Here is a 288,358-nt window from a genome sequence, read left to right on the forward strand (position 1 = left end):
TTGAGTGTTCCCCAAGAATTTATTGTGGTTGGAGGCTTGATGTCCAGGGTGGTACTGTTGGGCTGTTCTGTGGAACCTGTAAGGGGGGCCTCCTGGGAGCTTCTTGGGTCCTTGGGGAAGTGCCTCTGGAAGGTAGTTCTCATGACAGCGTTGTTATGGAAGCCTGAGTCTGGCCCTGCCCAGTCTCCTGGTGAGAGATGGAATCACTTGCTCCTGCCATTATTCTTTCTGCCATGAGGTGGTACAGCCAAGGGGCTCATCGTACAGCCTGCTCTGTGTCACTGGGACTTCGAAAATGGTGAGCTACATAAAACCTTTTCTTCTTCAAAAGTAACTTGTGTCAGGTATTTTGTTATATTGACGTGAAGCTGACCAAAACAGTAGGAAAAGTCAATGATGAAGTTTTGTTTGCTTTTCTTAAGACGATCTTGGTTCGGGAAGCCAGAAGGCAAAACTGGTTGTGCTTTTCATTCCATCTCATGATTTACTGACACCTTATTGAAACTCCATCAGTAATAGAAAGCATTGTTCAAAAGGGCATAATATTAGAAATTAACAGAGAGTAATTTCCCCTTCTGAACTTCTTAGGCCTAATACTCCCAGACAATTTTCAATGATTAAGGTCCCGGGAACACCCCTTCCCCTATACCTTCAGTTGTTAAGGTCCCAGGGGCAAATCCTGTCGCACATGGGGGACTGTGGAGAACTCTATAGTCCCTGAGGTTCCAACTCAAATTAGAGATAATTTCCTCTGATCCACAGGTTTAAATATTGACAATACTTATTACTATTAGGAGCAAGTTCATATGCTTAAATCTTGCCAGGTTCAGCATAAACATTGACAATGATAAGTTGGGCTGATGAAAACCAATCAATACCATTTCCCACACTTCACTCCTGTAATGCTTCACGGAATCACAGGTGATTAACTACAGAGGAATATGTCAGCAGTAAAAATTAGTGTTATCTGTGGCCCATGTTTATTGGTAATTTAATTCTTATAAGTCAAATTATTTTGACTTAATGTGATTCTAAATTATATTAAAACCACGCAAACCAGAACCAAAATATTCATTACAATGTAAGGCTCCAATATTCATGATGAATGAAACTTTGCTTAGATGTATCCTTTATTAGAAGTTAACTGTGATACCTACAGTTATAAGTTTGTATGATTTAAAATAGGGGAAAGAAAATTTGTTCATCTTAGGTGATCAGAGCTTCAGACCAAGGAGATGTTCAGGTTTTAGCATATTGTTTTGGCTGAAAAGTAAGTCTGAAGAAAAATCTTACCACAGCCTGGTTAGAGATCTGTGAAATATTGGGGTCACGCAAGAAACAAAATGCAACCCTCCTCCCTCAGCAACACACACAAAACTGACAACCAAACCCATAAGTAAATTGGGGAGACACATTTCTGTGAGATCCAGGGGCAGTCAGGGCTCCCAGTCTCTGGAGGAGTGATCTATAGCAACATTTCTCGAAGGAGGGTCTGTGGGGTGGGTAAGATCCCGAGGAGCTCTCCAGAAAAAGGGTTCTAGAGACAGATAGATTGAGAAGTACTGCCTGTTCCACTCTTCCCTTGGAGACTCCCTGGGTATGCTGGTCCATTAAAGCCACTGAGAACATCTCCAGTAAAGACAAATGGCCGTCCATGTCTCCAGCCCTGCCCAACTTTGACCATAGACCCCTTCTCCTCTCCCACTACCTTTATTAGTATGTAATGGAAGTTCGGTTTCCACATATTGGGGAATGTGGATCCTTAAGCTATAAATGCTGACAAGCTGAGGCATGGAAGAATCTTCCCAGAGCAATTGAGAAGGGAATGCTAAGAGAGAGCCAGAGATCCCAAACTCCTGGCCAGGTGCTAGGGTCCTCCCCACAGAGTGTGATGTTCATCTAAATCTGTCATTTAAGTCTTCAACTCCCTTGAGGTAGGAAAAGAACTGTCTCAGAATGTAGGAATCATGGACTCCATTTTCCTCTCTGGAACTGAGTGCCTTTGGAAAATTAACTTCTCAATCTGAATCTCATTTTTTCTCCATTGTAAAGGCAGAGAGTTTAAAGAAATGGTCTTGATTGTCCTTCCTAGGCCCAATTAGATGATTCTATCTTGACTATTATACTGGGAGAAAAAGAGAAAATAGGATTTGCTTGACAAGAATTTTCTTTGTTACCAGCTTTTTTTTTGGAATGCAAAATGAATGATATATGAAATAGAAATTCTACTGCAGAACCACAGGTGGATAGGTGGTTCACAATTTTTATTATCCTGGTAATTATGGTTAAAGATTGGGAATCACAGGATGCAACCTAGAATAAACTAAGTTTTGATACTGTATATTTTGCCATTCCACATTTTTGTTTTTTAAATAACAGTCTGGAAACTTCCAGCAGTTAGATTTTTAATTAAAGCCAAAGGGCAAATTTAAAATTAGTTATTTTTAATTAATTATCCCTTGGGTTATACATTCTGTGACTACAGTGTTCTTGGTTATTAAACACAGTTTGCACTGTGAGGGAAAAAAAAAAAGAAAAATCAAGATGTGGTTGAAACAACTGATTAAATGAAACTAATGTAAAAATATGGAGAAATACAATAGGGCAGAGTGTTTTGCAAAAGTCAGTCTTTTCCTTTAATAGAAAATAAATTAAATTAATTGGACAGAGAAAAAACTTATAATTGCCAGAGAAACTAAATCATTGATCAGATGCCATGTATTGCTGACAGTTGTTTTTCCATGATTCCCATTAAATGGGCTCTGTAATTAATTAATAATTTGGAGGTCAATGACTTAAAGTCATTTGTAAGTTGCATCCTGATTATATGACATAAGAAGCTTTGAATGAGTCCCCAAAGTGATACCAAATTATATTAAGATGTATTTACATATTGAATCAATCTATTTTTTAAGTATCTGTTTGCAGTCGTCAATTCCAGATATAAATAGCAGGCATTCGATTAAAAATAGAAATCACGGTCTTGAAAATGAGCTGATAAAATGGACTCTTCCCCATATAGGCCTATGACCTTCCTATGACCGTTTTATCATATCAGATTGAGAATTTTCTACCTTGACTACACATTACAATTGCCAAGTGTGTTACTCAATTTTTTATTCCCATGACCAAAATACTAGACATGAACAACTCAGAGGAGTAAAAATTTATTTTGGTTCGTGGTTTCAGAGGTCCCAGTCCATGGTTGGCTGACTCCATTGCTTTGGGCCTGAGGTGAGACAGAACATCATGGCGGAAGGGTGTGGTAGAGGGATGCTGCTCAACTTGCTCAGTTTATGACAGGAAAGAGAGAGAAAGAGAGAGAGGGAGAGGGAGAGGGAGCCAGAGAGAGAGAGAGAGAGAGACAGGCAGACAAACATACAGGAAGCAACCAGGGACAGATATGATCCTGAAAGCTACAGTGATTTTTCCTCTGGCCACACCCATCTGCCTTTACTTAACACCGAGTAGTCCTTTTGAACTGTTAATCCGTCAAATGGATTAATCTAGTAAGAAGGTTACAACTCCTAGAGCCTCACCTCTGAACCTTGTCACATTGAGAAACATGCTTTCAACATGTGAGCTTATAGGGGACTTTGCAGACCCAAACTACACCACTGTGTCGGTGCTTAAGGCTGCACTCGAGACCAGTGAAATCAGACTCTGTGGATACAGAACCTAGATGTCAGTTCCCAAAAGATTCTAATATGCAGCCAAGCTTGATAACCAGTGAGCAAGTACCACCCAGTCAGTGAATTTTCCTGTCGAGTGACTTGATGTTCTGGCATTTGGGTTGAGTAGCTGAGAAAATTATGGGGAAAGAGCTAGAGAGAGAGAAGAGAGAGCAAGATGATTCAGAGATGAGCAGCAGAAACATTTCTGGATTCTCAGAGTTGATGTCTGTTGCTTTTTTTCTGCCTGGCAGACAGAATCGTTAACAGCACCATCTTCTCCTTCAGGGGCTACCTTGCCCTCATTCCGTGTTGCCTTGGGGATAATGGTCAAGTCAGGTCCACAAGCTTCTTGCTCCTTGATCAGAAACCCAAGGCAGAATATAGGTGGCATGGTCATTTTGGTGACCATTGATTGTCATGGGAAACTTAGTTACAGCTACAGGGATCCCTGGAGGTACCTGATTCCTAGGATTCTGGGGCCTGCTTGTTTAGCCTTCCTGAGTTCTGGAATAGAGCGCACCTGTGGCTCAAGAATTCCAACAGGGTTTTCTACAGTCCTTGTGGTTCCAGTTCAAATCCATTTGGAGGCCTTGTAGCATTCTGTTTGGGGGTTCATGAGTCAGTCCTAGATCCTTGTTATCATAATAGAGCTCATGGTGTTTTCGATGTGACGACAAGTTTGTGTTTGTTGACACAAGCTTTTAACTGACTCTCCTGTTTATGTGGATGGTCCTGAGACTTCCTGAAGCAGGCACAGAGCCTTCCAACCCCTATTCTAGTCTTCAAGGTCATCATCAAGATAACCCCTCCTCTTTTTATCATTCTTTTTGAAGCCTCATTTATTCATTTTCATTTTGTAAGTATGAAGATCTTGGAGAGGAATTCATAACAAAGGTATACTTTCTGAACAACAGGATTAAAAGCTTCTCAAATACAAATATGGTTCTAAATAATGCATGATCCTTTTAAACAGGAGCCCAAGTCTCCTCGTGAAAAATAAAAAAGAAGAGCTCTTATTTCCTCTATCAAGCGACGTTAAATGAAATTATAGTACTACCATTAAATCCAACTGTACACCAATAATTTTTCATTTCCAGTGGTGCTCTTCTTTATTAAAAATCTTTATTAAATAACAAAATATGCCAGCTAATATAATAAGTACTTCCTTGAGCTCAATATTAATGTACTTGGCACACGATTCAAGGCCATCTACCTGAAGGTAGGAAGCGCATGATTTTGTGCTCAGGGATTCAGGGAGCAGAGTTGCACTGATCCTACCTTAAAGACCAAAGACGGTTCTCCAGGCCCGAGTCACGGAAGTGGTAGGTAGTGCTGGGTGTGCAGATGGTGACCTCTTGCTAAATCTGAATCCATGGAGCCAGATTATTAGAAGTCAAAGATAATTGGTAAAAGTTTAAAAAAGAGACACAGCAAAGTACAATGCTCAGCAGCTTAAGTGATTAACGGTGTTGTGATCTTTGGCAAACGCTGGGTAAACTAAAATGAAATGGAACAGCAGGGCAAGAGCCAGCAATGTATGATCCTAACATCTGACCGGTTCATGTTTCCTTTTGCGAGAGTCTTAAGGAAAGACATCTCTCTCCTAGGAATATTCTGGTAAAGACAGGTGAACAAAAAGGATCGATTAACCAGGCATTTTTTTTAAACCATATTTTATATTTTATTTTTAATACAAATATGTCACAAAATAAAAGGTACCCAGGCATCTTTTAACAAATACATTTTCTGTAGTGTATATCAAGCCATCATTTACAGGTGAACACTGCCAAAAATCTGAATGAATAATTCTTAATTTGTGTACATAAAATGATATGAGATAAAATTATAGGGAGGATGAGAATGAACAAATAAGAACCCATTCAAAGTCCTAATATCTTGTCTCTGTATTAATTCCTTCACAGCTGCAAAGTCCCACACATCTACAAAAAGAATGTAGGTTTCCTGAACATTGAACATTATTTACAAAATGGGTTCATCTCTCTCGGTGCCTTTCGATTCTGCAGACCTGCTCGTCCTGTGCTTCTTCACAGACTCCGAGCTGCTGTCCTGCTGCTGGGGTGGCGGTGCTCTGCCCTGGAAGCGGGGGTTAGACCAGCTCATAGTATTTCCCAGTCTGGGGGTCAAAGTAGCAGTTCAGACACGGGTCATACAATAAAGTCAGCACTTCCTCGTCCTCTTCCACACTCGGGTCTTCGTCACCTGCAGGCAAGGGGAACCACAGACATGTTAGCTACCAGACTGACCTGGAATTGCTCAAGGGCGACCCGAGGGAAGGGCAGTCGGCAGGTTCCACTGACTCTCCGGGGGGATTTTCTTCAGGTGGGTGAGTGTTAGGCTGGAAAGGAGGAGACGCGGAAGTGATGGGCAGAAGAGACTTCGGTGACCGGAAGGGCCAGCTTCCCAGGGAAGGATAAGATCAGGGTAAGGACCTGGGGCTGGGGAGAGAAGACAGCGCCAGGGCCAGAGGACTAAGGAGCCAGGCTCCCTAGGATGGGGGGGACTTGGGCAGGATTCAAAACGTACTAATCACAGGGCTAAACGCCTACATGGTTCAGTGCTCTACCAAATGCAGAGCAATGCAAATTTAAATGACAAAATAAGGAATCAATCTTCATTCCTATACTGGAAAAAGGCTACCAAATATGAATTAAAAAAATCAAGGTCATTTACAAATATAAGATATATAAGGCAGAGAATCCATATAGAAGACGTGTCAGGTGATCTGTAGTGTTAGTGGTAGGAAGGTCTAAGTTTGCTGGGGAGATAAATGTGGCTCGGTTTTCCTTGTGACAGTCATTCAAATGACTTGGATGGAAAACTCACTGCCTAAGTCATAACCGTTTTCAATAAATGGCATGATATTTAAAGAAATGTTTAACAAGGATGCTTCCTGATCACCTTTTGTGTGTCCAGTGTCGTGCTAAGTGCTTTGGTATTTGGACGTGAGTCCTTCAGAGAGTCTGTGGAATAGGAGTTCAGAGGCCAGGGTCTGGTTCTCTGAGCCAGAGAGGATCAGGTAAAGGGGGTGGTTAGGACCACATTCTTCTCTTCATTAACACAGGCTGTTAAGGACTAAAGAAAAACAAGCCTTAGGCTGTGAGCTCACCAGGGTCAGCTTAGGAAGGGCTTGGGCAGTGGGCTTGGAACAGGGGTCAGCAAGAAACAGAAGCTCAATAAAAAGACTGTTTCTTGACAGTGTGAATACAAGCTGATGATCTGACATGTCACTGCCCAGAATAAGGAAGGGAAGGTGGTGGTGGTAGGATTCTGTCTCACCCAGCCAAAATCATACCAAGCTGAAGTGTGGCCACCATCAGGATGTTGACAGACTGGAGTGAGGTCCAAGGTGTGGTGCCCAGATGGTGAGGTTTTGAAACCACACCACAGTCATTCCTTTGCCCATCCTTCTTGCAACCATTCCAGAGCATTTAACCTGAGCTTGGTATTGGCGACATAATGAAAATTTTAACAAATAGGAGCTGTTCTCCAGGAACAAGCAAAGAAATGGGTGAAGCTGGGTATGGTGGTGCACACCTGTAATTCCAGCGGCTTGGGAGGCTGAGGCAGGAGGATCACAAGTTTGAGGCCAGCCTCAGCAACTTAATGAGGTCCTAAGCAACTCAGCAAGACCCTGTCTTTAAATAAAATACAAAAAAAGGCTGGGGATATGGGTCAGTGATTGAGTGCTCCTGAGTTCAATCTCTGGAACATTAAAAAAAAAAAAAAAAAGGCAGGTGAAATGTACATTCAGTGTCCCTGTGAGTCGTGAGAAGTGCCAGTAGTCTTTTTAAAGCTGAGGTTAACAGGGGAATGGGGACATCTGCCCTGCTTGCGGTATCTCAATGGTAGGAAGTGAGGGGTGAGGAAGCCTTTCTCTTCTAGTAGCTCATAAGCCTCTCATGACCCAGTGGAATGGGTGGGTCTTAGTGGACCCATTATACAGATGAGAGAGCCAGGGTTTGCCAAATTAAATAGCTCATCTGAGGTTGCCTGGTGAATTAGAGGCAGAGCCGGGGACAGACTCGGTTCCCAGACTCAATTTCAGTGTTCTTTCTAGTGTATCCTGGTTAGAAAACAATTGAGAAGCTGTAAGTCTGAGCTGGTCTAGAGCCTTGGGTTCCTACATAATAAGCCTAATTTGGTATAAACAAAACTTTAGCTAAATCAATCAGAAACTGTCAAACTAAGTGGGGACTTTTGACTTCAACACATCAAAAATATTTCCTTGGTCCCGATTTTGAGAAGACCTTACAAAAGTCTCAGCCTGCCTGCTCCGGCCCTCCTTTCAGCTGAGTCTAATTGCTTGTCGCCAGTGCTGATTCACAAATTGTTGTCAGCTCAAAATAAACGCTTTAAAATCTTCATGTACCTAAGTTTATCTTGTAACACCATGCTTGATGCTTTTGGGAAGGGGGTGGTGTAACACATTTAATTGGGACCTATTACATAAAAGGAATTTCAACATGGGAAAGAGTAAAAAAAATAATTTAAACTGTCCTACATTTGAAATTATCAGATTTGGAAATAAAAGGAATTTGATTTCTCATGTTTCAGAAACTGCCGGTGAACATCAGAGAGTCCAGGTGGGAGGGCAAAGAGCTGGTAAGCACAAAGGAACGGGGCTCATGAACTCCAGAAAGGAGAGGCAGGGACAGTGGCTTTGGGCTTCAAGGACGAGGGTGGCACGTGAGGGATTCTGTGGGATTCCAGGAGGAGGCAAGAGGGCCACAGGGTGGAAGTCAAGGGAAGCCATCGTTTGGCTGAGCAGAAGAAAGAATTTTCTTGCTGACCAGCACATGGAACATGTCCTCTCCGGGGCGGGTGGAGTGGGGACTGGGTAACTACCTGTACAGGGACTTACAGATGAGACCTCATGGGGTCGGGAGCAGATCCAACCCATTCCTCTAGTGCCTCTGATGAGCTTCTGTGAGCCTGGCCTGTGGTGGTTCCTATCCTTCAGCTACGCCAGGCCTTTGCTAACCGCCATGTTGGGTGAGCAGTAGTAGCTGACCTGAGCACCTGGCATGGTTTCTAGTGAAGATCGGGGGACCAGACGGGGAAGGCCGCCTTTCCTTTGTTTTCTTCTGTTCCCACAAGAGTGGTCCTCAAAGCCCAAGTGGGAAAGGCCGAAGACTGTTCTTCAATTGGTCTTTCCCCGTGGAAGATGACTGACCCCCTTTAGGCCACATCGGCAATCAGAGGGGAGCAGCCTGTCCTTTCCTTTCAGGTATCCAACCTGTTGTCTCTGTAACATCTGGGCTACTTCAGAAAACTGAACAAAATCAGTTTATGAGTGAGTCTACTGCAGGACTGAGCTGGGCACAGTCTAGTTGTGGTGTGGCATACGACGGGAGACAAAAGCAACCACTAAAGATCCATGAGGAGCTGAACTAGGAGTGGCTACTGCAGAGGGTTCAGGGCACCATGGGCTCAGGGATCCCACACAGTTGGGTATGAATAGGGGCCCTGCTGTTTACTGCCTGAAGAACCGCAGGTTGGCTGCAGGTTCATTTACCTCACTGGACCTTGGCCTCCTAGTTTATAAGATGATATTAACAATTCCTATTTCATAGGGTTCTGTGGAATACTGTTATGCACAACAGTGCACATAGTAGTTGTTCAATTAATGATAGTTACTATTATTAATTCAAATAATAATAATAATAAAATAAATCATAAACTATAAGCTAGAACTTTTTTAGTAGCTCAAAGTACTGATGCAGCGGAGAGCATGAAGGAAAGGTGTCATAGAGACAGGCAGTATGGCATTTAGATAATGGAGTCAGACAGACTCCATTGGTCTAAATCCTATTGCTACCACAGTGTAGCTGTGGAATATTGAGAAAATTTACCAGTCCAAGCCTTCTTTTCCTGTATGTAATGTGAGGATGATAATAGTATCTGTCATAGTTTCAACAAGGACTAAATAAGTTTCCTTAATAATCCTCAGTACGCACAGTGAATACTCAGTAAAGGTTATAATCATCGTCATGGAAAGCAGTAGGCATGAGAGGATGAGAGGGGTGTTTTCATTTATATCTTATTTCCTACTGAAAATTGAATCTATTTGTTTTTTAACTACCAAAAGAGGGGAAAAATGGATTTGAATAAAATCAAAAGCCCCTAACTATTTTTTTATATAGGACACTATGATGAATTCATCTTTGACTCAAAACAGTTCTTAGACCAAAAACCATGTATGTTTCAAAAAGTTATACATCAGGCATAATGTTAAAAGTCACATATCACCGAGATAAATGATTACGGGTCGCACTTTCTCAGGGACGTGCTGTTTGATTTCTTATCTCCACTCCATCAACACACTGGGGGAGCTGACCTCAGGCACATATGAATTATATACTGTATAATTGTTCAGTGCATTCTGTGTCTGTGCTTTACAAAAAGATAAAATTTTAAATTGGTGCTATTAAATTAGAAAACTCAACACATTTTACAACCAGTCAGGAATCTTTCAGAGTGAAAATAACCATTGTAATGGGCCATGGATCTTTATCACCCAACTGCAAAGGAATCAAGGTGGAGCCAATTCATTAGCAGAGGTTTGTGTACATAATGCATACAAACTGAAGCAATAGCTGCTATAGAAATGCATTTGTTCCGATACACATCACTGTAGAGCTGGAACCTCATGCATTGCCACCGTGGGCACTAAGACAGGTTTTGTGGGTTTTAGTACCAAAGCTCTAAATAGATGAATTTTAAAACCACCAACAATGACATTTGTGCAGAAATTGGGTGAGATTATGGATAATTTCACATTGAAATAAGTGCTTTCAACTTACATAAAAGGTCGTGTTTTCATTGTAACTTCATTTTCAAAGCCTCCAACTTACATCATTTTGCCATTTTAATCCCTACGTAATGAAATTATAATATCATTAAGCAATTACCACTATGATGTCAACCACTGGGAAATGTTTTGAAAGGTAATTATCCTGCATGGGTATGGGGTAATTTTCAATTATATTCTTGGAGAGTGCAGAGTTTGTTTTTCCTCAAAATGCTAAATTGCTCTATTTAAAGACTGGCTACAGAAACTCTAAAAGGACAAATTAACAAATAAAACCCTTTTCTGCTACCAGGCCAAGAGCATCTGGACAGGGGTCCAAATTGCATTTTTATTCTTCACCACATAATAAAGCCATTCCTGGTAAAGCAAAATTACCTTTCAGATAATAATCTATTTACAAACTTTGAGCCTCATCTACTTTGAAATTGCTTAACAGGAGAAAAAAACCAACAAAGTCAGATCAAACGCAGCAATAGGGGCTGTCCTCAGTGAGATCAGCTCGGGTAAATAACCTGCCCCGTTTGCCTTTGAGAGTCAATTAATACAAATGCTTAATTATGTTTATTTGATGCATTTTAACTATAGATAGTAGAAAACCTCTAGGTGCGAGCTAAGTCTTCAAGCCTGAAAATAAACCATGTGGAGCTAGTTTATCAGATTTAAGTTCTCTGAATCAAGACACTCTACTGATTTTCGATTTTCTGATGCTGCCGTCTAAAATTAAAAAAAAAATAGTTAATGCATTTTCTCTCCTATAGATCTCGAGAACTGATGGACGGCGTTTTTATGTGCATACTAACACACTTTTGTTTAAACAGTTCAGCAGTGAGGGATCACATGAGGATGGGTCAGCCCTGAAGATCAATAATGATGACACTTGAGATAAGATTTTGCTGAGTGCTAGACACCTGCAGACGCTTCCACCAACATCGCTCATCGTGGGGCGAAATGAACTCGCACTGAAATCTGGAACGACTATGGTGAGTTCTGATCTGCCGAATTCTGTTCTTCAGCAAACATGTGCCTTCAAGTAGGAGAAAGAAAAATGACCAACAAAGGAATAGAAATGTTGAAGAGATATTTTCTTCTGTTAGAAAGCTATTTGGTTTTTTGGGAACTCAAATAATGTCCTGTGATCACAGTCAGGTGTCATTTGGGAAATAGGTACCTTTTGTAAAAGCTAGTGCCTCTTTCTTATTGAAAGATATCAATTCAGGGCCAGGTTGAATGATTTGGATGATTAATTAGGGGTTATTGTAATTTCAATCTCTCTAGGTATTATGATTTAGCTGTGAGATGTCACCCAAAAATCTCATGTGTGAGACAATGCAAGAAGGTTCAGAGAAGAAATGATTGGGTTATGAGAGCCTTAACCCAATCAGTGCATTAATCCCCTGATGGAATTAAGTGGTGACTGAAGGCAGGTAGGTGTGGCTGGAGGAGGTGGGCATTGGGGGCGTGGCTTTGGGGCGTGGCTTTGGGGTATATATTTGTATCTGGAGAGTGGAGTCTCTCTCTGCTTCCTGATCACCATGTGAGCTGCTTCCCTCCACCACACCCTTCCACCATGATGTTCAGCCTCACTTGGAGCCCCAGGCAATGCAGCGAGTTATCTATGGACTGTGAACTCTGAAGCCTTGAGCCTTCAGATAAACTCTTTCTCCTCTGGTTGGGTCTTCCAGTCACAGTAGTGAAAAATTTGATTAAAACTCTAGGTGGTCTCAACTTTAAAATACACAGGAATTCTAATGTGGGCTTGTAAGTGTGATGCTTACAATTCTGAATGTCTTTTGTTACCTGTGAAGGAAGGTCTCTGGCCAACCTTCCTAAAAGCCTGCTTTGGGGCAAGGTGTTACCATGGTGCTATGAGAAAATGCATCCTGATTTCAGTGAGAGAAGCTGAGCCCAAATCCTGGACCAAGACCCCTCTGGGTTGCATGTTGTGGGGGATATGTAGGTGGGAGAAGTTCTAGAAGAGAGAAGAGAGCATCTTAAGACACCAGCAGTGTGTTTACCTTTCTAGAGGAGCATTCTCCTAGACATCTAGAGGACACTTCTGATGTCCCCGGTGGGTGTTGACTTCCTTTCTGACTTATCATTTCTCTGCAGAGAAGATGGCCCCTGGATCTGATGGCCAGTTAAGAGGCAAACATTTAACCCAGAAAGCTTCAAGAAAATGGAACTTCCTAAATGTGAAAGGTCACGGTGGACTTGCCAGTCATGTGGTTCTTATCCGCTTAGCTGGGAATTCTATGGTAGGACTGAAGAGAGGGGGTTAAGGGTGCAGATCTCTGGTCAGACAGGCTGTGGCAGTGCCCTGCTCCACACAGTGGGTCTGTGACCCAGGCTGGCTCCTTCACCTCACTGTAAACTGGGGACAAGACATCACCCCATGCCTACCAGTACTGGGAGAAGTTCTTGTGGGGTGATGCACAGCAAAGTCCGCTTGGTGCTGGGCACCCAGTGGTGTTTTATTCTTGCTCACTTCTGCTGTCATTTTTATATCACCCATATTGCTCTGACGGGGGAAGGTCTGTTTTGCATCTTCAGTAAATCTTCAAGGTACAAAAAAGATCCAAAGAGTAGCTCAAATCATCCTCAGCTTTCCTGTGGCCGGCAGACTTGCTCATTCATGCCTCAATTCTTTTTTTTTCTTCTTGGTACTGGGCATTGAACCCAGGAGCATTTAACCACTGAGCCACATCTCCAGTCATTTTTAATATTTTATTTAGAGACAGGGTCTAAGTTGCTGAGGCTGGCTTTGAACTCTCGATCCTCCTACCTCAGCCTCCCAAGTTGCTGCGAGCACCACCACACCTGGCTCGCTCATCAGATATTTTCAGAGTGTTTGCTATGTCCTGGACACTACATTAGGTACCGGGGATGCCACTATATGCTCAACGAAGCATAATGTTTAGACTCAGAGTATGAGGTAAATGTCAAGTCATTGCGTGACTGTAAACAGGACGACTGTGGAAGGATTCTTCTGTTAGAGTAGAGCAGGCAGCCAGTCACCCCTCTGTGGTGAGCTGTGAGGAGTCATGAGACTTTTATAATTATTATTATTTTTTTGGCAGTGCCGTGGGATCAAACCTAAGTCCCCATACATGCTAGACAAGTGCTCTACCACTGAGCTACATCCCCAGTCCCAACTTTTGTAATTTTTTTTCTCGTAATTTCGATAGTACATCTAAAAAATAGGCATCTGCTGCCTATTTCCTTCTTGTGGGAGATTCATCAGTGTTCATAAAAGGCTCTCCTCTGTGGCACTGTCGTAAAGAAGTACAAGGATGTTATTTATAGGAGATTCTGGCAACTCCCCAAACCCTTCGGAATGCCTTTCTTAACTGGAAATCCGTGTGAGCCGTGAGTGAGGTCTACAGGCGGGAGAGAGAGGTCATTATTATTCCATTTGGAGCTGGTAGGCATGAATAATTTAAGGGTCATATCTGTAAAGGAACAAATGTCAAAAACAAATTGACAACTATTCTTCGAGCAAAGTGTGGTTCATTTTCAAAAGGTCAGTTTAGTCGTTTCTTGAGGAAGTTCTGAAATCTTAACTTCCTATTTTTATATTTCACATGAGCTCCAGGAAAACACATTTTTAGTGAGTGTCGAGGGCACGGGTGCTCCTGGTAATTGGTATTCAGCAAGTATATCATAGTCCAGGAGGAACTGCGAGGAGCCGCGCTCCTCCCTCCATCGGGTGGCAGGGATCACAGCACCACGCTGTTCCTGCAGGTTGCTTGGCTCACTCGAAGGTGGCGTTTATACACTTGAGACATTCCGGCTGGGCAGAAATTGGCTGTGACACAAACTCTCAGTGAATAAAGTAGGGACGGGAACCTTGGGGTGGAAATGTAACTCATGCACTTCTTTTTGCATGGACTGGGCAAGTTTTCTAGAATTCCAGATTGGCCAGGCCATCTTTCCCTGCTGTTAGAAGGTAGTCACACAAATGCAGGCTGACCTCTCCATCTCTGACGGAGGTACGGTAGTCCAGCATCTCATCTCAGGGCTCCTAGTCCTGGGGAACTATGTGGAAGGTGGAAGATGGGGCAGCAACAGTACTGCACTGCAGAAAGGCTGTTGTGGAATTAGGGTGCCCAGAACATGGGAAGAGGAAATGCACGTTAGCTGTTATTGTTTATCCCCTAAGCCTGAAGATGGGCCACTTCCTTTCCCTGTGAACCAGAACAAATCACACTCACAAGGCAGTGAAATGTTTCAGCAGAAAGACACAGACGCGGAGGAGCCTAGGACCCAGTCCTAGCTGGGACTCTGATGACCTTGGGCAAGTCATTTACCTCTTCAGGCAAATGAGAGGGCCCAACACACCGGGGTATTTAACTGGTTCATCAGAGCTCCAGGGCAGGATTCTGAGACCCCCAACTCTCCCCCTAAAGCCAAAACACTGTGTTCCTGCCTCTTCTGTCTTTTGGGAAACTATATGAGCTCTCATTTGAAATAAGTGTTCACTGCTTAAAAATCAAGTTTAAGAGCCGCTGCCTAAGGCAATCTATAACTTTTTAATTGCTAAAATGTATGGGTTTAAGTTCAACACTTTCATGTTTGAGATTCAGAAATATCCCAATTATACCAAAAAACCAAAATGAGGGAGAAAACTGAAGGTCAGATTTCAATGAATGAATTGCCCTTTTTTTTTTTTTTATGGTTGTTATTAGAAGTGACCAGTGGAAGACCATTTCCTACCCTCCTGCCTTCCCTCTCTCCCTTCTTGTCTTTTCCTAATGAGAATTTACAGAATCTAATATATGCCAGAAATCGCAGAGAAGGAGCAAAATGATAAAATCTCCTCTCTGGAACATTCTGTAGGCTACTTAAGAAGAAAGACAATAAATAAGTCAAAGTTTGCAAATGACAAAAAGGCCCTGAAGGACATGTTAGGAGGGGAAGTGAGAGGCCACAGAAGGTGGCCTGTAAAGAGACAGGTCACATGCAGTGACCCAGGCCAGGCAGTTCCCTGTTGATCCATCTTGTGCTTCACTGAGCTGCCCTCGCCCCTCGTCTGATCAGCTGTGGCTACTGCCACTTCTAACAAGCATGGCGGGTGGGCAGGCAGGTCCAGGGCTGAAACTGTGACCCGAGGGGTCTCTCATTCTCTCTCTCTCTCTTTTGGCTTTAAGACCCTAGCTAGTTTACTCAGCCATAAAGAAGAATGAAATTATGACATTTGCCAGTAAATAGATGGAACTGGAGAATATCATGCTAAGTGAAATAAGCCAAGCTCAAAAACCAAAGGCCAAATGCTTTCTCTGATATGCAGATGCTAACACACAATGGTGGGGGAATGGGAGAATAGAAATTAATTGGATTAGACAAGGGGAATGAAGGGAAGGGAGGGGAATAGGAACAGGAAAGACAGTAGAATGATTAGGACATACTTTCCCATGTTCATATATGAACACACGACCAGTGAAATGCCACATCATGTGCAACCACAAGAATGGGATCCTAATTAGAATAAGATATATACCATGTTTGTATAAATATGTCAAAATACACTCTACTGTCATGTATATCTAAAAAGAATGACTAAAAATATGGAAAAAAAGAACCTAGCTACTAAGCCCTTGAGATATTTTGATTTGATTTTCTTGAAGATCGGAAATGCTCAATAGAAAAATATTTTTTCCATTTCTTAGTTTTATATATTGTTCTTGTGAGCAGGAGACCTCTTTACCCAACTGAGAATCCAGAGTATTAAAAAATAGTGGCTAGGTTTTGGGGGCCAGGTTGTTGGGTTCAAACCCTACCTTCTTAGCAATTGTGTGACCTTGGGCAAGTTGTTGAAGAACTGTGTGTCTCAGTTTCCTCAACTACAACACACACATTTACAGGGTGATGCCCCCTAGTGGTGTTGTGAGGGCTAAAACTAACAACTGAGCACAGCCTCTGGAATTCAGTAAGTGCCAAATGAATGGCACTGTGCAATAGAAACCCAAGAGCATGGCTGTGGACATTCTTCGAGTCCCAGAATGTCCACAGCCATGCCTGCCTTCTTCTTCTGATATGAACTAGGAACTTGAGCCCATTATTTTTCTTTGACAAACACTTCATGGGAACAGAAGGAAGCCCTATCCAGTGTCTTGCTAAGTGCTGACTGTGCTAGGCTGTCTAAAGCCATTCCATCACCCCGTAGAGGTTTCTGATGGTATTAATTAACTACAAACCACTGCAGCACCTGAGGAGAGGGGAAGGGGACAGCTGATAAAAGCCATTGGTGATGGGCAGAAAAGGTGTCAGATCTGGGTCACGTGGGCCAGCACATTTCTATGATCCTCTGAATTTGTTAATTTGCTCTCAGTGGAACTTCTGTTTACCTTCACCATAACCAAGCTCCTGCCGACAGCACCAGGTCTGCAATGGTGACTTTAAGACATCCTTCCAGCCACTTATCACTAATATATATCTTGGGTGCCTTTGCTCAAGGACCATGCTCTCGGTTCCTGTGGCTTATTTAGGACACTTAACATAACATATTATTTGTTCCCTCATAGCAAGGTCTCCTCCTGACAGCCAAGATTCTATTTTTCTGTCATAAGTAATTATAAATGTACACCTCTAAAAAGATTCCCAATTTGAGGGGCATAATCTATTTCAGATAGTAAATCACAGAGACATCTCCATCCCTTGGGCAGCCAAAATGTACAACTCAGATGTATGAGCTTGCTCTCTGAATTCCCCATACCTAAAGAAAAATGGGATGTTCTACTTTCTCCCTGGGGCAAAAAAAAAAAAAAAAAAAAAAAAAATCCAGCACTTTCGTTGGAGCAATTTATATTGGTTTCGCTTCCATTTTTTTTCAACTTCAGATATAGTGCTTCCATCTTCAAAATTCAACCCAGAAAAGTGTCTCCGAGTCCCGCTCTGAGGTTATCTGTCTCTTCAATTATGCACTTGAGATCACCCCTACCTCTCCTATGGCGACCCCTCTGTGTTTTCACCGAAGATCCTTTTATGTTCCTCCTCCACATAGTACTGACGGCCAAGTTCGCTGGTTCTCATCAGAAATGAGAGCTTCCTCTTCGTGCCTCTTGCCAACAAAGGGAATCCCCAGCTTTTATATGGGACTGATGCCTATCGAGGTGATAGTCCTGGCTTTGATAAAAAGACTGGATCTTTGTGTTAATGAAAACATGGACAGCCATGTGTTAGTTGACGATGGAGACCTGTTTTGAGAAACTGCAAGGTTGGGCGGTTTTGTCCTTGTGTGAATGCCATAGCGTGTGCCTCACGCAGACCTAGTAGCTCTGGGTCAGTCACTCCACGTGGCCTCTTGCTGCAATCAAGAGGCACAGTACACAGGGGTGTGTGGTCTGCTGATGGTGTAAGGTGGCATATGCTTTGTAGCAGACTTTTTTTAAGTAGAAAGAGTACATTCTAAAATACCAGTGCAAGTGTAATAGGGTAAATGCATAAACCAATAACAAGGTTGTTCATCATCATCAAGTATCATGTATTATGCGTAATTATGGGTGTTATGCTTTCATATGACTGGCAGCACAGTTGTGTCACCACAGACACATGGGTTATGTGCTGTGTTGTGATGGTGTGGTGGCTGTGCTGCCAAGACACTGGGCACTAGGAATTTCTCAGCTCCATTATGATCATAGGGGACCACCTCGGTACATGTGGTCTGTTGTTGACTGAAACATCATGACAGTCCACGACTGCATCTCAGTGAGGTCAGAGTATGGGGTTGTGCTTTGTAACAGTACCGACAGGAAGGATTTGGCAGGCACCATTTTAAGTGCTGCATGTGTGGTAGCTCTTTGTATCATCAAAAGAGAGCACCAGGTGGTCACCATTATTAGGATTATTACTCAGATGTGGTGACTGACATTCATAAAGGTCACACAGTGAGAATTGGCAGAGTGGGGATTCAGACGGTCAATTTGACACTAAACCATGCTCTTAAGCCCTGGGATTAACCTTTAGAAGGACAAGGACAATTTCTCTCTATATTCTGTTTAGTTGTAAAGAACCTATCACCCCAGTGGGTGTGGTGGGGCATGCCTGTATTCCCAGAGGCTCAGGAGGCTGAGGCAGGAGGATTGCAAGTTTGAGGCCAGTCTCAGCAACTTACTGAGACCCTAAGCAACTCAGCAAGACCCTGTCTGTAAATAAAATATAAAACAGGGCTGGGGATGTGGCTCCATGGTTAAATACCCCTGAGTTCAATCCCTGGTACCAAAAAAAAAAAAAAAAAAAAGAACCTATCATCCTAACAAATGAGGAACAGGTCACTCATTCCGGGTGTAAGCATAATGACCAGCACTTAACAAAAACAGTGACATCTCAAAGTGACAGATTTTCTCTATTCATAATAAGTTATTTTTATTTTTTTATGGATAGTAATCATATTCCCACCTTGAGCGCTTAAACTTCCAGAGGAATCTGGATTCTGCTCAGTCAGCTGTTGACTGGGAAGGACAATCGGCGGGCTCAACATGTTTAACCAGTCCCTAAAAAGAAAAGAAAGATATAACACGTCCAGAATTCCACACACAGATTTTACTTTTCTCCTGGATTTCCAATTCCATGCCACGAAGAAACATTTTTTTTCATCCTTTTTATTTCCAAAAGACAAGATATTCAGTTATTTCTATTTAGCTTTGTATATTGGTTAATATGGAGCCAATCACTTTATTAATCAAGTATTTATTTAATTCAATAAATACTTGAATTAAATGATGACTACTCCTCTCAAAAGTTTATTATTATTGTCATTAAATATAGCACATTTTTTTCTCACCTAAGAAAATTTTTGGTGGCATATGCCTATAATTTCAGCAGCTGGGAGGCTGAGGCAGGAGGATCCAAAAGTTCAAGGCCAGCCTCAGCAACTTAGGGAGGCCCTAAGCAACTCAGTGAGACCCTGTCTCTAAATAAAATACAAAAAAGGACTGGGGACGTGGCTCAGTGGTTAAGTTCCCCCGGGGTTAAATCCACAGTACCAAAAAAAATAATCATTTTAATAACTTAGAGGAACTACATCAGGGTGCCAGGTGCAGTGGCACATGCCTGTAATCTCAGTGGCTCAGGAGGCTGAGGCAGGAGGATCACAAGTTCAGTGCCAGCCTCAATTTAGGCCCTAAGCAACATATTGAGATTCTGTTTCAAAATTAAATAAATAAATAAAAAGGACTGGGGATGTGGCTCAGTGGTTAAGTATCCCTGGGTTCAGTCCCTGGTACCAATAAATGAATAGATAGGTAGATAGATAGATAGATAAATAAAAGAAGAAATGCAGCAGGGACCTGATAAAATCACAAGCCATGCATCATGGGTGACAGCTGTCTCTGTGTCATTCAAATCAGAAGTTTGTCCTGGAGTGGTCGTGGAACCACCAGGACCCAGGGATCAGTATGCATCAACTCGGCTTTAGAGCAGCAGGTGGCAGAGAAGCGGGAGAGGACTGTTGGCCTAGGGACTTGTTAATTCAGGTCTCTCATGATTGGGACAAAGCCACTCCTGAAGGCCCCTCCTGCGTTCCCTGTCCCTTTGCTCAAACTTCCGACTTCATTTCCCAGTCTCCCGCCATTCTTCCTCCTCATCCTTCCCAGTCTCCTGTTCCCTCTAGTAGACGCCTGGGTGGGCACAACTGGAGATGGTGACATCCGGCAGGCACGAGCCACGAGTGCTCCGCTTCATGCCCTTCTCACTTCCCACCTTGCTCACGAGCTCTGCGGGTGGAAGGGGGCAGAGGATGTGAAGGATTTCCAGGGGGAAATTCTAGTTCTGGCCTTGGTACCTGGACTGTCTACGCTTTCCTTCTCAACAGGAGCTTGTCTTCATGACTCAGTGGTTTCTTTCAAAGTGTTTGTGTTTCCTGTGGTCTTGATCTGCAATGGGAGACAGGCCCAACCAGCAGCTGAGAGCACTGGCTCTCAAGGCCAGTTCCAACAAAGGAGAAACTGGGCCAAGTCACTTGCTATTGCTAAGCCTCATCTGTGTAAAGGAGACGATGATAGTGCGCCAGAGTTTGGTTTTTAGGGAAAAAATGGATGAAAAACATTTGCCATAGATTTGGAATTTTAGCTAGGCCACCGCCTCTTTGTTCTCAAAGAAGATCATGGTGTGGCTTTATCTACAATGATAAACCAAGGTGGGAATTTGATTTTGTTGAAATTAAACCAGTAAAGGGTGAGTGGAGTGATCACCAGCTTATACAGTAGAGGTTTCCTGGCAAGCTCCTCTGGTTTGGGTATGAGGTGTCGCTGGAAAGCCCACGTGTGAGACAGCGCAGGGATGTTCAGAGGTGGAATGATTGCGCTATGAGAGTTGTAACCTAACCAGCAGATTAATCCACCGTGGTAGCTGTAGGCAAGTAGGGCCTGGCTGGAGGGGGTGTGCCCTTGGGGATTGTATTATCCCTGCCTTCCGGCACCTAAGCTCTTTCCTGGCTGACAGCTTTCCCCTGCCATGTCCTTCTGCCATGATGCTCTGACTCACCTCAGGCCCAGAGCTCTGAGTCTGCTGACCATGGACCGAACCTCTGAAATTGTGAGCCAAAGTAACCCTTTTCTCCTGTAGGATGTTCTTGTTGGGGGTACATTGGTCACAGGGACACAAAGTTGACTAGTACACAAGCCACTCACTCTTCTAGTATAAAAACTAATATAGAGGGGTTGGGGAGATAGCTCAGCTGATAGAGTGCTTGCCTTGCAAAAGCACAAGGCCCTGAGTTCGATCCCCAGTACCACAAAAAAAATAAATAAGTAAAACTAATATAGAATTCACTCAGTTTCTATTTGTAATATTTTAAGGGAATTCCAGTCATGTTCAGCAGAGTGATCACTAGATTCTGGCTGGTGGAAGGAGTGAGGTGACTGTGCTATGTAACTGAATTTCATAATAACGCATTAAGGACATCACAAAGGATTTGTCACAGGCTTCGAACTAATGGGGCATTTTCTGATAAGTGCCTTTTATTTAGTTCATTTTAATTATAGCAGGCCAAAAAATTCTGTTATAGAAAATTATGAGGTCACATAAATTACCAGCCCAGTGACCTCCTCACTCACTAAGAGTGATGGAGAACAGGGATGAACAGGAGAAAATAATGCTGTCATCTGCGGCAGCCCAGCTACAGACCAGGAGCCCTCCATAACAGCAGAGAGAGCCCCTCCTTGTGGTCCACAGGATGGGGGAAATGTAGGCAGGCTGGGGGGCTCATATTACATAAAGGAAGATGTTGGCTCCTTAGGCCAATGATTTCCTTCTCAGCAGCCACTATGGATGGTATAGGGTTCTTTTTGTGATTTAAAAAAATGTTAGATTTATAGAAAAGTTGCAAGAGGACCATAATGAACTCCTGTATCACCTCTATATCCAGATCCCCAACTTAAACCTTTTATCATACTCCATATCAATCAACAAGTCAGACACTGCAGTCCGTTGGCTAAGACTGATCTGCTGCCTGTTTTTGTATAGTCTGCAAACTAAGAATGGTTTTCCCATTTTTAAATGATTAAAAAAATGAATGCAATGTTTCAGGACATATTATATAAAATTTGATTTTCAGTGTCTACAGATAATGTTTTATTGGAACATCGCCATTATCTTTCGCTTCTGTATTGTCTATGGCTGCTTTTGTGCTACTGTGAGAGGGTTAAGTATTTTTTTACCTGGTCCTCTGCAGAACATGTTCAATGGCCCCAGATCTGTGACCATGTGCTCACCTTGATTGCTCTAGTACTAATCCAACAGCACACATTCATTCTCTCTCTTTTCCCCATACTTTCTATTCACACATTCATTATTATCCTTCTTTTCTCCATATTTGTAACTACTTTCTGACAGTGAGGAGCTTGGTTCCCATTAGCAATACATTTACTTATTTTTAAAAAGTTATTTATATATATATATTTTAGATGTTGATACTCCTTCATTTTATTCATTTATTTATATGTGGTGCTGAGAATCAAACCCAGTACCTCACACATGCTAAGCCAGTGCTCTGTCACTGAGCCACAACCCCACCCAATACATTTATTTATTTTCTGAATTATAAAGCACACCCAAAGTTGTTTCAGAATTGCTAAACAAAACGATATTTTAAAAAGAGCAAACAAACGGAACTCCACTCCAAACCTACCCTTTAGACTTCTCTATTTGTTTACAATTTTTTTCTTTAGTCAAAATACTATTTTCAAACTTTACTCTGGGATACCTTCTTGTTTTCCTTCTCCTCAGTGTGGTTATATTCATTTGAAACATAGTTGTCTGCTTCTATTTGTATTACATTTTAGTCCATTCTTACTGATTTCTATTTTTAAATTGCTATTGAGCACATAAAACGTGAACAATTCAGAAGCCAAAATTACCCTGAAAGGTGGATTCAGATGAGAGTTCCATCCTACTGCCCCTCATGCCGATCCCCACCCCTTATCACTTCTACCCATCCCACCCATCCCTCTGTAGATTTGCACTTCATTGCTTCTGGTATTTATTGCCTTTCTGTGTTTCATTTTGCAATAAAGAAGTAGAAGTGATGTCTATTTTTAAAAGTTCCCATTTTTCTTTTTATAACAGATAGCATACCACAATGACTCTCTTGACTTTCGTTGCTTCAGCTTACAATATATCCTGGAAATAACTTCATACCATTGCACAGAAAGCTTCTTCATTCTTTTTTACAGCTGCCTAATACTCCACCACATGGATATACCATAACATATTTCACTGTCCTATGTTTGGGCATGTTTTCAATTACTGTCATTAATAACGCATGGAATAACCTTGAGCATATCTATGTTTGAATGCTTGGAAGTTTATCTTCAAGGTCAATTCCTGCCGATACCATTTTCCCATCCTGGTGACATTTTTTGATGTTACTTTATACATACTTAGCAATTTCATTTTTTCAAAAGCATCCTTGTTTGTGGTGGATTGTTAACAAGCAGTCAATGCCCTAGCACTTGCATCTTACGCCTTTACTCTTCTACATGTGTTGTTTAATGCTCACTCTCGATCAGCTCTGTTGAACCTCCACTCCTCTCCAGTGAATGGGGAGTTCCGCCTCAGGTTTAATCACCATGTATGTGCCTGTCCTAGTTTAGTTTGGAATCACTTCCTTAGCCTTTGTTCCCCAGCTAACTGTTCCACCCAGAACGTGATTGATCTTTCTCTGTGTTCTGCCATTTCCACAGTTGCCTTGACCTTTGGAGTTGATACTCGGATTTCCTCATCTGTGACTATAATCCTTTAATGCCTTGGACTAACTCCATCCTCTGTCACTAAATGGCCTTAGATCCTTTGGTGGGTAAACATCCTTTTCAGTCAGCCCTGCGCCAGAGCTTCCTCTTCCTCCTAGCTCTGGAGAACCTAGGCAGGCCTGTCTGGAAACTGGAGAAACAGCTTCTAGGCAGCCTGAATATTGTCACCAGAAGAGGGGTGTTATTTGAGAACCAAGTCAATGGATCTGTTTTAAATACCACACACGGAAACACAGTGCAGATAAAGAATTAAAACCATCTTGTGAATTTTCACAACAGCCAGACTGATCTAATATTAATATCATAGTCCAAAATAATACCACATTATTTCCATTCGACCTGCATGCATCAGTGAACATAGCCTGAGTGAGCTGGATGGGATATTTTTAGGAGGGAAGGCAACATCCTCAGCTAAAATAGACTATGGCTGTAGTGCCTTCATTTAAACAACATTTTATTTACAAGACCGTTTTGCATGCATTTCTTTTGTTAATGTGTTCCCTATAAATACACACATAGGCGCAGATACACAACAGTACATGATAGCAGGTAGCCCAACTCTCTTCCTGTAGATATGGGAATCATTTGCTGAACTCCTGTGTGCCAGGCCCTGGGGACTGTGAGATCAGTTATTCTTGGTTCCTGTTTTCAGAGATCCATGGTCTGATGGAGGAAGCACTTGAGCCAACAGGAAATGACCAAGGAACCACAGATTGTGCTTGCTGGCTGCTGAGCTGCCCCACCACACTCTGCCCTTGAGGGACTTCCCTGGTGATGGAGCTATCTACGATCCTGTGTACATGCAAATGTTTATTTGGGAAGCACTTATTTCAGACGTGTAAAACATGACAGTAACTATTATATCGCTCTCATTTACAGTCCTGTGCCACCTGCTCTCATTAAGCTCTAGGTCAGACGAACTGGCCCAGCGACATACTTCTCACAGAGGATGTTTTGTTAGAAATTTAGCAATTTGCAGTAATGTCTATCTGACACTTAATGATACTCATTTCAGCCAGGCGCGGTGGTGCGTGTTTGTAATCCCAGCTATTCTGAAGCCTGAGGCAGAATTGCAAGTTCAAGACCAGTCTTGGGAACTTAGGGAAACTCTATCTCAAAACAAACAGAAAAAAGCAACAACAAAAAACTCTCACTTGTGGGGAAAAGTCACAGAATCTTTTTTTTGTTTTGTTTTGTTTTTGGTACCAGGGATTGAACCCAGGGGCACTTAACCACTGAGCTATATCCCCAGCCCTTTTTTATGTTTTATTTAGAGACAGGGTCTCGCTGAGTTGCTTAGGGCCTTGCTAAGTTGCTGAGGCTGGCTTTGAACTCCTGATCCTCCTGCCTCAGCCTCCCGAGTTGCTGGGATTACAGGTGTTTGCCACTGCACTAGAACAGAATCTTTTTAAACGCTGGTGAAAACTGTTTCCTAAGAAAATGCTCATTTACTTCAATTTCAGGAGTTCATGGAGTCTGAAGCCAATCCATAGACTTCTGAATCCCAAAGAAAGAACTTTTGCACCAGGGAATATCATGGAGATGACATTTCGAGTAGTGTGATCTGTAACTGCAAAGTTTTTCTGTAAAACACCAGATATCTGTAAATGCATTAGGCATCATGAGCATGGAGGCTTGTGTTGCAATTATTCAACTCCGCTGTTGTAGTGAGAAAGTACTCATGAACTAATTTATGAATGGGCGTGGCTGGTTTGCTGAGAAACCTCATTTGCCAAAACAGGCACTGGCTGGGATCTGCCCATGGGCTGGGTTCTATGACCCCTGTCTCTTAGGAAGGAACCGTGAAGTAGGAAATTCTTGAGATTCTTAGGACAATTCCTGCCCATCAGTTCAGTAGTCCAGAGGAGGACACCTGACCTAATCTGGGCCAGTTGCTACACTTCCCTGGACTTTCCGTTGTCTGAAGATCTGAACTAGATATGAAAAGAAGACAGTCCTACAGTGAAGACAAAGGCCAAAAGAAGTAGAACTCAGATGTCACTCCTGAACACACTTCCTGTCACATGAAGGAAGCTGGTTGAAGACAGAATGAGGTACCTTGAAGTCTGGGGTATAAAACCGTATAGATCCCACTGAATGAACTGGGAAACTGGGACAACGTGAATGCTGTAGGGGTTCAGCTTAGCCCAAGGAGCCTGAGGTCTTGGTAGTTCCTCTTTGTGAAGATGTGCTAGAAGCATTTAGGTGTCCACTACTAAGCCTTAGCCTGAGCTCTTGAGTATGCCAACACGTCTCCAAACCTACGGCCACCATCTTAGTCTACTCTTCTAGCTTCTCTTCCTTGGTTTCTTCCCAGTTTGGATTCTCCATAATCCGATCCAGAGTGAGCTTTTCAAAATGCTTAAAATTTTAGGGTAAAATCCTAAATGACTACATTGGCTTAAAGCCTTGCACAGCTTGCTCCTTACTATCTCTGCCCTATGTTTCTGTAACTTTCTGTCACTGTCACACAATAGCACCCTCGAGCTTCAGTGGGAGACACACCCTTTTCCCTTCTCTCACAGTGGCCTAGTTTACTCTGTCCTTCAGTCTTCAGCTTTCTGTTAGATACTACTTCAGAGGAGTCTCGCTTGTGTTCTAAACCTACCCCAAGTTCTCTGTCAGCTGACATCCAGGAAACACCTGGCCTATTCATATTAGGATGATCTGAGGCAGACTGAAGAAAGGACTCGTTACAAACATGAGGGCAGGTATAGGGTAACCCAAAGGAACAGTACATAATCCCACTCCTAAGCCTTATCTTAAGGAATAAGGATGGGACCAAAACCCAGAAAGCAAAAGGCATGGATAGGGGGCTCCCAGAAGGGAGCTGTGGCCTTGGTCCAGCATTTTCAGTGAGCCTGAGTTAGTCCTACAGAGGGGGAGCTGGGGAAGAGTGCGTTTGGACATCTCTGCCCTCTCGTTCCCATTGACTGAGCTCCATCAGAAGCCAAAGGGCAAGGGCGTCGTTGAGGTAGTTCATGTCCATCAGCCTCGCTGGGAGCAAGAGAAGAGGGAGAAGGGGGAGGGTGGATCCAAAGGGGTAGGAGAAGATGTCAGATTCCACAGTGACTTCCAAATGGTCACCTCACTGTGTAATTACCCTCCCAGCTGTGTGACAGTCACGTCTCCCCCATCCTCACCGACTGCAAGCTCCACAGGAAGGCAGTCCTATCTGTCTTCTTCACAAACACTGGATTCTCAATGAATGAGTATCCATAGGAAGGCCGGGGCTAATCAGAGAAAGACATTCAAATGGGAGCGAAAAGACTGGACCCGAGGAGTTCTCGGAGGAAGACCTTGCAGGGAAAAGGTCAGAAGAGAGCGCTGGGAGGGATCCCAGGACTTTGAAAAGGCAGCTAGCTGAGGATGACGTGAGAATTACGCTTGCCAGACATTTCTCCTCCTCCCAAGCTCCTCTAAGTGTTCCCCAGAGGATGATTACGTTATGGCGACATCTGCAGCAAGATCCCATCTCATTCAAAGCATTCCAAGCAAAAGTAAAGCATAAAACAAATTCTGCATTTTCCTCTCACCTCAATCCAGGTTTATTTGGAGACATGTAGCTAGCGCTCATACAAATGGGAAATAATTTTTCTTTCTTCATTTAGCTTCTAAAAAGCACCTCTCCTGCCCATATCTTTTGTCAGGAAATCCATAAAACAGAGAGGATCCATCTCCTGCCAAGTGCTCAGTGCTCCAAGAAATCTCAAAAAGCATTAACTTCTTTATACTCATTTAAATACAGTTTATACATTCTCTGCAGAACTAAATGTCTTTCTGGCTTGGCAGTATTTTCCTCAGGTTAAGAAAATATTAATGATGTAGCACTTTAGGACCATTTTCTAGATGTTGCCCCAGTAGCTATGACAGACGGTTCAATCCTCAAGGTACAAATTGAGGCATCAGAAGTCAAGTTCAAGTGCAACATGCAACCACTAGTAGCCTAACTAGTTGGGACAACACAGAAGTCTGATTACTTCTTTTCTCTACACTGTTATCAGCTTAACTATTTTATAATTCTACACTTAATAGATGTTTATTGAGCTCCTGTATTGTTGCAAATTTTTATACTGCGTGCTGAGGAGCAAGACATGGTCCCAGTTTACTGGGAATGGATAGTTAGGCCAACATTGATAAGAGAGGGAAGCATGTGTTAGAGGTGAGCCCAGGGAAACTTGTACAAAGGGGAGAACTGTTTGGGAAGGCTTTCAACAAGTCATGAAAGGGTTATAACTGAAGGATGAGTATGAGGTAACAAGAGAACAGATGGAAGAATATTCTAGAAAAAATAGCATGCACCATAGTAGAAGTTGTGAGTCAGTTTGGGGGTACTTTGAGCAGCATGAAATGATGGGTGCACATAGGTGTTGAGTGAGGAGACTAGTCAGTTACTGAAGAACGCACGATGCCTGGATGGAAAACTGAGAAGTGCTGAAGGCCCTGGGGATCCACTGGAAGATTTTAAGCTAGAACAATATGGACTTGCATTTTAGAAAGACCACAGTGGCAGGTGGGTGCAGAATGGATTGGTGAGGAATAAAGAGGGGCCCTGAAGATTAGTTAGGAGCTTGTTGCTGTATTACAGGCAAGGAATAATGGTGTTATTTTGGAAATTTAGTACACAGGTGTATGGAAGTACACATGAGAAACACAGAACCTTCCCCTTGACAGTATCTGTTTCTCACTGTGTCAGAGTAAGGTTGTAATTCAAGGGGAACAGAATACGCTACCTCCAAATATATTACTTTAGTATATTGATCACTTTGAGCTGAAGGCAAATGAGATACAACAGATGCAGGAAGTGCTATCTAACCTCCTACTTCCTTCCTAGAAGCAGGGCATATATTTCCCCTGAAGAAGATGCTTTCCTTGTATTGGGAAGAGAACATTCTTATCACCTAAGGTGGGGATTTGATATTGACATTGAGAGGAATCTGTGTAAACGAACCTTATAACATTTTCTAATCACTGTCCCACAATTCACTGCCTCCAACCTAAGCCCCCTATACCTCTGTCTTGTCTTAACTGTTTATCTCTCTTTGTTAAAATGGTATATCAGCTCTGGATCTAGCCCTTCTTTGTACCTTCAGTTCTTTTCAATGAAGGCCTCCATGCACATGTAAAACTTAAAATATTAACATTACATAAAATGTGGATGTTTTTCTCCTGCTAATCTCTTTTTAGTAATTTTGATTCACAGGCCCAAGTCACAGAACCTAAGAGGGTAGAGGAGTCTTTCCTTCCCAACATAACCTACAAAAATCTCCTGAGAAAACATCTCATTTATATCATTGAGAGTGAAACATTCTAGTGATGGCAGTTTGCTTCAAGGATTTTATAATCTAATAAGGAATTTTTAGATTATTTTTGTGTGTCCCATATATTAAGCTAAATTTAAATGGTTACTGAGTGTCTATGTGCCTCACACTGAGTTGATTATACAAGGATCTTGAATAAATATAAGGCATGGTCCCCCAAAAGTAGGCTCAAATATGAATAGGCACTGTCAGAAGAAAAGAAATATAAATTTCTCCAAAAAAAAGCAAGCTTGACCTTGTATATAATTATGGAAATGTAAATTAAAATAATGATATATCACTGATACTTAGCAGCTTAGCAAGAGTTCTAAAGGCTGATAAAACTTGGTAGGAGGAAGATAGGAAGATGGTTCCCTACATACCCTGTGGGCAGAAGTATAAACCAGTAAACAATAATACCTATCAAAATTACCTTGAGAAGTAATTCTGCTAGAAATTTATTGTGAATACTTACTAGCTCAACCATTCACAGGCAAACATGTGAATGAGGATGTTTATTACAACACTATTTACAGTAACTGAAAAACTGGAGACCCCCTCAATGTCCATCACCAGAGAACTGGATAAATCAATCATGGCATGTCTAAACAATGAAATAACTTCCAGCAGCCATTGGAAAATATAGTCAGTTGATATGTATGAACTCAGACAGATATCAAAGATCTATTCAGTAAAAATCTAAAATGAGTTGAAGAACAATATAATCATATCATTTTTATATAGAAAAATATGTATATAAAATATATTTTCTAATACATACATAGCAAGTTTTGATGAGTGTCTAGGAAACTAACCATCAACACATCTGGAGGTAAAAGTGGGGGTTTCAGGGAGAGATCTTAATCTATTTTTTTACCTTCTTTCTTTTTACACTGATTGGACTTGGTTTTGTACTAAATTTTGTTGTTGTTTTTGTTTTGTTTTATTGCTGTCCTGAGGATTAAATTGAGGGCTTTCTCACATGTGCTTGGCAAGCGCTCTACCACTGAGACTGGTACTTCCTTTTTTTTTTTTAAAGGCAGAGTCTTTTTCTTTAGGAGCTTCCAAGTTGATGAGATCTACAAGAAGACTTCTGAGACACATCTTAAAAACATATAAAACAAGTATTTTGAGTGGTAAATGCTTACTGGGCTTAGATACTAGATTGGTTCCTCTAACAGTGAGGAGGAAAGAAGAAAAGGAGTTCTCTTCATGCCAAATTGCTCATCTAAGCTGCTCCGAGCAGTCTCCCCCACTGGAAATATAAACTCCAACAATAACAGCAGAACATTCTGGATCTTTAAGAATTTTGGTAATGTTCCTGGAAATTGTCAAGATTTTATTTACCTAAATGACAACTGCTTTATCTAATGCTATAAATAAAACTGAAAGAATAAATGGTCATTTCTTCTTTTTTTTCTTTTGGTACTGGGGATTGATCTCAGGGGCACTTGACCATTGAGCCACATCTCCAGTCCTATTTTTTATTTTACTTAGAGACAGGATCTCACTGAGTTGCTTAGCGCCTTCCTTTCGCTGAGGTTGGTTTTGAACTTGTGATCCTCCTGCCTCGGCCTCTAGAGCCCCTGGGATTACAGGCGTGTTCCACCGTGCCCAGCTATCCTTCTTTTTAATACATCATTCATGAACCTGGTTCCTGGGCTGCACTCTGCAGTGCCAAGTTTGAAAAATCAATGACATAACTCCAGTTGGATGCCATGGCACATGCCTATCAGGAGGATCCCAAATTCAAGGCCATTCTCTGCAACTTAGCAAGATCTGGTCTCAAAATAAAAACTAAAAAAAGCAAAGGGATGCTGCTCAGTGGTACAGCACCCCTACCTTCAATCCCTAGTCCCCTGGGGGGTGTTGGGGAAAGAAACAACATAACTTGACCAACAATGGTTCCATGGGAAAGTTAAAAGCTGCCTTAAATGGAGTGGAAGCCAGGCTTGCTCAGAGCTCAGAGGGAGCACAGACTCTTTTCATCTCAGAGATGTATTCATGTGAGTATGTGAAAAGAAGCTTAATATTATGTTTTAATTTGCTTTTCAAAGGATCTTTCTTTTTTCCTTATTTTTTTAGTTGCTGGAGGACAAAAGGTCTCAGCCTCCTAGAAAACTAGGCAGTGACTCATCTTTTACCTTTCACTGGAGGAGAATCATTTTGGGGTGAAAATTCTCAAGGAAGTCAGTTTATCTCCTCAAAACAGAAAGGACTAATCAAGCATTGTCTGATTAATTAGCGACACTTGGAAAAAAAAATGCTATCAAGGCCTACAGCTGCAATCAATTTAATCAACATGCAAAGAGCCAATCTATGGTTTTCTTGATTAACAAAGCTGAATGTTAAACAGAGAAGTGTGACATTGTAGTGCCATTAGCTAAAGCTACAAATTGAGAATTTCCCCTAAATATTCAAAGTCAGGTCAGGATAAAGTGAAAGCTTTTTCATACTCAATTTCTTACTATGAACACCATGAGCGTGGCCATTTCAATTTTTCCCCTTGATATTTCCATGTAGGAAAAATAAGTTTCATCTGAAGAGGAGAGATGAACCATGACTTGAGAACACTCCAAGACACCCACAAAAAAATCAACCCTCGCCACACAGTGTCACCCGATAAAATCTACCACACGATAATAGTGCTAGTAGTTATTGTTATTTGAAATTACAGAAAAAAGACTTATTCCCAAGTAGCTTTATGTAACACTTTTTGAAGTTAGAAGATTACTGCGAGTTAAGGACTTTGTAACTTTTAAGTCATTAGCAAATCAAGAGCAGAAAACTTTGCCGCCTTTTCGAACTTTAACTAGAGGATAATTGCCTTAAAATTAGAATACAAAATAAAATCATCTAGACCTTTCTGTGAAATGATGGAACTTAATGTTGCAGAAAGAGTAGGTGGAGTTTAATTTAATGCTTTAATTTAGCTTTCTGGGCTTTTGTAAAGAATAACTACAGGGTATCATTTTCATCATTAAGTGTGTCAGAATAATAAGATACCATATTTATGTACTGATTTCCATTTTCTTTTCAAAGTTTGGTTATACTTTTATGTTCAGTAGTCAAATAAAACAAATGATATGCTAAAAAGAAGGCTCTGTGAGGTGAATGACAATTTAATTTCTCCCCAGTGTTGGCTGACTGCACAAGAAAATAAAGAACTGGAGAAAGTTGACAGGATATTTAGTTGACTAGATTTATTTCCCAGCAGTTGCAGGGTATGTTAATTGTAACTTTTCAGTTAATGAAAAATATTGTGATAGAACAGTGATGTGGGTGATAAACGGACTTTTAAATACAGAGGATGATAAAGTTCTATTTCTAAAACTTGGGGAGGAAATAATCAAAACCCTTTCCTTGGTTGGACCATTCTTTTTTCTGGTACAGGGGATTGAACCCAGGGGCCTTAACTGGTGAGCAACATCCCAGCCCTTTTTAATATTTTATTTAGAGACAGGGTCTTGCTGAGTTGCTTAGGGTCTTGCTAAGTTGCTGAGGCTGGCTTTGAACTTGTGATCCTCCTGCCTCAGCCTCCCGAGCTGCTGGGATTATAGGGGTTGGACCAATCTTGTGAGCACAATTGGGTTTGCCAGGGAGGGCAGTAACTCTTTCTAGTCGCCAAGGTACCATCGTGATTGTTATTACTCATCGAATTACTCCAGCTGCTGTTTCAACTTAAATATGGTACTCATTCTACAGAAAGCTTACAGGATGAATTGTAAAATGATAGAAAGACAAAAAAAAAAAAAACCATTGCAATATCATAAAGAGCAAAGTGTCAGACTAAGAATCTCACTGAGGATTCCCACTAATAAACTCTTTGACTGAAGTATAACAAACACATAGAAAAGTGCACAAATAGTAGCTCAGTGAATGTCCCCAAGGTGAACAGTAACCACCCTCTGGGTCAGAAGATGGACACTTCCCTTCCTCCTAATGGTCACCCTCTCCTCTCCCCAAGGGCAACCCCAGTGGCAAGACTCCAGATCGGTTTGCCTGTGACTGAACTTATCTGAATGGAATCCTACCAGATCCTCAGAGATCCAGCTTCGTGCTGGAATATTACATTTGTGAAATTCATCCATGTGTTTGAGTGAATGTAGTATTCCACTGAGTAAATATAGCACAATTCCCTCATCCCTTCTACTACTGAAAGATAAGGGATCACTTCTAGAGCGGAGCTATCAAGGATGTGTTTATAGAAGGAGGCAAAACGTTCCTCTTCCAACTTGGGTCCAGTAGTTGGGGGGTCTGTGAATCAATCAACAACAGAGTAAGAGGAGAAAAGAAAGTTTATTTGCAATGCACCTGGGAGCTGGTCAGTGATGAGCACCCCATTGAATAGCCAGAGATCAAGGTTTATGTACCAACTTAACGAAATGGGAGGGGGTCTCTTTTAGATATGCCATGGGAAAATTTGATAGGTTTCTCTGGTGATTTGGGTGTTAATGGGAAGAGTTGCCTGTGTCCCTGGTAGCTGATTTTGCAGGAAACTTCCTCACAGGGGGGATTAATGGCAAAGGTATTTTAGGGAGGTTCTGCTTTGACCAGGTAAGGGAAGTCTGGATAAGATTTCTTCCTTTTTGTGTTTCTTGGAGGTCAAATGCTTTCACTTTGAAATATCTTAATATTACTGGGCCTGATGGCACACACCCGTAATCCCAATGACTTGGGAGGCTTAGGCAGGAGGATTGCAAGTTTGAGGCCAGTCTCAGCAATTCAGCTGTCTCAAAATATAAAATTAAAAAGGGCTGGGGATGTGGCTCCGTGGTTAAGTGCCCCTGGGTTCAATCCCTGGTACTAAAACCAAACAACAAAACACCAACTAATCTTAATTCAAATTCCGGGTCTTGGGTGGGTCCTCGTAGTTTTGATATGACTTTGGAAGTCATCTACTGGCTGTACATCTAGGAGGGTCATGGCTGGAGAAAAGGATATGGTCTGTTCAGCTTGTACATCTCCACCTAAACAGTTTTCCAAAGTAGTCACATCAATTTGTACTTCCACTAGCGGTTGTGTTAGTTACTCTATGTCCTCACCAAAATGGGTATTTTGCATCATAGCCATTGTGATGGCATGTGGTGGAATCCCAGTATATTTGTAATTTGCATTTCTCTGACATCTAGTCAGTTTGTGCACATGGTTATCTGTTTACTGGCCATTTGACTATCTTCTTTCATGAAATGACTCTTGAAGTTACCTGGCTGTTTTTTCCTTTGGGGTTCCTTATATATTCTGGATGTGAGTCCTTCTTGTGATGCAAACATTCTGTGGTGTGCCTTTTTACTTCCTAAGTGGTGTCCTTTAATCCCTTTCTGATTTTAATATGTCTAATTTATCCATATTTTCCTTTATGGCAAGTGAAATTCAAGACCTGATTAAGAAATCTTTTCCTACCTCAAGGTCATGAGTCTATTCTTCAATGTTTTATTCCATTGCCCAAAATGACAGTTATGAGCACCGTCAGTCACAAGTAACTTCTGAGCACCTGAATTGGAGTTAGTATGAACTGAGATGGTTTGCAAATTTAAAACATACACTGGACTTAAGGACTTAATATTGAAAAAAAGGCAAAATACCTCATTAGAAATATTTCATCTTAACTATGAAGGGACCAACAAACCACCAGAATGGCATAGAGACTATTTTAAATTGTAAATGTGTGAACAAACAGCAGATACAGAAATCAATCTTATCGCAGTGTCTCTTATCTGACTAAAGCAGAGCCTTCTGAGCTGCTACCTGCCCCCACCTCACATGTCCTGGGAAGTTTCCAGCTAGGGGACAACTGACTATCAGTGTGTGGACTTTCCAAGGAATTATGTAAATGAGCCTTATCAGGACATCCGGTCCTGTCCCACTGACACCCTCTGCCACTTCCCTTACTAAGCTGACATAGCGAGCTTTTCCATGGTTACATGGAGAGCCCTCTTTCCAGAATGCACCTAAATGTAGGTGTCATGAACCACTTTGTTTGGTTTGTCTGTGGCCAATTGATTTGCAGACCTCTAATCTCTAGAATCTAGGTTGGTGGAGGAAAAGTTCTCCTTCCATAATTACCCATTGAAATGATGATAGTTTGGGATATACTGGGTTAAGTGAAATTATGTTTGTAAAATGTATTTTACTGTTTTTTTCATTATTTTTTCAATCAATGTGTTTACTAGAAAATTAAAAATTCCATTAACGACTTCCATTCTGTTTTGATGGACAGTGGCTCTGGATGAGGTTCTCTTTCTCCAGGTGGGATTCCTATGCTTTTAGCAATTATGGGAAGGTCAGTGTACCCTCACTGGTTGTCCATTAGGATGACTCAGAACGTGTCTTCCATTCCCTAGAGAGATGGTTTATTTCTGGTTCACTCTTTTACCTGAGGTGTAGTATTTTGAAACTCACTATGGCACCATCTTCTCATAGACCTTGACCTCCGATTCTGTTCCCCAAACTCATGTGGTGTTGAACCTGCGCTCAGCCATTGAGCCCCTCTGCGGTGGCTTTCTGAAGTGGCATTTTTCTTGAGCAAAGTGGCATGATGTGCATGGCTACCTCCCCTGGCATTCCCTCTCTTGGATCAAAGCCCCATAATTCCTCATTGCCTTGGAAACTCTCCAGTGGCGTCAATCAAAGGCTGTTCATGTTTTGTCTGGCTTTTCTGGATATTCTCAGAGGGAAGTTCATTGTTAAACAACCAAGCCTGCCATTGCTAGAGGCAGAAATCACTGCTATTTAATTAAAAATTCTACCACGGTTGTCATTTGATGTAAGAGTTTCATCACAGCTGAAGTGGGGACGTGAGTCAGGGTTGTGTACAATGAGCAGTCCCAATCTCACTGCAGTCGGAGAATGCTTCACAGAGCAGGGAAGTGGCTTTTAGAGAAGGAGAGGACAGCAAAATGACAACTCCAGGGCTAGGAGTGTCAGGTAGGGCTAGGAATGGATTGTTTGATAACCTTTCTGATTAAATGAATAATGGAAATCTTAAAGAAGACGAATGGGTTATAAATCACATGCTGATTCTGACTGGGAGCACAGCCTGGCGCGCATTATTGAGAAGGATTTTAAGTTTACATCAATACTCAGTGGGCAAGAGGACTGTGGTCTACCAGCCGTGTCTGCCACGGACAAAGGAGATGGTAGTTATCTGCACACGAGTGTGAATCATATCCCAGAAATAGCCTGCTAGCGACTGAAGTTTTGTGCATGAAATACATGCTTATCACTGGACTGGGTGCAAATTAAAATAATTTAGATTTATCAGATCACCTAAAAGTGATGATCTTTAATGGAGGACCAAAGAGCTCCACCTTCAGCTATGCGCTATCTAAGGTTGTAATAAAGAGTCTCTGGGTACAGTGAGTATACTTTTCAAAATTTTGGAAGACATTGGCTGATAGAATAGGTTGGATGACAGAACTGACACAGAATAAACTTGATAGTCAAGAATAATATTTTAGATACCAATATGGATTTCACAAGTATTTTTACCAAGTTCCAGTTTCGGGACAGGTTCTCACAGAAAATGCAATAGTAAGGAAAAAGAGAATCCCTATCCTTTTAATGCTTAGAGTGTGGAGAGGGGGACAAACATCCATCAGTCATCACACAATGATGTACAAATGGTGGGCAGGGGGCAGGGAGAGGCATTCTAGAATGGTGGAATAGTGGGCAAAGGCCCTGAGGCAGGCAGGTTTGAGAAAAGGAAAGGGGGTTAAACATGGCTAACATATCAATCTCCAGACAGAAAGTGGTGCAAGAGAAGGCTGGACCAGGAACATGAGCCAAGCCACTTCAGCCTTGCAGGCCAATGAAAAGTTTTTGGTCTTTCTTTATCCTATAAGTAATGGAAACCCACTGAAGGGATTTTGTTGTGGTTTGAATGTGAGGTGTCCCCCAAAAGATCATGTGTGAAACAATGAGAGAAGGTTCAAGGGAGAAGTAATTGGGTTAGAAGAGTCCTAACCCAATCAGTGAATTAATCACCTGAAAGGATTAACTGAGTGGTAACTGGAGGCAGGTGGGTGTGGCTGGAGGAGGTGGGGCATGGCTTTCAGTGCGCGTCTTTGGGGGCGTGGCTTTGGGGTATATATCTGTATCTGGAGAGTGGAGTCTCTCTCTGCTTCCTGATCACCATGTGAGCTGCTTCCCTCCACCACACTCTTCCACCATGATGTTCAGCCTCACCTCCAGCCCTGAGGAATGGAGCCTGCTGTCTATGGACTGAGACCTCCTAAACAAACTCTTCCTTCTCTACAATTGTGCTGGTCAGATCTTTAAGTCACAGTGGCAAAAAATTTGACTAAAATGGTTTTCCTATGGGGGTGTCAGAGCTAGTTCTGTGCTTAGGAAGACCAGTTTGACTGCTCCTTGGGAAATGTGTAGGGGTTGTGGCAGAAAGCATACATGGATGCACGGAGACTGCTTACAAGACTACTGCAATAGTCTGGAGAAAGATGGTGAGAGTTTTAGGTGGCCTAAGTCAGGGGTAAGCCACCAGTGAGGTATGGGAACTAAAACACGAAGTGATCCAAGTTATACTAATATACAGTATCCCCGTCAACATTCTGACTCGTCCTATTTGAATTGTACCCAGATCATTTAGTTCAGTTTAGCAAAATTCAGTTTGATAAACCCCAAAATGTTCAAAGGAAGGTGATCAGGACTATGCCAGGACCAGGAAGGGCAATGTGGCCTTGAGGCTATAGTGAGAAAGCACAGACTGGAGGAGAGATGGAATGACTCGGAAGTGCTACTAAAAAATTTAGAGGGGATGTGTCTCAGTGGTTAAGCACCTTGAGTTCAATCCCTGGTATCCAAAAAAAAAAAAAAAAAAAAAAAAAGAAAAGAAAAAATTAAAGGAGTATCATGCAACTTACTCTTCTGGAAAGAGAACTAGTATTTGTGCAGAGAAGTTATAGGGAAGTTTATGTCAGCTCAGCATAAGGGAGGCTTTGTGGTTGGACTGTTTGACAATGGAATGCCGGGTGTGCGCTGAGCCTGCTTCCCTGGCCAAAACATGCAGAGTCTGAAGAGATGCTGGCTTAGCTCATCTCCAAACTTCCTCAAACTCTCTCAAGAGGGGTGTGGGGGAAGGAAGGATAATAGAGTGAAAGAGACATTATTACCTCATGTACACGTATGACTCATGACCAATGTGATCCCACAATATGTATAATCAGAAAAAATGAGAGATTACACTCCTTTTATGTTGATCTATCATAATGTATAAATGCATTCTACTGTCATGTACAACTAACTAGAACAAATAAAATTAAAAATGAAAAAAAAAAGATTCTCTGATTCCATCAAAGTGTGATCTTTCCTGGGACACACTTATTTTTAATATTACTTTTGATGTCCCTACTACCACTACCAAATATTTGCACCAAACTCTTTACATGTATTATCTCAGTTAATCCTTATAATAACACCATGAGGTAGGCAGTAAAGTATGAGCTATATTTTAATTTTGTTTTTTGTTTTGCAATACTGGGGATTGAACCCAGCAGTGCTTTATCATTGAGCTACACACCCAGTGTAGCCCTTTTTATTTTTTATTTTGAGAAAGGGTCTTCCTAAGTTTCCTACACTGGTCTCAACCCCTATTTTTGAAAATAAAATTGTGGCTTGGAGAGTTAAAGAAGGATGCAAACCCAGCATTTTGATTCCAGAGTCTGTGCTTTTAACCAGTGTGTTAACCAGCTTCTAATACCAATTATTTTACTATATGCCAATGCATTGAGTCCTGCACTCAACATTTTAACCAATTTCTGGCCTTCAAATATGAAAGTATATGAAACACTAACAAAATATATTAGTAACTGTGTCAGTCAGAACAAGAATAGGTTATGCTTGGTAACAAATGACCCCCCAAACTCAGTGGCTCAAAAACAACAAAGGTTTTTTTCTTGCTCATGTTTAATGTCCATAATAGATAGTGTGTGTGGGGACTTTATTAATGAGCAGGCTGAGAGGACCACCACTAGCTTGGATATTTCTGGGCACAGCATAAGAAGAAGAAATTATCAACTAAATACTTCAGCCAAGTAACAACTTAAGCCACATTGTTTCTAATTGGCTAATTGGCTACTTGACTCCACCCAGAAAAAGGGAACATAGGGTGCAATCTTGGGATCTGGAGAATTGGGAATAGTGTTAATGGCTACTGTAGGCAAGAATGTATGTGAACTCTGCTTCATATGTTTCAGAATTTCTACCAAGAGGGAGGCTGGGGTTGTGGCTCAGTGGTAGAGCACTTGCCTAGCATGTGTGAGGCACTGGGTTCGATTCACAGCACCACATATAAATAAATGAATAAAATAAAGGCCTATCAACATCTAAAAAAATTTTAAAAAGAATGTCTACCAAGAGGAATATTGACCGTCTCTTCACATTAGCTTATTTATCCCAAGTTGAAGTATTAATGTTAGAAGAGAAGAAGTGTACAAAACATGCTGGATTCTCGTAAGTCTTCATCATATTTATAAAATAATTTGAACCGTAATTGTATCGAGCACTCAGGGCCTGTGTGTGATGTATTAGTATGTTTGTAGTTGGGTTAAAGACAAGCATGTAGACAATAAATTTTACTCCCTTACACATTTCATTGTTCCTAGTTACACAAAACCATTATTGACAAACTGAGAGAAGATAAAATGAAACAACCCAAGCCTTACATTAGGTTTTGAATCTTAAGATGTGAGAATAAAAACTATTTAAATGCATCAGAGAAATTTTATTCTGAAAACTCTCAGCAATGCAAGCCCACTCATGTCAAATTAAATAGAAGTGTGCTATTATTATTATTGTTGTTGGTATCGGGGAGAGGTACCAAGGATTGAACCCAGGGGCACTTAACCACTGAGCCACATCCCAGTCTCCTTTTATTTTTTAGAGACTTTCTTACTTAGTTGCTTAGGTCTTGCTAAGTTGCTGAGGCTGGCTTTGAACTTGTGATCCTCCTGCCTCAACCTCCCAAGTCGCTGGGATTACACTCGTGCACCACTGCCCCCAGCTAAAGTGTGCTATTCATATTTTGAATTCATGTCTATAAAAATATAAACCTCTTAAAAAGTTTTGTTTTCTGATAAATATTTGTAATAATACAAAATAAAGCAAGTGATTCATCTTGTATCTTGCTGTGACTCAGAGTATTCACTGCAGACTTGACCTACTTTCATCCACTATCTTTGGGAAAATATAGTAGGTTGATTCATAAATACACCATAATCTCAACTATAAAACCAACAAGTGACAGTAAAAGCAAATGAAGACATATCCCCGGCATCTTTGAAGCATTTCACTGGAAATGGCTGTTGGAAGACAATTTGTTTTTGTGATTGAAATGTCCAAAGTAAAAGTACATGTGGCATCGGTGTGCTTAAAATATAATTAAAATTTGTTTTACAAATGCTATTTTGGAAAAGAGATAATTTTAAAAGCCAGAGATACCTCCTGTAAAGGCACAACTGTGCTCTTTTTGATGGTGCCTTTTTCTAATTCAAAAGCTACATATTTTAATAGAGAATGGCCCCAAATGTTTTTTGAGGTCAAACTAGAAATATGTTGATGATTTAAAAATGCAAGCCAAGTGCTTTATTATATTATACTACCAGAGTGTTATTGTAGTTTAAAAATATCATTAAATCAGCACAAACCCGCACTTATCATTTCCTGCACATTTTTCACACTGAGCTGCCTTCTGACTATGAGTAATCTGCTAATCTGCTCTTTGCCTCACAATCCGTCAAAGTGACAGATTCATTCCTTCCCTAATACATAAGATCTTCATTTACTGTATGCCTTGCTGCTACTTTCTTTTTTGCTAGCTCTGAAATTTAGAAATTCACAGGCAAATTTAGAGAATGTCACATGGGGAGTTGTCCCTGTGTGTTTCCCACTTGCTCCATCATTCCAGCGGGAGGGACCCAAACTTTTCCGGACTACTAATGTAAATGAATAATATTTCCAGAATGAAGGCAATTGTTGAGTTTAGTAAGAGCCTTGTTAAAGAGGTTGGAAGAGTCAAAGCCAGCCTCAGCAACTTAGCGAGGCACTAAGCAACTCAGTGAGACCCTGTCTCTAAATAAAATATAAAATAAGAGCTGGGGATGTGGCTCGGTGGTTCAGCACCCCTGGCCTCGATCCCCAGTACCAAAAAAAAAAAAAAAAAAAAAAAGAAAAAGAAAAGTACATCTTCACCAAGTCAAAGCACTGACCATGATGGAATTTTCTTCAATTCAAATAGCCCACTTAATAGATTCTTACAGTCTGCTCTGAACCCTTACTTACTGTAAGGGAAAAGATCTTTCATTTAGTACTTTAAAGATAAATTGCTCCCACAAAAGACAAAGCTTCATTAGCATAAACACTGCTGCTTAATTGCAGGCAATACTATGACTTTAAGCTGAGATTTCCATTTTATCATGACGCTGAGTGACCTGAGGCCAAGCTGGACTTTGGGTTTCTTGTTCCTGCTATTTTGTCAGTACGATTGTTTCTGCTGCTTAAAAACCATTAATCCCCCAGAAAATACTTGCTTTCCCTTTCTTGCTTTGATTAGTTCTATGAATAAAGTGAATTAAGGAATGAAAAATATAAGTGTGTAAAATTTGAGCTTTCTAACTATTACCTGATAATAATTCAAATGTCGGTATTATTAACCTTAAAAGTCAAAAGCAAAGAAGTTGTTTATGGCAAAATATGAGAAATATTTACCAACCAGTATTTTTCAGAATATATATATGTATGAGTGTGTGTTTGTATTTATATATATATTTTCCCCCACTAATAACCCAACACCCAACAGCATTTTATTGTCCTGAGCATGATATTGCATCTGATTTCTGGTAATGGATGACAAGGATGGTGAAGACTTTTTAAAATCAATGGAGAAGAAAGAGTCAATTGAACAATAGTATTAGTGTTAATTCAGTCCAAGCAGCTAAACATTGTTTGCCTTTTCACCTTTGAATCATGTTAAGCAGGCTGAGCATTTGACTTGCATAGTATATATTATACCAAGTAGGTTTTTATGCAGTAATAAGCAGCATAATTTGAAGCAGTAAATGCTGGTAAACATAATACAGCGCTAAAGTGAAGAATCACGTGTTTTAACTTTAATCAATTACAAAACATAATGTTTTTCATTAATAAGAGAAAGAGAAAGGAGGGCAGAAGGAACTACAGCCTACGTTCCTGGCTTCCAGGCCTGGGCACGGGTCTGGAGGGCTGCGGGTCCCGTGCAAGCCTGGGACCTCCCACCGGCTTCCCTGATGCACACACCACCTGCGTGACACACAGTGTGGACTTGCCCCTGCTGGAAGCCACAGGCTCACCAAGGGCATGTTCAAGTCACACAGTAGGGACTTGAAAAACACTGAGCATTGCCAAAGGTCAGAGCTGCGACTGTGGCCATTTAATGACAATTCTGTCTTCCTGTTTCTTAGGTTCATTCATTGTCACGTTCTCCCGCACCCTCCTCCTGTAGAATGGAGTGATTGTTATTAACTGGAATTAGTTCTTCAACTTTTTTTTTTTGGTACCAGGGATTGAATCCAGGGGTGCTTAACCACTGAGCCACATTCCCAGCCCTTTTTTGTATTTTATTTAGAGACAGGGTCTCACTGAGTTGCTTAGGGCCTCACTAAGTTACTGAGGCTGATTTTGAACTCGAGATCCTCCTGCCTCAGCCTCCTGAGCTGCTGGGATGCAGGTGTGGTGTGTACCACTGCAACCGGCAATAATTCGACTTTAAGGCTATCATTCTTCTAGCAGGGGAAGCTGAATCTTTTAATGAAATCAAGTGTTAGAATGGTAGATATGGCTTTGGACTGTGGTCCAGTGCTCTGAGTGACCCGAGTTCACCATCCGGATGGGTGTAGTGATTGCAGGGCAGGTGAGGTTCAGCAATCTTGGGAGCCCCACACTCTGCTAGTTAAGAATGCCAAGTATTTTCAGGGACTTGTCATTTCAGGCATAGAAGCTTCGGGGATGTGGCGGGGATAAGATGTAACCTGGTGTTTTGAGACTTTCATGGAAATGAGTTTCATGAGTTTACAATTTCGGAAAATAAGACAATAACTAAAATATTGATTGGTATTTCCCAGTCTTAATATGTACAAAGGAAACATTAACAGACTCAGGCTGAAGTGCTAAGCCTAGAGCCCAAGAGGACTATGACAAAGACGGACCTCTCAGCTGAGGGAGATGGGTACTTGGTTAGGCAGATCTAAAAATGGACAGTGGAGGGACCCAGGACAAAGACACCAAGGACAGGTGGGCAGGGGTGGACATCGAGTTCTTTGCTCTGGTGGCTAGTTAGGGCCTGGCACAGGATAACAAGCAATCACACAGTCTGAGCAAACTCATTCACCTACAAGAATCCATCAGAACCAGGACTGAAAGGGGGTTGGACAGATCAACGAATGCCAAGGGCAGAGGGGGAAGAAGGGATGCGGCAGGGGACCCCAGCTGCCCACCTCTCCACCTCTGTCCCTCCCGTGGTGCTGCTGGTGGGTTGCTGGGTCCCATGTGATCCTGTAGGAAGGTTCCCTCTGGAGTTGTGTAAGACTTGGGCCTGGTTAAGAGTGGTCAGGGGTGAAAAGCAGGATGATTCTGGAAGAGTGTGTTTTGCTACTGGGGGGCCTACAACTGGGCTTTCTCGGAGCAGGACTGGAGGGGTTAGAAAAGTCATTCTGAGGGTGGGTTTCTGCTGGGCATCAGGAAGGAAAGCTCAGTGTTTTAAGTCTATTTTGTTAAAAGTAATTGTATCTGGGCTGGGGTTGTGGCTCAGTGGTAGCAAGCTTGCCTAGCATGTGTGAGGTCCTGGGTTTGATCCTCCGCACCACATAAAAATAAAGGTATTAAAAATTTTAAAAAGTCTATTTTAGGGGCATAACAGTGGACTTAGGTCTTCTCTAGGCACAAGAGGGACAGGAAGTCACATGAATTTAGGTGGGCACCAGAACCACAGGGAAAAACAATATATATATTTCTATTTTTCCATTTGCCTATCCAGATAGGTTAGTCTGGTGAGGGCTGAGTACACCTTCCACAGCAGTGGTAGCCCATGCAGGTTTCTAGCAAGGGCACCTGGACTCCATAAAATGGGCACAGATAGGAACAATACAGAAAAGCAATTTCCAATAAGAATACAGGGAGAACACAGTAATTCAATTTTAGAAATCTGTCTCTATATACAGGTTTAAGGTGATACATTCAACAGAGACTTTAGATTTTGAACATTTTCTAAGGGAGCATTTCAAACAAACCCATAAGAAAGATGGGGGAGCTGGGTGCAGTGGCACATGGCTGTAATCCCAGAGGTTTAGGAGGCTGAGGCAGGAGGATCACAAGTTTGAGGCCAGCCTCAGCAATTTAGTGAGACCCTAAGCAATTTAGCGAGTCATTTTCTCAAAATAAAAAATAAAAAGGGCTGGGAATGTGGCTGAGTGGTTGAGCATCCTTCAGTTCAATCCCTAGTGATGCCCCCACCCCCCAATAAAAAGAAAAATTGGGAAATCCATTTTTGTGAGGTGAGTTCCAACAATTTCAACATATATTTATTGAGTGTTTCCTAGGTGCTTGACACTATTTGAGGAGCTAGGGATACAGTAAAAGAGAGGTAAGATCTCGGCTAATGGAGTTCACATTCCAGCATTCTGCACAGGTGTGTGTGTGTACATCTAGAAAATACACAGAATGTCAGTTGGTGAAGATTACTGTGGACAAAAGAAAAAATAATAAAGGTGACTGACAGTGGTTTTAGGGTTGATGTTATATAAAGACCTCTCTGAAGACAGTGTTCATTTGGACGGAGACCAGGTGGCAGGAGGAGGCAGCTATGCAACCATCTAGAACTCCAAGCAGAGCGCCTGGGGCAGGACTAAGCCTAGAGTGCTTGAGGAAAGAGATAAGCATGGTGTTTGGCACAGAGAAAGCACGATGCCCAGTGATACGAAACACCATCCAAGAAGTAGGCTTGGAAAGTAGACTTAAACCCTGTTCAAACAAGGCCTCTCAAGAAACCACAATCTTACCTGGTTGCGAATAAAGTCACGTCATTGTCTCCTTTATATTTTCAGAAAATGAAAGGATAAAGTTCTTGCAAAGACATTTTTACAACATGTAAATGTTTTTACAAAATGTAATATTCATGATGAAGATTTTAGTTTTCCATGGTGTCTGGGTATAGAGAACGCTGCCCTGTCTCCTCCTCCCTCACTCAACTCAGATGCTAGTACAGCTTCTACTCTGGCCAGGTAACAAGATGGGTGGGGGAGAGACCTAGACAGACAGCTTTCTGTCACTGTGACAAATACTTCACATAAACTCCCTAAAAGGCGGAAGGTTTATTTTGGCTTATGGTTTCAGTCCATGGTCACTTGGCCCTGTTCCCTTGGATCTGTAGGGGCACAGTACATCACAGTGGGACTGCGTGGTGGAGGAGGTCTGTCTACTTGGTGGTGGTAGGGAATTAGAGAAAGAGAGAGGAATGGGGTCAGGGTCCCAAAATCCCCTTCAAAGGCTCTCCCCTAAATAACTTTCTCCCACAAGGCTCTGCTCTCTCACAGTTTCTGTTTTAGTCGGGTTTTTCGCTGCTCTGACCGGAACAATTGTAGGGTAGGAAAACTTATTTGAGGGTTCATGGCTTCAGAGGTCTCAGACCACAGACATCAGGTTCCATTCCTCAGGGATCAAGGGGAGGCATAAAGTCATAGTGAAAGAGTGTGGTGGAGGGGAGCAGCTCACATGGTGATCAGGAAGCAGAGACTCCACTCTCCAGATACAAATCTATACCCCAAAGTCACGCCCCCAATACCCACCTCCTCCAGCCACACCCACCTGCCTCCAGTCACCACTCAGTTAATCCCATCAGGGATTCATTCACTGATTGGGTTAAGGCTCTACAACCCAATCATTTCTCCTCCAAACCTTACATTGTGTCATGTATGAGCTTTTGGGAGACACCTAACATCCAAACCATAACAGGTTTAAATACCTCCCTAAAGCACCACAGACTGAGGACTAAGCCTAAAGCAAATAGGACTTTGGGGAACATTCTAGATTGATAGATGATGATAGCAAGTACACTAGAGAGTGAGCCCTGCCCTTAGAGAACTTGACAGCCTGTCAGGTCTTCAGTCAGTGAGCTTTGAACCAGACCTGCAGGCTCTGAATGTGGGATGGGGGCCCTTGAATAATCAGTGTGAATGTGTGGGGATAAGCTGCTGAAACAAGAGACACAGACAATTTTGCTAGTTAAAGGTAACGAGAGAAGTGATAGAAATGAACTCTGATGCCTTTGGTTTTTGTAACAAATCATGAAGATATAATGCAAAAAATCCAAATAACAGAAATCATCAAAACTCTTCTTAGAGGAATGAAATATTTGCTGGTTAATATGGAAATTCTCTGTGTGTCTTCATCTCAAGGAGGAATATTTGTTAAAAACCCAACTTGTTTTTAAAATGATCCAAATGTAATCATTTGGAGAGGAAAATTACATGGAAGGTCCGCATTGAATTTTATTTATTTGTACATCTCTCTTTTGTGTTAGGAAAAAAAAAAAAAAAAAAAAGAAGCTTAAGCAATAGAAAAGAAGCCCATTAGGTTGACTCCTGACAATTGGAGAGAAAAGAAAAATGAAGCCACTGTGATCAGTCCAGAGTGGTGCATGTAGGTTACAATGACAGGCCAGCTTGCCTCCGTCAGGCCAGCTGAGCCAGCAGGAGCTGAGGTCACTGCTTGTTAATCATTTGTCAAAGTCTGCAGCAGGGCTTTATCAGATAATTATAGTTATAAGTATGTTTATATCACACAAACATGTGGCAAAGCTATAAGGGATTCAGGCCCTAACACAATCTGCAATGACATCTTAAAAAACTACAGATAAGCAATAAATCATAAAGCAAGCACTTGAGAAAATCGTGCCATTGCTACTGCTTGGGAATTCTAGAATTATTTTCTTTTTTTCTCATAACCATTTAGAACCTCACAAAGCCTTTGTCTACATTCCCTCCTCTCTCTAATTTTCCAATGGGTTGTAAAATAGCACATAGAATCATCATTTGAAACGAAAGCCTGGTTATCGACTCCGTCCATATGAACAGAAAACCAGAATGTAATCAAAGATTATTTTATAAAATTCATTCCTGAGCAAAAATAATCTTGTGCTGTTCTGAAGAATCTACATAAGCATATAAATAGATGCACCTCAGGGACAGCTGTGAACTGGCAAACCAATAGATGGCATTTTAAAATAAATGACTTGAGGCTGCAAACGGCATCCATTTGCTCTGTTTGGCAGCCTGAAAGTTTACATGCTAGGGAACATTTCTCAACATGAATGAACTGTGAAATTGTTTCCTCCTACCCCACACTCCTCTAAATTATATTGGATTATGTTAGCCATTTCTGCACCTTGTCGTAAAGGCTTTCAGCGCCCCAAGAGGCAGTGCCTGTAGACATTGGAGGTCAGGGCCCCAGCATCTGAGATGCTGCCTATCACTAGGTGTGTTAGGAAGAAATAATGGGAAATACCACCCCTGCCCGACAATGCATGGGAAGTGACTGTGTTGCAAACCTAGAAGTGCCAGGGAACGCGATGAGGTGAACCATATATATTTCAATTCCTAGATCGCAATCTCTCAGGAAAATGATCACCGTTGCATCCCACCTCCATCCAATGTCAAGTACGGCCCTATGAGCATAAGTAAATGATTTTACTGTGAAGAAAACAATCTATGAATATATGCAGCGTTTTAGCTATTTTCAACCTAGAACCGACTCTTCAGATCCTACATTTGCCTCCTCTGTGGGTTGCGTACTATCTTTAATTTTAATCCTGCACACACAAAAGGAAGAAGGCAGTGATGTCACAGAAAGGAAAATCTTTTCCAGAGCACAGCGGAAATGCAAGAGTTTGGGGGGTATTGGCTGTTTTGTCACTAATGAAGCTAATTGAAAGTCGACTTTCATAGGTACATATCTGGGCACGAGTATATGTAATTTAAACATCTTAGGTTCTTAGGTCTTGAGTAGTTGTGGATATTTCACTGAAGGTAATGTGGCCATTTCACTTCCAAGAGGGCCATTGCCACACTGTCCTACTGAACGAGCAGCACACACCTCCCCTCCCTGCTGGGTTGGCGTTCCTCTGATCACAGCCTGTCTGGACACACGCTGTTCTGGTACCGTTCAGAGTCTCCACGTGCAGACTTTCCATCTAGCATTCAGGTTATCCAGGAGGGTGTATTTAGAGACTGACCTTCTTACCTATATCTTTTTCACCTTAATTATCAGTATCCTTTAACTTTAAAGTTTAATTTTAAAGTTCTGTATTTTGAGGCATAAAGCATGGGGTAGTATTTATATATTTATTATTTTATAAGGTGGTATTTATAAGAAATATAATAAATACAAATCTTAAGAAGAATCATTGCTTTCAATTTTAAGTTAAATTACATGTATTATATGATTCAATTTATCCCATTTATAGGATCATATATGCTGATCTCAGAATTTTATCATCTTCTGTATTTATGGCCCAATAATGCCTTCCTGTCGAATTCTCCACGCGTCTGAATTTATGAGCCAAGAGTCAAGCCATGTAATCTGCAGGTCTTCTGAATAGTTATGTACTAATTTTCTAGGAAACTGTGGATAGCCCATTGGCAATGGGGTCGATGGCCGTTTTATTCTTTACTTTAGAATTTGTCCTTTTTATTTCATTATGTAGAAACGTAAATTACTTTTTGCTGAGTGAATGAACAGGTAATTGGTTGCACAAGATATACAGTCTTGCTTTCTTGGTGAATTTTCTTATGTTCTATCATTTTGATATTCTGACTTTGGGAATCAACTGGTAAATGGGACATTTAAAGTCACATACTACTACATCTAAGCATTCATTCATTCATTCACTAACCTATCCAGTATTTATGAAGTATGTTTTCTATAGAGTTCAGTAAGATTAAAAATAAGATGTGTGAAACTTTGATGGTAGGCGTCATTATTCTAAGTCTACAATGTGTCTCATTAAAGTCTCAGAATCATAAAGGTAGAATTGACCTCAGCAGGCATATAATTCAAATTCTTTCTTTTACACACGAGTGTGTTCACATTATTAAATGACATCTGGAGAGACTAGGGGACTTGTCTGAGATCATAGACTAGGTTGGAGGCAGAATTAGGCTGAAAATCAGGGACCTTTCCTCCTTTTATTAAAACAAAGCCTCCACTTTCTAACATATATTATATCACCCTCACTAGTTCACACTGCAAATTCTAAAATTTGTTATAAATTGGATGTCCAGTTTCCTTGAAAGCTTATTTGTATACAGAAATGTTGAAACATATTTTTATACATACTGAAATTCCATTCTCAATTTTAAACTTCTTATGATATCTATTTATAAATAGAGAAAATTACCCTTAGTGTGATTTGATGAAAGAATGATGAGATCAGGTGCACAGATCAGGAACAATCAGAAGACTACTAAAGAACATTTACTCCACCCATATCATAATTCTGAGCCCCAATAGAATGCCTGTAAGCCATGGCTGGTCTCCTGGGAGCCATGTTAGTTTCCAGGGCTTGGTTCTTTGCTGTTTGGACCAGAAGTGGATACTTGGCTCAACCTAGACCAACCACATTCTCTCTCTTGGAACATAGATACTGGGAATCAGACATAGTCTGTCAGCCTCCGCAGGTACTTTGAACTGTAAACTCAAGAGCTGTCAGAAAGCCATATGTGGATGGAGAAGTAGAAAGAGCTTAGAGAGAATGGAGCAGAATACAGGCAGAGGGAGCAGGGATGAGGTGTGGCTGCCTGCTAGCTTTTGGTCCCTACTTTCAGGACCTTCCAGAGGCCTGGTTGACCCTGGGTTCTGTGACATAGCCCTATATTCTTACTTAACGAATCCCTTCTTTTGCCCCTTCCCTTTCCAGCTCTCTCAATACTAGCCAAGTCTTTTTTTTTTTTTTTAATATATAACAAAAGAGTCTTAATTCAGACATTATGTAACAGCAACCACGTCCTATAGCTAGCGCCACAATGTTATCATGGATTTCTGTCTATTCCACAGGACAACCCACAGTACAGGTTAAATAACTTGATAATGAATGCATTTGGATAATGAGATGCATCCCAGTAACTCAGACTCTGTGTCTGGAGCTCAGAGAGACTTTCTCTTCAATGAATTCCTAGTGTATAACTAATAGTGATAAAGTGATATTGACTTATATGGATAAGCTACCTTATCTAAATCAGAAAGTCATGTAATACTATATATATTTTAAAGCTCAGATTCAGGTTTGCTTGTTTCTAATCAGCCTAAAATTGTGAGTTTTTTTTTTTTTTCTGGTCTTGACAAATGATTCAGGTATCAATTAATTTTTGATGTTGTTTTTCGGTAGTGGGGATTAATCCAGGGTCTCAACCAATGATATTTTTGAAATAATGAAATAATTTTGAGATTACCAACTTTGGAATTGAGAAAAAAGAATGATCACTTGAAGTTATATATATATATATATATATATATATATATATATATATATATATAAGCTATTTTGATAAATTTAAAAGGCATATATATAGTTATATAATATATATTGCTTAAAATGTATCAAACATCAACTATCCATTAAAATGGAATATTTATGTAAATAAAATAATAATGAATAAACAATAGAGCTCACTCTGCTTAGAACTGTGCTAAGAATTTTTCACATATTAGTCCATCTGAACTTTCTCAAAATATGATGAGGCAATTATTATGTCTGAACTACTTTGAGTTAAAAGACTTGCTCAAAGCCCCACAGTGAGGTGTTTAAACTCACTAAAGCACAGTTTGAATAAGAAAAGTGGATGAACTAAGACTTTGAAGGAAAAGAATTTTGGATGCTCTTTGGAAATTTTGGAGAACAATTTCAGGAAACCAAGAAAAATGCACAATCTTCTCAATAATCTGTTTTTAAAAAGACCACTGGGATTGTTAATGATTCTTACCGAGGGTTGGAAGGAGAAGGTGGATACATTTCTTTCTGGTAGTGACGACCCTGGTTGACAGGCTAGAAAAGATAAAACATTGGTGAGGCAGGTATTAATCAGGACAAGACTCTTTATATATACTTTCACACACATTTCCAGTGCCGTAATTTTTTTTTTTTTCTTTTCTGAGACACAATCTACAAGAAGGGGCTGATTTTATATTCCAGTATAGGCAAAGGATCTCTGGAAGACCCAACAAATAGAAGAAGAGTGATATAAATGAGAAAACATGGATTCCTTTAATGATCAGTGACTGGACTAAATAGCATGTGGCGTCATCCAAGTTCATGAGTCAGAATCTTTGTCCTGGTGGAATTTTTATGCTGCCGACATTTGTGGACATCTTCCAATAGAAACAAGATATCTTGTGGAAGTAACGCTGCATTGCGAGCATTAGCATGAGCAATAACCCAGAGGCCAGAGGAACAGGAAGTCTACTGAGGTCTTAATGTTAGTATGTTGCAAGGCCATGTTGCCATCAATAAGCACTGCATGTGTAAATCTTAGGGCACAATGGTCATTTCCCCCGTGTATAATATAACCGTAAGCATGGGTCAGGGAGCGGAGAAAAGTAATCACAGCATCTACAAAAATGTGAAATCTCATCTTTTCCTTCCACGAGACAACTTTGAATGTCAATTTCATGACATAGCTACAACCTTGGTCCTTCAAGTCTCTCCTTTCACAGAACTTCGTCTCTCCCCATTGCTCTAGGATGGGAGAAGATTCCATTATATGGAATACAAATTCTCTTTTGAGCATGTCTCTCAGCATTTCCCTTGTATGGTTAACAGCAATTGAATCCTAATATGGAAATTACTGCTCATAGTCTCATTTCACTACCAGTGCTATACACATTTGAATTCCATTCCAAATGTGACTTCCTTAGCCAAAGGGGGCCAGCATGGACACTCTCACGTGTAGCTCTGGGCCTGGGAGCTGGCCGAGGAAAGCAGTGTGGCAGTGGTACCAGTTCATAAAGAACCCATCTTCCTTACTTTCCGTATTGCTTATTTGAATGGATTCTAAAATATTAATGGTGGGGGTGATGGGAATTCTTCAGAGTAAACTGTCTTCCTTTATAAATAATCTCTTGGAAGTGTTCCTTTAATTTAAATCAAACACCCGTCTGATCACCACAGTCACTTAGCCTGCCTACCTGTGACGTGCCATGAATTTCAATGGACTCAGATACTTTGGTAATTGAACCAATATCAACGCATCAACATTGCAGTAATAAGAAACAACAGCTGGGAGAACAGTGGAAGGAAAACCATGTCATAAGACATATTTGATCTCGCTAGAGAAATAAGACTTTCAGCAATTTGCAAGTGAAATTTAGTTCTGTGATTTAGGCTTTATTATTTCCCAGCAAAAAAAGAAATTACCAAGCAAAGGGGGCCAAACAGGTTCTCTGGACCAATGTGCGCTGGTGTAGTGATACTCCTGACAATAAATTCATTGGTATTCGTTTGGTATTTCAGCTGCACTCAGGTCTCCAGTGAATGGACTTCTGCCTATTTATTTTCAGAGGTGTCTCCATAACTCTCCAGGCATCATCGTCCTGATATTCCATCAAATGCCCACTTCTTAATTTTATGCTATTAATTCTGTTTATACTCATCCCAAGTCTTTATTCCAAATGGCTTACTCCGTCCCTGGGAGCCCCTGTCTGGTTTGTGGCTTTGGTGCTCACAGGCTGCCCATTCCCATATTTGCTCACATTTATATAAAACAGATTCAGTGATACCAGGAGTGAAAAAATTCACACGCATAGTGATTTTTAAGTGTTAGAAAATAAGTAAAGAAAAACAACCTGTGGAAGCTTCTCAAAGCAGCAAGAACTGCTGACACAAATAGATAGAAAGGTGGAGTGACGGTCTAGCTGAAGCAAGATGTCCCCACCCACAAATGGCTCAGGACATGCTACCCCAAATATGGCACCTTGGCATTTGGGAAAATGGCAGAAGCAGGAAGGTCACTCTCACCTTCCCTTGCTCTTCTCCCCTAGGGACCTAGGGAGGATTTTCCATCCTGCCTCTGAAGCAAGTCACAAGACCCTCATGCACCCTTCTACCCAGGAGAAAGAGCCTCCTTATCTCTGGAGACAAAGCCTCACTGAGAAGAAACGGAACAAAAGGTCTTAAGTTTCTTTCAGTTCATTTCCGTTAGCTCATCTCCCCTTTGTCCAACCATCTTTCTCCTTGACTTTCCATTCTTTGTCAAGCCCAGCATAAAAACAAGCAGATTAACCATTTCTCTGGGTCTTCAATTCTTTTTTTTTTTTTTTTTTTTTTTTTTGCGGTACTGGGGATTGAACTCAGGGCCTTGTGCTTGTGAGGCAAGCACTCTACCAGCTGAGCTATCTCCCCAGCCCTTCAATTCTTTACAAAGTCTCCTGTGTCACGCAACACTTAAATAAGTTTGCCTCCGTTTATCTTTTGTTATAGGGGCCTCAGTCATGAACCTAGGATGGGGGAGGAAAAATATCTTTTCTGTCCATATGCAGCAGCCTATCAATTTTTAGGTAGGTAATATCCCGTAAAAGTATCCATAAGAGAAAATAAAATTTGTTGTTTTTTGATTTTGGGATGCAGTCACATTTAGAGGATACCATAAGTAGATACAGAGAGAAAGAAACCAATATCTACGACAACCATAATAGTAGTAACTGGTATTTCTTAAGCATTTACTCCATGCAAATTCTTGATAGATATTCTCTCATTGGATCCTCAGAGCAATTTTATGAAGTCAACAGAACTAACAACTCTGTACAATAGAAGAAGACATTCACACACTGGTTACTAGCCCAAAGTCATGCCAGCCAGGAAACAGCGTGCCAGAATTTGAACCCAGTCTGTTGATTCCACAACTCATCCTTTGAAACACTACACTATAGGGTTTAACCCATATTGGGAATTGACACAGAGTTGAATACAAAATTTTTGAATAACAAATGTAGCAAAATCCATTCAGTGTATGACAGAAAAAAAAAAAGAAATGATCATGAAATACATTTATTTGACATATACATGACTACTTCCTTATTATAAATTAAATTTATCTGATTTAATTCTTACGACGTCACTATATATTTAAAAGAAAAAAAAAAGTTTTGCTGCACTGCTAAATTTGGGACAAACATAAGATATAATACACAGTACTCTGAGAATAAGGCAAGTTTGTTTCCTGGGATGAGGTGACTTTCATAGTCACTAAACAGAACAATTTGTACATTGCAGTATTTTTTCCTGACAGCATAGATATTATACTGGCTCTAATATCAACTTTCATATATCATTTCTATAGTCGTATCAGTACATCTGCTCACCTAATTTATCTATAGCTTAGCACAATCAACTACTTACCTTTTAGATTTAGGAAGATTAAAAGAAAACTCATTATACCCAAAGAGAGCTGAGAAGTTAATGAATCTGTAGTTCAGAAGAAATTAAGACCTATTAACTATAAAGTGCCTGAAATGCCAGTGTATTGTGTTTTAGACACACAGCAGCCAGGAATCGTGTAAAACAGACACGCTCTTGTGGAAGGAAATGGAACAGATTCGAGGAAAGCCGGACCTCGTCCTTTTGGTGGCGCTGTTGCTATGCACTAGTGCCAGGAAACCAGCACTCATAAAATTAACTACCACGGAGCAGGAGAGACTTTGCTTTTGCTATGATCAAGCTGCTAGAAATTTGGGGGTGAGGGAGAGAAGTGAAGGCTAAACAAAAGAACAAGAGAGAAGATAATCCTTCTATGTTAAAAGGTAAAACAATATTTTTATGTTCTTATGTAAAACCCATGAAAATGGCAATAATGTGAGGTTAATCAAGACCATAAATAACTTGTCTGAGAACCTCACCATATGCTTGTAATTTTATTAAGTGTATTTTGCTTCATTTTTTCTCCAAATATTATGCTCTGCAACATGCCATGCTGATGAATGCATGAGATTTTTCCTTCCTTCCTTCCTTCCTTCCTTCCTTCCTTCCTTCCTTCCTTCCTCCCTCCCTCCCTCCCTCCCTCCCTCCTTCCAAGCTGAGAAGACTTCTGTGACTGGGGCATCTGCTCACAGGGTGGCACACATTAGGCATGCTTTTCTTGAATCTAGGTTCATGGAAGGACAGAAAAATAAAGAAACACTGAACTAATGTAAGCTCATCTTTAAAGCTCTGTGGGGGTCCGTCTGGATGTCTGTGTTTAAGTTCACATTAAAACAAACTGGGGAGAATCTCTGCCCACCCTTACAGCCCTTAGGAGCCATAAAAAGCAAAAATGTCCTGGAAATCTCTTGCAATCACTCAAGTGGGCTTTTGAGGAGAACAACCTCAGGAGAGTGGCAGTTTACAGTCAGCGTGAGCTTATTCTCTGAAGCCCTGGGCGCGCACGTCCTGTGACTCATTCAATTCACACAGTGGCAATATGAGGGGGCTCTTTTATGATGCCCATTTTACAGGTGATGCCAGTAAATGACAGAGCAGGGATTTGGGCCCAGGTAGAGTTTATGTCCTTTTGGTAGTTACGTAAACTGTGTACATTAATGACTATTCCTTTTCCTTAAAATGAACACACACACACACACACACACACACACACACACACACCACATGCATGGCATGGTTTATGTTATTGTCAATCAAAATCTCTCACCAAGATAAAATTCATTTAAAAATTCATTATAGGTAATTCCTTACTCTCTTCCTAAGGCTTCCTAGAACCCAGGGTTTGAATACATCTCATGAGATCTACTTCTAACACAAACCCTCCAAAATTGATTACTTGCAGCCTGGTTTCCACAGAAGTTGTAAAGTATTGTTTTAATTGAATTTTTAAAGTTAGAAACTTTGAAAAACTTGTCTGTCAAAGGCCAGTGGATTTCTCAGGAGACTTGATTTATTTAGCAAGAGATGCCCACAAAAGCCAATTTGCTAGAAGAAATATGGTTACATTTAATTACACTTTTAAATGACTAATTTATTACATCTAAACACCTTTTAGACAGCATATGTTGCTCTGAACGGTGTGAAGGCTGAGGAAGCCTGAGGGTCAGAATTTGGTCAGTGTGGAGGCTGGGTGAGGACCCTCCCTCCTGACAGGACTCTGGCTCTATCTCTGCTCCTCGCCACTGCCTAGGAGGCCTGGCTCAGAGAGGTTTCCCTTTGGTTGTGTATTTAATATCCACTTATCAGATCTTGAATATAAACTATTACCTGAGTCACTCAGGTAAATTTGTTTTGTCACTCAGGTTTTTGTTTTGTTGAAGCAAAACAAAGCAGATGTTTGATTTCGAAGTTTTGATGAAAACTACCTCAGAGTAAAAGAAGAAATAAATTTTTGCATTATCGATTCATTCATTCAACCAGTAACTGGTGACCAGCAGTGAGATCCCAGCCAGGCCAGTCCTCTGCACTAAAGGTAGGAGAGGATGAGGGTGTTCTGCCCTCAGGAACTCACGCCCCAGCCCGGGATATCACTGACGTTGACATTCCATGTTGTAATGCTACAACTGAGCCCGTTCATGGTCGGGGAGGCTGTGCACCAGCCAGGTGGGGGGTATGTGGGAATCTCTGTGCTTTTCTCTTAGTTTTGTGGTGATCCCAAAACTGTTCTGAAAAATAAGTTCTTGAATTTAAAAAGTAGCCATCAAACAAGCCAACAGACAGGAAAAAACACCAAGTAACTGTTTTCTAGGTAGAAAAGAAGGATGAGCAATGGCATGATTGAGTAAAGAATGTGACTCCCCTAGTGACAGGGAAGATGGCTCTCGTAATGAAGGGTAAAAAGACTCCTCCAGTGATGAGGCAAAATGGCTGCCTTAGTTTCAGACAAGATGTCTCCCCAAGATGGCTCCCTTAGTGAGGGGAGAGATGGCTCCTTTAGTGACTAGCAAGAGGTGCAGTGTAGCTAGAAGAGAAAGTAGTTCTCCTTTGTGTTGGATGCAGGGTGGGTAGTCATTGGCAGACAAATAAAACCCATTCTCAGTCCTGTGCAAGGTCATGAAATAAAGGTACTAAGAGGAAGTTAATCCTGCTGAAGGAGAGAGAGTGTGCTCATCTCTACAGACTTAATTCTGCTTCTTTTCAGAACCTGAACTTCCTCCCTCTTGTCTACATGGTGAATTTGTATTCATTCTTGAACTTCAGTATAACTGTGGCCTTGTCTATGAAAACGTCCCTCAAACTCACAGGCAGAATTAACTGCTCCCTCTCATGTGTTCCCATAACTTCATTCTGTTATCTCTCACCACCCTGCATTACAGTGTGCTTTACCTTTCTGCTTCACTCCACAACAGTGAACATCTCAAGATGGGTAAACCCCTATTTGGATCCTTAGCTTTCAACCTAGTCCATAGCATGTTGTACTACTCCAATGATAGTAACAACAGCAACAATAATAATAATAGAACAAGTAAGCTTATAGTAATAATAAACAAACAAATAAGCTTGTAGTGATAATAAACAAATAAGCTTGTAGTGAGAGTTACCATGCAGATATGCTTGGATCTAAGGGCAAAGGAGAAACTGTCTCTCTTATGGTGGGAAGGGCTGCAGAAGGCTTTTGAGTTGTCCTGAGGGATAATCAGGCGCAAGATCCAGGGATATGCATAGAGTGGATTTAGGAAATTGTAACCGGCACTAACTCATGGATGGAAAGGTGGGGTGTAGTAAGAGATGAGGCCGAGATGGGAGCAGGTCTCAGGTCATGGGTTCCTCCTATGCCAAATTAAAGAGTCAATGGGGAGTCACCGAGGGGCTTCATGTAAGGAAGAGATTGGATCAGGCCTAGGCTTTAGAAAGAGGGCTACTGTGAATAACAATGGTAATAACAGCAACTCAGCTCTGATTATTAAATGCTTATTACATTTCAGATACAGTGCCGAGGGCTTTATAAGGTATCTGAACTGTGACACTTTGACTTCAGAGCAAGTGCTCCTAACCACCAGGCTATGGGGCTTGGACTGAAGGCACAGAGATGCTGAGGGATTGTTGAAGGAATTCAGGTGAAAAATAACTTGCCAAGGTATCAGGTAGCAAGTGTTAAGAGTAAAAAGAAGTGGGGTGGTCCCAGGATTTGGAGATCAGTGGGTATGTGGGATGGAAAAGTGGGAGAAGTGGAAATGCCTTCTAAATTCCTGGCTCAGGTGCCACTCACTGAGGTGGAAGAGGAGGAGGATATCATTGTGATAAATAAAGTCCTGAGTTCCTTTTTTCTGTTTCATTGTTCCTGTACAGTTTCTAAAGAGAAAGCCACAAGCTCTCAGAAAGACCAGAACGATGCTTGTAAATTGCTCTATTTAAACTCTATACGAGCAGCAGGATGCAGAGTTCATTAAGGAATGCAATTTCCCATTCGTTGATAGTTCCAACTTTGGAATAGACTGAATTCGATGCAATAATAAACATATCTTATGAATACAAGAGGTAGGATTTTCAATATTTTCTCTGTCTAAAAAATGAACTGTTTTCAATTTCTCATTTGGTCCAATAGAGGGTTATTAAGTTCATTACCAGGAGTGTCATTTTGACTGTATCCTTTTAGAGTGGCGTAGTTGTCATGCAGGAGACTTCAGCCCTTGCCAGAACAGGGCAGTGATGGGAACATGGTATCCAGGGCAACCAAGAGTTCAGACTTCTCAGTCCATAAATAATCATTCCTCAGCTTGCCCTTTGTAATGTTGGTCTCCGAGCGGCTTCGTGACAGAACGAGCTCCGCTAGGAGGCCACCGTTCTCTTTCTCACTTGGGGTTTAAATGGCTGCGAGGACTATTTTATAAGGAAGGCAATGTTTCAATTCCATCACAAATTCCACCAGCCGAAGTCTGCAGCTGACTCTTACGATCTTAGCTCTGGCTACGAGGATAGTCAGTAACCACAGTAACCAGGACAGGGATGTTTTTCTGGGTGGGGATACTCTTTGGCATCAAGGTTGCTTGAGGCATTAGATGAGCTTGATATCTGTGTCTAATGAAACCACAATTGAGGCAATCTGGAGGGCAGGAGAGGTGGAGATGAAAACTACCAATTAAAAAGTGGTATCACTTTTCTTTCCCTTGACATCTCCTTGGAGCCGATTTGAATTCCTCCATCATAAAGACTTGCAAGTTCTCTCAGCAGCACAGAAGTCTCACCTTCCGATAGATATCCACAGTGCTCATTTGACAATTAACTCATGCATTAAGGAGTCACTGTATATAGTGGTTAGGAGCTCAGACTCAGGAGTCAGTAGGTTGGAATCGTCTTGCCAGAGTCTCAGTGTTAGCTGGGCACAGCTGTGCACACCCGTGATCCCAGCTTATTGGCAGTCTCAGGCAGGAGAATTGCAAGTTTGAGTCAGTCTCAGTAATTTAGTGAGACCTCTCTCTCTCTCTCTTTTCCTCCTGGCATACACACACAAAGGCTGGGTCTGTAGCTCAGTGGTAGAGCATTTGGCATGCAATGCACTTGGGCCTTAGGTTCAGTCGTCAGCACAACATACAAAAAGTTTCAATGTTCTCATGAGCTTTAGGTGTCAGGGTCCCTGAAGTTCTGCAAATCTACAAAGATGCTAGAGATACAGAAAAAACTGGCTTTCATATACAAAAAGTATTTGCAAAACTAACAAATATTTGGCAAATACTTAAAACATAACTTCTACTGTCAACTGTACTTTAATCTTTAAATATATATGCAAGACTCAAAGTTATATGATTTTATGTTTCCTTTCAAAGAAATATAGTAAAAAAAAGGTTATATTTATAGGCAAAAGCATATTTTAATATGTTAGGATGTTGAAAGTGACTTTTTTTATTTTTTATTTTTGGTACTGTGATTGAACTCAGGAATGCTTTACCACTAACCTATACCCCAAGTCTTTAAAACTATTTTTTTTTTATTGTAAACAAATGGGATACATGTTGTTCTATTTTTTTTTTTTTTTATTTTGAGACAGGTTCTCAGTAAGTTGCTGAGGCCAGCCTTGAACTTGTGGCAGTCTGCCTCAGCCTCCCTGGTTGCTAGGATTACAGGCGTGCACCACCACTCCTACTAGGCTGGATGTGGCTTTATGTGCAAATGTTCCCTGGATTTATGGAGAGCTTAAAATAGCTTTAGACGCTTACAAGAATGGTGGATTTAATTACTATTAATATAGCCATGATTTTATTCTGCCTTATGACATCTCCTGTGCCATACTGGACTGTTCTATTGATGTTTATACTTTGTTTTTCCAACTAAGCCATAAGATCTGAGGACAATATTGTAGATAATGGACAGATCTGTGGCTCTGTTCTGGGATTCACCACTGGCCAGGTATAGAAATTTGGGCCCAGGGTTCAGTTTGTTTAATTGGAAAATGGGAAGACTAAGACCTGCCTCGACTCCTCTGCTGGGCCATTGCAAGGTGATACCCATACTTAAAGTGACATATGGGGAGAGAAGCCTTTGAGGTACTCACGGTGCTACCATGGCCGTCAGACACAGGCAGGAGTCAGTCAATATCTACGACTAACACAGAAGGTTCTTTTCTGTCCTCAGATCTGAGCAATACTTAGTGTTTCTACAGTCTTTTCCCTTTTGTTCATTCATTTAAAAATATTTAACAAACATTGAACCTTTTTCATGTGGTATAGGACTTGTGCTAGGAGCAAGAATACCATGAAATATCCAGTCTACAGCAAAATTATTATTATTTTCTCTCAGTGTGTGGTTTTACCTATTGTTGCTAGAATTTGAATGCATCCCCCAAAGTCCACGTGTTAGAAACTAAATTGCCAGTGCAATAGTGTTGAGAGGTGAGAGCCTTAAGAAATGATTAGGCAGAGTCCTCCTGAATGGATTCATCCCATTAACTGCGAGGGGTCGGTTACCAGGGGAGTGGGGACCTAATCAAAGGATTAATTCTGTCTCTTTCCTCTTTCACCTGTCTCTTGCCCTTCTGCCTTCCATCACAGAAAGAAGCAGAAAGAAGACACTGGCAGATGAAGTTCCTAGACCATGGACAGACTTTAGAATTGTAAGAAAGAGATCTTTGTTGTTAATAAATTGCCTGGTCTCATGTATTCTGTTATAGTAGCACAAAACGGACTAAGACACGTATATGTTTTCTGAGGGTAAATGAGACAATTTGAGAAAAGATGTTGGCATCTGCTACTTTCTGCCCCCAGTCCTCAAACACTGTTCCAGAATGGGAGCTGCATATTTCTTGTGGGGAGTGTTCTCATTTTGGCTCTAGTTTTCCCTGACGAGGTTGGGTTTCATTAGAAAGAAGCTTGCCCCCCTCCCCCCTTAAGGCAGGGATAAGAACGTGAAGCACAGGACTCACAGGGGGCAGGCAGGAGTTCCAGGTGGTGGTGTCATCGCTGCTGGTACTTATGCTGACATTACAGTTGTCAACCTGGGAAGCGCTCAGGCCGTGGGGAGCCCCTGCGTCCTCCAGGTCTTCGTTCTGTTGCCGCCGTAAGCTTGCCAGCATCTGCAACTCAGATTCACTCATCTGGCTGGGCTGGTAGTTTCTCCAGTTGTATTCCTGACCAAGAAAGAGGAAAATGATGGCACAAAGGGTCACCAACAAGTGCTATTCCACAGACCTCACCCCTATGGCAGCTCCCCTGACAGGGGCCCAGATTTTTACCTCTTTTTTAAAGAGGTACCTTTGCTACCTGCAGCCTCCTGTCCTTTTGCTCCTGGGGTGCCTGTGACACTGTCCTTCACTGAGTCCTCAGAAGCATCAGAACTGTGCCTGCCTTAGTTCCTGTGTGTGTGCTGCCCCTGTGCCCCGCAACTGATAACCGCTAGGTGTCCTTCAGGTCCCAGACCTGGTGTCTCTTCCTCAGGGAAACCCTTTTGGACAATGACAGATGGGGTCGGCTCCACTGTTGTGTGTTCTCATGGAGTCTAAACATTTCCACTCCTAGCACTTGCTGCGATTGCAGTTGCGTGATCGTTTCTAGGGTTCACAGGAGGACTGTGAGCTCAGCAGGAGAAAGCACCAAGACTGTGTGTATGACTCCCTCTGTATTTGGCAGGTCTGGTGCCTAAGAGGTGTTCCACCAGTATTTGTGGATTCACTGAATAAATACTATTTTGAAGCTGTTTTATTTTTTTCAAGAAAAAAAAATCATTTTCCATAAGAAAGCCCAGTTCAGAAGGGAATTGATGAATTTTGGCATTTTTGACCATTAAGACCAAATATATTCAAATTGCAGTGAAATTGTTAAAAGTCATCAGATAAAACCTGAGTGCAAGAAGGGAATGTGTATGGTCTGGAAGATGGAAAGGCCTTACAGCGACAAGAAACACCAATGCTGATGCAGTCTGTGCTATCCGTGTAAAGAACCCCACTGCAAATCTTTAGAGGCCAGTACAAATATTATTTCAATGTACAGAACAGAAATTGGTATGTGAAAACTTCAAACCTTGTTATTTCCTTTCTCTGGTTCAGACCAGATTTGAAAGCAAACGTTAATTTTAACATTGATGAAACATCAGCATCATAGACGATCAGTGTGCTTTATACCCAGGACTGGTAAACAACTTAAAAGCAATTTTGAGCTGGGCATGGTCGCGCATGCCTATAAGCCCAGCAGCGTGGGAGGCTGAGGCAGGAGGATTGCAAGTTCAAAGCCAGCCTCAGCAACTTAGGGAGATCTTGTACTAAAATTAAAAAAATAAAAATAAAAAATAAAAAAGGGCTGGGGATGGAGCTCAGTGGTTAAGAGCCTCTGGGTACAATCCTGGTACAAAACAAACAAACAAAGAGCAATTTTGAAATTTTCTTGTACATCTAGAAATACTGGTTGTTCTCACACAGATCTTTTCCCAAGACATACTAGAAGTTTTAGACAGTCCAATCTCTACACTTACTTTCTCAGAGGACCCTTTTGAGATAGCTCCTGTCTTCTCCTGCTTCTTTTTTGTTTCATAGGGATGTTAAAAAGTTAAAAAACTATTTCGAAAATAATTTTTGGAGTTCCTATGGTATAAATGCTTTTAAATAAAGCATTATCATCATCATAATTTGAGGTTTTTAAAAGCTTATTATCTAATAATGTGGAGTTTTTTTCTGGAAAATTGCCAATGGAAACCCAGTTGGATCCTTATGTTTACGGCTCCAGCAGTGTGATACCATGAGAGTTCAGGCAATCTTTAGGAGGATTCATGAGTATTTAATATGCTTTGAGAGGGTTCTTGGGGAGAAAAGCAAATATCACAAATTTTATTTCAATGAAATAATGCTAAAAAAAGGAAATATTTTAAATTCAAAAGAAGTAGTTGAAGGGACAAAAACACACATAAAAAGATGTTGGACATCATTGTCATTAGAGAAATACAACTCAAAACCACAACGAGGTCCCCTTCACATCCAATGAGATTGTTATAATAAAAAGATAGGTATGCCTGTAATCCCAGTAGCTCAGGAGGCTGAGACAGGAGTATTGCAAGTTTAAGGCCAACCTCAGCAACTTGAAAAGGTCCTAAGCAACTTAGTAAGACCCTGTCTCAAAATAAAAAGTAAAAAAAGGGTTGGGGATGTGGCTCAGTGGTTGAATATCTTTGAGTTCAATCCTTGGTATTCCCCCCACCCCCCCAAAAAATAAAAAATTAAAAAAATGATAGTAACAAGTGTGGACAAGCATGCGGAGAAACTGGAACCCTCATACATTGCTGGGTGGGCACTGGAGGGGTGTAGCCGCTTGGGAAAAAAAGTTTCTCAAAATGCTAAATATTGAGTCACCATGAGACCCTACATCCCACTCTGAGGAACATAGTGAAAGAACTGAAGATATGTGTTCACACAGAAACTTGCATATGAATGTTCATAGCAGCATTATTCCCAAAAGAAACTGAAAACAACCAAGTGTCCATCAACTGACGAGTGGGGTTTTGTTTATTTATATGATAGAATCCAGCAGTGAAGACTAGTAAAAGATGGATAACAGCCCACAACCCAGAAAAACCTCGAAAATACTATGCTAAGTGAAAGAAGCCTAATACAAAAGACCGCATATTCTGGGATTGTATTTATATGGAAAGCCCAGAATGGGCAAATACATAGAGACAAGAAGTGAACAAATGAAGGCCAGGGAACAGGGCAGTGGGAAGTACTGCTGATGGGCACATGGCCTCCTTTAGGGGAGATGAAAATGTTCTGAAAACATGTCAAGATGGTGGGTAGAGAATGTACTAGAAATTCCTTGTTATGGGCCAGGCTATACTGGCAATGACCAAACAGACTCCATTTTACCCTGAGACTCCACATCATGTAGGAAATGCTTCTCCCGTGGGAACACCCCACTCTGTACCCATCAACAATTGCTTAGCATCACATGTTTGGCAACAAAAAAAGGTAGTTCTTATATAACACAAAATTGTTCTCTTTTTTGGTCCCTATTTTTCTTGGACAGTGTACCCTGTCGGATAATGATTGTTTAGATGTTCTCACCCACTCTTTAACTTGGACCTGACTAAGGTCATTTTGACCCACTTCCCCTTCTACTTAGGATTTTAGATCTCATGATGTTATTAACTTTGTAGTTTTGAATCATCGCTACAGCCACTTATGATCAATGTACCAACATGCTTTACTTATGGTATAACACCTCCTGCAACCCTACGCTTGGGGCTGTTCTCCCAACAGCCATTTTGCGTGTCGGGTGAGACAGTCAGTTGGCCGGCTAATAAAGACACTCAAATTTGGACTTCTCAGTAGTGATCGGTCTGTCCTGTCCTTAAGTTGTGCCCCACAACATCCTGAACTGCCTACTTTAAAATGGTGAATTCTGTGGTACATGAATTTATCTCAATTTAAAAAGTAGTTTGGTAAGCAGACATGATATCAGAATCCCACCTGCTTGACTGAACTAGGGACCTCTCATCCTTCACCTCAGTTTTTTGGTCAAGAAATGGAACTGAGCGTTCGAATGTGTCCCAGAAGTGTGCTAATTGACTTGTCATTGCCAATACGGGCTTTCACAATGGAAAATGGCATTTTATTTTAATTCTGACAATTTTTTTGTAAGAAGAAATCTTTCATGTGTACTTAGTTCCACTGATTCATTCATTTAATTTGCTTATTTAATTGACAAAACCGGTACTGTGTCTGAAGAACAACTCCATGTGGCTGGGACACACAAAGAGGATGTGGCAGTGGTTGGGTCAGACAGATGTAAATCTGGGCCCTAGTGTTACCATTTCCCAGCTGTATGTGATCAGGACATGACTTAACCTCTCTGTGCCTCGTTTCTTCATCTGTAAAATGAAGACCATAGTATCCTTCATGGATTTTTGGTGGACTAAATCAAATAATGCATATCAGATGCTTAGCACAGTGCCTGGCAAAGAGCTATATATACTAGAGGCATGCAAATTAGTGATATGAAACTTTATCAGAAAATGCTAGAGTTTGAATCTTAAATGCTTCCCAAAGGCCTGTTTGTGAAAGGTCTGGTCCCCAGCCCATGGCATTATTGGGAGGTGATGGGATCCTTAAAATGTAGGCCCAGTGTGAGGGCCTATGTCACTGGGGAGTGTCCTTGAAGGTGGTGATGGGACACCCTGTCTCTTTCTTTTCTTCTCTCTTTCACTTCCCAGTCATGAGATGAAAGGTGTCACCACATGCTGTCACCATGTACTGCCTCACCATGGGCCCAAAAGAAATAGGGTCAACCCCTGATGGGCTGAAACCTCACAAAACTGTGGGCTGAAACAAACCTTTTTTCTTTATAAGCTGATTATCTCAGGTATTTGCTATAGTAATGGAAAACTGACTAACACACATACCTTCTAACTATATGTCTACTTATAAATTAAACTCATATACAACTACACTAAATATTATGTATAACATAAAACATACACAAAATGAATGAAAATTAAAATGGTTGAGATTCAAAAAAAATGGATAGTTTTACAATTTCTTCCTGAATCTGGTTATCTTGTCTTTGCTATACAAATTCTGGGGTGAAAACATCCCTCTTCAGAGACCATTGAGTAGGCAATCAATACAAGTCCTCTGTTATTCTTATTCTGTCCTCTCATTTCCTCTGTCTCCCTTCTTCCAGTCTTTTGTCCATTCTGCACCATACTGGGAGCTGGGAGCACAAAAAGACAAGACACACCCCTGTCCTCATGAAGCTCAAGGGCTAGAAAGGGAGATGTAATATATTATACAACAGGACTTCTAGAACTCTCTAATCAACACCACAACCGAAATATGGCTAGTAGAATGAGAACAGAAGTGACTAACTGTTCGGCAGAATTATAGAAAGCCTCGCAGATGTCCAAGGTGGTGCTTGGTAGTAATTAAGTCTGTTGACAGTGGAGTAAGTGGCCTTCAGAAGGACGTGCTCCACCTCTGGTGGTACTGAGGCAGGGGCTGGTGGAACAGCTGGCCGGGTGGCTGCAGTAGGCTGCGGTGGTGGAAATGCAATCAAGTTGGTAACTTAGTCTTCAAATACTGCAACCCCATTCCCTTGCCAGACACTGTTCATGCTGAGTATGCTTGGAGCTCTAGTTCCATGATTTCATGCCCCACAACAGTAAAATGTATTCAGACAACACTGTGGAAGGGGCAGCGAAAATCGAGCAGAGAGAAGAAAGCAACTTCCTCCAGGGTCACAAACAGTCACTGGTGACAGAGATGGGTAATTAACTTAATTCTCCAAGACAGGTTTTTTTTTTTTTTTTTTTTTTTTTTGGTACTAGGGTTGGAACTCAAGGGCACTTGATCACTGAGCCACATCCCCAGCCCTATTTTGCATTTTAATTAGAGACAGGATTTCACTGAGTTCCTTATGGCCTCGCTGTTGCTCACACTGGCTTTGGACACGAGATCCTCCTGCCTCAGCTTCCCGAGCCTCTGGGATGATAGGCGGGTACCACTGTGACTGACTCTCCAAGACATTTTTGATTTGCAATCTCTTAAGCTGTTTCAAAATCACCAGAAAGGCCAAATCATTTATTATTATTATTATTATTTTTAAAGGAGGTTTGCCATAAAAGTCTTTGCATTAAAGTGGACTCCAGAACAAGATGTCATCCAACTAAATCCTGAGAGGCAGAGTACCTTGTGGAATTCCAACTCTGAAAGACTCAGCACGTTATGCGTGACTCAATTTTGTCTCCAAATATCCTTGTAGGAAAGAAGGAGACATTATCCATCAGACTTGGGGAATGAGGCAGCAGGCTGAAGGCCATACAGTGCAGCCATGTTCTGACTGCAAGCCCTTTGCTAAGTGTCAAGTTGTTCGCTTTCATTGACCTTCAGCCAATTTTAGGAGCCTATGCTAGTGAAGTTTCAGACACAATTAAGATACAGCCCTTGCTTTCATGGGCCTCCCAACTAGTAGGGCAAATGGGAGCAACGAAGAAATGACCAGCAAATGTTGAAGAGCAGCATTAATAGTCACAGAATCTTGGTCATGTTCAAAAGGAAAACTTGTAACTCCAGCAAAAAAAATAAAACACAACAAACGAAAACAAGTGTTCAACTTGATACAATCTGTGTTCTCGATTTTAAGAAGGAGAGCTGAATTAATTAAATATCTGCCTTGGGAATTTTGTGAGCCTCGGGCAAGACCCAGTTCTGCTGACCTATGGGTGACAGACACAAGACTAACTTGTGAAGAAAGGCAAGACATGGTCACAAGATCAGGTGGAATCAAACACCTCTTCCTGTTGTTTACAGATGGGAAGGGGATAGAATTGGGAGAAAATTGTGATGTTTAGCTCCATTTTGGAGCTTATAAAATCTCGGAGACTCTCAGAATCAGGTTTGCAGTGCTTGACTCCCATCCCACAGAGGGTATCGTGTTGCAAAAACTCTTCGTAAGGGGTCCACCGACAATCCCTGTCTCTATTATTTTAAGTAATGCTAACTGACTTTTAAAAAGTATTACTGCGAAGGAGGTGGCGACTGTGAAGATATAATACACACGATGACAAGAGAGAAGGGAGATGTGCAAACTGGCCTGGCATTGCAGAAAAGAGTGAGGTCTGCGCAGGACCAGTTAAGGATTTGTGAGGGAGAAGGCCTCTAAGCTGGGCCTTGAAAAGTCAGAAGGGTGAGTTGGTAGCATATTTCAACAAATAGAAGGGAAAATGTGGGGAAGCCAGAAGTATGGAGCTTACGTCCTTCAAAAAATCATACATACACTAGAAAGTAATACCCTTTTATAGTTTGAATGTGAGGTGTCCCCAAAATCTCACGTGTGAGACAATGCAAGAAGGTGCAGAGGAGAAATGATTAGGTTATAGCATTAAACTAATCATTGAATTAATCCCAGATGAGATTAACTGAGTGGTAAGTGAAGGCAGGTGGGTGTGGCTGGAGGAGGCGGGCATTGGGGGTGTGGCTTGGGGGCGTGGCTTTGGGGTATATATTTGTCTCTGGAGAGTGGAGTCTCTCTCTCTCTGCTTCCTGATCACCATGTGAGCTGCTTCCCTCCACCACACTCTTACCCTGTGATGTTCAGCCTCACCTCGAGCCCTGAGGAATGGAGCCTGCTGTCTATGGACTGAGACCTCTGAAACCGTGAGCTCCCAAATAACATTTTCTTCTCCTACAATTGTTCTGGTTGGTCTTTTAGTCACAGCAAGGAAAAAAGCTGACTAAAATATACCCATACTCCTTTAGAAATGAAATAAAATCTAAAGCAAAAAGAATGAAACTATCTATAATTTAATCTAAATCTTATAATACCAAATGGCTTCCTCTTTTCTGTCCAAGTCTTATTAAAAATTTAATATTTCTATGGAAGCTAGAGCAAAATAAAGAAGGTGGTGGGGGTGGGATATCATAAATATACATGAAGAACAGTGGAACAGAAGCAGATCGAGAGGGAGAAAGGACAGGAAAGGGGGGGAAACGTGGAACGTAACCAAGTCATGTTACATGCATAGATAAGTGAATCACGGGGAATTCCACTTTATGTAGAAAGCACCAATAAAAATAAATAAATGAGTGAAAGGAAATCAACAGAGAGGATGGGGAAAGGGAGGGAGGGAGGAGGGGAGGAAAGATGTTGGGGGAAATAGTGATTGAAATCAAATCCTATGAATGTATGATTTTGTCAAAATGAGTGCACCTACTATGTGTAACCATAATGTTCTAATAAAGACGTTTAATGTTCTACCAAAAGACATACTCTTAATGACTCCTAAATGAAAACTACCCAAATGCCCACTAAGATGGATAGATGATGTTATATTCACACAGTGGCCTAATTTGCAGCAATGAAAGGAACAATTTATCGAGTCTCACTCACAAAATGCCAAGTGAGAGATGCTGGACACAAAAGAGTACATTGTAGAAAAGCTAATTTTAGGGATAGTTAGTTGTGAAGGGAGAGTGACAGGAAGGGAGAATGACAGTGGGTTCTTTTTTTCATTTGTTCATTTTAGTTATACAGGACAGTAGAGTAGATTTTGACATATCCTACATACATGGAGTATGACTTCTCATTCTTGTGGTTGGACACGGTGTGGAGTTTCACTGGTCACGTGTTCATATATGAACATGGGAAAGTGACGTCCCATTCATTCCACTGTCTTTCCTATTCTAATTCCCCTCCTTTCCCTTCATTCCCTTTTGTCTAATCCAAAGAACTTCTATTCTTCCCTTCCTCCCCTTATTGTGTGATAGCATCTGCATATCAGAGAGAACATTCAGTCTTTGGTTTTTTGGGATTGGTGTGGGAACCAGTTCCATCCATTTACCAGCAAATGCCATAATTTCATTCTTCTTTATGGCTGAGTAATATTCCATTGTGTATATAGACCACATTTTCTTTCAAATATGAAATCATATTTGAAATATGATTTCAAATCCATATTTATTATTAAAAGTTTTAGAGTGGTATTAGAGAGCATTTTGTTAAGTGAGTCAGACTCAGAAAGACAGGTGTCCTGTGATTTTTCTCACATGAGGGAGCTAGAGACAAAAAAAGAAAAAAAGGGATGCTATTGAAATAAAGGGAGGCGGGGTGTGGTGGTGCACGCCTGTCATCCCAGTGGCTCAGGAGGCTGAGGCAGGAGGATCGAGTGTTTGAGGCCAGCCTCAGCAACTTAGAGAGGCCCTCACCCTCACTCAGTGAGACCCCATTTCTAAATAAAATATAAAAAGGACTGGGGATATGGCTCAGTGGTTAAGTGCCCCTAGGTTCAATTCCCAGTACCAAAAAAAAGAAAAAGAGAGAAAGAAAAAAAGAAAAAGAAACACAGAAAAGAAAAAAAAGGGACACCAGTAGTAGAGGAAGGGGTTGGGGGATGGGGAGAGGAATAAGGGGAGGCACTGTGAAATGAAATTGAGGAAATTATGTCAGGTGTATGTATGAATAGGCCACCATGAAACCCATTCTCTGTATAATTAATATGCACCAATTTTAAAAAGAGTCTCGTGGTTGTATTTAGAAAGTTCTTAAAGTTTTTTTAACCCCATGATAGCAAGAAAAGTATGAAAGTTCATTTTTCAAAGCTAACTTTAATCTTTAATTAGCATTTTAATTTAAGGATTAATCTCCTTCCTATTGCTATTTGCAAACCATGTTGAATCTCTACATTGACATTTTAAATAATTGCTGATGGTAAATTAGTGTTCCAGGGCATCTCTTCACCAACCAGCACTCCTGAAGACTTATTTCTGAGCTCTGTATTCCCCACAGGAGATTGTCCCGATTCATCAGGGACCAGGCCCACTAACAACTGAATAAGGAGAGATAGCAACTACCAACCAATGAGAGCCCTAAGTGACACACACTTGTGTGCACAGCTCATTCCCCATCTCTGGTAACTTTCAGTATGTGTATTTACCTTGCAAAAACTACAACTTAAATACCTAGTTACCATGCAACTTGAAAACCTTTGCCAAATTTAAGGGCGGCTGTGTCAGGTTACATAGCACCCATCAGGAGTGAGGCCATTTGGAAGAACCAAGTGAGGAGAATCTAGATGGCGCCTGAAGTCAATGGCGGTCATTTAGACCTGAGCATACCAGACTCAGTCTCTCCAAATGTCAGTTACAAGCCTTTCAGCACATGACCTGGAGACCCCGGACAACCTTTGACTCAATCCATACTTATCTATATACAACCAATCCCTTAGGAATGTCTCAGGTAGACAATTCTAGGGTAATTAAACTCAATAGTGGCAAAGTTCTGGTGAAGACACTAATAACTTTCAATCTCATGAATGTGCCTCTTTTTGGGTGGGTAGGTGTTATGGTTTGGATGTGAGGTGTCCCCCAAAAGCTCACTTGTGAGATGATGCAGGAAGGTTCAGAGGAGAAATGACTGGGTTGTGAGAGCCTTAACCCAGTCAGTGAATGAATCCCTGATGGGATTAACTGAGTGGTGACTGGAGGCAGGTGGGTGTGGCTGGAGGAGGCGGGCATTGGGGGCGTGGCTTGGGGTATATAGTTGTATCTGGGGGGTGGAGTCTCTCTCTGCTTTCTGATCACCATGTGAGCTGCTTCCCTCCACCACACTCTTCCGCCATGATGTTCTGCCTCACTTGAGTCCCCCAAAATGGAGCCAGCTGTCCATGAACTGAGACCTCTGAAACTGTGAGCCTTCTAATAAAATTTTCCTCCCCTAAAATTGTTCTGATCAGATCTTTTAGTTGCAGTAGTGAAAAAGCTGATTAAAATAGTGGGCATGAAGGGAGTTTTTAAAACATCATTATATTGATGTGCTACATTTATATAGAATACCCTTCTCATCCATGACCTAAATAGAAATAAGCTTCTATACATTTTGCCTTGAGAGCTCTCTAATTTTCAGAAAGAATTCTCTGGCAAATAGAGCCACACTCTTCTTATTAATGTAAAGTGAGCTGAAAAACAAGTTTTAATTTTCTGGCATTTGTCTTCTGAGTTCAAGGTAATTCCTGAGTTTATAAATTATACATTAGAAGGAAGCTAGTAGGAGCAAGTTGAACAGGTCTCCAATTGTGTTCAAGGATAAGCCGTTTTCAAGGCACAGTAAGCTTGGACACAGGACAGTATAGTGTCCATTCAGTAAGTGGTGGTTTAAAGTATTATTGAAAGAACTAGGAGGAATTCCAGCGGCTCCCTAGGCCGAGGCAGAAGAATTTCAAGTTCAAAGCCAGCCTCAGCAACTTAGCGAGGCCCTGAGCATCTTAGCAAGACCCTGTCTCAAAATAAAAAAAAAAAAAGACTAGGGATGTGGCTCAGTGGTTAAGTGCCTCTGGTTTCAATCCTGGTGCAAAAACAAAACAAAACAAAGCAAAACAAAGCAAAAGAAAACCCAATCACTGAGACTGTTTACAGAAATGAAAATAGCAGAGGTAAGCAAACTGGAGTTTCTAGAGGGGGGATGATAACTTCAGTAAGTTTTAGAATGGAGAACAGTTTGATTGTAATACAATAAGGACAGATGTACCAAAATTTCTTGTGGGCTTCTGCACATGGAAATGCTTTAAAAGCTTAAAGCGGCAATATAAGTTAAGTGGTCACATGATCATGGAATTTTTTTGATGGCCTCTAATGGGAGGGAGCAATTCATTGTGTTGAAGAAGTACTGGCTTTCGTGTCCCCAACTCCTGAATTTGATATTGCTTTGTCACTTAGATATGAGCAAGGTAAAGCCTGTTTCCTTGTCCATCAAAAAGAGATAATAAAGCCTATGTTGAGGGGGTGGACACGGAGACTGGAGGCAGAGAACAGAGCACCCTACAGAAGGCCAGGCACATGGGAGGAACCCCAAATCATTGACGTCACATGGAGGGCTCTTAGTCACAGACTTCAGATCTCAGAGTGCTTAGGAAATACTGCCAGCCTAGCAATTCTAGATCATCACCCAAATTTTGTGCTTGAATTATTTTAACGTATCTTCTATTTTAGGCCATTTTGCTTTTGCCCACAATTAAATTAAACACTGAATGCAAAGAAAGTAAAAAACAAACCACTCTGTAGCAACAGCATGAATTTTGACTGAAAACTACTAAAAAAAGAAAGTAGAGAGGAGCAAATTTCTACCAGGGAAATTCACATGCTATTTCATCACCAAATTTTGTAGTTTCAGCAATAATCATCTACAGTACATTGACAGACACAACAACTGTCAATGACCTTGTTCTTTTTGGGGATAAGGAAAGAGTGTGGTTTTAACCAAACATCAAATATCAGACTGTTTTCCAAAAGCTATTAATTGGTAGAAGTGTCCAATTAAATAATGAAACATTCTTGCCCTGATTAGCCCTAAGGGTTATGAATGCTACTAGTTCTGCCCCAGTTCAATTCAATCTGTCAACCAAGAAGTTATTCATCTACAATTTGGCTCTGTGGACAAGACAGGAACACAAAGTGTGTTCTCTGGTGAGTGACTGGAGATATCACTCCTGTTTCTAAATATTTTTCTGTCTTTGGGGTATCCCTGAGAAAACACCAGAACCCGGAAGCTGGGACACATTTATTTACTCTTTGTTAGCACTTCATTCAACTACAGAGAGCAGGAAGCAGATAAACATGTAGCTACCATTGATTGAATAGTACTTATAATTAATTTCTGGAATTTTATGAAATTACAGAACCTGAGAAGGTTTCATTTGCTTTTAGAATGCCAGGGATGCTGGTTTACATTTTAATCAGCAGGAATGTAGAAGGAAATATCTTGTCTGATTATGGGCTAGGAGTTCTACATGCACTATCTCATTTAGTAGTCAAAACAACCGTGCAGAATAAGTACTATTTCTTCCAAGTGTGTAGATGAGGTAACGGAGGCAAAAGAGGTTAATAACATGTCCAAGGTCATATAAGTAAGAAGAACAAATCCAGGACTGAAATCCAGGACTGTCTGACTCCAGTTGTGCACTGAGCCATGGTGCGCACTGCTCTTGACGTCTCAGTCTGGAAGGATGAGGATGTAGATAGCCTAGACAGAGGACCCTGTTTGAGGCTTATCAGATGGCCCAGGGCAGCAGGAGGCCAGTGGGCACCTGTGTTGGGAAGTGCCAAAGGAGGAGAGTCACTCCTAAGTGAATCCCTAAAGTCCTTCCAGGAGAGGAACATATGTCAGATAATCAGGGTAACTTGACTTTGAAACAGGAGTTTTGAATCAATGCAATATTGTAACCGAAGCAAGTGAGGGGTAACAAAGATGTTTATGAATTCTTTAAATAATGGGGCATTGTTGGAAAAATAGTTGCAAATGGCATACGTCTTGAGTGACATTCAAAGTGAGACCGTTGGCTTCCCTTTGAATAAAGAGTATTGTATACCCTAGAAAATGAAGAACTTTACATGGTGGCCCAGTGCTTTTAAATGCTAAAATAATTTACAAATTCGTTTTTCTTTAAGTTTGTACAGTATAAATTACATAGATTTTTATTACTTTTTAAAAAAACATGATGGTATACATTCCCTACTCTGATCTTGGGCTCAAATATATCAGGAAGACAGTGAAACTTAACCTTCTGCATTATCCAAAATGGCTTGACAATTAAATAAAAAATTTGCTCAGATTGTATCATGGCCTAAACTACCTTTTAACTATCCTCCTATAATTCCGTTTTGATACTCAAAATGTAATATGTGAAGATTAAAGTCAAAAGTTATACAAAGCTGGGTGCAGTGATGCAGGCCTGTAATTTCAGTGACTTCAGAGGCTGAGGCAGGAGGATCACAATTCAAGGCCAGCCTCAGCAACTTTGTGAGGTCCTAAGCAACTTAGTGAAAACTTCTCAAAGTACAAAATAAAAATGGCTGGGGATGTAGTTCAGTGGTAAGTGCCCCTGGGTTTAATCCCTAGTACAAAAAAACAAAACAAAACAAAAAACCAAAAACAACAACAACAACAAAAAACCCAAAAACCTCCACAAAATACTATACAATTCATTTTGCATTTTGCAATTCTTCTATAAAAAGTCATGTCCCCTCCACCCCAAAGATAATACCTGAATTTGTAATTGGTAGCATATTTTGTCTTTCTTGTGAAAATAACCATTCTTCAATAAGTTCCAACATATTCTAGAGTTACAAAACCTGTTATATAAGACTTTGTTTTTTTAAAGATGCACATAATGCAATTTGCAGCTTTAAAATTGTTCATTCATAATTGTTTAAATGCAGTTATATGTATGAAAGTGTTTAATTACCAGCTATCTACCTGGTTGCAACATTACCCAGAGGGCTATACTTCTTTCTTAATTAAAAATTATTTGAACTTAATAATAGGGAAATCTATTAAAATATGAATAAGATGTGTCAAGAAAGAACTTAACTAAACAGTTAGCAAATCAATTTCAGTGAGCATCCCTTAAGAATTACTAGTAGTCTTCCATATCAGGATATTAGAGCCAGTTCTCTTGTACTTCCTTTGTAAGAACCTTTAATTCTCCTTTGCCACAAAGTTCCTTCGTACTGGCACTTTGTAATAGTACATATCTTCCATGAGATGTCACTTACAAATTCCTAAATGCAAATCACAGCAGATTCCTACCAAGATCCCAGCTGCCTTTTCTGTAGAAATTGACCCAATGTAGCAAAACACAATGAGGAAAAAAGGCCGAGTGAAGTTGAACTCACACTTCCAGATATCAAACCCTCCTGCAGAGTTACAGCAATCAAGACAGTGTGGTCCAAGCAGCAGGGACAGATATTTAGATCAAGGGAACATAATTAGGAGGACAGAAAACAAAACAAAAGAAAAAAGTCCACAAGACGCTTACATGAACGACCGATTCGAGGGGGAAAGAATAGTTTTATCGAAAAATTGAGTTGGGGAGTTGGGATAACTGTATATTCATGCAAAAAAAAAAAAAAAAAGTAGGTCAACTCCTACCTCACATTGTACACAGAAAGTTAACTCAATATGGATCGTAAAGGCAAATTTAAGAGTTAGAACTTGCAAATTCTTAGAAAACTTCGAGGAGTAAATCTTTGTGACCTTGGATCAGGTAGTGACTTTGCTGACACACCAAAACGCAGTGTGAGAAATATAAAGTCTGGTGGTGCATTTTCAGAATATTCAGCCCTAATTGGATCCAATCGTAGCCTTTCCCTTTTGCCCACCCTAATTCTAAAGTCCGCCAATCGCATAGATTGTAACCTCGAGCTCCACCAATCAGAGTGAAGGGCAATGCTGCATTAGGTTAGAGATATAGCAGGTGGACAGCTGCCCAGGCGGGCTTGCTAGCCAGGTTCAGGTGGCGCTTGCTTCTGCCAGAAGTAAAGGTTTGCTTTGCCCACCCACTTTCCAGCACGTGTTTGATTTCTTGTCGCACCTCTTTATTTCTAACAACAGCCATAGAGGAAAAAAACAGACTTGACTTCATCAAAATTAAACAGTTCTGTGCTTTAAAAGACACCATAAAGAAAGGAAAGGACAACCACAGAATGGGAGGAAATATTTGCAAATCATATATGTTAAGGAATTTTTATCCCAACTAAATTAAGAACTCTCACAACTGAACAATAAAAAGACAATCCAATTAAAAAATAGGCAAACAGTTTGAACAGGCATTTCTCCAAAAGAGATAAACAAATGACTAATAAGTACATGAAATGATACTCGACATCATTAGTCATTAGAGAAATGCAAACCAAAATCGCAGGAGAGACCACTTCTTACCCACTGGGATGGCTTAAATGCAAAAGATAGATAAGAAGATGTGTAGACTAGGGTGTTGAGAAATTGGAACCCTTCTACATTGCTGGCAGGAACGTGAAATGGTGCAGCCACTTTGGAAAACGTTTGGCAGTTCCTCAAAAATTAAACGTAGCGTTCCATATGACTTGGCAATTCCACTCAGAGGTGTATATCCAAGAGTACTGAAAACATATGTCCACGTGAAAGCTTGCCCATGAATGTTCATGGCAGCATCATTTATAACAGCTAAAAAGTAGAAGCAATCCAGATACCCATCAACTGATAAATGAACCCCAAAAATATGGCATATCCATCCATACAGTGGATTCCGGCACAGAAAAGGATGGAGTGCTACAACATGCAAGGATCTTGCAGAAACATTGTGAACAAAGCCAGACAATAAAGTCACGTGTTGTACGATTGTTTATGTGGAATGTCCAGAATAGGCAGATCCATAGGACAAAGAGATTAGTGGTTGCTGGGAGTCTGGGGTCGGGGGAGTAATGGAAGTGACTGCTACTGGGTACTGCGTTTCTTTTGGGGTGATGAAATGATCTGAATTAGACAGTGGTAGTGGTTGCAGGATTCTGTCAATAAACTAAAAACCACTGAATTGCAAACTTTAAAAAGATGAATTCTGTCCTGTGTGAAAACAATCTCATAAATAGTTAAAAAAGTCATCCCTATGGGTCTGTGGGATCTGGGTAACACTGCCTCTGTGGAGTTAGCAAGCACACAGCGTTCTTTGACGAAATGCATTTCCACAGATTCTTAGTTGCTAATCCCAAGTGAAGAGGACGCTGATGATCAGAACTCTTTTCCCTATTGAGCATAAACTTTTAAAAGGCATCTCTGGAAGAACATTCCATTCTGTTGCAATTTCACTTTGAAATGAGGCAAGTCTGCCATATGCCTTTGATAATTTTATAACCTATTAAACTAAAATGGTCACATCTGCAAATGTGGGCAATAGATTGAAGTGATCATGTGAAGTGTTAGATAAAATTCTCTGAGTTGGAGTTTTGGCACTGAGACCACACTTCTAAGTGACTGGGAAGCAGCCCTTTGTGTCTTTATCCTCCTGCCCAAGATGAAGCTCCTTGCCCTGTTCATTCCTGTGAAGCTCTCACTGAGTCAGTCTCCTCATCTGTAAAATGGAACAGTAAGTAGTTTCTTACAGAGGTGCTGTGAGGCACAAAAGACATGTTGGGCTTGTGCTTTGTCATCTGCCCTGAGCAATTAAAAAAATGTCTCCTGAAATAATCCAAATGGTTTCTGGAAACTGCAGAAGCCCAAAGGCTCCTTAAATGCAGGGAATGGGTGAGAGTAAGGCCCTTGTTCTCCCTCCAAACTTTGGTCTCCTCATTTTCTTATTCCTGGTATTATACAGAGTGCTATATTTTAGGCAGTGCACTTTGCTGAGTGGCCGGGGACTTCATGTGGGTTTATGCTCCAAGTTTCCAAGCTTATTTTTGTGCTCTGGTTTAATTGCTCCAGAAAAATTAGAAGATTGAAAATAAACAACTTTTTGGATGTCCAGGATGACAGGCTGTACCTAGGAGAAAGGTGGCAAAGAAACTGGGGAGAACACGCATTGGCATTGGGATGCTTCCTAATGACTTATTTTGGCTCTGCTTTTGGCAGCCCACGTTGGCTGTAGTCAAGTGAGGCAGCACTGTAGAAGAATCTATAAGTCTGGTTTATTACCTACATTCCAATTTGTTAACACAATCGAAGGAATGAAATTATATTTGGGTAGGACAAGAATGTCTTTTTCTGTTCAGAAGTATTTTCTAAAATGAAAAACATGCAAAAAACAATTGACAACTTTCTTCTTAACTAACCACAAAACAAATCCATTTCTGCTAGGTTGAGTGATTCACTATTTTCATGAGAACATACACAAGAAACGATGTAAGTTTTGTCTTTGGATGCTTCCTGAGGAGAGGCCATCACTGTTATAAGATCTAACCCATGTTTACACAGCATAGCATGTTACCGACAAGAAGTGGTTCTTTGTACTGTCAATCTGGGTTCAAGTTCTGCCTCTTTAATCAAGCAACTGTTGTCCTTGGACAAGTCACATAACCCATTAAAACCTTGGTATCCTCATCTGGAAACAACCTCTCAGGGTCCTTATGAGGAGTAAATGAAATACTTCATGGAAAAGGGCTTGGCACAGTAAATGTTCAGGAAATATTAGCTATTTCTATTTTGTTGATGCTAATGATATCTATGTCTAATACCGGTGCTGGGCGGCAATTAATCTACTCTATAAATTGCAGAGGACATAATGGAAGCAAAGCTTTACGTTGTAACACATATAGAATACTTTGGACAGGACACATACAGAAAATCTTTAATGTTTTAAAAAAATAGAATGTAAGTGTCTTGGTTCTGCATAACCTCATTTGTCCTATAGTTTCTAAGTGCAGCTTATGGGGAACTGAAGGAAGAAAAGTAGTAAAGTAGAAAGGAAAAAAAATCAATCTGATGGACATGAATATAGCCACCAAACTAGCCTAGGGATTTATTCGATGACACTGCTTTACTGTTAACCTTCACTCACATCATTTATTATTTGGGGGAACTGCTGCAGAGAGACCAGAAAGTGAATAGAATAATGATGTTTTTATGGCTCCTAATGTAGATTGTTATTGAAAATCTGTCAATTTTACTGGCAAGCTTTTGGCTCAAAAATAAGATCTTCATTTATAATTTGCAGGCAGTGATAACGAAAATTGTGGGAAGTAACTGGGAAATAAAAAATAACTATTATGATGAAAATTACATAATTATCTTTCTCATTAAAAACATGAGGCATTCCATTATCCTTGGGATGTGCAATATACTCTTTAACAGCTGCTGTTACTGAACTAAAACGTATCTGAACAGTGAAGAAAATACATTACTGATCACCCAAATGATGAAAAATAGATATTGCTGAAAATGTGTGCAAAGTGGAACAGATTAGAACATAGCCACAAGGGCAGCCCACACGTGTAAACCACAGTGAAGCCACGCAGAGAAACTTCAGGTCTCAAACACCCCTACCCCTGAAATTTCTTTCATGGAGGTTTTGTGTATTAAAGTTGGCACTAGGTGGACCGGTGGATCCTTTGCTTTGATAAGGGGATCTGGAATTTCCTGAGAAAATCTTCACCTTCCAGGCAGAGGGAGACATGGTGTAGACAACAAACTTGTTTGTGATGGCCAGTCTTTATTTTTTGGTGCTGGGGATTGAACCCAGGGGTACTCAACCACTGAGTCACATCCCCAGCCCTTTTTTTTACATTTTATTTAGAGACAGGGTCTCACTGAGTTGCTTAGGGCCTCCCTAAGGTGCTGAGGCTGGCTCTGAATTGGCGATCCTCCTGCCTCAGCCTCCTGAGCTGCTGGGATTATAGGTGTGCACCACCGTGCGTGGCAGTGATGGCTCATTTCGGTTGTGCTAAACCAAAATTGAGAGATGCCTGAAAAATTGGTAAGGCACACTTCTGGGTCTGTGTGAGGTAGGTCCGGAAACAATTGGCCTGCTGGTAAGGAAATGGAAAGGGAGAAAGACCCGCCCTAAGTGTGGCTGGCTCGCCCAATAGGCTGAGGGCTCAGAGAGAACAAGCCGCGCACCGGAGCTGCTCAGACGCATGCGCAGTCTTGACTTTTTCTTGGTGGTGTGATTTTTGCTGCGTGGGTCCTTTTTGACCTCAAAGTCCACATTCTTAAGACTTTGAAGGTGAACTCACACCAGCAACTTTCCAGGGTGCCTCCAGGTCATCGGCCCCAACCTGGGGCTGCATCATTGGTCCCTCTAGTTTTATGGCTTTCATCTTCTTGGACTGAGCAGCTACTGGCTTCTCTGGCTCACCAGCAGGCAGGTGGTCTTTGTGGGACTGTCCAGCCTCCGATGGTGTAAGCCAGCCTGGTAAAATTCCTTAAAATTATCATTATGTGCACATTTTGTTGGTTAGAATAATTATATACACATTGTATTGGTTCTGTTCCTTTAGAGAACCCTTACTAATTTGTCATTTGGAAATATTTCTATTTGCTTCACTAAGAAATTCTGGCTTTCTGGTGCTCCTTCTGTGGAGGCACTCCTCCGCCCCCTAAAATAAAGTACTTTCTTATTGTTTTTCTTTTTTAGTTTTCACACATGAGAGTGAACACGTGATACTTGTCTTTCTGGTGTCTGGCATAGTTCACTTAATGTGATGTGTCCCCTGCCCCTACAACTTTCTTTCTTTTCTTTTTCTTTTTGTACCAGGGATTGAATTGAACCCAGAGGCACTTAACCACTGAGCCACATCCCCAGCTCTTTTTGTATTTTATTTAGAGACAGGGTCTCCCTGAGTTGCTTAGAGTCTCATAAGTTACTTAGGCTGGCCTTGAACTTGAGATCCTCCTGCCTCAGCCTCCTGAGCTGCAGTTATTACAGGCTTGTGGCCACTGTGCCTGGCTCTTTATTCATTTCTATGTAAGGGAAATGAATAAACCTAGGCTGTTTCTACCTTAGCTGTTGTGAATAGCACTGCAGTAAACATGGATATGCAGATATTTCTTTTGTATGCTGACTTCATACAAATATATAACCAGGAATGGAATACCTGGATCATATATGGTAGTTCTAGTTTTAGTTTTTTGAGGAATCTCTGTAATGTTTTTCATAGTGGCTGAACTAATTTATGTTCTCACCAAGAAGTGAATAAGGGTTCCTTTTTCTCTACATCCTCACTAGCAGTTGGGGTGTGTGTATGTATTATACCCATTCTAGCTGGGGTGAAATATCTCATTGTAGTTTTGATTTGTATTTTCCTAATGGCTAGTGTTATTGAGCATTTTTCATATATTTATTAGTCATTTGTGCTTCTTTAGAGAAGTGTCTATTCAAATCCTTTGTCCATTTTTACTTGAATTGTCTTCAAGTTTTTTTTTTTTTTTTTTTTAGTTCTTTACATCTGTATATTAACTCTTAAACAAATACCTGATGAATATTTTCTCCCATTCTGTGGATTGTCTTTTCACTCTGTTGATTGTTTGCTTTGTTGTGCTTTTTAGTCTGATGTAATCTCATTTGGCGTTTTTTTTCTTTTTTTAAGATTTATTGGTTCTTTTTAGTTATACATGACAGCAGAATCCATTTTGATATAATTATACAAGCATGGAATATATCTTACTCTAGTTAGAGTCCCATTCTTCTGGATGTACATGATGGTGGAATTCACTGCTGTTTTCATACATATACATGGGAAGATTATGTCAGATTCATTCCACTGTCTTTCCTTTTCCTTTCTCCCTGCATTCCCCATTTTCTAATCTACTGTACTTCTATTCTTCTCTTCACTGCTGTCCCCCCACTTATTGTGGGTTAGCTTCCACACATAGGAGAGAACATTTGACCTTTGGTGTTTTGGGACTGCCCTATTTTACTTAGCATGACAGTTTCTAGATCCATTCATTTGTTGCAAATATCATAAAAGCATTCTTCTTTCTGGCTGAGTAATACTCCATTGTGTATATGTACCACATTTTTTTTTTATCCATTCATCTGTTGAAGAGCACCTAGGTTGGGTTCCATATCTTAGCTATTGTGAATTGGGCTGCTATAAACATTGACATGACTGCGTCACTGTAGTATGCTGATTTTACATCCTTTGGATATATACTCAGGAGTGGGATGCCTGGGTCAAATGGTGGTTCCACTTTTTGTTTTCTTATTTCCTTATTTGCTTTTGAAGTATGGTCCTATTTTGTGCATTGGGAGTTTTATCCAAAAAATTATTGGAAGTTTTTCCCTTGTATGCTCCTCTAGTAGTTTCCAAGTGTCAGGTGTTACATTAAGATCTTTGATTCATTTTGAGTTGATTTTTGGACAGGGTGAGAGAGAGGGGTCAAATTTCAATCTGCACATGGATATCCAGTTTTCCCAGCGCCATTTGTTGAAGAGGCTGTCCTTTCTCCACTGTATATTTTTGGCACCTGTTTTAGTCAACCTTTTTGTTGTGACCAAAAAGACCCAACAAAAACAATTTAGAGGAGGAAAAGTTTATCTGGGTCTCATGGTTTCAGAGTTCTCATAGATGGCTGACTCCATTCTTCAGGGCCCAAGGTAAGGAAGGGCATCAAGACAGAAGAGTGTGGTGGAGGAAAGTGGCTCAGAACATGACCACCAGGAAGGAGGGGGGAGGGAGGGAGGGAGGGAGGGAGAGAGAGAGAGAGAGAGAGAGAGAGAGAGAGAGAGAGAGAGAGAGAGATCTCTTTTTCTCAGTGAGGAGAAAAGATATACTCCAAAGGCACAGCCCAGTGACCCATCTCCTCCAGCCACACCCTACCTGCCTGCAGTTACCATCCAGTTAGTCCCATCAGCGGGTTAATTCCCTGATTGGGCTAAGGTTCTCATAACCCAGTCATTTCACCTCTGAATTCTTGCATTGTCTCACACATGAGCTTTGGGGGACACCTTATGTCTAAACCATAACAGCCCCTTTGTCAAAAATGAGCTGGCTGTAGACGTGTGGGTTTATTTCTGGTTTCTCTCTTCTTGGCTGTTGCTCTTTGCATCTGTTTTTATGCTAATATCATGCATGTTTGGTTAGTATGGTTCTGCAGTGTTTTAAAATCAGTTATTGTGAGGACTTCAGCTTTGCTCTTTTTGCTTGAGATGGCTTTGGCTATGCAGGGTCTTTGATGTGCCACCTGAATTTTAGGATTGTTTTTTCTAGTTGTGTTTAGAATACCATTGGTATTTTGATGGGGATTGTACTGAATCTGTGGATCCCTTTGGGAAGTATGGCTACTTCAACAATATTAATTCTTCCACTCTGTGAACCTGGGAGTTCTTCTGCGGAGTCGCTTTTAAAATATCCTTTACTTGTCCACCTTGCGGCCTTCTCCAGCATGCTCTCTAAGGTCAACTGAATTCAGCCCTCAAGGACTAGCTGTTGACCTTGGAGAGTGCTGTGTATTGTAGTTACCCTCTACTGGGGCACAAAGTAAAAATCAATTTGACCAGAAACTTGTGGTGAATAAAATATTGAATACAAGTTCATAATAATTTCATGTATTCTTTTACTTTTTTTTTTTTTTTTTCTCCCTGACTGTGCTACATCCCCAGTCCTTTCTTAGTTTTTATTTTGAGACAGGGTCTTACTAAGTTGCTGAGGCTGGCCTTGAACTTGTGATCCTCTTGTCTTAAACTTGCAAGGAACTGGGATCTTAGGTGTGTACCACCAGGCCTGGCGTAAGTTCCTATATTCTATGGATAGGCACTAACTTCAGTCTGCGAAGAAAACTCTGAGCAACTAAAGGTAATGATGTAAATGCATATAAATCATTTTACAAAATGCTCTGCTATATGGTATCTGATCTGAGTGAGAACACTTAAGAAATACTCATATTTACTCCAGAGAATTTTTAAAAGAAGAGGGTCCAGAGAAAGTTACCTAAAATAAGTCAAGAATTATATACTTTTTCTTCCTGATAAGCTAACTCCCCAGGAAGAGAAAGAACTACACATTATGATATTTAGCTTATTTAAGTCAGGAAATAGGACCGTAAATACAAGTGGTCTATCAAAGCACTTTTGCTTTACTTGTCAGGCAGTTTTACTGTTTAAGAGCAATAGATGATAAAAGATGTTTTAGAAAGTATTTTTCTCGCATGGAAATTTCTATTACAGAAAGTATATTTTTCTACAAAATATGAACCACCTCTTAAATATAATTGCTTGGAAAGCTGAAAGTGAAAGCTAGAAGAATTTTACAAGTGTGTAGTTCTGTGATTCTCCATAGGAAAGCAAAGTTTGAATTTTTAAGATCTGAGAAGGCATACATAAAATCAATAGCCATGAAAGTAAATAATGGAAAAGTGAAATATGGTACTATTTTTATGTTACAAAATAATACATTTTATGCTATAAAATATTTTTTGCTTGCAATAGTGTATTTAAAGGAATAACTGTTTGATTCTTGCATGTACTTCGGGTAGATTTTTCCAATTTGACCCATTTAAGAAGACATATAATAATTAAATTAGTGTTAAATGATAAACAGAACAGAGGAAAAATAAAAGCATGATTTGGTGTCTGACAATGTGTATCTTTTTAAAAGAGAGCTTTAATTGTAGTCGGACAAAATACCTTTATTTACTTTTATGTGGTGCTGAGGATGGAACCTAGTGCCTCACACATGCTAGGCAAGCGCTCTGCCACTGAGCCACAACCCCAGCCCTGACAATGTGCATCTTAACACTCAATTTCAGTCAGCTATTCCTCTACCCTTCCATTTATAACCACACGTGAAAAACTATTCAGTTATTACCAAAGTTTGGCATTAAAAAAAGTATCTGGGTGAGGGATTGGACTGTTTCTTCCTGAATGTTTGGCACCATAAGTACTCAACATAAATATCATGTTCTAGTGATGTTTCCCCTTCAGAAGTGAAGCATTTGCAAAGGACAGTGAGCGTAGGACCAGGGAGAGATTTATCAGAGGTTTTAATAGAAGGGATATGTCATTATTCTTCCTCTCTTCCCTTCCTTCTCCTCCGGTGCCAGCTTTGCTCTGGGCACTGCAGATGCTGGGAATATCCTGGTAGACTAACACGTGATCCCTGCCATCGGGGCTTTATCTTGAGGGCAACAAGCAGTTGTCACGTGATGCAGGAGAATGCCACAATGACACAGAATTGAAGGTGTGGATATGAGTTGGTGGATATGGGTTGTGCAGTGCTGGGATGGTTTGTGGAGACAGGAGGAAAGGAGGCCAATCAGGAGACGACTACACTGTTAGTAGAGACACTGAGGTGCCCGTGTTAAGAAAATGATGACAAAAAAGCCAGACTGATTTGAGCATTCAAACCAGTATGTTGGGGGCAGAGAAGGTCATACTTAATCACTCCAGAAATCTCTTAAATGAAATCCGAGGTTCCCTAACCCCATTGTGTTCTCATTTTTCTCCCTTCCCGTGGGAAGGGGCTGGGATTGGCAGACAATTGTGCTCTTCAACTTGGGTCTTCGAACTTCTGCTCAGAACCAGTTTGTCTGTCTGTAGTGAAGAATGAGAACTACGGACTGGACTGTGGATCTTTTATGAACATTTCTTCTTAGCACTCACCTGGGCCTAAATTTTGTCCATGCAATATACATTGGAGAAATTTATCTTTCAGAGTCTCAGGTAGGATAAAGAAAAGGTGGTGAGTGGGTGAGACTATTTCTGTCCCTGAACAGTACTTGATGGTCTCAGTTGCTGGCAGTCCTTTCTGCGGTAAGCTACTGACTGAGCCAGCTCATTCTCCACCATGCTGAGCCCCTGAGCATGTTCATAAGGGTGAATGGTTGAAGAACCCTGCCTTCAGGCAGGAAACAGGACAGAGTACCAGGGACACCTGAAACACACCTTGTGGAGTGGTGGCTCTTACGTATTTTTTTCACAGATGTACAAAAAGAAGCAAAGTTTAATCTTGTCTAGAGAAGAAAGTAAACAGAACATGTAGCAAACATGCCCTAAGCTTTAGTCCTAAGCCCTGTACATTGGTGGAACTAGAGTATAGGTTTTTAAATTTGGTGTGGCGGCTCAACAGTGCTCTCTCTTCTTCAGTTCAAAAAGTAGTGTTTGATTTTCTATAACTGTCATATACAGCTGGCAGTAGGATTTCTGTGATCATATGTGTATTTTGTATATGACATAGGCAGAACCTAGTAGGAACTTCTGCAATGAACATTAATTCAATAAATATTTATTAGGCTCCTGCTGTGTGTAGGTACTACAGAAGACACGCAGGGGAGAAGGATGTGCCCGGTACAAGAGTACTAAGGTATAGTTAGGAGCAAGAAGTGCCAGTGTGCTATTGCACCATAGGGTGACTCCAGATGACAGTAATAATGCTGTACTTCTCAAAAAGCTAGAAGAAAGGTTTTCACCGTAAAGAAACCATAACAGTTTGAGGAGATACATTTAACCTGATTTTAACATTGAACTACGCATATATGTATCAGAATATCACAAGGTACCTGATTTATATGTACCATTTCTGTATTTTCAAGATCAGTTAAAATTTTTAAGTTAAAAGTCTAATGGAAAGCCGGGTGCTGTGGCGCACACCTGTAATCCTAGAGGCTCAGGAGGCTGAGGCAGGAGGATTGAGAGTTCAAAGCCAGCTGCAGCAAAAGTGAGGCCCTAAGCAACTCAGTGAGACCCTGTCTCCAAATAAAATACAAATAGGGCTGGGGATGTGGCTCAGTGGTCGAGTGCCCCTGGTTTCAATCCCTAGTACCCACCCCCCCAAAAAAAAGTCTAATGGCAGAGAGGACACTAATGTAAGTGATATTATCATAAGGCAGAAGGTAGTAAAGGTCATTTAAAAAGTTCCATTTATACTTTTACGGAAATTTAGAGGACTTCGTGAGAAGCCAGATGTTTGGTGCATCATTTAGAAAACCCCATAAAAATCAGTTGATTTGGCAAGAAGCCTTTTTTCCTACTGTGGTGCATCAGAGTACACAGTCCTTTCTTCCTTCAGTAGCATACTTGGTGTAAGACATTTCTCTTTGCTTGGCTTGAGCAGTGCAATGCATGGAAATACTCATGAGATGGAGGTGGCCGTTCGTCTCACTTTGTTCTTAAGTTATGTCCTGGTTTCGAGATCCACTGAGAAAGAGTGGACTTAGCTGTTCACCCTGGTGAGCTGAGTTCCATGGAAATGTTTCCAGGCTATTTTAAATATATGGAAAGGATGAATAACTGGGGAATCTGGACAGGTACAAAGACTTGGTTTCCTTGACTGATCTGGGACCACTAATTCTCGTTTATCCCAGATTTGAACAGGGGAATTGGGATGATTGAGCAAGGCAAGATGATATATGCAACTAGATTTAATTAATATTTTGATTTGAGTTGGATCAGGTTTTTCATTTAGAGAGGAAATAAATGGAAAATAAAATATTCTATTTGCTAGAAATGGGGCTTTGGCAAAACTCTATTCTTCTCTTTAGCAATGATTTCTGTCTTTTTCATAAGATATAGATGTTGTTCATTGATTTCACATATGTAATCCATTTGGGCTCGACATGTTTTGGATCAATGTCTTTCCGTATAACTGATATGCACTTGTTACATGCATGAAAAGTTAGCTTACTATGATCTGATTGAAAAACAACCGTTTCTTTCCCTTTGGTTCATCATTTAGCTACTGAAAACCTGCACAGCCATTGAATAGGATTTGTCAGCGTAGCATGGAAGTTGTCTTGCCATTTTCACATTCCAATCATCTGCTCATCTGCTTCTCAGAAGAACAAATACCAAATGCTTTTGAGTTAGGTTAATATATATATTTAAAAGTCCCAAATCTCTTGAACCGATCATATTCTGGGTGCAGAAACGTTTGTTTGTTAAATATTCAATCACGCCCTGTGCCAGGAACATCAATAGAGTTTGCCTGATTAACTGTAGCAGAGCATATGTACACTGGAGAGGAGAATGATTTCCCCAAGGAGCCTGCGCTTCCTCTGTTGAACTAGGTTTCTTAAAAGGACATGCAGATGGGCATTTGGACAATAATTTCTGGATGCACAAAATGGATTGCTCTTGCTGCGTTGTAATTTTGAAAAGATAATTTTAATGACTCTGGAGGGCCACCTACTTGGAGCAGATGGGACCGAAGCTCTTTGTAGCACAACTTTAATGTTGAATGAGTCAGGATAGAGCTCTATTTTAGCCTTTGTAAAAGTGGATGATCATATTTATTTATATTTCAATTGAGTTTCAAATTCAGTCTGCCAGGAAGAAGTCTTCTGTAACATTCTTATAAGTTCTGTAACAAAACACATCTGCAAGATTCCAAGCACGCTTTTGAATTTGTAATTGAGATTGAGTTAGCAAAAGTTTTTACTTTTCCAGTGTTTGAAATGTGTGAGCTGATAGCTTCTACTGGTTGGATGATAGCACTATTGAACAGACATAGTGTGGACATACTTATGATTTGTTGACAAGTCATATTTTTCAATAAGCTAGATTTTAAGCTCTTTTAACTCAGAACACTTTAAAAGATTTCTTGCAAAAATCTCTACCCACAACCAAATATTTACCTGCAAGATGTTGGTCTTTTAGCAAATATGGTAGAATGTTAGGTTCTAAGCAAGTGTTTTGTGACCTTTGTCACCTGCCTATGACAGGGCACAGCCAAGTCATGGGGCCAAGAGGCTGCTGACCTTTGCAGAGAAGCACTTCAATAGGCAAAAATAAAGACATGTTGACGTGAACCCCTAAAAGGACTGCTCACACAGAATAAATATTAAATTTATTCAGTAGGTCTAGAGAGCATGTTATGTTGTAATTCATAAATACAGGATTAAAATCAAAGGGCAACATGATAAAAAGGAAGAGCCCTTCCATTTTTATCCAATATATAAATTGGCACTTAAAGTTTTTAAGAGCTGAGTGTGGTGGTGGCACATGCCCGTAATCCCAGTGGCTGGGGAGGCTGAGGCAGGAGGATCACAAGTTCAAAGCCAGCCTCAGCAACTTAACAAGGCTCTAAGCAATGTAGTGAAATCCTGTCTCTAAATAAAATTAAAGAAAGGGCTGGGGATGTGGCTCAGTGGTTAAGTGCCCCTGGGTTCAATCCTTGGTACCTCTCCCACTAAAAAAAAATTTTTTTTAAAGATACACAGAAATATAAACAGCCACATGTGGACTACATATTCTTTTCCATTGCACATGTATAGGTCAGGGTAAGAGAGTGACTCAAAATCATTAGTAATGTCTACAGAGGTGAGTGGCTTATAGTATAATCTAGAAATATATTCTATTATGAAAAATTATAAAACAAAATAAGTACACTATTTTACAACAAAAATATCTTGAAAGCAACGAGCACTACCAGGAAAGTCAGAAGAAAGGGCTGTACCCCAGCATCTTAATCTCTTGTTTGTACATTTGTCTTCCGTAGGCTTCCCTGCAGCTGGACCCAAAGAAGATGCGGAATCTTCCTAGCTAATCTGAACATGATGGTAGTCAGGTCACATAATTCATGTCCAAATATGGGTAATTTAGAGGGCCCCAAATGTTCCCATCTGGGCAGTTATCACAAGACCAACTGCATGGCCTTACAGCTATCTCCTTCAAATTGTGACACACAGCCAGAGCACTGGGGGAAGAGTGACAGTACCATATTTCTAAAGAAAAATTAGGGGAATAATGAAATATTAAAGTAAAGCTAATTATTTGAAGTCGCAAACCAGGTGTATATATGAGAAGCTATGCTGGGAATAATGACATAAAATACAGAAAGAATAATGGTAACATGCTTCTGTTTCACCAGGTTCTGCCATAGTGTGACAGGTACTCTGTTTTAATGACTTTTCTAAGATAACTCAGTTTACATATTAGTTTTTGATTATATAGCTCACCATGAAATGTATTTCAATGAGGTGCTTTTCAAGTAAGTGCAACTTCAAAATTAACTGACTACCTGGCATATTATATAGTAAAGAAAATAGGGAATAAAATATACACTAAGCAGAGTCAGACAAGAGCATATGCAAAAAATTTATACTTACGAGACTCTCACACGAAGATCTCAGATGTGAATTATTAGCAACTTAAATTATAAATCACTAAATTGCAATCACTGAAAGTTTATTGTAATTAGCCTTTACTATTGAATGTGTACTTTTCTTCTATCATAATAATGATTTGATTATGCCTACTTTATATGCTACTGAATTTATCTAACTTCCCTTTAAAAATACTCATTTAATATCAAATAAAGTTTTTTAATTATAAGTTGTATGCTTCAAGCACAGTAAGTAATGTAATTATTACTTGTCTGCCCACTGTTATTTGTAATATAACATATTTTCCTTAAGTATAATTATGTTACTCTAAGGAAAAAGGATATAACATTCTAAAGTACTACAACTAATGGTAAGGATTCTTTAATGAACTAAATTGATTTTTTCTCCTTCAAAAATTGTATGTAAATAAACATTCCAAATAGATAATCCAATTTTCCTTGATTTACATAATTAATAAATGGACAAAGCTATCCTACAGGAAAAACAATGGTTAAAAACAGAAAAAAGAAGAAAACCCATTTGGTGAACAAAGGACCATTACAAATTCTAGAACTTGTTCAAATATAACTTTTTGTTTATTTGTTGTATTTCTGTATCTTATTTTTTTAAACTGAGGTTTTATTCTTTATTTTATTTATTTATTTATGTATTTATTTATTTATTTATTTTGGTGCCAGGGATTGAACCCAGGGCTGCTTAACCACTGAGCCACACCTCCAGCCCTTTTTGGTATTTTATTTAGAGACAGGGTCTCGCTGAGTTGCTTAGGGCCTTGCTAAGTTGCTGAGGCTGGCTTTGAACTCGTCATCCTCCTGCCTCAGCCTCCTGAGCTGCTGGGATCACAGGTGTGCGCCACCATACCTGGGCTATTTCTGTATCTTGGTTTGCATCTTGTTAGTCTCTTTTAACAGCAAACCCCAAAGCTTGATAACATGGCAAAGCTTTTGCCCTTTCTGCCTGCCACTCTCAGTAGGCTCCAGGTGAAGGTGGGCAAGGCAGATACTAGCACTGAGAGGGGCCTCCAGCCATTCTCTACTGTCACACCAGGGAGCCCAGCACTGGGTGAGCAGACCGCTATGCCAGCAAGAGCTTGGGTAGTACACCATAAATTTGTTTTCATTTTTATGTAGTTGGTAATAAATACATAATAAACATTCAGGACAGTACGGAAAATAATACTAAATTAAAATGTTCGTTTTCTCATGAAGGCCTGTTGCTTCTTAAGGCTTACACTTCACATAGATGGAAGAGGTGAGTTCCTCGTGTGGTATTATTTAAAGGGAAGTTCCCCCTCGTGCTTCCCTCATAGTCACCCAAGGAACCCCCTTTCCCACCTGCTGTGGATTTCCACCATCAGAGTAAGTCTTTTGTGTCAGGTAAGAAAGATGGCAGCTATGTGTCCATGGAAAGGGGATGAGCTGGTTCCATTAGTAAAATGAGATGAACCAAGTGATCAGATTCTGTAGAAGAATCAGTGGCTGGGGTGGGGACACTACTAGATGCTGAAGACAAATGTCCATTTCACGGTTTTCACAGGTTAATATTTTTAAGGATGAAAAGGAAAAAATATGTTCAACAGAAACATTTAAAATGCCAGCATCAAATGCAGAATTCATGTATAAAGGGGTTTGCAGTAGATTTATGTTTGGCACGATTAATTGTTTCATTACCATCAGAAACAAGGGTAGTGTGAACAAAATATCCTCCATGTATTTTGCTGAAGGAAATCATTAAAAGTTACAAAACCCCATAATTATTGCCTAAACAATTCCACCATATTCTCAACTGGCTCTGAGGCTAGGAACTGTGGACTTTATCTACATCCCACTGACATACAGGTTTCTTAATCAGTTACTAAAAAAGAGTTTTGTAAGCATACATAAAATTTTTCTAATTTTATCTACAATTTCTATATTAAATGATGTGTATATTTTTACTAAACCTTAACTTGACTGTTTTCTGCCTTTAAAATAATTTTTTTTTCAGCAAATATGAATGGCTGTTGTTGGGAAGAAGGCTAAAAAAAACCTCACATATAAATTCATTTCATATGGGGGAAAAGTTATCACATTGCATTAAGTTTTAAACAGATGTTTCCAAACAATATTCAGTTTGATTTTCAACAAGTTTTAAAAAACTTTTTTTTTTTTATGAATTTACTAACTTATATTTATAGTCTACATAATTCCAAACAGAAAACCTCCTGTAAGGCAAGTCCCAGCACTAATTCATGATTCATTGTCTAAACTTTAATTGGCACAATTTTTGAAATTCTGGGACCATATGGAAAATAATGAGTCCTAATGGGTCTAAGGTGAAAAAATGGCAGGGGAGTAAGAAAGCCAGAAAACCGTGTGTTCAGAATGCCTAGCGACCACAACACAACTTCCCCAGAGATCTATAAGGATGTGTTCTCACTGGTTTCTCCATCATATAACTAAATTATCTATTATTTCTCATTCTGTGAGACAAAGATTAAAATGAAAAAAAAAAAGCCTAACCAATAACTATTTTCTATAATCACAGATGATATTGGCCGTCAATAATAAAAAAGGCAGAATTTAGAGTTACCATAACAACATAATGCCACTGTTGATTGACATGGCAATCTGCTGCAAATTTATAAATAGCAGTTGCTTTCCCCCATTTCATTTCAGCTAGCGTGAGTGCTTATTGGAGCTAATGGAAATACTGTGTTTTAAGGCTACTTTACTCATCAAGCAGTGTACCTCTTGGCTGCTGTCACCACCATAGAAGTCATCCTCCAGTTGGGCGTCTCCTCTTGTCATACTGTTATCTTCTTTTAGATCCCAAATAAACGGGCATTCCTCTGGGGACAGATTCTGTGTCTTCCCATGAGGTGCTGATCGTGGTCTAGATGAAAAAGTGAAAATGTTCTTTGGAAAGCTCTGGGTCTCCTCTGCTTGTTGGTCACGTTCACTGTCCTTGCTGGCTTCGAGGCACAGGTGTGAAGTGATAGAGTCATCCAGAAGGAGAGACTGTCTGCCAGATTCCAAATGGGGAATGTGATCATCATTTTCAGGAAATATCCATTCATCTGACATTTGGGAAAGATGACAAAAAATTAGAGTAGTGTTCCATAATAGTGATATTTTAGGTAGGTAGTTGGGTTAAGATTTCTTGTTGTTGAAACAAGTGATTTATCATATAAGGCAGAAGCCAAGGAAGGCAATTTATCCACCATCTTGTAACTTGCTAAACATTTAATCCATAGATCAGTGTCTATAGCTACAGGCAACTCATTTGCACTTCCTCTGCATCCGAGTTGAAACACTGGCCAGGAAATTTGTAAGTCTGAAATAATTATCACCTGTCTGGCAGCAAGTTCTTTATAGCACAACCTCATTAATTTGACATTCCAAGGGGGGAAAGTCTTCCAACTTTAAAAGGGTTTGAGTTACTAATATCTCCTTTTAACTATAGGAAGACAGTGTACCGCCCTTAACAAGCTTCTTTAAACAAAATATCTGGTCCTGTTTTGGATTACACATCATGGAAGAGAGAAAATTATGCAGAGGTTGACAGTCTGTCTCCATTCTATGGACTGAAAAACAGGGCCATTTGCAGATTCAGCTGAGTAGACTTTTCAAGTAAGAGTAAACCCAAAGAAACATTGGTAATCTGAGTGGTAGATTCTGCTCGATGAAATATTCCTCTATGTTTAGTTTTAGGTCATGAAAATCTTTTTTCACATTATTTGTTTTCTTTCAAAATACCGTATTCTACCACTGAGACATATTTTTATCAAACCCTTTAGGAACTATCTCTTAACCTAAGGCTACCTTTATATAATATGATTTGCCTATAAAAAGGGTGAGAAATACACAAAATCTTAGAGACTGTCTGTTGAGGACAAGGCTTTCATGGTTTCAGGGACAGAATCTAGACATATGGCCAGTGGCAGGCTAAATGTACACCTGGTCACCTTCCCAGAGGTATAGGTCAGTGTAGCTGTGGACAGTTGTCATGAACAAGTACACTGGACACTCCATTTTGGACAGCAAACCCTTTTGTGTGGTGCTAGGCACATAGTAGGTACATAGCAAAAACAGTAGGGGCTCTAGAAATGCTGGAAAAGGTTATGAAGACTAATGTGTTGTGTTATATAATGGATGTGTCAAGGAAATTGGAGGAAAAGATACTGGTGGGAATCTTCATTGTGTAATTTAATAATTTCTATGAACTGTTGCCAAACATATTTTTAACTGTCAAAAAGTCAAAGTAGAAGGAGTGTTTTATACCACACCAACTCTAATTATCTCACTACCACATGCTTTTTTGGAATTTGTACTTTTACCTCAAGTATATTTCCATATCAATTGTAATGAATAATTTGGTGTGTTTTCTTAGGAAAATATGTAAATTACTGTGTAATCACAATATTGCAGCAAACAAGATAAATGCAAGAATGATCACCTAAACATCTAATTAGTTTTTCTACACAGTCAGATTTATGCTAGAGACACTAATTGCGCCTAACATTTTAATGAAGGTTTCCACATCGCATAAATAAGACTGACAAACTACAAACAATTTTCATTTATTTTCCGTTTTCCCTTGCTCAAAAACAATTTGCTTTTTTAAAAGTGGCACACACCTGCTAGGCAAGATAGGTGGATGGCTTGGTGCTCTCTGCTACAGCCATCTCTGTTTATAAAGAAGGTGGCAAAATGCAGCAGAGGGGACAGTAGCAGTGTCTTGGGAATACTTCATAGTTTTAAAATTTCATTATGAATGGGACAACCCATTCACAAATAAAAGATGCTCATCCATTAAAATTTGACATAAAATAGAGGTTACAAAAGGAGATATACAAAAAATTACAAATTTTTAGCAAATGGCCACCTCATAGCTTTTCAAAAATGACTGATTTCTAAACGTTTGGCATAATTATAATTTTAATAGTAAAGATGCACCTGCTTGTTCAGGAGGCGGGGGTCCTGGGCTGCTGGGGTTCAACACCTCTGCTTTTTGCTGGGTCCCAATGGTATGGACGGTTGTTCTTTCCTCTTCATTCCTGTTATTTCCTGAACTGCCTTTATTGGAAAAAATAGTTTTCATTCTGTTACTGCTTTTGATATTTATAGAGAGCAATTTTTGAGGAATGATGTCATTTTCCATTAGATTATTTTAAAGAGAATGAGAGGTCACAATATAGATAATATGCATTTTTTTTTTTAGCAGAATGTTTTAAGATGAACTCGGCTGCATTTTTGGAACTGTTCACCTTAAAATTCTTTGATATTTGCACAGGGACATTTTAGATTTAAGTTTTATGATATGCAATAAAAAGAATTCCAAAACCCATAGAATTTTTAAAGGGTCTTATAATTTTTTCTTGGGTTCCACATAAGATGGAGTGCTTTTCAAAAATTGTAATTCCTACTAAATGTGACTCTTTTAAACCTTGGTCTTTTCTTCAGTTCTTTAAGAAGACAGATGCAGGCATTATTTTAGAATTAGTTTTTCTGTTTACTCTTTTATAAAAATAACATGAAACCTGGCAGGCTGAATTTCAACCAACCCAGCAACCTCACATTTTTGATAAGTTTGCTAACATAGCATACATTATAGCCTTTGGGCTGGATCAGGATCGACTAATATATGTGTATACAGATCTACACATACACGCCTCAAATCCAGCATTTAAAGGAATAACTGTAAAGCCGTCCAATGCTTAACTGATTGCAAAGAGTTTAAATTTTAACCTACATTATATCATATGGCAAAGAATCCAGAGGGAGAGACAAGCAAGCATAACAAGTAATCTGAAAAGAGCCCAATTTAGAAAGAAAAGACACAAATGAAATATGAAGAATTATAATAAAGTTCAATTTTAGTCAAGTCTGCAGGCAGGAACTTCAACTATCACATTTAGGCCATTTTTAAAAAACAATAATTTAAGCTTATTCAGCCTTTGAGAGCAAACGCAGGCAGTCCTTTATTTCGGGGGTTGTCTATTTAATCCAGCAAATCTCTGCTAGGGCTCTAGAGCAATTCTTTTGCAGAAAATTTGATTTCCATAATCCCTGTAGAACAGACATTTATATTTTAAATGAATTGGTTCATAATCCTTTGAAATTTACAACCTGTGGAGAGATTCCATTGCCCTGAATAATATACAGATCTAAGATAGTATTGAATGAGTGCCATACCGCTGGGCGTCTCTGTCCTGTCTCTGCTGGTGCTTTTTAACCGAAATCTTCTTCTGTTATTATTCTTATCTGCTGATGGTTCTTGAGGGGGATGTGGATGCATAATAGGTAGGTTGGCTGGTACATTTTCATATCAAAGAACAAAAGCCAGGACATAAAGTGCTATATCGCTTGAAATAATTCAGTAAATATAATTATCACTATAATGAGAATATTCATGTATCATTTTGACATAATGTGAAGCTGTATCAAAAACACAACTATTCCTGCAATAGAAAATAGGTGTTTAGTTCCATTCCAATATTAGGATTGTTTCAGACTTTCAAAAATGACTGATAAATTTTATTCATGAAATACAACATTTATAGAAGACCTACAAGTAATTTGATTGATGTTAATCGTGCAACATGCTATATTAGAAATATGAAAAAATGAAATTGACAGCCAGTACAGAAAAAATAATTCCTCCTTTAAAAGAGGGAATGTAGCTGAGTGTACACTTCAATGAAAGCTTAGTAGTTTCCCAAAGAACCCTGGAGAACTGAGGTCAAACCTGGAGAAGGCTTCTTAAGTATAATTTAATTCTTTAATAATTATATTCATAGCAGCATTTACTAAACGTTTCCTTTCTTCATGCACTATGATACACTTAACTGGGCTTTCTTATTGAACCCTCAAAGTATTCCTTTCAGGCTGCTGTTATTTATTATTACTAGTGCAAAGAGTAATGGTGTCCCCATTTTAGAGACAAGAAAACTGAGGCTCAGCAGGTACAAGAAACTTGATCAAAGGCTCAGGTAGTGGTAGAGCTAGGACTTGGTATCTATGTCATTCATTTCATTATGTCAGTTTTAAATTCCATGAGGAATACTGTCTGTAATAGTGATCATTCGTTTCTAAATACGGTGAAATAATTTCTAATGCCCTCTTTTCAACTCTCTCTAAAGGGCGACAGGGAGTCGTAAGTCTTAGACTCTGGTCTCAGTGTTTTCTGATTACAAACTGCAAACCACTTTACCCAGCTGTTAGACTTAAACTCTGTCTGCAAAATGGGACAAAGCCCTTTCTTTACTCACAGGTTGGTATCAGTGAGAGAAAATCAAGAACCCTTGACAAGTGGAAGAGATTCATTAAATGATGAAATTAAGCTAAGAAAACTTGAACTATACATGGAGTTTCCAAACTGTAGGAATAATGGGATGCTGTTTTATTTCTGTAATCATTACCATAAAGCAAAAACATAGGATACTTTAGTAATTTGAAATAATGGAGTCTATAGAATAATAAACTCTCAAGGATAATATGTACATAAGAATTCTAAATATATATCAGTATCCACCACCTTTTTTTATTACTAAATGGTAATTCTCTAGTCATGATCCAGTCATGAATATCACTTCTGATTTATCTTAACATTTCCCAGTATTTTCACCAGCTATCAATCTTTCTTACCATGAATAGGTACAGTCTGCTTTATTTGGTGAATATTTTCTTTATCTCCTTGCTCCTCAGACTCAGATATCAGCAAGGTTGACATTTCTGCACTCTTAACACACTTCTCTGTGGTGGGCTGCTGGCAGGATCGGCTATTTTTGGACCCAACAGATCTTACTGACTGCAAGGAAAAAGAATTGATTTGCACATTTAAAAATACAGGAATTACACGGTTTCCTATAGAATCTACAAAGGAAAAAAACTGGGATCAATAATGAGGGAAAACTAGAGGAGATGAGGTTCAAAAGTGATGGAAAAGGAAGTTATTATAGAGAATTAGAAATGGAAGGAGAAAAATAACCTGAGATAAAATAGAAGACCCGCAGGTCTCTTGGATACGTGAACTGAAGTGTGCTTATTTGCTATACTGTATCTTCAGCAGGTAGGAGTTGAATTAGGGAGTCACTGAGCATGTCAGAATTTCAGAGGAAACTAAAAATAAAAGAGATTTGAGAATCTATTCACTGTATAGTGTCTGGTCAAGATTCAGCTCCTTTTTTGAAAAAATGTGCTCCTGTGTATTTGTCTATAAGCCTTTCCCCCCTTTCTCCTTATCCCTTACCATACCACTTATGCTGGGAAAGGCTCTTTAAAGTGTGCTCCTACCTCTGTGGAGAGCCTCATGTTATTCCTTCTGCCAGAGAGTGGAGGTGGTCCAAGAACTCTGGATCCAAAGGCGATGTGACAAACATCTTGACTCTTACTGCTCCGCACACTGCCTGTCCCTCTGTTGATGAACTGATCTGTTTGTGAAAGTAAGTTAGTAATGGTCCATTAATGGGAGTAATGACAAACACCACCTTACGATACTTTGATAAGCACAGTACAGGTGCTCTATGATCCAAGTCACCTTTTCCCTCTGCAGCGCTTATATTTCCTTCTTTCCTTCCCTTGTGGTCTGGGATTGAGCTGGTCGCTCTGCTCTTTTGAGCTTTTATTTTGAGTTGGGGTCTTGCTATGTTGCCCAGGCTGGCCTCAAATTTGCAATCCTCTGGCCTCAGCCTCCCTAGTCGCTTGGATTACAGGTACGTGCTACTGCACACGATTCCCTTCAGCACTTACTAAAAATGCAGCTACTGCATCAATACTTTTAACAAAGTCCCTTCAATAATTTTTATACTCACCATCAACAGAGAACCACTGCTTCAAGTATTTTCTTCAGAAAAGTAAAGGTACTAAGCAAAGAAAAGGTGCTAAACATACACCTTATTTTCTCCTTAAGGAAATAGTTTAAGTAAAATTATTCAGTTCAGCTAAATAGAGAGTTATTTGGGTACTCTCTTAGGCATTTCCCAGAGGTTGTCGGTGACACAAAATGGAGAAGACATCACTTGCCCTCCGGAAGTCTGGAGGGATGTGATGACACAAGTCAACTGTTCACAGCAGTGGGGATGAAGGGGTCCCCTCTTCAGTGAACCTTGAGTAACTGAATTGGTTTCAAAGATAAGACATGTAGCAGGCTCTAAGCAGAAGAAAGCACCTGAGTAAAGAATGGGGGAGGGGAAGGGCAGGTGGCTTGGGGAGTTGAGTGATCAGCTGAGCTGGAAGGACAGGCTAGAGTCATACTGAAAAAAAACCTTGAAATGCCAAGAGCCCACTTTAGATATGGTAGACAATGGGATCCTCGGAACTTTTAGGAACACAGCAAACTGGGGTCACTTCCAGGATAGGGTAAGTGTGTTCACCAAATCCTGCTGCCTTTCCTTCTGGGCACACAGCAAGTTGACATCTCTGAGCCCTCTCTGCCATCAGGTGAGCTGTGTGGCTGCAGTTGGCTAATGGAACGTGATAAGTGTAAGTCTCCTTAAGCCTCTTGCATGATCTCTGCGTGCTCTCGTCCTTCATGTTTTGATAGAATGCAGAAGATACTGTGAAGGATTTTAAGGCCCCCAGGGGAGCCAGTAGGTGAAAGGAGCCCAGGTCTCTGAATGATCATGTGCAAGGCCACCCAAGGAACATGGGATTGGACTAGACTGACAGGTTCTTTGTGACTGCAGTTATATTCCTCTAACATCAGGCGAGGGTGATGGCCCTTAACTCAAAACCCTGAAAACTTTGCTGGGTCCCACCTGCAAGACAGGACCAGCTAGAATATTACAATGGTGGCCCTGAGGAAGTCCGCCTTGGCCTGTGATCTGGACAGTTGAGCTCCTGTCCAAGTGTACAATGCCGAGTGTCCATGATACTGCCTGGTTAATGTGTGCTTCCTGTCTGAACTATGCCCCCAGAGCTTGCTAGATGGTCTCAGTGGCCCACTGTAGAGCTGTCATTTTTATATGGGGTAGAATTAAAATCTACTCCTATGCAATAGCCCAAGAAAAGGCTCACAGATTTGTGAACCATATGGTACTTAGGAAGCTCCAAAATTTTGGTCTGTATGGAAGTTATATGTGTGGATGTAAAGGTCTTTTCTTGGGTCTGTTTCTGTGCTTGTAATGAAGCTGAAGATAAGGGCAGGGGCTAGATCACCAAGTTGAACCGAAAGAGTTTTTGCTGGCCAGAAGGTCTGCGACGGATATTCAAGTGGTGCCGGTTTTCTTCAAGTTCCTGATGCCCTATTGGGTAGAAGAGAGATTTTTCTTGTCTATAGGATGGGATCAAGACTAATGTGTAGAATTTACTTCAGGAAGATTTTAGCCCACCATAAGGAATATCTTTCTCTCATTAAAGCACATCTGGTTGTTGATGTGATAGATTTTTTTTTTTTTTTTTTTTTTTGTCATTTTGAAGGTGTCCAAGCAGAAGTCTGAATAGCTCTTTGGATACTGTGAGGCAGATTCAGATGTCAAATGACTCGTTGATTTGTATCTCCAGCCTGGTTCTCTCTTGTACTCCACTGCTTATATTGGGTAGTCTTCTTGGTCAGCTCTTTTCTGATGTCTTAGAGACATTTCACACAGGAAACCTGGCCTAATGAATCTATCATCCATCCATCCATCCATCCATCCATCCATATTGATTGGCAGAACCTAGGTGTCATGCTTGACACCTTACTCTACCCTCTCCATATCCAGTCATGTCCATGTTTCCTTGTCTCCACCAGCACTGTCATTCAGGTGTCACCTTCCTCTCCTGGATGGCCACACAACCTAGCAAGTGACTTGCTATGTCTGCTTTGCTGTCCTGTTCTCCTGTTCCATCCTTTCTTCAAAATGCAGCTAGAGAGTTTTTTTTTGTTTTGTTTTGTTTTGTTTTTGGTACTGGGTATTGAATTCAGGGGTATTGAACCACTGAGCCACATCCCCAGCCCTTTTTGGTATTCTATTTAGAGACAGGGTCTCACTGAGTTGCGGAGGCTGGCTTTGAACTCTCAATCCTCCTGCCTCAGCCTCCTGAGACACTGGGATTAGAGGCCTGCACCACAACTGTCTTATGCAAACATGTCTGACTGAGTCATTTCCCTTCCTTCACTGAGATTTTCAGTGACTGCCCCGCTGCTCTTAGGATTAAGAGGAAAGCCCTTCATATCACCTGTAGACACCTGTTCTGACACATCTTCCTATCTTACACCCTCATTTTCTGCTCTCTCAACAGACTGACCCTCTTTGTTCTTTGTGCCTGCCAGAGCATCTGTACATGCTGATCCCGATGGCTAGAGGGCTCTTCTTCTCTTTGATCTTCCTGGACGTCATTCATGTAAGTTCCCCCAATAGAGGCACTTCCATAAGCTTGTCCTCATACAACTTGTGGGGACTGCACTTCACATGTCTGTGGCATCCCCTAGTTAATGTGTGCTCCGGTAGACATGAACTTGGCAGTTCATGTCACCCTGAACTTCCAATACCTAGCCCAGTATTGACAAGGAGTGGACACCTATAGTCATAGGTCCTTGCTGTGCAAAATGAATCATTAAATAAATCAGAAGGGAAGTTGGGTTAAATGACTCAAATGTTTCTAACTAAAATTAGAATTTTATTTTAGGAAAATTCACCTAGGGGTTTTAAGTGTTTATCAAGGAGGAGTACTGGACAGGACTGGGCAACTCTAGGATGTGAGGTTGATAGAGAAGGGTCCCAATTTATCTGAATGGCAAGGTCTCAGCAGCGTGCTATGGCACCATGATGAGATGGCCATTCATGTCACGTCTGGAAGGTCTCAATGCTGCCAAACACTCCTGGATATGTGTGCATCTGTATTTTTTCCTGGTCATTTATAAATATCCACTTGAATCAATAGAACATTTTTAGTTTCTGAGTATTGATAATAGAGAGAAATGGTATTTAAATTCCAGACCATTTGGCAACATCTATTATAGACATCATTTGTATTTTTTTATGCTCAAGTACAAGTTCTAGACTAGTATTATGTCCTCTAATGTAGATTTTCCCAGAAAGAAATGGCCACAGAAAGGCTATATGGGATGTGGTGTGGACCTACCAGGGAACCCCACACCTTCCACAGCTCCCAGTCCTGGGAGCTACTCAGCTTTGGGTCTTTCTGCTCAAATGTTTTACAAAGAAAGTTCCCTTGAGTTTTTTTCATATTTGTCTAAATGCAGGTTCCTCCCAGTTTAAGTTCTTTGACTATTATTTTGTACTACACGTACCCCCTGTGTGCTGAGCCCAGCTTAGCACATGGTAGGTGATGACCAAACCTTCCCAGCATCATGAATACTATGCAAGATTAAAAAGAGATTGTGGGGAGGGAGATTTTTTTTTTAGCATACATACTGTCATAGTTCTAGCTATAATTTCAACAAAATGAACATATTAACTGGTTATAATTATTAATAAAATAACTCCCAAATATCTTGAATTTCATAGAGAAAACTTTTGCATTAGCAGTAGACACCCAGTGACTTTTAAAGAAACTGAACTTGATATGCTATGAACCCCTAAATCACAGAAAATTATTTATCTTATTTTATTATATATTATTTTGGAATGTATTAATTTTTATTATTGTACAAGAGGATCTATTCTAGGATTGCTTTAAAGAGTACTCTACCACAGTTTACTTAAATTTAAACCTATTAAAAATTTTACATAATTTTGTATACATATATATATATATATACATACACACATGTATACATATATAGATGTGTAGCTATATATGAAAATAAATGTATTTATTTATCTTACATTTTTGTATGTTCTCCCCCCGCAGAAAACAAGGTATATCAAAATTCCACTAGTTAGGATCACTTTAATTAACAGAGCTCTTTACATTTGTTATTACAATTAATCCATCAATTCTTAAAGTCTGTTTCATATTAATCATATGGTTATAAATATCTGTATAAACATGCATTATGCTATGTATTTATTATAATGGGGACTTAATTAAAAGCTACAAGGAAACATAATTTAGATCTTTGGCTTCTCAAGTAAAAAGTAGAAGGGACAACGTTCCCATAATGAGAAAAATCTTAATAAAGGATAACAACAAGGAGAAATGCATGCCTTTTGAATTCTAAAAGGAGCTCTTTTAAGAGCTGATATCAATATGCATAAAATAAGGTTAAAAATCAAGATTAGATTAAAGTCATGCTGTAGGCATTTCATTTTCTTGAGTTTGTGGGAAATGAAGTTGGTGTAGGTCAGAGATGTTACTATTAATTATTTTGCTCTTTTACTGAGGGGTACGTGCCTTTGAGTTAGATTGTAAAACCTGAGGGTCTAGTCTCTAATTGTCTTTTAAAAAAATAAACATTCATTTTTGTCTCAAGATACAATGTTCTAATTATTATAGTCATTTAAGTTTGCAGGGTTTTCAGAGAGCTTAACCAGAAAAACCTGAGGAATTTTCCACTCTAATCACTGAGGGGTCATGCTTAACACTTCCATCTATTATCTAACGAGCAAATCAGAATTAAAGCTGGCCCCGAAGTTGAGAATTTGAATTGGATTAATTTTTATGTTAGTGTATATGCACTGTTATAAAGAATGTATTAAAAAAAAAAAAACGAAAAAGCCTGCATTAGTATGGCAGTATTATTTTAGATGAGGTACTTAACCTAAGCCATACTTTCTTCATCCATAAGATTCAGATAATAATGCTGCTTAAACAATGATTGTTTTGGTTAGATTATGTGACAAAACAGATGTAATGTGCAAAATTATGTATCTAGTAGGAGGCAAATGCTTAGTAAATATGTTATCACTGCCACCCATCTCGAATAGTGTTTACCAGCTTACAAAGCTCACTCACTGCCATTTGTTCCTTCATTCACCCATTCTTTCAGTAGTGACTGGGCACTTAGTCTGGGAAGTCACTTCCATAAAAGATAGACAGCGAGGTTGCTGGCTACCTCCTCCAAGACGCTCAGTCTCATGGAGGAGATAGATGTTTGTTATGGTTTGGATGTGAGGTGTCCCCCAAAAGCTCACATGTGAGACAATGCAGGAAGGTTTGGAGGAGAAAAGGTTTATTTGAGGGCTTATGGTTTCAGACGTCTTAGTCCATAGAAGGCCTGGCTCCATTCCTTGGGGCTCAACGTGAGGCAGAACATCATGGCGGAAGAGTATGGCAGAGGCAAGCAGCTCGCATCATCAGGAAGCAGAGAGACTCCACTCTGCAAATACAAAATATATAGCCCAAAGCCACACCTCAATTCTAATCTCTAGTCACACCCTACCACTTCAGTAACCACTCAGTTAATCCCTATCAGGCGATTAAATCACTGATTGGGTTGAGAGTGTTACAACCCAATCATTTCTCCTCTGAACCTTCTTGCATTGTCTCACATGTGAGCCTTTGGGGGACACCTCACATCCAAACCATAATAGTGTTAAAGCAAGTAATTGATAGATAACCATGTGATTATGACTGGGATAGGAGCTAAGCAGGAAAAGTCCACAGGGTTTAAGTGTTTTTAACAGTGGCTTAGCGTGTCTGGTCTTTGGGGTCAGGGAAATAACATTCAGCTTGAGACCTAAAGGATGAGGCTATCATGGTGTGCACTAGATCTCTGTGCTATTTTCAGTCTCCCCGGGTTAGATATCATTACTCCATCTCAGCAGAAGAAGAAACTGAGGCTCACCCCATCTGTCCACTCTCAGAGCAGGGGCTCAGAATCCAAGTGCCAGAATACCTCTTTGTGCCTTCTTTTTATTACGTGATGCTGCCTTTACCGTGCCATGAGAACCTCGTGGGAGATTCTTCACTTATCCAATATTAATTTTCTGTGCAATTTTATAAAGCCATCTAACTAAAAACTTTCACTTTGCTATCTGAGTAACTGGGATTACAGGCGTGAGCTACCAAGCCTGGTTTGTTTTGCTATCTGAAAAATGGATCTGCTAAAGATGATACAGATAAATACCAGAACTTGAGGGATATGAAAATGCAGCGCATGGGATGAGGACTAGTGGGGTTTATGAGGAACCAGCACAGAACAACATCCATAATAGCCATAATATCCTTTTTTGGAGGGAAGAAAGTCAGGCGTAGTGAAAGCAGGGTAAATGGAAGAGGCTTCACTGCCAAGCAGGTACCACATCCATAAGAAAGAGGCACTGGAGGTGCTGGGGATATAGCTCAGTTGGTAGGGTGCTTGCCTTGCAAGCACAAGGCCCTGGGTTTAATCCCTAGCACCACAAAAAAGAGGCACCTGTGGGAGTGGGGACATGTGGATAAACTGAATGCCATGCCCAGTGCAAAATATTTTAAAAACTTCTGTAGACCTGCTGGAGGACTATCAGTTTGTAAACCCTGAAAGTACAATGAAACGAAAAGCAGACAGGTAAATGCTGAAGCAGGAAAGGCCTGGGCGATTACCATCAGCCTTCAAGTTTTGCAAATAATTAAAATCAGTGTTCAGCCTTATCTAATAAAGTTTAAGACATTTTTAAAAGGCAAAGAAATAATATTAAAAACTAAAATTAGAATTTTTTTTTCCCACTGAACTGGAGTAGGACCTTAGTGTGGAAACATATTTGTGTGTAAAGTTAGGATATGTTGACAAGATAAAAAAGTAATAATTCACAGGATATTACTTTTCTTCACCAACTCTTACTGTATTAAAAAGTCAGAATTAGTCTAGAGTTGTTCTTTATTCTTAATGAGCACAGAAGTCTTATTTTTTAAGGGAAATGATTTTATTATCTCAAGGAAGCTTTCCATTTTGAATAACAAGCGCAGATATTTATAGGCCTGGGTAGGTAATTTCCACCATTTGGACTTGGAAATAGGGCTGTTTCCTGTACAACGAGCAGCCTTCCCAGGAAGCTGCTGCTTGAAACTACCAGTGAGAAATTGCTTAAGGGGACTCAGCTGTTAAAATGCATCTCTGAAACCAGGCTGCCTGGTCACTCCCAGCTCTAGTGCTCATTAAGTTTTCATCTTTGAGAGCCTCACTTTCCTCATCTACACAACGGTGCTTCGTTGGGATAGCTAAGTACGGGGTTTAGTGCCTGCAACACAGTAAAAACTGTTAGCTCTGATGATGACCACGATGATTTTTTGCTAAATATCCTCACCTGTTCAAGTCATTATAGATCTTCTATGCAATTTTTATTTATTTATTTTTTAAAATTTATTTTTATTGTAAACAAATGGGATACATGTTGTTTCTGTTTGTACATGGAGTAACAGCATACCATTTTTGTAATCATACATTTACACAGGGTAATAGTGTTTGATTCATTCTGTTATTTTTTCCTCCCCCCACCCCTCTTTTCCCTCTATACAATCCCTCCTTCCTCCATTCTTGCCCCCTCCCACCCCCCATTATGTGTCATCATCCGCTTATCAGCGAGATCATTCGTCCTTTGGTTTTTTTGAGATTGGCTTATCTCACTTAGCAGGATATTCTCCAATTTCATCCATTTGCCTGCAAATGCCATAATTTTATTATTCTTTATAGCTGAGTAATATTCCATTGTATATATATACCACAGTTTCTTTATCCATTCATCAATTGAAGGACATCTAGGTTAGTTCCACAATCTAGCTATTGTGAATTAAACAGCTATGAACATTGATGTGGCTGCATCTCTGTAGTATGCTGATTTTAAGTCCTTTGGGTATAGGCTGAGGAGTGGGGTAGCTGGTCAAATGGTGGTTCCATTCCAGGCTTTCTGAGGAATCTCCACACTGCTTTCCAGAGTGGATGCACTAATTTGCAACCTCACCAGCAAGGTATGAGTGTACCTTTTTCCCCACATCCTCACCAACACCTATTGCTGCTTGTATTCTTGATGATCACCATTCTAATTGGGGTGAGATGGAATCTCAGGGTAGTTTTGATTTGCATTTCTCTTTATTACTAGAGATGTTGAACATTTTTTCATATATCTGTTGATTGCTTGTAGATCATCTTCTATGAAGTGTCTGTTTGTTCATTTCCTTAGCCCATTTGTTGATTGGATTATTTGTATTCTTGGTGTAGTTTTTTGAGTTCTTTATATATTCTGGAAATTAGTGCTTTATCTGAAGTATGAGTGGCAAAGATTTTCTCCCACTCTGTAGGCTCTCTCTTCACATTCCTGATAGTTGCCTTTGCTGAGAGAAAGCTTTTTAATTGGAATCTATCCCAGTTATTAATTCTTGCTTTTATTTCTTGTGCCATGGGAGTCCTGTTAAGGAAGTCTGATCCTAAGCCGACATGTTGAAGATTTGGACCTACTTTTTCTTCTATGAGATGCAGGGTCTCTGGTCTGATTCTGAGGTCCTTGATCCATTTTGAGTTGAGTTGTGCAGGGTGAGAGACAGGGATTTATTTTCATTCTGCTGCATATGGATTTCCAGTTTTCCCAGCACCATTTGTTGAAGAGGCTATCTTTTCTCCATTGCATATTTTTGGCACCTTTGTCTAGTATGAGAAAATTATATTTATTTGGGTTTGTGTCCGTGTCCTCTATTCTGTACCATTGATCTACCTATTTTGGTACCAATACCATGCCGTTTTTGTTACTATTGCTTTGTAGTATAGTTGAAGGTCTGGTATTACGATACCCCCGGTTTCACTCTTCCTGCTAAGGATTGCTTTAGCTCTTCTGGGTTTCTTATTCTTCCAGATGAATTTCATGATTGCTTGCTCTATTTCTGTAAGGTACGTCATTGGGATTTTAATTGGAATTGCATTGAATCTGTATAGCACTTTTGGTAGTATGGCCATTTTGACAATATTAATTCTGCCTATCCAAGAACATGGGAGATCTTTCCATCTTCTAAGGTCTTCCTCAATTTCTTTCTTCAATGTTTTGTAGTTTTCATTGTAGAGATCTTTTACCTCTTTGGTTAGATTGATTTCCAAGTATATTATTTTTTTTGAGGCTATTGCAAACAGAGTTGTTTTCCTCATTTCCCTTTCAGATGTTTCATCGCTTGTGTATAAAAATGCTTTAGATTTATGCCTGTTGATTTTATAGCCTGCTATTTTGCTGAATTCATCGATGAGGTCTAGAAGTTTCCTGAAGGAGTTTTTTGGATCCTCTAAATGTAGAATCATGTCATCAGCAAATAGAGACAGCTTAAGTTCCTCTTTTCCTATTTGTATCCCTTTAATTTCTTTAGTCTGTCTAATTGCTCTGGCTAGAGTTTTAAGGACAATGTTGAATAGAAGTGGTGAAAGAGGACATCCCTGTCTTGTTCCCATTTTTAAAGGGAATGGTTTCAGTTTTTCTCCATTAAGAATGATGTTGGCCATGGGCTTAGCATAAATGTCCTTTACAATGTTCAGGTATGTTCCTACTATCCCTATTTTTTCTAGTGTTTGAGCATGAAGGGGTGTTGTATTTTGTTGAACACTTTTTCTGCGTCAATTGAAATAACCATATGATTCTTATCCTTAAGTCTATTGACATGATGGATTACGTTTATTGATTTCCAGATGTTGAACCAATCTGGCATTCCTGGGATGAACCCCACTTGATCGTGGTGCACTATCTTCTTAATATGATTTTGTATGCAATTAACCAGGATTTTGTTAAGGATTTTTGCATATATATTCATCAGAGATATTGGTCTAAAAATCTCTTTCCTTGATGTGTCTTTGCCTGGTTTGGGTATGAAGGTGATATTAGCTTCATAGAATGAGTTTGGAAGGGTTCCCTGCTTTTCTATTTCCTGGAATACTTTGAGAAGTATTGGAATGAGTTCTTCTTTAAAGGTCTTGTAGAACTCAGCTGAGAATCCGTCTGGTCCTGGGCTTTTCTTGGATGGTAGGTTTTTAATGGCTTCTTCTATTTCATTGCTTGATATTGATCTGTTTAAATTGTGTATGTCCTCCTGGTTCAGCTTGGGAGGAGTGTATGTCTCTAGAAATGTGTCAATGTCTTCGGTAGATTCTATTTTGTTGGAATACAGATTTTCAAAGTAGCTTCTCATTTTGTTCTGTATCTCAGTGGTGTCTGTTGTGATCTTTCCTTTTTCATCATGAATTTTAGTAATTTGAGTTTTCTTTCTCCTTCTCTTTGTTAGTGTGGCTAAGGGTCTATTTTGTTTACTTTTTCAAAGAACCAACTTTTTGTTTTGTCAATTTTTTGAATTGTTTCTTTTGTTTCAATTTCATCGATTTCAGCTCTGATTTTAATTATTTCCTGTCTTCTACTACTTTTGCTGTTATTCTGTTCTTCTTTTTCTAGGGCTTTGAGCTGTAATGTTAGGTCATTTAGTTGTTGACTTTTCATTCTTTTCTTGAATGTGCTCCATGCAATGAATTTTCCTCTTAGTACCGCTTTCATAGTGTCCCAGAGATTTTGATATGTTGTATCATCGTTCTCATTGACCTCTAAGAAATTTTTTTAAATCTCCTCCCTGATGTTTTGTGTTATCCATGTTTCATTCAATAGCATATTATTTAGTCTCCAGGTGTTGGAGTAATTTCTGTTATTTATTTTGTCATTGATTTCTACTCTCAGTTCATTATGATCTGATAGAACACAAGGCAATATCTCTATTTTTTTGCATTTCCTAAGGACTCTTCTGTGCAATTTAAAAAAAAAATTTATTTACTTTTTTTCAGATGTTGACAGGCCTTTATTTTATTCATTTATGTATATGTGGTGCTGAGAATTGAACCCAGTGCCTCACACATGCTAGGCAAGTGCTCCACTACTGCACCACAATCCCAACCCATTCTGTGCAATTTTATAAAGTCATCTAACTAAAAACTATGAATAGGACTCCTGCAGTTTGAGGATCACATTTCAGTGGGAGAGACAGCAATATGCAGATGATTAAGCCAACAAGAAAATAAAGGGGGCTGGGGAGATAGCTCAGTTGGTAGAGCGCTTGTCTCGCAAGCACAAGTCCCTGAGTTCAATCCTCAGCACCGCAAAAAAAAAAAAAAAAAAAAAAGAAAATAAAGGTAGTGATAAATGCTGCATTGAAAGTAAAGGCAGAGCGATGTAACAGACTGTTTTGGGGGTTACTAAAGTCATGTGTGATTACAGCCACAAGTTTGCCACTGGTGGAAATGTGTTTGAAATTCACAGTTCAATGAAAATATTTTAAAATTCATACTGATATGGTACAGATAACTTTGGATATATTTTCTTATATGAAAAATAAAAAGTTATTTAATACTTAACTCTACATTTGTAGATTTTATTTTAACAATGATTTGGGGTTTCCTTCAAATTATATACTTTCAACAGAACTATTGATATTAGATAGAGAACTACTTTAATTTTATAGCAGTTTTTAAAAATACAGGAAGTATAAAAAAAGTCATCAGAAATGTCCCATAAGCACTCTAAGATATCATTGACATCAATCATGAATATAGTTAGAAAACTAAAATTTTCTGCTAGATAACAGAGAAAGATAAAACATGAGAAGTAAAAGTCTTAGCTCTCTGCCTCTGCCTCCACTAGTTCCTATTTCCAAAGGTAATTAAGTTTCCTTAAAAATCATGCATATGCCATACCTGGGTGACTATCTCTGTCATTTACACCAGAGGGATCATACTGAAGCATCTTTCTATGTTTCCACGTTTCACTGACTGAGATGGTTCCGAGACCTTTTCAGACCAACGCAGGTAAAGCAGGTCATTCTTTGTACAGCTGTGTCATGTACTTGTGTGGTTATTGAATCAGTTCCCTACTGTGCACAAGTAATTTGTCTCCCAGTTTTGTTACTATAAGCAATGTTGTCATAAACTAAAGGAGCAGTGTAAAGGTTGGTACAAGTCAATCCTGTGAGAGTAATGCAGCTATCAAACTAATTAAATGCATTTTTCATATTTAATACTGTTTTATATTATTAAAGCTTTTCAATATTTGGCAGATCTTTTTACAAAAAAATTAAGATTTACTCTATTTGTGATATCTTTGCTTTAACAGATTTCATAGATATTTACTAATATCCATTCTAAATTCTTTTACACTAAAAAAAATTAAAAATAATTTTTTAGTTCAGTATAGTTATATATAATACGAAGGAATGGGACCAGTTATATTTCATTTTTATTGAAGGTGGGGAAAAAGAACATGTAATTCATATATATAAGTCATATACATATGTAATATATAATGTAAGAAGACTTGAATATATAATTCATATATATAATATATAATTACATATAATATATAATGTAAGGGAAGATTTGATTTTATTTTGAGTTTTTATCATATTTTAGAATTAAAAATTGTAGGATCTCTTTAACAACAATCAGTCTTAAGACAAGGTTAACCAGAAGTTGAAGTTTAGAAATTAAAGAGTGTCTTGGTTTTTCTGAAGTCAGAATACTTTTCCTTTTAGGTTCCTCTGCTTTGCAGATTTTTTTTTTTTTTACTTGATTCATATCTTGCTTTTATAACATGGAACCCAAAGGAGAATTCTAGTATGGATTTCACCAATGCCAAAGATGGCTGATTATTTTGTTTCTTTGCTAGATGCTGCATTAATTTACCCTTTGCAACTGTGCTAGGAACTAGGGATGTCAGTCTCTTCTTACTTAAAAAAAGGATTACGAATACAATAAGATTGCTGCCAGGGAAAGGGAAGCACTTGGGAAAACTGCCTTATAATTTTAAGTAAATTACTAGTTTTGATTTGTGCTTAGTGGACCACTGCATCCTGTCATTAGTGGCAGAATACCCAACTTCAATAACCAGATCTGATCCTCTGGTTCAATTAAACTGGGGTCTCATTAATGAAAATAGGCTCATCAGATTCCACAGCTCTCTGCAGAGTAACAGTCATTAGTTAATGTGCATTGGGAATTCACAAAGCGAACAGTGGGAATGTGTAGCTTTTTGGAAACGCTAGCTTTTTGGAAACAGTTATTTTATTAATTTCACTCAGTGCTCTTGATCAAACTATATGACATTCAACAAAATATACTCCAAAAGAGTTACAAGTTTCAAGGTTTCCTTTTTGGCTTGTGTGAAAATGCTAGAAAACATCCATAGGAAACAGCTACCTCTTTCTCCAGAGGCCTCCCTGGGATCTCTCAATAGGTGCATTTATAATAAAATATCACAATTTACATGAGTAAATTATAAGAGCACACAATCATTTTCTCATGCAATTCAAATTTCATCAGGGGGAGTCCACTTTTTAGAAAGACACAAAATAAATAGTTCAAATAAAGAAACACCTCCTGGCTTTTCCTGGATTAAAAAGTCTGTCCTTGGGCATATTCATTAACTACACCTTTCAAATGAAATATTTTACACAGAGAACAATAATTATTACATTCACTTATAGTAATCTTCAAAGTCCACAAATATCAACATCAGCAACTGAGAAGTATTTGTAGAAAGAGAATCACAAAATGTAATGCATGCTCATGTAATCTTAGCTGTAATGAGACTGACTTAACAGGAGCAATCATAAACCTTATGGTTAAATATGAATATAAGTGTAATTGAGAGTTACAGGGTAGAAGAAACATGCTATTAGATGGTAATTATTAATTTTCTGTATATATGACTGAAATTGACTATTATTATGCATTGAGAGCCCATTTATGGAATTTGTAAAATACATACTAATATCCTCCTCAGTAAATTGGGTTCAAATATGGTCTATGGAAAAGTTTCTGTTTAACTATGATATTGAATTAATGATGAAATTAGTGTTTATTCAAATTCCCCTTTAATCTCATACATTTTAAGTATTCTTGAATTTCAAATAAAAAACACACTTAAAATATTTGTATATAGCCTTGCATTTTCATTTCAAGATATAATTAGTTCTTAAGTCATTAAACTAGAGGGATACCAGGAAAAAAGAGCATTTATAATCGCAAAGCTATCCAATAGTCTTTATAGCTCAGTCATTTCTGTTACTGAAAGTTATCAGAGTATATTGGAAATAGAGACAGCAATTATTATCAAAGATTCTCTTACTTATTGAATTCTGGGGAAAATCTTTCTTAACCCATTAATTGGACGGAATTGAGTCCTGAAGTGCCTACAAGGGCTGTCTGGGTAGTAAGACCATTTTTGTCCTTTTGAGTATTTTCTAAAGACTCTTTAATGAACATGGGTTATAGAGAACCTTTCTTTTTCTCTAAATGTCATGTATATAATAAATACACAAATTCTTACCATTTGCCTTCTGTGCGATCAAAAAGTCCTCCCTAAAGCTGGTAGTTTTGAAGCAGGTGATGGGCACATGGGGACTGTTCATTGATACATTCTCTCTACATTTCTCTAAGTTTGTAAATGCCATAAGTATTACAAGTGTACTGCATATTTATACCAAGTCTTCTTTCAGGATTTATAGTGAAAAAGTTATAAAATATATCCGATTCTCTAGGAGCATACAATTTAAGACATGTAACGCTGATGATGACTGACATACAGAAAATACCCCAAAGATAAATGATGTGGATGAATATAAAGTAAACGAGTTCCCTCTTGCAGCTCTCACACGGTGATCTCCTTTTCCTGTCTCTGTGTTGGATTCCCTCAAGCTCTGACCATTCTCTCATCCCCTGCTATCTGAGAATCCACAGGTCTTCCCCCTGCCAGTTTCTCTCAGGGCCACTACTCTCCACCTTCACAGCTCCCAGCAGTCAGAGTCCTTGCCATTTGATGCTTGGATTGCTGCAAAGATATCTCTGGTCTCATGTGATTTCAAAGTTCACTTTGAATCCTGCTGTCAAACTCAACTTCCTAGAAACGCAGTTAGCATCCCTCTACTTTGGGATCAGGAGGCACACTCCAGGTGTATTCTAACACAGCTTTTCTGCTCACCCACACCATTCCTGGATAAATGAAAATTTATCCATGCATTTCACTGTTCCCTCGTCTTTGCTCCGTCTTCTGCCATGTTTTACCTGCCCATAAACCTCTCTCTCTCTTTTTTAGTACTAGGAATTGAATCCAGGGGCACTTCATCACTGAACCATTTCCAGCCCTTTTATACACTTTATTTAGAGACAGGAACTTGCTGAGTTGCTTAGGGCCTAAGTTGCTGAGGCTGGCTTTGAACTTGCAATCCTCCTGCCTCAGCCTCCTGGATCACTGGGATTACAGGTGTGTGCCACTGTGCCTGGCTCTGCCCATAAATCTCTTATTTATTTATGATAAATACTTATTCACATCAGCTGGTATTGAATTCTTTCAGGATCTAATTCTTCCTCCATGAATGCCCTATTTACTAAATCATTATTTTCCTTTCCTCTGAATTACTTCAGTATGTGTGTCACCTGTAGCAATGACCTCTGTGGAGTCGAGCTACACAGTGGCCACCCTGGCTGTATGTAAGGATCACTAGGGGAGTTAAACAAAGAAACGAACAAACAAACTCATCTCAGGTCAAATTCAACCTGAATCTCTGGGGTAGGGTTCAGACATCAGGAAAAAAATGGTTTTTGATAGTCGTCTTAAAATGGTCCAGGGATTCTAACATGCAGAGAGTTTAACTATTATGAGATTTCTTGATTTCTAAGTATTGTTCATTCCCTTGGTCAAGAGTTATGCTGTCTATTACAGAGGCAGGACACTGGTAGTCCTGATATTTTGTTTGGTTCACAGAAAATTTTCAAACAATTTTAGTATTTTAAAATTGGGGGACTTATCATAAACATTCAGATGCCAGCTCTTTGAGGGAAAAAGAAAAGATCTAGTGAGACAAGGCCTGCTTCTTGCAACACTTGCTAGAACTGAGAATGAGCTTTAGGAGGCTGCAGTCGCCACCACTCCCTACAACTCCCTCACAGGAGAGAGTGCTATTCACCATTTATTGTATCATTTGCAGAGTTTAAAGATGCTATTTCAGTAGTAGAAGAACCATTTCTCTGAAGCACTGTCTCATCTCTCTCCTTAACTTGTGTGCACTTTCCCCTGTAAAGCTCAATGCTGAAGTAGAAAATATTTCCACAAGTCCACTATCCGGGCACCCAGCCCAATTCTTCATTCGTTATTTTCTTGACCTCAGTAGTGATCTGAGTTTGCAGCATCTAGAATACAGCAAGTTCTAAGGTTGAGATCCACCATGTGCATGTATAAATATACCACAGTGAATTCCACCCTTATGTACATCTATAAAGCACCGATTAAAAATAAACGAGGGAAAGGAAGACCAGCAGAGTGGAGGAAGGGGAACAGAGAAAGGAGGAGGGGAGAGGAAGAGGGGGGGCACCTGGGACTGAAATGAAGTAAATGAAACTTCATGCATTTATGATTGTGTCAGAATGAACCCAGCTTTTATGCAAAACCATAATGCATTAATAAAAACAAACGAACAAAAAGAATGGGGTACAGAACCCTCTTTGGAGGTAGTCACATTTTGGGGGGGGAATGTAGACTAGGGGCTTCAAGTGCTTACCTGATTCTGCTGATCTTAGAGGATGCCCTCCAAATTTGATTTCAGTCTGGCGGAGTTTAGTCATGTTCAGCAGCTGTGTGATGTGCGGAACGTCTGTTGTTAGTTGGCAGCTTCGTGGAATGATGTCTGTGGGTTCATCTGTTTGAAAGGGAACGCCATACATAGCTGGAAAGAAAGACAGACACTCAATCCCAAACTGTCAGCCATCTCTGCCAAGGGGGCACACCCTTTAAACCACACCCACTGAAGTGAAGCATTTTAGAGTGTGACTTTGGATGCGTTACTAAACCTTCAGCCTTGATGTTCACACCTGAAAAAGGAGCATGATAATTTCACTGCTTCCTTATCAGAGTCGTAGAAAGGATTACATGAGATAAAGCCATAAAACATATGGAGAAATTCAGAAAACTGCTGGGGAGATAGCTCAGTCGGTAGAGTGCTTGCCTTGTAAGCAAAAGGCCCTGGGTTCAATCCCCAGCACCCCCCCCCCAAAAAAAAGAAAGAAATTCAGAGAACTGTGCCTTAAATAAGGAAATTCACTGGAAATATTCACATTCACTTTTCAATAGCAGAGATGTGACTTGAGAGAACGTTACATATGCTCCAGTTAAGACATCTGGGAATACAGCAGATCAATAAGCAAAATGATATTATTGAAGAACTTAAGCACCCAGAGCCATTATATGAATGTTTCTAATTTTTTTTTTATTTTGAAATAACTTTAAAGTTATGGAAAATTTTTGAAAAAAGTACAGAAAGTATCCTATATACTTTAGACCCAGCTTCCCCAATGTTAACATTTTACCTTTGAATACTTTCATGAAAAGTCTATTAAAATAGTTAAAATAGCATTTTATTTTAATTTCATATACATATGGATATTTTGATTTTAGTAAATTTCCTGTTCACGTTTTTCACTCTTTTTTCTGTAGTGCATTTTATCCTATTTATTTGTATGACTTTTTTTAATACCAGGGATTGAAACTGGGGTGCTTTACCACACCCACAGCGCCCACCTTTTTTTTTTTTTTTTTGAGACGGGGGCTAAGTTGCTGAGGCTGGCATTGAACTTGCAATCCTCCTGCCTCAGCCTCCCAAGCCTCTGGGATTATTGTATGACTTGTTTTATGGTAAATACATTAAGCCTTGCCATTTGCAGCAAGTAGAAAAAGAAATTGATATTAATATCCTAGAAAGCAATTTTACTATATGTATGTATCCAAAGCCTTAAAATGTTCTTTCCATTTTACGCAGTAATTTCACTTTATAAACCTAAAGTAAAATAAAATATTAGAAATTCAAAGATCTAAGCAAACAGGTATTTATAAGTTCTGAAAATAAGCAACTTAAATTTCCAGTACCTGAGAAATATTAGGCACATTATAGTATTTTAGGGGCAGTAAAGAACCAGAAGAAAATGTATTTATGAAGATATCAATGCTATGGGAAAGGCTCAAAATTGAAATGAAATGAAAATAATAGATACAAAACTCTCAACTGTAGGTAATAAATATATGAAATGTAGACAATGATAAAAAGGTAAGAAGGGAATGTACTAAATTGGAAAATAACTTTCAGGTGGTTAGCTTAAGCACAGTTTTTATTTTATTTTTCATGATAATTTCTACGTATGTTTGTTTTTTTATTAAAGTTTCTATTTTAAGAATGTAGTGGAAAAAATCTGCTTGAGTACATGTGAATGTTAGCAAGACAAATTCAGCCAATCATCCCTCACAAAACACCCTTATGTATAAACTCTCACCACATTTATAGAGGCAAATGGTGTTTGAAGAGATTTCTGTGCATCTGAGCCACGGCATGCTCCTAATTGAATCCTAATGTCTTAATCTTGAAGAGGAAAATGAATCATTTAACTAAAATGTTAAATACTCATCAGCAGCGTAATAGCTTCTAAGTGTCCAGTGCACCAATGATTTAAAATCCACTAAATTTACAAATTCTAGTTTTCAGGTGTTCTTTGTCTAGTCATTCTTTATTTGTCATTGACATTTAGAAAATCGATATGAAGTAATAGAATAAATGAACTACAGAATAGAAAGCATTTGGAAAAAATAATTAAATGAACGCACACAAGTATATTTGACATATCATTCCAAACTCCTTTGAGGTTAAAAAAGTAATTTTCACATCAACACCAATACCTATAAATTAAGATATGATCTTAAAAGAAGAGAATTCTGGAGGCCATTAAGAACCTAAAATAAAATACTGTATTCTTGTAAAGAGAAATCATGGAGACCTTAGGTTAGAGGTTTGTGTAAACAGTATAGGAACACAGTGCCTTACAAAGCTGGAAATGAATCCAGCACAAAGCCTGACTTTGTAACTAACAAGGGACTGATAGCAAATACCTGATGACCTTAAATCCATAAACTTTTATGGAAGATAGAGAGAGGTAGAGACAATTTCAAAACTCCAATCCAGATCCTACAGGAAAAAGGAGAAAGAAAAAGAGATTGGGATCCCACAATCCTCTCTGGGACATGCTCCCACTGACCTGCAAATCACATTTCACATTAAGAGGCTTAGATCTCCTCTGCCATTTTTCCTTTTCATGTGTGTGTACTGTCCCTTCACACTCAGAACTGTCTCCATATTGGATTATTGAGAGAAATGGTAGGTAGTATGAAACATGCAATAAAGGAATAAATAAAAACCCTTATCATTTTATTATTTAAAAATGAAGGCTAATAATAGTGTGTTTTGGATGTCGAATGTTCCCCAAAGGTTCATGTGTTAAAGGCTTGGTACTGCTGGGAGATGGTAAAACCTTTAAGAAAGAGGTGGGCCCAGTCAGAGGTCCAGGTCAGTAGGAGCATGTCCCAGAGAGGATTGTGGGATCCCAGTCTCTTCTTTTTCCTCTTTTTTGCTTCCTGGCAACAAGGAGAGCAATTTTGTTCCACCAAATGCTTCTACCATGATTTGTTGCCTTACCATAAGCCCAAAGCAACAGGGTCAATAGTTCATGGAGTAAAACCTCTAAAAATGTGAACCAAAAGAAATCTCTTCTCTTTATAAGTTGATTATCTTAGGTATTTTGTTATAGTAATGGAAAACTGACTCACAAATCATTAAGTAACTATTGGCTCTCGAATTTTCTCTGAAACTTCATGAATTATCGTGGAGAGAGGCATTAGCCTCATTTTTGTGAAACCAAACTATGAAGGAGCTTTGTGACCATCTATTAGCTGGCAGCTGGGTGTTCTGTAGACCTAAGTGCAAGTAAACTCCTATCTCCAGCACCTGCCTCCCACTAACATCCCCTCTTCTTTGTGGCCAATTACTAAGTCATTTTTTATTTTATTTTTTAATTTGTTTATGCAGATTGCATTTTTATTCATTATACACAAATGGGGTACAACTTTTCATTTCTATGATAAGTCATTTTATCTTTAGCATGTCATAACGTAATTTAAAAATACAGACTAATTCTGAAAAATAGCATGGATCCTACATAAAAATTAAATAGTGCTGAGTTTGAGTCCACAGATAGCATGGGCTGTCTTCATTCATGCATTTACTCATTTTGTAGATCAGCTTCTACTCTGGGCTGATTTATGGGGTCTTTATGATGTCCTAGCACTTGCCTAGTGGCAGCAATCAGGTGGTGAGCCAGATGGACCCTGGCCTTGCCTTCTTGCATAGGATATGAAGCAAATCAAATCATAAATAATTGTTTAATTATAATTTAAGTACTCAGAAGGAAAAGTTGAAGGTGATGAAAGATCAAAAGAGGGGAATCTAATAGCACAGGTGTCATGACAAAGAGACTTTTAAACAGAGTCAAAAACGATAAGCAGGAAGTATCTTTGGGGTGGTGATCATGCAGGTCGAGGGAACATTTGAAGGCTGTAAAGGCAGAAGGAGTCTGGTGTACTCTGAAAGCCGAGAGATGTTCCGCCGCAGGGTTGCAAGAGCAGGAGAGAACGGTGGGAGAATCCCCGCGACATCTTTGGTACAGCAGCTGTTTGGAAGGGGATGCTCAGTAGATGTGCTTGGGCAAAAGCTCCTTGACAGCCGGAATGAGATTAAGCAGCTGCCAAGCCTGCCATTTTTCTACTTTGGTTAGATAGTTAAAATGCTCCCTGTATGTTTACTTTGGATAGCACAACTTCCTCCCCAGAGGTAAATAACAAAGCAAGCTGGCAATCAGTTCTTGCCTGCGTGCCTTGTTCTTTCGGCTGAGTTCTCCCTTCTGGGAGGGCCTAGCCGTGGAGACACTCGGGCTGCCTGATGAACGTCGCACAGAGGAAAGAGGAATCTAAACTGCATTTGCTAATGGAGCTGAAAGCGCAGAATGTTGGCAGCAGTGGTCAGTTCAGGATGGCAGAGTGGCACGTGGAGGGGAGGCTAAGAGAAAGCTGACAGATTTGTTCATGTCGCATCCAATCACAACCAGATGGTGGGTTTTCTGGCGTCTTCGCTCCTGGTGTGAGTTAGTGTATTATTAGAACATTTGAGTGACTTTGTAACCATGTTCACCTTTCTTTGGCCATAAAGTCATCATAAAATGAACCATTCTGTAGGTGTTTAATATCTTTGATGAGGATCCTAACTAGCTTTAAAAATTAAGTCATCAATTTTAATACATATATAAAACACTTTATGCATTAAAAATCACCATTCCCATTTTACTGGGGGGAAATGCCTCATAAAGTAGTGAGATTTATAATCTGCTTCAGTTTATCGCTCCTCCTAGCTCACGTACTTTAAATAAGGACTGATTTTGTAATTCTTCACTGGTCACTGGTCTCAGACTCATCTATATTCATCTTATGCCTGCAGTGCCTAGCACAGTGCCTTATGAATATAAAATTTCATCTCTTTAAAACACCAATAAGTCCATAATATTTTATGTAACTACCCAGGCACAATACAGTAGATGAAATGCTGGATAAAGAATTCTGAAAATTGTTGGCTAAAATGATCAATGAACTACAGAAAGATCTAAGAAACAAACTAAGAGAGAAAACATAGAAAATGAGAAATACTTGAATAAAGAGACAGATTAGACAAAGGGGAATAAAAGAAGGGAAGGGGATAGGAATAGGAAGAATAGAATAAATCTAACTTAATTTTCCTATGTACACATATGAAAATACCAAAGTGAACCCCACCATTGTGGACCACAAGAATGAGGTCCTAATTAGAATAAGATACATCCTATGCTTGCATAATTTTATCAGAATTGAATTCCACTGTCATGTATAACTATAAAGAACCAATAAAATAAAATTTAACCCCCCCAAAAAAAAACCACCAATAAGAGAGAGACAAAGGTCTCTGCCAAAATAAATTATTATTATTATTTTTTAACTAGACGTTGAACCAGGGGTGCTTTACCACTGAGCTTCATCCCCACCCCTTTTTGTATTTTAGTTTGAGACAGGGTTTTGCTAAGTTGCTGAGGGTCTTATTAAACTGCTGAGGCTGGCCTTGAACTTGCAATTCTCCTGCCTCAGCCTCTAGAGTCACTGGGCTTATATGCACCACTGTGCCTGGCAGATCTGTTCATTCATTCATTCATTCATTCATTCCTTGGCCATATAACTGTCAGATGTTCTCTGGATGTGGCATGGGGTGGGTATACTAGCCTGGGATATCCCTAAAGCTTGCTGATCTTGAATGGTCTGAGAGCTTTTAAAAAATTTACTGAGGAGAAATTCACATTAATATGAAGATAAGCATTTAAAAGCAAAATATTCAGTTGCATTTAGTGCATTCATAATGTTGTGCAACTCCCACCTTTATGTCTTGTTCCCAAACATTTCCATAACACCAAAATAAAACCCCATATTCATTAAGTCATTTCTCCCCATCCCCTCAGGTCCCTAGCCACCTGGCAACCACAAATCTATGTTCTGTGTCTATAGATTTTCCTATTCTAGGTATTTCTTATAAGTGAAATCAGACAATGTGTGACCTTTATGTGTGACTTGTTTCATTTAGCATGTTTTGGAGGTTCATCTGTACTACAGCGTCAATCTGTACTTTTTATGGCTGAATACTATTCCACTGTAGCACATGTGACACTTTTGTTTATCCATTCCTCTCTTAGTGAACATTTGGGCTGTTTCCATATTGGCTACAGAGAATAGTGCTTCCATAAATGTGTGTGTCCGTGTACTTGTTCGAATACCTGATTTCCATTCTTTTGGGTGTATATCTAGGAATGGGAACTTCAGAGTCATATGCTCCTCTATGTTTAACTTTTTGAGAAATGACTACATTGCTTTCATAATAGATAAACCATTTTGTGTTTCTATTGGTAATGTATAAGGGTTCTAATTTCTCCACATCCTTGCCAACCCTTATTTCCCATAAGAAAAATTATAGCCATCATTATGGGTATGAAGGTAAGGTTTTAATTTGCATTTCTCTAATGATTAATTTTGTTGAGCATCTTTTCATGTGTTTGTTACCTGTATATCTTCTTTGGAGAAATGTCTATCAAGTCGTTTGATCATTTTTAATTAAGTGGTTGTCTCTCCATTGTTGAACTGTGAGAGTTCTTTATGTGTGCTGGGTACTAGACTATATTAGGTTGTACTATACATGTATACATGTATATTATCAGATAATACACATCTGATGGTACATGCATTCTAGCTCATATATATACCTATGTATATATGCTGCAAACATTTTGTCCCATTCTATAGATTGTCACTTTCTTGATAGTGTTCTGTGATGAAAAAAGTTTTTATTTTGATGAAGTCTAATTTATTTTTAAAAAAATTTTGTTGTAGTGATTTTAGTGTCACATTTAAGAATATAGCCAAATTCAAAGTCTTGAAGACCTTCCCTTTTTCCCTCTAAGAGTTTTATGATTTGAGTTCTTATATTTAGGTTACTGATACATTCTGAGTCCATTTTGCATATGGTATCAGGTAGGGGTCCAACCTCACTCTTTTGCATGTGGATAGTGTTGTTCCAGAATCATTTGTTGAAATGACTATCTTCTCTCCTTTAAGTTTGACAGCCTTGTTGAAATCAAATAATTTGGTTTGTTTTCTGGACTCCATTTTATTTTATTCACTTGGTATTTCAATACAAAACTATTTTGAATGCTGTAGTTTTTCAGTAAGCTTTGAAATTGAGAAGTGTGATCCTATAGCTTTGATCTTCATTTTTAAGACTGTTTTGGCTTTTTGGAGTTCCTTGCAATTCCACATGAATATGAGGATCAGTTTTTCATTTCTGCAAAGAAAGCCACTGGGATCTGGAGAGAGATTACATAGCTGAATAATATTGTCATCTTTACAAAATTGAGTCTTCCAATCCATGGGCATGGGATTTCTTTCCACTTATTTAGGTCTGCTTTGATTTCTTTCAGGAATATTTTGTAGTTTTCAGCATGTAAGTTTTTCACTTCTTTGATTAAATTTATTCCTAGGTATTTGACTGTTCTGGATGCTACTGTAAATGGAATTGTCCTTAAGAGTTTTTTGAGAGATGAGATTCCATCAAAAACTTAGTTTGATCATAAACTAGATATTGTCATCAGAATAGTTATGAACCTCAATATATAGATATTGTTGACCTACTTCTATGGGATCCCCTATTGACTGCTGGGCAGTTCTGCTATGCTGACCTTACCCCTTCTCTTGCCCTGGACTTGTTTGCTAGCCAAGGGCATTTTGAGTTCAAAATTACTTTGGGAAGGAGTGGAAACACAACATGAAACTGGTAAGATTTGGGTACTGTATGCACTTACTTGACCTGGAGATGAAGAAAGAGATGGGGAAACTCTCAACATAATAATATTAAATATTAATACTGCTAATAGCAATTATTAGAAACACTGAACCAGTCTGTCTATTGAGGAAGGTAAACTTGTATATTGCTGAGGAAAAAGCAGGTAAAGACTTGGTCTCGATGTTCCACTGAGTGTGACCCAAGCGCAAGACGCCCTCATTCCATGGGTCTTATTTTCCTGATCTGTATAAATCTCTGGATTAGAAAACCCCTAAGGCCCCTGTTCAATGAGTCTCTTTAGGAAGGATATTGATATTTCCAGATTCTTCCATAGCCATTGAAGGAATACTTTCTTCAAATTTCTTGACACTCAATAAAGGTTTATTGAAGAGACAATGAATGAATGAATGAATGAACAAATAAATAGCCAATCCTTAGCTCATTAATTCATCAAACATTTATAATAAATTACTAGTACCAAGTCATGTGCTAGAGATAAAAATGTAGAGAACTGGTCTATTGCCTTCAAGGGGCTCTCAGTCTGAAATTATAACTTTAATTATTCTCTTGCATTTCTGAATATAGTACATAAACCCCCCACTACTGATATTTCAGAAAGAACTCTGAACTGCAGGCTCAGGGGAATTGTAAATCATCATTGGCATACATATGTTTGATAGATCATGGCTTGTTCTTTCTTCTTGCCTTTTCTCTCTCCTTTTTCTCTTTCTTTTCTAAATATCTACACATACATGCTGTTTTTTTATTTCAAATGTAGAATGAATGATATGTTAACCAATAATTCAGTCATGTACTTCCCTAAAAATGCCATTCCACATCCCCTCGGGAGCCAGAAAAGTAATAAACTAAATCAGATCTGCACTTCACCACTTGTCTAGCTTGTCATTCCTCTGGGCAAGTAAAAACTAGTTAATTGCTTATTGCAAGGTTCTAATAATTCACTTTCTATTATATCCCACTGTGTAAATGGAGAACTGCAAAGAATTAGGAACAATCTCCTAACTTGGGTGAGCTTAAGAAGTTCTAGAGGGAAATGGTAACAGTTTAATTAAGCCAAGGACAATAAAGAACTGAAATAAAGTAAGCTTTTAACACGTTATTTTTCAATTAAATCCTATGGAATTGAAAAACAAATGGTAAAAAGTTTCCTCTACTAAAGATCTCAAAATTTGACCACTGTCTTTACAGAGGAAACCAACCCCTCCTTCAATAAGAAGGACAGAAGGACCTCCACTGCTGGTTGTAACACAGGTACCCAAACACAGCCAGTCACCAAATCTTGGCATTCTTAGTTCAGGACATCTCTTGTTTCTTTCCCTTTTAAAATCTCCCTTCTCTTCTACCACTCCATGAGAGGTAGTACACTGAAGCTGTTAGGAGTATAAACTCTGCAGCCCTGCAGGCAGGTTCAAGTCCTTTGTACTTGGGTGCATAACTGTTTTATGACATTGGGCACTTGACTTCTTTATATTTCAGTTTCCCTACCTATAAATTAGGATAATAGTAATATCCATCTCAGAAGGCCATTATAAGGATTAAATACATTCATATCTGTAAAGTTCTTAGAGCAGTGCTGAGATCTTATCAAGAGTTAAGGCACTATAATCACCACCATCACCACCACCACCATCGCTACCACCATCATCACCATCACCATCACTACTATCATCACCACCACCACCATCACAACCACCATCATCACCATCACCATCACTACTATCATCACCATCACCATCACTACCATCATCACCACCATCACAACCACCATTATTACCATCACCATCACCACCACCACCATCACAACCACCATCATCACCATCACCACCACCATCACTACCATCATCACCACCATCACCATCACAACTACCATTATCACCATCACCATCACCACCTCCACCACCACCACCACCACCACCACCACCATAATCCCCATCATCTTTTCAATTTCACTGCCAACCTCCTTCACCAGAGATAGGGACACTCAGTTCACCCTATGCTATGATGTCCTTTGTTTTCTTTTGTGTAACTGTCTTCTTTATGAACTCTCATATTGTTAATTTTTCTAGTGCCTATAATTACACATAGAACTGTGAGGAAAGGGTGCTACATTTTTATGTCATCTCAACCTTGCAGCTTAGTGTACACTAACACATTATATCTCCCATCCTGCCATGCACCATGTTCCTTGAACATGTCAGATCCCTTCACAGTGCCATGCACGTGTATCTCTCTCTCTCTCTCTCTCTCTCTCTCTCTCTCTCTCTATCTCTCTCTCTTTCCTCTGCCTGAAATGATTTTTCTTTTCATTGCCCCACTTATTATTGGGAAATAATTATTTTTCCTTCAAGACAAAATTTGGAAAGTCAATGTTGGTCAGTACATCCCAAAGAGTGGTCTATGGACAGGTACTGATCCAAAGTCATTTTCACTGGTCTGTGGTAAAAATGTCACCCTATATTCTGAAGTTAAGATCCTCCTAGACTGTGTGGGCGACTGTGTGCATGTTTAATTTGTCTTTCATTTAATGAAACAGTCAGAATAATTGTAGTTTCTCTCGTTTGCCTGTTTTAATATTCTGATTTGGCAGATCCAAATGTGGGCAACCTTACAGTAGGTCTTAGGTTTTTCTTAACTTGATAGACTATAAAATCAAAGTGCCTCAATAAATGGATCTTCTAAGTAAGGGGCTCCAGACTCTCTTCCCACTACTTATTAAAGCCCATAGGGAAATTACCATTGAACATTAAATTTATATTAACATATAAATTTCCCTGTGAGACCCTGAGTTCCTTGAAATCGGCTGTGTCATCCCACTGCCTAAGGTGTAGAAGACAGATAAGTGTTTAGAATCTGCACAGTGGATTACGGTTTATCTTTTCACATATGTTTTTGTACATGACTGGATAGTCACAGTGACCTTACAGTGACCTTATATCAGTTATTGAGGAAACAGTCCTCAGAGATGTTGAAGGCTCATACAAAACCACAAAGTTGGCATGTGATCACAGCAGTGGACTCTGGGAACATTCACCCGTGTCTTCGGGATCTACAATATCTATCAATTTTACTTTTCCAGGATGTACTTGGTTTACACATGCTTTTCTTTCACTGCAAATATAATAACAGTATTTTACCTAACCAAGGAACAATTATTCTTATGTTAATGATAAGGGAACCAAAACAGAGATATTTATACAAGGTTAAGGTTAAATGCTAAGAGGAATATGAGGCTATTCTCCACACCACCCTGGACCACTCTGGTATGGATGCTCACAGTGTGGGAGGCTGTGTATGTGTGGGCACAGGGGCCATATAGAAACTCTCCATACCCCCTATCTAATTTTGCTGTGAACCTAAAATTGCCAAAAGTAAAGTATTTTTTTTTAAAGTTGTGCACATCTGAATCACATGACATACTATGATTGCATTTCTTTTCTTGTACAACATTTTGTTTTCCTTGGAGTTGATCATTGGTTTGTTTGGTCATGGGTTTTCCATATCCAACATGTCATTTCTTCCTAAACTTCCCATTAATCTTGTGAAATCATCATTGATTTTATTTTCTACATTCAAATATATCAGACTCTGTCAGATACATTTTTTTCCTGGAGACTTTCTTCCCGAAAGCCTCCATTTTCTTGCTCAACTCTGGATGTGATGCTCAGTTTCATCCTTCAAACTCCTTTGAACATAAAAAATTTGGAAATTGCCTTTGGTTTTGTTTTTTTTTTTTAAACCTACTTTTTTAGTGTAGATTTTCCCTTTGCTTTTTCCCCTGAATGGAACTCTTTGTTTCTGCCTTGGATTATTAATTTCCTCCTTTTTCTTGATCTGCTCTCATTTTTGTGAAGAGTATCTTCCAAATCTTTTTTGAGAAATGATGTAAGTAAATAATTTTTTAAGACCTTGTATCTTCATTCTTTATTCACTTGATTGATAGTTGTGTGAGTGTAGAGTTCTAGGTTGAAAATAACTTTTCCTTAGATTTTCAAAGGTAGACCCTCAAGGTCTTCTGTCACTGAACATTGCTGTTACAAAGTTGGACATCATTCTTATTCTCTTACTCCTAATCCTTTGTATGTAAATTGTATTTCTAAAAATTCTGCAAACTTAAAGTATCTTATGGTATTTTAGCCTTGAGCACATTAAATCTTTATTGTAACCCCAAAGTGCAGGTGTACCATTTCTTTTTTTTTTGCGGTGCTGGGGATTGAACTCAGGGCCTTTAGTGCTTGCGAGGCGAGCACTCTACCAACTGAGCTATCTCCCCAGCCCCTCTTATGGTATTTTATATTGGTGAGTCCTTTTCATTTATTATTCTGGGTTGTGATGGGCTGTGTCAATTTGAAAATATCTGGGCTTCAATTTTGGAAGATTCTATTATTTCACTGTTTACTACAGCCTCTCGTCTTGGAATCCTGTTACTCGGATGGTGGACTCCTTGGGCTAATTTCTATTATTGTTAATATTTCCATATATTTTCAGTCTTTTGAGCTTCTTTGTTTTATTTTTGGTTGTGTGTCTCTTAATGTGGGAAAATACCATCCAGATCTTCAAAATATTTGCAGAGTTTTTGATAAGCATTCACCCAAAACAGGCATAGCAAGAGAAAAATAATTAGACAATAGAAACAGATACTCAGGGGATTCAGATACCGGAGTTATGAGCCAGCAGCTTTAAAATACCTTTGATTAAGATAGTTGAGAAATTTGATAAGAGCATGGAGAATTTCATATGAGGAATGGGAGCTATAAAAAGAAATCAAATGAAATCCTAGAGTCAAAAAATATAATAATTGAAATTAAGAATGCTGAAGCATGCAATCATTCAGCTCCTAAATACAGGAAAAAAATTTCTACACATATGGTCCAAGAGAAACACAGAAGAATGTTCTGGCAGCATTATTCAAAACAGCCTAAAAGAAGAAATAAAATGAGGTTTATTCACATAGTGACACAGTATACTTACTAAAAATCAGCAAATTACTGCTAAGTGCAATAACTTGGATGACTGGCATAATGTTTTAAGAAATAATGCATATAAGAGAGAATATGTACTAGGTTATTCTATTTCTATAAAGGTCAAAAACAGATTAAGTTAATCTGGTAGAAGCAAAGACAGAGGTAGTCACTCAGGAGTGGGAGAGGGTCAGGATTGGGAGGGGACCTAAGCAAGGCTTATAGGATGTTGATAATGTTCTATTTCTTGATCTGGGTGGTGATTTCAGAAGTGCATTCACTCTGTGGAAATTCCACTATTTGTGCATATTTCTATATGTATAGAAGAATTCTAGCACATAATGTACATCAATAAAATATTTATGGAAGTAAGGCAAGAACAAATTATTCTTATGTGTGTAGTATCTTTTATTAGCTCTGAGAAAAAAATATTTCCTACCGTATCTAATTCCTTCTTCCTGTTAGTTTTGGCATCTATCATGCACTAATGTATCTGAGCTCAGAAGCTCTCTGGTTAGGTTTCTACAGAGAATAAACCTCTTGCTGCCTGGTTGTATGGAGTTAGAGAGGGGTCTGGGCTCCTACGGCAACCTAAGCAGAATTTAACCAGACTATTTTTTAAAATTTTTGATTAATTTTTAAAATTTGTTCTAATTAGTTGTACATGACAGTAGACTGCATTTATACATTTTGATAGATCATACATAAATGGAGTGTAATCTCTCATTTTTCTGATTATACACATTGCAGGATCACATTGGTCATGCAAGCATACATGTACATGAGGTAATAATGTCTGTTTCACTCTATTATCATTCCATACTGAGTACCCCACTGGGTCTGCCAGCTCATGAACACTCTGAAACCCATCAAAGACCTCAAGACCTGTAAGCCTCAAGATTTCAGTCATCTTTGGTCTTCTCTAAGTCACTCCTTGTGCTTATAAAACTTGGTAACATCATTTGTCTGTTTTTGTCTCTTCTCCCACATTCTTTATCTTAGTGTGTTCATACCTCTTTTTACTCCTATATTATAATTTTAGTGGGGCTTGAGGAAGGATCAGAGATGAAAACATGCATTTAATTTGTATGTCTGATCTGCTTTTTTCTTTCCATTTTTATCAGACAGGTTATGAACCACCTCCCTTCATCTGCTGTAGAGTATACATATATTTCTGTACATTTTGAGGCTTCTTATTAGCTGGGCTCCATTTTTAAAAGTAATATCTTTCACTTTCCCATATAGCCTTTAAGTGGCATATAAGACAAGCAGCTTCACTTGATGGCTCCTGATCTCTTTGGGGAGCTGTTAATACACTGCTGTGTTTTATTATCAAAAGAATTTATAGGCACAGTGTTCTGGTCCACAGAGTGAGCCACCTAAGGATTTCTTGTAGTGTACATCTACACTCATGTAGATAGAGCATAAGTCTAAAGTCTAGAGACAAATGTCTAAAAAAATCTCCTTTGACATCTTATGGCAGCTGTGCTTCCTAGGCTTCTAGAAATTTGATATTAAAAAATAAATTCCAGATGAAAATCAAAAGGAAGTTATCAGTTTTCTTTCAATACTTTGGTTGTTTAAAACCATTTTAGCAGGATGATATGTCATCTTATGAATTCTAGGTGGCTGAGTTACTTGTAGAATATATTTATTAATCAGTGATGGATATTATATATATATGTGTATATATATGTATGTATATATATATATATATATATATCTAGTCTCTCTAGGACTAATTTAAGGAAGAACTCAACTGTCCATTTTAACATGATCACTAGAAATTAATACAGTGGCTGCCAAATGACTTCATGAAATGTACACAGAATAAAAAGAATGGACAACTGCAGAACTTTTTGGAGGCCTGCTGTCTTTTGTATATCCCTCCTAATTTGGTGACTTTCCCACACAATGAATTCTGTCTCCCAAGTCAGGAATCAGATGAGATTTACTGGGCTCCTTGACTGCTTGGAACTTAGGCTCCATAAATCAGACACAGCCATGTCAGTCTTGGTTCAACAGAGAGAAATACTGAGAAGAAATCAGTTTCTGGTGAGGGTAGTAGAGAAGTAGGCACTTGCTTTCAGGAGCTGCTGTAATAGAAATTCTGGAACCTAGAGCCCAGTGTTACAGTGGGTCTCATAGAGTCTGCATCGTTGCAGTAGCTATGGGGGAGGGGCGTGAGAGGGGTTGAATTTGTTCTTGGCTCTGGATACTAAGCCTGACTCTAGATATCCTTGAGATTCTATAAATTAGCTATTTACTTAAATAAATCCCTTTTCTGTTTCAATCACCTTAAAAGAATTCTGTCATTTGCAACCAAGAATCCTAACTAGATGGCAAGTGTCAACACAAACAAAGAAGAAAAGAGCTGCAAAAATAAAATAGCAATTTTTTTTTTTTTTGTGATATTCAGCTTTAGTAACATTTTGGTCCAGAATAAAGAAATCAACATGATTGTGAGCAAATTCACTTCAGCAGACATAAAATCAAACAGCAACTATGCATCCATACTATTCCAAAGGCATGGGTAATTTAAAAAATACATCAGAGGATTTTAAAGTCTTGATAGCAAAACATACCATCTTTATCAGCAGTGTCTTGAGGCTTTGATTTTAAGGTGAAGATTTTCCGTAGCTTACAGTTAGCTGAGACAATAATTCCATCCAATGACTGGAAAACTGCTCCCTTGAATATTTCACTGGTGAATGCTACCAAGTCAATGCACAGATTGCACCACTAAGATGGAGAGAAGCAAAGGAGAGTTAAGTTCCTTCAAAATCACATAAATGAATGAGTCACTGGGTGCAGAAAGACCGGAGAGTTGAGGTAGTTATGTGGATCATCCAGCCCCAAACCAATTTCACCCTATCTGTCTTGGCTTAAAATTTTTCTTAAAAATTGCTTTGATTCTTCCCAAGAAACCCCCATAATCTAAACTATACATTGGCCACGTGACTACAGAGTTCCCATCATGAGACAAGGCCATGACGGCTTTGAGAAATAACTCTATCTGCAGGTACTGTGCTGGTGGGAAGTTAATTGTAGGTGTGTTGAATCGCTTAAATCTTGAAAATCAGGCATAAGTAGCCAATTGTTCCTTCAAGGGGCCTAATTTGATCACAATTAGCCACTTATATTTGAGGGAAAAGAAGGCATGAATGAAATTAGAAGCTGGGTTTAAGCAGTAGCCAGTGCTGTCTACTTATAACCAATTAACCTATTGTACAGAAATAGATTCTTCTAAAGAATTTGTAATTATGCCTGGTATTTGCCAGTTTTAAAGTACTCTTGCAGGCACTAATTTCTGCCCATTAAACAATTAGATTCCTCAATACTTCATCAAATGAATCCTCTAAATGGTCTGACTGAGTTAAAGAAAGTGGGAAAAACAACTTAGTGAGTAAGACATATTTAAGACTATAGGACAAAGGTAGGAAAAATTATTTTTGAAGTTAAAATCATACATACTTCTCATCTTCTATATATTAGACCCTTTTGTTTTTTGTTTAGGAGATTTTTTAAGAGGCAAAGCTTTTTTATCAAGGAATGTTGACTTTAAATATGGAGGTGAGCCTAAGATTGTCTCCATAGGAGAAAAGGAAGAGAATGCAGTAAGATATTGAGAAAATGTAAGGAGATTTTTTCTTTTGGTACATGTCTCAACAGTAAGTTTATATTACAGGTCATGAGGATGCTCTGGTCTCTTGGGTGTCCACGAGCCTGACAAAAGCAAAGGTAGGAAGTTGGACTGAGTTGTCATAATCAGCAGGATGACAAGCGCGGTGGGTATTGGGAAGTGTTGTGGTGGGATGGGCCAGGGGCCAGGTTCTGGAGCAACTGGAAGATCAGGAAAAGGACCTGGGAATCTAAAGAGCAAGTGCATATGAATAAGACAATGCTTACCATTACAGAGGATGCAGAATGGGCAGGTGGGGAGGTTTAGAAAAGCCTACTTCAATTTTTTTAAAAAAATGTATCACGGTTTTATATGTAAATACAAGCCAAACAGTATCAAAACTTTTGTACAAAATACATTACATTCCCTTGTCATGCTTCCTCTCGTCTAATCACACTGTCATCTCAGATATCTGTTTTTTGCTCTCTGTATTTAAAAATAATAGCTCTTCATTCAGTAATTTCAGACACCAGTTACTGACTTCCTGTATGGTAGATAAGACTTTGAGCTCATTTGCACACACCCCGCTTCCCCCACTTTATTCTCCCTGGATAATCATCTCTCATTTGCTCTTTTTCCTTAAAATCCATGTTCTGTGTTTTCCTTGTTGTGAATGTCAGTGTCCTATTCAACTGAGGCAAGTGCAGCTTCATGAATACTTTCCCTTTTATCGTAGAAGTAAAACAAAATGTAGAGTTAATAATGGCCATTGTTATGATCAGCTTTATTTTTTTTGACTCTAGGTCTCCTCACATCCTAGAAAGGCATGAAGGTGAGCCTTAAGTTTGGAATTGAGCATTGAGTAAGGTTTCTAGGCCTGGGAGGCATGCAGAGGCTGGCAGTTTCTTCTCAGGGTCCTGCCCCTTCGTTCCCTGCTTATCTGATCCCTCCAGCTGGCTGCACCATCAGCTCTGCTAGGGAATCGGGGTCCACCTCCTGTACCAACGGAGTCCCAGGAAACCAGGCCCTTACCAGTGACACACTTTCTTATCCATCACAGTCATGCTGCTTTTATTCTCTCTGCAGGACTCAGAACTCAAAGCATAACTGTGTGTGTGTGTTTGTGTGTGTGTGTGTGTGTGTGTGTGTGTGTGTATGACTATATGAAGGCATGCAAATCCATTCATGCCTACACTCCAATATTTAATTTTCATTCTTTATAATCACTCCACAAATGAAAGTCTGGGAACTGATATCTTTACTTAATGAATCCATTTCCTGGGTGTACAGATAGGTGGTTCCTGAAAAAGATGGGGAAAACTTTTGCAAATCCCTCTTGACTAGAGAAAATGGAAATTATTTTTTTGGTTGAGTTGATATTTATAAAGGTTCCAATTTTCATAAGCTTCAAGAAATACCTCTTTACTCATAAATGCTGTGATATATTTTCTGAAGTTTTGGAAAGGAGTATAAACTCTCTACTACCAACATGTGGATTATCTGAATTATAGTTGATCTTTATGAAATATTATTTTCATTATTCTTGGTGATATCGTCCACCCACTCTTGTAATCCACCCCCCCCCCCTTTTTTTTAACTTTGTCCTTGATCTGTAATCACTTTATACCTATGTGAGACTCTAGTCCACCAGGGAAGAACTCTTAATCTACAGCGTTCATAATTATGGGTTCTGAGGAAGTATATGCCAGAGAAACAGGAATCTGATAAAGAAAAGATAGTTCTGTTTAGCTTATTGATGATTAATAAGTGAGTTTATGCTATTTATTTCCAGCAAGAAATTTTGCATGAAGGAGTTGATTGGCAAAGGGTAACAGAATGATTCAAAGTGTGAATTTCTAGTTTTTATTGATTAATGTCTTGGCAATGTGGATTTATTACCATGTTGAAAGGACTGCAGAGTCTATGAAATCACACACACACACACAAACACACACAAATTCAAATGCACACAAGTATAAGTTAATGGTTTCCTACCTTTTTTTTTTTTTTTTTTTTTTTTTTGGTACCAGAGATTGAACCCAGGGGCACTTAACCACTGAGCCACATCCCCAGCCCTTTTTCTATTTTATTTTGAGACAGGGTCTTAATGAGTTGCTTAGAGCCTCGCTAAGTTGCTGAGGCTGGCTTTGAACTTGTGATCCTCCTGCCTCAGCCTTCTGAGCTGCTGGGATTACAGGCGTGCACCACCTTGGCCCGCTGTCCCAGTCCTTTTTGATTCCTCATATTTTTTGATATTTGATTAGATTCCTCCTATTTTTTTTTTTTTGCTGTTATTATAGAAAAGATCTCAAGATAATTGGATTCATTTTGCCAGAGTATAAAGCTACCTGAATTACTATCCCTAGCCAGCACTGTCTTTAAAAAGGAAACAACAAAAAAGAAATCACAGTTTTACAACCTGGCAACCCTAAAGTACGTCTCGTTCTCAGAATTTTAGAACTTAATTCTGTGGTTGTGCTCCTACAATGGCGTACGAAGAATATGGTTTTAAGGAGCTTATTCATATGTCTTTAATTTTTCATGATAGACTTAATTTTTCAATAGAAAATCAGCTTATAAGAAGTATGTTGCTTTATTTCCAAGTAGTTAGGAATTTTCCAATTGTTTTTTTGCTATTTTTGGTAGTTCTTTTGTGGTTACTGAACACTTTGTATGTTTTCAGTCTTCAAAAATTTGTTGAGATTGATATAGCTTCACATATTGTAAAGCTTGGTGAACGTGCACTTGAAAATAATGCAGATTCTGCAGTTGTTAGATGAAATGTTCAACAAATGTCAAATAGGTCAAGCTGACTGATAGGGTTTTTCAAGTCTATATTCTTAGTTATTATCTGTCAGTTTCTGAGGGGGGAGTCTTAAAAATTTCCAGCTCCACTGTGTATTTACTTTTCTCCCATTAATTCTTTTAGTTTTTGCTTCACACATTTTAAAACTCTGTTGTTAGGAATGTACACATTTAAGGTTGTCAGATATTTTTGATTTAGTGCTTATCATTTTGAAATATACCTCTTTACATAATATCCCTTTGCCTTACAGTCTTTTTTTGTCTGCTATGACTATAAGCACCCTAGTTTTTTATGATTTAATATTTGCATGGCATATCTTTTCCCATTTTAAATTTATGACCTATTTGCTTTCTGATTTAATGTGCATTCTTATAAACAGCATGCTATTGTATCTTGTACCCAATCTAACAATCTCTGCTTTTTAATTGGAGGATTTAGTCCATTTGCACTTAATGTAATTATTTTGACATATTTAAGGTTGACATCTTGTTCTTTGTTTTCAATTTGTCCCATCTCTTCTTTGTTCAGTTTTGCTCTCCTCCAATATTTTTCGATCAAAAGTATTTTCAGTGTTCCATTAATCTTCATTGGCCTGTTAGTTATACTTCTCTCATTTTTTCAATAGTGGTAGTAGTTTGCAATATTCATCTTTGTAAACAAACTTTGTATAATATTAAACTATCTCGTCAATTTTTTGTATTATATATTGACACATTTCATTTTTACATTTACAACTTTACAATTCAAACTTATTTTTGCTTTACATAATACTTTTTAAAAATCTTGATATGAATAAAGAGTTTTAGATTTACCTACATATTTATCTTTACTAGCACTCTTTATTCTCTAATTTAGATCCAAATTTCCATCAGGCATATATTTTTCTAGTCTTAAGAACTTCCTTTAATATTTTTGTAGTGTCAATTTTCTAAAAATGAATTCTTTCATCTTTTTAGTCCAAAACTTACTTTATTTTGCCATGGTTTCTGAGGAATATTTTTCAATAGATTAAAAATTCTAAGATGACAAGCCCCCCCCCCCCCACCGCCACCTTGCACCGTTCCACTCTCTTCTTGCATCCTTTCTAATGGGAAGCTGTGGTATTCTTATCACTGTTCTTTGACATAATATGAACTTTTTTCCTCTGGTTGCTTTTAACATTTTCTCTTTATCACTGATTTTCAGGAATTTGGTTATCACATACCACGTTGTTGTTGTTTTTTTTTTTATGTGCCTGTTCCTCATTTTACAGTTTGCTGAACTCATTCAATTTCTAAATTTTTCAAATTTCAAAAATGTTCAAGAATTAATTCTATGAATTTTCTTCTCCCAGTATTTTTCTGCTTGCTTTCTGGTACTACACTTGCAAATGTATTAGACCGCCTGATATTGCTTCACATTTCACTTAGATGTTGCTCATTTCTTTTGAGCTCCCCCTTTTGCTCTGTGTTTAATATAGGTAGTTTCTATGTTCCTGACTTCAATTTTATTGATATTCTCCACTGTTTTAACTGTTTAAAAACATATAGCCAATCTTTCATTTCAGATATTCTATGTGTTTTTCAGTTCAAGAATGCTGGTTTCTTCTCATAGTTCCATTCTTTTTTTTAAAAACTTTTAAAAACTTTGTCTTAATGGTTTACTTTTTTATGTGGTGTTGCAGATTGAACCCAGTGCCTCACATGGGCTAGGCAAGTGCTCTACCACTGAGCTACGACCCCAGCTTTCATAGTTTCCATTTCTCTATTGAAAGTTTCCATTTGTTCTTTCATTATGTTAATATTTTCCTTTAAATCCTTGAAGATGTTTGTAATAATTGTTTTAAAGCCTTTGCTTCTACAGCTGTCATCTCTGTCATGCCTAAATCTGTTTCTATTCATTGATTTTCTTTCCTGCTTAGAGGGTCACATTTTCCACTTTGCATACTAGTAACTTTTTTCATTGTATGCTGGACATTGTGATTACTATGTTGCTAAGCTTCTTGATTTTATTCTTTCTTAGAAGTTTTAAATGTTGGTCCAAGAGGCAATTAATTTATTTGCAACCATCTCTAACTTGGCTACACAAGTCTGATATTTTCCTTCAGTAGCTCTGGTATTGTTTATACATTTGCTTTTTCTGTAGTATTGTAATCTTCTTGAGGAAAAAGGCCACTTTTGGATTCATGTCATCTGACATATAAGTCCATAGTAAGGACTTAATAAATACTTAAAGTAAACTCTAAGTTCAGAGGCTTATTATGGGACACCAAATTCACAAGTTAATAAACATGGGTTCATACTGAGAAACAATAGTCAAATAGTAACATTATTGCCTAATATCAATTGAGCACTTACTGCAAGCTTCATATTATTCTAAGTTATAGCTTATTTAATCCAAACAACTGCTTTGTTAAAGCAAGTTCTACCATTGTCAGTGTTTGATGAGGAAATTGGAGCACAGAGTGTGATGGGCTGACAGATCTGACTCCATGAGAATGTTACAGGCCAGACTCTAAGGGAAATGATGAAACAGACTCCATTTTGCTCTGAGACTCCATGTTAGGTAGGAAATAAGCTTCTCCCATGGGAACACCCTGCCTCTGCTCATCATCAGTTACATAGTGTGACATGTTTAACAATACAGAACGATAATTCCTATGTAAAGAAAAATTGCTCTCTTTTGATTCCTATTGCTCCTAAACAATGTACCATGTGAACAGTGATTGTGTGGATGTTAGTAACCATTCTTTAGTTTGTACCTAGGTAAGGGTCATTTTGACCCACTTCCCCCTCTGTCAATGATCTCATGATGTTAATGTGTAATTTCAAATCATAGCAACAGACACTTATGATTAATGTGATTTTTGGTATAAGAACCCCTACAACCCTGAGGTCGGGCTGTTCTCCCAATAGCCAATTTTGGGGCATTGTGTGAGACAGTTAGTCGGCTGGCTTAATAAAGACTCTCAAATTTGGACTTCTCAGTGGTGATCGGTCTGTTCTTAAATTGTGCCCCATAACAAGAGAAATGAACTGACTTGCCCAAGGGCCTGCAGCCAGGAAACTTCAGAACTAGATTTGGAATGTCTGCCACCTAGCTCCAATGGCCACACTTCAAAATCCTAATAGTATGTTCCCTATTCATTTGATTTGAAAATGGGGTGACCCCTAAACTGGGTAATCATCTGTTTTCCAAACAAACTTTCTTTGAATTAGTTGTATCTCCTTAAACATTAAGACCAGCAGAGGAAGGCATGGGACAGCAATTCCTTCCCTAAATATCTTCAACACGTGCATTAGACTGACAAATAGGGAGAGAAAAACAGATACTTGTTAATACGGATGAGATTAAATATTTACAAACCCTTAAATAAGTACCATAAACATTATAGTGGATTCTAGGTTAGAAAGAGTTTACTGAGACATTGTCTAAATATATCTTTTATGTATCTCTAAGTGACCTTGTGCTTGAATAAATATGCCGCCTCCATTCCTTTACCATGATACTCAAGAAATTAAATATTATTGAAAGCCCATTATTTCCAAATCACTGGCTTTATGGGAAACATTCTTTGAGGAAAGTGGGAATTTTTGAATAGAAGTTTTAAAAATGTAATACCAGACCTCCAGTTTGGACAAAATCTATAAAATATACCATCAGGGTTATGGTTCAACAAGGTACAACTCTTCAGGAGTTGTACCCATGTAAATGACAAACACTGGGTATTTGAGTGGTAAAGATGTTGGCATTATTTGTCATATCATTTTGTTAAGTCTCCAATGAGTGATTTATTCTGAATGACATCTCATTATCAAACTTACTATTCAAATGGAATTGAATTTATTATACGTTTATACATACTTCGGTAGCAAGACATTGATGTTCATCTGACACCATCGCCAACTAACTGAATTTATATTAAAGAAGTAAAATTGATTCCAGTGAGTTCTAAGTGGGTACTTCCATTGTTTAATCTGATGGTTATTAATTTTTAAAATTGTTATTGCCATTGAAAACTCAAGTTAAAAGTATTGTTATAACTTAAATATTAAAATGACTCCTTATAATTAAGAATAACAGGACAAATAAATTGGAAAGGTTAACATTTAGAGGTAATTCAACAGAAAGCAGCCTATATATAAATATTCATGTTAGTTTGACTGTAAGAATATTGTTTATTTTTTGCCTCTGGCTACCTAAAGGCTTTAGCCTAAAGAACCAAGGAAGAGTGGACTACTTGGCTGTAGTTTTTTATTTTTTATTTTTTTAATTTTTTAAATTAATTTTTATCTTTTTATTATTAACAGACTGCATTTTGATTCATTGTACACAAATGGGGTACATCATTTTGTTTCTATGGTTGTGCATGATGTAGATTCATACCATTCGTGTATCTTCTAAATCAGGAATGGCAAGCTGAACTTCTAGAAGGCCCAGGCAGATGACTTAAATGAGTGAAGCAGTAAGGGTCTGCACGCACCTGCGCACTTTAAGAGTAGAGAGGCCTGAAGTTCATGGGGCAGCGTCCAGCTCTCTGGAGAGGGTGCCGTTGCCACTTGGCTCAAGCCAACTGTCTGTTTTGCAAGAAGGCAGGCTCAGTGGGGACAGATGTATTTTTTCAAAAGAAGTCAGAAATAAGCAACTTACTCTGACACATACAGCTGAAGTGCTTTTAGAATGCTGTTTTGAGGTTTGCCACCAAAAATACCCACTAGCTGCCAAAGGGCAGAAAGAAGTGAGGAGTGCCAAGGCAGAAAGCAGAAGAGGGCAATGCCACACCAACACCAGGGAGGCTGCTGAGATGGCATCTGGGATAGGTGGGGTGCTCTTGGCTGCTTTGTGACTCTATAGAAACTGCCCCAAAACATGATTCGACTTTAAATCTAGAGGGGCTCACAGGAACAGAGTGTATTAATAGTAGAAAGGAAAGACCCTCTGCTGCCTTGCACCTGTCCGATTAGGAGGAAACAGAGAAATGAGAGCAAGTTTTTCTTAATATTTGAACACTCCTGAACATTTGTGGAGTCATATTTGAGGAGCATATTTAGAACTTTGGCCATGAAAAACTCATTACTTTTATCTTCTGTAAAGCACATCAAGACTTGCTAGTTTGTTCAACAAACATTTACTGGAAAGTTTCTATGTGCCATGAACTGACAGGGACTAGGGATAAAATCCCTGTGAGACATGTATGTTGTGTGCTGGGGGAGATAGGAAAACAGGCAATTAAAGTGCAGGGTGGAGAAGTATTTAGAGGGTTATGAAATTGTGAATGGCAATGACAAGCTGTTCCCTAAATATCTGATGCACGGAGGGGAAGATCACAGAGGGCTTCCTGGAAGAAGTAGCATTTAAAGAGTAAATAGGAGCTATAACCCTTGCCAAGGGCTTACTATACCAGCACTATTCTAAAAGCCTTAGATTTATTAACTCATGTAAATCCCCACAACAGCCTTAATGGTGTATAAACCTCATATTATCTGCATCCTATGGATGAGGAATATGAACATAGAAATTTGTACAGGAGTCAGAACTCAGATTCTAAGTTCTTAAACTTTATATATTATTTACATTAAATATTTAATAAAAATGTAGAAGAATTGTCAGAGCCCTGATTCTGTGCTCTAGTAAGTGCAGAACCCAGATTCTCTGTTCTTGCTCTCACAGCACACACCACATGCTGACATGGGTCGTGGCTCATTCAGCTACACACATTTCTGATGCTGGGTCACACCCATTCCTTACTGTGACCACCCAGTCCTCACACTTAACCCCAATCTGGTATGTAGCAAACTGTCTCCTCACCTTTGCTTCCTAAATCATGGCAAATATTAATCTTCCCAAAGCCAGAACTGACTGGGTGTTCCTTTCCTACTCCAAAAGCTTTAATGGGCTTCTTTTCTCTACCATAGTGTTCTCAAGGAGTAGAACATATACCATTTGTGAGATGATTTTAGATGGTGTATGGGAGTGGCATTAAATGAGTCTGAATCACAGAATAAAAATTTCCCACTTATTAGAGTCCTTTCAGTCCCTAATTATGCCAGAAATAAATATTTTATATGTCTATAATCTTTGATAAACTTTTCTTTTACAAAGCATAGTTCTCAGGATAGGGCCTTTAATAAGAAACCCTACCTAGCTAGATATTGAAATACTGTTTTGGTTTTTGTGTATTTTAGATTTTATTTTTTTAAACTATACTGATTTCCATTCATAAGAGTGATACAAAGTTTTCTCTTAAAATAAATTTAAACCAAGGAAAAATGAGTCAACTTAAAAGAAAGTGTCAGGCATATCTTCAGACAATACAGAGTAGTATTGAAATGACTTAAGTTTGAGAAATATTGGCCAGTCAGATCAGAACCTTTAGAAGTTACACAACAGGCCTGCAATCTCCCCAAACCTATTAGGCTGTTGCAAGACTGGTATTTCTTAGGTTGTTTTTGAGTCTGGTAACAGTTACTAGTTCTGTGTTCTCCAAAAGTGGACAACTGTCCCATAAAGATGGACCACTGCCCTCCACAGATGGACCAGTGTCCAGTGATGGACCACTGTCTCCCAAGGATGGATTACTGTCCCCCAAGGATGGACCACTGTCCCCCAGGGATGGACCACTATCCTCCAAATGGACCATTGTCTCCCAAGGATGGGTCAGTGTACTCCAAGAATGGACTGCTGTTCTCCAAAATGAAACTTTGTCCCCCAAGGATGGAACACTGTCTTCCAAAGATGGACCACTGTCCCCCAAAGACAGACCATAGTCCCCTAAATATGGACTACTATCTAGCCTCCAAGTTTTTGCCCAGGCTATTCCTTCTGCTTAGAATGCCTGGATGGCATCTCTCCCTGTTGCGGTCTTCTCGCCCTTCCAAGGGCATGCTGAGTGCTCTCTCCCTCATAAAGCCTTTTCTCTTCTGGCAGTCAGACAGATTTCTTTCCCTTTCACAATTCTTTCCACAGTTCCAACAGCACCTTTTCTCTCCCCTGTGCTTTCTATCACAGTTTTGGTGACATAGTGTTTAAACAATATTCTTTCACCTACTAGATTTCAAGGGAGAGGAAGGAAGGACATGAATTTTCTTCATTGTTTTATACACCACGGTACTTAACAAATTTCCTCATATACAGAGCAGGCCCATGATTAATATTCACTGTGTGGATTTAATATTTTAGGCAACATTTGTGTGATACTTACAATTTTGCGCTTGATCATGAAGAGTGGGATTTTTGCATGAAGGGGGGTTGAGGATAGTTCCTTATGGACCGTTGATAAATACAATCTTCTTTTGATGTTCCCTAAATCAGTAATTCTAAAAGAAGAGACAGAACAGAAGAGAGAAATACTCCCATCAATTTAATAACCACTTCTTTGGATAATCATTAAAACGATATAATTTATCAGATAGACCCTTTCCAACAGGGAGTTCGATCACAGGATTTAAGAATTGCAGTTTTCTTTCAAGAAGTAATAAAATTTCTTCCTTAGATTCAAAGTGCTCAGAAGGCTGAATATATAAATTCACTTAATATGCTAATTTATTTCAGCACTCTGCACTAGATTTCCACTGTCCTCCAGCCTATGAAAAAATTCAATTTGTATGAACTGAGAAACTGCTAGCCTTTAATAACCATGCTTGTTCCAGCCCCTTAAGCTTGTGTTATCTTGGGACATACTGTCACCTACTAAATAGGAAAACATTATGGGTTTCTTTCCCTAAAAATGCACCTGTCATTTTATATAGGCTCTTAGTCTGCTTAGAGACAGACACAAAACACTGACTGTCGGTTTCACTTCCTAAGCACATATCTTCCAACTAGAATTATAATACACAAGTTTATTGCTCGCTCTTCAGGTCAACCTGCAGTGATACCAAGGACACTGAATTTGAACATCTTTAATAGATTTAGACCACAGCCATGATCACAAAGATTAGGTTTGCTTCAAATTGATAGAGGCTCATTTTTATGTTCTGCTTCCTTTAGGTCTCAGAGGTAACACAGCAGGCTGAAAATCTCCAGACCTGTCTCAGGCTGCTATATTGTAGAATTGATGCTTTCTTTAAAACTGTTCTTTCATCTGAGAATAAATGATTTTTCCCTATTTTTGGCCATTTGGTCTAGATGTATTTCACTGCTAATTTTCTATAATTAGCAATCCTCCAAAGAGACATTTCATGGAAATACACTGTTGTCAATATTTATAGTATAATTAACTATTTTTTTTAAAAAAAATCAACATAGCCTTTTCTATAGCTCTTCCAAGTCTCTTCCTTCCACTTTTCGGATTTCATTTTTTGATACCCTTGTTGTGGGGAAAATGTCATTAAACAATGTTGGGGATAAATGCAGCAAAAATTAGGTGAGATGATTCCAGGGAATACTCCAGACCTAAAAATTCTATTCATCCTATACCAAGTGACACCATCAATTTAGTTAAAAAGTAGTAAAGCTTTTCAATCCATAGTCAGAGTATTTTAATCAGCCTTTTCACCACTGTGTTCAAAAGACCTGACATGAATAATTTTAGAAGAGGAAAGGTTTATTTGGTACTCATGATTTCAGGAGTCTCAGTCCATGTTTGACTGCTTCCATTGCTCTGGACCGAAGGTGAGGGTTGAACATCATGGTGGGAGTGTGTGGAGGAGGAAAGCAGCTCAGGACATGGCAACAGGAAGCAGAGAAAGCTCTGCTTATCAGGGAAAAAACATAAACCCCCAAGTCATGCCCCCAGTGATCTACCTCCTCCAGCCACACCCTACCTGCCTACATTACTGCTTAGTTAATCAATATCAGTGGATTAACCACTGCTTAGGTTAAGGCTCTCCTAACCCATTTTACCTCTGAAAATTCTTGCACTGTCTCACACATGAGCTTTTTGGGGACACCTCATATCTAAACCATAACACAGAGCTAAGGTTTGAAATGCAGATAAGACTATTGCAGTATTAAATTCAAGATCTCATTCATCCTAAGGCAGCATCTTCAAGGTGGCACCACAGCATGGGGAGGGAGGGGGGAGTACACCACCAACCACTGAAGTGCAGGAACAAAACAGTAGAACTTTCATCCCATCCTTTAAAAATGTCATTTTTATGCACATTTCATTACATAGTAGTTCAGCAACATATATTTGTATTTTCAAGATAAATAAATGTTCCATGTGTAGGTTTGTGTGAATATTTACTGGTGGGGTAGAGGATTGAATGTTTGGAAAGCACTATAATCAGGATGTTACTAGGTCTCTCCTGTAAGAAGTTCTGATTAGGGGAGAGAGGGAAAGGCTACTGAGATTCTGGAAAGGCAAAGGAAGTAAAAAGAGGGGCTGCATAAACCAAAAACTCATCTGTGAAATGATTTTATTAAAGGTTTCCTTTGCTTGCAGGGATAAGAGTGTATGATTTTTATCAAAATTGCTAAGGATCAAACTCCAAACAGAAGAATGTTTGAATATACTGTCACTTCACTGGCACAGGGAACTTTAGGAACATTCATTCATTCATTCATTCATTCATTTACACATTCAATAAATACTGAGCCAGGGAGTATGCTAGAGATCATCAACAGCACACTGGTGAAAAAGACAAGGTTCCCACCTTCCTGGAATTTGATTCTAATGGAAAAGTCAGGTGATAAAAGTATAAAGAGACAAAACAGTTAAAAGTGATCCTAAATTTAATGAAGGAATAAATAAGGAACTAACCTAGAGGATAGTAAGAAGTGACTTACTTTAAGTAGCACCAGCAGGGCCTGAATCTGGTAGGTAAGGAAGGAAGGGACATGATATAGGGGGTAGGAAAATGCCAGATCACGCAGGGCCCTTATGCCAAGGAAAGGAGTGTGTAAGTTTATGGCTCACAACAGGAAGCTATCAGAGGGCCACATTCTATGCTACACGATTAACGGACATTATAAACATAACCATGGTCTCTTGTGTTGCCACTGGGTGACAGTCATGTAACTGAAATGCATAGTGTATGATCTCATGGATTTGCATGATTGTATATGTTCATGTAATTGCCACTCCAGTAAATATATAGCACATGCCCATTACTCTAGAAAGTTCCCTCCTGGTCCCCTCTAGTTGATCCTAACCCCATGGGCAACTACTCTGCAGATTTCTATTATCATAGATAAGTATTATCTGATTTTTAATTTCTTACAAATGGAATGTATAGAATATACTCTTTTTTGTCCAATTCTTTCATTTAGCAGGACATTTAAAAAATTCATGCATATTGTAGTGTTAGGAGAAATCCTAGTTCTTGGTTGGCAGCAGTAAATGTCTCAAGTGTGTAAACTTGCAGGGAAGAGCATTCTGCTTCTCCTACCTAGGAAAGTAAACAACTGCCCCAAGTTGACTCTGTTACCTAGGGAACTTGTATAGAAACCTGGTGGTCTGATCCCCGTGACACATTGTGATTGGGCAAGAAGCCTATAAATCGTATGGCTATTCCCGCCACAAGCCTGCTTCCACCCAACTCCCGGAGTTGGGTCTTGACTCTGCATCCATACTCTGAGTCTGAGCTAGCCTGGCACCACTACATTGTAGCAATATCAATAGCGATATTTTTGAAAATTGCTGTCTTGTATGGAGATCCAGGAACTTATCCACTTTCCTATTGATGGACGTTTGAGATGATTTCAGTTTTGTTTTTTAATGAATAAAACCTGTATGAACATGCTTGCAGTATCTTCTCATGGACATGTATTCTTTTGATAACTAGGAATGGAAATGTAGAATGATTGAGGAAGACATTTGTATAATTTTATAGAAACAGCTTTCCAGGGTGGTTACAATGGTTCCACACCCTTTTATCTTTTTGATGCTATCAGAATTTTAAATTTCAGCCAGTTAGTTGGTAAGAAATTATATAATTGTGGTTTTATTTGCATTTTCTGGGGGGTGGTACTGGAGATTGAACTCAGGGGCACTCCACCACTGAGCCTCATCCCCAGCCCTATTTGTATTTTATTTAGAGACGGGGTCTCACTGAGTTGCTTAGTACCTTGCTTTTTCTGAGGCTGGCTTTGAACTTGTGATCCTCCTGCCTCAGCCTCCTGAGCTGCTGGGATTACAGGTATGTGCCACTGTGCCCAGATGCATTTCCTCTTCTGACTAATGATGTTAAGCATTATTATGTTTATTGATATATCTCCTTTTGTGAAATATCTGTTAAATCTTTTGCTCAACTTTTTTTTTTTTTGGTGCTGGGGATCGAACCCAGGGCCTTGTGCTTGCAAGGCAAGCACTCTACCAACTGAGCTATATCCCCAGCCCCTTGTTCAACTTTTATTGGGTTGTTTTCTCATAACTGTTAAGCATTATTACAAGTGTTTATTGATGTATCTCCTTTTGTGAAATATCTGTTAAATCTTTTGTTCAACTTTTATTGGGTTGTTTTCTCATAACTGTTAAAGTTCTTAATATATTTTGGAGATAAGTTCTTTGTCAGATATATGTATAATGAATATTTTCTTGATTTATACACACATGTACATATGTATGTGTACCTATGTACATGTGTATATATACATATGTGTGTATACATGTGTGTGTATACACGCACAAAACATATGTATATATTTGAAAAATTTTTTTTGGTGCTGGAAATCCAGCCCAGGGTGTTGTGCATGCTAAGCAGGCTCTCTACCATTAAGCAACACCCCTAGATTTTATTTCCTATTTTCTTTTCTTTTTTTTTTTTTTTGCTGTGCTGGGGATCGAACCCAGGGCCTTGTGCTGTGCTTGCAAGGCAAGCACTCTACCGACTGAGCTATCTCCCCAGTCCTATTTCCTATTTTCTTAATGACATTTTAAAAACTTTTTATTTGAAAATAATTTCCACCTTAGTAAAAAAGTATCAAGCATAGTACAAAGACTCGTATAGACTCACTGATGTGGGTGCTTTTTGATTAGCTGAAGTTTAATGCGATTATTTAGATTAGTGCTCTCTGTATCTTAAACCTTGCCCAACCCAAAGTTGCAAAAATACTTTCCTGTTTCCTTCTACATCTTTATTGTCTTAGGTTTTTATATTTAGCTTTGATCCACCCAAATTAGTTTCTGTGTGTTGTATGAGTTAGGGGGTAGAGTTATTTTCTTTCTGTATGTGTATCCAGATGTCCTAGAATCATTTATTAAAGATTCTCTTTTCCTCAGTGAAATGCCTTGAAAATCAGTTGATCATATTGCATTGGTCCATTTTCTATTACTATACTGAAACACCTGAGACTAGGTGTTATTTTTTAGGTATTAGGTGTCCCCCAAAAGCTCATGTGTGAGATAGTGCATGGAAGTTTAGAGGTGAAATGATTAGTTTATGGGAGTCTTAACCTAATCATTGCATTAACCCACTGATATGAATTAACTGGGAGGTAACTGAAGGTAGGTGGAGTGTGGCTGGAGGAGCTGGGTCATTAGGCGTGCCTTTGGGGTTTATATTTTGTCCTTAGTGACAGAAGCTCTCTGTCTCCGCTTCCTCATGCCATGACCCCATACTTTCTCCTCTGCCACACCCTTCCACCAGGACACCAGGAAGCCAAAGGATAACTGAAGGGTTGGGCTCAATCTTATAACAACTCACTCTTTTTAAAAAATAACTGTTTTATTTGTTATTACCTTAATTAGTCCAGTGATAGTGGCATTCAAAGTTTATTTTATTTGCTTCTCTGTGGCATAGACTTTTTGTCCTTTACACATTTCCTGCACAAAGGCCAGTTTTGTTTTTTGTGATGCCAAGGATTGAACCCAGGGCCTGGTGCATACTACGCAGCACCCTACCTAACAGCTCACACTTGCAAGAACTAACTCAAGTTTCCCAGAGAGCTACCTTAATCTCTTCTGAGGGAAACACCCCTACTAACCTAAGGACCTCCCACTAGGCCCCATTACTTAAAAGGTCCACACTGTCTCCCATCATGGCTACCAATGCATGAACCCTTGGCAGACAAGCTACAGTCAGATGGTATATGTGTGTGTATGATTGTGTGTGTGTGTCCTTGTTTCCTGTATCCTTGTTTAATCTAGTCATGCATTCTAGTAACTGTTTCATATATTTCTGAGGATTTTCTACATTAGTAATCATATCCTCAAAGAAAACAGACTGTCATCTTCTTTTTCAATCTTTATGTTGTTTATTTTTCTTGCACTACTGCCCTCATATTTTAGGACCTTGAACATATACTGTTAACAGTGAGGAGAGTTGACAGCCCTTGCCTGATCATAGGGGGAAGGTGTTCATTGTCCCTATCAAATGTTAGAGATGGGTTTCCTTTATCAAATTGAGGATGCTTTTCTATTCCTACTTTTTGATAATTTTTTTTCCAATCATGAACAGGTATGGAATTTCGTTAAATGCTTTTTTGCATTGATTGAAGTGATCTTATTATTTTTTTTCATTTATTTTGTCTAATTGTTGAATGGTTTGGTTGATTTTCAAATGTGGTAAGTCAGGTTTTGATAACAAGGCTAAATTAACCTCTTAAAAGGATTAGGGAAGTGTTTCCTTCTCCTGTGTGTTTGGAAAGCATTTGTTTAGAAAGATGCTAGTTCTATCTGAGGTATGGTTGGCAAAGATATTCTCCCACTCTGTAGGCTCTCTCTTCACATTTCTGATAGTTTCCTTTGCTGAGAGAAAGCTTTTCAGTTTGAATCTATCCCAGTTGTTTATTCTTGCTTTTATTTCTTGTGCTATGGGAGTCCTGTTAAGGAAATCTGATCCTGAGCCAACAAGTTGAAGATTTGGACCTACTTTTTCTTCTATAAGATGCAGGGTCTCTGGTCTGATTCCGAGGTCCTTGATCCATTTTGAGTTGAGTTTTGTGTAGGGTGAGAGATAGGGGTTTAGTTTCATTCTATTGCATATAGTTTTCCAGTTTTCCCAGCACCATTTGTTGAAGAGGCTATCTTTTCTCCATTGCATATTGTTGGAACCTTTGTCTAGTATGAGAAAATTGTATTTATTTGGGTTTGTGTCCATGTCCTCTATTCTGTACCATTGATCTACCTGTCTATTTTGGTACCAATACCATGCCGTTTTTGTTACTATTGCTTTGTAGTAGAGTTGAAGATCTGGTATTGCAATACCCCCTGCTTCGCTCTTGCTACTGAGGATTGCTTTAGCTATTCTAGGTTTTTTATTCTTCCATATGAATTTCATAATTGCTTGCTCTATTTCTGCGAGGTACATCATTGGGATTTTAATTGGAATTGCATTGAATCTGTATAGAACTTTAGGTAGTATAGCCATTTTGACGATGTACAAGTAATCACCAGATATATGAAAAAATGTTCAACATCCCTAGTAATAAGGGAAATGCAAATCAAAACCACCCTAAGATTTCATCTCACCCCAATTAGAATGGCGATTATCAAGAATACAAGCAACAATAGGTGTTGGCGAGGATGTGGTGAAAAAGGAACACTCATACATTGCTGGTGGGGTTGCAAATTAGTGCAACCACTCTGGAAAGCAGTGTGGAGATTCCTCAGAAAGCTTGGAATGGAAACACCATTTGACCCAGCTATCCCACTCCTTGGCCTATACCCAAAGGACTTAAAATCAGCATACTACAGAGATACAGCCACATCAATGTTCATTGCTGCTCAATTCACCATAGCCAGATTGTGGAACCAACCTAGATGCCCTTCAGTTGATGAATGGATAAAGAAACTGTGGCATATTTATACAATGGAATATTACTCCGCAATGAAGAATGATAAAATTATGGCATTTGTAGGCAAATGGTCGAAATTGGAGAATATCATGCTAAGTGAGATAAGCCAATCTCAAAAAACTAAAGGACAAATGATCTCGCTGATAAGCGGATGAGGACATATAATGGGGGGTGGGAGGGGCTAGCATTAGGTTTAGGGTTAGGTTTAGAGTTAGGCTAAGGAGAGCAGTAAGAATGAAGGAAAGAAGGACTGTGTAGAGGGAAAAGAGGGGTGGGAGGGGTGGGAGGGGTGGGAGGGGTGGGGTGGAGGGGAAAAATATAATAAACATCATTACCCTATGTAAACGTAAAAAAAATAAATAAAAAAAAAAAAAGATGCTAGTTCTTTAAATTTTAATAGAATTTGCGATGTCTGAAGTTCCTTTCATAGGATGATTTTGCTTACACAATGTCTTCAGTAGGCCACGGCAGAATTCAGATCTGTTTTTTCTTGTTTCAGTTGTGTTCTTCACATAGAATTGTTGAGTTTTTTGCCATAAGGTTGCTTATCTTATCCTAGTTATTATCTTCTTAACATCTGTTGGATCTGTAGTGGTATCCCTCTCTCACCTCCCACATTGAGAATGTATGATCTCTCTCGCTTTTACGGATCAGTCCTGCTGTGGTTTATGAAGTTTATCTTTTTAAAAACAACGTTTGGCCATATCAAATTTCTCTTTTATGTTTTCCGTTTTATTGATTCTGGATTTATTATTTCCTTCCTTCTACTAACTATGGGTTAAATTTGCTTTTTGTTCCCCATTAGCTTCTTAGGATGAAAAATTATATTGTTAATTTTATATCTTTCTTCTTTTCTCATATAAACATTTAAAACTATATATTAAGGTATAAGTATTATGTTAGGTGCATCCCTCAAAGTCTATGCTAAATTTTAATTTTCATTCAATTTGAAATATTTCCTAGTATCTCTTAGGATTTCTTCTTTGAATCCTGAGTTACTTAAAAGTATTTTATTTAAATTCAAAATATTAATATCTTTTCTATAAAATATACAGTTATCATATTTTTTTCTTCCTTTTTGGTGGTGCTGGGAATTGAACCCAGGGCCTTGTACATGTTAGGCAAGTGCTCTACCACTGAATTACAACCCTAGCCTTTAATTTTTCATTTAATTCCATCACAGTCAAAGAACATATTTTGTAAAGTTCCTTTTCTAAAATTTATTAAGACATAACGTATGACTCGTTTAGAACTTCTTCCTGCTCCATTCTGGATCCAGTCTTCCAATAGGTCTTAAATTTGTGACTTCTAACCATGATCCCATGTAAAGCCTCCTGAAAGGACTATCTCCAAGCTAGTAAGACTGAGTATAGTCTGGTAGAATGTGGTAATTTACCTAAAGGAAAAAAAGAATCTATCAAGTATCAAAAGTTTATTTGCTCAGCATAGAGCAAGAACAAGACTTAGACTTCAGTACCTGAAATATATTTCCACCAAAGGAAAGATATTGTTATCAATTAAATATTAATTATTGAACATTTTATATATGCCAACACTGCATTGAGCACTTTATGTGCATGAATCCTCCCATAAACCTTTCAAGATATGCACTATTATTATCATGTCTATTTTACAGATGAGGAAACTAAAGCTTGCTTAGTAATGGTAAGCAACTTTCTCAAATTTACACACCCAGCAGAGTCCAGATTTAAACTCAGATTTAATTAATTCTAGTGACCATTTTCTGAATCTCATGCTTTCTTTTGGTGGTGGGTAATGCATATAAACACATCCATAGTAGGATGACTTTTGTTCCTGGGAACATGTTTCATATCTGATGGCTAAGACTCCTGCCCTACTGTGTGGACATAGCCCTCGATTGCAGTTTGTGTGTGAATTGATTATCTTCTTTCCACTGACAAAGTCTTCCTTTAAGTATGTCAAAAAACTCTGATGGAAAAATCAGATACCAAGGAGACCTACGTAGGGGAGATAGCAAGGCTATAATTATATAGTTAGGAATGGGAGTATGAAAGATGGTGGAATGAGACAGACATCATTACCCTATGTACATGTATGATTACATGAATGGTATGAATCTACATCATGCACAACCAAAGAAATGAAAAGTTGTACTCCATTTGTGTACAGTGAATCAAAATGCAGTCTGTAAAAATTTTAAAAATATTTAAAAAATCAAGGGCTAGGGATATAGCTCAGTTGGTAGAGTGCTTGCCTTGCATGCACAAGGCCCTGGGTTCAATCCCCAGCACCAAAAAAAAAAAAAAGAAAAGAAAAAAAGAAAATTAGTAACTATTTACAACATGCTTACATTTGCAAGAACCAAATACTGTGATTATTTTCATAGAAAAAGATATATGATCCTGTGTTATTAAGCTCTTCAGTTAAATAGCAATGTTTTGAATTTCAAAGTCAAAAGAAAAAAAAAAGAAAGGGATGGGAAATGGAAGAACAACATCGAAACCCCCACCATTTGCCAGAGCCTGCATAAAATTATCTCATTCATTCTTCCCAACAGCTCTTTGAAGTAGGACTCAATCTTCACCAATGATCAGTGTAGTGTAAGGTTCAGAGACATTAAGAAACTTGGTCATGTTCTCATAGCTAGGAAGTAACAAGGTCAGGAAGTCTACTGAAGCCTGTAAAGATAAGGCTAGGGGGTAATGGTAAGTTATTTACAAGTCTATCTGACAATTCCAGAAGATGGTAGTTGCCCAACTTAGTGTTTTTAAAAGGCTGCATGCTTACAAGGAAGGAAAGGATGAGTGATGGGCCTATGATCATTTATTTACTTTACTAAAGGGCATTCCAGAAAGAAAAGTGACCAGCCAAAATTCTGTGCAAACACGACTGGCCTCCTGACAAATATGCTAATGGTATTTAATGGTATTTAAAAGGTCTTAATGGAATGCATTTTGCACAGTGTGCTCTGATCTGTTTAGGATTGCTTATGGTTAACAAACTGGAATCCATGGGCTTATAGGGGCATGGATCCTGGGAAAATACAACTTACGCTAAAAAGGTATAAAATGGCCAGATGGCTCTCTTTAGGTAAGTGGTACTTCCCCTCAGGTGCTGCTTGGAGAACTTATGAGTTAAATCTGAGCTAAAGTGCATTCAGAAAGGACTGGAGAGTTTCAGTGGGAGTCCTGGATCTCTCTCTGCCTCAAGACTTGAATCTCTGAAATTATTAATAAGACTCAACACTGGCTAATACCTCCAATTTCTGAGTCTTTTGAGCCATCTCACACACATGGTTGTTTGGTAGCCTCTGTAGGAAGCACATTCCCCAAAGTAGGTCTGGGATAAGGAAGTAGCTGCAAGTAATTTGACAGATGATCCAGTGAATCAGGAAGAAGGAAACAGGGAGAGGAAGAAGGGAATAGGGAGATGAAGAAGGGATTGGGGACAGTAAGAAAATGAAGGAGGGACAGCTAACACTAGGATGCACTATCAAGACACCACTGTGAATGACAGAGTTCCATTCCATCAGGACTCTACAGACAGGTACAGAACACCCCAAAGAACTGACCACTTGAAGAATGGGAGGGGGAGCACACAGACACTGACTCCCAGGCTTTAAAGGTTAAGGGCTGCCTCTGGGGGCCTTCACTCCCATTATGTCCAGGCTGTACCTGTCCCTTGGAGAGAGTTCCCACTGCACTAAAAAGGGGGCCCTGGGATGCACCTAAGCACGTTTGCACCAAACTGTCCACCACTACTTCAGCTGATAACAGGGGTAGTCTGGGGGACATGGACACGGTACACTGACAATGCCCATATGCTTGCTGCTACTTAAACATACGCCCTTCTTTACTGTTTTCCTACCTTTGTGTATGCATTTTCCTGAGAAAGTGCCTTCTCTATGATGCCAACTGAAATTATTATCATTCATCACAGTTCGATTGTGATGAATGATTGAAAACATCCTAGATCTCCACATGAAAACCAATCATATCTTCCTTTGACTTATTACAATATGTTTTGCAACCACTGCTACTGAAATTTTTCGTTTTCCCATTTGTGTAGGTCAGTGCCTACAGTCCATTTTATGGGCCATAAGTTGATACAGATCTTTTCCTTTGTTTTCATGGATGAATAATATGTAGTCCCATATATTTCAGTTTTACCACTTGGTAGTAACATTTTACTTGTGTTTAAAAGAGTTATTAGCATTTGGGATTCCAAAGCTCATTCTAGATTTTAAAGAAGTCTCTCATTTTAAGTTCTACAAAGAAGTCTGCTGCCCTAAAAGGCTTGGGATTTTGCACAGTTCCTAATGTGCACACATAGAAGTGTAAGGCAGGTGGGCCTTCTCTAATTTGGAGGAAGGACAAGTTATTACAAATTCATCATCAATATTATTTTGATTTGGTTGTAGTTTTCAAGTTATGCTATTCAAAGTTTTCAGTGATAAATTGTTATTATTTGGGACTAACCGTGATCAACTAAAGCAGACATCTATCATCATGGCTCAGGGTAATACTTCTGAAGCCAGGTTTTCTGGGTTGGAATCCTAGCTGCATCACACATTAGCAGTATATTAGGCAAATTACTTGCCCTCCTGTGTCTGTTTCTTCATCTGTTAAATGTGGAAAATGACAGTACCCACATGACTATTGTGAGGACTGCATTAGTGAATGTATGAAAGATGCTCAGAGTAGCACCTGGCACACAGGAAGTGCTCCTTAACATCTAACCACCATCCACTGGGGTGGCTGAGGATTGTTTGGTGAATTCGGTGGATTTGGGGTCTTTACTTTTCTACTAACTAAAATCAGAGTGTCTCCTACATGCTTACATAATCCTCTTATTGAACACATGCTCCATCCTGGAAAGTCAGAATGCTGCAGTGTCTTGGTTAAAACAACAACAACAACAACAAAAACCAGTGTCATCGTGGGCTGCCATCCACACTGCTTCTTCTGCTAGCCTGTAAACTCCCTGAGGCCGAGACCTGGTTGTCACAGCACTTTCCTAGAGCTTGGTTCAGAGGTTTGGAGTCGATTAGCAAATGCTTGCTGGATTGCCTTTTTTGAAGCCCTACCAAATATTTGCTCCTTCATTTATTGAGCATCTACTCAGTGCCAAGCATGAAAACAGATACTGGGGATATCACGGTGAATAAAGAAGTCCCCAGGCTTTTGAAGCATGTGTTCTACTGAGTAAGATAGTAATAAATTAGAAGAATGCATATTGTATGTCAGCTCCCAGTGAGTGTTATGAAGAAAATAAAGCATAATGAGGTGATAGAGAATAATGGGGTGGAAAGTATTATTTTAGAAAAGGTAGTTAGGGATGGCCTCTCACAGAAGGAAAGAATTGAATAAAGTAAAGGTAGGAACTATGCACATACCTGGGGGAAAGAGCATTCCAGAAAGCACTCTGCAAAATTGTGTGAGAACTCAAAAGAAAGATCCATTCTTTTGCTATAGTGTACATTTCAATATAATCCAATACATTTTCAGGTGGGTCCCTTGGGCTATTAAGGCTTAAGAGGAATCACACAGGTGCACAGCAGGGGTTTTACCCTTAGAGGTTGGGGTTTCATTTGCACGAAGTAGTTTTCGATGAATCTAACCATTAAGCTTCTGGTGTCAGGTGGAATTTCTACAGGATCATGTCCCCAGCTTAGGACAGAAGTATTAGGACTATGCCAACCATATGGTGCTAGGGGCTTATTCTATGTCTTTGCAAAAGGAAATGTGCTAACCCCCCGCCCCCACGTCATAATCAAGAATAGTTGGTTTTGGAGGAAAACAAAATCATATGCTGAGATTAAATGGTTCTGAAAGCAAGCTGAGTTGCTACTTAAAAAAAATTAAAATTAGTCATTCATGAGAGAAAGAATATAAATGCATATGTGTGACTACTTAAAAGCTTCATTACACTTATGTGCTTTTTTGGGGACAATTTAGTTGCTGTAAGGAAGGCTGATTGTAAAACAGCTCTTTACTTGTAATACAGCCTTGATTTTTCACCATCTTAAAATCTCCTGTGACCTAGCAAAAAAGAAAAAGACAAGTAATATTGGCATTACTCCTCTTGTACTTAAAGATGCATTTAAAAAAAAACCCATATGTAAGTTAATACATTGTTATATCTATAAGTGAGCATTCACAGCTAAGGGTCAGCAATGTGATAGAAAAAGTAATGAGACCATGGTGAGAAAAAATGGGGTAGTCAACAGGAAAATCAACCTCATTTATAATAATATTCTAGTGATCAGCAGGTGTAGAACTCCCAGTTCTGGTCATTAACAACATTCATTTCAAACTTAACATCTACATTTGCAAACCACTTGAAAGTAAAATTACTTTTCAATTCAATTTTCAATTCGCTTTTATATTTTCATCTTTGATTGGCAGTTATTTTTTTCCACCATGGCAACCTCAGTGAGAATTTGAGTAAATGGTAGCAACCATCTAAGAGGGTAGATAAACTCATTTATTTAGATTATCTATTCACTTTTCTTCTGTTGTACCATCATTTACAACCATTTGTGAATGTTCACTTCAGGTTAGAATGAACTTGCAAAATTGATGTCAGACTTCTGATGATTGGATTCATTTATTAGAATCATTTGTTCTTAAAGTCAAAATGGTTTTCATTTTTCTTTAGCATATCCTAAAACTTACCAAATTTGAATGCACACTTTCAGTGATGCTACTGAATAACTCCAGGTATAATTACAGGAAATAGCAAAACTGCAAAATTGTATCTTTAGTATACACAACGAGGTAGGTATATAGTTAATATGGCTATGGACTGAAATTCAAAGGCCAATAGAAGGCAGTTCCATGGATTCCCCAACACATTCCATTGCTTTATAATTATCATAAGGAATTTTATTCCATTAGTTTTTTTTTTTTTTTTTTTTTTTGTGGATCCCTTCTTCTGAAGTTTAAATTTGTGAGGTTTTCTTTTCTCTTTTAATAGAAAAGAGCAGCAATTCCGTTTTCATATTCTAATTAAAATGCAATATAGCCCCTTTTTTCTTTTTAAACAATAGTTAACATATTATAGTATAATCCATGTTTTACATATATGATTTTTAAATAAATAGCCTGTGTACTTGGAAAATTTCTCTGAATATCATTTGATCCACTTTAAAAAAACAACTTTGTTGAATTATCATTTACAGTTCATGGAATTCACCATTTTAAGTATACAATTCAGTTTTTTAATATATTTAAGGAGTTATATAGCATTGCCAGGATCCAGTTGTAGAACATTTTTGTCCTCTCAAAAAGATCTCTCATCAATGAAACCATTATTCTGTATAAATAAAATGCACTCAAACAAACAATAACAAACATATCATCACCAAACCAAAAATGATCCCCTATGCCTCTTTACAGACAATACTGTAAACTGCCTTTTTTGAAGCCCTACCAAATATTTGCTCCTCTATTTTTTGAGCATCTACTCCGTGCCAAACATGAAAACAGATACTGGGGATATCACAGTGAATAATTTGTGGAGTGTCTTTATCATTAATAGATGCTGGATTTGGCCATATGTTTTATGTGTCCCTACTAAGGTGACCATGGTTTTTGTTTCTCATTTTACTAACAGGACATAATAAATTATAATCATGTCATGAAGAAAAATGAACACAGCCTTAGAAACCATGGGATACTGAAATAATACAAAGTATTTACCTGACCATAATCAGATGAAGTTAGAAGTCAATAAAGGCGGAATATTAGAACATCCACTCCTGAGTGAAAAAATGGGTTAAAGAGGAAATCACAAGGAAACTTCGAAAATATTTTGAGACGGATAAATACAAAAACATGACATACCAAAACTTTTGGGATGCAGTGAATTAGAGGGAAATTCATGGATGTCTATGCCTACATGAAAAATGAAGAAAGATCTAAAACCAGTAGGATAATCTTCTACTTTAAGCTAGTAGGTGAAAAAAGCAAACAACACGCAAAGCAATTTAGAAACTCAATAGACCCAAACACTGGTTCTTTGAAAAGATCAACAAATTGAACAAACTGTAGCTTGTTGGGAGGTGGGGAGAGAAGAGAGCACTCTCTCAAATTGCTCAAAATTTGAAGTAAAGGATGCATGTAGTACTACAGATCTTATAGACGCAAACACACACTTCCCATAATAAGATCCTAGGATGAGGTAGTTTCATCAGTGAATTTTACCATGCACTTAAAGAGAAATTAAGACCAATTTTCCTCCGGTTGTTCCAAAAATGAAAACAAAGGTATATATCTCAACTTATCCTATAAGGTCAGTCAGTATTACCCTAATATCCAAACTAGACAAAAATATCAAAGGAAAATCATATAGATCAATATCTCTTACGAATATAAACACACGAAATCCTAAAAGTACTAATAAACCAATGCTAGAAACATTTAACATAATTATATACTATGACCAAAGAGAACTATCCCAGGAGTGCAAGGTTGGTTCAAAATACAAGTCTATCAATGAATTCCTAATCATTATAACATGAACAAAATAAAGAATAAATAGATGCAAAAAAGCACTTAAAAAAATTCAATGTGTTGTCACTCAACAAATCAGGAATCAAAGGGACCTTCCTCAGTCTAAAAAAGGGCACTTACAAAAAGCCCATAGTTAACATCATACTTAATGGTGAAATACTGAAAGCTTTCCTCGAAGATCAGGAATATGAAAAGAATGCTATTCTTGCCACACATTTAATATTTTACTGGAGGTGCTAACCAGGGCAATTGGACAAGGAGATGAAGTCAAAGATACCCATAGTGGAAAGATAGGAGTCAAACTATCTTAGTTCACAGGTAGCATGACCTTGTTTATAAATAATATGGAAGAATTTACAGAAAAAAATATTACAACTAATAAAGTCTGTCACTGCTACAGGATACAAGATTAACATACATAAATCAATTATTTTTTGATATATATGCTAGCAATTGGCAATCTAGAAGATGAAATTAAGAAAGTAAATCCATTCAGAATAGCATCAAAAAATGAAATACTAAGGAATGAATTTAAGAACACAAATGCAAAATGTGTACACTGAAAACTATAAAACATCAGTGAAAGAAATTTTAAAAGGGAGACAATATTGTTAAGATGGCAGTACTCCCATAAATAATCTATAGTTCAACACATCCCATCAGTATCTTTTCTGATGTCTTGGCAGGAACTGATAAGCTGATCCTAAATTTCATATGGAAATACAAGTGACCCAGCATAGCCAAAACAATGTGGAAAAAGAAGGGCAAAAATGGAGGACTCATACTTCCTATATCAAAAACTACATAAATCATGACAGTGGCATAAACATAGGCATATAGGTCAACTGGATAGAAGCAAGAATCCAGAAATATATGTGACCAATTGAGTTCTAATAGGGATGCCAAGGCATTTTTATGAGGGAAAGACAACTGAATGAAAAAAAAAAAGCTGTATTTCTACCCCACACCATACACAAAAATGAACTCAGTGTGATCAAACACTTAAATGTAAGAGCTACCTCTTACATAAAGACATAGGTGAAAATTCTCATGCCCTTGGATTAAGTATTGGCTTCTTAGATATGACTGCTAAAGCACAAGAAACAAAGGGTAAAAGTAGATAAACTAGACTTCGTAAACATGAGAAACTTGTCTTTCAAAGGTGATTATCAACAAAGTGAGACAACGCACAAAATGGGAAAAAAAATTATAGATTATATATCTAGTAAAGATACAATGTCCAGAATATATAAAGAGCTCATACAACTCAACAATAAAAAGATAAAGACAAATAATTCAATTAAAAATGGGCAAAGAATCTTAATAGACATTTCTCCATGAAGATATATAAATATCCAATATGCAAATAGGGAGATTTTCAACATTAACTAGCCAAAAGGTAAATGCAAATCAGTACTATAACACTTATGCTCACTAGGATGGGAATAATAAAAGTGATTAATAACAATAACAAGTGTTGGTGAGAATGTAAAGGAATTAGGGCCCTAATACATTGCTGGTGGGAATATAAAATGATACAGATGCTTTGAAAATAGTTTTTAAATATGTAGAGAATTCTGTATGCTCCAGCACTCTCACTCTCACTTATATATCTAAGATAATTGAAAACACATAGCCACATGAAAACTTGTACATGGATGTTCATGGCAGGAATAACTGCCCAAATGGCAACAATCCAGATGTTCATCAGCTGATAAATTAATAACACATGGCCTAGTTATTCATACAATGGATTATAATTCAGGTCTAAAAATGAATGAATCACTGCTACAAGCTACAACATTGAGAAACTCTGAAAGCATTATCCTGTAGAGTTCCATTAACATGAAATGTTCAAAACAGGAAAATCCACAGATACGTGGAGAGAAAGGAATGGCGGTATTACAGGATGGGAGTAACTGTTCACATGTACAGGTGCATTCTGGGGTGATAAGGCATGCTAAAATTACATACTGGGTGATAGCTGTGTAACTGTGAATTTAACTAAAACCCACTGAATCATAAACTTTAAAGGGTGGATTTATTTTTTTATAGTATGTGAATTTTATTTGAATGAAAAAGGGAGGTATTATTAAGAAGTTCAATCACTTATTTGTGATGGCAAATGGTATTTCAGGAGAAAGGTATAGATGAAAATAAGAGCTAATATTTCTATGCTCTTGCTCCTGGAATGTTAGTCATTGTTGTGGGTTGAATTGTATCCCCAAAATAATATGCTTAAGTCCTAACCCCTGGTATCTGTGAATGTGACTTTATTTGGAAATAGAGCCTTTGCAAATATAATCAAATTAAGAGGAAGTCATACTGATTGGAGTAGGCTGTAAACCAATGACTGGTACCTTCATAAGCAGAGGGAAATCTGGGCAGAGACACACAGAGAGAACACCATGTGAAAACAGATGCAAGCCAAGCAATGCCAAAGACTGTTGTCAAGTGTCGGAAGCTAGGAGCAGGGGCATGGTACAGACTCTCTGCCCATGCTTCCAGAGGAAGCCAAGCCTCCTGGCACCTTGACTTTGGACTTCTGGTTTCCAGAAACAATAAGCTTCTGTTTTAAGCCATCTAGTTTGTGGTGATTTGTTAGGAAGAAACTAATAACAGTGATTTTTACATCATTATGTGTTAAAGCAAAAGGTTTCAGGAACTAGAGACAATCTCTTGAAGTCTCAATTTCCTTACTTTTAAATTGGAGATACAACATCTGTCCATTCATTGTGCTGAAAAAATAATGAAAATACTTTAGAAAATGTGCTCTATAGATGTATGTTTCTTATTGTTTTGTCAGCTCTACTTTATTGGGTTTTCTTTTTCCCTTTCTACAAAATTGTGTTTTCAAACAACGTTCACCTTCCTCAAAGAAGTTACAGTTGGGGTGTAGTTTGCCGACAAATAGTAAATAACCATCTCAAGTTGGAAAGAAAATAACCATCTCTAGCATAAATGTGAGAATTCAAATTATGGAACTTTTATGCCACCTACTCTCTTAACCCTCCAAATATATACTTTGCCATGAACGGTCAAAGAACTCACCCTTCACTTTAGGAAATATATCATGCCTTATAATCTTTTATTTATACATAGAATTAGGATACTGCTTGTTCCAGTTAATTGACTATTTTGTTGATCTGAATAGTACTATCTTAAATGATCACTTTTCAAAATTCACAATGAAAATATTTGGTACTAGAAGTACATTTTTTCACAAATCACATATCAGTTAAAGGATTCTCAGTTATCAGTATAAAATACTACACAAACCATGATTGTTGGCTATTTCCTGATTATTTAGTCTTGAAAATTTGCTACAAATTGCCCATCAGTGAAAATCTGACAGCACCCAACAAGGGAAGGTTCATCAAATGTCTTCCAAATCTCCAGCATTTATTCTATCACTCTTTATCTCTGCTCTCCTGAATGTATCACTATAACTGTGGAAGATTTTATCTCCTTAGGAAATATAAACATTCTCTATTCAATTTTTATATGATAATCTCACACATCTTTAAATGAATGCTATTTAACAAGTATACAAAGATATACACCTATGGATATTTATTCATAATAACAAAGCAGGTTCATCATAAGGGTCTAGGTAAATGGATTATGTCATACCCATGCAATATATGGCAGCTATTCAAAAGGGAGAGATGGATTAATATGTGGTAATATGGAAAGATTCCAAAGATAGGTAAAGTGAAAGCCCTACTTTCACTACCAAACCAACCTCCAGAGTATGGACAGTATGATCATAATCACAATGTTTTTGGTGGTCCTGGGGGATTGAGTCCAGAGGTGCTCTACCATTGAGCTACATCCTCACCCCTTTTTATTTTATTTTGAGACAGAGTCTTGCTTAAGTTGTCCAATGTGGCCTTGAACTCCCGATCCTCCCACCTCAGCTTCATGTGTAGCTGGGACTATAAGATCGTGCCACCATGTCCTCCTAATGTTATGATTCTATTTGTGGAAAAAAGGATAATCTCTCTCTCTCTTTCTCTCTCTCTCTCTCTCTTTCTCTCTTTCTCTCTGTCTCTCTCACACACACACCCCCCATACACACACACGACATGCATACACCATCTCTGAAGTACACACAAAAATACCTGTTAAGGTAATTCCTTTGGAAAATGGTTCCAAATTTTCTTCTTATAGGCATGGGTTATTTTTATTACAAAATATCATTTGAAAGTGGAAGATTTTAAGCCCATAAAAACAAAGCAATGATTAGTAGCTAACTTTATTTGAAATAAAATACTCTATACAAGAAACACTACAGGGTTTTTACAAAGCATGTTAAAGAAAAAAAAAGATTCTTTGCTGTCTGGGACTTCAAAAAAGACATTATGCAACATTTTACTGGCACAACAGGGAATTGCAGATAGGGTCGTTCTGCTAGGCCCATAGTCATGCGGGGAATCAATAGACTATCCTTTGAGGTAAGAGCACAACAATTTACTTATAGTGGTTTATCGAGTACTTTGTTCAATATGAGTGGACATTTTGTCAATAACAGTCTAATGGATGCTAGAGATGACAGTTCAATGCCATAATATACAAACTGGAAGGCCATATGATAAAATCTATATGTCCCTGGAGTCAGAGGATGATCATTTGTAGAGGACCTAAAGAAAAACCTCAAGAAATGTCTTATTGCAGGGCCAAATGATTGTTTGGTTATTATGGATTGCATTAATGGAAACACATGGGTACCATTTTTATACATTCTTTTATCTTATAATATTCTAGTAAATGAAAGGTGAAATTAGAAAGCTTTCCTTCTAATTTGAATTAGGTTAGAAGCTTATCAATGTAAACACATTTCCCAATTAAGTTAGACAATATACAGAACTCAACACCTGAGCAAAATCCTCTTGGTTTGAAATAAGCTCAAGATGGGGGGAGGTAAATTAACTCTTTCAATTCTACAGTCAGTTTCTAAGATTCCAGTACAAGGCTGAAGTGTTTACATGACCTACCTGTGTATCCACATTTAAGGCATAAGTAAGGCGGTCTTCCTAGAATGCATAAGACTCTTTTAAAAGACATGTTTAATTAGATATCAAGCTTATCTCTTTTAAAACAGTCTTTTCCTTGGCAACCATGTCTAGTCTCACCCTATTTTAATGTTTCATATATCTGTTGATGATTCATTCTAGAAATCTAGTCCTGACTCAGTCCTTGAACTCCAAAATGCTTACTTGAATCTTCTCCTGGATATTTCACAGGCATTTCAAATGAAACTCAGATGAAAAGATTCTTAATTTCCCACCCTCACTGATTCCCAGTGACTCAGATGAGAAACCCAAGTCATCTTTGGTTCGTATTGCTTCTGAAAGTCTTGTCGGTTTCATGTTGAACCCATTGATTTGTTGATCTGTGCTATCACCTGGGCCCAGCTTTCCATTCTTTTCCATCCCCCAATCAGTAGCTTCAAGAGCAGCCAAAGTGACCAACTTGAATAGGCATCAGATTAGCCTCTCATATTTCAGTGGCTTCATATTGCCCTGAGAATAGAATCTAAATTCCTAGCTGACTAGGTCTATAAATTGCCCTGCCTCACTCAGTAGGCCTAATTCTCTATATTCATGAACCTGAAAGGAAACAATTCACCCTGCATGGTTCAAATAAAGAGATTATTGTGAAACAATTTGTTGCAGAGGTATAGATAGGGTTGAGGAAATAGAAAAGGGTTAGTTAGGCACCAAAAAAATAACCACAGAGGGCAGCCATTACCATTCCCAAGTTTCTAGGGGTAAGAGGAACAACTGGAACCAGACCAAATGGATCCTCACAGGAGGGATCATCAGTGGGAAGTCTAAAGCAGAGAAAAAGAGGAAAGACTATCTGACGCCTTTTCTCCCTGTCTTCTGACCTCTTGCTGGTAGTTCTCATTGGCTGGGAATTGAGAAGCCTGAGGTCAAAGGAGTCTGGTTGACTAACACAGCATGATGTAGAAGGACAGGAGGGGACTACCTGCAAGACATGGAGCAAGCTGGAGAACAGCAGTGAGTAGATCTGAGGTATGCTAATCTCATTCATGCCTCTGTCTCGCTTCCTTACTGCTCTCCAGCTTCACACTGGGTGTGTTCTTATAATAAGAACAAGCTCTTAATTTCTGTGAGTACCTCCTTCCTTCTAGTCACATGTCTATATCTTTGTTAGGGTTTGGATCTAGAAATATCCCCTGAAAAGCTCATGTTTTGAAAGTATGATCCTCAATGCAGCAAAGTTAAGAGGTGGGGTTTTTTAGGCAGTGATCGGGGCTCTGACCATTAGTGGATTAATCCATTTGCTGGATTAAAGATTTGAATGGACTACTCTGGTAACTATAGGTAGGAGGTGTGACTGGAGAAAGTAGGTCACTGGGTGCATGACTTTGGAGACCATACTTGACCTTGGCTCCTCTCTCTTTCCTCTCTTTCTCTCCCTGCTTCCCGACTGCCACGGGCTTTCCTCCACCATGTCCTTCTGCCATCCTGTCCTCCCTCACCTCAGGTACAGAGTAATGGAGTCAACCAACTATAAACTGAGTGAGACCTCTGAAACCGTGAGCTGAAATAAACTTTTCCTTCTCTAAGCTGTTCTTGTCAATGTTTTGGTTACAACAATGAAAAGCTAATACATTCTTCATGTTCCTTCAAGTTTAACTATTTTTATAATTAAGAATTATCTGAGTAGTACCTCCTTGGTTAGTCCTCTGCTTAGTTCCTTCACAGTACCTACCACAATTTGTAATTACTTTATTTACTTGTGTCTCTCTCTCTTCTCCTCCAGAATATGAAGGCAGTGACAATCTGTCTAGCAGATGCCTGCCACCTACTACTAGGTACTGAGTAAACATTAACTGAATGAATATGAAACAAATTATATAGCAAACTCATAAGATTGTGTCAAAGACCATGCACTTACAGAAACATCTGCGTGAATGCTAAACTAAGGCAACATTTAAAGAATCTCATTTAATCTTTATTTTTTCTATATAGCATACAGCATGACTTTAAGAAAAACGAAGTGTCTTCATGTAAAGGAAAAAATCTGCATTGATAAATGTGCCATTCTTTGTTTATTTAAGAAGAAAATGTCTATTATAGCACCAGTGGTCTGAAGGAGAATAATTGAATCATTTAAAAGCAAGGTTTACACTCATTTCTTTTACTGCTGTTTCTATAGCAATAGTATAAAATCACCTGTTTTGGTCTGTGATGCTCTTGGTACTAGAATATTAGTCATTTTGACATCTCTTGCTTTCTTCTTTTAATTGAAGAAAGGGAACAAAGGAACGAGGAGTAGCTTTGAACATAGGAACGTGGCTGCGACAGCATTGTTCGGATGTGAGGAGATGGCAGTTGCAAAGCACAGGCTTCAGTGGTGACAGCGCTTCCGCTGATTGTATATTTAAACACCCAAGTACTTCTCTTACCTCCTCTGAAAGAGGAGCATCAGGCGAGCCTCAGTCTCAGAGCATTTTAACTTCATTAGGAATGACAAGGGCTGATATGCTTTTGTAAAAGCAATGTGTAAAAAGCAACCTTTGCCTTCACGTGTAGAGCACCTTATTTAGGACACATAATCCATTAAAGATTCATTCATTCCACAAAATGCACCTCAACATCTAAGCATTAGGGGGGATTAAAATCAATTCTGTGTTGGCAAGAGAGGGACTGCAGAAAATACCCTCATTCTAGAAGGGAGCAAAAGTGAGGGTAACAGCAGATGAGGAAATAGCAGAGGAGAATCGAGGGAAAACAGAGGGCTGGAAAGTGGGTGAGAAAGAAAGTTCTGGTGGCAAGCTCTTTCTGGGGAGGGACAGGTTTTATCAAGACCACCACTGTTGTCCCATGGTAACAGGGAAGAATAACCAGAGTGAGCACAGGGCCCAAAGGCAGTCTGACTTGGCTTTAAATCTTGGCTGTGCCCTGACTATCTGTGAACTTGAGCTCAAAATTAATCACTGGAACATCAGTTTATTCATCTGTAAAATGGGGCTGATATATAACTTCTCAAGTTATTGTGCAAACAAGAGGCTGGATTCTTTAACATATGTTCCTGTGCTCAACTAAAACTCTTAACTGCTGCTCTAACTTTGATACATTCAGGGATCAAAGTTCCTGAATGATTAGTCCTCCTCTGTTGGGACTCATATGTGGATATGTGAAGTCTTAAAATCAGATTCCAGGAGGTAAACAGTAAAGGCAAATGTTTTCCAGGAGCCACTTGATCATAAAATACAAAATAACTTTTGAAGGAGGATTCCAGACATCATAGCAAACACAAGGGAAGCCCTGATGACTTACTGAGGCTTGCCACTGGAAAGATGTTGGGGATATAAATATTCTGGATGGAGTCTTTCCCTGGTTAATGTTTTATAGCTTCTTGTCAGATATTTGGGGTGGTAAAGACAAAACAGTGCAGAAGGGATGGCTGACTGGAAAACTGGAGGAGACAGTTACAAAATCAGTACCCCTAGGCAAGAGGGAGCTGCTTCTCGACTCCCCTCTTTGTCCCTTACCACTTTGGTACCAAGGCCAGGCTGTGCTTAAGGACCTGACAGGGCTGGGAATGTAGCTCATTGGCAGAACTTGCCCATCATGTGTGAGGCCCTGGGTTCTGTCCCTAGTGCTGCAAATAAAACAACAACTCCAAAAAAAAAAAAAAAAAAACAAAACCTGACAGAAGTGTGGGGAGAGGGACCTGGTGCAGTTCTGCCTGGGGAAAAGCCCAGCCCACTCATCTCGAGAACTGAGTGGGGAAAGCTGAATGATGCTTCCTAGAGTTCAGGTCACCCAAGAGGAAAGGGTTTGGGGGAAGCTAGAGGGCCAAGGTCTGCTCTGTTCTTTTCCAGAAAGGAACCCTGGCCTCCCAAAGAAAGGAGCACAAGGCAGCTTCATTAGGACCCTAACAGTCTCCCTCCTTCATTTGGGTTCTCAATGTTCTTGGGTGCCTTCTGGCATCCCCATTCCCCTGCGTACTAACAGCATCTCATCTTTCTCCCTACTTCTCCTATTTTCTCACGATTGTAAATTTCAACCAAAAACAACCTAATCGCTTCATCGTTGTTAGCTCCCCCAATGTAGGAGTGCTAATTCAGAAAAGTCTTCTTGCCAGGCATGGTGGTGCACGCCTGTAATCCCAGTGACTCTGGAGGCTGAGACAGGAGGATCTCAAGTTCAAAGCCAGCCTCAGCAATTTAGTGAGGCTCTAAGCAACTCAATGAGACCCTGTCTCTAAATAATAAATAAAAATGACTGGCATGTACTTAAGTGATAACGCAACCCTGGGTTAAATCCCTAGAACCAAAAAGAAAAAAAGAAAAGTCTTCCTTTGTTAATTAAAACAAAACAATATGGGAACTAATAAAAGATAATAAGAAGCATGTTCTAAAATTTAAAAAATATGGGGAAGATATTCTGGACTTGAGACTTGGCACTTCTAATGCAGATGGTTCAGGAGCACGGTTTGAGAAACATAGCTTATGTTACTGAAAAATCACTCCTGACTTTTATTTCTTATCAACTTCTGCTCCTTCTTGGCTAAATTCAGAAATATCCACTCTAATCCCAGGTCCTGAAACAGTCTTCCTACCTTCTTAACCTTAACCTGGGTTCATTATCCCAGAAGTGGATGTGAAGCTATGATTTGCCAAATGCTTTCATCCTAGGGCAAAAGCTAAGTTACAACCAAGCAGGTGCCAGGACCCACATGTTCAAAAGCTTATTCTTCAGAGCCAGGGTCAGGACTAGATGACATGTTCTGTCAACTGAGGAGAGTAGCAAAACCTGTCCCCCAAATGAAGGAGAAAGGATAGTGTAGAAGTTAAGTACAGGTTTTGCTGCCAGACTGGGTACAAATCATGACTCTCCTATTTATTATTCATTGTACTTTGGGCAAGTTCAGACTTCTTTTCAATGTCCTTACTTTTAATCTAGGAATAAAAGTAGGCTCTTCCTTACAGAGATGCTATGAGAAGCAAATGCAATAATTCTTATTAGCACAGTCTACATAATTACGTGTTAACTGTTATTAATGTATTATAATAATGTGCTAACTGTTATTATTTTGATGTCCATTGTCCCCTAAAAGCCCATGCAATAAAGGCTTATTTGTAGGGTGGCACTAGGATGTGGTGGGATCTTTGAAAGGTAGGTCCTCGTGGACAATTCTTAGGTCATTTGGCACATGCCCTCAGATGGGACAGTGAAACCTGTCTTTCCCTCTGGCTCTGCTTCCTGGCTCATGATGTGAGTAGTTTGCTCCTGCACATGTTCTGTGCATATATATGCCTTCTTGCCAGAGGCCCCAAACCATGGGGATGCCTAATCTTGAACTTGATCCTCTAAAACTGTTAGCTAAATCAACCTTTTCTCTTAAAAATTTAATTGCCTGAGGTATTTTAGCATAGGAATGTGAAGCTGACTAGTACATTTCCTAAGTTTTGTTCATATTCCAGAACTTTGAGAATGAAATATCCAAATTCTTGAGCATATTCAAAGCTTCTAAGAAAGAAACCACTTTGCTAACCCACAGTTTCACAAAAAGAGGATGATTCTGAACCTGACAAGAGTGAACTTGAGGTTCGGAATTTCTATAAGAGTGTTAATTCGGCTTCCAGTCTGATATATTGATCCCACCTCAAGCAATAGCACCAAGTTTCAGCACTTCACTCACTTGTCAAAAAAATTCAACTGTGAACTGACTGAATCTAGCACTTGCCAAAGGCTTGCTTGAGATGTCTGATATTCTGCACTATTATATTTGCTCACTAAAGAAATGCCTTCACCAAGTTGAGATTTAATGTTTTGTCCCCAGGTTTTTTTCCCCTTTTTTTTTTTTTTTTTTTTTTTTTTATGGAGAATCAATATAAGAAAAATCCATTTGAAGAAAACTTTATGTCTTTTGTAAAAATCATATCCTGAACAGCAAATGGGTTTCATCTTAAGTTCCAGCGTCAGATGATTGGTAGTGATTGTCTGGAGTGCTCTGTTAAGAGGGACTGCAAGGTTGCCATGATCGATTAGCAGTGTCTGCCAGGGACATCAGTGTGGCGTCTCCCGGATGCCGTCACCCTCTGTACCATTGCTATAGTTGAAAGGATGATACATTGTACAATGTACTGTACCTTATATAAGGACCTGCTATATGTGTTTCCTTTCTTAAATTCAATGTCATGGGCCTCTCATCACTGAGACTGGTACTTGTTAATACCTTGGAGTTACCTCCTCCCATCATCAAGTAACCCTCAGAACTTAAGTTAGTAAAATCAACTCACAAAGGGTGAGATTAAAAGACAGGGTGTTTCTCAAAGCAAAAAGAGAAAGGCAAGGAGACCTAGTGTAGACTAGATAATATGAATGAAACTTAAGCTTGATTAGTGGTATTAACCAGATGCAAATGAGAGTAGAGAACGTGAACAAGAAAAGAACTAATGTGGAGAAAAAAAAAATTGAGGAAAAATGTTCCCACCATGGGCCATTAGGATAATCATGGCACTTTAGACAGCTCAAAATGATAAATCATCATAGTGGATTTTAAAGAACTCTTTGCCAGAACCATCTTAGTGGTGTTCAATTGTTTAAGTGGCCATCTGTGGAGCCATGCAGCAACTGGGTGGGTTTTATGGACCAGTCTGGTACAGCCATTAAAATAGCTACACCTGTTACATGGAAGCTATTTGCAACGCTTCTTTGCCAATCATAAATCTTGCTAATCCCATCTTTTTGTCATTTTAATTCTATAGATTACTTAAGCCAGAAGGAATGTGGGTATACTGAATCGTTTCCAGTTGAACAAAGAAAATATTTTAAGCACAAAAACAATACTCGATTTAGATAGAAATTTTCAAACTTATGGTTCAGTTTTAAATGTTTTCTATTTGAAAGATTTACAAAGAAAAATCAAAGTAAAACACCATAATGGGTAAGCATAAAAGAAATGACTGTCTATTCTTATTCTACTCAAATATTTGCTTCTTGGAAATAAGATATCAAATATTTTATCACTCAAGTTTAAAAACAATCTCCATGCCCCATTGAAATACAAGTGATTACTTATAAATATCAGAAATAATAACAACAACAAACATTTACATAAGAGCTTACTTTGCCAGACACCATTCTAAGTACTTTATTGATATCTTTTAAAATCTTTAAAAAACTCCATGAGATGTGTTTTATTATTATTTCCATTTTATGGATGAGGAAATTAAGGCACCAGGATAATGAGTAACTTGCATTGGATCATGTAGTTAGAACCAGAATTCAAACTCAGGCAGTCTGGCTTTAGCATTTGTCTCCAAACTACCGTGATATACTTTCTTGTCCCTTGACTGGAAATCCTAATTTAACATATGTGTGAGGCATGATTTCAGGGGTCCACTTGAGCCATTTCTGAGCATTGCAAATTGCACCTCAGTGTTCCTTTGGCTCATCACTAGTGTTTAAGGGTAAAGGGAAAGAATGTGAGTTTGGCTGGGTTGAGAAAAGGAAGAATTCAATTGTCAGACCAAGTTGGTGATAGTAATCCATCTTCCCCATTATAATCAGATCTTCTCTGGTTACATAAACCCTTCTTTTGAAAAGTTCAAAAGAACACTGGCAACAAACCATCAATAATCGTTACTGGCTTTGTTTTTCTTTAATTCATAGTGACATGATATTTGTCAGAACATCCCTGAGTGGTCACTATGATTTGAACTGTGAACTAGGTTAGTGATGAGGGTACAGCTTCTGAACTAGGAGAGATTCAGAATAATATTATCCTTTTCCCATGGCCCCACCCAACTTGCAGACGCTGACAATGCAGGGAGCAGAACTGTCACGCTGTAAAGATGTATGTCCCCTAATGACATGGAAAGAGTTGCCAAATCGTTTTAAACTTCAGAGGGGCTGGCCTTACAAAATTTAATTAGCTTACAGTTGAGAAGTAGTTTGAAGCTTCAAATTATAGTTATTTAGAGACTCTTGAATTATTCCTCCTTTCACTTTATGAAACTACAATAAGGCAGTGTCCCATGGAAAGAAATGATTACATTTTTCAAAAATATACCCTGTTGAGAGGGAAACAACAACAATCCCAAACCAAAAAATTCAACCCAACCCAACCCCCAGAAACAAACCAAACCAAAACAAAGCAAGCAAAAACAAAGCCAATAAAACAAAAAAACAAAAAGCAAACACAGGGACTAAGGGGCCATTTAGGTGTGATGCTGGCTGCTCTGGAACTTCTTTGAGTCTGTTTTCCCATCTGATAGACAATCACATTGTGATTGGCACTTGGCAAGGTGCCTGGCACGGTGCCCGGCATAGTGTCCTTGCTCAGTAAATTTTGGCTCCTTTAGCACTTTCCCTCCACTCTGTTTATACAAACTCTGAAAAATGTGTCTGGGAGTCTCCCTCCTCTGTGCCTCTCTTCTTGCTGTTCAAAATTCATCATCCTGGCCTGACTGCTTATATAACCCTCTTGCTATCATTTCTATTTTTTTATCTCTTAGCAACTTAACACATTTTTAGAAAAATAACCACCAATGCTTGATATGATCCAGCAATATTTATAATCAAAAATGAGAGATTATATTCTATGTATGATCTATCAAAATGTATAAATGCATTCTATTGTCATGTACAACTAATTAGAAAAAATAATATAAAAATTTTTTAAATGATGAATTCCTTGCTTATAGAATCAACCAAAAATCTGTGACTATTTCTCCAGATTCATCTACCACCATTTCTCCACACATTCCTTATTCTACAACAAAATCAGTATCCATGGTGTTACACACTATTTTTTCCATCTTATAATGCCTTCCTTACCTTGTGTGAGCTTTTACTTATTGCATAAGACCCTTTAGAAGCATCACCTACTCTATCCATACATCTCTAACTAAAAGGCAAGAATAAGAACTGCGTTTGCTCCCTACCAATTACAGTATTTCTCTCTTTGCTATCTCCTGTTCTATATCCTTCTTTGTGACTATGAAGTCCTTGAACTTCTTGAACAATCTCTAGCATCTTACATAGTATATTTTGAGCAGGTATTGAATGAGAGAATTGAATATTTAGTTTTCTTTTATAACTCTTGACCCTTATTCAGTCCATCAGCTATAATCCATTATTACACTTTTATATTTTGGTTAAGCATTAGTTTTCCTTTATTAGACACTAATGAATTGGACATAACTTTCCTATATTCATATAGAATACATAACCAGTGAAACTCCACATCATGTACTACCACAAAAATGGGAATTTATACTCCATGTATGCTTAATATGTCAAAATATACTCTACTGTCATGTATAAAAAGAACAAGTAAAAAAAAAAAAGAAACTAATGGAGTATACAAAGATGGACTGAACTAATGTATACTCTATGCCTTCTACAAATGCATAGTTTGGAGAAAACAAGAGAAATGAAGTTTAACTATATAAATCAGTTTGAAAGATAAAAGACATTGATTAGTAATCAGAATGAAGAGGAAAGAAAAACCAGTACTGATCAGCTAACAACTGATGCTAAGTAGGGGTTGTGTGTTGGGAAAGAGTAACATCTGGTCCAAATACATACAGAAATAAAATCTGTGTGTGTGTGTAAAATTATAGATAGGGGCCTCGGGATTATAATATATGATTTTGGGTTGATGGGGAGCTGGAACTAAGCCTTCTGTACAATATCAGACCTTGGAATGAATGCCCCCTCCCAACCCCATGAAGGGGTTCTAGAAAATTCTGCATACTGGGTCTCTGTCCAGGCTTTTGGTTGAGTGAAATGTCTACTATATAGACAACCTACATATGTGAACTGAATATAACTTTAAGCTATCCTCAAGGTGAGGGAAATTCCAAACTGAGAAATACATTTACCTGTTCTGTATCAATAAAAACATCCAACACCCATGGCAGCAACCCATGCTAGCTGCTACCAAAGAAAAAAACAACCCCCAATGAAGATGAACTTATATTCCAAAGTTGCTAACTAAATAAGGAAATGCTACACCATGCGGGAGAGTCAGCAGATATAATAGCTTCTTCAAAACGTGAGGTAATAAAGCAATCTGAAAGTCATCATAAAATAAATATGTTTAAAACCATAATAAATGAATAGGATGCTATTAACAATAGATTTAAGAAAGAACCAAATAGGATTCCAGAGATATTTTTTTTCATAAAAAATAAACAGGCAAAAACAGCATGTTGGATTCAGCTAAGGAACTCGTGATCTGAGAAAATTACCCAGAATGGAACACAGAAAGATAAAGGAAGAACAAACAATAGGATGGGTGGAGAACAGCTGGAGTTAAAGCTTTCAAATGTAGTTGTTTTGGAAGGGAATGACTATTAATTTTTAAGGGCGTTAAGTCAAATATTAATGTTAAAAATTTAAGAGTAAACAATAAAGGAACATAAATGAAGCATATAAATTCCAAACTAGCCAAGGTTAAAAACAAAGGAATCAAATACTAATATTTGAGATGTCTCTAACTGTTGCCCTAAGTTGCTGTTTAAAAAGTACGATTGCTGAGTTAAGCATTCAACCCCCAAATTTGGAAAAACAGTATGTTCACAAAAGCGAAAAGATAAAAACTCAGAGAATGTCTGAAATAGAAACTTCAAAGAGTATCACTTACAGTGAAATTCTGATTTTTTTGAACAAACTAATGAAAGAGGAAACTTCTGGAAAGATTACTTAAGAAAAATATACAAAATTAGCAATCAGAGTACATATTACATTGTTTATGTACAGAAAGGAACAAAAACTATCTCTATACATACTTCTATATATATAATATCTATCCGTAAAACTCACATAACTTCTCTGTGCTATTAAATTTGAAACAAATATTTTCTAGAATAATATTATTAAAATTGATCCAAGAAATAGAAAACCTTAAAACACTATGATGATTAAAGAAATGGGGTATAAATGGTTACAATTTATCCACTAAAAAGCACTAGGTGCAGCTGTTTTACAGACAAGTTCTATAAAACTTTTAAGTAACTCAGTACAGATTATTTGAGGTAAGAAAAAGAACCAAGAGGAATGCATTAGGACGAATGCAAATTGAAGTCATCCTAACTTAGCAAAGTCCTAAGCAATGTGGTGAAACCCTCTCTTAAAATAAAAAATAAAAAGGACTGGGGATGTGACTCAGTGGTAAAGTGCACCCCAGGTTCAGTTTCTGGGACCCCCCCCCAAAAAAAAAACAACAACAAAGAACTTCTCATCTTAATTCTTTGAATTGTCACTACACCATATGAGAATGGAAAGAAAAATGATAAATTCATCCAATTAATGAGCATATGCATCTAAAATTCCTAATCAAAGGATAGAAAAGGGAATCTAGCAACACATAAAATGTCATATCTCTAAAATGGAATGATGTGTAAGTATGAAAATTTCTGTAATGTAATCCATGGCATTAACAGATTAAAATGAAAAAAAAATATGATCAATTCAACAAATGCAGGAGAAAAGCATTCAATAAAACTCAACACCCATGAATAATAACAAGCCTTATCAAACTAGAAAAATAAGCACTTTAATCTGTGATTTGAATTACATTTTTAAACCCTGTATCAGTCAAGATGGGTTAGACTACGGTAATAAATAACCCCCAAATCTCAGAAGCTTAACATAGCATCAGAAGGTTATTTCTTGCTCACACTACATGGGGGCACCTGGAGGTTCTGCTATTCTAGTAACTCAGGGCCCCAGGCTGGTACACTTTTCCATAATCAGCACAGCACTGGGAACCTGGTGATTGGTACATTGATTTTTAAAGCTTCCCTTTGAAGTGACATATGTCATTTATGCTCATCTTCACTGGCTAAAGCAACTCCTGTTCTGTCATGTTCCCATCTCAACTGTGAGAAATAAATTTCTTTTGTTTATAAACTAGTCAGTGTAAGGTACTTCATTATAGCAGTCCAAATGGACTAAGGCGTTATTTCTGTATCTTCATTTGCACCTAAAAGAGAAATATAAATGCAAAACATCCAGCCATCATTCTAAGTTTTCTTCAATCTTTATTTTATTTTATTTCTAAATCATTATTTTAAAAATACTTCTCATTTTAGTAAGATTTTTTAATTACTCTTTTACAATCGGAAGCCTGAAGGAAAAACAGTAATCTGCCAAGAGAACATCAATACCATAGTCCCAAATGTTATTATGGTGTATTCTGCCAGGAATTGCAAACTTTTCAGACAGTAATCCTTCCTAAAATATTTATATTCTATTTTTAAAAACAATTTTTTTCCAATTTAGATAACAAAAGCTGAAAATAGTATATTACATTTTAATAAGACTGAATGTAAAATTAATGATATTCTACATAAATGAAGGAAAATATGGATAAATGATCAGTGAACATTTTAGAGCCCTTCATGGATCAAATCAATCAAAAGGTGAAATTTATATTGTGGATTTATTTTTCTTTTATAGATCTACTCATACTGTTACTAAAATCAGAACTAGCTGGAAAATCTAGACCGAATCTAGGTCATTCCATCATAATTGGCTCAAGCTCAGCAATACGAAGAGTACACCTTTTATGTAAAGAAAGCAAATATACAGCATTAAGATAGCAATGAAGCCAATGTACTAAGTGAGAACATGCTGTTTTTAGAATTTTTGCTAATGATGATTACATTTGAAATTCTTCCTGGAGTTTCACTAGATACAGCATTACTCATTTCCTGTCTTTAAGACATATTCAGAACCACTGAAGTATGGAAAGAGGCCACTCTAAGTAGTTCATGACCAAAGTTTTCAAGATTCATTAATAAACTTTCCTAGATACTTCTACTCTACTCAAGAGATAAAAATTGTATAATATAAACCTCTGTTCCATAACAGATGTATGACAAATGAACTTGCAAGTAAAAAAAGTTTCACTTGCATACAACTTTCAAGAAAATAAACCAAGACATGGGTTATAATTCACAAGATGATTATTTTGCAATATTGGAAGCAAATTAGTTTCCATAGTTTATATGAATATAAATGGAAGCAGGATTCTCTACCCAAGAAGAGATTTTTTAAAGATTAATACTTAACCATCTATATCATCATTTGGATATAAGTAAGATGTGAGCCATTTCTTTATTTATTATTAGCAAAGCACAGACAAAGCAAGAGATATAGCTGAAATGGAAAGAATTATGACCTCTGAGAAAGGTGGTAGTCAAGGGTTTCCAAACGAGTTAATCCCATGGATAAAGTATAAAAATTACAGTTAATGAAAGCAATTTGTATTAAAGAAAAACTGCCAGTGGACTTCAATGCCGGAGAGGTGCCTGCGGTGTCCTGATGAATGGCATGTAATAAAGACAGGAGCTCAAGAATGCGTTCTGTGCTCTGACAGTGCCCTGGAAACTCGGAACTGCAGCCCCTCAGAGAGGGCCTGGGCCGATGAGGTAGCTGATGAGGAAGTTAACAACTCCAGAGACACAAGTGCCTACTGGCAAAGAAAATTAAAGCAGAAATGCCTGCAAACTGTCTCGCTGTTGCCAGAAAGGAGACCAGCCTCTGCTATGAGGATGTGAACGACAGTGAGGACTCGTGGGCCATTTCCTCCTTCCCAAGAGTAATTAATGGGATGGAGTTGGTTTTGTATGTGTGTGTAAAAAAATGCTGTGTTTGCCTGTCTGCTAGTGGTTATAAACAGCTGGAGAAAAGACACTGTGTCTGCCATTACTGATGAGCTCTTTGAAACGCCTGGTATGAGGCGCTGCGCACAGCAAATGACAGCTTTCCCACCTGCTGGAAGGCTCTTTTCAGCTCTTCCGTGGCTTGCTCTTTCATGTCCTTAGGGTCATGGTTCACATGGTATGTCCTTAGATGTTCTCATCTTCACCTTTCTAAAGTGAATCTTTCCATGAACTTCCTTATTACTCTGTGCATTTACTTATAAACCTATCGCTTTTGTTTTGTAATTTTTAACCTGCTTTTCTTTCCTGCCTCTCTGCTAGAACATAAATGTAGGATTTTATTTGTCTTGTCACTGAAAATATTCTCAGCAACTGAGCTTGGCACATAATGGGCACCAAACAATATATAAATATATATATTTTGTGGTGCTGGGGATTGAACCAAGGGCCTTATGCATGTGAGGCAAGCACTCTATCAACTGAGCTATATCCCCAGCCCCCCAATACAATATTTATTGAATGAATTTATGAAATATAAAGAACATTAAAAATGTTTTCTAAGTACACGATCACAAAGCAATAAATACATAAAGGAATAAGTCTCTTTTCGAAGGAAGGCATTTATAATACTTTCTTTACCTTGGGATCTCCCTGTATGAAGTCTAATTGTGGCCCGCCCTCCAATCCTCAATAGTCTGTAGTCACTTTCCTGAGAACCAAGTATCTATCAGTACATCCAGAAGAAGTATGAATGAATAGCTACCTACTCAAGAAGAGAACTTGCCATCAGTAGCAGGCTATCACAAATGCAGAACTATTCATAATATTTCACTAAGTGTAACTCAGAGGACCACTGCTTGCTATAGTCTGTGCAGCACCAAGCATGTCAACTTGAATGTTTTAGTGCTGGAGTATAACAGTTCAAGCTAAGAAACTGACAATAGCATCTTTTCAACTAAGAAAAACGATATATTCATCTCCAGCCAAGTTTCTTTAGCTGTGACCTCAAAGAGACACTCAGCAATAAGCTGCTCACCTCCTCTAAGCTACTGAAAGGCTGCATGTGTAAAGGCTGAATGTGAAAAGGTGTGTTCAATAAATATTCATTGAATATTAAATATTCTTGGATGTTCAAACCTTTCATTCATATTCAATGAATGAATCACACTCCCCCCAAGTAATATTCTTACCTTAGATGACTTTCATGGTCTCTGTTTGCTGAAAATATATGCCTTAAAAGTAAGTTAGGTTTCAAAACAATTATTCTAGACAAGCTGGCAAATATGGAAATTTTAAATAAGTTCAAAATATTACTAATTTTGTAGTATTACTACTGCTGCTAAACACGTAGTAGGGACTGGATGTGTAGCTCAGAAGTAGAGTCCTTGCTTATAATGCTCGATGCCCTGGGTTTGATTCCCAGTACTGCAACAAAATAAATAAACAAAACCATGTAGTAATATTAAGTTATTAAGTTATCAAGTTCTAACGTACTTTTTATATAATGCTGTGCCAAGTATTAGATAGGCCAGCATTGTTACTCTCATTTTACCAATGAGGGACCTGGAACAAAGAGAATAAATGATGATATGCCTAGGATTTCATAGCCAACAAACTGAGATTCAAACCCTGGCAGTCTGGTTTCAGGGTATGTGCATTAATCACAGATTTATCCAGTGCTACTCCAAGATGTCTGCCTGCAAGTGTATCATCATCAGTACATGATCAGTTAAGCACCAAAACTGAAAGTAAGTGTTCAGAAACTTACATACCAATTGGGCATTGCAACAACATCCAACTAGGTGATAAACGGACTCCTTGTTGGGCAGAGTATAGGGACTTAGGGGTTGCCACAGGCATGTGGCCCTCACTATGGAATGGGTCTATGTTGAATGATAAACTGGCCTAAGAAAAACAAGAAGTGAAAGGAAAAAAGAAAAAAACCTACTTGGTTCTTCTAATAGTTTGATAAATTTTGATCTATGCCAATTTTATTTGAATTCTCAAAAGATTTTTCCCATCTCAGGTGGGAAAGAACCCTAGGAGAGTCAATTATTGCCTGAACTCATCAGACAAAAAATACAAAAATATTTATAAATTTACATTTATAAATGTAGTGCATATTTAATGAAGATATGTAAAAGCATTTCAATCTGAAATGCAAATTTGCCTTTACTGCATGAAGCTATCATGTTTAGTCATCTTTAAGCTATATAAAAAAATTCCTCCAGAAATATCCATTCAGAACTTGAAGTTTTCAGTTCTGTCCAAAAAGAGAGAGCCTTTTTGCAAACGACTGAATACAATGAAAAATACTTAACTTACATTTTGAATTTGTAAGATACGTTCCACCACTGCCACTCAAAATCAATTTCCTAATTGATTCTAACTCCTTGTTTTGGCTTTCTAATGATTTAGAAATGGATTTAAATCAGATAAGAAACTATAAAGGAAGGAAACTTGAGGGGAGTAAAATATATCTGAAAAAGAGTATAATCATAATGAATGTCTCTACTATCAAAAAGAAAAAAATGAGATATATATATTGATTTTCTACATAAATGATGTATATCCTTTAAAGAGGTTTTTTTTTTTTTTTTTTTTTTTTTTTTTTTTTTTTTTTTAATGGAATGAATTTTGAAATGCAGAGCATACTTCTTGGTAAATGCAATACAAACTTCTTTGTAAAAGAAGCATTCTGGCCACCATTCAGAATTCTTTTGCAAAAGCCTGTAAACGCTGAAGCAGGGACCTAGTACTGTGTGATTGACTGAAATATTAGATAACTATTTACCCCCAACCCTGGACTCAGAATGCTGCAGAACTTCTGGGGTCTCCTGTTGGTGAATTTCTAAGGAGAGATGTCCAACCGTCTCCTTCATCCCTTCCCTTTTCTACCTTTCCATTTTTAAAATCTGCCTTCCTAGGTAATTCCAGGGACAGAACTGCAAAGAAAAGAAACATGCACACATGCGCACACGCAGGCGCGCACGCAGCCACGCAGGTGCGCCCTGGGCGAGGCACTGAGCTACATTTACACACGACTCCAAATCAATGGACCCGACCTTTCCTAGGTTGGCAGTGCTCACAGGCCCCTTTCTGCTGGCTGCTGAGAGTCATTACAGATGGCTGAGGCTGGAAGTACGATGGCTGGATAAGTGGGGCATTACTTGATCTTCTATCATTCTGATAAGAATTCTATGAGGCAGAGAAAATGCATATGCCATTATCCTCTTTTTTTTTTTTTTTTTTTTTTTTTTTAATAGAGAAACTGCAGCACACAAAGAAAGTTAAGTAACTTGCCCAAGGCACCAAGCAAATTAGTATCAGAGAATTCAGGTCTTTAAAACCTGAGCCCTTCCATTCCGATATAATAGTGCATTCCTCCTTCAGTCTTCCCTATACATATTTTTATCCAAGTACAATATGTGTCTAAATTGTACTTTATGTGTATGCAGTTCTAGATACCTCAACCAAATCATCAAATTATAATTTCCTATTATGTTTTCTTTCAAATGTCAGCTTTTAAAATGATACCATAAATCTTTCAAACATGAAATTAGCAGGAAGAGGAGAGGAAGGATGATTGGAAACAAAATATAGGAACAGTTTTAATGACTTTGTTTGGATAAAGAACCAAGAGATTAAAAAAAAAAAAATGAAACATAACAAAACCCACACAATCCCACCCTGGGGTTGGGGGAAAAAAGTTCGTTGTGATGGAGTTTTGCCTCTTTGCCTCTTTATGCAGTAGGTGGAGCTATGGTACTATTTGTTAGAGCTACAGGAAGGCTGGAAGGCTGAAGAAAACAATCCAATTCGCTCTTAGGATATCCATTTTCTTTTGCATTTTCAAATGTTCCTTTTCTGTTTTTGAAACGTTTTTCCTCCATGCCCCGAGCACCTTCAGGCTGCTCTACCTGCATCCCTTTTTCTCTGGAATGACAGAGGGTTATCACCCTCACTGAACAGCTTATGATGCATTTTGAGAAGGATATCAGGAGATGGGGTGCACAAAGCAGCCTGCCTTCCTCTGTGCCATCACTCCAGAGAGGTTCCCCATAATCTCTCAGATATATTTTTTAGCTCTGAAATAGGACGCTGGTGCAACTGAAAAATTTCCAGAACAACCATTAGCACACGTCTTCATGTTTTTAATCATAATGCAGCAGGAATGATTTGTCAGTTTTCTCTCATAAAAATATACTATTTGTAGAAATTTAAAATGAACAAAATTTTATTAAAAAAAGGAATTAAGATATTTCTAAAAGTAGGCTAAGTACTGTTGAATAGGAAAAATATTCATTTTTAGGAGTACGTAGGAATCAAGGAAGTTCACCTTTAAATTGCAGGACACAGTGTCTACTATTACTATGATGGTTAACTTTTTGTGTCAACTTGACTGGGCGATGGGGCACCCAGAGATTTGGTGAAACATGATTCTAGGTGTGTCAGTGAAGGTGTTTTTGGATGAGATTGGCATTTAAATGAGCAGACTGAGGAGACTGCCTCCCAAACTTGGGTGAAACTTAACCAATTCACTGGACACCTGAATAGAAGAAAAAGGTGGAGTAAGGGAGAATCTGCTCTCTCTGCCTGTCTTCAAGCTGGGTTGTCAGTCTACTGCCTTGGAACTTGGACTTGGACTCAGACTGGAACTAACACTGGTTCTTTTGCTTCTTTAGATTCAGACTACAACTATACCATCAGCTCTCCAGTTGGTTGAGCATAGACTGTGGGAATTCTCAGCCTCCAACACTGCATAAGTTCATGAACTAACTCCCTATAGTAAATACACAACACACCACACACACACACATGGTTCTGTTTCTCTGGATAACACAGACTATTATGATCCCTTATATGTTTAATTGCTTGACATAAATGAAGCGAAAAAAATGTGTTCGCTTAATAATATTAATTTCTTTCTTGGTAACACCAAACTTGGGTTTTCTGGCAAACAAAAACAGTTTTCTGTAAAAAAAACTGTGCTTATAGATTTTTTTAATATTTTATGCTGTTAAAAACAAACAAACAAAAAAGCTTACATGGTGACTGACAAAAGGAAACAAAGCTCTCATCTCTCTGTCTTTCTGCTATTTGGAAAAGTCCATTTTAGATTTCACATGGCTGCCTTCATTTACTCTTCCTACCAGGAAAATATTCAGAGCTTTTACCCAAAAATGGCTGTGGTTTACCCTACTTTGTACTTTTAAGATACAGAAAGATTATAAATAAGCATAATACAGATTTATAATGTGTGACATACATAGAACTCCAAACCACAAAATTTGTTAAATAAGAAATGTATTTATTTACCCTAATAAGATAGCTTAAATAGAGAGGCCTTTTCTTTTCTTTTAATTTTTTTTCCTTTAATACTGGAGATTGAATCCAGGGGCACTATAACACTGTGCTGAACTATCTTATTATTTTTTATTTAGAGACAGGGTCTTGCTAAGGTGCCCAGGCTGGCCTCACATTTGTGATCCTCCTGCCTCAGCCTCCTGAGTAGCTAGGATTACAGGTATACACCACCACACTTGACTAAATAAAGAGATTATTCAGACTAGAGTCATAAACACATTTACTGACTTCCTACCATGTCCTAGGCCAGGGAAACAAAAAGTATAGTCTGTTACCTGTTTGTTACTGATCTACAAAGACAGCAGCTAGAGTCAGAATATAAATCAGCTTTATTGCCAAGCATGCATTTCTGTCTAGCAAGAGCTTTTCAAAGAAGGAGAGCGCTGTATGACATTGTGGCCCAAGTTCTTTACCTCACTGGGATAGCCACTTTGAGTGTGTCGTTCTAGGCGCTTCTAGGTGTTCTCATATGTTATTTTGTTATTTATAATAGCATTTATTGAATTCTTACTGTGAGCCCAATGCTGATACCAAATCATTTAATCCTCACAAAAGCCTTGTGAATTAAGTACTATTATTATCTTCACTCGACAGATGAGAATCATTGAAGAACAAAGTTCATACAGTAAGTGATGAGCTGGGATATCAACTAGGGGGTCTGGCTCTAGAGCGGTGCTGACCACTTGACTATACTGCCCCTCTTGAAATTTGAATCCACGACAATTCAGTGAGGGGGACATTGTTGTTTTCATTTCAGAGCTAAGAGAGAATGCTACAAGTCTGTGAACTTCCCCCAAACAGAGGTTCTGTTTCATCTCTTCCCTTTCTCTCTTGCATCCTCTAAAGATGTCCCCTTGATCACAGGCATTGTCGAGAAGTGCAGCCGTATCATCAAGCACAGCCTCTATCCTCACGAAACTCACATACTCATGGAAGAAACATTATCGACAGAAGGGTTACCCTGCCCCAGGCTTGGAAGAGTGCAAGTGGGGTATCAATGAGTTGTTTTAAAGACAGATTCCAAGCCTTAAACTTTGAAAATAGACAGGTCGAGTCACAGAAGATTGTAAAACTTATATACATTATTCTATCATTTACTCAGTAATGAAATGCAGGAAGAGGGACAAATAGGTCCTTCTCTCAGTAGTAATGTCAGGACAGCCTCCCTGTGGAGTCTAGCTTCTGCCTTGGGGAGAAGGAATGCAAAGAGTTATATAAGCAAGATTCTACAGAAGCAAGATCAGGGCAGTATACACATTTTGTTCTCCAATATGGAATTGAGAGTTCCAGAGTCCAGGTACAACCCACTCAACTGGTCTTCCATAGAATTGGCATCTGTACTATTTGAATAAAATGACCTGAAGTACTAACCCAAATTTGAAAGTTATTGTAACCAAAGTCTTGAGACTTTGGCATCTGTGTTTCTTTGGGTGTGTGGCTGCCTAAAGCAAGCTGTTCATGGTCATGGCAGAATCTGCAGGGTTGGTAGAGACTGCAGTGGCAGAGTGAAAATAGGCTTATAAAGTTTCTAGCTGAGAATAAAAGGTTCTGGAATAAAAGGTTAGGAGCAAAGACTCTGAAGTCTTACCAGCCTGGTTTAAATACCCATTCTGTCTCTTTTACACTGTATGACTATGAAGAACTTAGTTATCTTTTTAAAAAAAATTTTTTAGTTGTAAATGGACACAATAACTTTATTCTATTTATTTATTTTTATGTGGTGCTGAGGATTGAACCCAGTGCCTCACATGTGCTAGACGAGCGCTTTACCGCTGAGCCACAACCCCAGCCCAAGAATTTAGCTATCTTATATAAGCCTTAGTTCATTTATCTGTAAAATGGGGCTACTAATATCAACCTCACAGGGGACTCCTGAGGATTAAACTATATGCCACATGTATAGTGTCTGGTATGAGACTTAAAACAATAAAAATAATCAACACAGATTCCTGTGTGCCAAACTTTTTAAAAAAATTCTGTGCCTGTTAACCCATTTATACTTCACAATATCACTGTCAGGTGGCACGGTGGACTATTTCATTACTGTTGTTATTCACAAATAGCCTATTCCTATTGTGTGGGGGGAGAAACTATCCCCACCCAATGGAGTTGGCAATGTGACAGACTTAGGTCAAAGAAACTGGTCAGACATGACCCAGAAGATGCTCTAAAAAGATCCCATCACAATACTGACCCTGACGGCAGCTCTTCCAAATTAGGAGCTGCTCCTTTAGCCTGCAACCCAGAATGAAAAGGATAGGTAGGGCAGAGTCACATGCACCATGAGCCAGAAATAAATGCTTGTCATCATAAGCCATGAAGACTTGAGGCTTATTTTGGTATTATTATTGATCTCATTTCTAGCTGAGAAAATTAAGTCATAAAGTAGCTAAGTCTTTTGTCCAAGTGACAAAGTTGATGGGCATCTCCTCTTTAGTGCCTCTTAGCATCACCATGGAGGATGAGGACTCAGATACCTAAGAAGGTTTATGAGCAGCCAGCCCTGACAGGGAATCTCAGGGATGCAAGAGAAGAAAGCAGGACAAGGGTCCAGGGATGGAGTATGGTTGGAGATTCTGCAGATCTCAGTGCAGTAGGAGTGGATGTTAGTGTGAACATGGACTAAGGAAGATTTGAACAAGATCAGTGGAACTTATGCTTTATGTGGTGGAAAATTAGAAGCCACTGGAGTTTGGGAAGCTAGGGAAGAGAACATAAGACTAATAGGCAGCCCAATGGCCTTGAAAATCACAGACCAGAGGTAGTGAGGAGGCTGCTCCAGGCTTGAGACAGGGATCTAGAATAGGGTGAGAATAGGAGCAGTGTCAACAGAGGTGACAAGACAGATGTTTAGTGACTATCTGAGTGTGCAAGAGTCACCTATGCCACACGTGTTTAAGTGGAAGGAGGGAGGGATGGACAAAGGTATTCGGAAGTATCAAGTCTGAGGGAACTGCCATACTGATGGTACCCAGGTCTGGGAGATATAGATCTCGCACATTTAAACGGACCCTTGGCCCTCTCTTGGACCTCTTGTAGTTAATTGTTAGAGCTAATTTGGATCCCTGATCTGATCTGATCTGATCTGTTTCTTAACAGGGCTCCAGGGTTTGTCTTTAAAACACAAGAAAAATCCAATTTCTGCTTGATCAGTTAGCATAGAAATGCCAACTCTGAATTTCCTGTTTTTGCCCCTTTGTGCCATCAGCTACCTATTGCTGCAGTTCTCTCAGTCTGTGAGTTCCCTGAGGTGGCTGGGAAGGAGATATGGATCAAACATGTACAGAGGTGTGGGGTGAAGGGGAGATGTTTCAGTTTCAAAAAACCAGTGGAAGTGTTTAGCAGTCTACCATGGCCTGCATCAGAGGAACCGAGCTGTGATCATGGGAAGGACACACGCTTGTGTTCGTTTTTCAACAGAGGAAAAAACCTGATGATAAGATCTGGAAATAAAATCCTTATCAGGGTGGACAGGGAGCTGTGACGCCTGATAAGAAGGAGGTTTGGGGACACTGATGAAGGTCCTCCAACTCAGAGTTAGGGAAAACTGGAAGCGTTTCTGGGCCTGTCAATGCATGAGACAGCAGGGACTCCGGGAGGATCAGAGGACGATGTGACGGTTGGAGGATGTAGACAGACAGACAGACATGGAGGCAGAGGACTGGGTCAAACTGGAGGCCATAAGGATATGAAGAATAACACTAGAGGTTTTGTTCTGGGGAGCATAATGGTGTGTGTCCCTCTCCAAAATGGAAGACCCATTTGGAGAGTTTCTGAACCAGGGTTGAAGAGGAACTAACTTAGGGCTTAGAGCAATGATATATGGAAGATACTCCATCTCTGAACTAAAGTTGAGGGCACTGGCTAGAGACGGACTCAACTATAAAAAGACATCACCCAGTGAAAAGTGGGGCGAAGAATACTAAGGGGAGAAAACAAAGAAAATTGGATTTAAGATAAAGTATGAATTCCAAGAGGTTTAAAAACCATTTGTAGGCTACTAAAACTAAGATGCAATTGGAATTAAAGAAATATAAGAGTTAGAAAAAAGAGTAAATTCAAAGAGCTAAAACTGGCAAGATGGGAAGAGAAAAAAATGAAAGAGCCTCAGGAGATTTAAGTCAACATTAAAATAATGAACACACATCATAAATCATACTATACATGTTTAATTTCTAGACTTTATCCTAGAGATTTTTATTTATTTTTATTTTTTGAGGTACTGGGGATTGAACCTAGGGCCTCACGCATGCGAAGGAGGTGCTTCACCACTAAGCTACAGTATCAGTCTGATCCTTAGAGATTCCCTGATATACTGGAGAAACACAGGACCCAATGCACTGGCCTCTGAAGGACAGTATGGATCCCAAGAAGGCACACACCTGAAAGAGGGTGTAACACTGATGCTTAGGGTTTTAGCTTTAGGAGAAGACCTTTTCTGAACTCTCTAGAGCAGAGAATTAGCCAGCAATAGTTCTGACTAGGGTGGCCTCAGGACAGAAAAGAATGTGATTATAGGAATCATTGGCTTCCCAAGTGCTCTGCCAATTAGTGTGACTTGAGGAAAGGACAGAAAGGTGACATGTGATAAAGAGGGGATTCCCAAACTGAGAATATTCTAAATTGAAAAGGTGAACTATACTGTAACATTTGGCTTTTTTTTTTTTTTTTTTTTGATACCAGGAATTGAACTCAGGGGCACTTGACCCCTGAGCCACAATTAGAGACAGGGTCTCACTGCATTGCTTAGGGCCTTGCTAAGTTGCTGAGGCTGGCCTTGAACTTGTGATCCTCCTGCCTCAGCCTTCCCAGCCACTGAGGTTATAGGTGTGGGACACTGCACCTTGGCACTATTAGCATTTTTAAATAGCCAGTGTGTACTAAAATGCCATGTGATTGGCCACCTCTTAATCATTTACTGAGAAGGCAGGAAATGAAGTTAGGAGCACATGGACTCAGAGGGCCAGATGGAACTGAGTTGTGCCCCAGTTCTGTCAACCTGCTTACAAGCCTTGGGAAAGATACTTTCCAGAACCTCAATTTCCTCATCTTCAAAAAGGAACTAACGCATACCTCTTACTCCTGAATGGTAGAGAATATGCTAACATGAACGTCTGGCACATACACATACTGAATAAATATTAAGCTTCTATCCTAAGGGATAAGTGATCCCAGACTAAGAGTCACATCTCTGATTTCTAAACAGAAAAATTAGTACTTCTAAATGGCATAACCAAAAATGGCTTTAAAGCAAGAAAAGCTAGTAGAAATATTTTGAAATATGAAATTATTCACTCACTTATTCAGGAAATTTTATTGAGCAACTATCATGTTCTAGACTCCTGTTTATTATTAATTAAAAATTTGATTCAGAATTCAAAAATCCAAAAACATCTTTTTAGCAACATATATTAAGAACCATCATTGATGATACTATACTTTTGATTTTGCATCCTGATCACCATAACAACAACAAAAATGTAAGTTATAAATAAATACTACAGAGAATATTGAATTTTATGTTCTATTATTCCTAATCTCAAATCTGTTATGCTTGGTATAAAGTTCAAGTGGAGTGAGGGATGCCAAATCGATGATTATGGACTTATTAATTGGGATTGGTACTATTTTTCCTCATTTTTCTTCCTCACCCCAGGTGCTGTTACTTAAAGTTTATATGAAAAGGAGACCATTCATGACCTTCTTTGAGGAAGAACTAGCATTTGTCCAGCTTATAAAGCACTTTGTTTTTATCATCAATCTTAATCCTTGCATTATGCAGACATTTTCTCCTTCACATATTTAGAAATGGAGGTCCCGAAAATTAAGTCACTTGCCCAAGGTCTTCGTTAATGACAGAGGTATAACCTTATCCAATTTCTGACTGAAAATCCTATGTTCTTTCCTATAGTTATATGACAGCAAAATCAAAAGACTTACTTTTTAAGCATTTCAAGAGTTACCAGAGGGAGAGAAATGCTTAATCACACTAAAAATGCCACATGGAAGGGAGAAAAAAATTGCAAAGCTTTAAAAATGATGAAACTCTTACAGATATGATTCTCAGTCATCTGAAGGTAGATATTCATGTATGCATTATAACAACCTAGTTCTCTCTCTCTCCTCTCTCTTAGACAACAGCTATGAAGGGTGGATGCATGGCAAACAGTTATCACAATTCTATAGAAGCTCAATGAACTTTTTCTATGCAGGCCTATTAGCCAGAAGCAACTTTTATTGATGTTTTCAGGTGTTATGCCACCAATCTATTTAAGGGATTCAGACGCTGAGTTAATATTGGGCGATTTAGATGAGTTTCAGAATAGCAAGTCATAGGCTGCTTTTACAGTTGGATGATATTTACAGAACTATTCCTTACCTTTCTAAACCAACAGTCAGACATATACATGCCAAAGTGACTCTAAGGTATTCCCATCAAAGATCCAAGTTAAGAATATCAGAGCTACAGTGTGAATGGTGTTTGTAAGTCGAGACACATAACAGATGAAATCTCAATTTACTGGGCAAAAGTCTGAAGACATTTGTTATCTATTTTCCAGACGTGATATGAAGATGGAACAACTGGTCTATCTGACTAAATGATAAACTATGTCTGATGATGGTAAAAAAAAGTTGAGTCAATCTTGATTTCCCCACTGCACGGCATTCCAGGAAGGTGGGAAACTAACCTGCAGGAAGAAGGCAGAGGAGGCCATAATGAAATAGAACACACTACCTACAACAGGAGTAAGGTTTTCTAATTTCCCCCAATTACTAAGGGATCTGTTGTGAATTTCTTTGTCTAAACTAAACACTTAACAGACACACCGGATTAACTGGCACACTCTGTTTGTTAACTATACCTACTTTGCTGCTCCTGGCTGTTCCTACCAAGTAAAGGTCCAGAGCTTGTTGGCAGAGCTTGCCAACACTTTCAAGTTGAGCCAATCTGAGAATGAAATAGTGACCCGATTTCAGGACAAGGGACTCAAGCTACAAAGAGACAGAGCATGAACTCTGTGTCTGTGAAAGCAAGGACCTTTGTTTACTGATGTATCTTAATGATGGGTTAGTTTCTGATAGTAGGTGCTCAATAAAAATGTGATAGGAAAGAAAAGCCTGTTTGTAGCACCCACAAGCATCTGAGGAACAGGAAGAAAGCTTTTCCTTCTTCAACCTCAGATGCTTTCTGGAGGCTTCAAAAGATATATTTGAGACACAATTAAATGAGAGAACAAAAGTGTTTTATAAATTATAAAATGTCATACTAATTGAAGAAGTTATTATTACTAGTGATTATTGTGATAAGGTTTGTAAAGCCCCTCTAGCCTCTGGCGACCTGGCTGCTTTAATGACAAAAGTTTCAGAAGTCTCCAAGCGATCCCCGGTTTTGTTCAGAGTGCAAACTAGAGCTCCACCCACATTCCAGATTTGCCTCTTGGTTTTGCCCAACAATTCCTTTTCATTTAAAAATTTTACTTAACAACCTTTTAAAATTGAGAGATGCCATTAAAAAAAATCTGAATTTCCCAATTCCCTTGAAACATTGGAAGATTTGGCAAATACTGAGCCTGCTTTCCTACTTGGTTCCAGTCAACAGATGGGAGCCTGCCATGTCTTTTACCAGGTCACCAGCTCTCCAGCCTGCCTAATCCTGGCGGCCCCCGTGTGCCGATTTTCACTACCCACCCATGATCTGGCCAGCCCAGCACTACCAAACACCAACACATTACTCCTTAATAGAATCTTGTCTCCAGTTTGTGGTTCTAGGCTTTCTTAGACAAACTGCCTTATAATGAATTTTTTTAAAAAATTGTTTTAGTTGTAGATAGAAACGAAACCTTTATTTTATTTATCTTTTTATGTGGTGCTGAGGACCAAACCCAGTGCCTCATACATGCTAGGCAAGCACTTTAACGTTGAGCCACAACCCCAGCCCTATAATGGAGTTCTTAAGTCCCTGTGTAACCTGTGTCCTTTGACTAGGATAATACATTGGCCCTGATTCTTCATTCTGTACTCTTTATATACCATTCATCATTTAAATTTTTTTCTGATTAAAAAAAATATTTGTTCTCTTTAGATATACATGACAGTAGAGTATATTTTGACATATGCTACACACGTGGAATATAACTTATTCTAATTAGGATCCCATTCTTGTGGTCGTACATGATGTGGAGTTTCACTGGTGGTGTATTCACATATGAACGTAGGGAAGTGATGTCTGATTACTGGTTGGGTAGTCTGTATTCTCCTGTTCTTAACTTTAGTTGTGGATTTGACCATGAACTTGCTTTGACCAACAGAATGAGGCAGAAGGGCTAGTATGTGAGTTCCAAGCCTAGACCTCCACTTGGCCTGTATGTTTCTGCTCATTCCGTTCGTTCTCTGTCCTTGCCATGAGACTTTGGTAGCTTCTGGTTTCCTCAATGCGGACCCTAGAATGGACCCAGTGAGGAACCAAGTCCAGACACATCCATGTTTCATGTATAGTGACTCAATCAAGATTAGTCACTTCAACCTGCTCTACAGATGCATGAGAAATAAGACACAATACTTTGAAACCACTGAATCTCAGAGTAGTTTGCTATGCACAAAAAACTAACCAATATAGACAAGTTTCAAACAAAGTTACCTTATACGGTATTGTGTTCTCTGATGGATACCACTCTGTTGAAATTTTGAATATAACATACTTAAAAGTATACTGTTTATGAATTTTGCTTTGGTATTTTTTTTTTTTTTTGGCAGTGCTGGAAATCAAACTCAAGGCCTGAAGCATGCTAGGCAAGTGCTCTACCACTGAACCACATCCCAGCCCTTATTTTATATGAATTAGATTTCCTATTTATATTCAGTCATTTTATATCTCTTTAGATAAACTAAGCTGATGTGAAATAACACTGATAACATCTTGCTTAATCTCCCCCACTATAATTCTAGATAGACAATAACTGTTATAGAATTATCATTAGCTCTTATCATCATAAAAGTTTCAATACATTAATGTAATTAAATGTTTTCATCGGCTGATTCTTAATCTTCTTTGGTGGTCAATAGAGACTACATTATTTGTAAACTAATCAAATTTAGGTATTGATTACTTTTGTTTCTAGATTTGATGAGGCCTGAAAGACAATATGAAGAAGTAAATCCTCATTTGCAGAATATCCTAGCTACAAAGAATTAGAAGAAAACAAATGTAGTTCTCAAAGACAAGAATCTCTTGTTTCTTTAGGAAAACTGAGACTGTGTCCTTCTACAGACAAAATAATAAATATTTTTTAGTAATTGGGGCAATAGAACAAGGGAAACAATTTATAAGACAGTTATTCATCAATGAAAATATATTTTAAATTCTTACATTTCTATATGTATTGATATATGTGTATGTGATATATTGATATATATGGATGGAAGGAAGGATACACGAATAGATGGATGGATGGAGAAAGAGACTAGAAGGTACACATTACAAAAGACTGCAGCTCTCATCCCAGATCCAAAACAAGTCTAATAAGCTATAAAATTCCCAATTTTAAAAATGCTTCAGGGCAAAAAATACAAATATACCTACATAACTAAATTCTGGAAATGAATGAACTCATCATAAAAAAGGACAGAGCTATAGCTGTTCTTATTGCTAGGAGGGCAGAAGAAAGATAAGAAATCAGCCATGGATGTAGGAAGAGAAGAAACAAGCCTAACTTCTTTCTTTTTATCTTGCAGTACTGGAGATGGAACCCAGGGCCTCAGGCATGCCTGGCAAGCACTCTACCACTGAGCCACACCCCCAGCTCTTCAGCCTGACTTTTGACAGCTACGTGTATGCTGGAGCGATGAATCAGAATTCTGAGAAGCTCCACTACTAGGCAAGCCAGCACCTGCCTGTCAACTTGTTCCCATGGGTCTTCAGGTGCTAGGGATAGTACACTGATAACAGGAAAGTGAAGAGAGATTCACCAATGACACTGGAATTTTAACTGTCTGAGGCTGGGGGCAGTCAAAGAGCAGAAAAAGACCTTTCCAAAAATTTTCAGGCCTTCTCTGAGTATTAGGGCAGCTTTCCTCAGCCTTAGGTCAAGAGCAGGGGAAGGAAAGATCTCTTAAGGCACAGAACTCCAGGAGAAGGACTGAAAGCAGATAGACTTCTCTAGTGGCCCTAGGATCCAGCATCCAGGCTATAAAGCAGAGAAAGATCCCCACAGTTTGAACAGCTGGCCTTGCATCTGCAAATCTGCTAAATCTCACTTACAGAGTTCAAGTCCTGCTAAAAAGAACAATCTGACCTTGCCCTTGAAAGATGTGAAGGCAGCAATGAAGTGAACCAAACTAAAGTTGCAACAATGCCCAGAGCCAGCCTGACCGTGGTCTGACTACCTTTCCACCTCAGCTGGACTAACAGGATGGCCTGCTCTTTTTTGGAGGTAAGTGTGTTTTACTTCAGGCTTTTGCTTTCCTGTGTACAGTTGATTCTCTGAATTCAAGGATCCATATCTGAGGATTCAACCAACTGTAGATTGAAAATATTTTGGGGGGAAAACTGTTTCCATATTGAATACAAACAGACCTTTATCCATGTTATTAATTCCCTAAATAATACATTATTACAACTATTTACATAGTCTTTATATTATAGTAGGTATTATAAATAACCTAGAGATGATTTAAATTATTTGGGAGAGTTATATGCAAATACTGTATCATTTTATGTAAGAGACTTGCATATCCACAGATTTGGGTATCTTTAGGGAATCCTGGAATCAATCCCTTGAAGATATTGAGGAGTAGCTGTAACAGTGTATGCTATGTAGTCCAAAAATAAGGAAAACAAACAAACAAAAGCACTAACAGAGGTTAACAATAGCAGATGCAGAGATAACCCAATGGATAATTATTTATTAGGTAACTGGTGAATATTATTTTAATCTCCAGCAGCGTTTTCTTCACAGGGGTACATTTAACAAACAGATAAATAAAGTACTCAATGAGAGGTGCAGAGGGTTTAAATTTGTATAATTTTGGCATAAACACACCAAAAAATTTGAGCATTTACTCCTTTCCAAAACCGATTCAGAGACTCTAGCTGCAAAATAAAGCATAGCTCAACTCTTTGTGGAACTCACAGTCCACTGGGGAAGACAGACCTGAAAATAATTATACATCAACTGAATAAATGTTGTCACAGGAGCATAAAAAGAATGTTCTGGAAAGCACAGAAGATGCAGCAGTATGACTTCCACTTGGAAGAGTCAGCTTCAGAGAGAAAGATACTTGAACTCAGCTTTGAAGAATGAGTGGGAGTTCACAGATGGAGATGAGGGAATGGGCACAGAACTGCAAGGGGTAACGAGCACATGGAAGAATGAGAGCATGTGACAGCTTCAGGACCCTGCTCAGGGTCCAGGGTCACGGATGGCGCAGGACTGATGGGCTATGTTGACAGAAGAAAAAGGAGGGGGCAGAAGGTGCAACTGGACAAGACAACTGCAGCCAGGGTGAAAGGGCCATCACCACCACATCGAAGGTCATGGACAGTTTTAAAGCAGGGAAATAATAAAATCAGGTTTACATTTTTCACAGATATTTCTAGAACTTACAACACTGCACAATACTTGCTTATCACTGGGCCTCTTCCATCAGACTGTGAGCACTGAGGGTAAAAAAGGAGGAACTGATCAAGAAAAAAGAACAGAAATTTAAAAACAGAAAAAAGATTCAGTAAATTAATTAAGATTAATTAAGAAAATAAGATTAATGAAGAAAATCCCCGGTCTTTGCCATGCAGTTGTGATTTTCATCACTAAAATTATTCATTAATACTATTCTTAGCTTTGTAAAGAATGGAGTTTATTAAAAAAGCAGTGCTGGTTCAATTTACTTCCACATAAGAACATATATAAGTTTATTTTTATAATTCCAAAATAGACCATGTTTTAAAAATACAATGAATTGCTGGGTGTGGTGGTACATACCTATAATCCCAGTGGCTCAGGAGGCTGAGGCAGGAGGATCTCAAGTTCAAAGCCAACCTCAGCAACAGCGGCAATAAGCAACTCAGTGAGACCCTGTCTCTAAATAAAATACAAAATAGGGCTGGGGATGTGGCTTAGTGGCCGAGTGCCTCTGAGTTCAATCTCTGGTATCCACCCCCCAAAAAAATACAATGAATAATTTCATATAGACTTAAGACATTCAGAAAGAGAAATATACCAGTTAAGGAGGGTGTTAGCTTATAGGTACCGCTGATGAACAATAACTTAAACAAGATTCAGATTTACTTCCTTATTCAAGTCTAGGAGTAGACAGTTCTGGCAGGTTAGTGGCTCAATATGCCTTTGAGGGCCCAGGCGTTTTCTCCATTTTTCCAATGCATCATTCTTGGATATCTGCATCATTTATGAGGTACTGCAATGCCTTGTAGTCACATTTAAGGGAGTCGGGGAAACAAAGGGCAAAAAACATCAATCTAAAGGAGCAGGACAGCTATATCTGTCCCTTTTGAGAAGCTTATAGAAGAGTCCTAACTCAGAGAATTCCACTTGCATTTTATTGGCTAGATCTAGGTTACATCCATCTCTAGCTACGAGGGAATCTGGACAGTGAGTCTATTTAGCTGGGCTCCTTGCTATCCTGATCAAATTTTTCTTCCAAGGAAGATAAGGAAAATGGTATCAGCAAGCAATGAACAGTGTATCCCACAGAAAGTAACATGCAGTCTTGCCCAACGTTCCTGTGAGGTTGTGGTCCAACTCCACATTGCTGAAAACCCTGCATCCTACACAAAGGGAGACAAATAATTTTCTCTTTGGTCAGCAGTTCATTGATGCTATTAATGTAGCCTTACATACACATCTTTACTTGAAAGGATGTTCCCAGCATAAAATAATTTGAGGACTAAATCTAAAACAAATAGCAATTTTGAAAATTTATCTAAATTCATTACATACAAAAAGGCTTTTAGGAGTAACTACAAATGGCTGGCATTTTATCTACTACATAACAATACCAGTGAAAGTGTACACACTTTGTTACAACTCCAAGAAGTACTAACACCTGCATGTATTCAATATTCTAGATGCTTACCAAGAATGGTAGGATAAGCCAGCTGCTGTTTTCCTTCCTGCCCAAATATTTTCCAAGTATTAAGCTATTTTCATTACTGCAAAGAGGTAACAAAATTCACAGAAGTAAGCATTTAACAATTGGCCACTATATTTATGACAGATGGCTACATTTACTACCACAAACAGTCTTCCTACTGTTCAACTACAAAAACCAAAAAACTACATAAATTACATGCTTAGTTGCCTTACTTCTAATTGGACTTAAGGTAACAAGAATTAATTTGATCTAACTATTTTAAATATTTGCTAACAGATGAATTCAATAATGGAAAGAAGGATAATACTGAAGTCACTGTTTTCTACTTCTTGCCACTAAACAATATATCAGCTTGCTTTTCTACTGAAATTGCATAAAACAGATAGGACAGCTAATTTAAACAGTTGTTTGCACATTCAATATTTATAACCCGAATCTTGCATGACTGACTGGAAGCAGTGAGTTAGAAGGTTTAGCTCAGCTGCTGCCTGGAGTGATGGATGGCCTCGAAGAATTTCTTGTTCACTGACCAGATCAATCACATAACAGAATGAAAGAAAAAAATATCAGCCTTAAACTGGATTCCCAACATTTCCATCTGTATGCAAAACTGTTGCAGGAAGAAATGTATCATAAAACATAATGTGGAGCTACTTAAAAATAATAAAAATCCACCAAGATGATGTAGAATGCAAATAAAAAAAAGATAAGGTGACTGGATGGTATTCTACTTTTTAACTGAATATTAACTGAAACTTTATGGTATCTATAATCCAAGAAGTGATGTCAATTCGAGTGATATTTCGATTGAGCTCAGACTCACAAGAGGGAGTAACAGTTTACAAATCATTGAAAGGCTTGCTTCTTTTTTTTCTTTTTGGCAGTACTTGCAGCTGAATTTTATTTAATCAAACTAAAAGGTAGTGTTGTAGCAAATATTATAGAGGGCTGTTGTTAATTATCTGAATTGCTGTGCTAAAAAAATAAGGACTCTGTAAGGAGTGAACAGACGTCTGATGTTTCATATTACAGTAATTCATTTATTAATGACTGACCCAAACATCTGCCCTAATGGTGGAAGGCAGTAGTTCTACATAAAGGGCCCGTACTTCGTGGTGTGCTAGGACAAGGTTGACAGATGTGGGAGACTCTGCTGTGAGCAAAATCATCCAGCTTCTCATTGAGTGATGTCAGCTTGATGATGTCACAAAGTGAGCTGTGTTTGGTGTCTTTTGCATCTAGGGCTCTTCAGCATCCCCGGCACAGACACTCATTAAACATTTACCAGCATGCAACGGGCATGGTGGCAAATGCCTGTAATCTCAGTCCTAGGGAGGCTGAGGCAGGAGGATCGTGAGTTCAAAGCTAGCCTCAGCAACTTAGCGCAGCCCTAAGCAACTCAGCCAGACTCTGTCTCTAAATAAAGAATACTAGAAGGACTGGGGATGTAGGTCAGTGGTTAAGCACCCCTGAGTTCAATCCCTGGTACCAAAAAAAATAAAAATAAGCACAAAAACATGTGCTTATTTCTAGGGTGGGGCGATAGTGGGCCAGTGAGGGACGGGACTGAGAGTTTAAGAGCAAAGATTGCAGTCTTGTTGAACAGGTGCAGAAGAGGGTAGGTTCCACCCCAGATAGACCCAAGGGCACTCAGGTATCTAAGGATGTCTGTAGTTAGCCACCAGGGTGACAGAAAGGGCATTCATTTACCACTTCCTTTGGCCTTCAAGCATTCAGATTTTCTTCTTAAGTTTGCCCCTACTAGAAACAGAAATGAGAGAAGGAAGGGTTACAGGTGGATAATTCAAGAAATGAGAAGGAAAAAGAAAAAGGAGAAGGAATAAGAATAAGAAGGCTGGGCGCAGTGGCACAAACCTGTTATCCCAGCGACTTGGGAGGCTGAGGCAGGAGGATCGAGAGTTCAAAGCCAGCCTCAGCAACTTAGCAAGATCATGTCTCAAAATAAAATACAAAAAAGGCTCAGGATGTGGCTCAGTGGCTAAACTCCTCTGGGTTCAAGAAGGCTGGTTATGACATCCCTAGGTGTTCTTCTAGCAGCTAACTTTAGAGTCTCCTCCTGACTCACTCGCTAAAATCCTCTCCTACTTGCAGGGCTAGGACTTCTGAAACCATATTTATACTAATGAGCACAGCTGAACTGAACAAGGGTAAATGCCAGATCCAAACTAACACAAGCATATTCTCTGGCTAGAGAATTTTGAAATTGCCTGGTGGGACTGAAAATGAAGCAGAAACAGAAAAAGCTAAGATGAAAGAGAAAGAGCACTCAAGGTTTGCTAGTGCTGGCTTCCACTTCCAGCCACATTACTGTCCTTGAAATGTCCCCAACATACCTGCACTGACTCTTGGCATCATGTTTCCATTCACTCAGGTTGACTTAGTTAACTGAAATGAGTCCAAATGAACCTAGCCCCACTCTATGACCTTAGCAACTCTACTACTAAAAATGAACCCTGTGTCCCTTGGCACATGGGATATACATCACTGATTTTTATATTTTAACCTCCTTAGTAGTCTACGCCGTGATTCTCTTACCAAGCTGGTGAGGAAACAAAGGCAAAAAATCTATACCCATTTCTTTTGTTGGATGTTGAAAAACTTTTTATACATTCTTCTTTTTAAATTCCAGGTAAAAACAGCTATTATTACTTATTTGTTACTAGGAATAATAGTTAGGACTTCATGTCAAAAGTTAACAGAAAACCAAACTCAAGCCAGCTCACTTAATGGAATATATTGACTCATATAACTGAAAACCACACAGAGCTTTAAGACTGATGGATTTAGGGGCTCAAAACAGTCATCAATGACCCAATTTCAATTTCTCCCTTTCTGACATCTGCTATTGGCTTTATCCTCATGGTCACATGATGAGTGACAGCTACAAACAGGGTGCTTCTAGTCCAGCATCCCGAATAAGAATCCTGAATTTCACTCATATTGGCCCAGCGCAGATCAGATGCCTACCCCTAAAAGAATATGTGACTAACCAAATAAAATGCACTAATTGACCCATCCATCAAAGCCCACTCCATGGCTACATTGTGATCAGTTTTACTAGACACACACAGGCTTACTGTCAGCGGGTAGAGACCCAAAGAAAATTCAAATAATTTCAGGAAGAGAAAAGTGTGGCAAAGTATGCTAGGCAGACAGCCAACAAATATATACCATATTTGGTTCTTATAATGTGTCACGAGAAAATAACCACCCAAAATTCACTTTATTTTGAAGTCATTACACCAATTAGTTCAAGCAAAAATCATTACGTTAAACTATTAAATGAAAACTTAATGAAGAACCAGATATTTACATAGTCTCAAACTATAACCCCACGAATGACTTGTTAATGTAAATAGTAATTTTGCTATGAGAAAACATGGTAGATATCACATCAACTAAGTGAGTAAAGTTAACATCACTTATAAACATTATCTGTTTCCTGATAACCTGTACTGAGGATATACTACTTGCATAGTATTTTCTGCTCAAAATGCATAACATGAATCTAATCATAAGAAAGCATTAAACTCAACTAGAGGACATTATACAAAATAACTGACCTGCACTTTTTAAAGATGTCATTGGTATAAAAGACAAAGAAAGGCTGATAAACTAGTCCAAATTAATGGAGATTAAAGTCACAGAAACTAAATGTATTATATGATCCTGAATCAAAAACATAATTGCTATGAAAGATAATAATGCATCAACATTAAGCAGTTTTGAAAATTTGGCCATTGTATATAAGTGAATGTTGTGGTCCTTATATAACATATACCATAGTATGCACATAAACACACACATGCAGAGCAAAATCAAATGTGGTGAAATGTTAATAATAGGTGAATATAGATGAAAGGTATATGGAAGTTCTCCATACTAAGTTTGCAACTTTAAAATTATTTCCAAATTTTAAAAATTAAATTTATTTTAGAGTTTTATAACTTGTATCAAAGCACTATTTTGCACTGTATACATCACTTGGGTTTCAAGTCAAAGTTGTTATTTTTTAATTTGTTTAGGTTAAAAACTTAGTTTACTATTCTGATGGCAGCTGGTATGTTTTGGCCAAACCCTACTGTTTCATTTTCTCCTGGGCACACAAGCAGACTACATTTCCTAGCCTGCAGTATTGCAGTAGGTGGTTTGAGAATTCAAGTCAAGGGAATTCAGCCCCAAACACCCTGTTGTGTGATCTCCAAATTTCTCTTCCCATCTGCTGACTGAATAAGAAGGATCCAGTAGAGAACTATGAGGTCATATATGAAAGCATCCTAGTCCCTAAATGACTGTGGGGAACAGCCTCTACCGTTGACTTGCAGTGGATTGTGATATGAACAAGAAATGATACTTTACAGTAGTAGGCCACTGGGATTGGGGGATTACCTGTCATAGAAGTTAGCCTTCCTCACTAATAAGGCTTCCTAATTTATAAAGTATACGAACAGAAAGTGACACTTCAGGAAAAATGTGCAAAGTTAAAGATATCATGTACTGGCTTTTGGATAAGGGATTCACAGTTCTCAAAGGACAGTCTGGGAACCCCTGGGATCTCCAAGACCCTTTCAAGGACTCAGTGAGGTCAAAACTATTTTAATAATCCTAAGATGTTTAGTGTCCTTTGCATTCTAACCTTCACAGGATCTAGTGGAGTTTTTCAGAAGCCATGTGATGTACAAGACTGAACGCAGAAGCAGATAAGAGAATCTACCTGTCTTTTGTTTAGCCACACATCAAAAAGACTTGAAAAAATGTAAAACAATGAGACTCTTCACTAATTGCTTTTCAATTTTTTTGCTCTGGAAAGTGTAGGTATTTTATGCTACAGCTGTTTGAGGGTATTTATGCTAACATGCAATAGATTTATTATTATTTCTAAGTAACAAAAATCTTTTGAATTACTCTGCTAATTTCTAATATGATAAACATTGAACAATACAATATTTAAATAAAATATTAATAAACAAATAATATTCATATTTTGTTTACATAATAATAAAATAAATACAATATTTAAGCAAAAGCACTTTGGGATTCTCAGTAGTTTTTAAGAATGTAGAAGTATACTCATACCAGAGTTTGAGAACAGTTGCTTTACAATAAATTTTATCTGAATCACAACATTTTAGACAAAATAAACTTACATTATCAATATATAAGAGAAAGAGATACTGAGGGTGTTTATTTGGCCCTTAATAACTAAAGAGCACAGCATCTAGGACATTGTTGGTGCTCAATATATTTTTCTTAATAAATTGTGCAATGCTGATAATGGCCACATTTAAGAGGGTTGTGATAGTTGAATAAAATAATGTAGTGCATTTATGGTAGATTACCATTGTTCACAATCACTTTCACATAGGAAATTTTATATGCCTGGCCTCACTGACTGTAGACCTGGCAGTGTTAATTGAGGTGGTCAATGGATGTGAGTAGAAGTGAGGGGCATTACACGTATCTGAGGAAAAACTTCACACTTAATCATGTAGTTCTGCTCAGACTTTGTTGTTCTGCTCTTGCCTCAAGAACAGCACGTCCCCAGACAGGAGCTGTTCATTCAATCTGGGTCCTGGAATGATAAGACTCAAAATAGACACATGGTCGACCTACAGCTAAAAGCAGAGCTGCGTATTACCCACCTGTAGTTCTTAGGTAGGATGACAAATGTACATATACACATATGAATGATAAATATGTGAATGGTATATATATATATGTGTGTGTGTGTGTGTGTGTGTGTGTGTGTGTGTATGTATATATGAATGATATATATAGGAACGATACACATGAATGAAATTGTTGTGAGCCACCTTAGCAAATCTGGTAAATGCAAAAATACAGTATGAAACAAGCCTCACATACTGTAGATATTCAATAAACCTAGCATTCTAATCAGTGTTATTATTTAGCTAGAGAATCACTAAAGAACTGTAGCTTACTCCTTCAGTGATCGCACAGAACGTACCCTACCCTAATGAACTAAAGATAGTTCACTTTATATAATACCATTGAAATAACCTTAGGATTCCAGGTAAAATGCATGACCTAGGATAAGACAGGTGTCAAAGTAGATTTGACTGTAATGAAAAATCGTGGCCACCATTTACCTGTGAATGCCACTAGATGGGTCAGAAATGTCTAGAAATCACTGGCAGGTGACTGTCAGGTGTCTACAGTCAAGGAGGGCCTTGACTGCCCACACCTCTTTCCCAGTGATCTGTTTCAGTTAACCACCTCTAAAGCCAGAACCAAAGATGAAGCAGAGTGCAGCTTATAGCCAGTGACTGGTCAATAACCAATCCTGATTATTTTTTCAGATCTTCAAACTAGGAGATATAGACTGAACCTGATCAGATAGTGATGGGATCTGGAGTTACAGGGGAATAGAAGGAGGTACTGGCAGCCATTACTGTCCACATATACGATGACAAGCAATTAGAGACAGTCAGTCTGCAGGATGAAAAGGAAGAACTGAGCAGACTTATCAACAGAAGGAGAGGTGACAGAGTAGCTGCCAAAGACAGAAGCTGCTGACAACTGTCACTTCCCATGAGTCTGTACCAAATTTTACAACTGGGTTACTTAAGATTTCTCCGTGTTCTTCTGATATATATATATATTTACTTGAGACTATTTATTTTTAACTTTAATTTTACATCTCTTTTAATAAATATTAATTGTGCATGTCAGTGGAATTCACTGTGATATTGCCATATATGTGTGAGGCGTGTATTGATCATATCACCTCTCTTCCACCTTTATCTTCCCCCCAACCGACCCCCTTCCCAGATCCCAGTAATAAGTATTCTATTTTTTTAGTTGACTTTTTAAAAAAAAATTTTTTAAGGTTTTCTACATGTGACAGATCATGCAATTCTTGTCTTTATGTATCTGGCTTTTTCAGTTTAACATGATGTCCTTCAGTTCCATCCATTTTGCTGCACATGATGATTCCACTTTTCTTTGTGGATGTTTATGAAAGGTCTCCCTATATCTTAGTTTAGTTCACTTTACTTTTCTAAATTATTTTTTACAGTACTCTGGATAATTGTGATACATTTGCATTTCCCTAATGACCAATGATTTTGAGCATTTTTCATACATTTATTGGCCATGTGTACATTTTTCTTTGAGAAGTATCTATTCAGATTCTTTGCCAATTTTTTAATTGAATTAATTTTTGTTAAGTTTTTTGAGTTCTTTATATATTCTGAATATTAACTCTCTTAGATTTTCTTCCATTCTGTAGGTTGTCTCTTCACTCTGTTGACTGCTTCCTTTGCTGTGCAAAAGCTTTAGTTTGATGTAATCTCATTTGTCAATTTTTGCTTTCATTTCTCTTGTGCTTCTGAAGTCCATCCAGAAAATCACATCCTTATCTTCAAGTGTTTCCTCTGTGTCTCCCTATAGATGTTTTAGAGTTTCAGGTCTTACATTAAGAGCTTTGATCCATTTTGAGTTAATTTTTGTACAGGATCAAGTTTCTATCTACTGCATGTGGATATTCAGTTCTCCCAGCACTATTTATTGAGAAGGTTTTTCTTTCTTCAATGTGATTTTGGACATTTTTCAAGAACAGGTCTTAGATTCATGCATTTACTTCAAGATGCTCTATTTTGTTCCATTGGCCTATGTGTCATTTTTTTTTTTTTTTTTTATTTATTTTTTTTACGTTTACATAGGGTAATGATGTTTATTATATTTTCCCCTCCCCCCCACCCCTCCCACCCCTCCCACCCCTCCCACCCCTCTTTTCCCTCTACACAGTCCTTCTTTCCTTCATTCTTACTGCTCTCCTTAGCCTAACTCTAAACCTAACCCTAAACCTAATGCTAGCCCCTCCCACCCCCCATTATATGTCCTCATCCGCTTATCAGCGAGATCATTTGTCCTTTAGTTTTTTGAGATTGGCTTATCTCACTTAGCATGATATTCTCCAATTTTGACCATTTGCCTACAAATGCCATAATTTTATCATTCTTCATTGCGGAGTAATATTCCATTGTATAAATATGCCACAGCTTCTTTATCCATTCATCAACTGAAGGGCATCTAGGTTGGTTCCACAATCTGGCTATGGTGAATTGAGCAGCAATGAACATTGATGTGGCTGTATCTCTGTAGTATGCTGATTTTAAGTCCTTTGGGTATAGGCCAAGGAGTGGGATAGCTGGGTCAAATGGTGTTTCCATTCCAAGCTTTCTGAGGAATCTCCACACTGCTTTCCAGAGTGGTTGCACTAATTTGCAACCCCACCAGCAATGTATGAGTGTTCCTTTTTCACCACATCCTCGCCAACACCTATTGTTGCTTGTATTCTTGATAATCGCCATTCTAATTGGGGTGAGATGAAATCTTAGGGTGGTTTTGATTTGCATTTCCCTTATTACTAGGGATGTTGAACATTTTTTCATATATCTGGTGATTACTTGTACATCTTCTTCTGTGAAGTGTCTGTTCATTTCCTTAGCCCATTTGTTGATTGGATTATTTGTATTCTTCGTGTAGAGTTTTTTGAGTTCTTTATAGATTCTGGAAATTAGCGCTCTATCTGAGGTATGGTTGGCAAAGATATTCTCCCACTCTGTAGGCTCTCTCTTCACATTTCTGATAGTTTCCTTTGCTGAGAGAAAGCTTTTTAGTTTGAATCTATCCCAGTTGTTGATTCTTGCTTTTATTTCTTGTGCTATGGGAGTCCTGTTAAGGAAATCTGATCCTGAGCCAACAAGTTGAAGATTTGGACCTACTTTTTCTTCTATAAGATGCAGGGTCTCTGGTCTGATTCCGAGGTCCTTGATCCATTTTGAGTTGAGTTTTGTGTAGGGTGAGAGATAGGGGTTTAGTTTCATTCTATTGCATATAGTTTTCCAGTTTTCCCAGCACCATTTGTTGAAGAGGCTATCTTTTCTCCATTGCATATTGTTGGAACCTTTGTCTAGTATGAGAAAATTGTATTTATTTGGGTTTGTGTCCATGTCCTCTATTCTGTACCATTGATCTACCTGTCTATTTTGGTACCAATACCATGCCGTTTTTGTTACTATTGCTTTGTAGTAGAGTTGAAGATCTGGTATTGCAATACCCCCTGCTTCGCTCTTGCTACTGAGGATTGCTTTAGCTATTCTAGGTTTTTTATTCTTCCAGATGAATTTCATAATTGCTTGCTCTATTTCTGCGAGGTACATCATTGGGATTTTAATTGGAATTGCATTGAATCTGTATAGCACTTTAGGTAGTATAGCCATTTTGACGATATTAATTCTGCCTATCCAGGAACATGGGAGATCTTTCCATCTTCTAAGGTTTTCTTGAATTTCTTTCTTTAGTGTTCTGTAGTTCTCATTGTAGAGGTCTTTCACCTCTTTTGTGAGATTGATTCCCAAGTATTTTATTTTTTTCGATGCTATTGTGAATGGAGTAGTTTTCCTAATTTCTCTTTCTGAAGATTCATCACTTATGTATAAAAATGCATTGGATTTATGAGCATTGATCTTGTAACCTGCTACTTTACTGAATTCACTTATGAGTTCTAAAAGTTTTCTGGTGGAATTTCCTGGTTCCTCTAAATATATAATCATGTCATCAGCGAACAGGGATAGTTTGAGTTCTTCTTTTCCTATTCGTATCCCTTTAATTTCTTTGGTTTGTCTGATTGCTCTGGCTAGAGTCTCAAGGACGATGTTGAATAGAAGCGGTGAAAGAGGGCATCCCTGCCTTGTTCCAGTTTTTAGGGGGAACGCTTTCAGTTTTTCACCATTTAGAATGATATTAGCCATGGGCTTAGCGTAGATGGCCTTTATAATGTTTAGGAATGTTCCCATTACCCCAATTTTTTCTAGTGTTTTGAGCATGAAGGGATGCTGTATTTTATCAAATGCTTTTTCTGCATCTATTGAAATAATCATGTGATTCTTAACTTTAAGTCTGTTGATATGGTGAATGACATTTATTGATTTCCGAATGTTGAACCAACCTTGCATCCCTGGGATAAAACCCACTTGATCGTGGTGCACTATCTTTTTAATATATATTTGTATGCGATTTGCTAAAATTTTGTTGAGAATTTTTGCATCGATGTTCATTAAGGATATTGGTCTGAAATTTTCTTTCCTTGATGTGTCTCTGTCTGGTTTAGGTATCAGGGTGATATTGGCTTCATAGAACGAGTTTGGTAGGGTTCCCTCCTCTTCTATTTCATGGAATAGTTTGAGGAGTATTGGAATGAGCTCTTCTTTAAAGGTTTTATAGAACTCGGCTGAGAACCCATCTGGTCCTGGACTTTTCTTTGTTGGTAGGCTTTTGATGACCTCTTCTATTTCATTGCTTGAAATTGGTTTATTTAAGTTGTGTATGTCCTCCTCGTTCAGTTTAGGTAGTTCATATGTCTCTAGAAATTTGTTGATGTCTTCAAGGTTTTCTGTTTTGTTGGAGTATAGATTTTCGAAATAGCTTCTAATTATGTTTTGTATTTCACTCGTGTCTGTTGTGATGTTTCCTTGTTCATTCCGAATTTTAGTAATTTGAGTTTTCTCCCTCTTTCTCTTTGTTAGTGTGGCTAAGGGTTTATCAATTTTATTTATTTTTTCAAAGAACCAACTATTTATTTTATTAATTTTTCCGATTGTTTCTTTTGTTTCGATTTCGTTGATTTCGGCTCTGATTTTAACTATTTCCTGTCTTCTACTACTTTTGGTATTGGTCTGCTCTTCTTTTTCTAGTGCTTTGAGCTGTAGTGTTAACTCGTTTATTTGTTGATTTCTACTTCTTTTTTTGAATGCACCCCATGAAATAAATCTTCCTCTAAGTACTGCTTTCATAGTGTCCCAGAGATTTTGATATGATGTGTCTTTGTTCTCGTTTACTTCTAAGAATTTTTTAATTTCCCTCCTGATGTCTTCTGTTATCCATTCATCATATAATAGTGTATTATTTAGTCTCCAGGTATTGGAGAAGTTTCTGTTTTTTATTCTGTCATTTATTTCTAATTTCAATCCATTATGATCTGATAGAGTACAAGGTAGTATCTCTATCTTCTTGTATTTACTAACAGTAGCTTTGTGGCATAAAATATGGTCTATTTTAGAGAAGGATCCATGTGCTGCTGAGAAGAAAGTGTATTCATTCTTTGTTGGATGGTATATTCTATATATGTCCGTTAAGTCTAAATTGCTGATTGTGTTGTTGAGATCTATAGTTTCTTTATTCAATTTTTGTTTGGACGATCTATCCAGTGGTGAGAGAGGTGTGTTAAAATCGCCTAGTATTATTGTGTTGTGGTCTATTTGATTTCTGGAATTGAGAAGGATTTGTTTGACGTACGTGGATGAGCCAATGTTCGGGGCATAGATATTTATGATTGTTATGTCTTGCTGATTTATGCTTCCCTTAAGCAGCATGTAATGTCCTTCTTTATCCCTTCTGACTAGTTTTGGTTTGAAGTCCACATTATCTGAGATGAGGATGGATACTCCAGCTTTTTTGCTGTGTCCGTGTGCATGGTATGTTTTTCCCCATCCTTTCACCTTTAGTCTATGGGTGTCTCTTTCTATGAGATGTGTCTCTTGCAGGCAGCATATTGTTGGATTTTTCTTTTTAATCCAATCTGCCAGTCTGTGTCTTTTGATTGATGAATTCAGGCCATTAACATTCAGGGTTATTATTGTGATATGATTTGTATTCCCAGTCAATTGACTCATATTTGTTTTTGACATGATTTGGTTTCTCCTTTATTTGGCTATTCCTTTAGGCTAGCGCCTCCTGTTGCTGATTTGCATCGTTGTTTTTCATCTCTTCCTCATGGAATATTTTGCTGAGAATGTTCTGTAATGCTGGCTTTCTTTTTGTAAATTCCTTTAGCTTTTGTTTATCATGGAAGGATCTTATTTCATCGTCAAATTTGAAGGTAAGTTTTGCTGGGTATAAGATTCTTGGTTGGCATCCATTTTCTTTCAGGGCTTGGTATATGTTGTTCCAGGCCCTTCTAGCTTTTAGGGTCTGGATTGAAAAATCTGCTGATATTCTTATTGGTTTCCCTCTGAATGTAATTTGATTCTTTTCTCTCGCGGCCTTTAAAATTCTGTCTTTATTTTGTATGTTAGGTATTTTCATAATAATGTGCCTTGGTGTGGGTCTGTTGTAATTTTGTATGTTTGGAGTTCTATAAGCCTCTTGTACTTGGTTTTCCATTTCGTTCTTCAGATTTGGGAAATTTTGTTATTATTTCATTGAATAGATTGTTCATTCCTTTGGTTTGTTTCTCTAAGCCTTCCTCAATCCCAATAATTCTCAAATTTGGCCTTTTCATGATATCCCATAGTTCTTGGAGATTCTGTTCATGATTTCTTACCATCTTCTCTGTTTGTTCCACTTTGTTTTCAAGGTTAAATATTTTGTCTTCAATGTCTGAGGTTCTGTCTTCCAGGTGTTCTATCCTATTGGTTATGCTTTCTATGGAGTTTTTAACTTGGTTTATTGTTTCCTTCATTTCAAGGATTTCAGTTTGGTTTTTTTTCAGTATCTCTAACTCTTTATTGAAATGATCTCTTGCTTCCCGTATTTGGTCTTTTAACTGTTGATTGGTGCGATCATTTAATGCCTGCATTTGCTCTTTCATCTCCTCCTTCAATGCCTGCATTTGCTCTTTCATCTCCTCATTAGCTTCCCTGATCGTTTTAATTACGTACATTCTGAACTCCCTTTCTGACATTTCTTCTGCTCTGCTGTCATTGGGTTTTATTGATGTAGTATCTAGGTTTGTTTGGGACATTTTCTTCCCTTGTTTTCTCATAATGGTCAGTTGTCAGTGGGACCCTGAGATATTGCAGTTTTCCACTATTGGCTTATAGTGTCCCAGTAGATTTCCAGTGTATCACCTCCCAGCCTTCAGTAGCCTGATGTCTTGGAGGAATCTGATAAAGCAGCTCATTCGAAGAATACTGCCCCTAGCCCCCTACTGGTTCCACGTTTTGGAACTGGCTCTGTGCGGAAATGCTCTCACTGTGGGCCTGCACCGTGCAGCTGGCCGTGTGGGAAGAGCCCACTGCCGGAGTGTGGAAGACTACCTTGGGAAGACTCAAGCTGCCCTGCCCGGCTCTGCTAAGCCACCTCTATCTGGGCCTGCCACCCGGGCTGAGCTTTACCCAGTGGGCAGACTCACCCGTGGCTCCACTTCAGTCCGAGTCTCTCAATGCCTCCCCTTCTTAACTCCTGGGTTCTGGAGCGACCGGGGGTGCAGTCTCCCTCTAGGCCGCCATCTTGGATCGCCCCGTGAAGAGAGCCCGCAGCCGGAGTGGGCAGAGCCGCCTGAAGAGGTCTCCGGCTGCCCTGTCCTTATCCCTGAGGCTGATTGCAGATCGAGGCTCTCCGCTGGTTCTTTGCAGGAGTACACTGCACTGCAGCAGCTCCGGGACTCGGAGCGTGCTCTGTTCAGACAGGCTCTCACTAGCGGGCCAGTTCCGTTCCGAGAACCTGGAGAAGCTGGCTGTGTGGGCGGGGCCCACCGCCGGAGTGCGCAGGACTGCCTGTGGATGACTCTAGCTGCCCTGCCCGGCTCCGATAAGCCACCTCTATCTGGGCCTGCCACCCGGGCTGAGCTTTACCCAGTGGGCAGACTCACCCGTGGCTCCACTTCAGTCCGAGTCTCTCAATGCCTCCCCTTCTTAACTCCTGGGTTCTGGAGCGACCGGGGGTGCAGTCTCCCTCTAGGCCGCCATCTTGGATCGCCCCCCTATGTGTCATTTTTAATGCCAAACCAGGCTGGGTTTTTTTGTTGTTTTTTTTGTTTTGTTTTTTGTTTTTTGTTTTTAACTATAGCTCTACAGTGTATCCTGGAATCAGGTATGATGATGCCTCCAGCTTTGCTATTTTTGCTCAAGATTTTGCTTTAGCTATTTGGGGTCTTTTGTGCTTCCATATGAATTTTAGGACTGTTTTTTTTTTCCAGTTCTGTGGAAGAGGACTTCATCAGTATTTTGAAGGGGTTTTCATTTACTGTAGATCACATTTGGAAGTATGGCCATTTTTAACAATATGGGTTCTTATCCATGAACATGGGAGATTTTTTCCACTTTTTAGTGTCTTCTTCAACTACTTTCTTCATTTTTCTGTAATTTTCATAGAGGTTTTTTACTTCCTTAGACAAGCTTATTCCAAGTTTTGTTTCGTTTTGTGTTTATTTGCTCTCGTAAATGGAGTTGCTTCATAATTTATCAGCAAATTCATTAATGGTGTATAGAAAAACCTATTGATTTTTATCTGTTGATTTTATATGCTGCTTCCTTCCTGAGTTGGTTTATCAGTTCATCTCTTCTAACAGTGTTTCAATGGAGTCTTTAGGTTTTTCTATGTATGGAATCATATCATCTGCAAACAAATAATTTGATCTACTCCCTTTCTATTTTGTGACTTTTATGTTTTATCTTGCCTAACTGCTTTAAAACATATAGCATTATCCATTCATCAGTTGAAAGGCATCTAGGTTGGTTCCACAATCTAGCTGTTGTGAATTGAGCTGCTATAAACATTGATATGGCTTCATTACTATAGTATGCTAATTTTAAGTCCTTTGGCTATAAACCAAGGAGTGGGATAACTGGGTCAAAAGGTGGGTTCATAAGACAGACATCATTACCCTGTGTACACATGTGATTACACGAATGGTATGAATCTACATCGTGCATAACCATAGAAACAAAAAGTTGTACCCCATTTGTGTACAGTGACTCAAAATGCAGTCTGTAAAAATAAAAATAAAAAGTAAATAAAATACAGCATTATATTGAATAAGAGTGGTGAGGGTGTGGACACCTATGTATTGTTCTTGATCTTAGAGGAAATGCTTTGTTTTGACCCATTCAGTATAATGTCAGCTACTAGTTTTTTATTTTGGGGAATGATCATTGAATACCTAATGTGTATTTTATCATAAAAGAATTCTGAATTTATCAGATGTTCTTTCTCAATCTATTGAGATGATCATATAATTTTCATCCTTTTTTCTAGTTATGTGATATATTCTGTTTATTGATTTACATATGTTAAACCATTCTTACAAGCCCAAATGAAATCAGCTTGATTATGGTTTATGATCTTTTTGATGTGCTGATGAATTCAGTTTTTTATATTCATCAGGATATTGACCTATAGATTCTGTTGCTGTTATGTCCTTGTCAGGTCTTGGTAACAGGGTAATGGTGGCTTCATAGAATAATTTTGGAAGGAGTCCCTCTTTTCTAGTCCTACAGAACAGTTTAAAAACATTGATGCCAGATCTTCCTTTAAAATTTGGTAATATTCATCACTGAAACCATCTTGTTCTGGGCTGTTCTATGTCAGGAGATTTTTATTACTGATTCAATCTCATTACTTTTTATTGGTCTATTTAGATTTTTGTATCCTCTTGGTTCAAATTTGGTAAGTCATGTGTGTCCAGAAATTTGCCTATTTCTTTTAGATTCTCTAATCTGATAAGAAATAGTTTTTCAAAAATAATTCCCCTATGATACTTTGTATCTCTGTGGTATCAGATATAATGACTCCTTTTTCACCTCTAATTTTATTTGTTTGGGTCTTCTCCCTGTAGGTTTGTCAGTTTTATCTTTTTGAAGAACCACTTTTTTTTTTTGTTTCATTAATCCTTTGCAATCTTTTTAAAAACTTCTAATTTATCTTTATTATTTAATTCCTCTTACTAATTTGGGGTTTGTTTTTCTCTTGTTTTCTAAGCCTTTGAGCTGCATGTAAGGTTGTTTATTTGAAAACTTCTACTTTTTTTCATATCAGTGCTTATTTCCTATAAACTTCCTCTTAGTACTGCTTTTGCCACCCCCACAGGTTTTGGTATTTTATGTTTCCATTTTCATTTTTTTCAGAGAATTTTTAAATTTCCCTTCTGACTTCCTCAGTGCCCTGTCATTCATTCAAATCTTATGTACTTGTACATTTTCAGGCTTCATGTATATTTTCTAAATTTTCTCTTCTTATTGACTTCTATTTTCATTCCACTGCAATTGGAAAAGATACAGGATATGATTTCAAGTTTTTTCAATTTGTAGACATATTTTGTGTCCTAACATATAAAGTCTAGAGAAAGTTACAGGCACTGTGTAGCCATTGGATGGAAGGTTCTATAAATGTCTGTTAATTTTATCTGTAGTACATTTCAGTTCTGTTATTTCTTTGTTGATTTTTGTTTGGATAATCTAGTCACTGATAGAAGTGAGATACTGAAATTCCCCATTATTACTGTATGGGAGCCTATCTTTCCCTTTAGGTTTAATAATGTTTGTCTTAGAAGACTGAGTGCTCTGATGTTACAATAATTATATCTTGACGAATTGATCCCTTGAGTATTATATGTTGAGATCTCCTTTTGTCTCTTCAGATTCTGTCTGAAGTCTATTTTGTCAGATGTAAGCATCACCAATCCTACTTGCTTTAGGATTCCATTTGCTTGGAATGTCACTGTCTGTCCTTTCACTTTCAATCTGTTTGTGTCTTTGAAGGTCAGGTGAGTTTTTGTAGGAAGTATATTGTTATTTTTAAATTCATTCAGCCAGTCTGTATCTTTTAATAGAGTTTAAGTTCATTTACATTCAGTTATTATTGAAAGGTATGGACTTATGTTGTTATTCTTCTCATTCTTAACATTGTTTTGGCCTCTCTTATTTATGTTTTACTGTGTTTGATGAAGTATTGTATTGATAATATCTGATTCTTTTATGTTTCCTTTTGTGTATCTGCTCTTTTGAGGGTTTTTATACTTTCATATGCTTCCATAATGGCAGTTATCTTCCACTTCTGGAAGTAGGACTTCCTTAAGCATCTTTGGTAAGGTTCAGAAATCGGCTGTTAGTCTAATGGGGTTGCCCATAAATGTGATTTAGTGCTTATAGATTTTTAATTCATTCTTTGTCCTGTCTTTTTGACAATTTGACTTTAATATGTCATGGTCAGGATCTTTTCTGGTCTTGTCTCTTTGGGGTTCTGTAAGTGTCCTGTACTTAGATGTTCATGCCTTTTCCTAGATTAGGCTTTTTTTTTTTTTTTTTTTTTTTTGCTATTTTTCTTTGAATAGTTTTTTTATGTTCTAAGGTTTATTTCCTCCCACTTGGATTTGCCAATGATAGGGGGATGTTTCATGTTTGATCTTTTAATGGTGTGCCAAAGCTCTTGAGTGATCTCTTCTTTTCTTTCCTTCCCTTCCTCCCTCTTTTTCTTTCTTTTTTCCTTTCTTTTCTTTTCTTTCTTTTCCTCCCTCCCTCCCTTTACTTCTTTCTTTCTTTCTGAGCTATTTTGCAAGATGTATCTTTAAGTTCCAGTGTTCCTTTCCTCTGCTTGATCTGGTCTGTTGTTGAGGCTTTCAACTCAATATTTTTTAATTTGGCCATTGAGTCCTTATTTCCAAGGTTTCTACTTAATTTTTTTTCCTGAAATCTCTGTGTCTGTGATGAATTTCTCATTCACATTCTGCATTGTCATCCCAATTTCATTGAAGTGTTCATCAGTATTCTCTCGGATTTCCTTGAGTTTTTTAAAAACCACTCTTTTGAATCCTTTATCAGGTATTTCATCCATTTCCATGTCTTTGGAAACTGTTGCTAGAGTGATGATCTTTAGGATCTGTCATGTTACCTTATTTTATCCTATTTCTTGTGTTTCATTATTGAGATTTGTACATCTGGTGGAATGGATATCTCTACCACTTTAATGGGATGGCCTTCATAGTGGCTTTGTTTTGAAGATGTTTCATGGGGTATCAATCTGTTATGCAATAGTTAGTTTATTTTCAGCTGGGCACCCTAGTATAATCTCCCTGTAGCATCTTTGGCTGTGATTAGTGAGTTTGGGCACAGTATGTGCCAAATCGGAGTCTGAGAGACACCCTATCCCTGCAGGTCACACTAGAGTGTGGTCTCTCTAACAGTTTAGGCAGGTATAGCATAGATAGTGTGTGGGATGCACCCTGTGTGGCTACTCCTATAATGGAGATGTTGGTCCTTAGAGATTGATGGGGGTTTCCTCAGGCACTGTCAATATCCGCTCTGTTACTTATAACAGTCTCTGTCACTAGCTGCACCAGTGATGGCAAGGGCCTGATGTGCTTGTCCTGATTAGACAGTGGTGTAGGCTCAGGTGTTTCATTAGGAGAGTCAGAAGCAGAATTCACAGCATTCTCTCTGTGGTTCTCACACTGTGTCTTGTTGGCAGAGTGTGATCAGATAAGATCCAGGGACACTGGATGGTGGGGACCCACCATAGGCACTGTGGTAGCCAGAGTTGTGGTGTTTTTTGCTGATACCACAACAAACTGAAAATGACTTGAAGGAATATAACAATGCAATTATTGAGTGGCTGAGAGGAACTAGTATTTAATGATGTACTATGTGCTGGGTACTGCTAGTTCTCTGTAAATAATCTAAAGTCCAATTAACTCTGCTGCCTTCTATTATAACATCTGGGCAATGTCATATACAAATGGGGCTTGGAAATTCCAAGTTCAATGATAGCCTCATTCGGATCAAAATGGCTAGGCCCCTGAAGATCTCTCTTGGTGGAGATGGCAGTTGGTTGCAGAGATACACAAATAATTAGACCATTATGCAATAAATGCCATGACAGATACATATAAATACTTTTGTATGATGTATATATGATACATAATTTTATACTATCAATTTCTATGAATGCAAATAAAGATTCTAAAATAATTTCATATCTAAAATTTAAAACTCCATGACTTATGGGGAAAAAATCACAAAAACCCTAGAGATACCAACCCTGCCTAAGAGGTGAGAATTCTTATATTTATTACTGGTCAACTGATCAAAGCCTCATGAGTCCCATGATATACTTTATGCTAACAAAGAATACCCCCCTTAATCAAAATGTCCAAATTACTACACAATTTATAGGTGGAAGTATATGAATCCTATAACATACAGATTATATTCTATTTTGTAGATATTTCAAATTATTCTTATTTTGAATAATTAAAATAATTAGCTATCAGAAAACAAAATATAGTGAGAAGGACAGGGAATCAAAAGAGACATTTCTCCTGACAAAAAAATTGTGAGCTCTGAATGATGCATCAAACCAATGTGCTCCTGTCTTTGCCTTATGAAAGGAGAGGGCATTTGGAAGATCTGTGATTTGCTAAGTCATCTCAAATCATCCCTTAACGTTAGAGCAAATGAAAGGGACAGTAGAAAATAGCAAATGTCTATTTACTATGCCTTAAGAAGTTGGATGTCCACCTGCTTTCTATTCTTCCCCAGGTACCCGTTTCTTCACAGATGAACAATCCTTTCTATCTGTGGTTCTACACTTGGTCTGGTTACCTGGTCACTCCTTTTAAACCAAGTGTGTTAGTCAGCTTTACATTGCTGAGACCAACGTATCTGACAAGAATAACTTAAAGGAATAACTTAAAGGAGATTAAGTTTATTTTGGCTCATGGCTTCAGAGGTTCAATCCATGGTGGACCAACTCTACTGCTCTGGCCCCAAGGTGAGGCAGAACATCATGGTGGAAAGGCATGGTGGAGGAGTGCTGCTCCACTCATGGTAGCCAGGAAGCAGAGAGAGAGAGAAGGGAAGGTGCCATAAAGAAGGTGCACCCTTCTAGGGCATGCCCCAGTGCCACGTCTCCAGCAGCCACTCCCCACCTGCTTACAGGAACCACCCAGTCAGTTCATTCAAACTAGGATGGACTGATTAGGTTACAGATCTCACAATGCAATCATCTTACCTCTAAATATTCCTGAATTAACACAGGAACTTCTGGGGACACCATATCCATAACATCATAGTCCCTGATGCCAGGAGTTCCTATAGTTGTGGTTTAAAAAGATCACTAGCATCCACATCCAAGCCATAAGAGTCACCTCTTCTTTCTTGTTTATGCTGTTTCTTTCCTGATAGAAACCTGCATAAGTCAATAGTTAAGCAGGCTCCCAAAGAAAAGCTGCTTTTCCATCTCTCTTCAGAGACAAGTACCATAAACATTTCACAAGGAAAATAGATATGCCCTAACTGGTCTTAAAATGCTTCAGATGAGCAATTTAAAAATCAAATATCACAGTACTCTTACCTATAGAGATATAAAAATTATAAATTAATAATACTGTGTACTTAACTAACCAGTAAATAGATATTAAAATCATCCTCATTGTGAAGATGAGGCTGTATCACACAGAGGGCTCAGTAAACTGCCCAGAGTCACTTTACTAATAATTAGAAGAACCAGTTGCTCCCAAGCCTATAACATGGCCCATCACAGGATCCTGATTCTGCCTGACAACTGATTTTGCTCTCATTAAGCACAGTGCTTAAGCAAAGGTATGGCCTTTTATTATGATTTTACAGCATAAGAACATTTTCAAATATTTGTATAATTTTTCTTTTGCTGGTATTTTATTTGACCTTTGAGCATGCATGGAGATTATCTAGAGTACTGCAAAAATAATTTAGAAGAGTAAAGTGAACTAAACTAAGATAGAGACTTTTCACAAACATGTGCTCAACAGATAAAATATATGGCATCTAATTTATATACCTGCCACATATGTTATCCAAAACTTCTACATAAAACCTATTTTAAGGCATGCAAATTTAATATATTAAGAAAGTCAGCATGCAAAGCATCTTAAAGTGCTCTCTTTACTAATGCATGTAACAAAATATACTGATTATGCAAGTACATTTAATTGGATATAATTAAAATAATGAGATTTAAACACTGATGATTTTAAAAAGAAAAAATAGAAGGTGGAATTAGCCATGAGATGCATTTAAAATGTTAATGAAACTTGCAATGGCATTTCTACCTTAGTATCCAATACTTCTGGCTTAAAAAGATCTACCAATGTCCATTTTTTGCCCAGTTTTAAACACATAGTTGAGAGATATATTCCCTTGGCAACGTAAAAGATTTCACTGGAGAAAAAAGATTTTATTGAATAATATAATACCACTTTGCGTTTGGATAACATCTCTTTCACAAATAACGTAAGAGTTAGATAGCAATCATTTTCTTCAAAGGAAGGAATCAAAATGACCAAAGAAATAGGAAAGCAAAATTTTCTCAGAAAGAACCGTGCTTGGTTAAATGGACACAATCTCAAAAGCCCTAACCAATGTCACTGTGACCTAAAGATATCAAATTTAGTTATGCTTTCAACTCTGGCGGCTTTAAAGAGGCTGAAGAAGACAGATGGTATATGAAAAGAACAGGTTTGCCCGGTGAGGCCACATTCACTTCACTTGGTTTAAAGTTTCAAGGAGCCTGCTGTCTCTGACACACTGAAGAAGAAACGGTAGGAGCAAATTCAACAGAGTAGAAGACCTCGAAACTGCTATTCAATTTTTTTTTCCCTGACTTCTCTGTCCAGCTCACTAGTAACACAGAAAAGGTAATGTAAGAGTAGCTTTCATTAAATTAGCTCAAGGCTATAATTTTGGTAGAGTGTTCTGATTTTCTCTAATATAGAGATGGAAAAGGAAGTTTTGAGATCTCCATGTCTTAGAAAACCACCACTGTCTTTGGTTAATTCTAACAAATAATAAAAGAGTTCACATTACCATTAATTGAGTAGGAACTAAGATAGTGTCCAATCCAAAGCCACATAACCAGTATGGGTAGAACAAAGGAGAAAGAAAAATTCTAGAATGAGCATCATAAATTCTGGTCTGAAATCCAGTGGATATTAAATTCTACTAAAATTTCAAATTCAGACTATTGTAATGCAGAGATCACAAAGGATTCTGTTAAAATTTTTAGGGACTAGTTATCCTTTTAGGGATCTCTTTTTAAAAGAATTTAATATTTGATTCCTTCCTTTATCCCAAATACTAGCAGTGCTCCGAACAGCTAAGAGCTCAGCACATGAAGCGTCTAGCAGTAATATTCTCCAGACCCACGGGCTAAGCATCCTAAACTCCAAGCAGCACATCCCGTCGGCCACATGGGCTTTGCTTTCATAGTGTTTTCAAGCCATATATTGAAAAAGCACTGGCTGAACTGAGTGAAAATGGGAAATATAATGTCAATTCACTAGAGGCATAACAGTACAAAATGCCTCTCAGAATTCATTGAGATAATGACAAAATCAGGAGAGAGAAAGGAACTAATGCAGCTCAGCAGTCTTCAGTAAAAATGCATGCAATTCCTGTCAAAGAATGTAATATTCCAAAATCACTTAGTGTGATTGGCAGCATCAAATATAGCAAAATGGATTTCTATTTCAAGATGCAGTTGGTTCTTTTCCAAGAGCCCAGGTTCAGGGTGTTCCTCCTGTGCACCGGATGTCTGAGCCCAGGCTCTGCAACACCTTGCAAGCCCATCCAGGAACCCACTGGACGCCCACTGCCTTCATGATGCAATTTGGAAGACACCACAGAAATGAAAGAATTTTTTAAAATGTGTTTTACATTCAATCATTTGCCTACAAGTCACAGTTACACTTAAACATTCTGGAAAACTGCAACTAATACTACAAAATAAGTAATTTAAAATGACTTCTGTAAAAAGCAGGGAAGTCTTCAGGTTTGACACCTAAGTATTAAAGGACTGGCTGCTTCGTTGCTGACTATATATGTGTGGGTAAACACTCCTGGGTCCACATGCAAAATGTCATGTGTTTGGGTAACTGCTGGTCAGGAATTTCTAAAGCCATTTTAGTCACAGGTACAAGATTTTGAATAATATCATTTTTAGATGTTAGAAGAAAGATTTAATAAAGAATGTGAAACTATTACTTTGTTTTGATTAAGAAAGTCTAATGTGAAAATTATCACATTTAAGAATCAAAGTACTAAAGCAAAACAAAAAAACAATTTGGTAAATTCTTCATTTAATGCTCAGGCATTTCTCTCTAAAGGGCAAATGCAGAAACATCTTAGCATGAAAAACCTTTCCCTCCTGGAATTCTAAGGATACAAATATACTATGAAGCCCCTGAAGAAGATGTAAAAGGCTTAACATTTTCATCTTGTACCAATATTGAAATGAAATATTTACTGTATATCAACTACCCATGTATGTGTGTACAGTTAGATAGAAAAGTAACAATATTGGCCAGGCACAGTGGCGAATGCCTGTGATCTCAATGGCTCAGGACACTGAGGTAGGAGGACTAAAAATTCAAAGCAACTTAGTGAGGCCCTAAGCAACACAATGAGACCCTGTCTCTAAATAAAATATTAAAAAAGGGCTGGGGATGTGGCCTCATGGTTTAGCACTCCTGGATTCAATCCCTAGTATCAAAAAAAAAGAAAGAAAGAAAGAAAGAAAAGGTAACAGTATAAGTAAGAGAGTATGGTATGTGGCGTAGGTTTAGACTACATATTTGAACCCTATCTCTAAGAGTTAGTAGGTCTATAGTAGCTCTGGCCGATTTCTTAACCTTTCTGGACTCTCGCTTCCTTGATGATAAAATAGAGGTAATAGTTATGACCACCATACAGGCTTATTCTTCATATTAATTAAGCTAAAACAAAGTACTCAGAATGATAATCATTTAATTATTAGACACACTGTAAGTATGGAATGCATTAGTCATTACTTCATGTTAATTTTTCATTTAATGCATATGGCACACCTATAAGGTATTATTATTACTCTCTTCCCACTGGTGAGGCAAGTTAAGTCCTCTGCTCACAGGTCCACAGAGGTAGAGCAGAATTTGACTACAGGTCTGGCCACACTCTTTCTTCTACCTGATACTTTGCATATTCTCCACAGAGCTTGCTCTTATGTCATCATAACATTTATCAAAATGTAAAATGATCTTTCATCCTTAGAGTAGACTATATTAGAACAGAAATTAGGGCCTGCCATTAACCAGTCCATCCATTTTCCTCTTGCCCGTTCATCCATATTTCAGAGACAGTTAACTGCTAGGCATGTGTTAACTGCTAGAATATCACACTGAGGGGGAAAACAGGGTCCCTGTCCTCAGGGAACTCCAAGTTTACCCTAAAATTTAGACACATCATCAAATAAATAAATAATTATAAACTTTTAGAGTTTAATGAAGGAAAGGAGCAGGGAGCTAGGAAAGGGCATAAGAGATGACCCTCACTTAGTTGGTGGAGGAAGTCACCAAAGGTCTTTTGGAAGAATGGACACTTCAAAGTAGAAGTTAGTTAGGCTAAGAGATGGGGACAGAAACTTGTAGACAGAACTCAAAGAAGAGACCTCACTTGGCATGTGAATACAGGAAAAAGCTCTGTGGCTAGGAAGACCCAGTGTTGGTGACAAGTTGAACTCAGAGCTGAGCAGTGAGGTGAGGAGGAGAGGGGAGAGAACACAGCATATAGGACTATTAAGGATTTGGGAGTTTATTCACAGCGGGAATTCCAGTGGCTTTCTAGAAAGATCACCCTAGCTTCAGTGTGGACACTGAACTTCAAGAAGACAGGAGAGGAAGCTGGAAATCCAGTGGAAAGAAATCTCCAACAGTCCATCAGGGGAACTGTGATGGTAGTTTAGGATTATAAGGGTCACAGTGCGGGTGGGGAGATATGTACGGATTCCATGTATACCAAATCCCCGTGCCCACCACAGTCCTGACCAGAATAGGAATTAAATAATTTGTTCACTGAATGAACAATTCCTAAGCAGAGCTGTTGCTGGTTCTAAGGCAACCACTACCAATCCACATGCATAACCTCCTCCTGAGCAGTATAACCATTCCATGGGGATGGGAGATGCAGGAAGATGCAGAGGAAATGATTACTAAATTCATAAACCAGCTGGTGAAATGCCACTTATGAAAACCTCTTGATGTATAAAAGGTACCTTTGTAAAACAAAATGCCTCTCCCATTCTGACAATGGAAAATTTTAGAAGCCAGTTATCTTTCTGCTATGTGACTTTCCAAGCTTGTTAGAAAAATGTATTATTTAAACTAGCCTAGAGCTATGCTGCTAGAAATACAGTAAAACACTAAGGGTGCTGAAAGAAAGCCCTTTCATTTAAGGGGGAAGAAAAGATGCGGTTAGAAAGAGAATCTCTATATGTCATTCATTGTACTTTCCTTCTGGTGAAAACATGACTTCTGTCATTACTTCCTCAAACAGCAGAATATTTTAATTATCTATTAGCAACAAATTAATATAGAGTTAATATATTTTCTTATCATCTGATAAATTCATGAGTTCTGGACAATATCCTCTCCATGTTATTTGATCATTTCAGCTTTCTGTCCACATGACATTGATTTTGCTAGAACTATAAAACTAAGACCATTTGGGAAATCCAATGGCTTGTCCATGTGGATATGAGAACTTGGGTGAGAATCAGTGGTTACAGTGAATTGAATTAAAAAATCTAATCATGGGCTGGGGAGATAGCTCAGTCAGTAGAGTGCTTGCCTTGTAAGCACAAGGCCCTGGGTTCGATCCCCAGCACCGCAAAAGCAAACAAACAAACAAACAAACAAACAAATCTAATCACTAACCCCATCACCTCTGAAAATGTTTTCCCATCCTTCAACAGAGCAAGAGTACTAGACAGGGTAGTAGAGAGGCAGTCAGGCTCACTTAGATATCAGTTACTTTCTTGCCAGCACTGTTAAACTAATATACTTGTTGACTTCTCAATAATTAAAGCTTTCATTATTATTAAAGTAGTTACAACAGTATGTTGCTTCAGTTAAGGCGATAAGCTTATGTTTGGGGTGGTACAACTTTGGCTTAATTTTATGTAAAAAAACAGGTCTCACTGTCAAAACATTCTGTTCCAGGGTTTAGCTGAGTAACTTCTGCAGCTTTGATCAAAGTGCCCACCATCAGCACCACCACCATGGCTTCTAAAGAAGCTCAAAGTGCAGGTGGGAGAGAGATCAGGAGAATAAAGAGAGCTAAACTGGATTTCTATGTAAGGCACTTTAAAAGCTTAAAATATAATTTGCCTTCTTCCATTTCAGAAACCACTTTCCCCTGCACTAAAAATAAAGCTTTATGTGGTACTCTCTGTACCTTTAGAATGTCTTTGGAGTCTCAAAAGTGCGTTTTCTGCAGAATCAGAAAGTGGTACATAAGAGCATCAAATAATGCTTTGGTCTTCTCAGTGTAAGAACTGTTTTAAAGAACCTTGGTGATCATGGCAGATGATAAAAGAAGATCTTAGAAATTTAAAGAGGTTCAAGGTTGAATAAAACAAAGGTATAAATTGTTCCATCTTTTATCATCCAAGAAAACAAAATTGCATCTTATTATCTAAAATTCCTACTTTAAAAACATACCAATAATTCATTCATATCCTAAGTTTATATCATAACAGAGAAACGAATAACCTCAAATTTATGATATTCTCATTAAGATAGCTCTTTCTCCCTTTTAGTCTGCACCAATAAAACTAACAAGAAAAGTTATTTATTCTAGTAGAGGAAATAAAAGTCTAAGCTTAAACCTTGAATAACTATTAATTACAAGGGAAAATTAGAAATTAGCATACTTTAAATGCAACCGTTTATTTAAAGTATACAAATTTAGTAATTAAATTTTAGATAATACTCAGTTCGATTCTATGTGCATATACATATCAAACGTTATTTTCAAAGGGTCATCTCATATAACTGATACTTCAACCAATAAAAGTTGCATATTTGCATTTTTACTAATCTGGCAAAGACATTTAAAACAAATTCCAAACTGTCTATACATACACCAGAATAACCAATATATCGAGCTATAGTAAATACCATTAAAATGAGCTATTTCATTCAATTTTAAACCAACCATAATTTTGAACAGCCAACAGTACAAAAATGTAATATCACCCTTCATTTGAACCCATATCTTCAATTTCTGGATATATTTTTCTAGGTTATAGGTCATTTATTGTCCAAATCATAATCCTCTGATAACCTCTTAAACAAGTGAAATCGACTTTCCCTAGAAGTGCCAGAGTATAGTGGTATCTAAGAAATACGATTAAATTAATTTAATTACTTCATGTCGACTTGATAAGTCACAGCTATTTCATGCAAAAACTGCCACTTGCAATCAATGACTATTGGTACCACTTCAATTGATCAAATGTCTAATACACATAAAACATTCAAAGAAGTTCTGTATATCTTACAGCAATTCAGTGGAGAAGTCTTGTCCCAGGGGTATGTAAATCTGAAGTACAAGAAACCTCTGGATCAGTCCAACTAGAACAAGAGGGAGAAAATATACATTCAAATGTTCCAACCACTTATATGCACATAAACAAATACAATCACACGCCATCAACAAGTTGAAGCTTTAGCATTTCAAGAATATACAGACCTGCAATAGCACTATAAATGAATTACAGCCCCATTAGGAAGTGGAAAAGTTGATGAAAATCAAATCAAATTCCAACAACAAATGTTGCCTTTTAAAAGTTCCATCTGCGGCCTTGGTGAAATTTTTATGAAAATTTAAAAAGTAATTTTTTATTTAGTGTTTTTATTAGGCTGCAAGAGAATACATATAGAACTGTGCTCACTAGGCACACATAAAATCGAACTGTAGATTCCCATCAAGGTGGTCATAAAAGCATGTGGCAATCATTTTTATTCACTGACAGTTTTAACAGTACTAAACAACTCAATAAAAAACAATAGATCAAGAAAAGCAATTCTAATTTTGACAACTACAATTGAAAGCTTGATGAGCCATATCTAGTTCATATGGTTTTAAATGTGTCCATACTCAGATGGATGGAGGAACATATTTTCACTTATAATACCTTTTAATTTAATACACTTTTAATTAATGGTCACAAAGTAAGAACTGTTAACTTTTATTCCCTATCAGTAGTTTCATCTGGATTAAAAATATTTGGAGAAAAACCAATCCCTATGGTATTTTTGACAGCTGAAGTCTGCAAGTGCTTAAAAAAGATCAATTGGTTTTCTATTATCTTTTCAGATCTATTCATTTAATGCCTTTTTCTCTTAGGTTTTGAACTTTTGCTTGATCTTTCAATTAGGATGCTCTTAACAGATATTTTAGTATCATACCTCCTAAAACATGCAATGTAGGATCTTTCCCCCCCTGGGATGTATAGGAAATAGAGACGTTTTGATTCTGTCTGTGAACCTTTCCTATAAAGTCCTGCCAACAGGTGGAGAAAAGATTTCCAGAATGGCAACTGGTCTAAAACAATGCTATTTTCTACTTACACAGGACTATTAGATATGGAAAATGAAAAAAAAAAAAAAAAAAAAAAACAAACAGTAAGGCCTGAGAAATGGGAGTGAAAAAGAAAGCCATATATTGATGGCTTTCCCAGTGCATTCTTTCCCAATGACAGGACAGTCCCTAGGAAGGAAGCCAAAGCATTGATTCTAAACCAAATAAATCCTTCCCCAGTGACCATACAATTCCCATTGGGACCCTGAAAGGAAAGAGATGAACACTAAATGCTGATCCAAGACCCTCCATTCTTCTCCAAGTAAAAATATTGCCCAGTAAAAACAATTTTTTAAATTCTCACAAACCTATTTCCTGAGGTTCCCAAACTGATATGCTCACTAGACTACCCCTCAAAAATAACCTATATAAACCCAGTCCCTTTCTTTGTTCAGTGGCTCATTTTCCACCAGGAAATTGGGTTCACTGGCACCATTTCATCCCTGCACCCCTTATTCCTGAATAAATAGCAGAGATGACTTGTGAGGTTTGCATCCTGTCCAATCTTTTTGTGCTAACCCAGACTCAGTAGGCTTAACAGAATGAAGTATTTTAAAATAACAGTACATTTTTGGTAGTCTATATGAGACTTCCTGGTTTTTAATCCCTATGGTAAACTGTTGTCACATTTCTGAACAACTTAATCACTTCCTATATTTCATCCTAGACCTGGTTGCTAAATAATAAACACATTCAATCAAATAGTTTTAATAATATTTTCATCAAACAGACAGGGGTAACTTTTATTTAAAAGTACTAAGTTTCTAGTTAGTCCAGAGAGCCAAGAGTAAAGTAAGCAATGTAATAGAGATAGGAGATAATGAGGTCTTAACCTAGAAAATTCTCTAGGAATCTGACTCTACCATATTGATGGTAGTGAACCGGTGAGGCAACGAGTTCTGAACTACAAAAGCAAAGTGAGATATCAACTGAGGCCAACTTAAATAAGCCACTGTCAATGTCTCTTGCATCCAGCACTGATTGGCCCTATGCAGGAGAAATCAGTCTTTTTAAAATGTTCGTAATTTATCCCACAAATCTCACTGAATCAGTACTTCAAACACAAAAACTTGTACATATAGGGCATGTTATATGAGCATTTTTAGAAAAGAAAGTTCCAAACCCTCAAAAAAAGACAGCTTTGTAATTCAACTTTCTTACACATAGAAGCCCTAGTTCCAAAAGGTTTAACTTCTAAGATTAAAAGAAGTGTGATGATACCATATAGTGTGATCTGACAAAAAAAAAACTTTAATAACATTTGGCAGACAGATCCTGTGTGTCAGTAATGCTAAATCAACTCCATAGTAATATTTTTTCTAGGGGCCTACCAAATTTAAATTGACTCTTCATGTCTACATTGTGTTTAGAATAATTCTAATACTGAATGTGGAACTACTGTTAATGAAAAAATGTCTGTCAAGTACATAAAATACATAAAAATTTAGTTTTTCCTAAAATATGCAGGTTTCTGTAGTTTTACAATCTTTTATTTGCATGAGACAAATTGCCTGTTTTTTTTTTTTTTTTTTTTTTTGGTAACAGGGATTGAACTCAGGGGTGCTTAACCACTGAGCCACATCCCCAGCCCTTTTTGGGTATTCTTTTTTTCTTTTTTTTCCAGGGCTGGCAATTGAACCCAGGGCCTTGTGCTTGCAAGGCAAGCACTCTACCAACTGAGCTATATCCCCAGCCCTCCCAGCCCCTTTTATTTTTTATTTTGAGACAGGGTCTCACTGAGTTGCTTAGGGCCTCCCTAAATTGCTGAGGCTGGTTTTGAACTTGGAATCCTCCTGCCTCAGCCTCCCAAATTGCTGGGATTACAGGATGCGCTACCAAGCCCGGCCTGCCTATTTTTTAGGAGATTAGATCCTTTCATCATTTGAATATTTAAAACCCAATTAGTAAAACACCATTAGAGTTTTAAACAGTAGTTTCTATAGTCATTTCAATAAAGTAAATGACACACTATACACCTCACATACATTTTACAAGAGTTACATGATATCCAAAGAGTTGGGATGAGACCATAGTACATTCTTTACAAGTGCCTTGAAAACACAGGACTGAAGTAATTCCATGGTTCCTCACACAAAGAACACATGAGGTATACCTATCCCATCTCAGTAAATAAAACAAGCATCAATTACACCATCATTAGGACTACTCCATATCCTTTGGGCAAATTGGTAAACATGTCTGGGCCCTCTTATTTTTCATCCATAATATTGGGCTACTAATTTAGATTCACACCTCACAGGATAATTTGGATGAATTCAATTAGCCCTATCATTCAACAAGATTTGTGGCATACCTACTATGTATAGCACTCATTGTTGAAGTTTCTGCTGCAAATCAGAGACATAGCTTCTGCCCTCTTGAAACTAATATTCTGATCCCATGAAATAGAAAGTCAAGGTTCTACAACAGCATATAAACCTGGGTCCTTGCAGGGGAAAAGGATGATGAGCGACTGTTTTCTTAAAGAAATAACACTGGAGTGTAGCTGGGAGGAATAATCAGGAATTGAATGGGCAAGGGGTGTGGGAGTAGGAGAGAGGAACAAGCAGCAGGCAGAGGGAATACTACATCCTGTGGGGAAAAGAACAGTAGGTTTAATGGGCTGGCAGGAGACACAAAGGAGGAAAAGTAGCAGAAGTTACGTCAGAACCTAATCACGTGGGACCTTGAAGGCCACGTGAAAGATTTGGGTCATCCTAAAATCAAAGGGAAGCTGCTCATTCATTCATTCATTCATTCATTTAGTCAATAGAGGTGTACTTGAGTGTCTGCTATATTGCAGGCACTGTTCTTAGTGAACAAAATAAACAAAATCATCTCTGCCAGTGCATTACTTTCTAGTGATGTTGAGAAAAACAACAAATCAACATAACAGTCGTACAGCATGTTAAATGGTGATTTAAGTGTGGTGGGGCGGGTAAAGCTGGGTAAAAAGGATAAAGAGTGGAGAAGGGATAGAAGTACAGGTTGCAACTTAAGTACAGGTCAGGTGGGCCACATGGAGAAGATTACTTTTGCTTAAAGAAGGGGAGAGAAAGCTCTAGGTCAAGAGTCTAGCCTGTACACAAGTGCTAAGGCACCAGGCTGTTTCGAAACAGCAATGAGTTCTCTGCAGTTGGATTAGGGTAAATAAGGGAAGGAGTAAGATCAGAGGGTTAAGGAGGTACCAAGATATATACAAATGAATATTATTCAGCCTTAAAGAAGAATGAAATTATGGTATTTGCAGTAAATGGATGGAGCTGGAGAATATCATGCTAAGTGAAAGAAGCCAATCCCAAAGAACCAAAGGTCGAATGTTTTCTCTGATATGCGAATGCTAATTCCCAATGGGGTGCGGGGAGGGGAGAGGCAGAGAATAGCATTACTTTGAATTAGACAGAGGAAAGTGAAGAGAGGGGAGGGGGAACAGAGGTAGGAAGGATATAGAATGAATCAGACATTATTACCCTATGTGCATATAATGATTACATGAACTCTACACCATGTACAACCAGAAGAATGAGAAGTTATACTCCATTTATGTATGATGTGTCAAAATGTATTCTACTGTCATGTCAAACTAGAAAAAAATTTTTAAAAAGGGTACCAGATACCTCAGATTCCTATAGATACATGGTTTTTACTCTCAAAGAGATAGGGCATTTCAGCAGGGGAGTAACATGTTTTATATGCTACTTCCAATTTAAAAATATCACTCTGGCTACTGATAATCTAAGCATAAGGCTGTGGTGTCTTGAATCATGGGAATAGCATTGGAGGGGGCAAAAAGTGGAGCCAGTGTCAACAAGATCTTCCTGATGGGCTGAATGAAAATAAAGAAAAATAGAAGCTTATTTAATTAAGTTTTTTTTTTTTTCTCCTTTTGGTCTTTGCAATTGAAAAGTCAAGTTGCTAACAACCAAAACGGAACAGCCTGTAGCAGGAGGAAGACCATCTGGGAGAAAAGAATTAGGGCTTTGGACATAACTTCATTTAAGCTGTCCAGGTAAAAATATCAAGTCAGCAATTGATGTGCAAGTCTGGAGTTTAGAAGTCTGAGCTGGAAATGTAAGCTAGAATAAGATAGAGATGGTATTTAAATCTGTGAGTCCAAAGCCCATAAGTAAACAGCAAACACAGGGCCAAAGACTGAGTCCAGAGGCACCTGGACATTAAGTTGGGTTGGGGAGAACAGTCAGAACCACAAAAGGAGACTAAGAAAGACCAGTGAAGTAGGAAGCCAACTAGGAGGAGGGCATCCTAGAAGCTCAGTGAAGAAAGTGTACCCAGGAGCTATCAACGTTCTCAAATGATAGGTGACAGAAGATGAGAGCTGACAACTGGTCATTGGGAATACAGGTCACTTCAACAAGAACACCATATGTAGAAGGGTGAGATCAGAACCATTTAAAGGTTTTTAAGCAGAGGAAGTTTACCAAATACCAAAGCGGGGGTATGGAGAGGCCTGAGAGAAGAACCTGGTAAAGGAGACCGCATCATCCAGAGCAGCTAAACCTGAGAACAACACAAGGCTTCAGGGATGCTGATCCCTAGAGACCCCATCATTTGATTCAGATGCCAGAGGCAGAGAAAACACTAGCTCAAAACACGAGCCTTCGAAGGCAGTCCTGAAGCCCTTCCAAATGAGGGATGTTCACATGTGACAGAGATGCTCTCACATGGACAACTCTGTGTAACGTGTTCCAGGCTGAAAAGCAGCAGAGATTTATTTAACTAGTGAATGAGTCACGAGTCCCTTTATCAAGGCAGGATTGGCTACAGTGAGAAATTATAACCCAAATAATCATAGTTTCTTAGCGTGGCAAACTTAACTAACTTATTGAACATCAACTGTGTGACAGACACTAAGTTAGGGGTACAAAGATGATGATTCGAGGTCCTTGTCCTGGAGAAGTATACAATCTGATAATGGGCATCACATGTTCCTTTATTTGGTAGGTGCCAAGTGAAAACACTTTGGTGTATTTAGAAATCATCAAATATAAATTAATTCAGAAATTGTTATTTATGAATTTAAACATACATAATTTCATTATTAAACTTTCTTCCTCAGTACCTAATATAATCAGAAACACACACGAAGGACCTAATGTCAAGTTTGCATAAATAAAGTGTGTGTTTACTCTTAAAATAGTAATACATAATGGTAATTGAACTTAATTTAGAAATGTTAATTGAAAGCCATTTCTCTACTCCAGACATGCCATTTAATTGAAAGTTAACCATACCAACCCTACACAGAAGGTCATATCATGCAAGTGAAAATAACTATAAATTTCTGTTATGAATAATTCCCAGTAACTAATCTTAGCAGCATGAGTGCAGGACACTATAAACTGTTTCATCTGTTACAGTGCTGCATGTGATCCAGAAAAAAGATTAATTTTTAATTACAGGCATTATACAAGAAATGCACTAAAAGATCTTTCCTGTTTCTTCCAATTAAAAGTCATCATCTTTCCATTTAAAAAGGTAATTATAACACATTAAATTTGGTTTCTGACAAAAAAAAAAAATCCCTTAGATAAGAGTAAGAAAGAGGAGCTTATATTTCAACACTTAGCTTTGGATAGAGGAGGGATTTTTCTCAGGGACAAATGAGAAGGTTATCAGAAGCGACTGATTTTATCAATAACATGACCATGTGTGTAGATGCTAAGGCCATTAAATGGAAGTCCAGGTGGGCTTTATAACTCCAACAACAAGAAAAAAACAAAAGAACTCATACTGACTTAGAATAAAATCATGTTCCTGAAAATCAAATGTAATCTGTCTCACAAAGTCAATATCCTGGAACAGATGGACTGTGTCTCTAGTAAGAATAAAATACAGTTTTAGATGTTTCCCTGGCTCATCTAAGTTCACCTCGTTTATGTGGAAATAAAAAAAATCTGCCACTAAACTCTCTCTTTCTCTCGCTCTCTCGCACGCACACACACACACACGCACACACACACACACACACAGGCACTATGGAAGATCCCATGGTTTATAGCTGTTGGTAAATTAATAAATCTTTTAAAACAATGATTAACTCTTCTCTTTAAGTTCTATTTCTTACGTTAGTTAAAACATTGGCAAACTACTTTAAAATATATCATCTTCTAATATTATCTTCTGTCTATGACTGCATATGGCTTCGTTTCTGTCTGAGAAATCTAAAACATGCATGTAGTAGCTAGAAATGGTATATAAAGCATAGAGTTCATGTAAGTTCAGAAAGTTAAATTAAAATTCGGAAACCAGAAAAAAAAAAAATAAACGGGTCTTTTCATTGTCCCTAATGCATAGTAGGTATTCAATAAAGGTTCTTAAGGAAGGACTAAGTAAATGATGAATGAAAAAAACAGAACTGTCTGCTTATATTTGCTAAATACCTAAACATAGAATAGAGCTGATGGAAGATCCGATTAATCATCTTGAAAAATTATTTTTCTTAAATCTCATCAGTTTTCTCAATAGCTGGTGGCAGAGGCTTGAATTTTAAGCTTATCTCTGCTGATAACTGGGTTTATGTGATCTCTCGGGGTTCCTTCTGCTTTAAAATTCATATTCTAATTTCCAAAGAAAATAAGAATTGAAATCAATGCTTTAGGTTTTTTGTTAAATTACAAATTCACAGTTATACTTATTAGATATTAATATTCCTAAAGGCATATTAATTATGATGTTACTAACTAATGTCCTATCAAGTATTTTTGATAGATTTTTCCCTCAAATTAATTTCCTCTATATGTTAGGAACTCCTGAGTTTATTTCAAAACTTAGCCTTAACTACCCAAGTTATTGATGGGAACCAACCTCAGGTTGTTCATCTGTAAAAGAACTATTATGAGGATTAAAAGTTAATAAATATAAAATTCTCAGTTCCTGATGCAGAGTTAGTGTTCAATTAATGCAATCATTATTAAAATTAATGGCTACTAAATCATCTTCTAAGTCTTACTTGTAGATTTCCAGTAGTTAATAAGGCATAATACATTTTTTTAAAAAGCTTAATACAGATCCTGGTGTAGATACTTTCTACATTAAAAAAAAAATCACATCACTTCACATCAACAGCCAGTAGAAGTCATACTAATATGCCTGTTATGAGATATAAAAGCATAACCTTATCAAATGTGAAGTCTCGATATTAAAAAATCGTACTTACGGATTTGCTTATTCTCCTTTGGTAACTGAATTTTATTTGTTTGGCTGCTGCCTTCCAGGACAAACACAAAACTTTTAACTTCTTTATCAAACTCCTATAGAACAAAATGAAAACAGTGGTAACTGGAGAATATTTTTTTTTTTTTTTTTTGCTTCTTCTATAAAATGGAAACTGAAAATTCACTGGGGGAAAAATCCTATACTCAAATGACTTGAAAGTAGGCTCAGGCCTTGATGATACTCTCATCTCAGACTTACTGGGAACTGGAATGTAAAAGCCACACTAAGCCACTTGGCAAATCCCCTATTATATCAAGACATCTTTCCTCCAAATGATAAGAAGTTCTCCAATTTCCAGGAATCCCAGGTCACTGATTTTAGAGTTTCCAGAATTTAATTGTCCTTCTTCCCCTTCAATCTATGTATTTCTGTCTAATTGCATAGGGCTGAATATCATTTTGTAGCATGGTACAAGAAACCATCTAACTTATGTTATATACAGCCTAGAAGGTCTTTGGTTTCAGGCCATGACTCAAATAGAATTAATCACTGCATTATTTTACTCCTGTGTAGTGATGAAATTCTGTATATCTTTTAATTAAAATCAATATGAATTAAAATTTAGGTTAACTAAAAAGCTAAGGTAGGAGAATCAGGGGGAAAAAAAACACCTGGAAATGAAAAACCTGTAATATGTAAGAGTCCAATTTCTATCGGTCACAGTGTTCATGGGAATAGTTATTATCTTGGAGAAAATTCTCAATCTTTAAGTATAAACACTTCCCTGAGTGCAGTGGCACATGCCTATAATCTCAGTTACTCGGGAGGCTGAGGCAGGAAGAATGTAAGTTGAAGGCCAGTCTGGGCAATTTAGCAAGATCTTGTCTCAAAATAAAAATAAAAAAGGCTGGGAATGTAGCTCAGTGATAGAGTATCCCTGGGTTCAATTCCCAGTACTTCCACGCTCCCAAATATAAACACTTCCTTTTCACATGAGAATATTTAACAGATTCTCTCTCTTTGGCATTATGTTGGACTTTTTGTATATGTTAACAAATGCATTGTAACTAATGAGTGAGAATTAAGTAACAAGTCTGTATTACATCCATCCCAACTAAAATTCCTTGTATATGAAATGAACATACATGTTATTTATTCCATCTATGTTCAAGTTAGGCATGTACTTAAAATCTCTCAATAGCTTACTAAAATCTTCACTGTGGTCACAAACCATGCATACTCTGGTCCTGGTCTGGCTTTTCAAACCTCATCTCCTACCTTTCCCACTCCCACTTTTTCTCCATCTTAGCCTCAACAACCTTCTTTCAGTTTCTTGAAAATTCTAAGCTTTCTCCTGCTATAAGGACTTTGTACATATTTCTCTGTGCCTGAAATGCTCTTCTAGCCTCTGGCCCCATTCTGTGCCCAGTTGAGTCTTAGGACTCAAATATCCTTTCCTCTGGGAAGCCCTTCTTCATCTTCCCACTACAGACTCTCAAGGACCATTTATCTCTCGTTCATAGTAACAGCTGTGTAATTTTGAGCTTCTCTCCATGCCGTAGTGTTCCCACCTATTAGGTGGGTATATAGCTACCTACTTCACAAGGTTATTGCTTAGATTACACAACATTACAAATGTGAAGTGTTTAGTGCTATGCTTGACAAACAGCAAGTAGTCAATCAATAGTAGTTTTAAAAATTATTCATAGACCTTAAGGTCCCTAGAATGGCATTTTTGTTTTGGTTATACAGGATTGGAGTGAAAGAGAAAAAGAAAGGGATGGATACAGATTTCTATGACAACTTCTATCTGATGGCTCCTGTTTTCCCTGTGAAGCAAGGCAAGAGGTCTTCTGGTGAGTGAGCAGGGCTTCTCCTAGGTGTGGCCAGGGGGAATGAGTGTAGGGAATCTGGAAACCAGCAGATTGCAGATAAATAATCATTTTAGAGACTAAGAAAATAATAGGATGACTTTCTGGGCTGTTCAGGTTGGATTTACACTGTTATCAATCTGAAAGGCTATAGATATTTTCTTCAACAGTACTGAGGAGACCAAATGCAAGGAAACAAAAAAAAACTGGTGATTCAGAAAGGGTTGGCCAAGTAGGCACGATGAAAGGTCAGGGTCCTGACCAGAAAGTGATTGAACTACAGACTTTGGTTGCTGGTTGAAGAGAAAAAGAAGTGAAGACAGAAAATAAGTATATAAAACTAAACACAAGGGCAAAGTAGGGGGGTCAATGGCCTAAAGGTCCCAATTAGACTAAAGAACATCGTGGAGAGTAAATGAACAAGCAACCTTAAGAATCAGGATTGGGCCACTTGAATGCTGAGGCAGGAGGATGGTAAGTTCAAGGCCAGTCTGGGTGACTTAGTGAGACCTTGTCTCAAATTAAAACAGAACAAAGGCATGGGGATATAGCTAAGTGGGAAAGCTCTGTCTAGCATGTGCGAGGTCCTGGATTCAAAGAAAAAGAAAAAACAAAAACAAAAACAAAAAAACAAAGATTGGGGTCTCAGTAATTTCAGGGATCCTGCGGTTTGTAGAGTTAAGTTCTGGTATGACAGTGGGCATGAATTCTGCAGCCAGGTGGAAGAGGTCATAACAAGTGAAAAAAATGAAGAAACTAAGGGTCCCAGGGCTTAAAGAGATTTTCCCCACTGAGTGTGAAGTCACCTAAAATGATATAGCAGGAACTGTCATACAGAGAAGCAGTATGAATCATGTGCTGAAATCTTAACACAGCTCAGGCGTGTTGTCTAGGAGGACCTCGGCCATGATATCATGAAAGGGTTTGGAGTCAAAGAACAAGAACAGGGGAAACCATTCTGAAACTTTGATCACATCCCTTCTTCTATAACATTCATAACATTCTATAACATTCACATTTCTTCCCACGATTCCTTGTGGCTGTAATTTCTCACACTTACTTTCCAAATCACAGATGGACTACCAAGGATCTTCCATTTTGCACCAGGATTTTTTCCCTGAGCACTAAAGATTTCCACAAATGCACCTCCCTAGAAAATAAAAACAAGACATTTAAATTAAAGTGAAACATAATGCTAAGGAGGAAATAGGATCCACCACCTAGTCTAAAACCAGTATGCAAAGCATCTGTTGGTTAAGTAGGTCTGGGAGGAAACATTATCCCTGTTATTACTCCTACTTTATGTCTTGCTTGTATTGAAACCATAGCCATTGGGACTTAGATCACCTTGGATTAGTGGTTTACAAACTTATTTTTAAAGCATGATAAATTATGCCACACAAATGTTACATGTTGGGCTCATTTAATTGACATATATAGATCATGCTTGCAAAATATTCTATGCTACCCAGACTAAAGGGTTTAAACTCAATTCTCAAACATTAAGTCATTAAATTCTGATAATTATCTGTGAATACAAGCTTTCTAGTTACACAGGCCAGGGCTCCAAAACTGGCTTCTAAACTATCTGACCTTGTAGTTACTTAATTTCTTCTGTAAAATGGGTTGTTGGATTACAAAGGAGAGTAAATATAAATCACCAAGCACAAAATTTGGCATAGAGTGAGGGCACACTCAATAGTGCCATCAAAGATTATTCAAAAGAGGGGAAAATTAAATAGATTAGTACTAATTAAAAAAAAAAAAAGGCCTGGGAAGAATTCCAGGGAAAATTCTTATTTTGAACATTCCTAGATCTTTTTATTTAACACCAATCCATTTAGAAATGTCTAAGAAAAGCAGAAGAATATATAAGAAAAAAGCAGAGAATTATTTCTATAGACAGTCAATTTGCTCCCAATTGTAAACCTGAGAACATAGAGACACGCTTATTAAAAAATGCTGAAGATATTACTAAATGTTCACAAAATTTAATTGTAAGAGGGGAATTATATAAGATTACTTCCTCTGAGGAAGAATTTATTACAAAAATTGAAAATCTAAAATGAGAGTAAATATGGTTTGAAATTAAGCAACACAGGAGAAAATGTCCAATTTTTGTAAAGAATTTCCAACTTTTAATTTTTTTCTCAATAAGATATTTTTGCTTCTGGCTTTTACTGTATAATCACTTAAAATAAGGACATTTAATTTCATTTCCTCAGGAGGCGTTATGTGAAAACTGTATATGGGATAGAATTACTATAGCTTCTGAGGTTGGGTCATATTTCACTAAGAATTTTAAATTTGAGACAGCTGAGTTTTTTAAAGAGAAAACCCCTTGCACTTGGTGAGAGACCAAACTTACTTCCTCCTTGCTTCTTTTTGCTCTCCCATGTTTTCCAAGTTTCCCATAGTAGGCATATGCTTCTTTGGGGTTGAGGGGTTACCAGGGGTTGAACTCAGGGGTGCTTAACCACTGAGCCACATCCCCAGCTCTTTTTAAAATTTTATTTAGAGACAGAATCTTGCTGAGTTGCTTAGGGCCTTGCTAAGTTGCTGAGGCTGGCTTTGAATTTGTGATCCTCCTGTCTCAGCCTTCCCAGTCACCGGGATTACAGGCTGGGGCCACTGTGCCTGGGGCGTATGCTTCTTTATACTAATACACTTACATGAAGTGAGACAAACTCTAAGTTTGTTCTAAACCTTTTAATGAAAGAGAACTGCAGCATACTCTGTGATAGGTGGTATTTGGTGAAAAGATAAAATTAACAAAGCCCTGGAGACTAGGGAGTACTGTTCAGACACAGTGAAAAAGTTCTTAGCACCTGGACCAGGATGGTAAACAGAAGACCTAGTGTAACCTCAAACAGAAGTGAAGAGGACACAGCAAGGGGACCAGCAAACATAGAGATGCCCAGTGAAGTGAGGAAAGCAGGCCATGCATGGAGATACCCTAAGATAGTCAAGGTGACTGAGAAATACCCAGAAACAAGGTTCCTCCAAGAGTGTGGTCCTTGTTCCACCTGCATCCCAATCACTTGGAAGGAAGTTAAGATAAATTAACTCATCCCATCTATAAAGATTCCAGTCACTAGCTCTGGGTAGAGGATCAGGAAATCTGAATTTTTTACAAGTACCCCAAGTGATCCTGATGTACGCCAAATACTTGATGTTCACTAACCCCAGTTTTGGAAAAAGAAAACAGCACTTAGCCAAAGTGTTTTCATTCTGGGTTCACCCATTCATGCATTCACTCATAATTAGCTTCTGAGATAGCATGGTGCATCAATAGCGAGTACCCCAAGCCCTTGTTAAGACAAAATTTCTGGGCCCTGTCTTCAAGATTGTGTGATTCAGGAGGGCTTTGTGGGCTGTAAGATCTGCATTTTAATCAGAATCACAATTTATACACTTTGAGAAGCACTGAACTGGAGAGTGAACAAAACCCAAACCGTTTGCGTGTGGACCTTGGTTGATTTCCTTTTATCTTATTGGGGTAAATTCCATTCATCCGTAAATCCTTTTTTTACCTCGGGAAAAAAAAAAAAAAAAATCCCCTGTGACTGGGTTGGCGGGGGTGGGGTGGGATGGGGTGTCTTTGTCTTTTCCCCGGATCACAAGCCACCTCACCCAAGAGGAGAAAGCTAGAGACAGTTTGGAGAGCCATGTCGGGTTACCTGGTACTCATTTTTGAACATTCCCGCAGGGGGACCGGGGCTTGGGGGGCAGAGTTCAGGGCTTCCAGCGAGTGGCGTGACCCTGAAGGCTGGAAGTCCGCGGGCGGGAAGCCGGAGACCGACGCGCGGGGCAGCGCTTGGTGCCTGGCTGGGAGCAGGTCAGGCTCTTCTCAGCCCCTTGGGCCCCGGGTCAGCTGCACCTCCAGCCGCCGACCCGCACCATCGCGGCGCCGGCTTCCTCCCGGGTGCCCCGATCTAGTGAGGGCGCAGCCGCTTGGGCGGGCTCCGGGTTGTCCCTAGGGAGTGATTGTGTGCGTAACCTACGAGACGGCCGCCGCCGAACCGCCGAGCCTCCGAGCCTCCGCCACCTACAACCGCCCGCCGGCCTCGGCGAAGCGGCGCGCTGCCTCCCCGCCCCCGAGTCCCTTCGGGAAGGGGAGGGGCCGGCGGTACCGCGTCTCGGCGGCGCCCATTGGCTCTCGCGCTGCGCCTGCGCACTGCGTTGTCTAGGCTGCTCTCCGACCCCGCGGCGAGCTGCTGTCACGTTGCCCAGGCAACCGAGGGACTGGAAGAACTGGTGGACTGCGCAGCTGGTGACCCGCGCTCCCCTTAGATAGTGACTTGTGTCAACTGAGAAGCCGCAACTGGTGTTAAGAGCTACCCCAGCAACGGGGCTGCTCCAGAGTGTCAGTCATGTCGGCTGATCTCCCGGGTTGTAAACACTGATACCTGGTAGATTGCTGAAGGATGATACAGTCATGGAATCTTGAAACCCTCAAGTGACCTTGGTTCGCATGTTCCCAAGCTTGAGTTCGTTGAGACACTAATATGATCTGCTGGACCCTTTCATTGAGAAGGCTCTGCGAAGTGGGAATATTTACTCAAGCCCAGGTTTTTTGCTCAGAATGGTAATTTTCACTGAGAGAAGCTCTTTCTTAAGCTAACTATTGGATTACTGCACTCATTCTCTAGATCAAAACCACTCTTAAGTGGAAGATATTATTGCCAGTTGTAGGCTCAGCCATATGCCCGAGGTGATGTGGCCATTAAGTGGTGGCACTGGTTGAGAGCTCTCTGATGCTGCACTCTGATGCTGAGTTAGTGCCCTAGCGGTAACCAAGTAGGACAAGCTCATGAACTCCCTGTTCAAAGCCAGTTGGTTCAGAAGTACGGATTACTTCCTTGCATTTGGGAATATTGAGATTCAGAGTTAATTAGGATTTTACCCAAGGATAAATTCCCAAGGATACCCAGTGTTGAATTTCAGTTGTGGCTAAAGTCAGATATCATTCTACTTTACCTGCAAGCTTCAAATATTTATTGGCTCCACCGTATGCCACGCACCGTGGATCATGTGTGGGCTACAAACTTGATTGAAATCTGGGCTTGTTCCTTCTCAAGGTTAAGAGCAGATAAGAAACAAGCCCACGACAAGCTGACATGAAACTCACATTTGCCCTATGTTATTCTCTGTATGCCCCTGGTGATTATCTGAACTAATTAATGAATTAATACATATGTCATCTGTCTTCAACTATTAAAAGACAAATGTCATGAGGGCAAAGACTTTACAGGGGTCATTACTATATTCCATCCCTAGAGTACTGCCTGGTATATAGTAGGTGTTCTATAAGTACATATTTGTTGATTTAATGAAAGGCATCATGTATTTTTATGCTCATCATGTCCAAAATAAAACTTGTCTCCAAATCTGGTCCTTTTCCATCCTTCCCAATGCCTCCCGCTCTCTGGTTCCCCATGGTAGGTAGTCTCCAAGATGGTCTTCAGTGGCCCCATTTTCTGGTGTAAGTGACTCTCTTCTAATGAATACAAGATGACAAAAATTCTGAGATTTCCTTTCTAAGTTACAAAAAGACTGACTTCTTGTTTGACTTCCTTAACTTCATTGTTCTGGTTTGTTTGTGTTCTCTCATTCATATCTCTCTCTCTCTCTCTCTCTCTCTCTCCTCTCTCCTCTCTCCTCTCTCCTCTCTCCTCTCTCCTCTCTCCTCTCTCCTCTCTCCCTCTCCTCTCTCCTCTCTCCTCTCTCCTCTCCTCTCTCCTCTCCCTCTCTCCTCTCTCCTCTCTCCTCTCTCCTCTCTCCTCTCTCCTCTCTCCTCTCTCCTCTCTCCTCTCTCCTCTCTCCTCTCTCCTCTCTCCTCTCTCCTCTCTCCTCTCTCCTCTCTCCTCTCCTCCTCTCTCCTCTCTCCTCTCTCCCTGCCTCCACTCTGAGGGAAACAAGCTGCTATGTTACAACTGGCTCCTTGGAGAGCCCACATGGCAAAGAACTGATGCCGACAGCCAATAGTCAATAAAGATACAAGGCCTCCAACAACTGTAGACCTGATCAACACTTTGATTGCAGTCCTGTAATGAACCCTGAGTGAGAGGCACACATCTAAGTTGTGCCTTGATTCCTGACCCACAGGTAAAATTAGATAAATATTTATTGTAAACTGCAAAGATTGGGGGGTAATTTAAGCATAGTATTAAGTAACTAATATAACCCTATGTCCAACCCATCACCCGGACTTATTAATTTTATTTAAATTCTTCTAAAATCTATTCATCTTCCCTCTACTGTGTTCTGCCCTCTGATTTAACTACGATCTTCTCTTCCCCAAACTATAAGGGCCTCCTAAGTCACACTATGCTGGTCCCCTTTCAAATCATTCTCTACATTGCAAAGTTATCTTTATAAAATGCAAATCCAGTCACTTCAGTCCCCTGTTTCTAACCCTTTTGTGACTGCAGAACCTTTTGAGCTCTCTAAGATCTAGCCCTTCCCTTCTGTTCCAATTTTGTTCTACATTTTGAAGTCTCCCACACCTGCATTTCAGGCACATTGAGGGAATTTTGGTTTCCTTTTAGTTCTTCATGGTCAACATGCTCCCTTCTACCACAAAGAGCTTTGTTCTCTTCCATTGATTCCTTAGGCCTGCTTCTTTCCTTGTTTGATGGCAACTTATTCAATAGAGGTTAGAGCAAGAGGTCTTCCTTCTCTACTATCCCTGATTTGATGAGATCCCCCATACAGGTTTTCAAAACATCTTAGCAAAAAGCATTATTGAAATATTAAATGTTATATGTGTGTTTAATGTTAGTCACCTCTCTTTGACTATAGATTTCAAACTTTAATGTCTATTATGATCACTATTGATTCCCTAGCGCCCAGCATACTAGTTCAAACTTGCACCTGATATAACAAATAGTAATTGAATGAAGGAGAAAGGAAAAAAGGAGGTGAAGGATGAATGGATTCTTAAAAGACAGCCATAGGCTCTAGGTGTAAAAAAAAAAAATTAAAAGAAAGCAATTAGAAACACATTAAGATAAAAGGGTAAATTTACAACCTCAATTTGTTCATGGAAAAATTTGTTACCTAGTTGAAAATGACTTATCACAATGTATCAGTAATTACTTAGATGTTTTTGTTTTGCATCACTTGTTTATTCAATTTAAGGCTGGAAAGGAATAGGATTATTTGCTTCACTGTCCTTACTTCCAAGGCCAAACAACATCTCTTAACCCTCCTATCTCCTAACAAGTTCAGGACACAGAACTGTATTTTCATTAGCAAGTGTCAAGTTAATGGTCACATCTGAAAGTTTTCCAACTCAGATCAACATTATTCTGCCTATGATGAGAGCTATCCTTGACACTAACAGTGCTATAAAGCAATATAAGAATAAATAACAATATGAACTCCAGGTCAGAGATAGAGATTCAATTTTATAATAGTGAATGCTCCTGTTTAATTTGACTGAATGCTAGCTATGAATGAAAACTTGGATTTGACTGTAACTTCAAGAATGTCTACCAGAATTCTGGAAAAAAAAAAAAAAAAACAGCCTGCCCAAACAACTTGGCTTAAACCAAGTTATTTATGTACATTATCAAAGACAGTGAAACCGTTTAATTGCTACAATATTTAAGAAGTCAGTCATTTCATAATTGCATTAAATTGCTTAACTTAATTTGACAACATTAAGAATTTGTCACTGTACAGGCTTTAAAGTGCTTGTCTTTGTTCTACAAAGAAAGTCATTTGGTGGTATATTAATATTATTAAAGTATATTGTATGGTATTTACAAAGGAAAAGATTACAAACAGTTTTCAAAGGTGGCAGAGTCTGTAATCCAGTTCTATAGTTAGATGAGTATGATTGTCAATTTGACAAGAAATACTATTTTTTGAGCAAAGAATAAAAGAATATACAGTATTTACCACAGTATAGTTGTCGTTTATGTTTTGGTTTCAGTTCCTAATTGAATTACTTGTCATCAGAAGAATTTTTTAAAAAAACCTTGGTTTGATTATAATAATTTGTTCTGCTGAAAATGTTGATACATGAAGGGTTATTTTACTTTTTTCACATATGGAATAACTTCATGAATTATATTAATGCTGAGTTTTTGGATAATCTTGAAACTGAATCTATTTTTCAGTTTTAAGTCATTATTGAAAAAAATTAGTGATACCCTGGTCATTCATTTACCTTTGATTTCAGAGTAGGACTGGCTTCTTTTTTCAAGAAGGTGTGATATGGGGGAGTTTTTGAGGCTTTCCTTTTTTAGATTTTCTCCTCAACTTGCTTTTTCTCCTCCTTGGACTAGGAGATTATATGGTGACTATTTTCTACCTGTACCTTTAGATGACCATGTACTTAAAAATTCATGAATAAACTTAAAATTTCCCCAATTTAGCTACTTTCTGAAGGGTTTCTGAGAAGAAAAAAATGTTCCAGAAGTTGGATATTTAGATATACTTTCTTAAATAAAGTAGTTTTGCATAGCAAACATTTAGGTTCATAAAAATGAACATATTTTTCTTTATCACATATAACCAGAATGAGAAATTATACTCCATTATATGATGAAGGTGCATTCTACTGTCATGTATAACTAATTAAAAGAAATTTTTAAAATATTAAAAAAATACAAAATGAACATATTTGCAAAAAGATTACAATGATTAGATATTAATACTATTTGCTTTTAAATGACATAAATGTTTCAATTTTGTCGGAAAAGTTAATGTAGATAGCTAAGTAACATGTTATATAACTATCCCTAACCTAAAGCCAGTTAGTGTTGACTGTAGAAAACTGGATATCCACATGTAAAAGAATGATGTTGAACCCTTATTTTACTTTTTAAATTTATATGCATGAGTTAATTAAAAAGGGACTTAAAGACTTTAAGACTAGAAAAAGGTTTATAAGTTTTATAAACCTATAAAGCTCTTAGAAGACAACATAGGAGAGAAATTTTCTAATGTTGGAGTCAGCAATAATTTCTTAATATCAGAGGCAAGATCCAGTTGTAATCAGAGGAGAAAACACTGTCAGATTTTTTTTCTCCATACAGCTTCCCATACATTGGCTCAGACCTTAGGTTGGATCCTTAAGTTCATAAGTGGCTAAGGCATTTTGAATCTCATATCTTTATATCACCAAATAGACCATTTTAAGCCAAAGTCCTGAAGTTCACCTGCATTTGAATCAATTTAACTCATATGCCCACCTCCAAATGAATCTCTATGGTCAGATAAATATGCATCCTTGTTGGCTTAAGGCTGGATTAAGTGTCCATTCTTAAACCAATCCTTGCAACGAAAGAGACGAGATGTATTGGCTGGCTGGGAATGGGAAGGGAATGTTTCCCAAAGGAACCTCTGAGCCTCTTATAAGAAGGAAAGAGAATGGATATTGCAGCCAAAAACAGATGTCAACTGTATTATCATCATACATATGGCATTTTTTTAAAGAAATAGCAAATGTTTTTTTAAAATTTAGCTATATATGAAAAGTTAATATGAAAGATTCTCTAATATTCTTTAAATGATTTGATGTCCATGTATTCAATCCAAATATCATAGGCTTCAACAAACATCCTTTTCTTCATATTAGCTCTTAATACTCAAGTCTAAATTTTCAGAGTCCCCACTTGATTAAAAGAGGAAATTCAATGTAATTGGATGCTCCTGTATTTCTGGGATTTAGGGGGAATGAGGTCTCCCCAAATCACTTCTAAAGTTATTCCTTATTTGTATTTTTCCTCAGACCCAACATTTTTATTAAGGATTCTACTTGGTTGCTACCATTATCACTATTGCCAGTGAAGACCTACCATGTTTGAAGTTGTTGAAATTAGAATATAACTGTTTTCCTTAATGTTGTCACCAGTGAAAACACATCTGAGAGTTGGCTTGGCACTCATAACTAGGTCTTGGTGTTTTGTTACTGTTGTTACTGTTATTGTTGAACATGAACAAATTCACAGAATACCAACATTAGACCTTGCTATTCTACAAACTTTACAGGTCAAGACAAAATAAGACTACTCCATAATCATGTTTAAACACAGACAAAAACATGAATGCTGTCTAAATCTCAAGAATGAACAAACTTTTCCCAGTCCTGCCTGGTATGAATGAATATTGCTTTTTGCCAATATAGCTAAGCCTTGTTTCATTCCTCTTGATTTACACATAAGATTTATTAATATTTCCAGTTGCTGAATTACCTCTGCCCACAGTCTGGACCTAATCCAGAGAAAAGTCATGGTTCCCTGAAACCGCCCCTAAATCAGTTGACATAAGCCCAACTCCTAAGTTCTAACAAACTCTTACGGGATGTCTGTGGTTTCCCAATGGTGTGTTTTCTACCTGTTGCAATGAGTAAAGAACCCATCATCTTCAGCTATTGGTTTGTTCCTGATTTTGCCTAGTAGGCATTAAAACCAGTAATTCTAGAACTTTCTATCTTCATTCTTAGGAGGTAAACTGAATGCTTCCTGTACATCTCACTCAGTTGCCAGGATTGGAGGAAGGGAGTTTCCTGTAGTTACTTGAACCCAATGGTCCAGTGGCTATCAGTGTAGCTTTGTTTTCTCAAATACTGCAGCCAGTCCAGACCTAACTTTGTAGGCTGGACCTCAGGGGGAACTATATCAGTTGTCACCTATACTCTTGCCCTGAGTGCCACTTAAACTGCTACCATCATTGCTACCACTGATTCTTTGAAGTAGGTCTTCATTCACTAAGGCAAATCTGTATTTTCAAGGTAAGAAAAGGTATAAGACAACTAAATAAAGGGGCCTTGTGGATGACCTATGACAGGCAAGAGTCAGGGCTACAAAGGAAAAACTGTATTTCAGAAGAGTGATTGAGGGATAACTCTGTAAATCAGCAACAAAGTGATGGCAATCCTAAACAGCACATGTAGTTGGAAAGGCAACTTAGAGAAAAGAACACAGCAAATTGCAGCTTCAATCCTGGCTCCTTGCTTCCTGGTTGGGAGGGAACTCTTTGCCAGGTGTACTTCAGATAGAGCACTAATCTCCAGAATTTATAAAGAACTCAGGAAAACTTTCCACCAAGAATAGAATACAAGTAACCCAATCAATAAATAGGCTAAGGAAATGAGCAGGCACTTCACAGAAGAAGATATACAAGCAATCAACAGATATATGAAAAAATGTTTGACATCTCCAGTAATAAGAGAAATGCAAATCAAAACTACCCTAAGATTTCATCTCACCCCAATTAGAATGTCTACTATCAAGAATACAAGCAACAATAGGTGTTGGCGAGGATGTGAGGAAAAAGTACACTCATACATTGCTGGTGGAGTTGCAAATTGGTACAGCCACTCTCAAAAGCAGTATGGAGAGTCCTCAGAAAACTTGGAATGGAACCACCATTTGACCCAGCTATTCCCTCCTTGGCCTATACCCAAAGGACTTAAAATCAGCATGCTATAGTGATGCAGCCACATCAATGTTTATAGCAGCTTAATTCACAATAGCTAGATTTTGGAACCAACCAAGATGCCCTTCGATAGATGAATGGATAAAGAAACTGTGGTATACATACACAATGGAATATAACTCAGCCATAAAGAAAATAAAATTATGCCATTTGCAGGTAAATGGATGGAGATGGAGAATATAATGCTAAGTGAAATAAAACAATCCCAAGAAACCAAAGGCCAGATGATTTCTCTGGTAAGTAGATGATGATACATAATGGGGGTGGAGGAGGGGGTAAGGGAAGAATGGAGGAAGGATGGATTGTGTAGAGGGAAACAAGGGGTGGGGTGTAGGGAACATTCCTCAAGCTTATCTGACAGCAGTCACTGACACCATGGTCTAAGTAAGCCAAACAGTCTGAACAGAGAAACTGAGGTAATGGTAAAGACTCACCATGGAATGAAGGTCTTCGCAGTTGCTGAGGCTGAATTTGAGCTGAGGGGTGGCCTCGTTCTGTCATGCATCTCAGAAAGCTGTGATGTGAGCTCACCCGCACTGCCTTGCCTCATGCTGTGTGCTGGAGCTTGCCATTCCCCCAGTCCTTTGTCTCAGTCCTGTTGCTGGGCAGAATTGCTTAGGCATGCTTGATTTGTTTACACTACCTGGACCCTTGACGTATAGTTCACCTATAGGCTGACTCTGTTATACTTTAACAAGCGTGTTAACCTGATTGGATAATGTGCCTATATATGTCCTGTGCAACCCTAAATAAAATTAGAGCCGTGCCTTCAGAGCTCGATCTCTGATGCCTGGGTGAGTGCGCTGGGTAAGGCTAGGTAGAGTAGGCATTGTTCATCCTCACCCTCAGTGAACCTGTCTTTGAACACCTTCAGTGGGGCAGGGAAGGAAAGATAGTAGAATGAGACAAACATTATTATCCTGTGTACATGTGTGATTACACAAACAGTGTGACTCTACTTCGTGTACAACCAGAGAAATAATAGTTGTACCCCATTTGTGTACAATGAATCAAAAAATAAAATAAATATTAAAAAAAAACTTAAGTGGGAAAGTGCTAGAAACCCCAATTGGATCAGCAGACCAGGAGTTCTACTTGCAGTAGAATTCCATAGTCCACATACTAATCTATTTTCAGAAGCTAGTTTGTCCAAGACAAACTGTTCTATCTCTCACCCTGTACAAAACTCAACTCAAAATGGATCAAGGACATAGGAAAAATTAGACCAGAGACCCTGCACCTAATAGAAGAAAAAGTAGGTCCAAATTTTCAACAGGTTGGATGAAGACTTCCTTAACATGACTCCATTGTATTTATATGCATGTTTTCATTGTCCATTCATCTGCTGCTGGGTACCTAGGCTGACTCCCTATCTTAGTTGTTGTGAGTAGTGCTGCAATAAAGATGGGCATACACATACCTCTTTTATATGCTGACTTCATTTCCTTTGGAGTGGACTAGCTGATTGGTTTTAGTTTTGGGGGGGAACCTCCATATTGTTTTCCATAGTGGCTGTACTCATTTATGTTGTCCCCAACAGTGTATAAGAGTTCCTTTTTCTCCACATCCTTACAGAACTTGTTATTTTGCTTTTCGTTAATAACCATTCTAACCATGGGGATTTGCTATCTCACTATAATTTTGATTTGCATTTTCCTGATGTCTAGTAATATTGAGAATTTTTCCTTTATTTATTGGCCTTTCATACTGTTTTTAAAACACTGTTTCATTTTTCAGTTGTTACTTGTTTGTTTTTTTAGTTTTTTTTTTTGTTCTCATTTAATTTCTTAAAATTCTTTATGTATGCTGTATCTTAATCCTCTTTCAGATAAATAACTGGTAAAAATTTTCTCACATTTTGTAGGTTTTCTCTTCACTCTGTTGATTGTTTTCTTTTCTGTGCAGAAGCTTTTTAGTTTGATAAAATGCTCTTTGCCAATTTTTGCTTTGCTTTTGTGTTTTGAGCTTCTGGAAGTCTATCCAGAAAATCATTGACTGCTGTCTTGAATAGTATTCAATTGTTGAAAATTCAGATTTCCCTCAAATTGTTTTTTGACATATTCCTTCTTATTAGTGGTTTTGTTTTCCTGAAGGATAGGTGAAAGAAAATTATTAGAAGCATCATACACATCCAATTTTATATATGGTATCAAAGACTTTCCTGTCCAATCTCATTGGAAATTTTTCAAATTAAAATGTCATTGCTACTCTGAAGGTTATTTTTAACCCAAATTTTTATTTTTTCTCAATGATGGTTAATTTTATTTCCCCCCCATCCTTTCCTGATAACTATCTGGTAGAATGGATATCTCTACCACTTTGGGGGGATGGCCATTTTAGTGGCTTCATTCTGAAGATGGGTCTTGGGGTATGAATTTTTTGTGCATTGTTGAATTTAATTCTAGCTAGGCACCGTAGTGAAATAAGTTTTGCTGTTGTGCACACCATATCAGAGTCTGAGAGACCTGCTCTGCTGGTGATGCAAGAGTCAGGACACCAGCAGTTCAGGAAGGTGTGGTGTAAACAGCAGATGTATGGGGTACTCCCTGTATAGCTACTCTTAGAATGGGTATATTGGCTCTTATAGGTTGATGGGGGTTTCCTCAGGTACTGTTGAGATCGGCTTTGTTACTTGTAAGGGTCTCTGGCATCAACTAAAGCAATAGGAGTCAGCGGTCTGACCTGCTTGTCCTCTGACTAGGTAGTGGTGCAGGCCAAGGTGCTTCACTGGGAGAGGTGGGGGCAGGAACCACAGCAGCCTCTCTGTGGCACTCATCCCTATTATTGTCAGTAGTGTGTGATCAGACAAGGTGCAGGAGGGACTGGTGGTGGGGACTCCGGTAGGTGCAATGGCAGCAGGAGTTTTAGTGCCTCTTTCTGCTGCTGTTGTGGTAATGTCTGCCCAGGAGCCAGACCTCCAACTTCCTCAAGCCATGCCTGTGGACAGGGAGATAGCCTCCATTTGTTCTCCCCCTGCCCGTCATTCTTTCAGCTATAGCGCCCACACGGTATTGAACAGGAGTGGGTCACAGCTGGGCCTGACCTTCTCATGGAAGCAAGGGAGGGCAGAAGGTAACTGGTATCAGGCAAAATTTCTCTTTGGACATTCTTTTGTTGTACACATCAGGAGCAGGGCAACAACTGGAGCCAAGGCATTCATATCTCCACTGTATCGTGGGGGTGGGTGAATGGTGGAACCACAGAGTTCTTTCCTCAACTTGTTGGTAACAGGTACCCGAGTCTGGCCCTGGAGAAAGGCGTGGTGGAACCCTGTGGGTAATTGCCTTCAGTGTTGGCACCAGTGCAAAACTATACATAATGGTCCAAGCCTGGTCAGAGGGCAACATCCCCCAGCTTCACTCCACGTTCTTAAGTGCCCACCATCCCCCTCCGTGTCACAACACCCATCCCCTACAGTGGAATACTCTCATCAATTTTGGGTCATTTACTCTATTGAGCCAAGTTTGAGGCAGTTACCCATGAGGCAGTTCAGTGAGTGGGATGTCTGTGGGGTCCCCAGGATGGGAATAGGTAGGGGTTTCTGCACCATAGACCCATCCAAATTCAGAAAATAGGTCCCTTCTCAAGATGGCAACTGGTTATAGCACCCCTGGGATACACTGGGAGACAATGTGAATTCTTTTTCCAAAGCCAGGTTACTGTGCAGATTTCTTACAGTTAATTCCCTAGGTTTCAATCTTATAAGGGTTGTGAAGTTTTCCAGTAGCTAGGCTAGCCACTGTCCATACTCATAGTTTGTTGGGAACGCTCCCTTTTTCGTCTCCTGCAGAGAGGAGATTGTCCCTCCCCTGGCTGTGGAGCGAGGGTGGCAGGTGCTGGTATATTTTGTTCCTCTTACTGTACTGTCCTCCCAAGTCTCAGGATCTTACAAGGTTTCTATTTTTTGCCTCTTGATTTCCAGTATTCTCCATAATGCCTCACCTCAGTTTGCAGCTATATACATCTGTTGTTTTGGTTCCATTTTGTGCAGGAGCAGGTGAATGCTGGGGGCCTCTGTTCAGTCATCTTGCCCTATAAAACCATTTTTAAAATAGTCTTCAGCTCTATCTAATTATACTCTAGCTATACTGATGCTGTATGGTGATGCGTTTGCTATTTTTCCTGGATAAAATTTTATACTCATTAGTCAAATTTAACCTGAGATTAGGGGTCTGCTAATATTTTATTATTGTGACCTTATTTCAAACATAATTCCTGAGGGAAGCAAGTTACCTTAATGTACCAACCATAGAACCTACTGTGTCCGCCTCTACCTACCGGATGCTAAAACTCTTTGAATTTCCTCCAGTTTTGAAAATTGGCACTTCTCACTTCTACCCAGAATACTTTTGCTGGTTCTCATTTCTTCTTTTGCCCTCTAATTAGAAGTATTTCTCCAGGAGCCCTTCTTTATTCTTCCAAAAGTAGGCATTTGAGACCTAGTAGATGACAGATGCTGTTGAGTAAGTGATAGAACAGTCAACAGTGCATTTTATCCTCTGCTTTCTCTTTAATTGAAAGAGCTAAAATTAACAGAAGTTAATGTGTGTCAAATTCTACTCTATGCGCTGCATTCACATTCATTCTCATAATCCTCCCAACCATCCTAAGAAGTAAATGCTAACTTAATCTCTATTTTACAAAGAAGCCAAGTAGAGAATAATTGCTGAAAGGTGTTCCGGAAAAGGTTAGCCCATGATAAACTACCTATACCGCTTTCCTGAAAAATGCTGTGAGAAGTATAAATTAGACTTTCTTGGAGAAGGTGACATATCTTGGAGAATGAATCAATCTGTACACGTGGTAATGAATGTGGGATGAAACTGCATAGTCAAAGATGTAGCATTTGCACATAATATATACATCATACCTGTTTTTGGCTACTGTTGTTATCAACTAGCTTTATTCTCTGTGTCAAAAGTACAAAACAGGATTATTTAAAAATATAATTCAGATCCCAGGAAATCCAAGCCATCATGTCTCACTGCAGTGACCAGGGCGCGTGGTTGGAAATGTGCTAGCCCCGCATGGCTAATTTTGTCTCCTCACGGCCCTACTCTTTCTCTGTTGGTTTGACAGTTTTCATAGTAAAGGTGGGAGGCTACAGATAATCTTTCAAATGGTTAATTATGGATAATGCACTCAGCTAAATTAAAATTAATGGTAGCTATATTTAGATAATAAAATGGTTCTATTGAGAATAGGGCTCAGAATTCTACAGAAAAAAAATTAATCTCTTTGTAATATTGCTTAGGGAATTTGCTATTAACTCTAGGATTAGAGTTAAATTACTTACTACTTTTTAGTTTTGTCTCTCCCTCCCGCTTCCACACTTCTTTTCCCCACTTATCTCCATCAGTTTTCTTTTGTGTGTGTGTGTGTGACTTTTTCCAAAGCTTGCATTAATTCCTTTAAGGCTAAACTGTAAACACTAACTAGAAAAATAAAAATCTGATAAAGCACTTTAGCACCTTTGTTTTTTGCTTATTTACTGGTTTAGGAATCACTCTTTAGTTTTCCAGAAAGCAATCCTTTTATAAATACTAGGACTAGTATTGGAAGTATGATTTTTAATAGTTAAAAATATAATCGCAGGTAAACTTTTCAATATATAGGAACATCTAGATATAGCCACAAATAATGCTAATCCAATAGAATGTGAAACTCATTCCGATTTTCCTTCAAGGTTGGAACATACCAGTAAATATTCCATTAGTGCTTAACAACTACTTCTTTTTGTTGCCATATTCAACCAAAATGTAGATAGTTATAGGTAACCTGTCTCCTTTTTTTTTTTTTTTTGCTTTGAATAGTTGTACTTAGTGATAACATGCTGAGAATTAAATGGATTTAATTTAGAAGATTCTTTGTTGTATAAAAATATTCAACGTTTGACATTAAAAACCATTTTTACAAAAGAAACCCAAAGGATACATTTTGGCTTTTAAATCTATAACATATTATTTTAATTTGGGAACATGTGCAAATACAAATAAGTATAGTGTACAGGGCTTGTGTATTATAATGTAAATTTAAGCTACTTGGGTGAATTGGGAATTGCACATTCTCTTGTTGGATATTAGGACGATAGTGTCATTTGTTCAGATGCTGGAACCTCAACATCTATTTAAGTAGGAAGCATGATACTAATTTATATAATTTTAGATGGGCAGATGAGAGTTGTGCCCTGCCTTTTCTCAAAAGAAGTCTTTTCAAATTATTTTAGATTTTGGAATTAAGTCTATTTAAGGACAGAAAGTATTATGGCCTCCCTTAGATGTATTTAAAGAACCGGAAGTTCAGTGGTGATTTCAATTGTCATTTTAATTCTCTGAGGATATGTATGATGCAGTAACAAAATAATCCTCAAATCTCAGAAATTTAAAACAACAATGTGTTATTTCCAGGTCTTATGCCATTTCTTATGCATTGGTTAACTACAGCTCTATTTAATGTTGTCTTCAGTCTGGGGCCCATGTTGCAGGGGCCAAGCTCTACCTGGAACATTCTCAATAAAGGAAAATGAAGAAAGTAATACAACTGCGCAATGGCTCTTAGTTTTTCTATGGAAATTGGCAAGTGTGACTTTTCAGATTTAATTGGTCACAGGGAGTCACATGCAAAGCTGTTGTCAGCGGGTAGGATTGTATAATCTTACGTCAGTTAGAAGTACCAAATATTTTGAACAATGATATAATATAATTTTACCATACTCCATCATCTTGTCTCAACTATTCTTTTTTTTTTAACATGCAAAATTATGCTCATTCTTTACCTAAAATAAACAAACCAACAAAACAAAAACCTTAGTCTCATCCAATTGCAGTGTTAGGCTCAAAGTCCAACATACTGTGATAGTCTAAGGACAGATGTGATTTGAACTCTGATCCAGAAACTTTTGAACTGAGTGAGGGTAAGGTATCTAACTCTACCTAAATCTAATAATACGAAGATGGAATAAAAACTAGGATGGGTCATCTCAATAACTGCAATAAAGTCTTCCATTCTTGGAAGGGGAAGAATGAGGGACATAGCTGTCCTTAAATCATACATGTTATGAAATCCTGCAGGATTTCTTCACAGGGGCCCCTTCACTGAGGGGTGAGGAAAATTTCTTGATTAGTCACTGCCTCTGTTTCCTGGAAGTAGCTCCTCAGGACATTTTTATCCATAGCTCTGTGCTCACCCTTTTCTTCATTAACCTTGACCATATTTGAAAAGAATATGTCTTCTGTTTGGGCTGTGAGGCTTCCTTGGCCAATTTCCCACCCATGGAAAATGGGGTCCTAGAAGTTGATTTAAGTCACAAATAGTCTCCATATTTTAGTGCCGATTATGACCCTTTTGTCAGCATAAGCTTCTCATAAACATATTAGATTTAATACTTGATTCTGGTCAATCCCCAGGGCCATTAGTTATACCCACACTTCTTTTCACCTGGCTGTATCTCTGGACACGCCACCATCTCTAGATGTAATTGCTCACATGTGGGCAATAAATTGGCTTTGGTGGAAAAACACATCTCTACCTTTCTCCAAATCCATTCTTTCAACTAAAAGAATGTACGAATACCACTTTCACTATTCAGACTTGTTGAATGCAATGTCCACATTAAGTATTAAACTCAAAGTTCCTTCATCTTTAGATCCAGGCATAGAACTCAGTGGTGTGATTTGAGAATTGGTCACCTTTTCCAGTTCTATGACTCTCAAGAAATTCTGATATTCTTTTTCATTTCTGCTTCACATTGGCTACTTCTTTTCTGAGTCTTTGCTTAGGAACTGCATGCAAGAGCACATATATATGCCACTAACATTTGTTATCCCAAGTGTTCCACCTAAAGTCACAAGTTTATTAGGTGCATTATTTGACTATTAATTTATGGGTATCAATTTTCCCTGATATCTTGCTGCTACAAAACATATGTCCCATTTTTTCTACCTATCAATATCTTCCTATCCACTGCCTCACCCCAAAGCCTATGCTGTGTGGGGCTGTAGTCAATCAACACCCCATTCCTGGTACCAATTTCTGCATTAGGCAACTCATACTAAATTATATCGTGGTAACAAGAAATCCCCAAATCTCACAATTTCACAGTTACAAAGGTTTATTTCTTACCTTACTTAATCATTCAAGAGCTAGCTACATCTATTCCTTTATTCTCATTTCCCAAACTCAAGCAAAGGGAGCAGCTCCTGTTTGAAATATTTTCAATGAATCTATGATTTCTGTTCAGAAGTGGAGCACAAAATTTTCCAAATTAAATTATGAGACCAAGTATGACATCAAGGACATGAGAATAAATAATACTCCTACAAGGGACAATGTGTATTTTGATCAATAAAACTGTTTACCCTAGGCTTATCCTGCCTTTTCATCTGAATTTGTTTTAAGAGGCCATGAAAAGTATTAATACATGGAAAATTTACAACAGAAATGATGATCTATTTTTTTCTTCTGGAAGTTGTTGCACCTCGATGTATTATTGAAATTATAAAAGCAGTCTTCCAGTGCAGGCCATATAAAAGCAGTCTTCCTAATATTCTCATGATGAAGCCAACCTTGCAGATAGAAGAGCAGGGAGAAAGGAGACACCTGTTCTTTCATGATAACATTAAGCCACTGAATTAACTGGGAGCCTGCCCTATTTCTGGACTACCTCTTATATGAGATAATAAATTTCATTTTTTCTTAAGCCAGTGTGATGGAGATTACTTTTACATGTAGCAGAAAATGTTTTAACTTATAAAAGTTATTCCGTGACATGAATACAATTCTGAAAAAAAATTCTTCAGGCTGGACCACAACTGCATCAAATTGATGATTAAGAATGTCTAAAATGTAAACTGAACTTGAAAGTGTTTTCAGATATTATTCTACATATGAGATTATTTAAAGTATTTATCAGAAATTTGATAGCCTGACAATTTGATGCTTTACTGTTTTAAGACTCATGATATGGATTATGGTGTTGCTAAGATCTTTTAAAAATAGTCTTTTGAATCAATGATATTGGGACAACTGATGTTAAGGAATGAAGTTGCACCCCTACCTCACACCGTGTACAGATGCTCCTCATTTTATTATATGCCTATGAACTGATACACTTATTGTAAATTTAAAATATCGGAAGTTGAAAATGCATTTGATGCAGCTAACCTATTGAACATCCTAGCTCCATTTCCAAATCATTGTAAGAATGAAATTTCTAAGTTGAACCATCAAAAGTGAGACCATTTATATAAAAATTAACTCAGGATTGGTCAAAGACTTAAACATAGCAGTAAATTTATAAAATTTCTAGAAGATATCATAGGTATAAATCATCATGACCTTAAACTAAGTGAATTCTTTAGATATGATACTAAAGTCACAAACCACAAAAATAGATAAATTGTTAAAACTAAAAAAAGAAGGTGCTTCAGAGATCATTATCAAGAAAATGAAAAGCCTGCCAAAAGAATGGAAGAAAGTATTTATAAAACATAACAACGATGGTGCTTATATCTACAATTTTTTAAAAAGTTTTACAACTCAAGAAGATGAATAAGCCTACTTGAAAGTGGACAAAAGATCTGAAGAGCTATTTCTCCAAATAAAATACACAAAGGTGAAATAAGCAGGTGAAAAGATATCAACATCCACCAGAGAAATGAAAATCAAGCTCATGATAAAATATGACTTTATACCAATTTAGATGACCATAATAAAAAGACAAATATTGGTGAGGATATGGAGAATTTAGAACACTTGCACATGAGCTCCTGTATATGCAGAATGGTGTGGTGGCTTTGGAAAATAGTTTGGCAAATAGTCTAAAGATTAAATGTAGAATTGGGTGGCACATCCCTGAAATCCCAACAGCTTAAGAGGCAGAGACAGGAGGATTGTGAGTTCAAAGCCAGCCTCAGCAACTTAGTGAGACCCTAAGCAATTTAGGAAGCCCTGTATCAAAATAAGAAATACAAAAAGGTCTGGGGATGTGACTCAGTGGTTAAGCACCCCAGGGTTCAATCCCCAGTACCGCCCCCTCCTCCAAAGAAAGATTAAATGTAGAGTTACCATGTGATCCAGCAGTAACTCTACTAGGTATAAAGAACGAAAACACACACCAAATCTTGTATATGAGTATTTATAACAGCATTAACCATTACAAGTAAAAAGTGGAGACAAACAAATGTCCAATGAATGTTTAATGAATTAAAATGTCATATCCACATAATGGAGATTATTGAGCCATAAAAGGGAATGAAATACCAGCACATGGTACAACATAGATGAACCTTGAAATACGATGATAAGAACACCAGACACAAAAGAGCGCTCATATGATTTCATTTATATGAAATGCAAATCTATAGAGATCAGAAATTAGATTTGTGGTTGCCATGGCCTCAGGGTGAGAAGGATAGCTATGATGCTAATGGGAAGACACTTTTGGGGTAACGGAAGGGTTCTGGAATTAAACAGTGGTGATGTAGAACAACTCTGAACTTACTAGCAACCATTGTATCATACACTTTAAACGGCGGATTCTATGGTATATGAATTGTATGCTAATATAAACCAGAAAACCCAAGGCTATTTGTGCACAAGGGAAAAAAGTTGCCTTTATACTTCTATCCAATAGCAAATCAGAAAATAGAAAAAAAAATTTTTTTATTCAAAAGAGCACCAAAAAGAGTAAACCACTTTTGAAACAAAGCCAACCAAAGAAGTACAAGACTTTATGCTGAAAATTATAAAACTTGCCTGGCAGCGATTAAAGAAGATCTAAGTAAATGAGCAGACATTCTGTGTTTGTGTATTGGAAGACTATAGTTAAGATGGAAATTCTCCACTAATTGAACTAGAGTCAGTGCAATTCCTATCAAAAATCTGGCTGACTTTTTAATAGTTTTGCATAAATTGACAAGTAGATACTAAAATTTATGTAGAATGCAAAACAACTAGAATAGTCAAAACAATTTTGAAGAAGAAAGACAAAGTTGGAGGACTTTTGCTCCCCAATTTCAAAACATACTCTAAGCATACAGTTATCAGTACAGTATGGTATTGGCGTAAGTATAGACCAACACAACACAAGTGAAAGCCTACAAATAAATCTTTACCATGAATAGATGTTTGACAAATATGCCTTGGAAATTCATCAGGAAAGGACAATCTTTTTATCCTTTGGGGTTATTGAATCTTCAGTTATAAAAAGATGAACTTATACTCTTCCCTTATTCCATACATAAAATTCATAGTCTTAAATGTAAGATCGAATGATAAAACTTTTAGAATAAAACAGGAGAAGATCTTTGCAACCTTGGGATAGGCAGCGATTTCTCATACCAAAAGAACAGTCAATAAGATAATTGACAAATTGAACTTCATCAAGATTCAAAATTGTGCACTTCAAGTCACCATTAAGAAAATAAAAAGACTCGGAGAAAACTTATATCTGATAAAGGAATTGCATCCAAAATTTACAAAGAACTCTTTAAACTCAATAATAAAACAAATGACCCAATAAAAATGTGGTCGAAATATGAACACACTTTTTGTCAAAGAAGATGCAAGAAGGCTACATGAAAAGGCATTGACCACATGAAAAGATGCTCTACATTGCTGGTTATTAGAGAAAGGCAAATTAAAACCACAGTGAGACACTGTTTCATACCTACTAATAAATTAGCCACAAATGTGTGAGAAGGTAGAGAAGTGCTAGTGCGAATGGAAAAAGCTGCAGCCACTCTATAAAACGGTTTGGAAGATTCTCAAAAGGTTAAACGTAAAACCTCCACATAAGCCCACAGATTCACTCCTAGATAATCTACCCAGAGCAATGAAAATAAGTCCACACAAAACACTTGTATTTGAAAATTCCTAGCAGCATTATTTACAACAATCCTGATTTAGTCAGCTTTTTGGCTGCTGTGACTAAATGACCAGACCAGCACAACTGTAGAAGAGGAAATGTTTATTTGAGGGCTCAGTTTTCAGAGGTCTCAGTCCATAGAAGGTTGGCTCCATTCCTCAGGGCTGGAGGTGAGGCAGAACATCATGGTGGAAGAGTGTGGTGGAGGGAAGCAGCTCACATCATCAGGAAGCAGAGAGACTCCACTCTCCAGATACAAAATATATACCCCATAGCCACACCCCATTCCCACCTCCTCCAGCCACACCCTATCACTTCAATTAATCCCACCAGGGATTAATTCACTGATTGGGTTAAGACTTTTACAACCCAGTCGTTTCTCCTCTGAACCTTCCTGCATTGTCTCACATGTGACCTTTTGGGGGGACAACTTACATCCAAACCATAATAAGTTCCAAGCTGGAAACACCTAAATGTCCATCACTTAATTTAATAGACCAAATGTGCTATATCCATACAGTTGAATATTATTCATGAGTTAAAATAATGAACTACTTACACATTCTACATCATGAGTAAACCTTAAAAACATTATGCTAAGTGAAAAAGCACATACTGTATGATTGTAAATATATACTGTATGATTCTATTTTTTGTGATATGTCCGGAATAGGCAAATTTATAGAGATGGAAAGTAGAATATGATTAGCCCACTTTGGGGAATAGAAATCTGGAATCACTGAAAATGGGCCTGAGGAATCTTTGGGGGAGTTGAAATTTCTAAAATTGATTTATGTCAATATTTGCAGTACTCTGTAAACTTACTAAAATCATTTAAATGATATCCTCAAAATGGGTGAATTTTACAACACATACGTCAATAAAGCTGTTTATAAAAATCCCTCAAGGCAGTATGCCAAAACACAGCACGATGACAGAACAATTAAAAATAACTTCTTGGTTTTGCTGTTACTTTAGAAGGCTCATAACAATGAGATAACCAAATGGATAGAAATTTTTCTTTTGGGTGCTTTATTTTCGTCATTTGTGGCCAGATTCCATGGTGGCTCAAGAATCTGTCATTGAGGGAACATAAATGTGGATGGAGACAGACACTATCTAAACATATTGAAAGTCAGGGAAAAAAAGGCCATAGGGACATGCTTTTACTCCCTAAAATTTCATTTATTTTTATTCTCTAAAATTTTCAAATTTTCTTCAGTCTTTATTGTGTCAGTTATTTTTAAATTCTTGCAGATTCACTCTAATTTTATTATTAAAATAAAATTTTAATAAAATATGGTTATTATTCACTCTAATTTTCTCTGCTAAGATCATTTTCCAGGACCCAGATTCCAGCACAGAATCTGTGCTTCTGAATTGCAATACTGTGCTGTGTAATGAGCTTACGGAGATAACTGTTTTAAAAACAAATTCCTGGTGTATCTGTCCTGAAAATTAATTTGCATGGCTCATTAGATAGTGTATAAGAGAAAATGCCCCTTATTAAGATCTTTTTCTCAAGATAAAGATTTGAGGCTTCTAAGCCAAGTGTACTGGTGCATGCTTGTAACCCACCCAGCCATCAGGGAACTGAGACAGGAGGACTGCACACGACAGGCCACCCAGCTTGGGGAACTGAGTGACACCCTATCTCAAAAAAAAAAAAAAAAAAAAAAAAAAGGAAAGGAAAGCAAGCAAAGCAAAAGGGGCTTTGCTTTGCTTTGAGTGTCACTCTGCTTCTCTCATGGAACAAGGCTCTGGTTTCAATCCCCTGTAAAGGAAAAAAAAAAAAAGTCTTCTATTGCTTGTTGCTTGTTACCAATTACTCATTCAGTGAACTATGCATTCATTCAGTAAATCTTTACTGAGCATCTCATCTTACATACCTAGATTCTGGTAGTATATCAGTGAACTCCATATGAGGAACACAAAAATCATAAACAAGGAAATAAGCAGGGTAATTTCACCAGATAAGAGGCGATGTGAAAAAGAGGACAGGTGAGCCAAGATCTAAGATGATGAGAAGAAACCAGTTGTTAAAGGACCTGAGGAAAGAGTGTTTCAGGTCAAGAGAATATAAAAGAACACAATCTGTAGGGGAGATTGCTCCTGGAGTATTCCTGAGAATATAGAAGCCACTGTTGTTGGAATACGATGTAGGATCATAGTGTATGTTTTCTGGGTTATAGTAAGAAGTATGGGTTTTAGTTTAATTGCAAGAGAAGGGACTTTTCAGCAGGAGGGTGAAGTTTTTTCGTGGGCTTTGGGGGAGTGTAACATAATCAGATTTATAATTTAGATCAGATTGGATATTCAGTGGAAAATGGAGGGTGGAGTTAAAACAGAAAATCCAGTTGAAAGACTTATGTACACTTAGGAAGAGAGTCGCTGGTGTAGTGGATCATGGTAGTAGCAACAGAGATTAGGAAAATAAATAAATTTCAGATTTAAAAATTGAAGTCCATAGTAAGATCCTACGATGTAGGATCATAGTGTATGTTTTCTGGGTTATAGTAAGAAGTATGGGTTTTAGTTTAATTGCAAGAGAAGGGACTTTTCAGCAGGAGGGTGAAGTTTTTTCGTGGACTTGGGGGGAGTGTAACATAATCAGATTTATAATTTAGATCAGATTGGATATTCAATGGAAAATGGAGGGTGGAGTTAAAACAGAAAATCCAGTTGAAAGACTTATGTACACTTAGAAAATTGAAGTCCATAGTACTTCTTTAATAATTTTTTAATTTATTTTTTCCATATTTTTTATTTCCATATTTAGTGCATTATAGTTGTGTATAATGATGGTATTTGTTGTTATGTATTTGTACCTGCACACAATATAACAATATAATTTGACAGATATCAATAGTACTTCCTTTTTGATTGGTTCTTTTCAGTTACACATAACATTAGGATTCATTTAGACATGATTATAAAAGCATGAGTATATAATTTGCTCTAATTCAATCCTCGATATGTCCCCTTTCCCTTCCCTCTTTCCTTCCCCTGTTCTCTTCCCTCTATTCTGTTGATCTTTCTGCTATTTACTTTTGGTTTCTTTGTGTTGTTTTAGTTAGCATCTTGTGGATATACATGATGTTGAGAACAGACCTTCTTAAAGGTTTCAAGGTGGGAGATGAGATGAGATAAATCAAGGAAGACTTTGGGGTGTTTAATCTCTAGATCTGGGAGGACGGTGGTATCTTTCACTGAGATGAGAAAGATTAAGGGTGAAACAAATTTGGGAAGAACAAAATCATAATGTTCTGTTTTGAATAGGTCAAATTTATAATCCTCATCAGACATTCTAGTAGAATATTAAGTTGCATATGGAACTCTGGAGCTCAATGGAAAGGTCGGGAATGAACACATATGTTTGAGGGTCACTGGCACATAGATGGAAGTTGAATCCACAATTTCAATCTCTGGATGATAGTACCTAGAGAAGAGAGAAAGGCTTGGTTCTGAATTCTAGGGCTCACTGACATTTAAAAGATGAGTGGAGGAAAAGAAAAGGGGCCAAGTGAGAGCAGGAGGCTAAATGGACAGCCTGCAGTTGGGAAAGAACACCTCTATCCAAAGGCTCTGCTGCTACTTAGCTCCACCTGTTTAGAGGCCAGGTGGGATCATATGAAACCATAATGGAACCTCAAACAAAAGGAACAAATGTGTACTTCTATATGCATTTACTAAAGTATCTTCACATATTTTGAACTAAGTGGAAAAAGTTATCAAAAGCCCTAGAATTAAAAAATGAGTATATGTAAAGCTCAGTGTTACCCAATCTTCATATCATTTTCAATCATTATAAACCTGCCTGGTGGCAGGACTTCATGGCCAAGTGATGGCAGAGCAGAAGGCTGATTAGAAATGACTATTCCAATGACACTGTAATGGAAGGCAGTAACAGAGGAATACGACAAATTAATGACAGCCTTTATTAATTTAAACTTTGAATTTTTTATCATGGAGTTTTTTGCATTAATTTCGATTATTTAGAGATGGCACTAAAATATTACTTATCTTGATTGCTAAAGTTTGTTTGTTTGGGGTCTTTGGGGGGCATTGGTACCTTTGACTCTTTTAACCACACAATGCATGGTTTACTTCATCCTGTTGTTGGTCCTTTACCTAGGGGAAAAATTTCTCCCACTTTTAAAAGAGATACTGACAATCAGATTTTGATGCGAAATTTCACATTTCATATACATTGCCAACTTCTTAAAAATTTTTAAAAAGCACAATGTTGGTGAAAAAATTGTTAAGAATGCCAACATAAAGCAGACTAGAATCATGACAAGACTGTAGAACTGGTCAGCAGAAAAATGTGGATTCTTGTCCTAGTTTCAACCTAACTACATCACACTTCAACTCTCCTGACACTCATTTTTTACATATTATTTAAAATGAACTTGTATGATCCAATGTCATTGTTTTAGTCAGCTTTTTCACTGCTGTGGCTAAAAGACCTGACCAGAATAATTCTAGAGGAAGAAAAGTTTATTTGGGGCTCACAGTTTCAGAGATCTTAGTCCATAGACAGTCAGCTCCATTCCCCAGGACTCAAAATGAGGCTGAACATCTTGGCGGAAGAGTGTGGTGGAGGGAAGCAGCTCACATGATGATCAGAAAACAGACAGAGACTCCACTTGCCAGAGACAAATATATACCCCAAATCCATGCCCCCAGTGCCCACCTCCTCCAGTCATACCCCACCTGACGTCAGTTACCACTCAGTCAATCCCATCAGGGGATTAATTCAGTGATTATGTTAAGGCTCTCACAACCCAATCATTTCTCCTCCAAACTTTCTTGCATTGTCTCACACATGAGCTTTATGGGGACACCTCACATCCAAACCACAGTAGTCATATACCACAACTATCATTTTATGGAATACTAGCGTTGGCCAAATCCTGTGGGTTAGAAGTATATATGTTTAGATTGAACTACATGACATTACTGATAACCTGTCATTTTAAATCTACAAAAATATGACGTTCACAGGGTCCAACCTGATAGGTATTTTTCAACCTGTTGATTCTGAGAGCGTGATAAGTCAGGTAGTGATGTTCTTGGTCACATTAGGGCCTGGGCCAAAGGAAAAATGTGCTCCCTCGTATTATACAGCACGATCAGATATTTGGCAAGAAACCTTTAGCCAGAGGCTCAGGGCACTAATGGGAACAAGACTTGACATTTTCTTTTCCTGCCATAGCAGCAGCTTATTTGATCTGAGCTCCTATTCCCAGGGCTCTCACTTAGCCATTCCTTCTGTTTACAGACCTCTAAGTGGCCCATATGTGAGTCCGTTTATGGTTTCTGACATGGATCTGAGTGATTCATATGCATGAAGATCTTAAGCCTTCATTGGTTTTGAAACAACACAACTTTGAAATAAACAGCTCAAGTTCAAGGTGAAAAGAAATGGAGTCTCTATCAACACTTGTACATTCATTTTTATCCAGGAGAGGTAACTGAGTTTCGCATTAACCATGCATAAAATGTAGCTTTTCACCAACCTCTTCCAATCGGAGTGTGACTGCTCATGCATACCAGGTGTAGAGTATTTACAATGATTATCTCATTAGTTTAAAGTGGGCCTTATAGTAATCCACGTGATGATTTTTGTCCTACTCCCTTAAGCAATTAGTTTTAAGCTACAGTGAATGCATGCAATCCAGATGTACATTGATTTTAGTCTGGGTTTCTTGTTGTCAAATTCAATTCAATTCTTTAGTTTTTAAGGAACATGAGTCCTAAACCATTAATTTCATTACACTACTTTCAGCTTGCATGTGTAGTATATATTAAAAAGAATGTAGAATCTCCTCATATACATTAGGATACTAGAATTAGGATTCAGTTCAAGAAACATAAGTATTCAATACACCTTTGCTGAATGAGTAGACATGTATTGAATACTTAATATGTGATTGATGCTGTGAGCTCAACAAGTGAAAACTTTTACTCTGACAGAGAAGAATAATATTGGAGTATATGTCCATTTCATTAAAAATAGGCTCAAGTAAAACACAAGAGTATTTCATGTCATCTAAAATAAGAGTTTTTTCTTGCATATGGTTATTGTTGTACATTCTGATTTTCATAGTAACACAGTGGTTTTAAGAGAATACTAAAAACAACACCAGTATTAGGATTTTACAGTTTAGAGAATAAACCATCTCTCAGAGTAAATGTTATATAAAGCCTTAATTTATGCATATTTTTTCTTATGTGAAAGAGCACAACAATAAATATTAGGGCAGTAAGAAACAAAGCCTTCCTGTTCCCCATGAAGGGTATTGGGTGGAGACAGACATGGCTGGAGTTTAATGAGGAAGGACACTGTGTACAGTAGAGGGTTGTAGTGAACATGGTAGCCAGCAACTGGGTTGTCCTCCTATGATCCCCTCTTGGCATTCATGTGTTCATGTAGTCTCCTTCCACATCATAGAGGGGTCACTCTGTGTGACCAATAGAATATGGCAGATGTGATAGCATGTCACTTTTGAGTTTGGGTTATAAGACTTGGCCCTCTTGGGCCTTGTCTCTCTTTGGGATCACTTGTTTTGGAGAATACCCAGATCTGTCATGAGGACACTCTGAAAGCTGTGTGGAGATGCCATGTAGTGAGTAACTGAGGCTTCCAGCCAACAGCCAGCCAGGGACTGAGGACTCCAGACAACAACCATAAGCATAGACTTGGAAGTGGTTCTTACAGCTCATCTTTGCATTCCTAGATTCCTATACCTTAGACTATATTACATGTTTGTTGTTTGAAGACACAAAGTTTTGGGCTAATTTGTTGTGCAACAAACTATTAGATAACTAATAGTTGGGTCCTGCCTGCTCAAGGTAAACTCCTAAAACTCAATCTCCAATTTCCTGTGTAGCTAAGACACGACATGGATTCCAAACTCCATTAAGTATCTCCCCTACTAGACGTCATTCAGAAATGAACATTTGGCAGAATGAGCTTCTCCATGAAATCCTTTGAGCTAGTGAGGGTAGTGGCCAAGAGTTTGACTTGTGGGGATTTGAATGCTTGTGGTGTCCAGTTATTGGAACTGCAATTACAGGAAATGCAGTAGCAGTGGTTTTGTAGGGTGGTTTTAGTTCTTGATCCTAAAATTCTCGTCTTTATTTTAGTCCTCCTACTCCTAGTCTTTTTGAGCTGTGAGCTTTACCTTATCCCCTTAATGAACTGCTTCTGATTCATTGGCTAAAGTTGGTTAATATTACTTACAACTAGAAGATCTGACTGATATACAAAGAATTGCCAGTGCAGGGGATATGCCTTTTCTATAGGTGCAATACCTTTGCATTAAACATGAGGAGAGCATTCCTAAGGAGGAAATTAGGATGAAGAATTTTAAAATAATTAGAATGCAAAATGTTTTGTCCTGGTGTTCTGTAAAAGGGAAAGAGGCCACCTCTCTGGGACACTGCATTTGGCTATAAAGTTCATCCTCCATGTTATTTATAGAAACAATGAGTAGAAAGTTAGCTTCTATTCAGTTCACTGGCATCATTATCTGGAAGTATCTTATGATGATCCTAAGCCATCAACCACTTTTAAACTATGGTCATCTATTTGCTATGATAGTGAAGTTTTGTAGCACCTTAGATTTAGAGAAGTTCCAATGATAAATGGTTTAAGATTTAGAAAAAAAAAAAAAAAAAAAAAGGACCCTGTCAAATGATAGTAGCAGAAAGTTATTTGTAAAATTCACTTGTATGGTATAACTCATTCCTCAACATTGCCTGCCAGATAGTGCTGTGCTAGATATCTGATTCATTCAGTTTGGTTTAAATTCAGTACTCATTTTTTGCTAGTAACCCTATATAAGCTTTTCATGGGTGATAAGTTTATTTAATAGAGAAGGAACTCTGATTCCTGACTTCATTTAGATAATTTACTTCCTTTACATATGAAGGTAAACCCAATTAAGAAACGTATTTGACAAAAATATTTGTAAAAGTAATTATAATTGTTTTAACTATTAATTTCTTTACAGTATTTTCTGATAGGCATTTTTTTCAAAATAGGAAAAGCTTCAGTGGTTCACACTTATCATTCCAGTTCCTCAGAGGGCTGAGGCAGGAGGATTGCAAATTCAAGGCCAGACTCAGCAACTTAGCAAGGCTCTTCCTCAAATTAAAAGTTAAAAAAAAAAAAACCTGGGGATGTAACCTGAGTTTAATCCCTAAAACAAAACCAAAAAAAAAAAAAAAAAAGGAAGGAGAAAAGAAAAATAAATTGCATTTTTAAACCAAAACATGTTTTTCAACAAATACTTTCTTTTAATTTAAAATATTAATATATTTATGAACTATAAATACAGTAAATAAATACACAAATGAATGTTCTGATTCCCAAGCATTTCTATTCAGTTCTCTTGTAACATCTGTTAATTTAAATAGCCATCCTTTTCTCCCAGCTTCAATTACTTGCTCTGCTTCCACTTTTACCCTCTTCCAAGATTCCTTTCTGCAGCAACCAGAATAAAATTTTAAAATTTGCAATCATTCATCATTCCCTTCTGTTGTGGTTTAGATATGGTGTCCACCAAAAACTCAGGTATGAGACAATCCAAGAAGGTTTGGAGGAGAAATGATTGGGTTGTGAGAGCCTTAACACAATCAGTGAATGAATCCCTAATGGGATTAACTGAGTGGTAACTAGAGGCAGGTGGGTGTCGCTGGAGGAGGTGGGCATTGGGGGCGTGGCTTTAGGGTATATATTTGTATCTGGAGAGTGGAGTCTCTCTCTGCTTCCTGATCATCATGTGAGCTGCTTCCCTCCACCACACTCTTCTGCCATGATGTTCAGCCTCACCTCGAGCCCTGAGGAATGGAGCCTGCTGTCTATGGACTGAGACCTCTGCGACTGTGAGCCCTCAAACATTTCCTCCTTTACAGTTTTTCTGGTCAGGTCTTTTAGTTGCAGCAGTGTAACAGTTGATTAAAACACTTTCCTTTAAAATCCTTCTGTGGTTTCCCTCTTCCCTTAGTAGAAAATTCTAGATCCAAAATATGACTTAAAAAAAAAAAGGTCTCTGAGCTCTCAAATGTACTTATATCTTTAACTTCATGTCTACCTCCAGTCTCTCCCCAACCCCTGCATTTTTTGGTTATAGCAACATTAAATTGTAGTTCATATACCATACTACTCACATATTTAACTTGTACAGTTCAATTCTTTTTAGTGTGTCTGGAGAGTTGTCCAACTACCACCACAGACAATTTTAGAACACTTTCATAACCCCGAATGGAAACCCTGTACCCTTTAGCAATCATCCTCAATTTCCCCACCACATTCCTGGCCCCGTGCAACCACCAATCAACTTCCTATCTGTATATGTTTGCCTAGTCTGGACCTTTTATGTAAATGGGATCTTACATAATTTTTTTGTGACTGACTTCCTTTACTTCTGGTAATGTTTTCAAGATCTATGGTATTGTAGCACATGTTAGTTTTGTTGTTTTTACTACTGAATAAAACTCCATTTGTGTGGCTATAGAGCATGTATCCTTCCACCAGTTGATGAATGTTTGAGTTATTTTCTCCTTTTGGGGCTATTATAAATAACACCGTTGTCAGCATTTATGTTCAAGGTTTTGGGTGGATATATTGTCATTTCTCCTGGGTATATACCTAGGAGTGAAATTGCTGGATCATGTGGTAACTCTCCATTTAAGGTTTTGAGGAACTGCTGGACTGTTTTCTAAAGCAGGTACACCAGTTTGTATTTTCACCAGTTGTGTATGAAGATTCTAGTTTCTCCTCATCCTGCATTGGTGACAGCCCTTTTTATTACTTGTGTGTGTAAAGTATTATCTCATTGTGGGTTTCATTTGCATCTCTCCCCCCCCTCCCCCCTTTCTTTCTCTCTCTCTTTCTCTCTTTATACCAGTAATTTAACTCAGGGGTGCTTAACCCCTGAACTGCATTCCCACCCCTTTTTATTTTTAGAGACAGGGTTCCACTAAGTTGCCTAAGGCCTTGCTATTTTGCTGAGACTGGCTTTCAACTTGTGATCCTCCTGCCTCAGCCTCCCAAGCTGCTGGGATTACAGGCATGCACCACTATGCCTGGCTTTGCATTTCTCTTATGCTAATAATGTTGAACATCCTTTTATATGTCATTGGTCCTTTGTATATCTTCTTAGGAGAACTGTTGTTTCAAATCATTGGTTTATTTGAAGAATTAGTTCTTTTAAATTACTGAATTCTTAGAGTTCTTCACATCTCTTGATACAAGTCCCTTACCAGCTAATTGATTTGCAAAATTCTTCCCATATTATGTATTGTCTTTTTCCTTTTCATAGTATCTTTTGAGGAACAAAATTTTATGATTTTGATGAAGATCAATTTTTTTTCTTTCTATGCTTTTGTGTCATATTCAAGAAAACCACCCCCTAATAAAAAATTATGAAGATCTAAACTTCTGGGTTTATTTATTTATTTTTGTTTGTATTTATTTATTTACTTATTTATGATGGTGCTGGGAATTAAACCCAGGGCCTCAAACAGGCTAGCCACCCAATCTACTTCAACCCCTGAGCTACATCCTCCTCCTTAAACTGTGCTCTTCTGTTTTATAATTTTAGCTCTTACAGTTAGACCTTTGATTCATTTTGAACTAGGTTTTGTATTTGGTAGGAAGATGATGTCCAAGTTCATTCTTTTGCATATAGATATATAGTGGTTCCAGCACAATTTGTTGAAAAGATTACAGCATTTATTCTTCTTCCATTCAATGGTTTTGGCACCTTTGATGAAAAATCAGTTGATCGTGGACATGGACACATGGGTTTATTTCTGGACTGGTAAACATATTCCATTAATCTATAAGTCTATTCTTATGTCAGTATTATGCTGCCTTAATTATTATGACATTATAACAAGTTTTAAAATCAGAAGTGTGAGCCCTCCTTTTTTCTTTCTTAAGATTATTTTAACTATTTATATGAATTCAAATGAATTATAAGATCAGTTTGTGAATTTCAGCCTAAAAAAAAAGCAACTAAGATTTTCATAGAGATTTCATTCAAGCTGGTGATCAATACAGTTTGGGGAGTATTGCCATCTTACCTGTATTAAGTCTTCCAAAGCGAGATGTCTTTCTAATTATTTAGGTACTCCTTAATTTCTTTTATAGTTTTCAGTGGATGAATTTTGCACTTTGTAAAATTTAATCCTAGATGTTTTATTCTTATTGATGCTATTGTAGATGAATGTTTTCTCAATTTCATTTCCAGATTGTACTTTGCAAGTGTTTAGAAATACAATTGACTTTTGTATCTTGACCTTATATCCTGCAACTATCCTGTTCTCATTTATTAGCTGCCAGATTTTGTTATGGATTTTTTAGGATTTTCAACACACAGGAACATGTTATCTGCAAACAGAGATCGTTTTAATTCTTCCTTTTCAATCATTGTTTTTCTTGCCTAAGAACCTGTGTTGAATCAAAGTGATGAGAGTGGACATCCATTTCTTGCTCTGGATCTTCAGGGAACAGCTTTTAGTCCTTCCTTCCTTCCTTCCTTCCTTCCTTCCTTCCTTCCTTCCTTCCTTCCTTCTTTCCTTCCTTCCTTCCTTCCTCCTTCCTTCCTTCCCTCCTTCCCTCCCTCCCTCCTTCCTTCCCTTCCTTCCCTTCCTTCCCTTCCTTCCCTTCCTTCCCTTCCTTCCCTCCCTTCCCTCCCTTCCCTCCCTTCCCTCCCTTCCCTCCCTTCCTCCCTTCCTCCCTTCCTCTCTCTCTTTCTTCCCCCTACTTTCTCTTCCTTTCTTTCTTTTTCTTCCAGGGATTCAATCACTAAACCACATCCCCAGCCCATTTTTTAATATTTAAACTAGAGACAGGGTCTCGCTGAGTTGCTTAGGGCCTCACTAAGTTGCTGAGGCTGACTTGGAACTCATAATCCTCCTGCCTCAGCCTCCCGAGCTGCTGGGATTACAGGCGTGTGCCTCTGCCCCCAACCCTAGTTTCTTAAATACCAGCCACACACAGTTTCCCAAACTTGTCAGACTTACCTGCCTCAATGTCTGCAAGCCGGGTTCTTCTCATGTTTGGCTTCTTTTCATCTTTCAATTTTCAGTAAAGCCTTTTCTCCATCTAAAATGGAATGCCTCCTCCATTCATTCTTCTCTAGAAAGTCATCCTATTTCCTTCATAGAACTTATTCTAATATGTATATATTTTGTCTATTGCTTTGCTTATTTTCTCTCTCCTTGTGTGTTCTATGAGGACAGGGATCATTTCCACTCTGGTTGCTGTTGTATTTCCAGTGTCCATAACAATAAATAATCCCTACATTCTGTTTAATGATGGAGTGAATAAAGAAGTACTCACCACATGCCCAGGCATCTTTGACGTCATCTGATGGATTTAAAAAACAAACATACCTAAAACCTACCCTCTTAATGACTATCTCTCAGACACTTCAGAAGCCACTCTGTCATCTTGGGATTAACTTTAGAGCCAATCTGTGGCATTTTCTTAGCCTGGTATCCAATTCTTAAGAAAAATATGAGTTGTGTAAAATGAAATCAGAGTCTATACTATGAGAAATGTAGATATTTGGTGAACGACACACCAGTGGATTTGGCAGTGACAATTTACAAGAGCTCCTCTTAGCTTGTTCATTGAAAGAGCAGTTGCGGTTCCCTCTAACATGTTTGGAACACTCAGTGTAATACTTCTGAAGTTAACATACTTAGGTATATGAAAAAAGAAAACTGTCTAGTATGACATTTGTCATTGATTGCTTTTCAGTCAGCATTAAATATGCAAGAAGCAATCCAGAATTGACTTTTGAGACCTCTGACCCAATCCTTGCTCTGATGCCTACACCTCTGGGACCCTGATAGATTATTTGACCTAGTCACGCTTTAGTTACTTTCCTACATAATCATCCACTGGGTTTCTCTGAATTAGCGAAATTGCAAGTACTCATCCAGTGTTAGGCACATAGTAGGCTGTCAATTAAAGGCAGCTTCTAGTATTAGTGTAATCACCTATTAGTCCAGTACCTGCCAACCCCACCCCACTATCCTACCACTAAGGAAGAGACTGAGTTATTTGCCAAGAATAAGGACAGTTATTAAAAAGCTGAAATTCAAAACCGGATCTCCTGGTTCACAGACCACTTCTTTCCATTTCAACGCACAGAGCAAGCCTCAGCTTGCAGAGTCGAACAGCTGGAAGAAGCAAGCTCATTTCATGGCTATAAGCTAGTCGGAAAAGAATGTGGCATGTATACTTTCCTAATGAAAAGTAAACAGAAAGACCTTTTTAGTTCTTTGGCTGCAAATCAGAATCCTTTTGTGCAAATTGAATTCATTTTGCTATTGCTTCAGGATAAAATAGATTCCATTACCATTCTCCCTCACTACTCCTCCATTTTCCTTGCTCCAAATGTATCCCATTTCTTAGAATTAGAATGGAGACTTCAGTGGATCACAATAGCCATTGGGAAGATATAGGGGAAAAAATAAAAATTAACCTTCATTGATGCAAAAGAAGTGAAAAAAAAATCACCTTTGGAGTAGCAATGACATTTTAATTTGAAAATTTTCCAATAAGATTGGGCTAGGAAGTCTTCATGACCGTATATAAATTGGATGTGTATGACCCTTTAACCCTTTGAATGATTTTATTTCACCTAGCCTTCAGGAAAAATCATATTAATAAGAAGAAATATATTGAAAAACAATATGAGGGAAATCTGAATTTTTAACAATTAAATGCTTTCTGTTAAATGAGTTTTAGAATTCTTGATTATAACTTTTATTAATAGACACTGACCTGAGGGAAAATAAAAGACACTGACTACAAAATAAAAAAATAAAGATACAATTTTTGCTCTATTCTTATAATTATTTTGTATTCTTATAGGATGAACCAAGATTGTAACACTTAAGATGAGGTAGTGGGGGTAGAAATCCAACCCCATCTCTCTTCCCCTCCCCAAGTCTTCCAGAGAAGTCTTAATCTTTGTACAAAGGCTCCATCTTTTGACCAAGTCTCAAGTCCTGGAGTCCTTAAGGGACACCTTTTCTAACTTTTTCAAAGGAACTGTATAGGCTGGGATGACTCTGGTCTAGGTATTATAACCATATTAGAAAACAGTATGGTAACATAGCCTAAAATTAGCTCACAGACCAAAAATCCATTTTGAAAGGAGGCGCAAATTTCAACTCTTCACACACAAGTTTATTTCAGTGCATAAAGTAATAGCTCTGTGTGAAAACTTCCCAAGTCCAATTAGGAGTTGATGCTCCTCATTCATTCTTGCATGCATCTATTTATTCGACATGTACACTCAAAGAATAATGTCACTGCTGATCTAATAGATGAGAATTTCAGAGGAAGTCCCACCAACAGTGGAAGAAATTTAACCTCTTGTTAAATGCTCGCTCTGTGTGATTGCATGCATATTATTGTGATTGCCCATTAATTTATAATACTATGCATTTAGCAGAGATGGTTCAAAACTTGCCTAGTGTTTTCTGAATAGGTGCTAAGAAAAAGCTGGGGTTTTCCACAACCATCTGATTAGCTGTTGGCCCCACTGTTTTCTATTTACCCTTTAAAGAAAGCCCATGCAGAGAATTTGCCTTCCTAGCAATTCTTAGGTTCTCTGGAAGGTCCTCATGGGTGGCTGCCAGAGCTCATTAGGCCTCCATACCTAGCTCAAGCAACATTAGCAGGCTGGTTTATTTTAATGTAAACATTAACACTCAGCGTACTGCAGTGTAATACTTGTGTCTTTACTTCTGTATGAGTTCCCTTTTTATTTCTCTTTATGTCCATGAAGAAAGCATTTCAGAGCTTTTCAATGAGCCAGGAATCCTTTTGAGATCACAACTCTGACTTCTATGGGACCCTCTTTGAAATCATAAGGGTCCTTGTTTTATGGGTTAATCATGTCAGTCTTGCTCTCACAGATTAATTAATCTCACTGGTAAAAACAGTCTAAACAAACCAAGTTTTCTTTTTCTTCCTTCCATTCAAACATGTTTTTAAGTGTAGTGCCGAGGAGGACTCCCCAGCCTTAGTGAGAGAAGGTGATACTGATGTGTGACCTTGTAAATCTTGGCAGATTAGCAGGGTTCCCTGACTTGTAATGTCTGCCAGAGTTACTGTAGAGGTTGTTGCAGTAGTATTTTTCTTTCATTATGTATTTTCCCTTCTCTTGATATCTCTCCCTTTTCCCTTTCAGCCCGTGAGGTAGAAGTATTTCAATACCTGAGTCAATGAGCCTATCACATTTAATAGTCACAAGGATTTGTTCAGAGAAATTCATGTGATCAGACTAGGGCCAATGAGACCCAATGAATCTTCAGCTGGGTGGGAATGCTGGGGCAAGAACTGTCATTCTTTTCCAGTGGACATAAATGAGGAAAGATGTAGCCCTGGAACCTCCAGCAACCCATTTCAAGACCATCATGGGAGAGCCTGTCTAAACCCATGTCTATGCCAAGATAGAGAGTCAGGAGCTAGATTTGAATGTCTTTGAGTCCTTGGGTTTAACCATGCCTAAAGTCAGATGTACTCCAGGAGTTTTGGCTATATAATTCAGGTTCACCCACTTGCACTGGAATGAACAACTGTTATAGCACAGTGCATTTGAAGAAGACAAAGGAAAAGGGTTGAGGACAACTTAGCTAGATTGAGGCATCACTGAGATCACTTGGATTCCTTCCTGGTTCCTCTTTAGGTCAGGATCCTGTCTCTTTGAGAAGACTTTGAAAATTTGGAAGCTACTCTTAAACTTTCATTGTAATTGAGCCAAGTCCCAAGTTTGGCCAACGTTATTCCTCTTCCATTCACGAGAAACATGGACAGAGCCTCAGGATCAGATCATCATGCTTTCCTTAGTGCCATTTTGTAAGCAGAATTTGAAGTCTGCATGGTTGGAATCATCATTAGAGTCTGAGGTGACCTGGAGAAAAGACAGGAGACCTGAAATAAAGCTATCTCAACTCAGTTGCAAATTAGCAAGTTTCCACCTGGGATTAAGGCAAGGTATTTCATGAACTAGGATGAGGAACATGCTCAGTGCCAAATGCAGGAGTTATCAAATAATGTTATTTTTTCCATTTGGGTCCATCTTCCCAAAATCAATAAGAGAAAGAACAAATTCAGAAAAGATGAAAATGGCAACATATTTCTGAGGGATAATGTCTGTGATACTATTTGGACAGCTATATACGGAAAACTTCAATATTTCTTTAGCTATTTATACTTGTTATTTAACACATGGTTATCTGGGTATATTCAGTGTATGAAAATGTGTCATCCTTTATATTTAATATATGTGCACTTCTCCATATGTATATTTCAATACAAAGTTTTAAAAAATTATGGTTATTACAATGTCAAGACAATAAAATTATCTATACATATTTATTGATTTAACCAGAATAATTTTTAAATGTGGATGTTATATGTCCCCGATACTACTGGGTCATGTGATCCTGTATGTGTATTCGATTTGGCTTAAATTTTGAATTGTGTGAGCATATTGCATTTATTTCATTCAGAGACAACCACTAGGGAAATATGAATGTGATTATTAAAGAATATGCTATTAGTAAGAAGTCATATGAAATAAAGTCTAAAAATCTTCCATTTGTTCAAATTCTTCACTTTCTTTTGTATCTACCTTGTCATGTTTTTTTCTGCTACTTTAAAGTAAGTTTTTAAAATTTTATCTTTTAGAATAGTCTCAGCATGCTTTTCTAAGTTTTTACCATAAGTCTTTTATACTGAAGAAAAGACTCTATGAGGATTTAATTTGATTTCACCATTCTTGCTGTTTGTGTTTGTGTGTGTGTGTGTGTGTGTGTGTGTGTGTGTGTGTCCTTTGGACCAGGAATTGAACCAAGGGGTGCTGAACCACTGAGCCATATCCCCAACCCTTTTTTATTTTTGTTTTGAGACAGGGTCTCCCTGAGTTGCTTAGGGCCTCATTACATTGCTGAGGCTGGCTTTGAATGCTGTGTGCTTTTGAATAGATTAGTTTATCTATTCATGATTCTCCAATTTAATTCTCTGGGAGTGGGACTGACATTACACATAAAGCACGTTAAACTTCACTGAAGTCACGCACAGAAAAAAACTGGTCTTTTGTTTTATTGCAGTTGTTTTTCAAGTGTTTATTTAAATATTCAAATGCAGTCTTGGAAAGGTTTTCTTTTTCTTTCCATTTTTAACCTACTGAGTATTAGCTGATGTTCTAGACAGAGATTCTAGCGCATTATGATTTCATCTACCTAAGCTATCATCTATCAATTATCTATAACTTGTGTAATAATCATTGATGTTCATGTGTCTGTCACCATTACATTTTAATTCTAGTTGCATTTGTAACATTGATCAAGTGACCAAAGTTCAGGTTTTTTTTCTTTTTATTTTGTGTGGGGGGGCCTTTGTGATGAATGTGAATGCAGAGTTGAGCTGTTTTGCTAGTTGTAGTGAGTGGTGTTTTTTTCTGTGCGTCTTTGCAGACTCCTCTGCTGCATGACTCTCCATTTGTGGTTTTGACTTTCCTGATTGTGAGCTGGTACTTAGCCACAGTAAATAAGCCATGGGTTGCATTTTTAAGTGTCTCAACGTATTGTGCTTGAGTCCACCTGTCAGTAGCTTAACACCTTCCCCTTCCTGTTATTTTGACCTCAGTTTTTCCTGGATCTTTACTTTAATGAAGTGTGCATCATTAACTTTCCTAGCTAATGTAGTGAGTAGCATTTCCAGCATCACTAATTTTACATGGTTTCTCTTTCACACTTAAAAAAATTATCCCTATCTAAGATAATTTATGTAAAAGCATTCATTATGAGTCACTTAACTTAGTTTTATTTTTTTTATTCCTTTCCTAGTTTTTGCCAATTCCACTTAATGTTTAGAATACTCTGTAGTAAAAATTTCCCCTTATTAAGAGTCATTCAAATTTAAGAAAACCTAAAAATGTGAGTTAGAGGACTTGATCATTAGATTTCAAATATGTTAGTCATTTATGTTAGGCAAAACTTAGGACTTGGGGCATGCCTCAGATCCTTTGTAAAAACTTGTCCACAGGGGCTGTAGACTTTGCTGTGGAGAATGGAAAGGAGCTGATTGATATTGACAGATTTCAAGGATGACAGCCTTACAGGACCAGTGGACCATGTAATACTTGGATCAGATTATTGCCAAATGCGTTGAACACTTTTCAATTCTTATTCGATCTCCAGACATAACAGCAACATCAAGTCAAATAAATGTAGACTCTAGGGCTGAGTTAATAGTCTAAGCATTCACTGCGTCCTGCATAATGCTGTTTTAAACCATTCCTTCCTTTTTTTATTTTAGGTGTAGATGGATACAATACGTTTATTTTATTTACTTATTTTTATGTGGTGGTGAGAATCGAACCCAGTGCCTCACACATGCTAGGCAAGCGCTCCACCACTGAGCCACAACCCCAGCCCCCAAACCATTCCTTCTTCACCCCTCAGTCAAACCTCCCACTCCACCGAGTCTCATGCCATCCAGCAACATCCATTAAATCCTCCATGTTTTTATGATAGCATGCTGGTCTCTTAGATACTCATTCTTAATCATTAAATATTATCTCTTCAATTTTTTTTTTAAAATAATTCTTATTTACAAGAGTTGTAATTATAGTACACAGAGGTATCGCATACCCATCCGCCGGAGGTTCTCCTAATGTGAACCTCTTATTTAAGAGTGGCATGTTTAGCAAAGCGAAGAAATCAGTTGTGGTGCAGTGCTACTAACTGAGCAGACTCTGTTTAGATTTTTACCAGCTTTTTCGCTCATGTCCTTTGTTAGAAGACCCACTGCGGTACCAACATTTTGTTTTGTGGTTGTTTCCTCAGACTCCTCCCATCTGGTTTTCCTGGTGTTACAGCCTCAACTTCTTTCTCAACCTTGTCACTTTTGAAGGCTATTGTGTTTCCTTTCTTTTTTTGTTATGGTGAAGGTTATTGTTCAGGCGTGTTGTAGTGTGTCCTTCAATCTGGGTTTGGTGGATGTCTCCTCATGCTCACGCGTGATGGATTTGAAGGCACTCCTCCCACCACGTCAGATCAAAGTGTATCCGGGAAGTCCTGGTAACTTACTACTGGGGGTGTAAAGTTGAATGGCTTGGTTAAAGTGGTGACTGCCAGGTTTTTCCACTATAAAATTACTATTTTTGCCTTTTTTATACTCTCTTGATTAAAAATGAGTCACTAAACATAACCCATACTCAAGGAGAAGAAATTAAGTTCTAGTTTTTTGAGTAGCATCAAGAAAAATTGTTTTTTGGTGGACAAGTGTTTAAACCACCATGGTAATTAATAAATACATTGGGGAAGAGACTTTGAGCCTATGTAAATACTGTTTTTCCTTAATGTTTTACCCATTACCTTTAATTTTCATCTATAAATCTTGTCAAAGCTAGTATCACTGTGGCTATTTTCTGTTTGCTTCATCCTGTTCTTTAGAATTACTCTGCATAGAAGGTTTGTCCCTTTTCCTTTATTGTTGTCCCTTGGTGTCTACAGGAGATTGGTACCAATGCTTCCTTCAGATACCAAAACCTGCGGATGCTCAAGTTGCTTATACAAAATGGTATGGTATTTGCATGTAACCCATGCGTGTGCTCCTGTGTACTTCAGATCATCCATAGGTTACTTGTAATACTCAATACCATGTAAATGCCATGCAGATGATCATTACAGTGTATTATTTAGGGAATAATGACAACAAATTCTGTACATGTTCAGTATAGACACATTTTTTTTCCCAAATATTTTGATCTGTAGTTGTTGAATCCATGGATGTAGGACCTACGAATGTGGAGGGACGTTATTTATTTATTTATTTACATACAATATATATGTAGGTGCATATATAGATAAATATCTATACATATATGTAAGCAAATAAATTTCACAAAGCAAAATATTTATTTATTTACATTTAATATATGTACATAGATAGATAAATATAAAAAAAAATCCAAGTCATGGATCTTGGCATAACCGGAATTGCTGTACTATTGTAATATTAATGTTAAACATCCAATTCTTCTAGGTCTTTCATTCATTTTCCCTCAACAATTATTCTAGGAGCCTCCAGTCTCTTCACATCTCTATTTTCTCCCAGGCGGTAGATCCTGGAGTTTAGTGCTAACAGGACAGCATTTGGACTAGCTGGTGTGGGGGAATACTAGTGACACAAACCACATGACTTTACTGGGATCTTGTCAAGATTTGGCAAGCCCTCCATCCGTGCAGTCAGCTCTCTGTCCCACTCTCCACTCTTCCCAAAGCTGTAGCTCTTTTCCTTCCTGCCTCTTCTCCCCTCCACTGATGAGCTCATCTTTTGCTGCACAGAGGCAGTATCAGTCATCAGAAGGAGTGTCCCTAACTCTGGCAACCAATGGACTCTTACCTATCTTGCTTTTACCTTTTTCTCCTCCTCTTATTCCTTCCCCGAAGAATAAGACCTCTTCCTATCTGGGGGCAATCCTTCCCACCTGGGCTCAGAACCCTATTCTCTCCTTGCTTGCTTGCCCCTTCAGTCTCTTGATTACCCTTCCCTTTCCTGTATTTTCTAAATATTCCTCTCTCTTGCTCCCTGCTGTACTAAAGCAGATAGACAAAGCAACATGAGCCAAAGCCTCCCCCTGAAGCCCATGTTACCCCCTCAGTACATCTGTGGCCTTTATTTGCCCTCACCAGGCACCTGTCTTGAGAACTGCCTACTCGTCTGTCTTCTGCTTTAATACCCTGCAGTTCAGCTTTTGTCCTCCTGTACCATACCACCATATTGCTCTTTCAAGAGTGACCAATGGCCTCCAAGGAATGAAATCCGATGGATAATCATCGATCTTCATCCTCGTTGACCTTCCTTGTGAACCACGTTCCTTCCTGAAATCCTCCTATTTTTCTTCAGTGACACCTTTTGCTTTTCCTCCAACTACTTTGGCCATTCCTCTTTCCAGTTTTCGCGTTCTGATCTGGGTCCCCTCTCCCATGACATGCCTCTCTGGGGGGAATTTGTCCTTGGACTACTCTCTCTCTCTGGCTATAGAGCTGAATTGCTGATTTGACTTCTCCAGCCCCTTGCAAGTCCTATTTCTGTTCGTCCTCTCGACAAATCTTTCTCTCTTGGTGGGATCGTGACAACAGCCTTCTAATGGCGCTCTCTGCCTCTAATCTTGTCCTTCTCTAACTTGTTCTCCAAATGCCTCTTGGATGGTTTCCAAATGCAAATGGGAACAGATCTTTCCCTTCAATGGCTCTGGTTGTCCTTAGACTAAAGCACAAAATCCTCATCTGAATTCACAAGCCTTGCCTGAGCCCAGAGTACTTGTCAGGTCTCATCTGTTGTCATCTTGTGTTGCTAAACTTGTATTTTCTCCAACCTCAAAGAAGTATCCTTTTATTTTTTTTTACCTGGAAAACTGTCTCCTTTCAGTTGTCTCCAACCACCCTCCCTACCTTCCTTGACCACCTCTGTACTACGAGTTGGGTACCCCTCCTTCTGCTCTCTTGAGTCCCTGTCTCCTATTGAAGCACTTAACATAGCAAATGTTTTGTCTACTTGCCTATCTCCTCCATAAGTAGTGCTGAATGCAAGAATGAATGAATTCCTTGTCTTTTTAAAAAAATTAACCATAATTATCCTTTCTACTACTCTTTATTTTAATCTTTTTATAGGCAAAAAGTGATTCATAGGACACTTTCAGAAAATCGTCTTAGACACACTTCCAATATTATTATGATGGTAGTTGGGTTCTCGGATAAATCCAGTATCTTAATTGATTCGTAAAATGGCCTAAATTAATTTATAATTCCCCTTAGAGTTTTCCTATGTATTATCATGACTCCATGGATTCTCATTTTTCCTTCCTGGCCCTTCTGAATATGCCTCTCATTTTCTTTCTCTGTAGTGTCTCAGCCACCTAATGGGTTACGTAGACTTCTGTGAGTTTGGGTGGGACCTTTTTGTAATATTGATTACCTGCCAAGTGGCAAACTGCAATTCTTAGCAACACCAGAATGTGGTGGCACAGATCGCGGGTATAGCCCTAGCTGAATCCACATCAGCTGACAATTCCTTTGTTTATGGATGAATGGGGTGGCTGGAGGTTGGACTGGAAAGATGCCTGTGAACCACTATCTATCAACTCCTGAAATGAGATTGTAATTTCTCCAGAGATATTTTCCGTAGACCATTGCTAAGGCAGTTCATAGCCACCAGGGATAAAAGTAGTAATGACCTGGGTATAGGCCAGGTCAGCCATTTATATGCACAAATGCTGATTATTCAAGTCTATAAAACAGGAGGGAGCAGACACGCAGACACATGAGCACGCACACACACACACACACACACACACACACACACACACGTCCACACATACTTTTTATGATTAAAAACCAGCCTGCTGATAGTACTGCTGCCTGGGCTACCAGTGTGAAAGAAAAACCTGTTGTGAGGCCAAGTCCCTCTGCCTTGAGGTTGTGACTCCTTGATGAGAATCATCCAATTAAAATTCTCCAAACTGAATTTCCAGTTTACTTGGACCTGAGTGGTTGACGTTCAGATTTCATTTAGCTATTGGACCCAGCCCAAGAGTACACTCGAACTGCCTTCTGATGAGCAAAAATTTCTAAAACTATGGCTATTTACTTCCTTGTCCTTCAACTCTTTAGGCTGCCTGATGCTCTTGCCGAAACAAAGCAGCTCTGGGGACTGCCAGGTGCCAAGGTCATCCGTCTCCTCCGGTTGATTTCTGGCAGTCAGTAGGCTTGCTGCTGTGCCTCTCGGTTTCCTCATGCCGGAGCAAGGGCTTGGATGCAGCTGGTCAAACCTGAAGGTTATATAGATTAGTCCACCATGGGCAGGCAACTGCTTTGTTACTGTACTCAGATAAACCTAATCGGCTAAGATAAATTTTTCAGTACCTACTCTTGATGGAGTTTTTTAATCATATTTATGTCCCGCAGAGTTTATGTTCTAAATCCGTCATTTGGCCTTCATATTGATATGGTGGTAGCTTTTCCTAAACTACAGCTTACATTTTGAAAGTACACCCACTAACTCGGGTGAATAATGAGTGATTTTTATACTTAGGCTTTAGCATATGTGTAAAGGGAAAGAGTGTTTGGTCTAAGGATTACAATTGAGATGGGTATCATCTGTTAAACCTGTGAAATGCTTAAAGCATAGCCCTAGGCATTATAAGGAAGTTAAAGACTCAGTCTTTGTTTTGACCACTCCAAACACATGCCCATGAAATCATCCTAAATTGATCCCTGGGCTATGGTTCATTAAGTTCAAGACCATAAATTGAATCTATAGTAAGTGCTAACGTTACATTCAAGGAGTGATCAGACTATTCACTTGACAAATTCCAAGAAAGATTTATTAAGTGCCTACTTTGTGCCAAGCCCTGTGCCAGGTTAGATGCCAGGGACAAGACAAATCCATATGTTCGCTTGCTTCAGGATCTTCAGAGATAGACAGTAGCAAAAATGACACGGGCAGACTGCCACAGGATCCAAAGAAAGCTCTGAGTGGAGGGGGTGTGAAGTTTTCAGACATATGAAGAGAATCCATAAAACTGTGTGCACCTCTCTGCATACAGCTGCTCCCTGCGATGTCTGGTTTCCAGGTACCTCAGGTAGAAATGACTCAGTATGCTAAGCTTTGTCCCAAGCCGTCTACTAACAAACCGTTTATGATTCAGTAAAGTAATAAAGCTGAACTTTGCAAACTCTTTGTTAGTCTTTAGGATACCCATTAAATAAAAGCATGAGGAGGGACTTTAAAATTCAATTTGTGAAGAGTATGTGACCAAGTGAACAAATGCTTGGGTATTTGGGAATGTAGCCCAGTCAAGGCCAAGCAAGGCTGGGAGGAATTGGGAAACAGAAACACACTGCTAACACCAGAAGCTTCTTCACATCCTCATTTTTTTCTTTTCTTTTTGCTTTTTTTTTTGTGCTGAGGATTGAACTCGGCCACTGAACCACATCCCCAGTCCTGTTTGTATTTTATTTAGAGATAGGGTCTCGCTGAATTCCTTTGAACTTGCAATCCTGCCTCAGCCTCTCAAGCCACTGAGGTTACTGGTATGCACAACTGTGCCTGGTGTTCTTCACTTCTTATAGTGTCCCAGCCTACATCGCTGACTTATCCCTGGAGGGCATGCCTGGTTTCAGTATCATCCTTATTTTTGTTTCTGATGCTACAATAAAATAGAGTGGGTCATTTACAAACCACAGAACTTTATTTCTGAAAGTTCTGGAGGATGGGGAGTGAAAAATAAAGGCGCCAGCAGATTTGGTGTCTGGTGAACATTCACTGGTGGCTTCCAGAGTGGCACTTTATTGCTAGGAACTGTAGAGAAGAACATTATGTGGCAGAAGGGACAGAAGGTCACAAAGGGCCTAACCAGATCCTCTAGTCCTTTTATAAGGCACTCATCCCAGCCATGTCAGTGGAAATCTCATGGCCTAATCATCTCCTGTAGATCTGACCTCTCCCACCTCTTAATACAGTTTCATTGGAGATTACATCTCAACATGAATTTTGAAAAGGATACAAACCTTCTGACCATGGAAATCCTGAACTATCATAGACCATCAAGGTTGAATAAAAATACAACTCCAGCTGCATATAGCTTAAAATTCCTAGCGCTAGTGTTAAAAAATAAAAAGTAAAAAGAAACAGGTGAAATTAAGTTTACAAAAATATTTTACATAAAGTACATTCAAAATAGTATTTCAACATGTAACTAATATAAAAATTACTAATAAGATTTTCAGTTATTTTGCTAAGTCTTTAAAATCTGTTGTGCATTTTCTACTAATAGCACATCTCGGGACTAGTCACATTTTAAGTTTTTTTTTTTTTTTTTTTGTGATGCTGGGGATCGAACCCAGGGCTTTGTACTTGCATGGCAAGTACTCTACCGGCTGAGCTATCTCCCCAGCCCCTCTAGTCACATTTTAAGACCTCAATAGTCACATGTGGCTAATGGCCACCATATAAGACAGTGCAGTTCTAGAAAGATGTAAATATATTCTGTTTTAAAATGGTTTACACAGGAGCTGTTCTTCAACTTTTTTCTGGGACCTCATTTCAGTGTTTGTTGATACTCTGAAAATGCTCTTAAATACAGCCCAAAGTCCCTATGCCAGTGTTTTGCTATTTTCTCTGATGCTGTTATCATGCAATGCATTTTTATTGAATTCCTACTATATGCTAGGTTTTAGTAAAATATTGGGTAGACCTAGCAGTGAGCAATACTTTTTATACAACTTTCAGGGTGGATACAGTGTAATGTAGAAACATTAAACAGAAAAACATATCCACAACTGGGACATGAGTTGGAATGAAAACGTTTTAGGAACTATGAACATTTGTAACAGGAGGACCTCTTTTAATCTAGAAAGACTGAGATGCTTCCCCAGTGAAGGGACCTTTGATCTGAAGTCAGAAGGATGCCCTGTGAGGGGGTACTTGACACATTTGAGGAACTAACAGGAGGATGGTGTGGCTACAGTGGGAAGATCAAAGGTAGGAGTGATTCAAACTGGTAGCAGTGAGTGAGGCAGAGGCCAAAGCATGTATGGCCTTTAGGTCACTTTTAGGGGCAAGGGTCCTCCTAAAACTATATATTTTTAAGGAATAGAGCACATTACTGGATTTACATATTAGAATTCTATGGATGGTGAATGGATCTGAAGGGAAAAAGTTGTGTGGAGATTTTTCATGGAAGCTATTTATTAATCTAGGCAGTGGCTACCTAGTGCCCTATCTGATGAACTTGAGATCTATTCAGTATATAAAACTGATAGGACTGTGAGGGATTGGTTGTGCAGGAGGGTAGTCCAGGACATGGAGGAGAGCCATGACTCCCAGCTTTCTGACCTGCTTAAATAAGAGACTGTGGGTCATTTTAAGACTTCTTTTACAACTCAGGAAGCTGAGGCAGGAGGATCAGGGTTCAAAGCCAGCCTCAGCAAATTAGTGAGGCCCTAAGTGACTTAGTGAGACCCTGTCTCACAATAAAATATATAGAAAAAGGACTGGGGATGTTGCTCAGTGGTTAGGCACCCCTGTGTTCAATTCCTAGTATCAGAAAGAGACAAACCCCAAAAAATGAAAAACAAAAAACAATCCTCTTAGCTCTCCTCTGGCATGCTAGAAATTTCACAAAAAGTATCCATTACTGAAGATAGAGAATAAAGTGTTAATTTCCTGTTAATTGTTTTGTGTGTGTTTGTTTTTGCTTGAATCCAAAATCTGTCTTTGGTGCTAATGGTAGGATAATGGAAGGAAAAAACAATGAACAGTGAGCTTTTGTCCATATCTTTTATATTTTGCTTACTGAGTAATCACAGTATGAATCACTTTAACAGTTTTCATTGCTTTGAATATCATTGTCTTTTTCCTTATAAATGATATGTGAATTTTGTATGGACACACAGTATTATTGTCAGAATACTGTCATGATCAGAAGTTCTTTCCAGAGGAAGGCTAAAGGAAAACAATAAAAGAAATAACCCGTCTGATCCTAAAGTTTCCTAAATCAATTAAGAAACCACAACAATAAGGCTTTTATGTTCTGTAATTGCTTTGTACAGATTTGTGATCATTCTTAGCTTGTCATGAAAAGTTTACATTTTGCAAGCGCTATCCCTTTAAACATTAGTTATTCAACATCTAACTTGCTTCCCAAAGTCAAATTGACATGAAAAATGCAAACTACCAGATAAATCAAAATAGTTGGACACTGAATCTCATGTTCATTTATTCATTAATTCATGGGATAATTTTTAAGTGCCTAGATGCTTAGCAGGTTAGACAGCCCCCTCAGGAGTTTATAGTAGAGTGGTAAAGGCATAAATGAATATATACACGGATAAATGTATAATGCAATGTCAGTATTGATAGGTGCCATTGAGAAAACAGGGAGGGATAAAAAGCCATAGGGCAACAATAGGAACTAGCTTAGGTCTGTTGAGGGAAGGCCTTTTGGTAAGGGTATATTTTAGCAGTGCCTCAAAGGAAGTGAGGGTGTGAGCTAGGCAAATATTTGGGATAAGAGCCATTTTTCATGCACAGGAAACTAAGTGCATGAATTCTGTAGCAGGCATGTGCATCTTTGAGGAACAGAAAGAAAGCCTGGGCCCCTGAACTACAGTGAGGAAGGAAACAACAGAGGCAATGAGACCTGTTTTAGTCAGCTTTTTCACTGCTGTGACTGAAAGACTAACCAGAACAGTTTTAGAGAAGGAAAAGTTTGAGGGCTCACAGTTTCAGAGGTCTCATCTCAGTCCATCCATAGAAGGTTGGCTCCATTCCTCAGAGCTATAGGTGAGGCAGAACATCATGGCGGAAAAGTGTGGTGGAGAGAAGCTGCTCACCAGGTTATCAGGAAGCAGAGAGAGACTCCACTCTCCAGATACAGATATATACCCAAAGCCACGCCCCCAATGCCCACTTCCTCCAGCCATACCCCCACCTGCCTCCAGTTACCACTCAGTTAATCCCATCAGGGATTAATCCACTGATTGGGTTAAGGCTCTCAGAACCCAATCATTTCTTCTCTAAACCTGCTTGCATTGTCTCACACATGAATTTGTAGGGGACACCTCACATCTAAACCCTAACAAGATCCAAGAGGTGACAAAGGGTCACATTAAGAAGGTCTTTAAGGCCATGTAAAGGTTTCGGATCTTATTCTAAGAGGAGTTCTTAGAGAAGTTTGAGTAGTGGAAAGATTTGAGTTTCAATGTAGGGTATATGGAAAAGAGAAGAATCAGACATGATCCCTGGGTTTTTCTCCTGAGCAGCTGAATGCATAGTGATACCAGTAATGGTGGTGGGGAGAACTAAGAAGGAATAAATTTGCAGGAGAAATCAAAACAGTTCAGTGATGAGGATGTTATATTTAAAATAGCCATTAGACGTCCATGTGGAGGTGTTGAATAGACACATTGAATTGAAGACTGGAGACAATACATTTCAAACTAAAACCTAGAGTTCAAGGTGGCTATTGAACCTCTTGTCCATGGGTGGGAGGTGTATTTTGAAGCCTCTGCCACCATTACATTTTGCTCCCTTCATTGTCCTATTTTAACCCTGCCTTTGTCTTTGAAAGGGACAGAGGAAGTTCTTCCTGTAGGACAAGAATAGTGGTCTCTACATGATGTTGGTGCTAGGGAGTGGGAATGGTTGTTCCATTAAGGTGGGCGCCTTTGCTCATGGCGTATTATGCTCCCCCTCCAGGGTCAGACAGCTGAAATATATTTGGAATCCTGCTATATGGGAAATTTGTCTTTTCTCTCCTATTTATTTAATCACTCAGCTGTAAGCATTTGCTGAACGCCTGCTGTGTGCAGTCACATCTTGAACCAAAGCAAACAAGATGCCTGCTCTAACTGGGTTTACGACCTGAGTTCAAGAGAGTCTTAGGGCATTGTTATGGTTTGGATGTGAGGTGTCCCCAAAAGCTCCTGTTAATGCAGGAGCATTCAGAGGGGGAATGGTTAGATGATGAGAGCTGTAACCTAATCAGCACTTCCTAATTTGAATGGACCGTGTGGTAACTGTAGGCAGGTGGAACATGGCTGGAGGAGGTGGGTCACTGGGATCCTGCCCTGAAAGGGGTGCCTCTTCCCTGCATCATCTTTCCTCTCTCTGTCTGCTTCCTGGTTGTCATGAATGGAGCAGGGCTTGCCCACCATGCCCTTCCACCATGATGTTCTACCTCATCTTGGGCCCAGAGCAATGAAATTGGCCCACCATGGATTGAACTTCTAAAACCTTGAGCCCCCCAGAAACTTCATCTCAAGTTGTTCTGGCTAGGAATTTTGGTCACAACGAGGAAAAGCTGACTGACACAGGCATCCGTGTGGCGAAAGCAAATGGAATGTTGTAATGATAGCAAGTAATGGAACTGAGTGCTTGTAACGGAAGGCTGTGTCTTGGTGTGGAGGTCAGGAAGGCTTTCTATGATGGTGTGATTGCAAATTGTTATATGAAGCCTGAGCAGGAATTGACTAGGCAAAGAGAATGAGTGAGACTGATCCGGAAAAAGGGAATACCACATATATTCTCAAAGAGCTGTGGTAGGAGGGAGCAGGGTACATAGTCACATGTGGAAAAGACATCTGTGAATGGCATTTTATTCATCCATAAAGAATGAAATTATGTCATTTGCAGGAACTTGGATGGAACTCAAGAACGTTATGCTAAGCAAAATAAGGCAAACTCGGAAAGTCAAGGGTGGTAGGTTTTGTGTCGTATGTGGAAGCTAGAATGGAAAAGAGAGGTGTGTGTTGGGGTTGTGGATCTCATGAAAACTGAAGGGAGATGAGCAAAGGTCATCAGAGAAAGGGACCAGGGAGAGGGAGGAGGAGAGGGAAAGGGAAAATACTGGGAATGATATTGGCTGAATTATATTGTTAAATAGTATGCATGAACAAATAAATAGATAACAGTGAACCCTACCATTATATATAGTTATAATGCACCAATAAAAGTATGGAAAAAGAAAAGACTCGTGTGGTAGGAATCCAGGGGTAGAGGAGGGACATGGGGCAGGATGAAGGTGGAGAGTCACATAGGACACAGATGATTTGAAAAACATCACTGTGGTTACAGTATGGAGAGTGGATTGAACTTGGGGTGGAGGGAAGAACACACACCCCACACAAAGAATCAGGCAGACCAGATGATCCATAGATAGAAGCTTTCTGCAATAAACTCAGTGAGAGATGAGGGCAGTTTGGACAGAGTAGCATGGTACTAGAGTCAGTTGTGTAGCTGTCCAGGGTGAGCTGGGTAGTGGAGGAAACCAGAAATAAGTGGGTCTTGAAGGTGAGCCCTAGGGCTGAGAAGCACTGTAGCAGGCTGGTTAAAGACTGAGGACTTTGGGATCAGACACAACTGAGCTTGAAACATGTCTTCTATGGACTGCTGTGTGGCTTTAGACAAGTTCCTGTCAATTGCCTATAATAGTATCTGAATCATAAGTTATTATAGGGATGAAATCAGACTGTGTATGACCCAGTGCTTAGCCAACATTCAATAATTACAGTGTTGTCACTTGGGAATTTAGCAAGCACCTTCAGAAAGGTACCAGTGGAAAAGTTTTTCTATATTTATTGGAAATCTTTAGGAAAAGCAATCTACAAATACCCAATTTACCAAGTGCTCACCTTCTGCAATCACTTGCTAGAACAGTACATATTGACTGTTGATCATAGTTTTGATTTGGAGATAATGCTGAACAGAAAATACATCCTGTATAAAGAGATTGACATCATATGAAATGATCTTACCAGGTGTGATCAATGAGATTTAAATTTTTCCTATATTTATTTTCTGTAATATATATAGCAAGCAGCCAAAAATCATTCTTAGAGAAAGAGTCCCTGTAGACACAGATTCCATGCTCTCATTCTCTTAACTTCCTTATTTACTTACTAGAAAAGGTTTACAGGGGTTCATTAATGTCTTGTGAATCACAAATCAATTCTTTTACAATGAAGCATAAAATTAGTTTAAGAGTCTCCTGTATACATAGTACATGGTGCACTGGCTTGTCTTCAGAAGTAGATCAAATAAAAAGGACAAGAAGGAAAATAGAGATGACATTTAGGTGATGGGCGATTCCTTGTGTTTTACGTTAAGAGTAAGATTCTAAAAAGCATGCTTCATAAACAAAATGGATTTAATCAACAAAATCATTCTGCAAATGTGATTCAATTCAAGGACACCCTTATTTTGCATACATGAATGAAATAAGACATGAAGTTCCTAGCACAGTCATGACGTCTAGGATTTGTAGAATACATGTTCCTCCCTGCCCTTCCTCTGAAGTGCCCTCTGCTGCACATGAACCTAAGTTATTTAGATACAGGTTCTGACAAACACCAGGTTCTTTTCTTATTATTCTAATACTCCTTTTTGAAACTGTATATATGATAGACATTCACTGCAGATAACTTGGAAAACATTGAAAACAACAACGGGAGGATTACCTGTAACCTCACCCTAAAGGAGACTCCTTTTTTCAATTTTATTTTTTTTGATTCATTGTACACAAATGGGGTACAACTTTTCATTTCTTTGGTTGTACATGATGTAGAGTCACACTGTTCATGTAAATCACACATGCATGTAGGGTAATGATATTTGTCTCATTCCATTATCTTTCCTTCCCCCCGTCCCCACCCCTCATGTCCCTCTACAAAATCCAATGTTCCCCCATTTTTCCCTTAATCCCTCCCCCCATTATGTATCAGCATCCACTTATCAGAGAAAACATTCAGTCTTTGGGTTTTTGGGATTGGCTTATTTCATTTAGCATGATATTCTCCAATTCCACCCATTTATCTGCAAATGGAATAATTTTATTCTTCTTTATGGCTGAGTAATATACCATTGTGTATATATATACCACAGTTTCTTTATCCACTAATCTGTTGATGACCTTGACATTATTCAAGAGTACTAGTCTTATATTTTGTAGAATGTCCTTTTATTGGGATGTTTTGATGCTTTCCTGATGATTAGATTGGGGCTGTGGGTTTTGGGGAGGAAGATAGCAGAGGTAAAGTGCCATTCTGTCACATCATATGAACGACTTACTGCAGTTGATGTGTACCTCGGTCACCTGGCCGCGGTGCTGTATGCTAGCTTTCTCCACTGTAAAGCTACTCTCCCAGTTTCCTTTCCAAACTGTACTCCTTATAAAGAAGTCACAATGTGAAGTCTGTACTTAGCGTGAGATGTTATGCTTCCCCTTCCTGAGGGTGGGATAGGTACATAAATTATGCATAAATTAGTTGGAATTCTGCTGCATGGGAGATTTGTCTTTTTTTCTCCTATTTATTTAGTTGTTTATTTACATCAGTATGGGCTCATAGCTATCTCTTTCATAGTTTGGGCTAAATTCCAGTACTTTTATTTTGATGCTTAAATTTTTACCTTTGGGTATTGCAAGTTCTTTCAGTTGACTCTAGTGTCTTTGCTAAATGAGTCTGTTTTAGTCCACTTGGTGTGATTATAATAAAGTACCTGAGACTAGGTAATTTATAAAGAACAGAACGTGTTCTGGAGGCTGGCAGATTTGGTTGTCTGCTAAGGGCTGATCAGCTTCCTCTGAAGGGGAGTTGAACTGGGCATGGTGGCGCACACCCGTAATCCCAGTAACGGCGGGGACCCTAAAGCAGGAGGATAGCAAGTTCAAGGCCAGCCTCAGCAACTTAGCAAGGGCCTAAGCAAGTTAATGAGACCCTGTCTCAAAATTTAAAAAAAAAAAAAATGAAAAGGGCTGGGATGTGACTCAGTGGTTAAATGCCCCTGGGTTCAATCCCTGATATATTAAAAAAAAAAAAAAAAATTAAAAAAAGAAGGGGAATTACCCTGGATCTTCACATGGTCAAAGGCAGAAGGGTAAGCCAGTCAAATACTGTGTGAAGCATCTTTTATAAGAGCATTTGTCCCCTTCCTGAAGGAGGAGCCTGTTCTTAAAGGCTCTGGTTCTTTAAAATCCTCACATTGACAACATGTGATTATTGGCAGGTACATATTCAAAAACACAGCAGTGTCTTTTTCTTTCTTTCTTTTTTAATAGCACATTCTTGATAAGAGGTTCCAGATTTATTTTCAAGAATTTCTGCCTTCGTCCCAGTCTGTACACATTTAAAACCCAGTAGGCTCTAG

At 38.5% G+C, this 288,358-nt stretch overlaps 1 protein-coding gene and 1 non-coding gene across 4 annotated transcripts; one reads left to right on the forward strand and one right to left on the reverse strand.

The window, feature by feature from the left end:
* Nucleotides 1-5,382: 5,382 nt before the first annotated feature.
* Nucleotides 5,383-236,326, reverse strand: Cfap20dc (CFAP20 domain containing). 3 transcript variants are annotated; one of them, XM_047531684.1, is made up of 16 exons: nt 235,955-236,326; nt 233,335-233,424; nt 230,405-230,498; nt 222,146-222,218; nt 141,912-142,026; nt 130,889-131,045; nt 115,606-115,770; nt 98,539-98,675; nt 97,891-98,053; nt 96,439-96,519; nt 95,200-95,319; nt 92,992-93,320; nt 61,414-61,617; nt 51,070-51,131; nt 18,901-18,995; nt 5,383-5,894 (listed from the first exon to the last, which is right to left on the reverse strand). In XM_047531684.1, exons 1-16 carry the CDS (start codon nt 235,973-235,975, stop codon nt 5,782-5,784), a joined length of 2,019 nt encoding a protein of 672 aa, XP_047387640.1. In that variant the 5' UTR covers nt 235,976-236,326; the 3' UTR covers nt 5,383-5,781. The 3 variants fall into 3 exon arrangements, with proteins under 3 accessions (XP_047387640.1, XP_047387639.1, XP_047387641.1); XM_047531683.1 differs by having other exon boundaries at nt 96,439-96,555; XM_047531685.1 differs by lacking the exon at nt 96,439-96,519.
* On the forward strand, nt 116,019-116,096 carry Trnat-ugu (transfer RNA threonine (anticodon UGU)). The gene has a single exon. It is a non-coding gene; the product is annotated as a tRNA-Thr (tRNA).
* Nucleotides 236,327-288,358: the final 52,032 nt, after the last annotated feature.

The sequence above is a fragment of the Sciurus carolinensis genome, chromosome 17 (assembly GCF_902686445.1).
Source record: "Sciurus carolinensis chromosome 17, mSciCar1.2, whole genome shotgun sequence".
Classification (NCBI taxonomy): Eukaryota; Metazoa; Chordata; class Mammalia; order Rodentia; family Sciuridae; genus Sciurus; species Sciurus carolinensis.

Excerpts from the sequence above, each read along its gene's own strand:
- Cfap20dc (XM_047531683.1), bottom strand. The coding sequence starts at position 235,975 with ATGTTCAAAAATGAGTACCAG. Across the intron at positions 142,027-222,145 it reads GACTTCTCCACTGAATTGCT|AATTACTGATTTAGGGAACA; the intron begins GTAAGATATACA and ends CTCTTCTTTTAG. Across the intron at positions 18,996-51,069 it reads CCTTCTCCTTCCAACCCTCG|GGACTGGTTAAACATGTTGA; the intron begins GTAAGAATCATT and ends TTTTCTTTTTAG.